Here is a 288,358-nt window from a genome sequence, read left to right as displayed (position 1 = left end):
AAAAAAGAAAGGGCTTGAAATGACATCAATAATAACCCCACAGGCTAGGTTTAAATTAGGTTAGGTAACCCTTAAACAGTAATTGAATTTATAACGCCCACAACTTGATTTTATTACAGTAAATTCATTAATATCAATAAGCACCGATAGCGTTTTATTAATATCAATTTGAAAACAAAGGCCTTAACTTTTTTCATTCCCGTTTGTAATAAACTATATAATATAATATAATATATATTTCACTATTGCCTTCTTAAAAACATCGGGGAGTAAAACTGCGGAAAATGGTTTAGGAATGCAAGCTATATCTTTTTTTTAATAACAGTTCATTTCAATACAGTGTAAGCATATGGATTTATTAAGTGTAGATATAAAATGTGACTACAGTATTAGCAATTAGCAGTAAAATGCAAAACACAGCCCCCCCTCCCAAAACAGGTCGTATTATTATTATTATTATTATTATTATTATTATTATTATTATTATTATTATTATTATTATTATTATTATAGCTAAAGATACAGCTTCAATAAATAACTTCCATTACATCAGAATTCAAGGACATTCTTAATTCCACAATGTAAATGTAAAACAGGACTAGGTATTTATTCCGATTATTTTATTTCGACTGAACGTCAATAATAACACACATATGCCTTATATTGAACATTTCTAACCTTTAATAACTATGCATTTTATAGAATCAGATCTAAACAAGAAAGCGCTCGAACTCTGCTTTTTTTTAAGCCTACCTAAGATTCAGTATCATCTATTATATATATATATATATATATATATATATATATATATATATATATATATATATATATATATATATATATAGGTAACAAATGCTGGCAATAAATCTGCTATAAAAATGAACGATAAACATAAAAATGCAAAGAAATACATGTTTATTAGGTCATTCGCTATAAGAAATACACAACAAAAGTGCTCGTTTACTTTTCTTTTTTTTTTTTTTTTTTTTTTTTGTAGATTGGTCCCAACATTGTATGAGACAGTATTTTATATTTCGACAATTTGAAAGCAAATTGAAACTGGCCCTGAAATATCGTCAGTATGGTTCTATAACAAACGTTTTTTTTCTTTTTAAAAATACAAATACTGTATATATAAGTCAGAGGACAAACACAATTCAAAGCTCCACATGGGGGCAAGAGACTAACATACAGGCCAATGTGAAACTTTCTTAATACATGTACTGTGCATCAAAAATCTCACAAATCCACTTGTCCATAGTAATTAATGTCCGTAAGTTGGCGACGTGGCGAGTTTTAGCTGCAGAAACGTTCATAGGGTTTTGTACAGATCTGTAAAATGTCTACAATACATTCACTCAGTATAATACCTGTTGGAACAATTCTTCCTTGTCACAAAAAAGGCTAAATCCATGACTGAAAACAACCCGAACGACGCCCTTTGTTTCTAAGAAAAAGCGTCAATGTCATCTACCCTGTTAAATATTCTACGTTGCTCATGTACATATACAAGACTTACATTAAATGATCCATTGCATCATTTATACAAAAACATCAATCACGGCAGTAGGTTTTAATTAACGTACTACCACCCTTATGGAAATGGACGACCAACATTCTCAGATCTATCACATTAAAAAAAAAAAAAAAAAAAAGTCTTAGAATCCTAAACAGTCGGGGCAATAACAAACACAGGCTTCCAGAAGCTGTTTCTAGCTTTTTAAGTAGAGAATGTCTCGTCACTTACACTGCCTTGAATCAAACAGGGCGCAGGATTCCCAGTGCAAGAAACTTTGGCACAGACATTATTTGTAACCCATCATCACCGTTTTGAATATGTTTTCGCTGGTTATTTTTGTGGCGGTTGTCGTCGCTGTTTGGGTAGTTCTTAGAAAGTTGATATCCAGTAATTTAAATGTCTATTCTTGTATGCAACGCGCTGTGTTTGCTCTCGTGGTCCCAGTATGAACAGTGCATCATGGAGAGCTCCGCTGGTTGACGGGAGCAAGCAAACTGAAGACCGGCTCCGTTTGTTGAGGAGGCCGGAGGAGGTGCAGCGGTAGCCGGGCTTAGCTGCTGAGGGTGGTGAGGATGGGGGTGGTGGTGGTGGCTCATCCCGTTGTAGGAATTCACCATGCTGGGTAAAGTCATGCTTTGGACTCTAGAATAAGGATTGTACGAGGTGGGCGATGACAGTCCTTTCATATTAACTGGGCTGACATTGCCACTTGCCATCTGGCAAGACGTGTAAGACATTGGAGTGGGAGGCTGGGTCAGCGACCAAGAGTTGTTCATGAAGCTGGATTGCAAGTATTTTGGGGGAGAAAGATAACCATAGCCGTCACCGCCGAACAGAGTCTTCCCCGGCTGGAAGTGAGTCGGAGGGGGTCTGAAAGGCCTCTTCATCCTCCGTCTTCTCCTGTAGTTGCCCTTCTCAAACATGTCTTCACATGCGGGGTCCAGAGTCCAGTAGTTACCCTTCCTTTCCCCACCGCCTTCCCTCGGCACCTTAATGAAACACTCGTTCAAGCTCAGGTTGTGGCGGATGCTGTTTTGCCAGCCTTTCTTGTTCTTCTCGTAGAAAGGGAACTTACTGATGATGTACTGGTAGATGCCGGACAAAGTAAGCCTCTTTTCGGTGCTCTCTCTGATAGCCATAGCGATGAGAGCAACATAAGAGTATGGAGGTTTTTGGGACGGGTCCGACTTCTCAGAACTTTTATCTGGACCCGGTTCCTCTTTGGGTCGCTCTTTCTCCATGGAGGTGTTGGTGTCATGGACCATCAAAGCCATTGCGTCATCTTCAGGATCTTGGTAAGTGGCCATCATCACAAAAAAATAACAACGCTAATAATAATAATAATAATAATAATAATAATAATAATAATAATAATAATAATAAGCTTCAGTCACTATCGCTGCTCAGTTCCGTACCAGTGTTTGTATTCGTGCCCAGCTCCAGATTGACTGCAGTGCAATGTCCGCTAATGTCTTAGTACCGAAGTTGCTGTCCTTGTGAATAATAATGATGATAATAATAATAATATCAATAACAATAATAACAATAAAAACTTCTGTCCAAATCATGCGACGGCCTGGCAGCCCGAGTTCTTACACGAGAATGTTTCTATAACAGGCACAGCCCAGGTTGTGAGTATCTTCCTCTTTCAGATCAACCTTTTCTTCCTTCCAGAGCAGAAAGGCACCTCCGCTGCGCGTCTCATGTATCCCCGGATGATGCAGTCCTTTCTGATTTGTATGCCTCTGATCTTGTTCCGCCTCCTTCCCTATCTCGCTTTGCCTATAGCTGATCGTCCAGCGACATCTGAAGTTATACTGAAAGTCAATTTCGATACTCAACACTTCTGTTTGTATAATGGCCATTTCCCTACTTACTAAGTTCCCAAATATATATTTGCACACGATGTCAGCAAAAATAAATAAACAAACAAATAAATAAATAATAGAACTGTAGGAACTATTGACTTGCAATGCACTGCTATTACTTTTTATATAAAATACAATTGCAGATGTGCGCACATCTGCAATTTTTTACAACTGCGAGCTACGAGTGTTGTGACAGGGTACAGCCTTAAATAGCACTTTTTAAAGCAGCACTAATTATTGTTGTCTTTAGGACTGCTTATTTATTGAACTGTAACATTGCACAATTCATCATTCTCATAAATGCGGTAAAACGATACGCTTTCCTACTTGTATAGTAACTATATGCAGCGATTTAAACGTGGTTTGTGCTTTGAAGATCAGTCGTACATAAGAAATTGTTTAATTGGAAAGGGAATTATATTTTCTATGTATTGCTTCTATATCGTTATATTTTTTGGGCAGTTTGGAAAATGACTAAATGCAAATTACATTTCATGAAAGTTAACCTTTATGTCAAAATATGCATACATTTAATCTGCCTAAACAGGTTGTTTAAAACACATAACATCTCGTTGTTTGCAGTGTAATTAATGTGACTTGTGCATTTACTTTCCTGCAGCCCGAATGCCCCAGATCACTTAATTGCTCCGGTTTGAGGGCTATAGATTTCTCTGACCACCCATGCTGGTTCTGCTGGCTCTTCCTGGAAGATATTTTCCTACCCGGAGATCGTGCAGGTGTAACAGCATTGTTATGTGTGTCAACACCTCCTCCAGATTCCAGATTCTTCACTTTTCAACCCCAGAGCTCGGAGAAAGCGCGCGGCTCTCAAAGCGACACTGCTGGGAAAGAAGCGACAACTGGCCCAGGTATTCCAAGATTACATCTTTCAATGCACTGCAAATATTGTATGGGCAAAGACTGCAATACAGGAAACCAGGAAATAATTCATTCTACAAGCTAAAATGATCATTTCCATGTTTTCATATTAATGTCAGTCTTGTATTTTGGAATGAAATCAGCAAGATTGGATGAAAAGAAAACTTATTATGGTAATAATATCAATTGTTATTAACCGTATGAATGCTAATTTTTATGATCAAATCAAACACAAACATGCAATATATTATATATTTTTATAACGTGTGTGGAGTTGAAAATAGTAGCCTACTTGTTCAATGCTTTGAAAATTTGACACAAAAAATGGTTTAAGTGACAAAGGCATTATTTTCAAGCGAGACAAATTAATATAGATGTGTACACTTTTGACATTTTTAAACACACGCAGTAGTTTGGTATCATACATCAGTTTGAGATGTATTTTGCTCCTTCATAAATTCTTAAAATGCACCTATTGTTTAATATATATATATATATATATATATATATATATATATATATATATATATATATATATATATATATATATATATATATATTTGTTTTAAATTATTTGCAACCCATGATCTATGCATTTATAAATTATGCAATTATGTATAGTTGGTTCTCAGTAACCTACCCTGTACAAGCATATTAATAATTAATGATAAATCCTTTGCAAAGGATTGTTCGGGGTTTGACTGAGAAAATACAGAAAGGTTTTACCAAAACTATAATTTCTAAAAATGCGTAGAAAATATATTTGGTTTGTAGTGTACATGTTGCTGCACGTGTTATTTCGGCAGTTAAAACTGTACCTGGTGAACACACTCTATTCTAGTTCCCGGTCGAGATAATTGTGTTGAAGAGTCATATTATTGTTACTTTGTTTCATAAGAACACTCATCCAGCACTTCTGACGCTGAATAGAATGTTTGACAGTGTTTTCATTATTGGCTTTTTAGCAGGATGAACTACTGTTAAGGAACGTGTATCCTTAAATGAGATGTGTTTAATTAGCTTGCTTCTCACTGGTTAATGTGTGTACTTTATGATAATATATTTCATGGTTTTATACACTAAACGGTTTATTATTTGCAGGTGGAAATCACTAAATAAACTTTAAAAGAAAATGTGAAAAAAGGGTCATAAATCAACAATGGATGATGGCCACTATAAAGCAATATATTACCCAGTGTATGTAATAATCTAAAATATAAATTACTTAAGAATAGCCTTCTCTCTAATTCAAAACAAGACATATTGCATACAGTATACCATTGCTTCATTTGCAAAAAAATCAATTGAAAAGCTCTATCTATCTCTATCTTAGGGACTAAGTGGATCTGTTCTTGATTGAGCATGCGGCGTCACAATGGACCGCTGGTGTAAACAAACACGTTAGGAATGTGGAAAAACCCTCTCAGCTCAAGTGTGAGCCCCGAATGCGGCTGTGCGTGCAACACAAAGGAATGTGGTTTGCTAGTGTTTGCTTTTATTTTTCGATATGTGAAACTTGTAAAATGCACCTTTACTGTAAAGCCCTGCGCATCTTTAATCAAGTGTATTAATATAATTTAAAAAGTTATCAAACTTCCTTTTTTATTTTTTATTTTATTTATTTATTTATTTATTTTTTTGGAGTACAGACATGGGACATAATTATCTTAAATTGTGAAAACTGCTCAGAGCAGAAACATTTTGTTGAACAATATGTAGCTACGTTTTACTTATTGGAGTATTAAACCCGTCCTGTGGGATGTCAGTGTTTTCGCTTATCCTTAATGTGGAAGAAAACAATTACAATTAAAAAAACAAACAAAAACAACACCATGGCTAATTATACAGGGTTGAAACATTCAATTAAAAAGCTGGATCCCAAACAAGCTGATTATTAAAACAGGCCTCATACATCGGCAAACTAGTGAGACAGTTTGCAAAGAATTAACGAAGTTAACAGCTAAAAGATATCTATCTATCTATCTATCTATCTATATATATATATATATATATATATATATATATATATATATATATATATAAGGCTAAAGTGCAACTATAATTGACTTATGAATGTACACTGGCACATTAAAACGATGTATATTATGGTGTACTAATATATATATATATATATATATATATATATATATATATATATATATATATATATATATATATATAGGTGGTGGACAGAAAAATGGAAACACCAATGTAAAGTCACTTAACAGGGGGTTGGGCCACTATTGTATCGTGCTCTGTGGAGTTCTCGGCGGACCGTTTTTGATGAAACTGGCTGCTCGCGCCCCAGGTTAAAATTTGCAGTCAATTGATCTGCAGTTGCTCGCCTGTTTTGCCTTGCACTTCGAATTAATGCACGGATATCACGATCCTGGAGTATGTGCTTCCGCCCACTGTTGCCCTTTGCTGAGGATGTCTTTCCCTCGGAGTTCCATGCCGACATCACCTTAGACACCGTTGCTCGTGAAACATCAGCAAGTTGAGCTGTCTTGCTCACTGAAGCTCCTGCCAAGCGCGCCCCAACAACCACCCCTCTTTCAGTCACTGAGGTCTCCTCGTGCAGCCATGCTAGCCATAATTATAGACAACGAGGGCTGTCTAGCATTTTTATACATGACCCTAAGCATGCTGGGATGTTATTTGCTTAATTAACGCAAGCCCTTGCTTTCAATATACTTGGTGTCCCATTAAACTTGGTGACCCAGGTGTTTCCATTTTTTTGTCCACTATCTGTGTGTGTGTATATATACACACACACACACACACACACACACACACACACACACACACACACACTGTTGTATGAAAGGCGCTATATATCTATCATTAATGTGAGAGCAGCAGTCTAAAATATATTGGTAGAATACCACGGTGTACAAAAAAACCCTATGCCGCAATGTCCCTTTAAAAACAAATAAGCCTTTTGAATTGATGGAGTTCGTTTCAGAAATCTCGGGATTATTTCTGCCATGTATTTTATTTTGTACAGGTATTGTAGCACAGTCGTGTGTGATTATATTTGTTAACCCCCCCCCCCCCCCCCCAAAAAAAAATAAAAATAAAATAAAATAAAATAAATAAATAAATAACATAGTCTTCGTGAAAAAGAATAACTAGCTGAACAGTCCAACGCGTTACAAACACAATATTAAAGACAACCAGCTAACTAATCAAATGAAGCAGGCTGGAATTCCTTAGAGCATAATATTGGAGATATCAATTGGAATTTTATCAACGAGGGTGCCAAGCAAACCGGCAAGGTTCCAGGGCTATTAATAACTCAACTATTAAGAATTCCCTGCCCTGCTCGAAAATAAGACCACGGGCTCGTTTATATATTACCAATGTCGTATCAGGCTAGGACGCGGGGGGCACAATATCCGATAGAAGTAGTGTTTCTATATAACGTTGCTCACACTACAGTATTACCTGTAGTATTTCACCGACACCAATTTACTTGCTGTATAAATATGACAGGAAGACCACAGTCATTTCCCTCCTTGAACTTTGAGAGACATGGCTGCTCTCATTTATGCTGTGTATTTAGACAGACTGAGACAATCACAGCGACAGAGGGGATCGGAACATGTGTGCGCAGTATCTGTGACATGGTTTGTTATTATTATGTATTGACACTGTTATTATTATAAATAACTAGTCTATTGCTATTTTGTAATGTTTACCATTTAGTGATACTGTAGACTTCTTTCGATTTTAACCGACATGCAAAGCGCTTTGAGATGCTGTGGTACGAAAGGCGCTCTATAAATAAATAACATTGAAAATGTAAATCGATCAAGAAATGATAGCGATCCTCTCTGCCTGTTTGATCCCATGTTCTGGCCGGCTAGCAGCATTTATTTTACTTGCAATTGCAGTCCTTTTGATCCTCTTTGAGGAAAACGCTGCACGACTGTTCATTTAAAACAATGAAACAGACTTATTAATGTGTACTTCTTCTACAGCTCTGCCAGAATGATGTTTTCTTTGTGTTGCTGTTTCGGCAGATGCCTTTGCTGATTTTCCTGTCCGGGTTGTCTCCTAACACAACCCACAATTCCCCTTAATAATTAGGCTCATTATATTTTGTTTTTTGAATGTATCACATGTGTTCTAACATATTTAATAATTATTTAGTTTAAATATTAAATTAGACTTGTTAAATAACTCTTTATTAGTAACACAATGTTGTGTTTATGGTGCAGTTCCGAACGTGTACATTACATGGGAATATACAGTAAAAAGAATTACATATACAGCATACATTAGATAGAAATGGGTTGTTAGGTCACTTAAACCTATAGTTTATGTCTCCTACTAATGATGACGCAAATATGATTTCCAAGACCATTCAAAATACATTCCTTGTGTTGCGTGGTTCATGTATTTTCAGACACGGCTAGCCTACCTGTCGTACTGAAACACTACACCATTCGACTGGAATATAGAAACAGGTGATACCTGTTCGAAAGATCTATCGTATTTGAACTTATGATCTCTCAATATAGAACCGAGCCCCAGAACATACATTTCGATTACAACGCTAGAGCGTGTCATAGGCATTATTATTATTATTATTATTATTATTATTATTATTATTGACTCACTATAGGTTTGAAAATGACCTGCATCGCACAATTTAATTATCGATTCCACCCAAAACGCTCTTGTTCTTACCTACAATTCTGTTACACGCCAGCGGCTTCAATCTTGACAACTGACTCGATATATATATATATATATATATATATATACATTATGTATTTATTTATTTTTGTCTGTCTTGTTTCTGCAGGCTATTGGTATTTAATATAGATGTATGCGGTATTAAACTTGAATAGGATATACTACTACTAATGTCTAAATGCAAACATAAATAAATAAATAAATAAATAAATAAATAAAGACTAAGAAAGAAATAAGGGACATGATCTACTTTTTCTTGAAAATGTGAACAGCCACGATGTATTTTGAAAGTAGGTTTAAGCCCCTCTGTGTATTTCCTGACTCTGTTTGAAACACGGATGTTTATCCTTCAGCGTTGGGCTGGATTGCAGATGAGCCGGTGTTTCAGTTCACTGCAGTGTTTCAATTTGAAAGCAGATGCTGCAGACAGAGCCGCGAGTCTGACGAGTAATTCAAACGCGTAAACCCATGGGCTGGCTACCTTAACCTTCATCACTTCAAAATGTTTAGCGCAGCGCATCCTTTTAAAACTCTAGCCCATTACTAAGTAGGCATATAGGAACAGTCAAACATGAAGGCTACCTGTACCGCGGTTCTTGCACACCGGCTGCAAAGGAGAATATTGTGAGGATATAAAATACTTTACATGAGATTGACAGTGCATTTAACCGAAAAGCATTATATTACGTTAAAATACCGAATATTGTGTTTTTAAATTGTGGCTCCACCTTACTTTGCTGAACGTTTGCACTAAAACAAAACAAAACAAAAAAAAAAAACCCCGAAAAACTGGAATTTAGCAACATGCAGTACTCTCTTGGAAACGGGATTATTTAAATGAGGAATAGCATGCCAATGTTAGAGAGCAGGCACCTGCTGCCAGTCAAACATGGCAAAGTGGTTAAAAGGGGGTATCAAATATTCTTAGGCGGTGGTACAATGCATATATGATCCTGACCATATTGTTTGCAATAAATACGGGGTTAGCTTTCTGATAGAACATATTTTATATTTTGTAATTGTATCTACACCTCAATATACAACATAAACAACAAGGGTTCCAATAAAACCCCAAAACAACCGTATTTTATTTCTAGAATGCCCAGTCGCCCTGTTTTCAAGTTTAGCAATACCTGTAGGTGATAGGAAGAGGCCTACTTTATGCAGAACTTTCCCTTCACATTGTAGCTTCACAAAAAACATTACAGTCCTTGCTGGTATTATTATTATTATTATTATTATTATTATTATTATTATTATTATTATTATTACTGCAGTCAATAAACTTGTATCATGGATGTGACCATGCACAATTTGAACCCAAGACACTTCTGTGTGTATGTCAGAATTTCAAATACAGATGCCTTTTTTAATATATAAAACCACTGGACTAAATGGAACCGAGGGTTGTTTTGAGAGTGCAGATCAATGTCATCCGTTAACACGTCTTTGATTAGAGGCAGATGGGTTCTCAATAAAAACCATTCGCTAATAAGACGGGGTGGTGTACTAATCTGGGTTCGCAGCACAACTGAGAGGATCCTGTGTTAATCCTAGACTAAACATGCATGGACAACATTGTTATACACTGTCTCTGGTTTCAGTTGCCTTACCCTTGTGCTTTAGGGGAAGGGTTACAATGTAGCTCATTTTCTGTATGAATACAAAGTACGAAAAGGGTTAAAAGTGTGAAAAGGATACTATATAAAGGATTTTGTTAAGTAGCATCTGACCCAAATATACTGCTACAGGGATCCAAGTTCAATAATATAAGAACGGCTGGGGACAGGTAATGCCTGCCATGTGAATTGCATGCATAATCTCTTCTGCAGGGGTCTGAATTAAATTAAAGTTTACGGAACCACCATGGATATATTTGAAAAATATTTGTGCTAGACAGCACTGCAGTCTACAGTTTGTATATGGTATGAATGTACCATGTTATCTAGCTTTGGCACAACATGCATCCTAATCAGACTGGCAGGGTTAGTGGTATGCACTTGGTAACGCCTTTTCAGAAATCCCCCTTGATAAACGATTTTTGAATTAGTCATATTGTACCAGACTGGGGGCTCATTCTATATCACAGCCCAGAAGGATCTATCAGAACAGCACCCCCCACCCCTTTCATGTAGATCCATACATGTAAGAAAGAGAAAAGAATACCCTCAGCCCTCATGGACTAAATCAAAAACATCTTGTGTTCCCCTGGAACAAACAGGACTGTAAAAAGAAACGTACCCCCCCCCCCCCCATTAGATAAGCCACATTCACAGGAAGCTACAACAGCACACCTCAGCTTAAGGGAGGTGAATGTGTGTATATGTGTGTATATGTGTGTGTGTGTGCGAGTGTGTGAGCGCGTGCGTGTGTGTGCGTGAATGTGTGCATGTGCGTGTGTGCGAGTGAGTGTGTGTGTGTGTGAGTGTGTGTGCGAGAGTGTGTGTGACTGTGCATGTGTGTGTGTTTGCAAGTGTGTGTGTGTGCAAGTGTGTGTGTGTGTGTGCAAGTGTGTGTGTGTATGTGTGTGTGTGTGCAAGTGTGTGTGTGCGCGAGTGTGTGTGTGTCAGTGTGTGTGTGTGTATGTGTGTGTTTGTGTGCGAGTGTGTGTCTAAGTGTGTGTGTCTTAGTGTGTGTGTCAGTGTGTATGTGTGTGTGTTTGTGTCAGTGTGTGTGCGAGAATGTGTGTGTATGTGTGTGTATGTGTCAGTGTGTGTGTGTCAGTGTGTGTGTGTGTGTGTGTGAGTGTGTGTGTGTCAGTGTGTGTGTGTCAGTGTGTGTGTGTGTGCTTCCTCACTTTGTATACCCTGCATTCCCAATGACAGATCATTGTCTAAAATGAATAGGACCAATACCCAATACCCGATACCCGATACCCAATAACCAAATACCCAATACCCAATACCCAATACCCGATACCCGATACCCGATACCCGATACCCGATACCCAATAACCAATACCTGATACCCAATACCCGATACCCAATACCCAGTACCCAATACCCGATAGCCAATATCCAGTACCCAATACCCAATACCAAGTACCCAATGCCCGGTACCCGGTACCCGATAGCCAATACCCAGTACCCAATACCAAGTACCTTAGTACCCAGTACCCAGTACCCAGTACCCGATACCCAATACCCCCTTGCATTATACTACCTCTCTGTAAACACAGCAGAGTATTGTTGTATGGAACGAGCAGCATGCTTATCTTTCTTGTCACTAAGAGGAAGTCTATGGGAAGCAGTATGCCATTCTCTCAAACTGTCCCCTGTCACATAATTAGAATTCATTTCTGAACCAGAGGAGCTTTGGACCTAAAAAGCAAGTCTAATTAGATGACAATAGCCTATTATAAAACGTATTGGTTTTCCTCTCTACAGTTTCTAAGCACAATAAGTATTCCTCAGTGTAAAACAATATATGATCTAACTCTTTTGATTAAGACAGCACAGTGTGATTCGTTTGCTCTCTGCTGCGTGATGAATACTGAGGGGGTTTCTGCCAAAAAGTCATTCTTTGAGGTTTGAATCGAAGCCAGTCCTGAATGCTTCACAGAAGCTGTATTGAACATAAAATCCTATAATTGAATTTAGTCTTTTGTGCTACAGAGACTTGGATACATCAAACCAGCTTTCATTTGGTGGCAGTGTCAACAGATATTATACAGAAAACAGAACCAATAAGAGTAGTTTGACACATTATGAAACATTAATAGCTTTAGGGCGAGCTTCTCAAAGCTCCTTTCCAGAAATCTTCGACATTTTTATTTAGGGTCTTTTAAGTAGTTGTTTCTTTTTGTTCATTTGAGAATCGACATTTTCCTGGGAGAAAATAATTATGACGATTTGGAGTAAATAGCCTTTGAGAATCTATCTCTTAAGTACGATTCGCACGGGACTGAAAAACGGGGTGTCCTCAGAGTTGATCAAAAGCAGACGAGGTCCTGCACCCTCCCTGACGTAGAGACCTATACGGTCGTGTCTTCATTTTCTTCTTTTCTGAATTACTTGTCGAACAAATGTTTGTACTCTTGCTGATTCACACCCAAAAAAGCTTTCGAATGCGTCGCTGAAAGTAGCATCCAGTTTTAAAGTGTTGAGGCGAATAACCCGGGAATACTGATATTAATTCAAACATAACACTGACATGGTGGATAAGCACGCGACTTAAAATACACACAAGCAGTGAGTTTGAAATTTAACAGTTCGTCTTGATGCCCTGTAAAACAAGTGGGAGACCGCTGGACAAATTATCTGGGGTAAAAAAACGAAATGGACGATTCGCACGGGACTAAGTTTCATTGATGTCAATACAAATTCCAGAGCCAATTGAAATCTGGTGATTTTTAGTCCCGTGCGAATAGTCTGCTTTCAGGGAAAAGGACAAATCAGGGTTTGCACGGCAAAACTTTATATGCTCGATATATTCTACACGCGCTCATTATGATGCACTCGGCCACAGCAAGGCAATAGAGTGACTGTCCTTAAAGGGATGGGAGGATGTTTTAGTATATACACTTAGCCTACTCCAGCCCAGTGTCTCTCTGTGTGTCAGTTCCATTTGATGGTGGTGGTACGAGTGGACCACAGGACGCGTGGGACTGAGGTTAGACCAAACTCTTATTTGGGACAAGTGCCAGCTCTGGGCTCATGTTTCTGGAAATGAAAGACAGGGCTTTCACCTCACCAGCCAGTCTCTCATCGTAGGTCTTTGAGTGACGGAGAGACTTCCCACTTCATAGAACAACACAGATCAGTTTAACACGCTCATACTGGTTGTATTATACGCAGCTGCTATTGTATCTATTTCTTTTTTCTTTAAATAACAATACCTGATTGATCATGCAAGAGGTTTATTCTTTTACAATGATTTACACCCTCACCAAAAAACAAACAAACAAAAAAAACATCCTCTACAATAATTGTTGCGGGATGAGCATGCAATAGGCCTATATATCTTTATTGTATACAGTTTGTTGCGTACATTCGGATTTTCCCAAACTGCTTTTTCCCTAGCTATTGTAAGAGTAGTGCCATTCTTTCTAAAGTGTCTTATTATTTTCGCTTCTACGTGTGAAAGTCTACATGGTCTTTTCCTCTGTTTTTCGTTGTCAGGTGTCAGCTGATTTACAAGCAATAGCTGGTTTTTTATTTTATTTATTTACTCTCAATCAGCTGGCTCACTGTTGTAACACTGTTATACTCACCAAGTTAAAAAGTCAAATACAGTCATAACCATGCGTTCAGAATAATATCAAGTGTGTTTGTGTGTGATAAAGAAGCCACTGCATTAACTAACCATTACCACAAAGTAAACACAGTATCTAAGGGTTTGTAAGCTTTTAGAATGTCCAATAAAATGACCAAAATATTGTCTGTCTTGTACTAGTCCATATCTTACTGATAAATCTTGCTAATTGCATTCCTTATCCAGATTCAGAATGTACATCACGCTACTGTATCAGCAATAACACGGTCTATCTCAGTGCTTGGGGCTATCAGACAGAAACCCCAGTAATAATGTTACACTTGTGCAAAACAAGCTGCTAAATGCTTCTGAAGAGCCAGGTTTATATTTACTGACGGTTGCTTAGAGATTAATGTCAGCAAGGTTTTTTAATTGTGCTTTCAACACAAGCAGTAGCCTTTCACTTGGGTATGTGCCTTGGAAAAGCTTTGATGCAGGGTTTCATGCCAGCATATATATCAATAATAGACACTTATAGAGAGAGAGAGAGAGAGAGAGAGAGAGAGAGAGAGAGAGAGAGAGAGAGAGAGAGAGAGAGAGAGAGAGAGAGATTATGTTTGTTTAGATTTTTGTTTTAAATTATGTCTCCAGGTGATGACTTTTGGCCATAGTTGTACTTTGCAATGCTGACATTATTTAAATAAGTCTGTGATCATTCACTGAGTTCCTGGTTTAAAACTGAAATGTCTGTAGTGTAAACTGTAGCTCTATCAGAGGAACAATAATCTGCATGATATTAAAAAACAAACAAATCTACAGTATTAACAACGTTTACTGGTATGTTCTATATATTGAAAGTAGTGTAACTTTTCTAATTTTGATGCATGAGCATTTGCTATAAGTTCTGTCATGTAATGGCACCAGTGCTCTGTCCTTACTTGCTTTTAACTGATCCTGTGGCTTTACTAGCTCTACCTTGTTTCCCAGCCCCCAGTAGACTTGTTATCCATGGATCTCTGTGCCTCGCTTGTAGAAATGATGACAGCGTGTTGCTTTAAGAGTGCTTTTGCACCTGCACTGCGCTGTAACGAATCCGACTGACCTCTTGTTAACAGCTACTTTCCTCCAGATACCAGCCTTATTTCCTCCAGGATTCCTGTCTGAAGTTGGCTTCTTGTGTAACAGAAACTGAAAGAAAAAAAAGGTGCAAAGTTATGGCATAAAACCTTAATTAATTAAAAAAAACAAAACAACAACAACAACAAAAAAAACACAAGGTTGTTTACAGTGTGTCTATCTCTTCTGGGTTTTTACATTTTTGTAAGTATTTGTGGATGTAACCACCAAACTGCTTCAGCTAAAAGCTTAAAATGTTCAGATTGCAGACAAAACAAGGTTATGTATTCAGAATGCGGGTAACTTTAGGGAACCCCTCTGTATAATTTGTCAATAACTTCTCTGCAGCTTTTAGAAGCGTTCTAGTTCAGACATACTAAAAGAAATGTAATGCATTCAATGGCAAACCTTTCGACTCAAGGTCATTTTCAATGTCTGATAGAAGACTTTGAAAAGTTCTTTCAGTTAAAAAATGTTTGTCATTAAATTTATTTAATCTCGTTTGGTGTTTTTACAGTTATGGACAAGCATTGTAGTTCGCTTTTTAAAATAACCAAACCATTTAAATATATACATGTTTACAATCAAAGGCCGTGAATGGAACTACCATAGAATTCCTTTTTATTTTTTAGTTGATAAACCCAGCTGTCGTGAAAGACGCAGGTGGGACAGCAGCACTTACAGAAGCCAGCTGTCAATCAGCGAACAAGGTTCAAGAGGAGCAGGTGCGGGTTAGCCCAGCTCTCCCCATGGTGCTGCCAACAAGCCTGGCTTCTCAGGGACCACCCGCTAGCAGGGTGACACAGCCGTTTAGCCACCAGATTCATTTCATTCGGGGACCTCTCTGCTGAGCTTACACATTCAGTGGGCCCTAATCTCTCATGCCTGTGATGTGCTCCTGATGCAGACCAGCTGACATCACCAGACATGTCAGACTGTAAGGAAAAGAAACCCAGGAACTAATCACAGCTAAATCAATTTGTGTAAAAATGCAACTGTATCAGGCAGTGTTGTCTTCCTCAGTATATATCTGTAAATTAAAACAGAAATTTAACAATGCAAAAAAAATAAAAATAAATAAATAATAAAAAATAAACAAAACTTTTTGTTACAGTTACGGCTGTAGTTTTTGTAATTGTATAGTTTATTTTGACATTGTTGGAGTCCAAGAATAATGAGACAAAAAATCTACACCCCAGACCCAAAAGCACAAGTACTGTAAGAAATGAAGGGCTTTCAGAAGACAATTGTATTTACAGAAGTACATGACTTGTTTTACTTGACATAAGAAAATAACTAAAGAAAGAAAAGAAAAAGAACGTTTAGAATTTGCTTCCTGTGAATTGAAGCCAATGAGAATTTTTTTATTGCAGTGTATCATTTACTTTTTTTCATGTTATTTCATCTCCCTTACATTTAAAGCAAAAACAGCAAAATGAATCATGAGCTTCAATAAATACTTTATTATAAAACGACAGAAAGCATTCCACACCGCCCTGCTAAGAGTATGCGTTGTGTTTTAATTGTATAGATGCTGATGGTTTTAAATTACTCAGACCACTCTGGGTCCAGCTGCCCTGGCTTTCTCTACTGTTTCAGGCAGAGACCCAAATTATCATCACCTAATCAGTGTTATACAAGGAAAGCATTCCCCGCGGGGCAGAGCGCTGAACAATGCAGCAGTGACACAACTGTGTGAAGTGATTCACTGCCATCCAACTGCTTTAGAAACTTGTTGAGACATTACACAGCACTTTGAGTAAAGGAAGTGAATATTTACTAATGTTATATTGAAGTAATGTAAAACTTTATTTTTTAAGTATTCTTTGTATACAATAATAATAATACTTATAATAATAAAAATAATAATAATAATAACTTTAAACTATTTTAGTGCCTTTCACACCTAGATGTCTCAAGGCGCTGTACAAAACAATCAAACAGAAATCGACATTAAAAAATACAATGAATAACAATAACACACACACACATACAGTTAAGCCTTCTGGTACTAAGTAGATTTAAAAATATATTTTTAAACACCTAGATACAATTGCAATGGATGTATGTATGGGTACATAATAAGGCACAATGAGGTATAGGATAGTTCTTAAACACATTTGTTTTATTTATTTATTTATTTATTTATTTATTTATTTATTTATTTATTGTACCAGTACCCAACCCTCCTCCCCCATAAAAACATACAGAACATTGTAGTGGAATCATTTCTTGCCTCCTTTTTTGTGTCTCAAATCAAAGGAATGATGTGAAGATTGACTTGTTTGCTCTGCTGAATGCTGGGATTGAAACCAGGCTTCTTCTCTGCAAGACCTCCCCCTGGCTCCAGGGCTCCTGCATCCCAGGAGCGGATCAGAGCGCTTCCTGTGGTCCATCGCTCCCCAAGGGAAGGGATTAGGATTAGGTACCCAGCGCTAGCCGATGTCCTGTTTTTCTTTCTCTCCTGCAGTCTTCCTGAGAAAATAAACTATGCACAGCCCTGCGCTCTCTCCAATTCTTAATTCACCTAATTAACTTAATTCACTCAATTGGTCAAAATGTGTTAATTGAGTGCATTGGGGAAATTATGTTAATTTAAAAGTTAAGATAGAAGAAATATATCAATATATTATATGTTAAAACTGTATCTACAAACAAGCTTTTCTTGTAATTTTTCCATACTATGTTAATGAAATGCGAACTATTAAAAAAAAGGCAAATCATGTTGATACTATTAATACAAATAAAGTATACTATAATATAGTTTGATATACTGTAAACGTTAACACTTTTAAACAACTTTAATGGAGTATTTAATCACAAAGATCAATAATGAAGGATTTTTAAAGACCATTTAACTGTGAACATGATAAGGTTCATCACAACATCAGCGCACTGTAGTCAGTTCAGAACCCCACAGGAGAAGATTTGATTTGTATCCTTGAAATAAATTGACCCTGGACTGTATGCAGTGGAGCTTATCCCTGACACTGAAGGGTCAGAATTGTTAGTGTGATTAACATTGCCTTGAGAGAGGCACGGGCAGGTCATATCGCCACGGGAGAGCCCTGCCCAGCTTCCCTCAGGCCCCTGCTACTGAGGAGTTCCGAAGACCACAAAGGAAAGACCACGAAAGACCACAGATTCAAAGTCCTGGCCAAGGCAAAATCCAATGTGCTCTTAATCAAAGAAAATAAAAACAAGGTTTATTAAAATGCCAAGTTAATAGCACGTTTCAAAATAACACAAAGGCAGACTGTGGGACTGGGGGCTCCATAGCTCAACACTTATCGAGTTAGACGCTGAAATTCAGAAAATCCTTAATGCCTGAGCAAAGAAAACAAGCAAGCTCCCAGGGACTTGTGCTGAGCACGCCATGCCGATTGTTTCAATTCCGATGACTGATCCTGAAATTTAAACATTTATTTAGATACAAAATAAATGAAATGCTGATGTTGATGTTTCATTTTGATAGAACTCTCTTTCGAGCAACCAAAACAAATGGATGGATTAGGAAGATCAACAGAGGCCTAATTGGAGGCAGCGCATGTTGACTGTGGAAACACTGTAGATTACCATGCACTTGCAAACTCCAAGCTGGTGTTTTTGTTAAGCCTCTAATGTTTCATTTGAAGAAAGAATTTAATTTGTATAGTTTATTTAGTAATTCATTTTTTGATCCTTCGCAGACTGAAAGAAGGTAGAAAAACATCATTATCTTCGCCGAGGAAATATAATTTTCCATGTAAGCAACTTAACATTTTTTATTTAGCTTTGGCAAATTCTTGCAAAGCTGCTTAATACATATTTTGCTTTAGCATGGCCTCAATTAAAATTAGACTGTTTTATCAGCACAGATTTTCCTTAGAATACATTCAACTTTGTTAAACACACATCAAACATGTGCGATTGTACAACTTTGCTATTTTAGATATTTTTATATTATTTGACATTAAGGCACGTGCAGATCTAGAATTCTACAAACTGAAGTGATACAAACACATGTATTGAGAAGACCACAGTAAACCACAGTTACACAGATTTGTTGATACTGCCATCTTGTGGCAATACAAATATATTAATCTAATTATTGTTTAATCATTTCAAACATATTTTTAACGTGATTCCTTGCATGGGTTGCTGGAATTATACAGAGACAATGCACGATGTTTAACCTCTTGATTCGCATTGCTTGTCTGCGCACAATCAAAACTATTTGACAGATAAACAAAATAGAAGTGTTTCCCAAGACGTATGCATTACATATGTGAGAACCGTTTGTAATACAAAATATCTTTCCCTGAATCGTATGAAACACGTTCTGAAGACACACACTTTATTAGCCCAAACCGATCACATACCAGAACTGAAAAGTGAATTCTACCCATCTTTAGCCCAGTTGAACGAGCGGTTCTTGAAATACAGCTATAATGTAAATGACATACATACAGATACAGGCACCCCCACTATAATCCTGTCATTGTTTTATGGAATTGTATCCCAGTGGCAGGATTATAGCTGGGTTGCCTATACTGCAATGTATGTTTATCTGTACATCTATATCAGAGCTTTAGTTTCTCGCACTGTTCATGTAATTAGGGTTACAGATTTGCAGTGAAAAACTGGGGCGTTCTTTTTTCTCTTAAATTCACTGAAGCCGTACCAACTCCGAAGCCATTAAAATAACAATATTTAGCACAATAATAGTACAAAATAAATAAAAGATCGGGTGTATTTATTGGAGATAATAACAATGAATTATTTTCTTTATATTGTCATATCAAAACATGTTAAATGTACAAAAAGCCAGATTAAATAGAATCAGCTACCAGTATTACCATTTAAACGTGATAAACACATAATCAGAATGATTAAACAAATAACCCATAAGATTGTTTATTTTATTTTTGAATGACGCTAACACAACCAAATACATTACTCTGCTATTATCTTGAGCACACGATGCAGTTTGTAACCTACTTAAAAAAATAAAAAAATAAATAAAAAGTACTGTTTCTGACCGGGACAAAGGCTGTTTTTGCTCTACTTGTTGCCCCAGAATATGAACAAAATTACTATGTTTACTTCCGAGTGCTGTTAGTTTTTTAGACCTATAGTTCGTTTCGATTGTGAAGCATCCCATGGTTGTTATCACAGGCTACCATTCTACCAAATAATAAAGTGGAATAGTTGTACGCTTTTGTTTTAGAATATTTCAGTTTACAAAAGCTCCCTTATTTTGAAAACTCAATGTTGACAGGTATGAAATACCTTTCACAGTCAGCGTTGCAAGCTGCAGGAGTGATGGTTACCATGGCGATCACCCCTCTGTCGTCCTAAGTCACGTGAGCGGGACCTGAGTGACTTCGAGTTCTGAAACATAAACTTCAATAATAACCGAACAGCAAGAAGAAGCCGGGAGGCGGGAAAGGACGTAAAATACAAAGACAAAATAATGTAGCCTAAACAATCGTTTTGATAAGTCGAAATATAAGTATCTTGACAAAATGTTTTGCCGGTACACAGTACCGGGCCGTACCTGCTTACTTTTCACCTCTGCGTTACGCACAGAAGGTTGTTGTGTATTCCGTAGTGACACCGGTGTGGCATATTATTCCTATCTCTCTTGTGCTTGGTAGATTAAAATGTGATTCAATTTTGTAAGGAGGGCAGCAAATCTTATTGGAATTAACAATGAATACCAGTTGCGCTCAAAACATCTTTAATGAGATCTTAATTATTGGCACACCCCTTTCCTCATTGTTTTCCATGCTCTGTTTACCGCACAGCCTTTCATTTCAGCTGCCTGGCATCTAATTCATCACTGACAGCTTCCAAAGCATACAGGCAGTGCAGGGGGAACACCTCGAACAGGTGTGAACAATGAGAGCCAAGAGCAGGTCAGCGCTGAAATGCTCAGGTGGCCTCCCATTGCAAAGGCAGCAGTCAAGCGATTTGATAATGAATTGATCTGTCATGCGAAGCCATTCTCCTGTGCGCGCCGGCCTCTTAGGTTCAACGTCAAACAAAACGTGGCAGCGGATAAAGCCTGATGGTGGCTAATCTCCGGATATGGTGAACAATGCACATCTTACAGACGCATGCACAAAAGTCCTGGGTGCTGGAGGAAAAAAAAAAAACATAATTCCTAGCTCAGGGTAGAATGAAGCGCCCTCATTACTGTACTGTGGATTCCTCAAGCCTTTTCCACACATAATAAATGCCAGCTTTCTCCTTCTGCAGTCAGCCGTATCATTTTGGAGAAAACAAAAAGATCGTTTACCAGCATATGACAGGTACAGTATTACAAAAAGACCTACTTCCTGTGTAAAACAATCACAATTATCCAGTCACATTAATATGCATAACACCATCAATTATGTACATCGGTAGAAAAGCGATACAAAAGAAAGAAAGAAAAATCTGTGTCAAAACATGGCATTCCTGTCAGGACAGACTATTTTACCTGCCGTCAACAGTATCGCTTTTAAAATAAACTGAATATTTTTTGTGCAGGCATTATAAATGCTAAATGACAGTATAAAATACATTCAAACGGGTTATATATGCTTTACAATGTTTTACACTTGAGCCTGGATTGCAGCTTGATAACAAGGTGCCAAAATATCTCCTTTGAAGACAGACTTTTAATTTCTATCACAGGTTAAGTACAATAACAAATTCAACACATGGATGTATTTAGCAGTTTTTAAAAAAGTTTGAATAAAAGGAGGCTGAGGTAAATACTTCTGCAATATCAAAATTCAATTTGAATTCCTCTTATGCATATAAAATAAAGAAAAACGTAAATAAAATAAAATACATTCTTGTTTTGTTTAGCTGCAAACCAGAAAATAACCTTACAATATTTACTCGAAGGTTTATTTTTAAAAAGTACCATAACAAAACAAACAAGAACTGTTATCAAGATAAGTTTTTGGCAGTGTTTTCATTAAGTAATTGCACACAGTTATCACTGGGTTTGTTTTTTGGTACTTTTTTTTTTTTTTTAAAGGTGCTATAAGGATACAGCACCCTCATTAAATAGTTAGCTGTAATACCGCAGATAGTTGCAGTTCATTAATTGCAAAGGTAGCATTTGACACTCATTCGGTAATGAAGAGGTTGAAACCAGGTGATGTCACAAAAGCATTTAAGAAATTGTGCCGCTTGCAAAATATGCACCACACTTTTTTTTTTTTTTAAATAGCTGATTCACAGAGAGCCAGCGTGTAACAAGAAGCCAGCCTATGTTTATTTCTGTTTCTTTGTTTTAGACTAGTTGCCAAATTAACATTCTTCCAGCTAGTTTGGGCTACCTGATTCTGTGGGTGTGGACTGTTCTCTAGTAAATTCCTCTTTGCTGCCATTTGTCAGCAGCACACCTAGAGGCATTTTAAAAAATAAAAATAATGATAAAACACTTTATATCTACAATACTGGTTGCACAGTTTTTTTTTAGTTACAAGCCATTATTTCTTGCCGTTATGTACATACTGTATACTGCACACACATAGGTATTCAATAAGCATTCACCTGATAGATTAGTAAACCCGCTGTCGGGTAATTCTGTGCTTGAGTTTGGTCTCCAGTTCAGAAAGGTTTTTCTGTTCCTCACAAGCTGTAAAAACTTATTGAGGAACAGAAACTGCTTCCTACTCGAAGAATCCGGAAACTGTAATGTGGTGGAAAAATAAACTATGGAGGCCTTGTTTGAGAGTTACTGTTTGCATTGCGGATAGCCACTGAACTGCTTTTACAATATACAGGGATGTGTACTCTATACAGTGCAGGGCAATCTGAGTTATTGATCTGTCATAACGGTTTAATTCACCTCAGCTGTGACTGTTTGACATTCCTCTTCTGTGCATTTCAACAACATTTTCATACAGTCATGATTAATTGCTTAGTTTTTCAAAACATCTAGGTTTTACAAGAAAAAAAAAAAGTGTTTAGCCTTATTGCTTATAAGTTATGTTTGATGACGGGTGTCCTTTGAGTTCATTGTAATTCCTGAATGTTAAGTGCCACACTACTAGGTAGCAGATAGGAAAGCAGTGTTTGGTGCTTTTTACATCAAACACACCCCAGCGGAGACACACTCTAGAGGCCCTGCATGGAACCTGAGCTGCACCCTGGTCATCTTTCTGTTATGTCTAGTTTGCATGCAAACCACACTAGTTGGCATAGCAGCACCCACTTCAACCAGCCTTCCAATCTGCAGCATTTGTTAACTACATAACCGAGCAGTTTTGAGTCAAGAATCTGTGGCTTTTTTAAAATAGAAAAATGCATAAAGAAAGCACACATTTGTGTCAGAATTTAGTATTTTCAAATGTGTGGGAAATAAAGGTGATTTAAACATCACTATAATAACATTTAAAAAAAAAAAAAAATCCACTTATGGTGTTTTTTTCTGCCTTTCCTACATGATGTAATAGTATAATTATGTGAAGTGAGGAATATTATTATTATTGTTGTTGTATTTAAATATATCTATCTATCTATCTATCTATCTATCTATCTATCTATCTATCTATCTATCTATATATATATATATATATATATATATATACACACACACACATCATGTCTCTGCTCTAGTAATGACCATATTTTTGCAGGAAAGGCAGTGAATCTTGTAATGAGACATTTGATCTTTGCAACATTTCATGATCATCTGAAGCGCTGTCTATTCCAGATTAACAACAGAGGAAAAGGGAGGAAAAGGGAGAACCAGTGATGATATTGATCAGAAAAATAATTTAAAAACGTTAATTAGCACTCTAACTAGCCTAGTGCATAGCATCACCTTCTCAGTATTGGAGAGACAGACAGATATATTAGAAACAGACATTTGCTTTGCCATTAAATTGTTTAGATTATATTTAGCCTTGTGTTACTATAAACAGCCTCTGGAAGTCCCTTTTAAGTGCAGAATAAGAGTGAATGAATTAAAAGTGCTTCACTCTAGTGCAGTCTTCAGGAAGCGTCTCTCAGCCGAGCAATGGGAAGAAGGGCCGCTGGTTTGCACGAAAACATCTCTGATTAAAATACGAGAGCTCCCTCTCTCACTTCCTGTTCCCAACTTCCCACAGTCATCGCTCACAAGGAACTCACGAAAGCACATCAACACCTCTTTATTGAGCCTAACAGGAATTACTGCTCGCTGTTTTTTTTGTATTTGTTTGTTTTCCTTTACCTGGTTTGTTGTGTAACTGTTGATCAGGCACAGAGCGTACTATACCATGTTCCCAGCAACTCTGTAATTACAACCACTGCATTGTGGCACTCAGTATAGCAATTACATTTGGTTTGTACCAGCTATAAAGTAATTACTTATTACCCAATAACTGAATTGCTATAATATTTAGTCAAAGTCCAGACAGATTCAGCCAAGTCAAGTCAAGCCTGCAGTGTTGTTAAATTTTTAGTATATTTAACCACACTTTATTATTATTATTATTATTATTTATTTCTTAGCAGACACCCTTATCCAGGGCGACTTACAATCGCAAGCAAATACAAATACATTCAAGTGTTACAATATAAGTCATACAATAAGAACAAGAAATACAATAATTCTCAAGTGTGACAAACCACAATTCAATAATACAGCAGATAATAGTGAAAGTTACATCAGGATTTCTGTAGGAATGTTTTATTTCTGTAGGAATGTTTTATATTTTAATGGGGGGGGGGGGGGGGGGGCTGTGCTTCGCATAATACATAGTACTAATTGGGGTGTTTGGAAAAAGAAAATTAAATCTAACCCCAAACCTAACCCTAAACACCAACCCTAACCCCAACCCCAACAACAACCCCAACCCTAAACCCCAAACCCAATTTCAACCCCAACACTAAACCGCAAACTCTGAACCCCAACCCCAAAACCCAATCTCAACCCCAACCCCAATCTCAACCCCAATCTCAAGCCCAGCCCCAACCCTAAACCCAATCTCAACCCCAACCCTAAACCCCAACCCAAACCCAATTTCAACCCCAACCCCAAACCCAATCTCTACCCCAACCCCAGTCTCAACCCCAAACCCAATCTCAACCCCAACCCTAGCCCCCAGTAGTTATTTCTTAACCCTAACCCTAACTCTAACTCAAACCCCAGCCCTATCTCTAATAGTTGATCTGTAACATCATGTTCATTTACAACTAATTGCAGGTTTATAAAGTGTTTAACAAACCAATTAGCCCATATTTATTCATGAGATATTCAACACGTATTGGTCAGGAAAATTCATGGTTAATATATGCCTCATAGTAGATCCTTAGCATTTTTTTTACCAATGTTTTTAGGTTATGGATGTTATCTGCCGTTTATATTGTTAAAACAGGTCCTGGAAAGTGTTAATGACAGAGCAGCATTTTCCCCAGTGTATATCAATACACATGGAAACAGTATAGAATATTGAAACAACGGGAAGTGTTTAAGGCTGTAATTCTGCCTTAGGGACATGGCACAAGCATATAAAGCACTCAGACAAGAGGCTGTATTTGAATGATCTAACCCGTGGCAGATCTAAAACAATAGGACTCCAACAGACAACAATAGTATGCAAAACGCCCTTATTTGAATGATTTTTAAGGGCAACTTCTTAAAACATACTTTCAAAAGTTTATGAATTACATTATTATGACCATTGCCAATTAACTCAATGTGTCCCACAGCATTACTATTAGCTTCAATGAATTTGCAATTAAAGGAACTTAATTAATGTGATATTATGAGGTTGTGTGATACCGACCCATACGAGTACATTTTTACACCTTTCACCCAAAGTGCATCCACGCATTCTGATAGCACTACAACACTAGTCCAAAAGAAACACTTTGTGGGGGCTCTAGAATACACACAGCTGTTTTCAAAGGAGCAGTGAAAGGACAGCGGTTTAAACCAGAATTTTGGGGTACTTTTAGGGAAGGATGTGGCCACACTTTTGAATACACTGTAAAGTTGCTATAAATGAAAAATAAATGAAAATATTCAACTTGCAAATCGAATTTAGTTGTTAAATTTTCTCCATCTGCCCCTGCTTCCTGCTCCCCCTATGTAAAGTTACAGAAAGTCCTAAAAGTCTGGTATTTCGAAATCAATTGTATAGCTTAATGGGGCAGGATATACTGTACATTTGGCTTGAATTTTTTATCTAATACCTGATTTCATATTGCAGCTTATGAATACATACATCACATTCTATACAAAATCTCATTAAAGCATTTCAGGTATATGCTCTTCTTGCTGAAACGATTACATTTCATGAATGGAAATGGAATATTATGTCAAGTGCATCTTATGGTATCGCTGCACACTGTTTCGCTCCTTTTTGTTATGATAGATTAAGGGTTTATTGTTGAGTGTTCCACCTTGAAAATGGGCTTCGCTCTTCGCAAGTGGCTACTCGACAGGGACATTGAAAAGCAGGAATTTTTTTTGCATGGTTTTATTTTATTCCCATAGTGTGTGCTCTTATATTCCGCGAAACGGAACTCTATGTTCTAAAAAAGGCATTTCTTCAAGGATGCAAGTTACTAAATGGCCTGCCTTGCCAGTGTAGATCTCTATCAGTCAAAAGCACAGGGCTGCCTCCATAACCAGCATTCTAGTGTACGACGTATTTCTCACATGATCAGTGTCATCCAATGGGGGGCTGACTGGGCGTGGGAGTGCGGTTCTATTTCCCCAATATGGCACCCTGTCCACAAGCCTCTTCACCTAATAGTGTTGTGCTCCCCACGTTACAAAACTAGGTGGAATAGTCAATATTAAATCATTACACACATATCCATTCAAACTGCATCTGGGCGGCTCCACCTATTTCAAACTCTTACTGAGCCCAGTCTGAGATGTCAGTAGGACAAAAATTAAATCCTTCATATCTGAACTGATTTCAACAGCCAAGCATCGCTGAACTGATTGTTATGAAAACAAAATAAAACCCTTCAGCTTTAAGACTTGCAACCCCAAAGCCGCGCAGTAAATGCTGTGATAAGTCAGCAGCGGTTATGATTATGTCTAGCATATGCAGACAAATGAAACGCAGAGACTTATATCACCAATTCAGAAACTATTGATGTTCACAGTGTTCTGTATATTTAAAAAAAACAAAAACAAATTTAGCACATTAGGTCGTACTTGCCGTTCTTGTTTTATTGCTTCTCAAGTCCTTGCAGGAACAAGGTTCCCATAGTCGTGGTATCAGATGTTGACACACAAGTACACTTGTAATGAAAATATTGACATTCTTCAACACTGACATGCGCTGTCTAGCTCTGATCCTATTTTCACCCATTTATGCCAACAGCTTCTGTGCGAGTTTCCACATTTCATAGTGCTGTACAGTAACAGGTGCAGCAAACATGAACCCATTTTTAATGTGCTGTGTGAATGCTGACTGGCTTCAACAACTTCATGAACTCACTTTCAAAGTATAATGGGTGAAGAATAAGGGATGTAAAATCTATCACTTACATGAATGGCGATATTTAAGGACTGATTTTGAAACCCCAGAACTTCAAGAATAAGACATGCATATTATTTCCATGCAGTTTATCCCAATTTGTGTTTGTGTGGTTTCCTGGATCTTCGGGAGTCCACTGGTCATTGGCTCTCATACCATACAGCTCTGCTGTGCAAGGTATGGTTCTCAGTTGAAAAGGGGTCATCTCAATTGCTCTCAATGAACTCTGTGATATCTTCAATACAAACCCATAAATACCATTAATACCATTAAGAAAACAAACTCCTGTAGTGGTCCTTTGATATTCCTTTTTCTTAGCTGGCCTCTTCCCAGTGCTCCAATGAGCACCCATGAGGAAATGCACAGATTGATTTTTTGTATTCATTTCATTTCCTATGAGTCTTTTGAAACCGGCGTCCCGTCTCTCAAGGCCCTTGTGGAGAACATGGGGTGGCTGAGCCCTTGGCAGGCAATAACAGGAAGGGGAGGTGAGGCAGACACTTAATTGGGCCTTTTACGCTGTGCCAATGTGGTCAGCATGCCACAGATAAGCCTTCTCTGCCATTGAAACCCTGACTGCCCCTTTCCTCTCTTTCATTCCAAGTATTCTCTGAAAGGAATCGTGTCAAATGAGATTCCTGCCCAACGCCCACATATAATGACCTTTTTACACGATTCCTTCAGGAAGACTGGATTTAGCAGCATTCTCTTACATCCCATCCCCATTACCGTGAGACCCCATTCCACACACTGTTCATCACCTGCTTATATTCTTAGAAGGGGCAGGATGCTACCTCTGAAACTGACAAAGCTTTTTAATGGGAAAGAGTTATGCAAATTCAAAAGGTGGCAACCATTGCATTTCAAAAGCCAGAAGTAAGCACGGAATCCTTTGAGTTTACCTTTATCTATTATTATTATTATTATTATTATTATTATTATTATTATTATTATTATTATTATTATTATTATTATTATTATTATTAAAAATGCTTGTATAAAGATTGTATTTTGTTTAAAGATGTAAGGACTAGTATAGTGTACTGTATATATAATGACCTACAGTCCTAATGTTTTTCAAAGGTTAAATAAACTACTTTTTAACATTATATGCAAGAGTCATTATATAAATATACTGTATTTCCTAGCAGATTCTAAATTACCTTTGGATTCTAATCAACATTTTCAAGCACAAAAAAGTAATTGCTTATATTTCAAGGTCAGCTTCATAAACCCTCCTTATAGACAGAATGCGATAAGCAAGATGGCATTTCCAAAAAGTTAATAATGTAATAAGGACAGCTCTATACTTTAATCCTTAACGATATCAAATGCTATGCCTTGGAGCCATGTTGGAGCCAATTAGTGATATTAAAAAAGAACTGCACTCAGCATGCACAGATCCCTGATCAGTTCAAGCCTTGTACTTTTGCATGGCTGACACTTTATACCCTGCAGCAAAAGTAGATACGCCAACTTCAAGGGCTCATTTGTTGTTTGTGGATTTTTAATACATTTGTGATTGTCTGGCTTTGGGCTTGAGTCCTAACAGACCACTGTAGGAAATGTTTTAATAAGAAGGATTGCACATTGGCATATTTCATGCTAGACAGCTGCAAAGTATCTCCTGGTTCAATATGCCATTTTGGCACTATGTGAGAGCTGTATAATGTGAAACATGAAGTGTTTTTTAACATATTCCACATTCTTACTCCTTCCGGCTATTGGACTAAAGGTCCACATTTCTTCTTACAGACAGCCCTTTCTACTTGCTGATAGTCTCGTCTTTTCCCGATATGTGGGTCCCAGAAAATTCTTAAGGAGGCATGAATACATGTCCTTGGGGCTATTAACAGACAAAACACATACCAGAGAAAATCCGGCATTTAAATAACTTTGCCCTGATTTAATTCTTTTTAATTAAAAAAGTAATCAGAAAAGTTTTAATGAAGCAGCAAGTACTGGGAAGTATGGCATATTCATTATTATTATTATTATTATTATTATTATTATTATTATTATTATTATTATTATTATTATTATTATTATTAGTAGTAGTAGTAGTAGTAGTAGTAGTAGTCGTAGTAGTATCCTATACATTGTTGACTTTCACAGATTTGAAGTCAGAACTGATACATTTATATAGCTATTTTCAGGCAGCTATGGCTCAACATTACTGAACACAGTTAACAGAGACACTCCTATGAAAAAAGGTGTACCTAATATTTGGTTTTTAAAGGAAAAAATATAAAATAACAAATGTATGTTTCAGGCTTATAGTTTTGTAATAAATTAATATTCACTCTGGGTAAGCTTGGCCCTGGAGCAAACTTTTATCTTGACCTTTCAGTGCAAGACTCAGTAAATAATTTTGAAAAGCGTTATTTCCAAATAAAAAGTGTTTTGACATGCCGGATATGTTCATGATCACTATATCTTTTGCATCTGAATCTCTTTATAAAGCCATTATGGCACACGTCTGAGATTTCTTATTTTCATTGACCCCAATCTGTGTCTTTTTTGTTTTTAAAACATTTATCTCAGAATTTAAACTTGCTAAATGAATTCATACAAAGCCTCTGTTTCCTATTGTGTCCCCTCCGACCAGCTGTGTATTATTCTTTGTGCCCATTTGAAACAGATCCCTTAAACATCAAAACAAAATAGCAGTCAGTTCTGCTCCCATCAGTTTGACAATCCCTCCTCCCACCTGCAGGTCACTGGTTCAGAGGTGAGCGGGTCAAGCTAGTCAGCTCTTCAACGCTAAGTCTGCCGTGCTTTGGGTTTTGATACTTCTCCTAGGCAGTCTCTAGGTTTGCCTGACACAGGTGCACATCCTTATTGTCTCTAATTGATACACGGGGGTCTTAAAGGTGTGTTTTTTAGTTTTGTCAAGTTGTCGTCAAGTGATATTCTTTTGATGTTGACTTCTGCACTTCCATATTGTCTTCCTGTTCTTTTTTTAAAAACTCAGATTAAAACTGAAATTCCCTGGCTCATGCCCAGGTGTGAAACTAGTTTCCTTGAGGGTGTCTACAAAAATGTTTTGGGGCGAAAGAAAGAAAGAAAGAAAGAAAGAAAGAAAGAAAGAAAGAAAGAAAGAGGAGATCACATATTGTCTTTTGTCAGTCAGTATTCAATAAGCATGGCAAAATAATGTTCATGATGAATTCCGTGCTGATGAAGGGCTTAGTACGGGTACATGTGGAATGTGTCTTAATGACTTCCTTTTTATGAACTTGACAGAGATCCTGAATGAACTGCGTACTCATTCACAAAACCAAATGTTTAGAAAGGTTAGAAACATGGTAACTCTTAAACTTATTCTAAAAGAATGCCAGATTTAATCTTTAAACAAATTAAATAAATGAAACTCTGCTGCTCAGCACTGCCCTCAGCAGTATTATATAAATACCCCTCAAATACACTACAACATGGCTAATTTCCCATTGACCAGTTTCAAAACCAGGCACATATCTCAGTGTCTCTTTCATTTCTTCATCTTTATGAAACTGTTCTAGACTGCTGTTGGTGTCTCTAACAAAATTCAAGAAAAGCTTCAGGAAAAGGTTTTGTGAATAGGGGCAGATTAATCAATATTGTTGTAATCAAATATGATTTGATATATACCTGCAAGTGTGTGTCTGAATACAACATGGGACACGACTGTATGATGGCTTGTATTTCAGATAATAGCATGTATTTGAAATGGGAACATTTTAATACAGATTATTAACCCAGGTTGCAAATAAAAACTGAAAATGGAAATAGTGCATACAGAGTAAGTATGAATGAGAACATACTTTGCATTTTCATAATGAATAGGGTCTCGCAGATTTCTTCAGGTGCCATTGCATGCACTGAATTTTGCCAGCCTTCAATACAGCAGCTATAAGTAAAGTTGCTGGCTTCATAAATCCCCTGAAGATCTTTACACCTGGCTCTGTCAGCTGATTTGACACTCACCACACAAAAAAGAGGCTCCTCCAGAAGTCATGCAGTGACTTGCCCAGACCTGACCCTGTTCTCTAAAGACACGCTAAGTAATATCAACGCCTGACTCTCTGCACCCACATTTTGATGGAGACTTAACATGCAGCTTAGCACTGCTGACTCAATGTGCATTATTCACAGGTCAGGAGCCTGAATCCAGTCTACGCTTTATAATGGGAGAGAGCAAACTGTGTTAGCCTTTCCTTTAGCTGAAGGTGGCTACAGCTCTTCATCCCAAATGCCAACACCTAGCCTAGTTTCGTGTCCAGTCTTTTCACGCAGAGTAAAACTGTCAGAAACTAAACAGACAAGACGTTTTGGCTAGTGCCTTCTTCGGTGTGCTACTTTAACACTCATAGTCATACCTTTTAAATCTGATTGACCATTTAGAAGTTTGGGATTATGGAGGAAAAAAGTATATTTTTTGTATGTTCTTTGTAAATCATATTCGTGCACGCCAAATCTAGACCAGGCACCATACCCATTATCATTTGATGCTTTTTTTTTTTTTTTTTTGGAAGTGGCACTGGGATAAGCATCATCACATCCTTTCCTGTGACATAAACAGGATGCATCATGTAGAAGAAGAGGGTGAAGTTCTGGGGTTGAGATGACAGTCGCTATTTTTATAATCCACTCCTCACTGTGGCCCTCTCAAAAGGACCTTATCCACAAACCCCAGGGTGTGTTTAACCAGCTAGCTTGCAAATGTATAGGGTTGTCATTGATACCATCAGTGCAAGCACATGTCGTGCTGAGTTATCGAGTCTAGCTAGTAAGTGACTTTTACATGTGACAAAGAACTTACAAATCAATGGTAGCTGGTCTGAGCAAGAGCCAGTGGCTCTTATTACAATCCCAGCCCATCAGAGACTTTAAATGTGCTTTTTTAGGTTTTTAAAAAAAGCGAGCTATGAAGTACTTGCATCAAAGCCTTCAATTGCTTCTTTCTTTATTTGTTTCTTTAAAATAACACATCTCATTTAAAGAGGTGCCGTCTCAATGGAGGCAGAACAGTAATTCACAGGAAGACAGTTCGGACGTATTCTTACGAACTTACCCTTCAACTATGCAATTAATCTCTCTTAGAAAGCAGCTGCATGGCTGGCTGAAGCTGCAGGACAGAAATGACATCAACACTACCACTGTACTTTTCACCTGGCTAGCTGACACCAAACTGAATACAACACACAAGTTCAAATCAGTCTCCTTTGAATTATAAGAAGTATATATATATATATATATATATATATATATATATATATATATATATAGCCTATACAGACGTGCTCAAATTTGTTGGTACCACAGCAACAATATTATTATTCAAAAAAGTTATGTTTTTAATGTTCTTAATTATACATACAGTACAGTTTTCCTAGCGTTAAATAATTTCCAGTATATATTCTGTAAATCTGCATACTTTAAATAAAGCTTTAAAGAAAAGGAAAGAATGTATCCCATTGCAGACACTTCAGAAATCATACAAAAATAAAAGTGTTCAGCCTACGTGTACCATTTCCCGCTGAACATATACAGTATGCCATACAGCGCATTAGAGGCATGGTTAGCGCTTCATAAATCAGAGTCCTACATTCAGTCAGCATCCCCTAAGGGGGGTTACATTGAAGGCTAGCTAACACTTTCAAATCACCCGGAGACGACCATCCGCTTACCAGCTTTATACAAGTCATCGTCATGTTTTTCTGTTCTTTAAGAAATGAAAATGGCTATAAAGTGAAATTTACAATGGTGCTAATCAGTGGAGATGACTTTATCACAAACAACCTGACAAAAACAAGCATTGAATACGTGGAAGAAGAGTTCACACACAACCGTTTTATGTGGAAATGTAGCATTAGGTATTGCATGGATTACAACTGCGTACATTAAAACATTGCATTTGAGAAATACTGTCTACTGTATGATGCATAAAGAACACAATGTAAAAACGACAAGTTTAAGAACTGTAAACAGATTACCGTGTTCTGCTGCACTGTGCTACCCTACTTCATTTTATACTCCACAGCCATGTACTTCTGTATTACCTGGCTAATAATGATATCAGAGTGTGACAATAACCAAAGTGATATTATCAGGTGCTTCTCCCCACTGACTCCCAACGTACTGATCATAGGAGGAGTGTGACATTAACAGGAGTGATTGTAAGAGAGTTTGACTGTGATTGAAGGAAGACTTTATGAATATATCTCGCAATGCTGTCTTGCGGTGTGATTAAGAAACACTCAAAAGAAACTCAATAAATTCAATGACAAACGTCTCGATTGGAAGTCTTTTTCTGTGTGGAAAACAAAACAAAACAAAACAAAACAAAACAAAAACCCTTCCAGGCTCTCACACCTCCCAGGAGTGTCCATTAAGAACCGTATACCCAGGTGTTGCTGAGCTTCTGCTGATGAACGGAGAGGAATGAGTGGAATTCTCCAGCACAGCTCCCACAGCTGCCACTGCCTTTTGTTTCACCAGATCCTTATTCTCACATTGCTGCAGCTAGGTCCCATTTCTGAAGCAATGACAGACGGCTCTCAAAACCTGACCACCTGGACTGTCAACAGGGAAAGCACAACGCGTCCCGCACCAGACGGGAACTGGACAAAGAAAGAGACGCACTTTAAACGTTACAATTATTGGGGTTTGCCGGAGAGGTTTCGGTTACTGTTCCCTTTACGAGTTAACGTCAACACGCCTTCACTCAACGCTGATTATTACTGTATACACTTGTCACTTACAAACATGTCTCAGAGAAGAAAAACAATTTGTAAACTACTTTAGTTTGGAATAACAAGCTTTCATCTACTGTAAACAAGGAGCCAAAGTGTGATACAATCTGCCATTTTATTCCCCATACACAAACATAATTACAGTCATTACAGTTGTGGCTCAGTACGATGTATGTATGTGTGCATGTCAAAAGAAAAAACACATCTGTCAGAAAACTATATCATTAAAACACAGGTTGGTTTATACTAGGGATTAAACAGCAGTGTGTGATTATGTAATTTAACTGAGCACAACATAACAGATACAATGCACTCGATCATAAAGTAAACCCAAAGAAATGGAACTCCTGAATGCAGGCTGAACATAATAAAAGCGTTTAAGAAAAGGAGCTAAGAATAACGATTATATAACAGGTGTTTTAGTTTTCCTCTTTGAAGGTCCTGGATTATAATAAGAAATTCAGTTAAGTGCTGCTTTCACTCTGAGCCTGGCTTTAACTGTGTAAGCCATTCACAAAGCAACATGCTGCTGTTTCTATGTTGTTTATTCATCCCAGTGAACTAATTCCATAAGAAAACACAAAGGGCAATATCTTTCAAACAGCTGGTCTGTGTCTTGCTTTCACTACAGGCCTGTGCCTTTTAGATATCCCAGGTGGAATTCATGGTAAAACGTTCTAGTTTGCAAGACAAAAAATGCTGTGTGATTAAAAACCCCATGAGACCGAAGACCTACGTCAAACAAGACAGACTACTCGGTGCAAAGACATGAATTTCATCTGAGCCGATAACAGACGCAGGGTTTATGCTTCGGGACTGCTACAGGTTTCACTTGCACTGAATCCTACTTGGTACTAGTTACTATACATTCTCATATTCTTTTGTTATAGCTAATTATGTCTGTACAACTTGCAGGGATTTATCTCCAGCTGCTCCAGTGCTGAAGACGTTAACAGCACATTAAGAAGAGGTCAAGGCCAGGCTGGCTCTGGAGAATTGTTCTCTAGCTCATTTAACTCCTGCAAATGAGATTAACCAACAGTGGACTGGATTTCTGCTCTGTTTCAGGTCTGGCCAGCATTAACTAGGAGGTTTTGGAACATCCAAATCCCCATATGCATCGAACACTGATCCTGCTTTTGCAAAAAAGAGGCAGTGAAGAGGTGTATTGTAAAGCCCCTGACAACCACTCCCTGCTCAACCCCTAGAGAAGCAATCCGCTGACCAGTGAGTCAACATGTTATCCTCCTATTACTGACTGCTGCAGGACACTATCCACCTGGAAGCAGAGCACAGGGAGTATATCAACCACACCAGCCAATTATCTACCCATAACACCCCTTCTGAGGGGCCTGTTGCTATTATGAAGTATGCATACATCTCTGGCCAAATGTTTTGGATCACCCTATAGAATTTTCCTTCATAAAGTTGAATGAAACCTGCTGAATAATGCCTACGTTAACATATTGAATTACATACCACTTTGCAGTTTTCCATATACTTAATGATAAAAACTGACAAAAATTGAAAATGTGACATTTTGAAACCGAACATGAAATACTGTACTACTAATATGGCTTCTAGTAGATTTTTGCGATATCATTTTCTAGTTTCTTTGATTAAATGATGTTAAATAAAATATCTAAATTCTATTCAATCCTAAAATTCTAGGTGGTGCAAAACTTTTGGCCATAGGTGTAGATGACACTTTGAAAAATAAAATCTATAAAGACTTCTCGTTTGGTACTTGACTACTGGTATTACTTCAAAGACATATAAGAGATGTAAATCATGGTGCACACTGAGTAACACTGTTATAGAACAAATAATAATGAGATTATTTTTTTATAGATTTCTTTTTTTTTAGTTGAAACACTGGCAAAGGTTATGCGTGTCTCTCTGTGCCATTTCTTTCACTTGGAAAGAACACATCATCAATCCAAACGTCTTTTTTGACACTGACCTGTAATACAAATGAATTGAAGTGGAGCAGCATGTAAATACAACACATTGGTATGGAGTGTGTGCTTTAATGGAACTCTTGTGCAAGAGCACATTTTTAATAGAGCATTACAGTTTGAGCAGGCAGATAAAAAGGATGAATCATGTCTGAAGAATCAGCATTATCTGTGGCTATTATTGGAAATGCTGTGAATCGCTTAAGTTGGAAATTATGCATAAAGGTGCAAAACATCCCCCCTGATAGATTCAGACATGATAAACAAAAATGACCTACCACCAGCATACAATTTACCAAATAAAATAAAATAAATGCAATGCTGCAGTCTCAATTTTAATCTTACCCTCAAATGATAATGGTTTGCTATATTTGTTTTGTTTTGGTTCTGGCACCCTGATTGCATGATGACTCTTGTTAAAATATGTTCGGGGTACTTCCAGCAAAATAGCTACCATGTGGCTATATTAAAATTCCAGCATCCTTCTTCTTATTGTGTGTGTTTTCTGTGTTGTGGATCAAGGCGTGGATTCCATGGAAAAGTAAAACAATGTGTACATTGCTATTTAATCAAACTTTGAAACCTACGAGGATATGCCTTGAACACACAACATTATAGGCAAAAGTGGGGAAAAAAAGTTGTGCTACCATTCAACAAGCTCTAAAACAAAACAAAACAAAACAAAACAAAACAAAACAAAACAAAACAAAACAAAACAAAAGTATCTACCACACCTCTGGAAAAATGTCATTGAATATTGGCATAGAATTGGGATCTACAAAAGTTTTGAATCAATGAATGAATCTTTGTAGCGTATTGATGCGATTCCAAAAACACCATTGCCAAAGAAAAGACAAATATTTGCAAAACAGAAAAAAAAGATTTTAAAAATCATATCCATATGGTTCTTTTTTCCTTTCTTTCTTTCTTTCTTTCTTTCTTTGACATCTGGGTTTACAAAATAGCTCTTGTCAAGCCGTGGCTTCAAGCAGACCTGTGCCTGTGGCATTTAAGCAAAGTTCTCAACTTTAACCTCCCGTGTGACTGTGACAGCATTGGACTACTACTTCCTCATCAGCTCCATATGTTCCTCTCCTATACTGGGACACACTGTCGTCAAATTATTTGGAAACAGGTTTTCTCGACATGCTTTTATTAAGAGCAAAGATCCAGCTTTTGTTTTTTGGGCTTCTCTGTTGGTCCAATAAAAAAACAAATCCAGGTGCATTTGTGATTATTGAACTAACACACCAGGAGATCTGAAACTGGGAGTGTTGGGGAGCTTGTGGGGTGAGACAGCACAGAAAAGTTTCTGCACAAAACTGATGCACAGACTGTGGATAACTGTGCAACTCAGGCATGCAGCACTTACCATAGCACTGATTCCAAAATGAGTCAAACTGGACAGGAGCCAGTCTGGCCTGAGTCACTGAATGTAAGTTAAAGCTCTCTGAATCTAAACGGTTTCTTCAGCTGATGCATGCATAAAGATTATTCGATCTGAAATAATGAAAAAGTGAGGGGGGACATGTCCCCTGTGTAAATTACGCCTATGGTCTAATGTCTTGAAACTTGGGATACATGTCTTAAGAAGTAAAAAAAAAAATAAGAAAAAGGTGAAATGGATGCCAAAATGAATTCCACTTATTCCAACAATTCTGTTCTTTTAGATGTATTTGTGCATGTATGTTGCATGCATGTCACTCTACGATTGTTTAAAACTGGGTTGACTTTTTTGTTTTATAGCATAAGATTTCCTTACTTGGGGGGGGGGGTCACAAAAACTCCACCGCCACCCCCACAAGTAGTCTTTATTTCATTTTATTTTACTTATTTTGTTTGTGGGGTCACATTGTGCGTGCGTGCGTGCGTGCGTGCGTGTGTGTGTGTGTGTGTGTTTTATTTATCCTGGAGTAATACTCCTGATTTAATTCTACACTTTAGTTGTTATTCTATGTAAAATATATTTATATTTTAAATTATAGCTATAAAATATGTTAATGTACAGTAGCCTGTTTAAAAATTAAGAAAACCCCTTAACCCCAAATGTCAGAGCTAATCAGGCGGCGGTCAACTATAACCCCCGGGGGCAGCTCAACACCACCCCCATCTGTCACTGTGAACCCTTTACCCACAGCCCCAGATAGCAGTTACTTCACTATTAAAACCAGACGGTGTGTACCTGAACTATGTGTTACACTTCTCGATCTGGGAGCACACAGCACTTAATGCTTTGCACACTCTGGGATTGTGCACTCAGTTGGAACTTCCTGCAGATCATTTTTCGGCATCAGATCTTGTTTAGTGATTGGGGCTGGATGACTCTGGTGATCGCACTTGACAGTCCGTTTCAAAAAGCATACCAGCTCAAACGTCTCTTGGATTTTATTCAGAACAGCTTGCTCAGCACAGAGAACTGAAGGCTGATATCCATGATAAATCTAGCTGCGTATAAAAAAACAAAAAAACAACATCACAAGCTTCCACTATCATACAGCTTACATACGTTTCTATTAAAGTGACATTTCCCCTCTGTGGGATGTAAGTTCACGTTTATTGGCAATAAAAACGCAAGCGGACATGCTTCCTTTGAATTAGGTCTGCTTTTTAGTTCAAGGAATTTAAATAAACAAATGTGCAACTTGCATTTTACTATTGTATAACTCAAACTTAAATTTGAAGCTGATCATTTTAACTCAAAACTTGCATCACGTTTCTTTTGGATAACACTTTGTATAGTCATTGAAGGACTACATTAAAAAAAATATCTGTAACTATGAAGTCTACATTTGGGAATGGATTCCCAAAGATTTCTTAAGATTTCTTTGACATGTTTACCATTTTGCACTGGGGGGGGGGGAACAATCCCCACATATAGAAACTAAAATAAAGACCAGTAATTAAAATCTGAAGTGAAGGTATCATCTGAGTGCTTTGTTTTGCAGTGAAAGGCTAAATCAATTACTGGTAGTGTAAATATTAGACCCAAAAAACAATGCTAACCCATGGCAAAAAAGGCAAATTTACTGTAACAAAGACAAACAGCTTCCAAGCTTCGGAACTTGCCAAACTTGAGGGACAGCCTTGCTCTCTCTGTGCAGTGATTGCAGGGCAGATTGCATTACCAAGGGCCTGCCGGTACCGTCTGAGAGGGAGAGATGGCGGTCTGCTGATAGAGCTATACAAGTGCAAAGAAAAACAGATTTTATTACTCAGCCTCACAAGAGGAAATTTAAATATAACTTTGCAGCCCGTACAGAGCCTGACTCACGGACTGCTATGGGTATGAAATAATTCAAACGCTCTGAATCTGATTTCTTAACACAATGAACATACTGATTGAGATCCTGTGTGTTTTATTTATTGCAGATGTGTGTGTTTGTGTCAGTCTCACAGCTGTGAGAACAGGTATTAAAAGCTGGATTGAAGCAGCTAGTCTAAAATAGAAATATATGGAATGGGCTTATTAAAAAAAAAAAAAAAAGTTAAAAGTGAGGGGAATATTAAATTGGATAATGGAGCAAGGCAAATTGCAATTCAGGTAGAAGGTTCCTAAGCAAGGACCTTTTTAATGGAGCCACACAGTACACAAACACCACAGAATCTCCCGATCATGCTGGTATTCCTTGGAAGTCTCCCCTTCCAATTACTGGCTAGACAACCCTGCTTGGTTTCTGAGATCTAATGAGATCACAATCACAGGTGAACTTGCTGCTGCAGTTTACTTTACAGTCTTATAAACACACCCTAAATATTTTCATTGCCAGATAAATAAATAAAAGAATATATAAATTACCTGCATTCAATAATGATAATAACAAAACATTCATCTGCATTGCAATTTTGAATTGTAGTTTTGTTTTGTTTTTATAGAAATCTGTATCATGATTACGACTCACCTTTGGGAAAATATACTGCAGTACATAAAAAAAAGGCTTTCCAAAAGACAAAAGCTTCTGTTTCTAGAAAATATGCCTGACAGCTTTTGGGAAAACAGGAAGCAGAGAGAGATGTGATGTTAAAGATAAGAGTGTGAAGGAAAAGCAATGAAGACGTGGTTCAGTGATAGGACTTTCTCAGCCATGCTGGTATTCGTGAGAGCAACTTGGTCGTCGAAGTGCATTAGTCAAAGGCGGATCATCGAGGCATCTCACTAAGGAGCCAAATAAAGAAGAAATGAACTGAGTAGACATGCTCTGAGGTAATCTGTTACTGTATACACTAGTTCAGACCATTCATGCAACTGCAGCTGCAGTGTCCCTGTCTGCTCGTTCACTTTAAGAAAGATTAAATGCATGACTAATGCAGACAGTCCCGTAAGCTCTTGTGTATATCCCCTTTAGTCACTGTGTGCACAATGGCACCATGCTGTTGAGCTTCCTATCTATGTATCTATTTTATAATGCATACATGTGATGGCAGGGCAACTTCTCAAACTCCATAGAGTTCACCCAAACTGTTTTAAAATTTCAAAAAATGTAAAATTAGTGATTTAGTGATGAAAGGGATATATTTACAAAGCTTTAACATGGCAGTACACTGGTGCACTAATGCTTTATGAATACAGCCCTGCAGAGTGTGAGGGTGAAGGCTATAATTCCATTAAATGGTCATTAATATTGTTACTTGCTTTGATTTGCACGCAGTGTTACAGTAGAGACATGGCGACGGTCCCAAGCTTTAAGCTTCTCTTAACAGGACCACACTTCCTCTCAGGGGATTGTTTTGAGTGTTTCGACAGTTCAGCTACACAGGTGTGAACGTTGACAATGAAGAATTCAAGACCTGTGTACTTAAAGCCATGAAGTGTGAACTGAGTGTCATATTTTACCTGTCAGACCAGCTGTCATCGCAGCCAGTGCCTTCCACCACTCTCAGAATGCACAAGAAAATAAGAAAAAAAAAGCTAATCAGCAGATACAAAATATATTATTTTATAAAATATATATATTATTAGCTTATAATAATTACATCCAGGGCAAAACCTGGGTTCTAAGGAACACGGTAATTCAAATTAATAAAAAAAAAGCTTTCTGAACAAATTGTGACATGTCGCCATGTCGGCAAGGTAACACTTTACATTAAGTCTCTAATTACTGTGTATTTAGGGCAGCAGTGTGGAGTAGTGGTTAGTGCTCTGGACTCTTGACCAGAGGGTCGTGGGTTCAATTCCAGGAGGGGGACACTGCTGCTGTACCCTTGAGCGAGGTACTTTACCTAGATTGCTCCAGTAAAAACCCAACTATATAAATGGGTAATTGTATGTAAAAAATAATGTAATTGTATGTAAAAATAATGTGATATCTTGTAACAATTGTAAGTCGCTCTGGATAAGGGCATCTGCTAAGAAATAAATAATAATAATTTACATAGTAGTTACTTAGTAAATACATGTGTGCTTACACATCATTACAATGTTATTATGCATAGCTACAATGTACTTAATGTGTACAAAATGAATTCTGTCTAGCGGAAACATTTCATATACAAACGAGCTACGCTTTTAAGACAATGGTATCTTTTTCATTCTATCTTTATAATAAGTTATGAAAACATAAACCAATCCAACTGCACACTTTTATTTTATTATTTTTCACCTGTAGTCCTTGCAGTGCCTGTCAACATCCACTATGTAAAGGTCTATGGCAGTAACAGGCAGACCCTTATAAATTCAAAGGATATCAAGGCCCATATGAATTAACACATGCTTCCTGATTATTGATAGACTCAAGACCTGATAGCCATCTTATAAACTACAGTATTTGGATAAACTTCGAGCAGTGCGGTATAACGCGGATTCAGAGATGACATGAGAAGGAAAATGTAAATATTTATAGGAGCTAACGCATGTGTTTATGTTAAGTGTTGCAACTGTTTGCTTAAAGCCTTTGTTGAATGTGTAAACTTGGCTACCAGATAACGACCTGTGGAACAATATTTAATGTTGCTGCCATGCGCCTGTCACTCATTTGCAACATTTAAGAGCAAAAGCATTTATTCCTCATCTTGCTCTTTATCTGGTATCTCTAGTGTACCATTCCACAACAAATACTTAAGCAGCAAAAAAACAAAAATAACAGTAATGAAGGCCGTGCGCCAGGCTCAACACTACGTGGGCACATACAAAACTGAGCTGGAGATTATGTGAGCGACAACACAACTACTCACGCCAAGGCCTCTGCCAGTGCTTCTGCCTGGACCCTGCTGAACCTTGACCTTTCAACCCTTTAAGGTAAAAGGGACAGATGCGTCCCACAAATAAAAATGATGCAAACGGTCTTATTTTTGCAATGAGGTGCACCCAACAGGGTTCACCATATGTATTATATCATATATACATACATATTGTAATAATATCTGTGTTAGCATGTCATTAACTTGGTAGATTTATATTTGGTTGGATTTAATTAAAAGAATTACACACTAATTGCATTTAGACATGGCCTTTATAGTTACAGTGTAATTATCAGTAACCTAAATGAAAGTTTTTAGAAGTCGTTAATAGCCCAGTATTGGTAATAAAGGACACCACACAATGATCACTTTTCTTGCAAAGCTCTGAAGCTAAACGGTGGAGAATCATCCCAGAACTGTACAGGCCCTGTACTAGTAGCAGGTAATTACCTCTACTTCTATATTTGTTTAAGTTTGACACTAATATATTGTGAATGTGAATTAGGTTTGTTCCCCTGGGTATCAAAATTTTCAAAACAGGCCCCAGCTGTATAAAGCAGTGATCTGTGTTTGAAATTTTTAAAGCTTGATAACATTTCTTCCCCAATTTGAACTGAGAAGTTCCCCCAGGACCTTATATATTTATTCTCCGATCATCAAATGATTGGCTCTAAACTAAAAAAAAAAAAATCAAAAAAAAAAAATCAGGCTTTCCAAAGTTTTATTTAAAGTAAGTAAAAAAAAAATGTAATCACTTAAAAATCACTTACTGCTGTACATCAAACTTGATTTTATTGTTAATAAGCTCTTCATCAACAAAGAGAAGACAATCCTTCTGTCAGTAGCTGTATCACTATTGGTCTGCAAGGAAGAAAATTCAACACTTTGTTACACGTTCATGTGTTTAATAAGTTGAAGGCAAAAGATTATTGTAAATAGCGTTGAAAAAATAATACAGTATTGTATTTCTACTTGCACAGCATGGAACTGCCCGGGCTTAATGTCTTAAGTATATTGCCAGACTTTTCCATACAGTTTGTGAGCCTTGTGCAATGGGACCAGGGGAACCACCCACTTGTAAATATGCAGGAGAGTTTGAGTTTGAGTGATGTCACCAGAGAGAAAGGGATGAGCTGGGTCAAGCCATGGATGTGACAATAGGGTTGGCCACGTCTGTACTGATCCATATCTCCTATCTATTGTACTACTATTGGTACACACAGAGAAAACCACAAGTTAACTGTAATCGAAATGACACCACCTTCGCTATTCAAACCCAATGCAAAAGCCACCACCACTTCATGGAATGAGCATTTATTGAATCTGAAGCAATAGCCATCACATATAGATGGAGCTCAAAAGTCACACAAGGGTCCCGTAAAATATCCATAACCTGAAACCTTACCTGATGAAATCTTACACCCTGCAACAGGGAAATAAATGTGTTTGTGATTATATCCATACCCCACCCTAATCTTCAGCAGTGCCTAAATAGAATCATACTGTGCCAATGCCTATGATATATAGTGAATATTATATTGTGGGCAGAATATGAGGATGTACCCTATACAGAAACTAATAGGGCAATTGTTAATTGGAATGCCGAAACAAGTCTAGTCTCAGAACTCGACAACAGACATGGCTTGAGAGATTTGTCAGTTCAAGCTATGCAACAAAAGGCAGTGTGGTCTATTGATCTAAACAGCTGACTGATTGGTGGGTCCTGATTGGCTGGGGGGGTGGGGGTGCCCGGGGAACGCAGAAGCGCCAGCGTTTGAGACTATGCCACCCAGGCATACAGACGGGCGCTGAGCGAAAGCTTGATGTGTTTATATCGAGGAGGAGAGCATTCGCTCTGCAGGATAACTACTATGGAACCCTTCAACTGCAAGACGGTACCTGTGAAGGCTCTGCCCAGCCAGGACTGGCAGGAAGACCTCGAGTCGTGGGAGGCCAGGACGTCGGGAGCAACAGCAGTGGGTTAGTTTAGAGGATTCGATCCCAAGCTAAGTATAGAGAGGGTTTCGTAGTGTAGTAAGCTCCTGGAGCGGGACGTCTTGGGACATAATTTTGCAGTTTTCCCATGTTTTTTCTATGGTTATGCTATGCATTTACCATAATTTACCATGGTTTGCCATGGTATTTTTTTAATATGCTTTACCATACCTCTCTGGGCTTTACAATGCTTATGTATGCTTTACCATGCTTTCACTATGCTTTATTACACTTTGTTGTGCTTTTACTATGGGAAACTTTTATAAGGGTGTACTTACTTTCAAAGACAAACATACACTACAGAGATGCACAAAGTCTTATTGATTTTAGATCACGTGAATAAACTAAACTAAACTAAACGTAAGTATTTCCACAAATGTACACGAATGATTGTGCAGATTACCTACATTTAATATGTATTCATGAATTGGTGGTCAGGTATGTGAATTAGCAACTTTAAAACCGAATATATCTCATATATTATTTTTATAAGTGAAAGAGCTGAATCTGGTGTTCATTCGGCTCCATAGCCTTCTTTAAAAGGACTTGGGTCTCACACTATTTTAAAAGCAGTCTTGTATTATGCTTCATTATGTTAGTAAGTCCATGGATTTACTAGGTTGTTAAGTTTTTAAAGGTATCGTAATAAAATGTTACACTTCATTTAATCCTGTGTAATTGAATACCCGTCTCCTTGATCTTGCTCTCTGATATCCTCAAAGCATTTGAATAGTTCAGCCCTGCTGTTATTTGTTCAGTATGTAGTACAAATTTTTCTGTGTAGAGATGCAGGGATCATTGCCTCGAACTATACCCAACCTCCTTAACTTATGGAGTTCGTTACTGTGCTAGAAAGTTCAAACCTGCCAGACTTAATAATTCTGCAAGAACCTTCAGTAGAAAATCGCTTCAAGCAATCATACTGAAAGCCAGCACCTCACCCCTTGTTTAAAGTTATGATCCTTATCATAATTAATTCAATAAAGGAGTAATGTGTTGCAAACTAAGACATTCACAAAACCATCAGATCTTGATGGGTATAAACTTTCAACCAGAGACAATCTCACTGTGTGCAGCAGTCTTCAGCTGAAAAGTAATAAAGAACAGGCTCTGAAGTAAAGTGATAGGTATGTCTGAACCCATGCAAATAAGAGGGCTTAATCAAATTTGTTTTCAGGTTTAAATAGATACTTGCACATTGGTTTTAATAACCCAATACGAATATAAATGTGAAAGCTAAGCCTATGTACACATGACGGGATTGCTTTCTAATTTGGTAAACTACTGTAATGAATAGTCTCTGTGGCTTTAACACACACTTCTTATTTTACGGACCATTACATGTTTTTGCATGACAGAAAATGCTCTAAAATGAAGCACTGTATATATTGTCTACTGAGAAAATAGAAAAGCGTGTACATTTCCTCGAGAGGGCATGGAGCTGTGCTTTTGTACTGTAAGAAAAGTGCATTGTGTAAATAATATAAGTAGGGATCTCCCTGAATCAGTATAGCAGGGCACTGTACTTGACTACATTGTAAACACACAGCAAAGTGATGTAAAGCACAATACAGGCATTGTTTAAAGCAAAGTTAAACGATGCAAACTATGATGAATACTGGTAAAAAAAAAAAACCCAAAAACTGTGCAGTACATATATATGTATATATATATATAAGCATGGGGAAAACATCACTCAGTTCAACAGAAACTAACAAAACAATATTCACAATACTTGATTTATTAGTGTCATTTAGTTTTGTTATATTCTCATTTTTTGTAGAAAACAATTGAAGAAAAAAACAGACAAACAGAAGCTGTTGTTTCTCATTGGCTGCCTGTAAAACAGCTTCTTATAAGACAAATAAGTGAATGAAGGCACACTCTGTATGGGGAGTGGGTTATCCCTGCCAGAGTAGTGTGGCCTGGACCCTGGAGGTGCCTAAGGATTTCCATGTAATTCATACAGGATAATGTGTTTTTGTAGTCTCGGCAGGACAAATGCTCATATACCCTATAAAGTTCACATAAAACAGTTTTACACATTTCTAAATAATGATATAAAAACAGTGGGACCGAGGTTATTATAAAGTGACCGCAGAGGTGTTATGCAATGCCACCTGTAATAGATGACCGCTTCAATTCAGAATCAAGGGTGATAATCTGCAACAGCCTGTAACGGTACAAAGATCGTGTCTGTGGTGGGGTGTGTAGGAATTGGGTCAGAAATTTCAAACCCCAGCCCCAGAAAAACACTTACCGTTCACTCTTCTCGTTGCTAACAGTCACTGTAAAACCACTTAGGAAAAACTCAATGGGCTGTGGCGAGTGACACCTGTCATTTGTGATGATTAGGCATTTCCTGATTTAGCTCCATTGCCTTCAAGGTGCAGTAGTTTCAATAAACAGTATAGATGAACAGGATTTCCCTTCTCGATATGCTCTACAGTAAAATGATTGTTCTTTAGTTGGTTATAGTGACTTTACATACATGCATACAGAACTTCTGAAGGTCTGCTTGAAAAAATGATATGAAAAGTATTCAAAGCTCTTATAAAATGGTTAGTTAGGGGTATATCATGCAAAACAATATACGCATTAAGTACATTGTAACTATGCATAATAACATTGCAATTATGTGTAAGTACACATGTATTTAGTAAATAACTACTATGTAAATATATTGTAGAGGCACTTAATGAAACGTGTTACTGAGTTTTTATAGTTTTTATATAGTTCTAAATCAGAATTATGATTTTTTAGCATACTGTTTTTAAGCATACAAGACTATTTTAAATATTATGAGTAACAAAATCTGACATAATCATTGTATCCATATTCCTAATATCAACTAAGTAAAACAAAATCCTGCATATTTTCCCTTAATTCTGTGAAGTGAACTTTCAGATGAAACATATTTTTAACCCAACATATTCAAAGGCCATATCATAATGAGTACTGGATCAGGCCTTCTCCCCAGATCTGAGTACTAGGCCTCCAGGCAATGTATCAGTCGCCCCTGTAAAGTGTGTGTTGCCGTACACATCCACTAATCCTCTTCAAAGGGGTTCAAAAACAACTACTCTTCCTTGGAAGGAAGTCAAACAATAGCCAAGAACAAAAGAGCCCAGAGCTGGAGGTCACCTGAGGGGACAGGAAATAAAACAATTGATCCTTCCGTCGTCATGAGAACGGGGCCTAATCGGTGAGGTGACAGCACCGCTGCCAAACACACGACAGTGAGTAGGAAGTGAGCGTGGCTTCAGGTGAAACACAGGAAGAACAAAGGGAAAAGTTAAGGAAACAGAAAGCAGAAAGTCGCTCATTAATAATACTTTCTTTTCCCTCTGCCCGCCGATGTCATTTGTTCACTAAGTGACAGAGGAGGGAGCAGATAGAGCGCATGTTATTCATTGTTGTAAATTTAAATGCGAGAGCAGAATGAGGCTATTGACTGATTAGAATTTAGAATATACGTAACTCCTCTTACTGAAGACAGGCTTCGGAATTGTAAATTTGGAGTTCAAAGGTGTAGAACTCTGGTCCTCAATGTTTTTGTGGCCATGGGCACAGGTGTGAATTTCTTGGAAAGGCAAGGGCATGATTATTTTTCTATCTGGACGCGTAACTACAACTACTTTGTATAAAATGTAACTTAGAATTGTATAAAGAATACAGTTATTCCTTGGCACAAAATCAGGGCTTGTGAGCACAGAGTGGTAGATTTTAGTTCTAAGATTACTGCATCAGTATTGTGGCATTGTACATTACGTCAGCTGCCATTGTGAGTACAACACTAAAATTTGCCCACTGGTACAGATTGATAACCACTGCTGTAGATCAATGGCAAAAGCAAAGAAATAAAAAACGGAATCTAATTGAATTCCTATAGTGATGGCATTCCAATGCATTTTGCCAACATTTTTTTTTTGTATGAAATAATCACATTTCAAGTGCAGTAATCATTTTCCTAATACTTCACGACATACAATGAAATCACTGTGCAGCATTAATACTCCAATAGAAAATATGGTAAAGTAAAACAAATATGTATAGTACAATAATAAAGCTCCGGTAACAGTGGGTCAGCAATGCTACAGCAGGGAATGCTTTTCAAGGCACTTAAGCCAGGATGTTTGACCAACACTTGCACCCGCCCCCCATGAATCCCCCTCCGACTGATTCAATTGGCTCAAGATGACACTAATAATTGGCTCAAGATGCAGCCCGAGCAGACCCAATGATCCATATCTAACTTGCTCGCTGGTCCTGTCCCTTCGAGTTCTGGGTTAGATTTTGCAAGGTTTACCTTGGCTCTGTCACAAGCATTTTAATACAATCCCCCAGAAACATCACAACGGTGACATCATGAGATCGAAGAAAAGGTTACATTTTTCACAGATGTCTGGACAAATATCAGCTTTTTTTTTTTTTTTTTTTTGACGGAATTAAAATCTGTATTTATTGTACGAAAAACCCTCGTCACCCCACACAGGATCAAAGGCTAGGAAATCTGCGGGGTTAATAATGGAGAAAAATAAAAACCAAGTGTAAAATAATCCAATCCCATGAAAACAAATACAGAATGATGGCTGTGATTGGAGATAATCACAGGAATAAAATATAAAGCAGTACACAGCATCGGCCTTCATCCTAAAAACGTATACAGAGATATAGAAACGTATGGACAGATTGTATTACATTACAATCTTTATACTGAATACACAAAAACACTAATATTTCAGCCTATTTTTTTGTCTGTGTGTTATTAGCACAGCGCATCTTTAACCCTAATAAAACATCACATTTAGTATATAAAATATTGATACGTATCATCGCAATGATAAGAAACCGTCAATAACAGGTAACATACGAAATACTGAAGTTTAAATCTAGAATCAAACCCTTATCAGGTACATCATCAGCAACAGCTCCAAAGCCGGGACTGTTTTCCTAGCTGATGCATTTCACTCTACATGCATTATCTAATACCCCGTGTCAGTGCTGCTGATCCCTTTCCTCTGGACAGGCCCTGGAAACATACCCTGTCATCTCCGATTGTACTGACAGTGTGTGGATCGGATCTCTTTGTCACTAAGGTTACTAATCAAATTTCCATCTAGTGTGCTCATGCAGGATTTCCTGATCAAACACTCCAGCATGGCCCTGCTGTACCCCCATTAGCTAACATGTTTTATATGTGATGGGGTCACCAGAAGTATAATTCCCTGAAAGAAACCCTATACCTGCCTTTTGAGTTGTTAGGGTTAGACTGCGAAACCGGCTGTCTTTCATTCACTTCTACTTGCCTTCTACAAAAGCAGGCCTCTTACCAAGACTATATATATATATATATATATATATATATATATATATATATATATATAAAATCCCAGTGAAGAAGTCTACTATACTACAGTTTTACTTTTTTATGTATAAATATGGGTGCAATTTATACCAAGGCTGCTAGTGTGCTGCTGCATGACTAATGTAACTGCTGAAATCTCTCCTGGTGCATGGGGGTGGGGGGGGGGGGTGGGGTTAAATTAAAATATACAGCACTCCCGCTTTTCCCTGTTCCCTTCATTGGCATCTAAGATTTAGCAGAAGCTCTTTTGCTAATGCAGTGCCGTGTTTAGCGGTGCTCCACTATCTAGAAGTTTGATTAAATAGAGAATCAAGGCTATCAAGTGGATCAGGAACCACTGCCATAATTAAAGACGGAATCCCCTCCCAGAGTAAAGAATGTTTATATGCTGTCCGTTCCGTTTGGATTGTTCGTGTTTATTCCACTCCAACTCTGCTTTTGTTTTTTAAATAAAACTTTATGGGCAATTGAATCCAGAAAATATAGTGGAGTCTTGTTCTATTTGTTCTACCTTACAAGCATTCACATCCAATGGCGGTGGCTGGTCCAGTACTGTAGGATGGGATTCTTACCAGATGACTTTTCTACTAGCAGTCATGAATGCTATCAGAACTGGATTGTCTATTATACCATGGCTAATGCTGTCCACTTGTTCTGAGTTCTTCCTGCCAATGCAGGTCTTTGTTCTATCACTGGCTGCTACAGATCTATGGGACTCCTGAGGTGAGAAGAACATGACACTAACCATAGATGACAATGCACCTAATGCATGCATTCTCTATTCAGGTTAGAAGCAAGATCAAATGTAAACGCTTTACCTGCACGTCCACTACAGAGAGAACAGACACGGTCTAACCTTGTCACCTTTAACAAAAACTAAGCCTGATCTCTCATTATGAGTTGGAAGAGAAACACTGAACATCCTCCTGTTGTTTACAGCAACGCAAACCCTCCCTCAGCCAGTACAATCAGCATACCTCCAGGGCTTGCTACTGATCCCTCCTGGCACCCCCACATCCCCACTGTACTCAATCTCAAATCTCAAGCCTTTTCAGTGTTGTTCCCATCAGTCCCTGCCTTGATCTATGGAACTGTCAGGAGCGGCTTCTCTTTTCCCATCACAGCACAATGGACGACACACCAACTGGTTAAACAAAAACCTCAAACATACATATGTAAACTACTGTGGCTAGTTTCTGCACCCACAAAGATAAGTGATGCTTGTATCAGCCGCACTCTCCACCAGACAGCCTCCTGCTTCTGGTTACTTCTGCTTCTCTCAACTACTGAGAGAGTCACCCCCATGTTAATCTGAACTACCTGTGTGTGAAGGTGTTCACAGACAAATCAGTTGGAATGTCAGCTGGGAGCTGACCAATCAGCATTGCTCTCAGCTGACATTATGCACGTGGACATTAACAGTCTTTTAAGTATCCAAGGCATAAAGTGAACCCTTTCCTGGAACACACACATTTCACAACACTATTGAGTATTAAAACAATAAACCCATTTAAATATGAAAACATAATACTATTATGGATGTAGTTGGTGGAATTATGCACATTTCTACTGTACAATATGGAAGTGAAAACAGGGACCTGCACAAAATAAGTTATAAATAACCCTATTTACAAGCGAGGGGTCACAGTGTACACCACATTGCTCGCTGCAGTGTTCCAGTCACAGTATACATCACATTGCTCACTGCAGTGTTCCAGTCACAGTGTACACCACATTGCTCGCTGCAGTGTTCCAGTCACAGTATACATCACATTGCTCGCTGCAGTGTTCCAGTCACAGTATACATCGCATTGCTCGCTGCAGTGTTCCATTCACAGTATACATCGCATTGCTCGCTGCAGTGTTCCAGTCACAGTATACATCGCACTGCTCACTGCAGTGTTCCAGTCACAGTATACATCGCATTGCTCGCTGCAGTGTTCCAGTCACAGTATACATCGCATTGCTCGCTGCAGTGTTCCAGTCATGTTCGGTTTTCACTACAGTACAATTCCTTCGCTTACCAGTTTGTTTACATTACCCAAGGTAGTTTTATCTCTCGGCACAAACGCTTCCTCTCTCTCTGCTGCTACAACCTGCAGCAGCAGGGGGTTATGAATGCCATATGTAACCTCTGTTTTATCTCAGGGAAGAAAAACTGTCAAAATTTAAACAATCTGTGGTCTTTTTGTACCCTGATAACGTTTTACAAGAAACACCTATAAAGCTAATATTTTCAACATGGGCTTGCGAGGCTACACCCTCCTTAAATATATAAAAAAGGAAAAGAAAAAAGGTAGTACTATACGGGGCATTGGACAGTTAACTCCACTTAGTTCACTGCATTAATACGCCTCTGTGCTACTGGGGCAGGTTCAGCAGTGTTACAGCATTCGAAAGGGGCTGGCACAGAGTTTACTGCAGTAAAGGAACATGAGACGGCCCATCTAAGCTCATCAGCTTCTTAGTAGCTGATTGATGTCAAAACTCTGTAAAGTTGAGACTTAAAGGATCCAAGTGATTCTGTCCCAACAACATGGCTAGGTAACCTATTCCAAAGAACACAGAAGCATGGTAATTTTAATGCAGTAAACTTTTATATAAGGGTTTCTTAAGCATTTTGTAGAGTATAGTATTATTATCTGGAAATGTAATCAGCTAAGGGTGCTTACAAAAACTACGCCTCTATTCAAAGGCTTCCTACCTCCCGTAAATACTAATTTGCCTGACACCAGAGAGTCTGTTGGTCTCTGTTATCAATCCAGTACATCAGCCCAACTGTCCCTATTTGAATTAATGCTAATTCAGCCCACTGCAATCCTGACCAATAGAGCAAGATATACAAGAAGGATGCCACAAAGGAATCTATGGCTTACAGAGGTGTAAAGGTTAGCCACTGGAATAAAGGGGCGATTTGTTGTTCAGGATTCCAGATTTTCAGGGATTGGGACGGTTCTGGTCAGAGGATTTTGTTTTGAAATTGAAGATCACAGCCCTGAGAGTCTGAGAGATTAGAAGGCACATGGTGCTTCCTGGTTTAGATAAAAGTCAGCAGTTAGCCCCTCCAGGTGCCTGCTACTTTTTGATGCGATCTGTGAACTTAACAGTATGAACAAGGATGCTGCACTCCACTCATTATTGCACACGTCTAAAGATGGGCTTGACCTACTTTTTTCATCTTTTATTTGTTTCTGTCAGTAAAATAAGGCAACAGGAATTCAATTCCCAAACAAGGGGTTCACAAAGCTCTACTGAGAAAATAGTATAAACAAGCATTAATCCCTGACACATTACCTGCTGGATAATAACATATTTCATTACAATTTTGATGGAGAAGTATAATTCAGAGAAGGACTTTCCCTGAATTTCCACGTGTATAACATGCACTTGTGTATAACTTGCATTCTTTCCCTGAATTTCCATGTGTACAACATGCACTTGTGTATAACTTGCATTCTTTTTCATCAATCTTGTGCTCCAATCCTGGCCCTGGAGGGCTGGTGTCCCTCCTGGTTTTTGTTCCAACTGTACCCTAAATTACTTAATTGGACCAATTAAGTGCTTATTAGAAGCTTAATTGGTCCAATTAATTAATTTAGTGCACAGTTAAAGCAAAAACCAGGAGAGACACGGGCCCTCTAGGACCAGGATTGGTGACCCCTGATTTAATACATTCTTTAAAATTCTCTTTGGCAAAGCGGGCATGTGTGTATAATGCACATATATACTGCACTGCCATTGCATCAACGAATTACTTGTACGAAACACAGCCAGAAAAGGGGAAGAATGGGGAAGCTATAAAAAGTTGCATGTTATATACTCAAAGCAACAGTAAAGCCTTCATTCCAGATTCTATTGGAGACATGAAATTCCTATTTCTTTCTTTCTTTCTTTCTTTCTTTCTTTCTTTCTTTCTTTCCAATGCTGAATCCTGCATGGTAATGTTCCAGTCGGGAGAGGCTGGTCCTCCAATACAGTTCTCTGTGTTCTGCACATCCGTCAGTGTTTCTACTCTTGCAAAGTTGTTTATTCTCCCTGTGCAGATTATAAGGACTAAGCATGTTGATCCTCTTGCTGAAAAGTTATTTCACCATTCCAGTTGCACCTCGCTGTTATACCTACTGACTCACTGTAACAGGGCAAGCAGCCCTGTACAGTATTTGTTTGTTTTATTTTAGAACGGGGTCCCCTCCGCCCGTGTTATTTTGTGTTTGTTTGTTTGTGTGTATTTATTGTGTTTTAGGACGGCGAAGCGCCGTCCGTTTCATGTACTGTTTTGAGACTGGCGAAAAAGCCGGTCTTTTATATTGTGTAGTAGGTGGGGATCGGGTTAAAACCCCTTCCCTAAATACCCTTGTGGGAATGTGGCTGGAGCCTTAAGGTAATTATTGTATCAACTTAGGTAATTAAGGTTCCAGCCACAGACTATAAAAGACGCTCTCCAGGTTCATTAGGGAGAGCGTTAGAGGAGAGACGTAAGTCTGACTAAAAATAGAAGGAACGATTGCTACTTACTGTGAACCCTGAAGGTACTCGTATCCGTGATTTTGTGTCTATTTGTTTGGCCAACGTGCCCTTTTGTTTGATGTAAAGTGTTTTGTTTATTATATTTGATTTATTATTAAAACCCGAGCGCAAACGCGTCTCGTTTCCCCTACCTACCTTTGCTGCCTTTGTTTTGTGTTGCTTCTTCCTGGTCTGTGACATCAGCACTGCAACCACTCTGCCACACTCACCCAGCACATTTATGACTGATGCTTTTAAAAGAAACAATTCAATGGCAAACTTTTGACTTGAAGACATCGAGAAAGACTTTTAAGGTCCAGGAAACATTCATTGAATTATTTCCCTCTTTAAAAACTCCCTAAATTTTACACACTACAAGTTTTTTTTTTAAATACTATTTTGTTTTTACACTGAGCTTGTTAAAATACACATATTAGATTGCACAATTCACATTTTATAGAACTAGAGTCTTCCATCCAAAAATGGTAATTTGAGAACAAAGGAGAAATTTCAGGGGAAAGCAGCAAAAGTTAAGTAAATGCAGCTGATATTGCATCATACTTCAAACCTTCTTCAAATGAACAGTATGTCAAGGGGCAGCCAACAGAGAAACTTGTCCTTTCAGATAAAGAACAAATCTGGCATCTTGTCAGTTAATTCTACAATCTGAAAACATCATTTAGACAGGGGGTGAGAAAGAGGGAGAGAGAGGGGGGTGTGTTGTAGACAGACAGACAGAGGTCGACAGACAGACAGACAGACAGGCAGACAGACAGACAGGCAGGCCAACAAGGTCATTCACAAAGCAGGAGAAACAAAGTGGAACAATTATCCAGAACATTCTGCTTCCTCATTTAAAGACTTTTTTCTCTTTTAAAAAAGAAAACTTAAGCAGAGACCCTGCTTCATCTCAAACGCTGCTCCCAGACAGCGTCTGTTGACAGCTATATGAAAGCAGCACAGTGGTGTTTACAGGCCACGTTGAAGAGGTGCGACAAGTCGTAATTATGGGTTCAGTATGTGGAAACATCATCATGGGTCACAGCAGGCTATGTTAAAAGTGGTCGACAAGGGCCGGGAAGGGGGGGATTGCAGTACGTGGATAGAGAAGAATGTTTACCATTCCTATAGCAAACTGTTCAGATGGACAGATAGTGAAACAGACGATGGGCTACAGATAAGCAGAAATGAAATGTCTTGACTGAGACAAGAAAATCCCACATATGATCAGGCCCTTTTCAGACAGCTTTATCTCAGGGCTTATTTCAAGATTGATTATTATTATTATTATTATTATTATTATTATTATTATTATTATTATTATTATTATTATTATTATTATTATTATTATTATTATTTTAACTCTGATGGATTAAATCAAGTTTGATTTGCTTGTAATGGTTCACAATAGTCTAAATTAGAAAGAAAATCAAGGTCTATTTTAATGATTTGAACAGTGACGGGTGGAAATATTGTATCAATACACCTGGGGAATTATAGACCGACTTTCACAACATTCAATAAAATACAGTGAAGTGATGTATGTGAAAAATCGGGTTTAAATACACGTAGGGGGCAGTATTAGGATCTACCACCGTTTAACAAAGCAGAACCCCGTTATATCTCACGAACACTGATATCGGGACACTTTTCTTTTGGTTTAGGAGGAGTACCAGTTTAGAACCTGAGAAAACCTTGGAACTGCGCTGCAGCGAGCATTCTATCTGTAAAACACCTGGCAGGCTGGTAAGACGAGTTGTTTAAACATTCCTTGAACAGAATATTTCGGCAGATCAATTAAAAATAATCACATGGGAAGGTTTGGCCAGTGTTATTGGTTTCTTGGCCCCGGTGTAATAGCTAGAGGTCAGGAATGTGCACACACTGTATTTTGGCAGTTGGGACTGGCACAAGGATTCTCTATTCATAAAACAGCCTCACTCTGATGTCATCAGTGAACAATTAATAAAAGTGCAACAAAAGCCCCGACATGAAACAAGCTCCAATCTACCCACGTGCATAACAACTCGGCACTAATTGTGTAACTGCTAATTATTTCAATATACTTTCAATATTATTTCAATATACTTTTGCCTCAGTTTGGGTGCATACAGAGATTACATAAGATTATGTTAGCGTGAGGCCTTCAGATTTTGGGAATGTATCATTTGTTGATTTAGGAACGGTAATGAACTTTTGTAACAAGTAATCATCAGATATCACTCACAGGCACCACGAACTTGTCATGTTTGAGTGTTAGGAACAAGGCCACATTTATAAAGCCTATTAATTCACTAAATAGCGATGCTTACCTCTCTATAATAATTTTTTTTTTTTTTTTTTAAAACTGCGCTGGATTATTTAAAATAGTAATATAAATGCACATACAAAAAGAAAAGCCATCCCTAAACCACGATATGCTAATAGTTTTTCAAAGATCGAAGATAGAGATGCACTTTTGAACAGGTACAGGCATTGCATGTTTTAGCTTTTCGTTTGTTCTTCTACCGTAGCAACAATATTTATCTGCTTGACTTTGGGAGATATTTTGAAAGTGTTTACTCCATTTATGTCCTATTATTTTTAAACACCAGGTTAATGTAATAAAAAGTAACAATTTAAAGGTTATTGTAAGGGACATTGGATTATATAATTTAGTTTTATATATATATATATATATATATATATATATATATATATATATATATATATATATATATATATATAAAACCAATAAGATTCTCTTTTCTGAGTTTTTCAGGAAATGGAGTAAAAGAAAAAAAAACTACTTTTAAAATATGACTCTTTTGTATATGAGAATGCAACAGTCAACACACTTTGTAAAATCCTGGGCTGTAAGCAAAGGCTCTTGACATAATTAGAAAGTAATCATCACAGTATTGTAGAAGAAACTGAATCACTAAACAGAGTATTTCTGAAGTTTGATTCGAGCTGATCGGTTTACTTGAGCAACAGTTCCAAGACATAAAGAAACAACGGACAATATCCATTTGTTTTTAAAAGGGTAACATTTAAAAAAAGAATATTTGTAATTGTGCTCTACATTTCTTTTGAACAGTACCAAGAGATTTGAAAAAAGGATTACTGTTAGTGTTACCTGCATGGTTTATTCCTGTACAGATGTACATATAATAATGCACATGTAAACTAACCCACATTTCTAAAATGCATGTCAGTATGAGATTTCATGAGGGCGCCTTGTTCTAGTGCACTAAAGCAGCTGTGCCTCTCTTCATTCATTACTACACTACAGTAAGTGCTACAGAAGTCAGTCCCACTGCAGTCATGCACTGGGACGTTTAAATCGCCCTCTGCTGGTCAAATGTAGAACTGAGTAATACAATTTTAAAAGGAACTTTGACAAGAGTTTAAATGACTGTGCAATAAACATCAACTAATATATCCGTACTGCCACATTTTAAAACATATATTAAAAAGACTGCAGGAATGACATTAAAAAAAAAAATAGTAATAATAATAATAATAATAATAATAATAATAATAATAATAATGTAGATGACAAGATCCTTAAAAAGCACTTGGAGTAGTAGGTGGAGCAGTCCCCATGATGGTAGTACTTACAGTATGTAAAGGACAGCTACTGTAAGTCTTTGATTGTGACTACTGGCTTCAGCAGTACATTATTATAGAGGCTGAATTACTAGGGAGGATGTTTATGTAATAAAACTCTGCTGAAAGTTTGCTCCCTAATCAGCCACTCAAAATAAGACAATGACAATGCTGTTTCATCCGTGGCATGGAAACCTTTAGATCTTAACAGCATGCTATTAACCACATCCATAATCTCACAGCTTTGCTTTCATGGCTTTCATTGCAACACCCAAGTTAAAGAGTGAAGCACCAATGTTTATAGTAAAGGGAGAAAACAAACTACTATTAAATGTAAAAGTGTTCTGCCGCTCAAGATACACTTTTGACTAGTGAGCTTCGATGCACATTTCAGCAATGTGGTCCACTTTCAAACAGCTCTTCTTAATTATGGGATTTATCCCACAACCAGTACAATAGGAATTTTTTTACCAGGCACAAGCCTCTTGAAAGTCGTGAATAAAAATGAGTGATGCGGGGTGGGGGCTGTTAGATAGTGAAGACATCTTCAACCAATACAAGATATTTAACAGATTCTCTTTTCAAGGCAGTTTTCAATTTCCTCGTGGCATGGGTAGATCTGTGTTTACTGGGAGATCCGGCTGTGTGCTACAGCAGTTGTAATGTGCTGCAGACATTGTGTGTGCGCTGTGTCAACCACTGTGGAAAATTTAATTCAGCCCCACTGCCAGATTCCACCTTGAACTTTCAGAAAACAAGCTGACAGAGTCTCACAATGACATCTGCTTTAGCTCAGTTTCCCAGCGCCATGGAGTAACTGACCTAAGATCCTTTCGGAGGTGTCTATTTATGTAATACGAATCACATAAATAGTAATATATGTAATATATTACTATTTTATGTAATATATGTAATATTAAATATTAATCAATAATACTGCTTTAAGTAGATAACCCCAATGGAAAATTGGAACAAGAATGGCCCTGTGGAGCTTGGAATCAGAACCCCTTCCTAGGTGTTGGAAGTAGTTTTCAGTCTTGCAATGCACCCTTGTTACTTCAGTGTTATCCAGAAAATCAGCTAACCAGATTCTAGCCCCCATTAGTCTATTGACTTGACTGGGCTTATTACCAGCTAGTGAGGGGAATTTATATTTAAACAAACCAAACCACCCTGCTTTCAGATGCCTCCTTGGTGTCTCAGACAATGTTGTACAGGTTTACTTGTATTCAGGGGGCAGCAGTGTGGAGTAGTGGTTAGGGCTCTGGACTCTTGTGAGGGCAGCAGTGTGGAGTAGTGGTTAGGGCTCTGGACTCTTGACCGGAGGGTCATGGGTTCAATCCCCAGTGGGGGACACTGCTGTTGTACCCTTGAGCAAGGTACTTTACCTAGATTGCTCCAGTAAAAACCCAACTGTATAAATGGGTAATTGTATGTAAAAAATAATAATAATGTGATATCTTGTAACAATTGTAAGTCGCACTGGATAAGGGCGTCTGCTAAGAAATAAATAATAATAATAATAATTCATGGCTTCAGCTGTCATAGACCCTGAAAGAATCCAAAGCTGAAGAAGAAGCTGGATATTTCACCAGCGCTGAAACATTGGGAATCTGTGCTGAAGCTTATCATCTGTTTCCACAAACCTAATTTAAAAATGAAAATCAGAACGTTCTTCATCTGAGATAATGTGTTCTGCTCCTGTTTTGATAACACCACGTTTCTTGTGGGTTCACATGGGACTCTGGTGTGAACCTCATCGAGACCATCTGACCTGCCCCAGCTGCCTCTCCGCTATCCCGCCGAGAGAGATACCGTTCAGTATACAACATCCCAGTGGCGCTCAGCTATTGGCTAAGCAGCTCGCTTGTTTTGGTACTGGCAACGGTTATCGCCAGTGATAGTGCCTTTTTCTCACCAGAAAAGTTGCTTTATCAGAAATGAATGCATCATGTTCTACAGACAAAGCTATTGGGTTGAGTTAATCAGGAGTGCTTCCTCTCTCCTCGTACACTCACATCGCTACTAATAATTCCATGGTAATCGCCGCTGCACAGTGGACACAATGTTCCTTGTTATAGGTCAAATACTTCAGGAATTTGAGGCATAAAAATGTGTTTGTGTCTAAGATATTAATGCCTGGCCATAAGAAGTGTAAGTAAAAAGGCATGGTGTTAAGCTACAGTAAATTCTTTGCATGCAATAAAATATAAACACACTCATTATTATCTAAGACTAACTCATTTCATTGTGAGCCTAAGCTAGATCTAGGGCTCTAGAACTGAGTAGTGTCTTAAAACCCACTGTGTTGACGACACCCTTGTCTGATACCTTTGAAAGAATCTGAAACTTTTCCGTAAAGGAAAAGTCTGATTTATAAAGAGCACTGCACCTATTTGGTACAAATGTCTTGGTTTCTACAATGAAAGTTTGTAGAAATAGAGTAAGCTTTAGACCTTGTAAGTCCATGACAGCTTTGTCTTTCTTGGTTTATTGCTTGACTTCCAGCCTCTATTGCTTTGGGTAGCAAGGGTGAGATTTAGGAATATTCTGCATGTATTTCATTTGGGGGTGGGGGGAACACACAGAATTGCTCATTTAGAAATAAAATTTGTATCAAAATGTATTGTATCTTTTAGAAACCATTCTCACCATCTTTATGTCTCCCGTTTGGCATACCAGAACTATAGCGATTCATTATGCATGCTGATTATGTTTCACAGCTGCATCTGTAGTACAGCATAACAAGGCAGATCACTAAAATTAGCAGAACTTTCATCAACAAACCAATTTGCTGGTTCAAAACAGGGCTGGGCAGCAGCATGGCTATCAGCCTCATGAAAACAGGGATTTCCTCTGAGAAAAGTTCCTGTGAGAGTCTTCGCATTCCCATCCCTGCCAATTTCTAGTCACCGTTTTATTTTTCTGTTTTATTTGTTACAACACAAACAAATGGTTTACACATAAAAACATAATATTATATTATATTATACCAGATATGTAACCCTCGTGTCAGAAATCATGGGTAGCTGTCATGCTTCATAATGCAGCTTAAGATACTCTACCATTTGAGGCAGACTCCGAGCAAGCCTGAGCAAGGTAGATAAAAACATCTTTAATAAACTCACTGTTTGCCAGTGCAGAAACAGTAAGAGCTGGTGATTACAAACACATATCATGCAGACTCAGAGGACAGAAAGTATTCCCTGCATTTGTTAAGCCACTGGCATGCAATCTAAAAATAAATGACAAAGTGAAGAAATTGAACTAAATTTGCACTTGCATTACATGTAATAGAATATCGCATGAAGTTAAAACAGAAATGGGAGGAACCTAAACCTGTACATTGCAGTTTTTTTTCTTTCTTTTTTTTTTTTTTAAGTTTGTGAGCATGAATGTTAACGCTGCCATAAGCGTGGTTCTGAAGTTGCAGGAAGAGAATGCTGAGACGAACACCTTAACCCACACGGAGCACCTCGTCCTTTCCTTTACTAGCCTGCCAACTTGTGTCCTTTTTCTTTGCTTTTAATCTGTGAGATTGCATGAAAAAGTGGGAGACAAGGCTACAGGTTTTATTAAAGGCTTGAAACAGGGCAGTACTCAGCTGGGTAGGGTTTAAGAGCATGTCACGGTGCCCTTTATTGAAACGACTCTGTTTCCAAGCCGTTATAACCTTCCTGCTGATTGAACTACAGTACTGCACTGCACCTGGGCAATCAGGCTGCCGCTAAAGTGAATTGACATAATTAGAAAGTGTTTGTTTGAATCTCGAAATCACATATAAAAAAATAAATTGTATTTTTTTTTGTTACTTGCATAATCTATCAATGGGAATAGAAAAAGGAAAACAATTTGTTTTCTCAGTGTTGGGTTATCATGATGAATATATGAATATGCAGAATGCATTAATAACTAAATGTGTATTTCATTTGTTTTAAGTATCAGTTAAGCAGGATATGTTATTTTGTATTTTAATATACCGTAATGTGCACATCTATTAGAACACCCCATTGCTTGTGTAGCTTGGATTTGTTTTGGACATGAAATCAAACCACCGGAAAATTGTCAAAATAGACAAATGAGTGATTGTCTAATTGAACTGATGACTTCAATAGGCCACAGTAAGAGAAAAGGAACACAGAGCCACATGTGATCAAATGCATGAGACCTGTAGCTGTTTAAAGAGGAAGCAGTTGGGTTCTGAAATAGCCAGCGTCACCCGTCCCCACATGCTGCTATGACTGTTTAAATAACGTACCTGCAATTTTTCTTTTCATTGTTAGCATCCTGACAACTTTTTACACTTTTTTAAAGTTATTTTTTATTACTGTAACAAAACAGTACACAAAAAATACAATCTAACATATACAATCCAGTGGGATAGTAAGTACAGTTACATTCCAAATATTATTATTATTATTATTATTATTATTATTATTATTATTATTATTATTAATCTAAAACAAAAAAGAACCAAGGGGAAATGACAGTAATAAACTTAACATATGTATAGAAAATACCTTTCTTACTCATTATACAAAAATACCCATTATAATAATTATGCAGAGAAGTATTTTTGAAACATCCTTATTGTCCTGGCTCCTTGTGTATTCATAGAATTTCTAATTGTTCCTAACAAATGTGTTAACTCTCTTTAAATAGTTGATTTTAGATGTAGTTTCTCGAAAATTTGCATTTATATATATATGATACTTTCCAGATAATATGAAGTAATTTCAAATACAATTTACCTCACTGTTCAATGATTTACTAAAGTATCCAATTATATCCTTTATCTCCAATATAAACCTCTCCCTTACATTCCTATAAAAAAACATCAAAACATCGGTCCAAAATACTTTAACCATGTCACAGTAAAAAAATGAATGTGTGGTTTCTGGATGCCTCTTACAAAAGCAACATAAAACATCTATATCTCTCTTATACCTACGCATTGTTACATTAGATGGATAATAGCGATGTAATATTTTGTAATGGACTTCTTTCATTTTAAAAGGTAACATGCATTTCTGAGGACAAAGCCAGACCATTTTCCAATGAATTGAACACCCTTTTTACACTTATATCTTTAAGTTCTGTTTCAAAGCTCTTTTCAAAATGGCCGCTCTAGTGCACTGTGGTTTGAGATCTGTCTTCTAAATCACTGCAGGAAAAGAGAAATAAATAAATAAATAAATAAAAACAAGTGCTCTGTCTTTTCCGTTCCGTACCACATCATGGATCGTTATTGCTGTGTTACCTGTTTGAAAATGTGGGCAATAATCCTGACACTATCAGTGCACTAGAGTGGCCATTTTGAAAGAAGTGTACAAAGTTGTCAGGGTGTTAACAATGAAAACAGAAATGACAGGTACGTTATTTAAACAGTTCTGGCAGCATATGGGGATGGGTGACGCTAGATTTTTCAGAACCCCGCTACTTACTCTTTAAGATGCCTAATTAAAGCACAAAGTGATTTCTATATCACTGACAGCAAATTGAACTTCTCACACCCACTGGTTTCCATGCTGGTGGATATATAAAGGATATACATGACACAACATGAGGTGTTCTAATACGTGTATTTATTTAGCAACACGCACTATTACAAACTAAACAAAGTAAAAGTCATTAGCTGCTCCATCTCCCCAGACGAGTCCTTGTAATGTATTAGAATATATTTAGAAAGTTTGAGCTGACGGAACAACTACAGTAAAGCTGATGACAGACATAAAACAACCTGGAAACATGGAGATTTACAAAAGCTCCCAAACAAGCGTAACGGCCGACATTGCTGAGAGAACTTGAGAGGGCATGTTTGTCTTGATTACTGTTACACGTCCACACACAAGAGTACGTCCACAAACTCTCAATAACTCCAGGCTTTTGTATGCAATACACCATATTGGCTAACACAGTAGGAGACTCTTAAGTATAGTTCTATGCACAGGGGTAAAGTGATTAGATTAACAGAACACATATACGTATAACTGTTTCCTACTTTATGGGAACTTAGAACCATATTCATTCATAATAGTTTACCTTTGAAAGGTATATTGGTGTGAAAGTGCAGTAAAGTGTCATAAAAGAATAGTAAAAACACAGTAAACGGCATGCCAGTATGGTCAATCGCTCATACATTTGGTAAGGCGCGGTACATATAAATTAATAGTATAGACTTGGAAAACATATGACAAGCTGCTCATTTATGGTATATTGGTGTACAAGTGTTTATTTATATGGTAGTGTGTACTTTTATTTTTTTCTTGGGTAGGAAAGCATTTTGTCATAATGGAGGTTTTGTACTAAACTGACAGAATAGGTAGCAATATTGAATACACTGCAACACATTTCTAAAAATGCCTATTATCCCCAAAGAAGTGTTACAGTAACTGTGTCCTTAGAATGTATTTTATTAACCTTGATTGACAAACAACTACAGTGTATTAGTAACTAAGGGAGGAATCTAACAACTACAAATCCTTATCTTTCATTGAACTAAGTCCATTCTTTATTAAGACATGGGCGAAAGTCATTAATACATATGTCATTTAATCTCTGACACAGTACACAGTACAGAAATGAGAGGAATTAAAGGGTAAAGAGTGACATTCTAACAGTCTCTGTTGTATCAATTAGGTAAGAAAACTGGGCAGAAAACAGTGACCATCTTAATGATCTGCAGACAGTAGTGCGGTGTAAAGCTCCAGATGCATGCAGCTGTTAAAAGTTCAAATTGTAGGGCTCCCGAGTGTCGCATCCAGTAAAAGCACTCGCTAGAGTGCAGGATGCGCTCTATATCCTGGACGTCGCCGGTTCGAGTCCAGGCTATTCCACAGCCGACCGTGGACGGGAGCTCCCAGGGGGCGGCGCTCAATTGGCCGAGCGTCATCCGGGGGGAGGGAGGGTTAGGTCGGCCAGGGTGTCCTCGGCTCACCGCGCACCAGCGACCCCTGTAGTCTGGCCGGGCAACTGCGGGCTTGCCTGTAAGCTGCCCAGAGCTGCGTTGTCCTCCGACGCTGTAGCTCTGAGGCGGCTGCACGGTGAGTCTGCAGAGTGTAAAGAAGCGGGCGGCTGACGGCACACGCTTCGGAGGACAGCGTGTGTTCATCTTCGCCCCTCCCGAGTCAGCGCAGGGGTGGTAGCGGTGAGCTGAGCCTAAAAATAATTGGGCATTTCAAATTGGGGAGAAAATAATAAAAACTAATTGGCAACGACTAAATTTAAAAAATAAATAAATAAAAAAGTTCAAATTGTTAATCCCTGGCAATGCTGTTAAGTAGACTGTTTCTTGTGGAGTCTCTTAAAACCATGGAATTTGAACTACTGCTTTAAACTAATCTTGGTTCATTTCAAGACAGATGTTGCCCCCCCCCCCCCAAATTACTTTATGACCTATACTGAGATGTCATTTTCACTGCAAAACATGTCACAGCGTTATAGATTGGTGCGCATACCACGCTTGATCTTATAAAAGTTTACCACGATATTGTTGATGTTTATGCTTTTCCCATAGCTATGCTATGTGTTTACCATAGTTAACCCTGGTTTGCCATGCTTTCACTATGCTTTATTACACTTTGCTATGCTTTTACTGTGGGAAACCTTTACAATGGGATAACCCACACCCATGGGATAATCAGTACCCTGCAGCTGGATATGGAGGGGAGTTCACATAGCTGACAACAAATAATGCTGGTAAATAGTAAGACTTGCATTTTCTTTACCTGTTGACAGTGAAGGACCAATGTGTTCTTAACTTCCCCCTACTAGCATAGACCAGAGCTCTCTAGAAGAGCTGTACCTAAAATAAAATGTGAAGGAACTCTATATCGGTTGTATGTTTTTCTTTAAGCCACTGACACAATGCAGGTAGGTGGGAAAGGCCCGTCTCCTCATGCCATTTGTAATAGTCACTTAACTTTCCATCAACCCACAATTGAAAAGTAGGCTGTCATTGCATCTATGGGGGTTGGAAAAGCAGCTCACACTATAAAACTGCAGGTCACAAATGAAGTGCTGCACATCAAAGAAATAGCAGTCTCGCTCTCAACTGTCCATGGTTGGGTTTATTTTATTAGTTTTTAAATCAGGATCCTCCCTATGAAAAGTTTCCCCCAATTGTAACCCACAAAGACACACATTACAGCTCCAACAAGTTAAACAGGCATGCCAATTAATACTTACTGAGAGAAAAAAAAAGCATTTCCCTGTTGTGGGAAGATCACTTCATATAAAATATACCTTTTATTACCTTCTTGGGTTTCTTCTGCCAAGAAACCCAACAGTACAAGGGAGCAAGCATTACCTTCAGAAATGACAAAAAAGCTCTAACAATAATAATAATAATAATAATAATAATAATAATAATAATAATAATAATAATAATTTCAGTAGACTAATCATACCGCTTTCATGTTCCACTTGTTTATCCAAATCCCAATAATCTATAAAACAATTCATCAAAACCTCCAGACTAATCATCCAAACAAACCTTTTGATGTCAATTAAATGAAATGCAGCCTCAAATATCAGAACCCACTGATTGGTTTCCAGCCAGAGGACTCTGTAAAATGGATAGGCATCTACACCAAGAGTCTGGTGCTAGGTGAGATCTGAGAAAACATCACTGTGAATTGGTCAGAGAGGACGGGTTGCTGTAAGAGTTAATGTAAAGTGCACCAACCGCTAGGGATTAAGGTGAACTACAGGCAGTAGAAGCCACGATGAGGCTGGGATAATGATAACATCCTTCCGAGCTCTTCTCTCAAGTAAAAGCTGCAAATGTAAGTGCTCTGTGGAAGCAGCTGAGTGAGAAACACCTGCTGAAATGATCTCGGTATAGTCCTAAGCTTTTGACCTTAGACCCAAGACTGTGTGCATGGACCCCAGACAATGTGCTAGTATTACATGTTTTAATTGGGGTCGTTTTTTTATTTTATTTTTGTACTAAATGCGATATTGCTGGTTAAACAACAGGATTACGTTTTGGGGAATAAAATCCTTCCATAAATAGATCAATAAAAATCACATTGGCCTGTTGTTTTTCTCTTCTTCCTGGTGTAATTGGATGTAATCTGTACTCTCTCACGCACTCCGTTAGTTCAGTAGATTAAGCCTGCATTACAGAACCTCTGCTTTACTCTCTCACGCACTCTGTTAGTTCAGTAGATTAAGCCTGCAGTACAGAACCTCTGCTTTACTCTCTCACGCACTCCGTTAGTTCAGTAGATTAAGCCTGCAGTACAGAACCTCTGCTTTACTCTCTCACGCACTCTGTTAGTTCAGTAGATTAAGGCTGCAGTACAGAACCTCTGGCTATCAGAGAATCCAGGAACATTATGTATTGTACTTGATTCTCACACTAAGCAGTCCAGAGCTACATTGTCCCAAGGACTCGTACACAGCATTTGATAAGGCCAATCATTTCATTTAATGTACAAGGAGGCACTTCCCATGATGCTGTTTTCATGTTCCTCCTGCCAGGTTGTTGTTAAGGAGGCAGTGTTTCTTACAGGCAGGGATAAGACTGGATACTGTTCCCAGCTCATCCAGCTCTAAGACCAAGTGGGAAAAAAGTCTCATTTGAGGTAATGATCGTGCTCATTTATTACATTAGAGGAAAACAGAGTTATTAGTTAAATACATTAATTGTGTAAATTCTAATGATGTCTTCAGGTCATTACCTTTAGTACCGGTGGCAGAGAATATTTGTTCCCCCCAGGAACAAATATTCTTTCTCCTTAGGATCCGATATTTGGGAATGTTGCTTCCCTGTCCGAATATTTGTACCCTTAGTTTTTTGTAACAAAGTAATCATATAAGTCTATATCCATGCATTTTCAACTAAAACCTTCATTTTAAGACCACTTTACCCTAACCCGAACCCTAATGTTGTACCATCCAGTCCCCTCTGACAGGTCCAGTCTCACCTGCAATAATACATGACAAGCAAACACTGCTCACGTTTATTAGCATCATACATGCAGTATTTACATAAAAATAGGATAAATAACAAACATGCATGTAGGGTGGAACAAATGTTCGCTGGTGGGAACAAATATTCGCTCCCCTGGGGATAAAATAATTGCCAAATATTTGTTCCTCGGTAAACAAATATTTGGGGGAACCAATATTCATTTACACTGGCAAATATGGCTATTCATTTCTTAAAAATAATATATTACATTCAAAACATTAATAGTGCAGGTAACCAATTTATCCTATCACTTCCATCAAACATTTGACATGTTAAATTATCCTTGAAGAGTTTTTCAGCACTACAGATTCCAATAGGCAGTGGGTTGGATTATAGCTGCTTTGTGACCTGCTAACTCTCCTGAGATCCTTGACTTGAATTGGTGTCTGTCTGTGTGTGGCTGCATTTTTGTTTGGGTGATTTTTGTTTTCATACCTTGTTGGGTGAAGGTCAGCTGTCACTCTCAACAGTATCATTTGCTACACAGATATAACATATGCCTTAGCATAGGACCCCAGTTTCATCAACTGGAATGGTGGTCTAGACCAGTGGTTCTCAATCCTGGCCCTCGGGGACCCCTGTGTCTGCTGGTTTTCATTCCAACTGAGCTCTCAGTTACTTAACTAGACCCTTAATTGAACTGATCATTTGCTTAATTAGACATTTTTATTGTTTTCAGCTCTTAAACAATTGCAGATTTGAAGTTAGCTGTAACATTTTATAAGTAACTTGAACTCTGCAACTCTGCTCGAGAAAGGTATAGTGGTGACGATGCATCAATAATGAATGCAGATTATTCATATTATTGTTACAGTATTATGATGGCATAACTAATCTATATGCTTGTAAGGTTGGCTACGTTTCTTTATTGATACTATCTGTCAAAATATAATCTTAAAGATGTACAGTGACAGTGAAAAATGCTTAAGTTTCAAGGAGTGCTTGTGATTATGAATGGAAGAGAGGAGAGTTGGCCCCATTGTGTTGGAATGATTGACCATTTTTGTAGCCATCACTTGTACACTGTATACAGCACACTGTGCCTTTATTCTTGCTGTTTCTGTCCATTTCTACAGAGAAACGCGAATATACGGGCACTGGCCAAGCTTGATAAGAAAATACTGTAGAACAGTATGGTTTCTGAATAAAAAATATATTTAGGAAGATAAGCAGCGCCATCTTGTGGATTACACTGGTTTTTAGTAACAACCTGGACTAGTTTATCCTGGTCACGATATTACATTTACTTTACTGTATTAGTATCGTGTGCTACAATTCACAGCAACGCTATACGCATTCACTCACTGGTTAGAGGAAATTAAAGTGTTAAAAACGAATAACCTATTGTTTATTATGTTTAACCTATATGACAATATAATGCGACTGTATTTGAAATATAGAAGAACACTTAAACGGCTTTACTCTGGTATGTATCGTATTTCAAATGGAATAAATGACTCTTACCTTTCCAACAGTACACCGCTCCCCAAGGCAATGAAAAGTAAAAACAAAAGAAAAACTCAATTTCCCAGAGTGCACTTTCCCCATTCCGGGGTGGGTTTCAGGAAGGTCAATCTGGTAGAGCAGTTACTGCAAACATGGCAGCTTTCAGAATAACAAGGCGTTTAATTAGAGACGTGGAACTGAAATCAACCGTGTTGTTTAGATGTGCAAGGAGGACGCTTTGCAGCGAGTCTGCTAATAGCAGTGAGTCATATTAAAAAGCAATGTCATTACGCACTGTAGTTTAATTATGCGTATCCTCCTCTTTTTGGTCTACCTTTCCATTTTAACACAATTTATAACACAATTGTCAAGCATAGTACTTACAGTAGCTGTGTTGTGCATTACATGTAGTCATTTGTTTAATGTACAGTGTGTTATTGTTAATAATAATAATAATAATAATAATAATAATAATAATAATAATAGCAGACAACACGATGACGCTGCTGGTGATGTACCTTCACTGATATTCACTGAGTGCCACTGTGAACTCAGACTTTTGTTAATCACCCAACTGCATTTGAAATAAAGAAAAGTTAGTCCTGCCCTCTTATTATATAGGCAAGTTAACCGTCACAATAACCCTGTCAGATAGAATGTCTGAGACTCTGTCAGCTGGGTCCATTGTGAGAAAATGTCAGCGCATCCTGTTGAAACCGAGATCACAAAGCGACTGGAAGAGTTTTGTTTAGGTTGATGTTACTGATTGTTATGACTGATTGGATGTCCTTTGTAAAAGTATTCTGTGTACATGTTTAACTTTGGGTTCAGGTCCCACAGATGGCAGAAGTCCCCAGTTTTCAGACGAGGAGGTTCAGAATATTTTGACCAAAATCACAGGGCTGGACCTGCAGAAAGCATTCCGACCCGTTAAACAGGAGCTGAAGCCGCCAACCTACAGACTGATGACAGACGCGCAGCTTGCACAGGTACTGGGAGGCTCTGCCTTAAGCTTTCATTCCATTTTTATATCCTTGTTTGGGAGGCGAAATATACACAGAGTATGTGCCTTAGCAACATACATTATACGATAATTCAAAACTACCACATGCGTCTCCTTCATTTCAATGTAGTGCAGTCATACATCTTAACGTGTCCTCAGTTAGTCCTCAGATTTTTAGATTTCAAACCTAATTTCCTGCATGTTTTTTCCCTCTCCGCTTTCAGGCTACACAGAAAGCAATGCAAATTGCTAAAGAAAGGCTAAAAATGCCACCAGTTCTTCCAGAACGAAAACCGATTGATGACGTTTTAGCGGAAGATAAGTTCCTGGAGGGATTGGAGACAGTGAAATACGTGTTTACTGACATTACCTACAACATCCCACACAGAGTGAGTGTAATATACTGACCCACACAGCAGACCGCTGGTTTGGAACACATATTGTTATTAATAACCTTTTTACTTGCATTTAGAAACGTGGTGCATTTCTTGGTCTTCTGTAACTGGCTCCAAACGTAATTATTCAGTTATGGTTTATAGGACTGCACTTTACGCTGTAGTGTTTTTCTGTTGTCAGACAGTATTAAAAAGCGCTGCCTGTTTTCTTTTGTTTTTTTGCAGGAGCGTTTCATTGTGATCCGGGAACCTGGCGGCACTCTGCGCAAGGCGACCTGGGAAGAAAGGGACCGGATGGTGCAGCTCTACTTCCCCCGGGAAGGCAGGAGGCTCACACCTCCACCAGTCTTCAAAGAGGAAAACCTAATGGTAAAGAACAGCTTCTGCAACTCCCTTTGTTGCGTTTGCTTACAATGTTTCACCTGTATCTAAACAGCTTTGCATGTTCCAATTCTCCAGGTTGTGTTCCTCCAAGACCGTCATGAGGACATCCTTGACCTCTGCCTTGTCCAGTTTGAACCGGATTCACCAGACTACAGAAGAGTGAGTGCAGTGCCATCTTTATAGTAAAACCTAATCGCTGTCACCTGAACTGAATTCTAGAGAATGACAGAGGCAAGATTCTATGACCCCTGATTTCTGTCTGACGGTATTAAAAGCCATGTTGTTGTTATCGTTATTATTTAAATAAAAAATCGGTAAACAACCTGCAATGTTTAGGTCACACATGGATGTTGATGTGTGCAAACCAATGGTCATTTTGAGAAATAGTATCCATAAAACTCAATCCTAAATGTTGTATTTCCAAGGAAAATGTGTTTTTGATTTCTTTTTGCACCAGGTCCACAATCTGACATATGAAGACATTGGTAAACATGGAAAGTATGACCTCCTGCGTTCAACAAGGCACTTTGGTGGAATGGTCTGGTACTTGGTGAATGGAAAGAAAATAGACGGCTTACTGATCGATATGATCCAGAGAGACCTGTAAGTCTACTGTAAATAAATGAAGACTGTATTTATACAGCTTGGAGCGATGATCTTGCACTTGGCTTGAACCTCAAAAACATTATTTCAATTCTGACTCAGTTTAAATATCACTTTTTTGTTGTTGTTGTTACAGAATACAAGATACTGCAAGTGTTATTCATCTGTACCACATGCTGCATCCTCGAGGTTCATCTGCAAAGGAAGCTGGTGAACAGCAAGCCCAAGGGATTGATTTGGTAAAGGTAAGCAAATCTTGCACCAGCATCGCCTCTATATTTCGTAGAGTTAATCTGCACTTTTCTAGTACAGGGTCACTTGCCCATCCACTGCCTAGAATCATCATTTCAACCCCAGCAAGGCGAAGAAAATAATTCAGGTTCCATCAGACATTCTAGGACCTGAAGGGTTAATTGTCGTTTTTTTTTAGAACGATTTATTTTTAATTGTAGCAGAATTTGTTACCAAGTTTGATTTTATATTCTACTCCTGGCTCCGGTAGCCAGCTTTACCATAGATGTCATGCAAAGGGCACTTCAGAACCAATTAGCAACAAACATGATCTCAAGTGAAGGGGGCCATTTTAGAGAATGAGTCTCTACACACTGACAAGCTGTTTCCCTCAATCTGGCTGAAGCGTAGGACTTCACAAGAGCCTAGTAGATCAGTTTAGTCATGGATAATGTTGCAGTGTGAGTCGATGTAGTAATGCCCCCACCAATAATAGTGAAACAGCAGATTTCCAAAATATTTAATACAATGAAAGTAGATAAGTAGGCCAGTATGCTTTCCAATGGTTTTGTCCTTCATTTTAAAGTGTCTGTTTAGAAAAATGGTCATGTATAAGAGGCATTAAACCAGAACATCTGGATTAAGTTAAATATATTCTTGTGTTGATCCAGATTTGTGTTTATACAATTGTGCTCTTACTGATCCACCTGTGAAGTCAATAAAACAGTATTTCCTCTTTCTAAGATTTTTGCCAGGACAGAATCTCAAAAGGCTGGATATGTTGAACTTGCACTCCAAGCTTATCAGGAAACATCAACCGAACGCTCTGCACAATCATCCTCACCTTGAACTGACAAATGCAGAATCTGATAATCTGATCTGTGGTTTTCAAGAATTGTCCTTCACCCCTGTACGAGCCATTCTGTGCTTAATGTGCAACCAATTACTTTTTAGAAGGACTTGTACAGGTTTGTTACATAAGTCAAAAGGTTATTTCCATTGTTAATGTTTTAATAAAATACTGTCCATACATTGTTTCAAATGAATTGATGTACATACAAGTCTTTAGTGTTACTTCATGCTGTCATTTATTTCTTATTGGCAACTGACATACCTGGAACTTGCCTTTATAAATATGTATTTTCATATTTATTAAACTCACTTTAACACCTGACCTATCATATTTTCAAGCTTGATATGTATTTGTCTTCCTCAGTAATGCTTGCAGGAGGAGCAATACCAGAGCCATTTTAAAATGATAGGTACAGAAACCTCTACGTATCATTAAAATGGTGAAAGCCATGGGTACCGAAATTTGACAGAGGTATTCAGGGAAAAGAATGAACAAGAACATATGAATTGAGAAATATTTATTATGAGTTAATACAGCACAAGAATGATTATATGAGGTAATCAAACAAGAGCACACTTGTATTCCCTAATATGCAACAGATGCTTTGCAGTTGCTTGTGCCACACAGAGTCTTTGTATAAAGTAGAACATTCTTTAGTCACCAGCTACTGCAATATTAAAACTGCCTACAGTGCTATTTTTTTGCTATCTTTTTCCTTCTCTTTCAGCAAGTACATAACATGAAAATGAAAACAATACAATGAGTTTGGTCACTTAAATAATAATGCTATGTTAAATTTAGTCATCTAAGAAATCATCATCCAGGTTTACGTCTGTTGTGTCAATGTCTTCCAGATCCAAGTTATCCAAATCTTCTTCAAATTCTTCATTCAAAGTCTGAAATTAAAAACATATACATACACACCATGTGTCAAGCTTTGGGAGGATATACAGAGTATAAACTAAAACAAAAACCTTCCTTCAGACATGCCAGAATTCTGAAGGACAACTGCTAAATGTTCCTCTAAATGTTATGCAAGAAGGGCTAGCAGCACCGAAAATATCCCTGAAGGAAATAGCAGAAGTACATAGACGTTCATATGTATGTCATTTTACAAATACCTAGTTGTTCATATCTGCATTTGCCATAACTCAATCCCTCTGGAAGGAAGCGTTGTACACTGCTTGATGTCTTCTTACAGCTTCAAAACTAGATGTGGCCAATAAGCTAAAATCAGACTCGCTCTAATAACACCTTCAATTACTACCACCAGCCACACCTGACAGTGTTACACATCTGACTCAAACAACAATTATTTACGATTAAAATTTAGACCCCCAAAAGAGACATTTCCCGAGTTATATACAAGGACCCTTCCCCCCAATATTGATACCTTTTCAGGTTTGTCTGGAGTGGGTTCTGTGGGAGTTGGTGCGGGGTTGGGTTCGGGTGCAGAGGCTTGCATCACGAACGACGGTTCTGGGAACGCTGCTGCTTCAGTCATTTCTTCTTTCGGAACAGTCTCCTTAAAAGCAAAACAAAAGCCAAAGCAATTCTACACATGAGGATTTGTTTCTTTCCTGCTACTAATTACCTACACAGATTTCCTTATTTTTCTATACAGTATGTAGTATTTTTTATAATACTGATATTTACAAATAAATACAAATAAAACTGAAGTGCTTTTGGAGGTAGAAATGTACCCAACATCTTAAATGGACCAGTGACATAGAATTGTACTGTACAATAAAGATGAGGAAAAACAAATTTCAAGACCAAATAAAAAAAAAAAAAAAAGTACCTGTGACAGAACTGCTCCTTTTGGCTCATAACCTTTAGCTTCTTCCAATACATTTCTCTCTTCGTTCATCTAGGGAAAAAAAAAGTTACAAAAACAGGTTATCACACCATCATTTCAAATCCAGACAGAACATGTTGAAACACAGATCAAACGTGTATTTACAGTGACTAGTGGGTACTCCGCAGCTGGTCTCAACTTTCCAAGACTAGTTTCCTTAATGAATTGTTCCGCCACAAATGCTTCTTTCAACCCTGGAAACAGGTTTCCATATTCGGTGGGATCAGCTAAAGACTCTGCAGCTTTCTGGTTCACTTTGGAAAGACTCTCTCGCCACAGTTTTACAACCCTAAAGGAAAAATAAAATAAAGAAAAAATGCCAAATATGACCTGGGACCTTCCAGTACCAAATCTCAGTCGTGGAGATTGAACCTCAAAATCTAAAAGATCATCTGTGTATTTTATCATCTGTTAACATCCCACGATTTTTTAAAGAGGAAATACCTTGACACCTGACTTGGAAGGTAGGTACGAGCGAGAAAGGCAGCTTCAGGAAGACGTCCTGTCCGAATCAACAGTTCCAGACAGTGGTCGAGTCTGAAACACATTTAGAATTCAAGAAGCCTTAAGGATATGACCCGGTAAATTCAGCATTTTGATCCTGTCAGCTTTCACAAGGAGTTAATGGGGGGGGGGGGAATAAAAAAAATTAAGAATCATCACCAAGCCTGTTAACTAGAATTAATTATAACTAGGGCTTGAAGTTTTTGGATTTAACCGATAACTGAAAAAACACCCCCGAAGACCTATTTAGAAGATTATTATTTATTTTTTTTAAAACAATAAAACATGGGCTTGGCAACAAAGAAAACGGCTTTCAGAAGGCAGGCAGTGTGCAAAGACATGGCAACTGACCAATTCTGTACATTAAGTATACGCGTAATTTGCGTCAATTGCTTAGCAACAGGCTTAGCGACCACGAATCCACCCAAACAAACCAGCAACATGGTGTCGCCAGTTAGTTTCTTGGCATTAGTTTTATTCAGTGATGAACCGAAAAGTTATTGTAAATAAAACTGCTGTACAGGTTATGCTTCTACTAATGTTTATTAAAGTTTTTCTTGTGTACAACGGCTGCCTAATTATTATTACTATTATAATTAACATCATTATTATAGCTAAATATCACCTTAAATCAGAGTACCATGATGAAGGTTTAATTGTAGCAAAACATTTAAATTACTTATTGTATGCTGAATTTAATTACTACAGTACAACAGTCATATGATGGGGTGGTCAGAGAAAAAAAAAAACACACACATTAACTGTGTCTGTAGTGTGATAGATACAGGGGGGGGTGGGGGGGTGGTAAGGGGTGCACACTGAAATCTGTTACTTCTCTCAATTCGCAGATTCAAAATGCATGTAGGAATTGTACATTGTCAGAATCCTAATGTGGACATCCTCACTTCAAAACAGTTAGTTAACGTTTGCATATGTATTATAGAAACTTAAAATTGATGTGCTTGAGTGGTGTTTATTTAATTACCGAAAATAACCGATTTTGCCAAAGAAAAACTGATCCCCCCCACCCAACTTAACAAAAAATAAATCCTGAAAAAATCAAGCCCTAATTATAACTTGCGTACCTATTCTAAAACAGATATTACTACCTACACAAAACGCATTCAAAACAAGCATGACCATGACGTACCAATCTGCATAATCAACTTTGCTGACAGTAACTGAATCTGACAAACAGTTCTGTATTATTGAATACGATGCATTAATTCAGACATAACCAGTATTTCAAACTTACTTTCCCTGCAAGAAGTAGGTCATAAAAGCAACGTTATTCTTGCCGTCCTTTTCAGCCGCCTCAGCAAGTTTGTTGACCATGGTGGCATTACCAGAGGCAGTGGCCAGCAACAGAAGTCCACCGTAGTCCTGTGCGTGGTGAAGGCATTCCTGGGCAAGGCCAAACTGACACTTACTGATGGCAAGCTCAGCTAGCTGCTTCCACTTCTGCTCCGACTATTGAGGGGGAAAAAAAAAGAATAAAAAATAAATCTAAAAACATATAAAATGTACTGTTAATTAAAATGATTTAATAGTGAGGTAGTGGGAGTATTGGATTGAATTTATGGGGACTATTTTTCAAATGGGAAAACAACATTATTCTTCCCTGTACCAAAGACATTACAATCTTATGAAGCTTCTGTTTGTATTTCATTACAAGCACGATTTCCAGGGTGCAAATTTAAAGAAACATCAATGTTTGAAATAGGAGGCTGTGCGGTCCAGTGGTTAAAGAAAAGGGCTTGTAAGCAGGAGGTCCCCGGTTCAAATCCCACCTCAGCCACTGACTCGCTGTGTGACCCTGAGCAAATCACTTAACCTCCTTGTGCTCTGTCTTTCAGGTGAGACGTAATTGTAAGTGACTCTGCAGCTGATGTATAGTTCACACACCCATTGTCTGCAAGTCGCCTTGGATAAAGGCGTCTGCTAAATATACAAATAATGTTTGCAGTAAGTATATTTGCAAGTTGTTGTTTAGCTCTGTCAAATAAATATCCTACCTCTGCTTCGACTGCCAGCTGATATGCGATCTTCAGCTCCCCAAGCTGCAGAGCCAGTTCAAAGCGATGCTCTGGATCTGAAGATACTGCAAGGGCTTGCGGTTTGAAACCCTGTTTAAATATAGAAGAAAAGAAAGAAATTGAAAGCCGGTATTATTACCATGGGTAAATGCAAATTATGATCTATTCATTCACAAATAATATAAAATTAAAGGAATTAAAAAGTGACCATTAAATAATATTAACTCTTTCAGGAAGGATAATCCTAAAACAGATGAAATAGTTTAAAGTATCTTTCCAACCTGTTTTTCTAGAAAGTGTGCCACTCTGGTTCTCTGTTCTTTCGGAATTGTAGGAAGAACCTTATCTGCCATACCAAAGTCTCTCCTCATCACTGCAGTCTGGTATTCCAGCACAGAGACCAGCAGGGAATAACTGACAATGTTCAACTCTTTATCACCCAGGTACAGCCGGTTATCTTTGGGGATATAACCCAAAAGATACATAGTTCTAGAAAAAAAATGAATAATTACTATGACAGTTCGTATAAAGAAATATGTTGCAAAACACTGATGTGAATAATATTTCTTCACAACACAACAGCTAGGTACTAAAAAAACAAAAACTTCCATACTTTATATTTATCATTACATTTATTATACTGATAGATATGAAGAACTAAAAAGCCTTTACATTTTTCAACAAGGCTGTTTTTATACAGTTAAAATCAGTAGCCCCTAAACCAATGCACTGTAAATTTCTACCTGTCCAAGTGAGCAATGGTAACAATTTCTCCGCCAACAAAGTAATTCAGCCTGTTTACAGAGCTGGTGTAGATGAAGCAATCTCCGACCCACAACCCTGTCTTGACTATTTCCTGGATTTCTCCCTGAACCTGCAGAAAACACAAAGCATTTCTGGATGAGGTTATCTGCAAAGGTCAAACAAACAGATCATGTTCAAGGCCCATGTATAAATAAACTACCTCAAAGGCATCCTCAATGCCGTCTTCAGTTATGCCCTCATTTGATTCCTGCGCTGCTGCCACCTTCTCTCCCAGGTATTTCAGAATGAAAAATGACTCCTCAGTAGCAATGCAGACCAGCTCCCCAGAGTCGGACCAGAAAATCTGAACGTTAAATAGAGAGAAAAATAAGACCAAATATTAACAAAGGTAGCTAGAAGACAAGCATCAGAAGACCAACACAACAGCTTTGAACATAAGGTGGTCTTTGTTTTGTTGAATACAATATCTAATTTGTACCAGAACTGTAATACCAAAACATTACAGACTAAATTATTCATGCAACTGGAGTAGTCTTATTTGATATTTTAAAGATGTTTTTTTGAAAAAGGCAATCAAAAAGTCTTAATACCTGTCAAATCCATAAACTAGTAATTGCTTTTGTAAAACTGTCAGCACCCAAGCAACAGCAATAAATGACTTAATTAGTTGATTATTATGTAACTTACATGTTTAGGCTGGATTTCAATTCGGCGGATCAGTTCTGTGTTATCCCAATCATAAAATGCCAAACCATTAACAGATCTGACTCCCAACAAGAACCCGCCATAGATACCTATGAGGGAAAAATAAGGAAAATAATTGGTTATAGTGCTTTTTAGTAGTACATAAATATATAGAAATAATTTTAAAAATTTTATATATATATATATATATATATATATATATATATATATATATATATATATATATATATATATACACACACACACACATACATACATACATACACACACACACACACTACCGGTCAAAAGTTTTCCAATTTTTATTGAAATTTACGCAGTTTAATGTCTCAATGTACTCTGAAATTAAAGCATAGAACAAATAAACAATTGGAGATAAAAAAGAAATTTGTTTAGCATAACTTAATCTAAATTTTTTACTCAAAGTAGCCACCTTTTGCAGATATAACAGCCGAACACACTCGTGGCATTCTTTCTACAATGGAAATTAAATATTGTTTGGAAAGTTATTCCCAACACTTGCAGAAGTTCCCACAAATGTGTTGCACTTGTAGGTTGCTTTGCTTTCACCCTTCTGTCCAGTTCATCCCAAACCAGCTCGATGGGGTTTAAGTCTGGAGACTGTGCTGGCCATTCCATGATTTGAAGCCTACCGTCTTGTTCTTTTCTTCTAAGGTAGTTCTGACATAGCCTGGAGGTATGTTTTGGGTCATTATCTTGCTGTAGGATGAACCCCTGACCAACTAGGCATATACCAGAGGGTATTGCATGGCGCTGCAAAATGCTGTGGTAGCAGTTTTGGTTCAGGGTGCCATTCACTTTGTGTAAGTCGCCGACTCTGGATCCAGCAAAAGAGCCCCAGACCATCACGCTTCCTCCTCCATGTTTGACAGTTGGTGTCACACACCGAGGAACCATCCTTTCGCCTACTCGACGGCGTACAAAAACCCTGCGTGATGAACCGAAGATTTAAAATTTTGATTCATCGGTCCATAAGACCTTCTTCCAGTCTTCAGTAGTCCACTGGCGGTGCTTCATGGCCCAGGCAAGCCTCTTTCTTATTTTGCCATCTTAGCAATGGCTTTCTTACTGCCACTCAACCTGTCAAACCTGCAGCTCGAAGTCTTCTCTTCACACTTGCTTACTTCGACCAGTGTTAAGCTGTGCTTGAAGCTGTTGTCCTGTGAGCCGCCTATCACGCAAGCTGTTGACTCTCAGAAACTTGTCTTCTGATTCTGTTGTGGCTTTGGGTCTGCCAGGCCTCTTCCTGTCAGAGTTTCCTCCAGTTTCCAAGTGCCTTTTGATGGTGTAGGAAACTGTACTCACTGACACCTTGGCTTTCTTTGCAATTCCTCTAAAGGAAAGACCTACACTTTTAAGGGTTATAATGGTCTGTCTGTCTTCCTTTGTTAATTGCCTTTTTCTTGCCATTATGAGAGCAATATACTACTTCCTGCAGTACAATACTGTCCAAATAATGCTTAAGAGGGTGTAGTAACACAGTCTGTTCCAACACTGCTTTTATACAGACAGAGGGTTTGTAAGTAAATCAACAAAAGTTGGGACACCTGTAGGAATTGTTAGCATCAACTTTCAATTTACTTCCATTGCTGCAGAACAGCTGTAAGTTGTTAACCCATTACTTGTTCCCTGAAAAAGGCCTTTTTGTATAACACTGAAATGTACATTATTTTTCAGTTTTTGGTAACCTAAACTTTTTTTTTTTTAACCTCCGGCAGTTTACCGCTTACCTTTGTACCAGGTTATTCACTGGACTTGAACTGCTTAAATTTCAATAAAAACTGGAAAAATTGGGGTGTTTAAAACTTTTGACCGGTAGTGTATATATATATATATATAACCTTACCTTCTGCACCAAAATCTGGTTTGAAAGACTTCTTTTCTTTGAAGTTTTTAAAGATCTTCACAACGCTGCTGCTTTCCCTAATTGCATACCTGTAAACACGCAAAACATCAGTCATTATGCTGTATTTTAAACAAGTTTAATTCAAACATTTGTTAAATCAGTATCTACTTAACACACTTACTCAGAGGAATCATGTGCCCAGACAAACTCCTGTGCAGACCCGAAGCTCTTGTTTCTCAATGCCATGGCAGTATAGATGATGTATTCCCCATCTCCACATACCACAACAAATCTAATTGAAAAAAATATATATATTATTAAAATAATAAAAATAATAAAATAATAATATTATATATATATATATATATATATATATATATATATATATATATATAAAAGGATTCAAATATACACAAACGAAATACAGAATGTACACTGGTATGAAAATTAAAACATGAAGAGTATATTTAAGTGCAGCCTTTGCTCATTTGATTTTTTTTCTCAGCTTAGAACATTAGGACAAAAAGACAGATACTGGATCACAATTCCTAAACCGCTCTCCTATGCATAAAAACCTTACATGCACATTATTGACAGATGAATTCAACAAAAACATTGCTCGAACAGAGTAAGAGTTTCTTTACCTGCCATTGGGGTTGTGCTGGATCGTCTGTGGGTAGATCTCGCAGCTTCCCATGTCTTTCACAGCCAAAGGCAGCCGCTCTCCATCCTTAATTTCAGTATCACCCATGGCTTTCAGATTAGCCTGCTGGACCTCGGAGTGTTTAGCCCAAATGATCTTTCCATTAGCATCCATGGACATAGCAGGCTCCTCACGACCAAGCTGCACATATTAAAAAACAAATAAAAAAAACAAAAGGAAAGCATTTAATGAAATGCACTAGACACCAAATACAGAAGTATACTTCAGAACCACTTTGCAGTTAAACAAATGAGGGAGAAAGTTAGATAAGAAAAAGAAAAATGAGTACCTTAATGATAATGCTGCCTTCATCGTACCCCAGTGCCACGTTGTTGGAGCCCCGTAGGCTGGCCACACACCACACTCTCTCCATGCCATAGTTCAGCGTGCTCTCCAGGCGGTATGTGCTTGAATGCCAGATACGAACAGTGCCTGTGAAGAAACACAAATCAAACATCAATAAATAATAAAATAAAACAAATGGGGGACAGCATCAGCCCTGCAACCAATATGACAGAATTTAGATTCACTCTACAAACAGCCCTTAAGCGTCCCCATGCAAAAAAAGTTGCACAGTTCAGCAAAGTAATTTCTTTTAAAACCCTGCTTCCAACCCAAAACCCAGCAAATAACACTGTTTAAAACCATAATGTGATAGAATATTTTAGAGTTAGATAACATACCGTCTTCTGAGCCGGTGATGATGATGGGGAGCTCAGGATGAAAGCTGACACATGATACGTTCTGAGCATGTCCTTCTAACGTTTGCACACAGGTCTTGTTCTGTAAACCCAGTAAAGCAGTGTTGTAACTGTTATGTTCACTCCTTATCGTAACTTTATACTTTCCCTCAACTCCACTGACACAGATATGGTTTCCAAAGGAAACACATGTAGTTATTATCTTTACAATTACATAAATCCTAGATCCATCTGATAAGATCCAAATGCAAATACATGTTTTTTTACCTGGTAGTCCCAAATTTTCACTAATCGATCATCAGCTCCTGAAATGAGGTAAGGTTTGTCACCTCCACTGTAATAATCAATGCAGTTCACTCCCTTTTCATGGCCCTCTAATGTGAAGTTTGGAGAGGATGAGCCAAGTTGCCACACCTTTATTTATATATAAAAAAAAAAAGTTAAATGGTAATACATATAATGTAAATAAAAAAGAAACAAATAAAAAGCAAAGAAACAAAATGTTCTTGTAGGTGGTATGGATGGTTACCTTAATTGTTCTGTCCAGAGAGGCACTGGCAAACTGGTTGTTGTCTTTGGGGTTGATGACAATTTGCATAACATAATGTGTATGGCCCTCAAACACTTGGCTACAGGTCCATTTTTTCTCCCAGTCCCAAAGCTTGATAAGCATGTCATCTGTCAAGAAACAAGCCACCAAGCTGATAAACGTATAGTTTTTTTTAGCATTGTAAATTATTAAAAAAAAAAATTAATTGGTATGCTAAATTGTGATGCTTTAAATCTTACCACTGCTGGTCAGAATGTATGGCTGTGTGGGATGCACCGCTATGCATCGGATATAATCGGAGTGTGCTTCGAACATGTGAACTCTCTCCAAGGTGTTGTAGTTGAAAACTCGAATCTGCATGTCATCCTGTTTGGGAGGGGGAAAAAAAAAATTACAACATTGCACTTAAGCTTATTACTCTAAATATATAGAAAATAGGAGGCACTTTTTTACACAGAGAATTGAGGGTCTGGAACCAACTCCCCAGTAATGTTGTTGAAGCTGACACCCTGGGATCCTTCAAGAAGCTGCTTGATGAGATTCTGGGATCAATAAGCTACTAACAACCAAACGAGCAAGATGGGCTGAATGGCCTCCTCTCGTTTGTAAACTTTCTTATGTATATTATATATATATATATATATATATATATATATATATATATATATATATATATATATACACACACACACACACACATTTTTTTTATTATTGACGTCCAAGGCATGCAGTGTGCAAATTAAAAAAAAAATCAGTTCTGGATCTTTTTTTAAATTTATTGCCAAAGATAAGGAACCATTAAAAGAATGCAAACGAACACTCACCGCTCCAGTGATGACCCAATTCTTTCTGGCAACAAATTTGGAGGCTCTTACTGGCAAATCACACACTTCAAACGTCTTCACGAGAGTCTAAAGATAGAGGCAGATACATGTCAAACAACATTTCTGCAAAAACAAGTCGTTTCAACGTCATACGTTCCTTGCAATTATGCATTTTTACAGGGTCACAATCTTAAAGTCAGACAAGCGAAGGCTGACTGAGTAAAGCATAATCAACATCAACAGGTACTGTTGTACTGCAGAGTGAGTCTAAATATCACAGCAGGTGATGGGTCTAGGAGAGGCATTCAAGACAGGTTACAAATTGCACATCATTTCAGTCAAGTCAGTACCTGGCTTTCATGGTTCCATACACAGACACTGCCATTATAAAGACTGGCTAACATCCAGGGCTCTGTTGGGTGCAGGTCCACGCTCTTCACTCGGTCAGACCGAGCTGTGAGCTTCCGCTTAATATCTAGTCTCAGAGGCTGAGGAGATACAAGATGGAGGAGCATTACAGTAGGAGCATTTTTAAAACTAGTAATAGTTGTGCAAACCAGTACCTAGGCTGGGGTAACAGTAAAGACATCCTTACAATGCTGTTCAAACAACATTTAATTATAAAACATTCATACTCTGGTGTACACAGCATAGACAGTACTCTGCCTTTAGAACTTTCACAGGTGTTCAATTAAACTGCTGATACAAACTATACCAGCAAATGTGATTACTCTGAAAAGATGCTCGTGAAAACATGATAAATAGGTGTAAAAGCTCTTCCACATTTCACGATGGCTAGCACCATTGTAACTATTTAAAAAGGCGAACTCACATCTACCGATATGAAAGCTTGGATTGTGTATTGTGTTTTTGTATATTGTTTTTTCACATTCAAATTTGTGTGAATATATTGGTACCGGGTACCGCAGACAATTACATGAAAATCCAACTCCCGTTCAAAAATATGTAAACCTCTCTCTCGAGTAAAGGTAAATAACGTATATATTAAACCAGCTGTACAGTTCAATAATCAAGAAAACCCTATCTAGACGATTCCATGCTTAACTAAAGTTCAGTGCTTACACTCCTCAGAACTGCCTGTACGTGTGGGTTAATTACACTATACAGTAGCATGTACATTTTCAACGTTGAGAGTGAATATCAACAAATACAGAAATGCGTTTAACTATTTTACAAAAAAGCGACTTTTTATTAATTTAGTTGAACCGACTAACGCTTTACAACAAATCTGAATATCTTCAACTTTTTTTTTTTTTTTTTTCATTTTAAAAGCTTTGTTTATTATTATTCGAGGTGGGGCCTGCAACTGAAACTCATTCCTAGAACATTAATAATGTTCTTCCGTACACGTTTTCTAAATTACATCTTAAAATATTCCACGCTCAGTACAAGTAATTCTGTAATAACACTGTGTTTGTTGTCTCTTACCATATTTACGGTGTCCCAAACTGGCGTTTCAATGTAATAACAAAGTCAGACACTCAGAAGCTGTGACAGACTTACTGACGTGGAACTCCCTTCATCTCAACACCACAACACCGCGAGAGCTACAGTAAACGCCGCGAGAACTCGTACAGCTGAGGGCTCAACAAGTACACTGCTGACACGCCCCGTTAGGGCACCACGTAGGCGGTTTTGCAGAGGAGATTGCTATGGCGTGAAATAGCTATCAAAAATCCGTGCGCGCAGAAACGCAGTTTGCAAACTGGTTTATGCACTTTATGCAGAATATATAGGTGTAGGTATATGTGAGGGTTCCCCAGACAACAATGTATTATATGTTATTGTAGATACAAATTGTATGAATCCTCTAAAGTCTTACTTCTTATCTCATATTGTATTCTAGTAGTATTTGCACTTACTGTAAACTACACTGTATTGAAATATTGTTTTTGCCTGAACACCTGTACCTTGGATAAAGGCTTCTGTCAAATAAACCCTTGACAAAGTTATATTACACATACGATATAAATTATAATAAATACAATTTAAATGCAAACTAATGTTTTTTTTTTTTTTCAACAGATTTAATTTAACTTGGAAAGAACAAAGAAGAACATTTCTTGAGCTGTGGTTTTACACAATGAACATGACAGCAGCGGTCAGTCTTCTCGAGAAATCCATTACTCCACTGTAAGAAACCAGTGACAAGAAAATACACACGTGGCTAACTGCATTTCCTCACGTTCCATTGGACCATTTTACTCTACACATCAAATCATATTGCAGCAGCAGTGACGAAACAATACGCTACTCCAATATGACTGGATATGACATTTGTCAATAAACATATGAGCGCGGGCCACTCGCACCCTGTCTTTAGCGGCTGCTGACCCACATTGGCCCCTACTTGCAGGAAGCACTATATATATATATGTTAACCCAAGGGTTTTGCATTGTGTTTGGGGAGTATGTACATGCTGTTGTTTGAACTCACCCCTTAGTCTACTTAGTCATACACAGGACGGTTATATAGTCCTTATCCTACAATACACTGCTGTAGAACAATGCCATTCCTCTGCTGCTAAGCCCTTGAGACGAATGATGAGCAGCTAAAGCAATAACATTTAAAGGGTAGGCGCTTTATGATGCCTGTTAGTATTCCTAGAACCATTTCTCTGGGGTGAATCGTGTTTTTTTCTCTGAAACAGCAGTGTTGTGGATGTACATGCATGCAAACGCCAAAGCAGGATTTGTTTTGGCCTGTTTCTGCAAACTGCATCACGCCTCAGTTCACTTATAGAGGCAGTCCAAATCTGCAGATACCGGAATTCCTCGAGAATCGCAGAATTTGCAGGCTCCCGCGGGATTCGCAGTCTTCCACAGATTCAGGATATTCTGCAGCTACATCGTCATCAGAGATCTCATAAACAGACTGCTAAACTGACCTGAGATATATAACTTTGTAGTCTGGTTCTAGTTTAGTTAAATTAGATGGTTTGTCTCCTCCAAAAAGTAGGAGTTCATTAAAGACTGGAGTTAAGACTTTGGAAATGTGGCCCAATGAGAAGTCTCCTGTAATGTGATGTTTTTGTTTTGTCAGTTTCTAAAGATTTTACTGACAAAAACGTTTGCTATAGTAATTGGAAGCACTTAACTCATAAATTATCTGATATGATTATGTTTACTTGATTTACATATTTATAAGCCATTATTAATACAAATAGTAAACACATAAGATGCTCCGTAGAACACTCTGCAGATGCTAATATCTACTTAAAATCTTGTTTTTTGCATATTTTCTAATAGATTTGGACTGCCTCTAACTACAGTATAGCCAAGATAAAACTTCAGAGAAACCTTGGAACCTGTGATTGATTGTTTTCGAAGCTATGGATAAAACTATAGCCAGAATTATTTTGGCCAAAGTGACACAGCAACTTTTGCCCAACAGATGGCGCTGACACACAGGCACATCTTACAAGAGCAGTGTCAGCATTAGCCCTATAGGATTGGCAGGTAAATCTTTTTCATATCTCTCCTAGGGCAGTAGACACACTGAAGTTTTATTTAAATTACTAGTGCCCTTTTATCACACAAACATTAGAGTAAGAGATTAAAATCATGCTACTTTCAAAGTACGAGTATTATTCGTCTCAAAGGTTAAAGTATTGCATTATAATTATAATTTTAGGTGAAAGGTGTGTTGTTTTGTGGCTCAGATGGAAAATAGAATCTGTGTACTCATACAACCAAACTGTGGGTGTATTTACTAAGAGGATCCGGTCCAATTCCCTTCAATTATACAAAAGAATAAAAGCTTTTTTTTATTATTATTTACTGTCTTACAGTAATAGATGACTATGAATGTCACATACATTGTATTAGACTTTAATACATGTTTTATAGAAAACATATGCATCATACATATACAGAAAACCGTTCTGCTTAATTTTTCTTCTTAAAAACCTGATGGCAGACCTGGTCTTCACATGTAATCTCCTGCAAATAAAACATATAATAAAGAAATTAATGCATAACAAGGGGTATATATATATATATATATATATATATATATATATATATATATATATATATATATCACATTTCAAAGATAGGGAGATATTCAAAAGTTAATTTCAAGTAATGTATTTCTATGTGGCTATTGAAAGCTGTTTAATGATAAATTCATATAAATATAAAGTTTGTGCAAGATTCTCAAAGCTGTAATAACTCCAGGTCATCATTAGCACAATCTGGCATTACATTTAGTGGCTTGTGAGTAGTCTGAATTTGTTTCATACTCCTTCGAATAGTTTTTTATTTTTATTTTTAATGATTTGGAGTAGATAGGTTTGAGAATCCAACACTTTGCATCATACAGACTTCAATGGTTGTAGTGATTTATTGCTTAAAAGATTTGCATATCCAGGTGGTTCTTTCATAATGAAATGAGTGGAGTAATTCTCACCAGGTGCAGTTTGTCTCCTTCAATCCAGTGTTTCCAGCCTCGGTTCTGCTTCTCTCCTTTCTGAACACAAACCAGCTTGTCACCGTCCCACGTCACCAGTGTCTGGGGAGAGAAACCCAGTAAGAAACCCAGTCACGTACTGTAGACAGGCCTTTCAGCCTTCTTCATTGAAGTGTATCTTGTGTTTTTGGTGCATGGCAGTGTGTGTGTGGTGGGTTTTGTCACATTTCTGTGTCAGAACCCCTGAAACCTACCCTTGGAGGAACACCCTTTTTTGATGTATGAGGCAGCAGGTCATGCACATCAAATCTTTGACCTCTCTTTCTCAAATTGTGGACCAGCTTGAGAGCACCAAGCCTTGTTGTGCTTGTGGTCGGATTGAGGCCCCCAGGTGGAATGGCTTGTGCACCCTTAGATTACGCCTGTTCAGTCTCCTTTTTAAATCTGAATTGGACCATTCATACATCGGATTGACATCTGGATCAGACCTACCCAGACACTCTGGTTTCTCCCTTTCCTGATAACTGTTACCAAGGAAACCGAGGAAGCAGGAGACAAACAGACATGAGAGTTTACTATGATGTCTTTAACCAATCAGTTATCATTGAAATGCATAATGGTTGTGTACCTTGACCACTCTGTTGTCCAGCCCCTTGGTGTGCTCCTCAAACTCTTCCCCGACTGTATAGTTCAACTCGTAGTTTCTGAAGGTGCTCAGGGTTTTTGTTTCAAACTTGTCGCCATTCTGGGAGAGCACTTTAGTTTGAGTCAGGTGCTGAGCGATCTTGCGTGTAGCAAAGTCTATACCTGAATCAGAAAACAGCACCTGTCAGGAAGGGAGGTCATCTCCAGTCTCCACCTTGACCACATACTCAAACCATTAAGCTGGCAATCAACATTTTGGGAATTGCAGAATTCCAATTTCAAATCCTTAACATGCGTTACAAAATTTCATTAGCATTATAATTACAAATAAAATGGTGAGAATTAATGTGGGTGTCCATGAAATAAAAATGATCCTGTTAAAGAAAACAAATGAGCATTTTTCACTCTGCTGATAGAACGACTTGACAGATCTTCTCAGTGACGAGAGTTGCAAGCATCATACACATTTCTTGGAGGAATAAAAATCAGCAGAAATCCATACTTATTTCACACATTTCCTTATGAAAACTATTTGTTTGGTCAAGGTTAAACAGCATGGACAGATTTTCAATAAACGAATGAAGCAGAGCTAATGCACTGTGTTATTTATTACAGAGGGGCAGCAGCTTACCGAGAGCTTTCATATAGCCTTCGAAGTTTTCATTGCTTTCCATCTCCCACGTTCCATTGTAGTCAACAGGCATTTTCACAGACGAGTTCAGACAGCTGGAGAAACTAGCTTGTCTGCAGCAGATCCTATGAGCCTTTTTATGGGACGCCAACATCCACGGTATTAGTACAAAGTTCACAAGATAAAACTTTTATCTGCTAGCAAGGGTCAGTAGGACAACAAGAAATATAATACCTTTGAAAGCATAGTAATGCATAAAGAAGGAGGGGGGGGGGGCTGTCATCTCATTACAGTTACATCTAGCTAGTGTACTGTCAAACATATTTGTCTTCTGTGAAAGATAACCTGTTTAAGTAAGCCTGTGGGTACCTTAAAAAGCCAAGGTCCTTTAATTTCCCAAGTTTAGTTAAAGGTATGTGTGCTACTTAACAAGCCACCAGCTATCATATAAATCTACTATATAAACCCCCGTTCCTCTGAGATCAATTATTGTGGTAATAACAACACATGAAATAATCAGGTTGCACTCTAGTAAAATGATCAGCAACAACGAGCCTTGCTCTTTTGCATTGTGATGAAGACGCTTGCTTGCGATACACGAAGCCGCTCGTTGCACCCAGCCTCCGTCCTGTTACATATACACATATGTATATATATACATTACAATAAAACAATATGCAATCCAATTTAGTGCTTTTACTTTGTTGCCATATCATGCACACTGACTTGCAGGGGTTTAAATATAATAAAGGTATTTGCTGTCACCACCTTTAGGAGAAACTGATATTTGTCCAGTTAGCAATCAGTACATTTGCTTTTTATGCTAACTAAGACAGGGCAGCAGTGTGGAGTAGTGGTTAGGGCTCTGGACTGTTGACCGGGGGGTCGTGGGTTCAACCCCAGGTGGAGGACACTGCTGCTGTACCCTTGAGCAAGGTACTTTACCTAGATTGCTCCAGTAAAAAAACAACTGTATGAATGGGTAATTGTAAGTAAAAATAATGTGATATCTTGTAACAATTGTAAGTCGCCCTGGATAAGGGCGTCTGCTAAGAAATAAAATAATAAAAAAAAGATAATTCTATATCATATCTAATGTCTAAAAATACAAAGGCTTGGTTTGCTGAGCCTTTGCATCAGAGCAAAGTTTGCATCACAAAAAGAAAACCCAACTAATACATTACAGCACAAACCTAGTGAGAAATGATGTTGGTGCTTGCAGGAGTTCTTCAATAAGAAACCCTGTTTTTTGTCACTAGCTCTGTAGTAAGTAAGGGTTGCATTTCTTTTTTTTCCTTACTCTAGTGTACTGTAATAAATCCCGTAGATAACCATTTCATTTTTATGCTTTGTTGGGAAAATGTTGATTCAGAGAAAAAAGAAACACGACTTTGTAATCACTTCATAAAATGCCACGAAGGCAGTCGTCCCGCTCCCCTTGCATTACAGTTTCATTGTGTAATAGGAAAGGGTAAAGGTGAAAGCACTGCGTGGCTTTGAACCTTACCAAAGATCACAGAGATTTATTACCGCTATCTAGAATCTCCAGAGTTCATTCTTTAACCTCAAAATCTAATGAGACCAGATGCTAAAACTTTGTCTGAGAATCATAGTACAGGACAATTACCCCATGATGAGAAAACCCCATCAGGTTTTCCCCATGAGGCCAGAATCAAGCAGTCTTGTTTGGATGGAGGTCTTGCTGAGTCTGTGAGCTCCTGGCTGAACTTCTCTATCGGCCTTGCTGTCTTCTTCCTGTCTCTAAAGTGTTTTGATGTCCAGACACAGTCTGGGCCCAAATCAATTACCCCTTTTAAAATAAAATGTGTTTCTGGGGAATTATATATACAATGAATCATCAATGATGCAAGAATTGATTCAATATATACAGTAGTGTGCACATTTATCAGAACACCCCATTACTCCTGTTATTTTGATTTGTTGTGCATATGACATCAAACCACTGTAACAGAATATCTTGGAAAATTGTCAAAATAGGCAAATTAGTGATTGTCTAATTTAATAGATGACTTTACTAGGCTACACGTGCAATTCATTTAAAATAATAAGAGAGAAAAGAACACAGCCACTAATGGTAAAATGCAGTAGACTTGTTTAAGATGCCTAATTAAATCACAAAGTGTTCCAACATTTTCACAGACTACGTATCGAAAGGATATAAGTGACACATCTTGAGGTGTTCTAATACATTTTTACACTATTGTAGTGGAATTTCACTAATGAAGTCTTAATAAACTCCCTTGATTTCTGTGAATACTCATTAGCAAGGATTAACAAAATCACCCCAGCTTTCGAAGCTGTTGAAATATAGATGCTATTGAAACCACTGCATAATACAGAATAGTATCTACAGTACTGTATATAATGTAAGTTGGACACTTTAATGGCACACATGTTTTAAACACTCTGCCCACCTTCATTCAAAGCCTACACAGTCTGGCTGGTTTTGGTTCCTTTTATTCAGAAATTGTGCACAGTTGTGTAACAAATTCAGAAAAAGAGGTCGGTTACAACTGAAGTTATTGTGGATAGTGCTTGTGAAGCTAATGTCACTGGACCTTTACACTACTGTACCAGAAAATGAAACAGATTGCAGTTTTTCCTTGATCAGTATATTAGTTGGAATAAGCAACTAAATAGAGGCACTGTTGAATATGGAGAAAGGTCCATTTCCGACAGTACAGTCTTTAAGAAACTGAAACCATGTCATTTTTCCTTGTCTGATCTCGAAGATACATGTTTTGCTGGAATCGTCGAATTTGCCTCCGTGTTCTTGCAGTTATCTCCATGTTTTCTCCAGTTTTGTACAAAGTCTCATTGCTGCACCTTCTTGAAGACTTGTTTGCATACTACTCCATTAACCCTTATTTCCTAAATGGACAGAAAAGGAATTGGGTGATTCGTTATTATGTATTGTGCTTAATACACAAATAATGATTATATAGATTCATGCACAAATACAATATGTAATGAGTGAAGCAATAAAACACCATCTTATTTACAGAGAACAAAAAAAACAGGCAGAAAAAATATATATATATTATATTTATATATATGGTATATACTTTTGGCTCTACCAATATGGATGGCCTGTATATAAAGTAAAACAGTTGTGCATTTCAGTAATATTCAATGCAATACATAATATATAAAATCCACATTATGTATAATGTAAGCTTTTGCTTTGTTTGTGCTTTTAGGCCCTTTTACCAACAATTTTGTAAAACTTAACTTAGTTTAAAATACACCCCTAAGGTTAATCATGATACATTTGCAGAGTTTGATCATTGTGTGAAACAAGTGTGTTTAATACAGAAAGTGTATTTAGAAGACAGACACATCCTTCAGGGCTGCATACATTGGATTACAATGTGTACTCTTCAAATAGAAAATGTGTGTTCCTAATTCTGAACATTTTGTGGTCCTAAGTTTGTAGGAGTAATCAATGTTACAATGACCTTCTGTTTTGAAAAAATAAATAAAAATGCCGTCCATATATATTATTGACGGATCTACACTATTAAGATTGCACTTCAGACAGCATGTTCCATAAAAATGATTACTGAATCCCATACACATGATGCATTAGTTATTAATAATGCAGCACTTAGACAGTTTATAAATCATGTATGGCCTTTTTGTTCTGCATGTATATAGCCCCTTTTTTCACATAACCTCATACCTCAAATCAAATTTTTCTATTCCTGGCTGATTAACTGCAAAGGTGAAAACCATTCCTTACCAATACATTATTAATGGACTACGATACAATCTGGGTGCCGTTCATTTAAATCAGTTTAATATATACATGTGTTAAAATATTGCCATTAAATGAACACAGGACTTTCAGGAATAGGTAGGTGTTACTGTTAAAGTCAGAAATTGGTTCAATTTAAGATCCATCCCAAAATGAGTTACTGGTAGTATTATCCAGACAAATTCTAATGGCGAATTCTAGCGATAACAGGGTATTCCTGATACCTTAAACAACATCATAATATGATTCTGTGTATGTATATACAGAGAGACAAACATATGTAGAAAACAGAAAGTACTGATTAGAGGAGAAACCTCAAAATGGAGCGAGGTAACCAGTGGTGTACCACAGGGATCAGTATTAGGTCTTCTGCTATTCCTAATCTACATTAATGATTTAGAATCTAGTTTAGTAAGCAAACTTGTTAAATTTGCAGATGACACAAAAATAGGAGGAGTGGCAAACACTGTTGCAGCAGCAAAGGTCATTCAAAATGATCTAGACAGCATTCAGAACTGGGCAGACACATGGCAAATGCCATTTAATAGAGAAAAGTGTAAAGTGTTGCATGCAGGCAATAAAAATGTGCATTATAAATATCATATGGGAGATACTGAAATTGAAGAAGGGAACTATGAAAAAGACCTAGGAGTTTATGTTGACTCAGAAATGTCTTCATCTAGGCAATGTGGGGAATCTATAAAAAAAAGGCCAACAAGATGCTCGGATATATTGTGAGAAGTGTTGAATTTAAATCAAGGGAAGTAATGTTAAAACTTTACAATGCATTAGTAAGACCTCACCTAGAATATTGTGTTCAGTTCTGGTCACCTCGTTACAAAAAGGATATTGGTCCTCTAGAAAGAGTGCAAAGAAGAGCAACCAGAATTATCCCAGGTTTAAAAAGGCATGTCGTATGCAGACAGGCTAAAAGAATTGAATCTATTCAGTCTTGAACAAAGAAGACTACACGGTGATCTGATTCAAACATTCAAAATCCGAAAAAGTATAGACAATGTCGACCCAGGGGACTTTTTTGACCTGAAAAAAGAAACAAGGACCAGGGGTCACAAATGGAGATTAGATAAAGGGGCATTCAGAACAGAAAATAGGAGGCACTTTTTTTTTTTACACAGAGAATTGTGAGGGTCTGGAACCAACTCCCCAGTAATGTTGTTCCTTCAAGAAACTGCTTGATAAGATTCTGGGATCAATAAGCTACTAACAACCAAACGAGCAAGATGGGCTGAATGGCCCCCTCTCGTTTGTAAACTTTATGTTCTTACGATATAGAGTCGTGTGTAAATGTATTAGAACACCCCATTGCTTCTGTAGTTTTGATTTGTTGTGCGAATGAAATCAAATCACTATAATTTAAAATCTCGCAAAAATGGTCAAACTAGGCAAATTAATGATTGTCATTTAATTGATGACTTCAATAAGCCACACATGCAATTAATTTAAAATAGTAAGAGAAAAGGAACACAGACCAAATTGGGAGAAATGTTGTCAGTAGTTTATAGAATAAAACAAAAATGTTCATTTTACCCAAACACATACCTATAAATAGTAAAACCAGAGAAACTGATAATTTTGCAGTGGTCTCAATTTTTTCCAGAGCTGTATACATATATATATATATATATATATATATATATATATATATATAATATATATATATATATATATATTATACACACACACACACATACACACACACATTATAAATAAATGCGAGAGAGAGAGAGAGAGAGAGACTCTACCAGGTGCATTTCATCTCCATCCACCCACTGAGTCCAGCCTCTTCCTGGTTTCTCTCCTTTCTGCACACACACAAGCTTCTCTCCTTCCCAGGTCACTGTGGTCTGAAACAAAATCCACACTGTTTTAATCTGCTTGCAGTTACTCCTAACAATTCTTCACAGACAGTGAAAGGCAGGCCTCCCTTCTCTTTGCAATACACAGTCACGGAACTGGCTAACTGGGCTCACTTGCACTGTATATTAATAGACAATCTGTGTGCTTATTTACTGCTAGTAACTGGCTTTCTAATGTATTCATACTTTATCAATGGTAGTGTGTGTGTGTGTATATATATGCACTATTTTCTTTACAAAACAAATGCCCGAAAGCACTGTACCTGAAAATAGACTAGTCATTAACATGATCTATTCTACACAAGGAATAGCATCCATGTGTAATATATTCTTGTTAATTCAATGTGCTGTTATGCACTAAACTCATAATAGCTTTCTGCTTAGTGTCATGCAATAACTTGAATAAAGTTATTTATTGCTTATCATTGGCGCCAGCTAAAGTTTTGACCAAGAATTTAGTGAAAGATTGAGTTTTTTTGTTTTTATTAACTATCAATTAGGTACAGCTAGAGGGCAGCAGAGACCTGATCAACTGAAACCAAGCGTAAAGGATGCCCAAAAATTTCTCTTCTGGTGCTTCAAAAGGAGGTGATCATTTCAAAATGGCTGAGAGAATTTAAAAGACCTGCCGGCACAGTTTCTGCAGTCAATGGTGATCGTCACCTGGCTGTGCTTGTGTAGGTTGCATTATTTGGTTACCTGCCACAAATCAGACTGACCAAATCACCACAAGCCTCATGCAGAGTGACTGATAATTTAGGGCAGACTGACAGAGAGCACTAAATATCACTGTGGCTGCATGACGTTCTCTTATCATTCTACCAGTGTCAGCAGAACTGAAAAGCTTGAATTAGCAACTGTGGTTTTTACTGCCTGTTATCTTCAAATCTTTGAGGCTTCCTGCCAATACCAACTACCGGGAATTCAGCAGTTTAAAACCTGCAATATTTGCTTTCCAATCAGCGCCAAAAAGTTACCCTCTAACCCTTGCCTCAGTCCCACATTAACCTGAACACTGCAGACTGAATTTTGTGAAATAAAAACACACAGCATCCATATACATTGTACACCTCGTTTACCACAGTATTTTTACACATTTACCATGTTTTTCCCATGATTGTACCAATTTATTCATTCATCATAGTTTACCCCGGTTTGCCATGTTTTTTAACATACCGTGCGATTTAATTGTACTTTCTTACACTTTGCTATGCTTTCACTATTAGAAACTGTTATAAGGGGCTGTATGTGTACATCATTTCGTTTTTTTTAAGTAACGGTATTCATGATTTTATAAATACTCCAATGCACTATGATAAAGGTACAGTATAGTGAAAGCCTGAAACACTGACATTACAAATGAACCACGGTAAAGTATTAGCGCTAGTGCATTCTGACACATTCAATGGAATACATACAGTTAAGAAAAAAACTTCTGTACCGATGCTCAACGTAAGTGTGAATATTTGTATTAGACTTCCAAAATGACCCAACAGCAGCCGTGCACTTTGACCTCCTGACGGTGTTGTAAGCGGCCCCTTCTAATTCTTACCATGCATTTGCGATCATCCACCCCCGACAAATCCTCTTCGAACTCCTTACCGACTTCGAAATCCATGACATAATTTTTAAAGGTGCTGAGAGTTTTAATGATCATGTGATCTCCATTCTGAATGACGTCTTTATCGGGTTTCAGCAAGGTAACGACTTTCCGAATTGCAACATTCAAGTCTGCAACAATCAAAGAGATTTAAAATGAATTCGTAAGTAAATCCCTTGCAAACTGAAGATTCGTAACTACAGCAGGAGGATCACAAGACAATCATGTGCATTTAGGACATCCTGCGCTGTAAGGGGTGCACACGTTTTATTTGATTTTGTATACAATAGTTTTCATTTGTTTTCTTAAGGTTAGTCGTTTCCCAAGCGGACTTTGTTGTTCACACTTAACACCAAACGTACCGAACCGTCTTGTTTTTTTGTTTTTTTTTAAAAAAAGGACCCAGTGTGAACACAGCCTTATATGACACATTCAGATGAATTTATGCACTGATCGAGAAATCTGACAATAAGGGAACTGCATTAAGCTGTGGAATGGCAATTAAAAGACAATGGGAAGGGAAATAATACTCTTCCTAATTGGCTGGCTGATTGGTTAACTGATTGATTGGAATCACCTGCAGAACACAGCTGCATAAAAGTCAGGGGTTTTTTTTGCAATGGTTGTATATTTGGTATTTCAGTAAGTGCAAGAAAAAAAAATATCTTTGCAACAAATCCAGCTACAGTACTTGTGTGACTGATTACCCCGCCATTGCATGAAATAATCATAATAGCAGCAACAAAATGTAATTACAAAATATAGACATTCTTACCCAATGCTTTCAAGTACTCCTCAAAGTTGTCATTACTGAGCATCTTCCAATATCCATTGAAATCTGTAGGCATTTTCCAAAAGTAAAAGCAAAACTAGCGGAGATGAATATCTTTTCCTTGCTGTCAGTAAAGAGAGCACTGTGAGAGTTAGGATCTCAATCAACAAGCCTGGTCTTGCCAAGTCTGTTTATCGCCACAGTCTGCACAATGGGAGCTCTATAACAAGATTATGTGTTGTTCTAAACACACATGCACACACAGCACCAAGGTGAACCCTCCTGATCAGTATTACAAGTGTAGCAAGCCAGATAAACCTCCTGCTTAAAAGGGATCTTCCTCCCCTCATGTTCCCCATAGCTTTCTTTCAGGGTCCTAGTTTCTATATTCTCACTCCCTTATAAATCAGCTCTCTGTTAGCACTGAACAGCATGGCCTGGTCTTATGACTGTGTCAAGGATGCTATCTCACTCACAATAAGGTTTATCAGTGTCAGACAGCTGTAATATTAAACCAGTGTTTCATGTGTGATTTGATAGTTTTGAGCAGAACTGGGTAATTGATATTACCTTGATGCTGTGAATGAATTAGTAGAGTGCTTTTCTATGATTATTTATATTGATCTGCTATATATATATTTTTCAATTGAATGTACAGTAATTTGTTGTCATTCTATATGCTGCAACCCCCTTTTTATTTGCATGCCATTAACTTAAGCTAATTGTGCATTGTCCATCGCTGATTTTGATGGCTTCTAATCATGCAATGCTCTGTATCCTACACTATACATTTGCCATCACCAAACTGTATTCCACCGAATTCTCGAGGTTCTTGAAAATGGCTATAACGAAAGTCCACTCATACAACAGGGTTTACAGTTTTGTCCAATGTAGGCGTTACCTGGTTAAAAAAAAAAAAAAAGTGCTTTGGATTTGGATACCAACAATTTTGTTTTACGCTACTTTAGAATTGCTTAAAATAAGTGTCTATTTAACAAGAGAAAGGGAGTCAAAAATGTAAAAACAGCAACTGATTTTCCAAACACATAAACCAAACAGAACAGTCCTCCAAGTAGTGCACTGAAAGCACAGAGCCCTGCTGTCATGACAAAAGAATGTGCCACAACTACATACAATTTTCTTCGAATTGAGAAGAAAGCTTTTTTTTTTATTATTGGCTATTCATTTGTATTGCTTTGTGCAGATTTGTAGAGATGATTAATGCTGTTTGAAGCTGACATCTTGTTATACCTGTTTTCAACAATAGTTATCTGCTGTATTATTGAATTGTATTTTGTCACACTTGTACTTGCTTGAACCAAAGTCACTGTATTTATCTTGCTCTTAATTGTATTATTACTTGTACTGTAACACTTGAAATGTATTTGCTTACCATTGTAAGTCACCTTGGATAAGGGCGTCTGCTAATAAATAAATAATAATAATAACAATAGGCCCTTTTGATAATGATGTGACTTAAGCCAAATCTAATACTAGTTTATTTTTTACAGTTAATTTCTCAAAGCTTTTAAATATTTAAATGTGGCGTCTTGCGAGACAAATCAGATGTAGACACAAGGTGTCTATACACGATGAAAAAGCTACTTTGGGTACCCAATAGTATAAAAAGGACTTTCTACATTACAACATAAAAAGGCAACAAATCAAATCAATCTTTGTATAAAATCCATAAAGTGCAGATATAAATGCAGAGATGTTGAAAAGATGCCGACTCTATAAGCTTGAACTGTGCATGATCTTAACATTTCACTTTTGCTATCGTGCACTGTTACGCCCAGCTCTCCTGGGGCCACCACTGAAAGACTGCAATAATGTACAGTTGGTACAGCTTGTCAAGTCTGGATGGGTAAATGGGGGACAGCCGAATGAGAGAGCCTCCTTGGTGGCTGACCATCTGAAATACCCAGGCATAGTAGTTCTTTACCATTCATTCAGAGTTTAACATTGACTCAAGTCTGTCTAGATGTATTTCCTGCTGGCCATTACAATGCAGACAAAGCCCCTAACTCGACATCAATCTGTATGGTGGTATTCATGTTATTTTACATATGGAGGCTGTTGCATGAAAAAGATATTTAGAAACAACTGTAGAAAACCACCTGAAATCAAACCAGACAGTGAACAAAAGCAGAAAGGTTTCACACGACACACACTTTCGAAAGAGGTGTGTTTATTTCAGGATGAAGCGCTTCGTAGCAATGTCAGGAGCCAGCTTCTAGCACTGAACAGTAAGATATATAATCACAGAGCGATGACATGAATGAATGTCTTTACAAGAAGCGAGGGGAGTTAAACTGGAATTAGGAATGATCTATGTTATTGGATTACATATATATATATATATATAAAAAAAAATCAATTCGTAATGCATTACATACAAATTCATATAAAACTATATTCTAACTCTACAGCCACTTATTGTAAAGTGTCCATATAAAAATACACTTTTTGATGTAGCCTGTGCAGCATCTTTGCTGTATTACCAACATTACAAAAGGGAAATTCAATCCACAGTTGGTGTTTACCAGACAGCAGGTGACACCTGAAGACTATTTGATTGAAGAACAGCTTCCGTACACACAGGCCAGAGCACCTTACACAGACACAGAACAGCCAAGAATGACTCCAATCAAGGGACAAAACATTTGTATTGTTTAATGAATAGCAGAAGTAGATTAAATCTAACAGCGTACATTTAATACAGCATGTTTTTCATTTTGCCCTGTATTAACCGCTTGTAACCACCCATAAAAAAGGCACTACATTAATAAAAAAAAAACGACTGCTTCTGATGACATTTTGTTTTCCGTCTGTGAATAAACCCGTACCCTTTCTTTCGGGGAGAGTGAAGTCCTCCTCATTCACTCATTCAGTGTTTGTTTTTAGGGGCTGCAGGATGTCACCTGCATTCTGCAGCTCGCTCTCCGCAGTGTACAAGTCATGCTGTTTAATGTACTCGATGACAGAGTCTGGGAGCAGGTACCTGACACTCTGTCCCCGGCGTAAAGCCCGCCGGATTTCGGTGGCGCTGATTTCGTTCTGGATCCACTCCCTTACCAAGTGGATATTGTGCCGGTGTCTGGTGAGGGTGTCCGACTCGTGTATGAACCTGTGCGTGTCTGTCAAGCCGCGACTGACACACACCAGGCCAAACTTGCCGACCACTTCCACAATGTGCTCTTCCCTCCACAGCTTAGGAATTTTGAATGTCTCCAGGAAATCGGCCCCACAGAGCAATTTCAGCTGCGGTGATCCTAAAGAAAAACAAATAATAAAGGAAGGTTTCTATTTTCAGCTATGCAGTCTTTATAACCATAATGAGACATTCAATAACTTAGCCTTGCTCCTTGGGTTTTTTTTATTTTTATAATTAACAAAAACTCAGGACTTTAAATAATGCAAGGAAAGAAGATGGGATTACATAAATACTTGCACAGTCCTCGTTCACAGTCAGCTTTAAACCTGCAATTTCCTGATTTATATTTTCGTAGATTTTCTCTTTCTCGTGTTAAATAATTAACCTCTCTTAATGCTTTTCATGAATAATTGCCTTTTACTATCCATTTAAGTTGCCAGAAAGAGTTTCCATTTCACTGAATGCTTCGACTGCCTCTGGAGATGGATGCAGCAGCTTTCCTCACATTTACATATTTGGCCAATTCATGTCAGTTCTGCCCATCTACACATCAGAATGAGACCTGATGAAGTGCAAGCAGGGGCAGGCATGTGCTGTAAAAAAACACCTCCCAGCACATAAAGTGCCTTGCAAGTGAAAGTTATGTTGCCAGGAATAGTGCTGAGATGGAGCATTGTATTCACAGTCCACCCCTGTGTCTTCAACATAGCTCTCAAACATGTCTCTTAGTACAGCTGGTACACCATAGTGTAACCATTAACCTGTCCCCTTGCAACACTGCCTCTAGTGGATGTGAGAAATACATCAATAAGAAATACTGCATTGAACAAAGGAGGTATTTCTCACATCCACTTGGAGGCAGATTAAAACCGGTCTCTGTAAGCATGCAGCATACCTGGATATGAGTTCATGTCCTGCTTGTCCTGTCCTGTCTTGTTCACACGTGTATCTTGCACACTTCCCTTTAGGTGATCAGGATTGAGCAGTCTGTTATAATGGTGTCTACAGTATAATGGGAGGGGGGTTTAAAAAAAAAAAAAAAAAAGAAAAAGAAAAAAGGCTACTGTTTGAAATTATCCTCTCAGATGTAGAAGGTTTAGTCTGACTTTCAATTACTCAAGAACAATGTGCTTTTGGGCTGCAGCAAAGCAAGACAAGAGGCCACTTCATGTTTTAATCAGTTGTTTGTGAAATGCAGCTTAAAGGGAAAAGCAGCTTAAAGGGTATTTACATTAGTGGCAAGGAGCATTTTGTAACATGTGACAAGTGCTTGGAGCCAAGGACTCTCCCATTCTCTCTCAAGTGCAAATTCCAAGAAAAGGGGCTTTTGAACCTGTCGTCTCCATGCTACTGTAAACAACGTACTTGAAATTAAGAATGTAGAAAAAGAAAACCTGCATTGCCAGACCAACTGCTACAGTAGCTACATATTATTTCATGTCCATGGTAAGACATCACTGACATTACAGTAAGTCTTTACTGTATGGAGGCTGTGTGGTCCAGTGGTTAAAGAAAAGGGCTTGTAACCAGGAGGTCCCCGGTTCAAATCCCACCTCAGCCACTGACTCATTGTGTGACCCTGAGCAAGTCACTTAACCTCCTTGTGCTCAGTCTTTCGGGTGAGACGTAATTGTAAGTGACTCTGCAGCTGATGCATAGTTCACACACCTTAGTCTCTGTAAGTCGCCTTGGATAAAGGCGTCTGCTAAAAACAAACAAACAAACAAAAAAAAAAAAAAAAAAAAAAAAAAACCTTCGACATGGGGTACAGTTTACGAAGCAGTACTGAAAACACACGAGCAAGCAAAAATATGAACAATGCATGACCTAGATTTTTAGACACCCGCTCAAGACTGTGAAATGGTATTTTTGGCATCAATCCTTGCTGTACAGCTATAATTTATTAATGCACTCTTCCACTTACTCTAAACTTTGCTCAGATTATGGTTGACCTTATTTTATAGTACAGTAATTAAATATTAGTGTATATACGGAAGGTGCTGTCAGCAGAAAATGAAAAAAGTGTTTAAGAACTGCCACTTCCCACACCGGTGAAATGTTTCTGTTTTGAACACAAAACCTACAGTACACTGAATACATAAACCTCCTGCAGAAGTCTTCTACTGTGGGGTACCCCGTTCCAGTAAATTAACGTTGAAAAGGAGGGAAAAGCATTTCTTCTGCACCCTTTTTGAAATTATGTTACATGAACAAACCCAAACCATGCTCATAATGTTCATTTCATTTTGCCACAGAACACAGTACAGGTTCAACACAGGTTCAATCTCTTTGCACAATAGAGAACAGGCAGTATTGAAGCTTGCCAATCTAGCGTTCTTGAGCAAAACAAACGTTTTTATCATGCAGACCAATGGCACTAAGGACTTAAGTACAGTATCTGCACTCCGATACCTGCGATCAATGTGTAGGTCACCTGTATGAACATAATATATGCTTACAGGCACTTACTCCTATATATTTTCAATGCAACAATTAAAAGCTTTGTAGCACACTGCAGAAATGTCTTCTGAGAGCTGAATAATTACTCTAGCCCTTGCTAGAGATAACAAATTGCATGCTGTTTCCCAAAAAGACGAGAGGTGTTACTCAACATGCAAGTCCGTTGAAAAGGCCATGACCGACCTGTTAATGCCATTTGTATCTGTCTATAATCAATTCAAATATTGCTAACTACAATACAATTAGCAGGAAAAAAATCTTGGGTAAGAAAGCAAAAGATTACAATGAAGGTTTTCATTGAAAAGTCAACATATTCATTCAATTACTGTTCTTATTCTAATCTCCAACCACAAAAAATGTATTGTACTCCCGAGAACCCGATACCTGCCAGCCAATTACATCTTCACTAATACCCACAGGCCAAGCTCCTGTTACCTCACTGGAATTAACACAACTTCCTCCAGCAAAGTAAAAACGATAATGAATCTGCAGAACCAAATCATTCCAATATTGGAACAAAGAACTGGAATGGAGGGGCGGGCTTTACCCATTCCTGCTTGCAATGATACTGGAATTGTTCTGGGGGGGGGACATGAGAGGCAGCCAGAAAGAAAGCCTGTATTTATATAAAAACACGTTCCACTGTTGGACTGTCTTTACCTCAGTACCTCGACTGTCTCGCTCCAGTGCTGTTGTTTGCTCTCCCAGGGGTCCACTCCGATCCAGTTAGAAGTCTCCAGAGCCAGACGACTCATGGCAACACGGTGTGTTGCCGAGACCAGGCCTTTCTTGCCATATTCATCACTGACAGGGGAAACGATGCCCTCAATGACTTTATATCGTCCTTGAAGAACAAACAGACACAGCCTTACAAAAACATAACGTGATAGAGTCAATTACTGCTTAGAGAACCCTGGGGACTGAGAAAGTGCTGGGAAAAATGTTTTAAATAACTAAAATATATATATGTATTTTTTTTTTTAAAGATGCCTACAAGATTAACTTACACCTGATCATTTGTTTTAGAGGAAGATTATGTATTTACAGGATGACATGCTGGCAACATATTTACAAATATTACATTCAGGCAAGAGAGAGAAACTCAAAGCCTCAGATGCCCTGGGGCTTACAGTAAATACAATCCTGTTCTGTATGCATACCAGTCAGGATGTCAGCTTATTATTACTTGATTTAGTACCCTAATTAAGACTGACGTAAACCCCCTTGTTGAAAGGCCAGTGTATTAGCACATGATACCATGCTGTAATACTGTCCTCCAGAGCTCCCTGTTCATTCACTGAAGCACATAAAGCCTTTTACAAGACTCTCTCTCTCTCCCCTGCTTATATGAATATTTCTTCTTGTGTACCCCTGGCAATGCAGATTTAGTGAGAGGATTCACTGTATGCTGGAGGATTAAGCAAGTCCTAGGCGTTTATTATACCACGACAACGGTCCATCAAAATGTATAAGTTGGAAAAAAAAATAAAAGCAAAAAGAAAAGCAAATCAATTGTGGTACAGTACCAGTGTTGCATTCATTACATAGTAACAGAAAGTAATTTGGCTTTAAAGAATAAGAAATATAATTCCTTCATTTAATATTTGATGGGTTTATGACAAATGCAGCAAATTGCCTAATACCGTATGGAAACACTGAACACAACTTTCACAACTGATTTGAAAGCTAGTTTCCAAAACAAAACACAGCACTTTTACCTCATCTATGTTTCCTCTGCCTTTATCAGTGGAAAAGGGATGCAGACTGAGATAAGAACACACAATCCTCAAGCTGCTTTCAGAATAAACCCTGTGTTACACAGGGGAAAAAGAAAAATCCTGAATGACAAAACGCAAATGCGCACACGTACATACATACTGGAGAAAATAAGCCTTCCAATCTGTGAAGGACCACACTCTGGGATTAGCCACGCACGAGGCAAACCCAGAGTCTCCAGCATAATCTCATGGAATAAAAGTTTTAAGGCTTTATCGGCCAGAACAGAAATGCTTTTCTTCTAAAACCACTAAATAGACACAATACATTCTTTGCTACGGTCAATTTAAAGCTCTGTAATGGGAAAAAAAATAAAATCGCCATAATCTACAGTTTTGAACCAAAGGCACATCACAGTGCAGGCTCCCTGCTACAATGTGTGCATGCAATCTTTTAAACAGACTGCAAACCAGGAGTCATACCATTGTTTATCAATACATAGATTTTCAGAGACGTTGCCATTAAATACATGTGCAATAAATGTGAAAGCCACACTGTAATTCAGTGTACTCAGACAAGGGCTACAGTATATTGGAAGCAGGCCAGGAACGGCAGTGTTTCACCCCTGTGCAGGGTCATGGTTCCTTTGATCGCTACAAAGCATATATGAACGTAACTGTTTAACCTACTCAATGAATCCCCCCCCCCCCCCCATATTAAAAAAAAACTAAAATGCTGCATAGTTCAGGTAGTGGGGTTTATTCAATTGATCTGAACAAAGACAGTATTTAAGTCCTCCAACATTGCTGTCAATTGAACAGACCCCAGGATGACACCAGCAAAGCCACAAGCTTGTGATCACAACGTGAACAAAAAAATAAAAAGCAGCACAAAGGTACTACAGGCTAACCTCAGCAGGTTCTTCAGGAGCAGGAATACTGAATATTCCACCATAATGATAACCAATGGCAACATATCCTTTTTTTTAATCCCACTGTTGTGAGTAGCATGCTTTATCAAATGAAATGTACTGTCACACATGTTTCAATCCACACAGATATCTATATTTACATTTGAATCTATGCTTATGATGTCTCACTGAGTTCAAACCTAATCTAAAACACACATTTATAAATTCCATGTAAACGAACAGAAATAGATACATTATGAGCTTGTTATTTGACTTCATTACTGCAATAGGATCACATCCTGCAGATCCTAGTATACAAAGCCTTTCACGTACCTGCAGGTGCTAGCAAAGTATAGAGGCTGTATTACTGTTCAAAAATAAGGATGGTGTGTGAAGGTCTGGCTTCTAGTGTAAAGTACCCCAGATTACATTTCTTGAACCTTGATAATATTCATATGGTTTCTAATGGCTTAAAACTAAATGATCACAAGGAGGTTTGTATACAGTACTTTGTTCTTATCATTGATCACAATTTACCATGGATTTATCAATGAACACAGAATGTAACTGTCTTTACTAATGTCAACCATCACATGAGCTCACATATGCGCTCCACTGCGAAACACGGCATGACAGTTATACAGGCATGTGTCAGTTTAGCATGCTCATGAACTTGACACAATAGTTTTTATCTTCAATTCAAGAAAACGTGCGAGGATCTGTTCCGCCAAGTCTAACAAAACAGAATATTTTACATTTTATTTCACTATAATAAAATGGTAAAAATCAAACAATGTTACACTGTGTTTGCTTGTTCCAGTTCATGCTAGTCCTGTCCCAAATGCAGAATCTTCCAAAAACTACTTTACTGCGTTTAAAGTTTTGCATCACCTAGAATTTTAGGATTGGGACACAATTTTAAAAAACCAAAAAAAAAAAAAATAATGAACATAATTTGGATCTTTTATTTAACATCATCAAAGAAACTACAAAATGATATTCCAAAAGTCTGCAGGAAGCCATAATAGTAGTACAGTTTTTCATGTTAGATTTCAAAATGCCACATTGGTCAGTTGTTCGTTAAGTCTATGGAAAACTACAAAGCGGTATGTAATTTAATATGTTAACGTAACATTATTCAGCAGGTTTCATTTGACATTATGAAGCAAAATGAGTTAATTCCATAGGGTGATGGAAAACCTTTAGCTGTAGCTGTACATTGAAAATGACCTCTTTTTGGTTTTGGTTTTTAAAAAAGCGCTACATTTTTTTTACAGTTTAATCTTGCTTGCAAGCTCACGGATTAATAGCCGAGTATGAATCTTTAATCCATCATCAGGCCTGAGAAACAACACTAAAATGAACATTGAAGTTAATGGACTGGTACAGTATAGAGAGAATAATACAGGATGACACAGATGCAAATAACACTTCCACAGGCATAGCTATATAAGAAAATGTAGGTTACATCCATCTCTGTGAACATGGTTCCTACAGTTCAGAGACCCAGTTATTTACTTCACAGTGTACAATACCTGTCAGCATGGTGCTATATGTTATGCTTCATTAGAATCCTTTTCAAGTAATTTGCATATTAAAAACTGACATTTACAATTAGCTAAAGCTAAGTAATTTGGCCCTGCACAGTTAAATAGACTCGATCCCCAATCAGAGGCAATCTGTGGGGTATTTGTTTTATTTTCAATTCAAAAGTCAGCATGGTACTGTATGTTCATATGTTTTATCAGATTTTTTTTTTTTTCAGGCTAATTGAAGACTCTGCAAACTCAGTCAAATTCTAAAACGGATTGTAGTAAATAAACAAAAACCATCGTCATGCAAATTGTTCTTTAAATCTGTGGGTACAAACACTAAACACAAACAGAAATAAACTTTTTTTCAAACTATTTTTAGTTGAAAGCACTACACTTCACATTAGAAAATGCAGATGAAACACTGCAGGCTAAGCGTGGCTGTTTGCACAGAAATTAATGTGAAACAGAAAAATATAAATGTAGATTAGGATGCAATTCAGTTCTCACATGTGATGGTATTAAATGGATTATGAAGTGCAAATATTGTATTAAAAAAAAAACTGAAAAACTGCTTTATAATACAAGAGTTGTTATCTTGTAGTAGCAGATGCAATATGCTTAATCAGTGCTTTGGAAGCAGATGGTACATTGAGTGGAAAGCGCTGTTTCTACTTCAAATGCAATGCAATGCATTTTCCAGGCTGGGAAACATACGATTGCTTCTCAACCCAAAGGCAGATTCCACTGAGAAATCTGCGCCACCTGCTTGAGAAATGACATGCAATTACCCGAGGCACTTTTCCGACCAGCTCAAAACAGACCCTTTATTTGTGTGCTTTAAACTCAAAGAGGTGAAAGACCTAGCAAGCAACGCAGTATGCAGAACTGAATAGCAAATACAGCACGCCCATTCATAACATTGGGTCAGCAACCGTCCTATGCTGGTCAAACCAAATTATCAGGTATTATCAATCCTAAAGTAAGTTGTCTTGTATTAAAATGAGTTCCCCATTACATTAACATAACAGCCATTAGATAGTTTAGGTAATTTGACAAACGTAACCGCTACCTTTCATAATTTAAGCTAAAACACCTCAAATGACCTACTGCAGTACAGGAGCTGGCAGTAACAACCTGTTTGATGCAGATGGTCCCTCGCTAATTCAAACAAGCGCATGTGCTGGTGGGTAATGGGGTTGAAGGAGCCACATGCAAGCAGAACTAGGGGAATCCTCCCGACCATTTCCAAACAGCGCTAAAAGCCGTCCTCCTCACTTCATGTTTTGCTGTAAAAAATGTAAAAAAAAAAAATTAAAGCAATGCAAACACAGGTATGCATCATTGAGAACTTTCACTAAAGGCTGCCACCGCTGAGGGAACCAGACAAACCACAGGGTAACAGCTTGATTACTAGAATATAAGGAAATGTATGAACGAGGGGGCATTCCGCCCAGCCATGCTTGTCTGATTCCTTGTAGCTGATTAATCGCAAAGCTGATTCTGCCTAGGCAACATAACTGCTAATCCATCCCATGTGAACTCTGCAGGACCCTGGTCGTTCCTTCAGGGATCATTATTATTATTATTTATTTCTTAGCAGACGCCCTTATCCAGGGCGACTTACAATCGTAAGCAAATACATTTCAAGTGTTACAGTACAAGTAATAATACAATAAGAGCAAGATAAATACAATGACATTGGTTCAAGCAAGTACAAGTGTGACAAAATACAATTCAATAATACAGCAGATAACAGTGACAGTTACATCAAGATAGGATTAAATACAAAATACTACAGATTAAACACTTTACAGTACTCTGCAGTACAGGATTAAATGGGTAAATCTGTTCATTTTGTTCATAGACATACACAAAACACATACTTTTATGCAAGATAGCCAAGTGCAAACTTCCCGTGAACAAAATGTCTCTGTGGGGATAATAATATTCTGCAACCGAATGATCAAACTGTTCTCTCTTTTTTCAGTCAAGCCGTTGTTGTGTGCGCTCTCTTGATGGATATCCCGCAGTTGTTGCTAGGTATGTGCAACCATAAGCGCAGATCGAGTGCTATGTCACATTCTCTGACTCTGCAACAGGCAGCGGCGGCAATGTTCTAGATCTCGTTGGAATCACAAACTATGCAACCAAATCTGCACATCCTGCAGACATGTGTGTTATGTTTAAAACGAAACTAAGTTTGCCCTGTTATTACTGGTTCGATATTGTCAGATACTTATGCGTGTGTTGCTTTAATAATGGATTACTTTGACTGTGCCACAAACGAATACTTTAGCAGCAGGCTTCAACTTAGTTATGGAACTCCGAATGCTTAATTCAGAGCGAACGTTTTCCATTGAACCTCCTTAATCTAGCGATCCTGAAAATCCATATATTAATAAAAAAAACAGTAATTATAAAAACAGTCCCTGTTAACAAATGACCTTAATCTCAGTTCGTATACCTTTCACCCAAATGCTTTGTAATACCGAGTAGTTTGGTTAACTGAGTAACTACGAATGACGCATGATGAACTCATAACATAAGTTATACGATAACTATTTATAAACAGTATATAACATTGCCATTTATTGTACTATTATTAGAGATAACAATCAAAACCACTCATATGATTACCTTTCTCTTACCAATGTATACAAGGTGTGCAACACGAGTTTCACTCCCCCAGAGCAAATGCCGTATTCTATGTGTCCTGATGAGAACCGTACGTCGTGTACAGAGACCTCTGCTGGTTGCATTGAAAACACTTTGTACCAGTCTTTTACTTCCCAAGTTCCTAATTTTTTTACTGCCTGAAAGTAGACAGGACATGGGAGTTGTTTATAGTTTTCGTCAAGTAGACAAAGTTTCAACGTCCCTCCTGTTTGGCTAGCGAGGAACTCCCTTGCTAGTGCCACGGAGGTATAGCGTGGTGCCTTTGCTGTGATGCTGCGGATGACTTGAAACAGATTTGAGCTCGTAGCTGTGAGAAGACCCAGCGGGGTACAGTGTTCAAGACAGTGGTAAAGCTGAAACATGCGCCAGCATGCTTCCAAACCCCATATCTTACTACGAGCCCACAGCCTATGAAAGATGTATAGCCTGCACTGAAGACCAGGGCTTATATTGGATTGATGTACAACAACAGTAAGGGAATACTGAGGCAAAATCACTGCTTTAAGTAACTGTACCTGCTAAGGTGCTGCTGAGTTTTATGATTTATTATGTTTTCTTTTTTACGCCTTAGTTATGGTGTTGCGTTGCGATCCTCTCGCCAGGTCGTCTTTGTTAATGAGAATGTATTCTCAGTTGTCTCAGTGAGACTCTCATCTGGATAAATAACAGTTTTAATTGACTGATTGACCATGGTTAAAAAAAATAAGAAAAGGATGGTAAATCAATTGTATAACCCTTATTAACAGTCCGAGCCTTGTCGAGAGTTCATTATCCAGTGTGGTTGTTTGTAATTGATTTTCTTGCTCTGTGTACCAGTGTGCTCAACATGATTTTTGAAGAATTGGTACAGCAATGCTGTCTGTTAAGTAGGCGATGCATACCATTGTGATTGATAGGGTTTTAATTATTTTAATACCTTAACAATAGCCTCAACCCTAATGATAACGTTATTATTGGAAAACGGAGACAATTACAGATAATTACTTTATTATTCCTGTTAATGATTGACTGTTAAATATAAAGCAGACTACTTTATTTGATTTTTTACTGACTAAACCTTTGCTTGAGTGAAAACATTGAACATTAAAACAGGAAAAAACAGCAGGTAGTAAAAAAAGAAAATAAATACATTACAGTATTGTGCTAATCACATAAGCAACCCCAGAAACCTGGATTTCTGAACCGAGTGGTACACTGTCTAACACTTTCAGAGTGCATGAGGTTAGAACTTCATATACAGTACATTCACCAGCCCCATAGTCCCACTGGAACGTCAGAGAGGGCACTAACAAGATCTACAACAGCCACATTTGATGGAAGGCAGTCAAGATGGCACAAGGTTAATGCACGTCACTTAAAAATGTATCATTTTAAAAAACGTACCCTCTCTGATCTCTCTCTCTCCATTCTCACCACCACTTGCACTGAGTGCATTGGTAGCCTGTACATAACAAAGTGTTATTGCTGAAAATGCAGCTAACCTGTCCATGAACTGCTTCAGTGACACGCGACAATGCCCTGCTCCACGAACGCCGGAGAAGTGATGGAAAACTGAAGCACACTCAATGTTAAAATACACAGCAGCTTGGGTGCTACTGTATAAAAATGTTATGATAACCTTTTGTACAGAATAGTGTCATCTCATGGATGTCTTGTAACATTTTGAGCTGAATTGCAGATCACAAATCTGCCAGTTCAGTATATTATGTTGAGTTTAAGGTTTTATATTGTGTCATAAATGTGTAATAACTTCAAAGTTTACCATTGTGTTTTGGTATATGTTCTATTACAGCCTCCTCTGTCCTGTCCTTATGTGAACCGACATGTGTTTTATTCTCCTTGTTGTACTGTGAGATGAAGAGAAGCTGGCATTTGGGTTGTATTCTGCCAGAGGGATATTTGTGAGGCTTGTGCTTTATATTTTTAGGGTTTCTCACTGAAGCTGAACAGAGATCTAAAATATTCGGATCAGCTGGTTAATGTGCAAGGCACACATGCCTTTAACCTCTGGAGGCCTGGGTTTAAATGGTGGGATTAAAAGTCCTAACCGAAAAAAACTTATTAAATAATATTGGGGAGAACACGTGTCTGATTTGAAAATGATCAATTACTAAACCAAGCAGATTTATCCGTGTTGCTGTCAGCCCTTGTTTTGTGTGTCCCTTTGTGGGTTCAGGTAAAGGGCTCATTGATTGTGCACAGCCCTGACTTTAATGGAGAGTTCCTTTCCACCATCAGGGAAACAATCCAAAGTCTCCAAAAATGTATGGCTGAAATAAGCACTCAGAGCAGACAAAAATGCAGCTCTTAGATGACAGAGTAACACCTGAACACACAATTCAGTTATTAATGGAAGCTGTTATCATGGAATAATGTTATTTCTTCTGTTCTCCATAAAATACAGTACAGAGAAGGTACTATTTTAAACCACACCATTAGTCATGTAGACATAGCCAATGCTGAGTTGAATACTGTGCTGTCTGATTTATCTAAATAGAACATGAATAACTTCAGTTAAGAGACTTCTTCTACTTGGCTTCCATTGGTAACTGGTTCCACTCCAAAAAAAAAATCCTAACCCTTTATAAGTACTGATCAATATAATTACTTCAAATCAAGTATCTAGTTCCATTGGAGACCATCCCATAAACCTACTGCCTGTTTCTGCAACTTTAAATACATCAGCTTTTATTACAACCAATTCATCATAACACCAAAACAACTTATTAAACAATCTTTAAACATACTGCAGAACCAAATAAAATACAGTATTCTTTCAAATATACAGTACTGCTTGCTTCATAGAAATAGTTTTAATGCCAAATTACCAAGCTTTCCCATTATCTTTCTTTTGCACTGGCACTCAACAAATTATCTAGTATGTTATACCGGCAGCAGAGGGTATTATAGCGAGATCATTCTGTTTTAAACCACTGGGTGGAGATTTAATTAAATACTGCTTCCTAAACAGAACACTATCCAGAGCTCAGTTTAGTAATACAGTGAACCTCACTATCAACTCACAACCTGATGGCCCCTTCACCTAACAGCATTACTGTCCAGGGGATATAGCAGAGGTGGGCAAACAGAGAGCCGCTTGTCAAAGTTTGATGAAACCTGCTACAGACCACCTTTTATTGAGAGAATCAGAATCTGGTGGCATATGAAGACATCTGTCCGTCCGTCTGTCTGTATATGTTAATGTTTTCCTATGTGAGTACTTTACAGCCATGGTGGGGGTTTTATGACAGCAGTGTGGAGTAGTGGTTAGGGCTCGGGACTCTTGACCAGAGGGTTGTGGGTTCAATCCCTGGTAGGGGATACTGCTGCTGTACCCTTGAGCAAGGTACTTTACCTAGATTGCTCCAGTAAAAACCTGACTGTATAAATGGGTAATTGTATGTAAAAATAATGTGATATCTTGTAACAATTACAAGTCGCCCTGGATAAGGGTGTCTGCTAAGAAATATATATATAATAACAATTATTCAGTAATGCCTTCACATATGTATTATTGTTGTTGTTTTAAACCTCTAGGGATTAAACTGAAGAGGAAACTTCAAGCATCACAAAAGAGACACCTTTTTCCTTTCTGCATTATGTGCTAACTAATAAACTGCAAAAGATGTAAGATGTTTAGAGCAATCAGAAGGAATGCCATTCAGAGGTGACAGCTGTAACCCCTGCAGGGGTTAGTCTTTTATTCTTAGTCAAGGGATTGCACTGTGTTTCTGCAGAGGGCTAAAAGGGGAACGCATCTGCAGAGGAATGTAAGCAAAGATAGCAAACTCAGGTAAGAAATAAGAAAACAACATAGCACTGCTGCTCGTCTCTATGTTTTATTCATGTATCATTTGCAGGCACATGCTATTAGTCAACCATGCACTGGCTGGGTGAAGCAGTTTATTTTAAAATACTGTATCTTGTCTGTATTCTTTCTCTTTTCTTGGTAGTTTTAATGCAAGGCCCCACTAGGATTATTTTTTATGCACCCTACATTAATCAAAGTGACTTGAGAATAAATTTGTACATCAGTGGTTTTACCAAGTATGTTCTTATCACACCAGAGCATATTTCATCATCCCCTTTCTTCAAAACGCTTTATTAAAAAGCAGAGGGCTGGGAATGTCTACCACAGTTGCAGATTACAAGTCAGTCAGTATTTCTTTTGTTCTTATTTTATGTATTTATTTATTTTACAAGGTCAGTCAGGCATGACAAAACAATAGCCATTTTAAATAATGCTACCTTTGAAAGCTTGATATCTTGGGACTAAAGCTCATTTGCTAAGGACACTGTGCGAAGGGTGCATAAATTCATGTTGTATCACTGGGAAACAAAAAATACATTTGGAATCTGGCATGTGGTATTTTCAGCAACTATTGTACATCTTCATAGTATGACCTTTACCAATCTTAAAGAGCGACTGGATATATTTCATACTTGGGGTTAAGAGTTTGTTCCTAGCCTGCTAATTTGTCATTTATATCCTTTATATATCCACCTGCATGAAAACCTCTGGGTGAGAGAATTTTAATTTCTGGTAAGTAATCAGTGATATAGGAAAACTAGGCAGTCATGTGTAAAAATGTTAGACGGCTGTGCATTAATTAGGCATCTTAAACACATTCTAAAAAGTCATGCATTTTACCATTTGTGGCTCTGTGTTCCTTTTCGCTTAATATTTTTAATAATTTGCATGTGCGGCCTATTAAAGTACATTTTTCAAGATTTCCAGTTGTAGTGGTTCCATTTCATCTGCACAACAAATCAAAACAGAAGCATTTTTTAAATCATATGAATAAGGGAAAAAATAAATAAAAGGTAATCTTAGAAAAGGTTATTTTATTTGCACAAATTGGTCAGTTTGGAGATACGGCCAAGGGCAAGTTCACTGAATCACTGAAATCACTACATGGCTGATAGAATAAGGTAAACATGAGAAAAACAGAACGAGACAACGGGAGCTAGACAGTATTCATCACAAGGAACTTTGAAAATGCCAGGCTGTAAAAAGTCATTTTTGTGAGATTTTTGTGCCCTGTCTGCCCCTGACATTTTGATTTGTTTTTGTTTTCAAACAGACTGTTCATGGCAGCAGATTAACCCCTTGAGGTACTCAAGGAATTGAGCGGTTGTTCAAGCACTTAAAATACATTTGAAACTGACTCAAGTATCACGAGGAGGAAACTGACAATTAGGACGTCCAGATTCACCCTGTCGGTACAATTTAAACCCTGCTTTCGTGCACCTTATTGCAAAAAATAAGAACGTTAGCATCTCTTTTATTTGTGGGACACATATGTCCCTTGTACCTTAAAGGGTTAAATTAGTGGGTTTGACAGCATTGAAACACTTCTCTCCCTGAACAAGGGTTAACCTTCTGTGAGAGAGCCAGAGGAAATCAGTCAATACTCAAGACAATTACTGTTTCTATTGCCACTTTAAAATAAGAAGGGGGGGGGGGGGGGGCATTCTCCAGGATCAGGTCCATGGAGACCGACTCTCCGAATGAAGGCTGCTGTCTAACGTGCACATGGCATGTTGTGAAGGTCGTGGCGGTTCTCAATTACACATGGATGCACTGGCTTGCAGAGCGGACGAAGGCTGCTGGATGGACCTACTACCCATTTAGCACATCCCTGCTTGTAAACCTTAAAAGATTGCTTTTTTATATACAGTCTGTCAGTTTCGACTGCAAGAACAACACTTAAGGGCATGTGAACACATGTTCCTGTTTCTCCAACAATACGGTAGCATGATCACACAGCAGTCTTTGATATGTTGTTTGCTGTTGCTGCTAATGGGCTACTAATAAGCTAATGAAAAAAAGATGCTAAGCTCAAGAATAGACATTGTTTTTTTATTGCTGTTGTATTGCATTTTATACAGCATATTACACAATTACAGCCATTTCAGTGTGAGACTAAATTGACATTGCACAGATTGTTAAGATAGAGTACATGTGGGTAAAAGGTCTACAGGTCACCAACTATGCTACCCAGCTCCTGGTCCAGGCCCTGGTACTCTCCCGCCTAGACTACTGCAACTCCCTCCTGGCTGGCCTCCCTGCGTCCGCCACCCGTCCGCTCCAGCTCATCCAGAACTCTGCTGCTCGCCTGGTGTTCTCTCTACCTCGCTTCGCCCACGCTACTCCACTACTCCGCTCGCTCCACTGGCTCCCGATCACCGCTCGCATCCAGTTCAAGACTCTTGTACTAGCCTACAGATGCCTTGATCAGACTGCACCCAGCTACCTCCAGACCCTCATCTCTCCCTACACCCCCACTCGACCTCTCCGCTCCGCCTGCACTAGAAGACTGGCTCTACCTCCGCTACGCTCCCCTGCCTCCCGAGCCCGCTCCTTCTCCACCCTTGCTCCGCAGTGGTGGAACGACCTTCCTACAGATGTCAGGACTGCCCAGTCCCTGACCACATTCCAACGCCTCCTTAAGACTCACCTCTTCAAACAGCACCTGTAGAACTCCTCTGTTGTATCCTGGGACACTATCACCCTTCATTTAAATATGCTTTATTTTGCTCTTATCTGCCCCCTATTTTACTGCATTTAATCCTGTACCTCAGAATATTGTAATCTGCCAAGTGTTTAATCTGTAGTATTTTGTACTTAATCATATCCTGATGTAACTATCACTATTTAATCATATCCTGATGTAACTTTCACTATTATCTGCTGTATTATTGAATTGTGGTTTGTCACACTTGAGAATTATTGTATTTCTTGTTCTTATTGTATGACTTATATTGTAACACTTGAATGTATTTGTATTTGCTTGCGATTGTAAGTCGCCCTGGATAAGGGCGTCTGCTAAGAAATAAATAATAATAATAATAATAATACAGCATTTGATAGTGAATATTTAACTTCTCATCATCGCTACCACCATTAGCTGTGCATGTATTGGTGGCTAATGCTAATATAACAGGCAGTGTTGTGTGGTTAAAAGTTCTATAACCACACCTGAGCCTGGCTCTTTTGCATAGTGGTTAAGATGCTCTCACACAAGACATCCATCCTGTTGCACTACAAACTAAATGACACCAAACCCAATCTTTCAGAACTTATCCAAAGCATTTTCAATACATCTGTGCTTATCCGTTAAACTTGATTATCAGAACAAACTCAGCATCACCAGAGGGGTTTGACATGATATATGAGCATTTATGGTGGGAGATTCAATAGCCTTATTAAGAAGAAGATTAAGGTACTGTCCATAGACAGATGTCAAAATAAAACTAGGCCAATCAGTTACCTCTATACATTTTCAGGCAGCAACATATCCTGGGCCTATTCACATTATCTGAGCTCAGAGTCATTTGCAATTCTCTTTAAGTGCTTTGGCAAAGTCCCAACCAGACAAGCCAATAATATAACTACCATTCTACAGTTATGAAAGCTATGGAAAAAAACAACAACACATGGTCTGAAAAGCCTGTTCAATAATTCACATTTAGCTAATAAATTACACTGGCATGAAATGGGTTTTAAAATGGCTTGGCATTTCTTTGTCCTTTTACTTGATTAATACATAAAGTACACATTGAAAAGGAGAACACTTCTTGCTAGTCTTACCACAACCTTTACAAACAGCACTGAATAGGTGGCCTTATATTTACCTGAGCAGGATTATGATCGTTTGCAAGTGTAAATAGCATTCTGTTGGGTAATAATAATACATTAAGCCACGGTTTCACTAATCCTCAGATAATTAACCGCTGAAATAACACAGTCATTATCCTATCTGTCAGTCTCGGAAACTTGACATAGTATTATTGACATCGTTGTTGCATTACGACAGACTCCAGGAATTCAATTCCAATTATTTTTTGGATGAATTGAGCTGCTTTTTCAATCGAGCAGTTAGTTACTCTTATGTTAGCTACTCTTATGTTTCTAGTACCTTCAAATGTCATTTTAATGATGTATTTCTTTTACTTTTTTTATGGTGTTTGAAATTGTTCTGAGTGGTTCTGGGTTTCTGTTCCATAAAGTCATGTTTCTCTAATCCCTACATTTCTATAGGCAGAGTTGAAAGGTCACACTGTCACATGTTTTGAACAGAAGGAGGACTGCTGATCAGTCCAGGATTCTAGACTCAAAACAAGTTCAAGAGCAGGTAAACACAGATATGCACGATTCTGGAGCAACAGATCCCAGCAAGATCAACTGAAATTTAGAACAACAGAAGCCACAGTCTTGCACAATGGTTTCAAACATGATAACATTGCATTTGAATGGCATCTGAAATCACCATGCTGTCTACTTTGGGCAATTACACATGTTTTTCCTGTTCTATCGCTGGGTACAGTGGCTTACATTAACATTGAACTCAATGCAATATAAATGATGTTCCTCTATTTTCACACTATTGCAGGAATGATAATATGTTTCTTGAAAATGTTACCTTGCGAATGTTGGGGTTTAAAAACAAGCACTAAATATGCAGCATTAAGGAAAACCAAAAGCAATCAAAACTACTAGAAACATAAGAGTAACTAACATAAGAGTAACTACAGATTCTAAATATTCACGTTTATTTTTAAACTTGGAGTACTCATGGTCAAAGTACAGCACTTGAAGATTTATAGTCTATTGTTCTACAGGCAACAACATAGGTATTCCATTAAGCATTAATTTAAGGTAAATGTGTGTCCTGCAGTCATTAAAGGCTAATTACTGTGCATTGCAATTTTCACAGAATTATGTGGCTATAAATAAACAACAGAAGGGTAATTAAATGCAACTAGTTGTTAAAGTGTATCAAACCAAAGCAAAACACACACACACACACACACACACACACACACACACACACACACACACACACACACACACACACACACACATATATATATATAGCTAAAAAAGACCTTAAAATCCGGTATATGATAGATTGACAATAGTGGTGAACATACAGAAAATCAAGAACATTGAATCTGAAGGACAAGATAAAGAGCCACACAGATTTCACTGACAGGTGACAGGCAGCCTAGCACTGATGTCTGTTTCATTAATTTTTTTATGAATCAAAAAATCACGCAGTAAAAACCTTTGCAAAGGAGAAAGGATGCCATTATCATAAAGGAAAAGCACTCAAACAAATTATCTTTTTTTTTTATACAAGGATGACATTAAGTTGATTTGGAATGAGTGTACAGCTGTATTTACCAGTATTCAACTGTGATGCATTAAACACCTGTAACTGTCAACCATTTAATACCATACTGTAGACGTGTTCTTATGCTGATAACATGATGTTAGACTCCTTAGACTTTTTAGAAAGCCAGTTTAGACCTTGTATTGTTTCTGTAGTAATAATAATATCTTTAGTTTTATATAGCACATTTCATAGTGGACCACGTTTTTATTTTCCATTTATTTGTTCAAAACACACTCTGGTTCAATAAAATAAAAAATAAAAAGTTGAAAAATGTCATGTCTGCAAAACAAATGAAATTTTCAGAGCTTAACCCACCATCTACCACCCATATAGTAAACTGCATATAGCAAATCCTCTAAGACTTTCAAATTATAGTGCAATTTTTCTTTAATAAAGCAAGGAAGCCTTAGTTAAATATCAAACACGAAATGTCTATCATGGAATGTATGAGGATCATTCTGAGAAAGCGAGCATCACTTCTACTAATGGGTTGAGAAGCAGGGCTGTTGGATGGTGTCTGAAGTAGAATGTTTCTTGGATAATTCATTACCAACCGTACAGCAATGTGAGACTCAACTGAAACAAAAAAAACTACTCTGTGCTAATGCATCCACACTCATGCCTTGTGGGTTTTAAATAAACTGTCTCCAAGTGGTACAAGGAATGGATCCGGAACCAAAACGCACAAGTTTGGAAATGACTTTATGAAACAGGACCTTAATGTTCAGTTTTGTGGTCCATAGAAAATGATGCAAAGCAGAAGGAGCATGATGTTGTAACCCACTATTACAATGAGTTACATTGAGAATTAAGTTCAGGGAAAATATATGTGAATTCTGGAGATCTCTCTCTAATGCTGCATATACCCTTCTTAAGAAAATGTACTTTACGTTATACAGATGCCTTAATATATTTATACCAGGTTACTTTATTATAAAGAATCACTCAGCAACAACAAATATACTTTATGAAAAATAAAATGTTTATAAAAGTAATAGATATGTAGCAATTAAAATTGTTACAATATTGTTCACAGTAAAAAAAAAAAAAAAAAAAACGTTGGAAATGAAAATATAGAATAAAACAAAATGTTTCTATCAGTTGTGCACAACGACTAAAGTACCTCCGGAGGACTTAAAAATATATATAAAAAAGTCCTTCTGCTGAACTGTACAGTGCCGCTGCAATATTACAAGCAGTCTCGGTAGATGCAATGGATCGAGTCCTCCACTCTTCGTAATCTCCGGTCTCCACGAACTATTCATAAAATATAATAGCAATGCAGGACAGTGAAGATACAGCATATAGAAATTTCAGATGTATTCCACCTAGGACGGTAGCTCTGGCACTCGGTTGCACATTGGAAATTAACATGCAGGCAACTGACTGTGCACGTGTTTATTGCGGGCACAGAAGGAGGGGGGGGGGGGGGGGGGGTGTTAAAGAAACAGACTCACTGATACCCATATTTAGAAACAGGAAGCATGGGGGTTACAATGTGTCGCTAGGACTGGTGGCTTGTCTGGAGTGAGACTTGATACATTATATAAATGCTCCTGTAATGAACTTGCTCTCATGTTCACAGATCAGCCTTCCAGCGCCCTGGCTCACACCTTTGCAGCGGACTTCCTCCAGGGGGGTGATGGTGGCCTACGACTGGCCACCTGTCCTACCTGCTGCCTGTCTGTGTGTTTACCTGTCTGTGTTTTTGTAATCGTACAGCTTTAAGAGGGTTACAGTAGGTGTGGTTTGTGCACTGAGGAACTGAAAGTGTTTAAAACAAAATATGTATTTTATTTATTTATGTAAGTGGCATGATCATGTAATAAATCTCATGCTATTTACAGACAGGGAGAATGCGGCACATCAGGAAAAGCCTTCTTGATTTTTAGTGTCTCGTGATTAAAATAATTGTTTTTATGGATAAAAAGTCTAACCCAATGAGAATTTCACTTCAATGTATTTGGCTATGACATTTGGATCTTTTTTTTTTTATTCACATATTAAGATGCAGAATCAGTAACTATAGCAAATGATGACCTTTTCTTCACCAATCAGCCACAACAGCACCCGTGGGACATCTGTGTTCTGCATGTGAGAATTGAGAGTCTTCATTCAAGAGAGGGTCTTTAAATATATTTGTGACACTCACTCAGTAAGCTGGGAAGTATGTGTTGGCGCCCCAGCACAGTATGGATATTTCTTTCTATTTATGACCCTGACACTGAGAGGGGAAGGACACAGAGTGAACAGCAGAAGAAAGCTACAGTTTCAATGGGCAAATCGCATGATAATATTAAAGCTTTAGTTGGCATTGTTCACATAACTGCTGATGGGCTCTGTTCTTTGTGTTGTATTGATTTTCAAGCAGGACAAACAGAAAACACTACAGTTCTGAGTGCTTCTGTTACTCATTGATTGATATTGCCTTAGCCACTCCGACGCATCTGGCATCCTCTACCGAATGCACTGCACTGCAGGGCGTGGCCACTTCATTAGGAACCAGAAAGACACAGAGTAGGCACAGTGTGAGGTAATGAGCTGTCAGTTGACCTAACAAGGGATAAAAGAAATGATTTATGATAGTCTGAAAGGGACATGATGGCTGGTGACCAATTAGCAGGAGCATCTGTACATCAGACTTCAGCTGTAATGGTGAAATCAAGGACAGCTGTGTCACGCGTCTTTAAAGACTGGATGGATTTTCACCATGAACATAGCATAGGGCTACTTTACACTTCCAGATAAACTGGCAACACCTTTACAGTAAATTAATTACGTGATGAAAAATGGAAGCAACAGCTAAAAACAATTATATATATATATAAGGTTAATCTTAAACAAAAATGAATATATGACATTCATGTTTACTCTTTGTCCCCGGTTTGGATGTAGCCCTTGTGACTAGTTAAACGATCCAAAGGGCTTTACTTTATCCCTCCACCAGCGAATACATTTAATAATAGCAATCTGCAACATAAATCGTAGTGGCTGAAGACTGACATCTGAAAGTCGGACGCTGGTTTCATCTGAACCCGTCAGCGCTAGTTTAGATGTGTTTAAAACTGCTCTCGTATGAATATTAATACCTCTCCTCCCAGTGACGTCACGGTCTAGTCCCGGGGCGCGTTAGTCTGTGCTCCTTGTCCGTTCAGTGATCAGCGCTGAACATTCTGTTCTGTGTGTCTTACGAACAAGTGCATCTTTTTCTTCTCCATTTCGTTATTGTTGCTGCTTGCAAGAAAAAGAAAAAAAACACACACACTCCAAAGCACCACTGGGGTCAGCGTGCCCTCTTCCTCGCCATGGAGAATCTAAGAATATCCTTGATGCTTATCTTGGTAACGATGGGGCTTCGCAACGTCCTTGCAGGCAAAGGTGGGTTAAGAAGCGCTTATTAATGGTATAGCCTTGACTGAGTACCGTAGGAAGCCGGAGCAGCAGCGGCGGTTATGGTGTTATACTGGGAACGAGCGTGACCCGAGTGCTTCGGGAACACAGATAAAAAAAACAGCATATATATTGTCATGCTACGTTTCACACTGTTGCATTGCTGAAGAATTCCAAAAGCGATACAAATGTCAAAATATTTGAGGTGATACTGCACAGACGGTTGTGTTAAAGTTGTCTGTTGTCAAGCCGTTTGAAAACTTTGTAAAGAGTGGAGTGCTGACTCATTTGTGGTTCAATTAATTAAGACAACAACAAAAAACAAACAAACAAACATTGCATGTTAATATGAGACAGCTAGTTTAAAGTATACAGTGAAAAGGATACTTTGTTGATTTTTGCCAGCCTGTAAACCCCTCCTTGTTACTAATATAGCCGAGTTGATTTTTCATTATTGTCAGGCAGGTTGGTCAGTGTTTGGTGAAGTGTTTTGTAACAGGTTATAGAATATCGTCTATTAGTTCTCATCGTTCGTAAATACGGTAATGTACTGCAGATACCACCACTACTTTTCTTGTGTCCCATACAGCAAACTATAGTTTTGGAAGTCTCACGTGAAATGCATGTCGTTTTATCTGGGCTAGCCTATTTCATTGTATTGTACTATATTCCAGTTTCTGAATATGCTCTGAAACTACTGGTGCACGAGTGTAAGTGTTATTATAATCATATAAATATTGCATTTGATGATTCTACCTGAGAGTGCACTTCGCAAATGTATATGAAGCAAACTGCAGCTGTCTAGAGATCGCAATTAAAAGCAACACCTTGACTTGCCCGCTAATTCAATAACGCGTTGTCAATACAATTATAATCGAGGTATGCTTGCTTTTATTTTGTAGATCAAAATTGTGTCTCAAAGATCATACCAATGAAACACAAATAGCTTTTTAGGCAAATAAGATTACTTTAGGCAGGTGAGAGAAAGCTTCAAAGTACACATTATAAAGGAGGCTAGGAAAGAAAAACGAATAACTAAGGTTATAATTATGTCCCATGGGTATCTATAGGCGGCAGACTGGAGATGATGATGGGTAATTATCCGATAATGTGGTTGTAAGACCCTGTGCTTCACAATTACACACACACACACACACACACAGACGTGCCTCACGTACACCATCCATAATGTACAGCACCAATAAATAAAGAAGGGCAATGGACTGCATTTCATTATCGCAATAAAAGAAAAGCAACATTAACAAAACAAAACACACAAAAAAAACAGCAACGGCGCAGCCTGAGGTAAGTGCCTCCACTGCTAAATATTACCGCATTGTTCAGTTTGTTTTCCCTAAAAAATGGCAGTCCGATCTACACACTGCTCCCGTGCACTACAGATCTTATTGCAATCAAGAAACCAGAGTGATGGAGAGCTCGTTTCAGGTGTGCTGGTGAGGCTGAAATTAGTTAAGAGGCGAGCATGGGATCCTATGATCTATTCCGTAGTGTGCTTAAAAAAGAACTTTTAATTGAGTCTTGTTATAATCCAGCAAGGTGCTGTGAGGGTTTTATTTAATTTATGACTATATATATATAGTCATAAATTGTATATGAGTGTGTGTGTATATATATTAGCTCAAAGAGCCAGCTATATATATAAATAAATACCGGTATATGTATTGAAAATAAACATCCTGTCAAAAGAGGAACAGCTGCTATATTGCCTTGTCTTTGCCCTGTTATATTCCCATGTGCCTTAACCCTGTGAGAGCTGCCAACAGCAAGAACCGAGCTGTGTTATAATTGTACAGGTATTGCTATTTTACTCTTTCCCAGAGCTGTCCAATAATGCACTGGACTTCACTTATCTCAACAGAAATGAAGTAAGGTCGCGTCCCAGCATTTTATGCATCTCAGAAAGGGTGTATTGTGAAAAAATACTTATCCCTATAATTAACATATTGTACTGCTATTAGTTACATCTCTACCATATAGAGTGCATGTTTTAGGGTGAATTGCTTATTTGAAACACAGCAATATGGTTCATTTAAGTACGTACAGTATATTCACCTGCATGTGGTTTGAAATTCAGATTTATAAAGCGTTTTTCAGAGCTCTTACATTTCATTACAGGTAGAAAGCAATTTGTATTTCTTTACTGAAATAAAAAATATGTTAACGTCTGCACATAAGAGCAATTGGAGCCTCCAAATCACTCAATATACCTGTAAATGTAACGTCCTACATTTTCAGGCCTTGTTTTTTAATCACTCATATTTCATCTTTGTTTATTCCAATGTTTTTCCATAAACTGCCTTTATGTTATCATGTTATATAAGTAAAATGAATAGTAGTCTGGTTCGAAACAATAAATATTTATGTCTTGGGGCCAAGGCAGCTAAAGAGATTCCCGTCTGGAAACTTCCACTCCTGCTCTCAGTGGTACATGCTGGTAACAAAACCAAAAGCGATAATGGAAAAGACAGACAGAGACCGATCTGCAGTATTTCTCTGTCTTATTATTTAAGAGGGCAGGTGTGAGGAATAACAGATAAATAACAAGCCAAGTGACAAACTATACTTGAATCGCATCGCATACACAATGACAACTCATCCAGAGAAGCAGGACTTTGCTTGAGATAACCCAAAACTCAAATTAAAACCCACAATCTTAAATAAATAAATAAAAATACAAAAATCCCCAGCTTGAATTATGTTAGGCCTTTCAGACAAGAACTGCATTATCCAAGTGGTATATAAATCCTTACAAAGAGAGCTGGCTCACAATGCAGGGTCCGGGTCATTTTATAAAGCAGCACATGGTGTTTTTTTTGTTCGGTCCCTTCTCTTTAGTGCTGGTTTTCACAGAACAGATGGGAGCAGAGCAATCTGAGTGAACAGTGCTGATTCCCCCCTGCCCTATTTTTCTTTACCTCTTTTTTTAAAGAATCTTCGGTGATGGGCAGCTGTAAATCTTAGTGGCTTTGTTCACTGCAGGCGTCCTTAGCAACAGTGTGGATTGAGAAAAGTGCTGCTGAGAAACTGATAGAGGACTGCAGCCTGTCCTTCGCTGTGTACTGTACCGAGAGCCTGCTAAACGAGTGGAGGAGAAAGGCAGATCACCGTTGTGCAAAAGAGTGCGTTCAGCAGGATGTTGATTTTGTTGGAAAACGGAGAAGCAAAGTGAAATAAAAAAAGATAGTGTGTTTCATGCTGCTAAGAAGAAATTATTTTATTTGACCCATTTTGAGGGAAGTGAATCATGTTAAGGACCAATAAACCCATAGATATATGTACTGTCACAAAATCATTTATGTTGACAACCACCACAAAAAAAAAAACCTTTTATAAAAACTATAGATTTTCTTTTGGTAAAAGACTATTGATCTTTTGGACTGAACACTCTCAAACAGATTTAGCAGATATAGCATGCTGGCACCAGCACATCCCTTTCTAAATATAACACTGTATTCAATTGCATTGCGGTTTAGATGAGCGTTTAGGAATCTACAGTGCTGCATTTGAAACATTTTAATATCCTGAAAAAACAACAGTAATGTTGTCAATTCTGATAGAAAAATCTCTCCTTCAAAGCAGAAAAGGGTCATCATGGGTTAGAGGAGGGGGTCCATGAGTTAAGCTAAGATACAGGAGATTAAGATCTGCATACATATTTGCTCTGTTTTTACAACACACTGGTGTTAGGATGGGATGCAAACCAGGGGTTGGTTTGTAAAAGCAAGTGTGAGTGCTGCTAGTGACTGACCCCTACAGGTAAGACAAGGTATTGCAACATAACTGATCCACAAGGGATCCTCTTGTACAGTGGTTAAAGTGTTCTTAAAAATTGCAGATTTATAGAAAACCGTACATTGAATTTTGTTAGATTGTGAAAACCTGGGTATTTCTCTTGTCTATCTACATATACTATAGTATTTTATAGAAGGGGTGAAAACACTATCATTTACAATGGTATGCTATATGGAATACTATAGTTTACTACACTAAACTAATAGTGTTCTGTCCATGAATACAACACTGTATTTGTTATATGGGTAATCTCTTAATTAACTGAGTAATATGTCAAAGAAATGATTCTATAGGCTTGTTTGATTAAGAAATGAATTAATAACACTTGATTAGTCTAGAGTAAAGTGAGACTATTGGTTTCAATGTTGTGGTAACATGAATTTAGAAATGGTCTGATGTGAAGCTTGAGCATATGTATTTTACTGCTTCCATATTAAAAAGCTTTCTGCATTAGTTTGACTACTTACATATCGTTTTGGAATTCTAATAGGACAGCTGTGAAACCTAATTGTGTTCTTCTGCATCAGAGTGATTGGGTTAGGGTTTTTTTTTTAATTTTTAAATTAATTGTTTTAACTTCAAGTTACTTGCCTACAACAAAATAAGCACCAAACTGGAAAACGAAAAAGTATAATTCCACATGTAATGGGCAGTGTTGTGTGATACACTGCTGACATGGATTCTGCCCCCTGTCGGTGAGATGAAATGAGGTTGAAAGCTCTAGAACCATGAAATCAGACTAGCCCGGCTCTTTTGCATTATGGCTAAGACATATGCTTGCGGTTTGCGGGGTCGCCGGTTCGCGCCCAGCCTCTGCCCTGTTACACTTAAATACATTTACAGGAGGATTAATGTTTGTTATATATATGTGTTCTTTTGAATGCTTCGCCTTGGCGTGATGTACAGTATATATTGTGCATTTGTGCTTAGTGGCACAAATACGCTGCTGAGATAGTACATCAAAAGAGTCTCTGGCCTGCTTTCGATAAGCCTCGGCAGTGGCATTTACGACTGGCCAGATTTACAGTCCTGTTTAAGTTACGATCCTTTGTGGAACAGCTATCAGATGTGAGGGCTTGCAGTATTGAAGACCCTGATATTGAACTCCCACTGCCTCTGATTTTCTGTGTGAGTCTTGGATAATGTCGGTTTCACTGCATCTGACTCAAACCTAGCTGACAATGGGTATACTCTGAGCCCTTTCATATGGTATTATGGGATTTATTTAATAACTGAATTAGCCTGTGTATGGTATTTTGATTGTATTATTTTGTCTTAATAAAGGGGCAAGACCTACTACCAATTAAGAATAACCAAAAGCACTAAAATGGAATGCTCTGGTATTTAAAGTTAGTTGGATCAGGATTTCAGTTTACTAGTCCGAGGTTTAAGCACTATGCACTCTGTGAGAAGGCGAAAGTGTTTGAAGTCTGTAGTGAAGGCGAATGCCCAGCCTACAGTTGCTTTTTGTATTGTTTTGTTTAAACCTTTTATTTTGGCCCTTGTGCCTGTTTTATTTGCTCCTGTTTTTGTTTAATTAAACATGCTTAACAGCGCTTTAGACTGCAGCTTCTTGTCTCTGAGTCTCGTTCCTGCCGATAACATCTGGGGTCTGATGCCATGCTGTCACACACTGCCTCCTACAATTGTATTTGAAGTCTTGCATAAATGCCCCAACACCAAAATGAATATAGATGCTGCACACCTACTTTGCACTTCCATTAGCTTCATAGGTATCAGATGTGCAGTTTTGAAAGAAACATGTGTCATAGAAAATATTGTATTTTCATTCTGAAACTTGGTTTTTGGTACTATGTACGCTAGGTTAAATAAAGTTATCCATTTTTTTATACCTACAAGTGTACATTTACACTTCCTGGGTTCTTTCACCTTGATAGTGTTTTCTTGGTCAAAGAATATTGCTGGTTGGTTAATGACAGAACAGAAAGCATTGACCAAGCAAGTACAGCCCCAACTGAAAGCATTGCTTGTGAAGAGAGATTTATTTAACCAAGTGTAATACCATATATCACATTTCAAAATGAAAATACACGTTTACTACACATGTATTCCGTTCAAAATTGGAATGGAGCTTCAGAGCAGGTAAGATTTATGGAACGATTGTGTGAGCTGCCATCACTTTAAGGTTATTCTATTGCAGGTGTTGTAATTCTTCAATGCTCTTCTTTATTTTATGAGTAAAGAAATACATGCAGTCGATCCTGTCTGTAATCTTGTCGAACAGAGAACATTTTGCCTACAGGTCTAGAATGACACAACCAATAAACAAACAGAAAAAACAGGTAGGACATATTTCCATTGAAGTGACAGATGTAGCCTACTGCCTAACAGAGCATACTGGGGAGGAAACTTGAATTCGCTATGCATTTCCCTGTTGTGGTCTTGTTTCTGCTGTGGCTCTAGCCCTGGGCTTGTCACAGTGCTAACTTAATGTGAGGAGTGCTGTAGTCCCGTGGGAGAGTAGAATTTGTGCAGAGAAGGCATTAGGCATAATGTATTCAGTGCATATATAGCCATTTTAATTCAACAGTATAAAAAAAGGTAACCGCTTTCTCTCAGTTTTTTTATCCCCTGCACCGACGTCTAATCATTTTGCAAATATGCTCATTAACATTTAATCCTGACAGATATTACGTCGTAACAGTGCAATCTTGCAGGCATTACACATCAACAAATTGGCCATAAAATTAAAAAGGAATAATAATTCTAGTAGATAACATAATTGTATGCAATCATGAAATATTGCTCGTTGCAGTATACAGTCACAAACTGTTGAATGCCGGCAATTTAATGACATACGGCATTCGCAACTGTTGCATGTTTATTTTATTTATTTCAGCAATCATTGCAAGTAGAAGTGTTTATCATCTTTTCAGAATGCACCATGCATAACAGGAATTTGAAATGACCTTTCTGTCGTATTCTATAAAGGCACCCACCAGTCTTTCTAAGCTTTATTTTATTATTTACTTAATGTCATCTGAATGGAGTATTTATCAACAGTGTCATTATCATCTCACATGTTATGCAGTAAAACCTTTTTTTTTCATACTTGAATGATGAAAAGTCAGCTCATGCCTACGCAATATATATTTTTTGCCCCAGTATTTTTTTTCTTTGGAATCGGAAAATTTAAAATCACTAAACCAAGAGAAAATCTCCTGGTTTGTCTGGAAGAACTGCAAATTGTCTCTTGTGCCGCATTGACCTAACCACCTTCGAATACATATCTTTATAAAAATGTATTTGGATTATTTTCCATCCCTAGAGTTCTTTTATTATGTGTGGTCCTTCCTGGGCTTGAATAATGTGCTACACTGGATTTGTGGTGTTGTTTTTTTTTTTTTTTTTTGATCGGCTGGCATAGTTGTAAAACTTACTTTTTTTTCATGCTACAACTTCACTGCCATTTACATGTTTCCTGGAAAGTGAAGCAGTGGATACGCTTGTTTGTTCTGGTCTCCAACAATATAAAGGGTTTATATAGTATCTTCCATTTGAAAGTTTGTATTCTCCTGGAAGTCATTTAACCCATGTAATGTATGATGCATTGCTAAAGTTGTTTTGTACCATTTTGTACCATTCATTAATAAAACTCTGTCCTTGAGGCGATGAGCTCCAGAGTACAGCTGGGAAGATGGTTATTACAGATTCTTAAGCCTTCATTGGATTTTAAATGCAGTTACTGTATATGAGAACCTCACGGCATATTGTACTGTCCTATTCAAAAGGGCTGTTAGAAGCCTTGCGAAGTAATGAACCGTCGAGAAATTGAATTGCCAATATCCGCTGTGAAATCTGGTCATCTGAATCAGTGGATTAAAGCCTTTACATACTGCTGGCAAACACATAGGATAATTGTTCTAACACTGGCTTGCGTGTACACTGTTTGTTAAAAAAAAAAAAAAAAACAACTATGTATTTAATTTGAAATGGTTGTCCCTGCATATCATTTTCATCATAATTGGAAGGGTTTTGCTGTCTTTAGCCTGTTCTAGGTCATTAGGTTACCAGAGAATTCAGCAAGGCATACCCCATGCTGCATGCTCATTTCGCTGGTATAGTATGGAAGTATTCTGTGATGTACTGATCAGTAAATCACAAGACTCTGCACCCGGTAAGTATAATCTTCTCTAGAGATTCTCCAATTAGGGCGGCTTTAGTTTTGTCCGTCAGCACTGTTATATATCGGGTGTATATATGAAGTCCTCATCAATCCGTGAATCTAATTAGAAGTGCGGGCCCCATTGATGGTACGCCATTGTGAATCAGCACAAACTAAAGCCTTATGTTAGTATTATTAAAAATATATATATACAGTACACACTCGCTATAACCCCCTTCATTAAAATGAACCTTCAGCTATAACAAACCTGGACCCCAAATAGAAAAAACAAAAAAGATAATATAAACACACACTGCCAACATCCCCGTCTGTACACACGGGGTGCCACCTCCTCAGTGAGGTCATCTCTTCTGTCTTAATAAAAAACATGTGCTGTAACTATGCCTCCAAAATGAAAATAATGTTGCAACAAAGCTGGAAACTATATTAATCCTTTGAAAAAAGGAGTAATGCAGGCATATCTCTGTCATGAATATAGGTTGTCAAACAACACTTTTTTGGCTTGTTAAGCAACCATGCGGCAAAGCAAAATTGATTAAAGAAAAAAAAATCTTGAGGAAAAGAACTTTTCATGTCAGGTTGATTTGGAATAAAAGCTCAGTTTGGGATTCTTGCATGTTGGATTAAGATTTGGTGCACTTTGAAACAATTCGTGTCAGATTGATTTTTAATAAATGTTCAGCTTCAATTTGGGATTTGTGCTTTCTGTACTGCTTTTCTTTAACGAACAAGATAAAGTAAAGGCAGAATACTGCATAAGTGAATAGGTACGAATAGGTAAAAGCACCCCCAGATGAGTCCAATTTTCAGCTTTGCCCAACACCTGGTCGTCTAATGGTTAGACGGAGACCTGGAGAGGCCTACAAGCCACAGTGTCTCGCACCCACTGTGAAATGTGGTGGAGGATCGGTGATGTTCTGGGGTGCTTCAGCAAGGCTGGAATCGGGCAGCTTTGGCATGAATCAAGCCAAGGAATTTGGGAGAAATGTTGTCAGAAGTTTATAGAATAAAACAAAATAATTTTTCAGTGGTCTCTTAATGTTTTCCAGAGCTGTATATATATATATATATATATATATATATATATATATATATATATATATATATATATATATATATATATAAACTATCACAGTCCTGGAGGGCCTCTTCACTCCAGGTTTAGGAAGTAAAATGGGAATACTTTAAAGAAGTATACATTTGGGTGGAGTGGAGGTTGAATTAGTTCAGTGAAACGGTTTGCAACATGATTAGAACATAGAGCTGGAGTGCAAGGGTCAACTTGCACTCATGACCTGATCTAGGCCTCCTGAGCCGAAAGGCTTAAACAGCAAGTGATTGAGCCTGACTGTACCCTGATTCCCATTGTCAATCTAAATCAAGATGTTTCTATGTGCAAGGGATTAGCTATTAATGTGTTTGCTTATATAAATGCATAGAGTAGAAAGACCTGCTAAACCACCTGGTTGCTATCCAACCCCTGGTCTGGTTAATCTTCTGTTTGGTTTCAATCAGGATGCGGTTAGTCTAAATGCTTCAGCTGCCAGTAACCAAGACAGCTGTACTAATTGGGGTAACCATTCCATTTCATCTTCCATGCCAGCTGTGTGCCACAGGACACTTGCTAATGCCTTCTGCTTTACCCATTAGCCTCAAGGCTTCCCAAGGTATTATCAGGCAAGCACAACTGGAAAAGTCACTGCTGGCCCATCATACAAGCCCTTTCTACACACCTATATACCTATATGTTTAATCTACAGGTCTGCTGTCCAGTCAACATTACCAAGAAATAGGCATTTTATACTAACACCTTGTTTACTTGTTTGTTTAGCATTTCTTTTGGTCAGGTAGTTTTTTTTTTACACCTAGTGGCATTTCTTAGACCATGTCCTGTGTGCCTGGTTCTTAGATTGTGTTCTTTAGATAAAAAACAAACCAAAAAAACCAAAAAACAGTGATAGCCTTTCACCCTTATTTGTGCTGCAGTGGCCTTTGGCTAAGCTCCTTTTCTCAGAAGCACTAACTGCGTGGGCAGTACTTTATCATTCTGCCAGCTATATCATCCAAGGTCTGAAAAGTGACACAGCAGGTAGATGAGATGTTGCAACACTGTGTAGCTTTTTCTTTCTCCAAACGGAAGGGGGGGGGACGGAAGGGGGTGGAGGGCTGGATAAACCTGTTATAGTTGATCATGGGGGGGGGGGGTCTGAAATTCATCAAAACCTCATGATGTGCACTAATACTGAATACAGTACATCTTCCACTGTGACCCATTCCTTCCCCCACTGACAAGAATCTATTCTATGCCGAATACCTTTGCACCACCCTACCTTATATATTCTGTACTGCTTTTCCTTACCCACATAACCCCTTTTCCACTTGCTATCATTCACGCGCTGTGGGGCTTTTATGCCAGCCCTTCTATTTGTATTCCCTGAATTCATAGCTTTGATATCTCTTGCTTTACTTTTTATACAGCAGCAGTGTCATTGGGTTCCATTGGTTTTGATTGTGTGCTTGTCTACCAAATGAGTTTTTCTTAAGCAGGATGAATACTTCTCTAGCAGTAGCGAATGGTCTTGTGATTTAAGCCACACATGCTCTCCTAGGGTCTGTTTTTATCCTGACTTCATAATTGTGCCTCCATTTCACCGTAAGGCTGGTCTTCCCATCACATTCACTGCTGCAGCAGGTTCAGAAACACTGATCCTCCTATTAGAATTTATTTGATGTTCAATCCCGTTCTCTGCCCACTTGCTTGTTTTCTTTCGTACCACAGTCTTGTTATATTTCCTTTGGGTCGATTAGGTTTTCTTTGCTCCATGGTTTCACAGTGATGTACAATACATTGTTCTCAAGACTGGAAATCAATAGTAGAACCTGAAAGCTTGGATGATACTTCAGTCTGGAGAGCAGGAGCAAAAGCCAGCTAGTAGTTTGGATAATACTGTGCTGAAATAAAAATGCATGAAGAGGGTTTTTTTAAAAAAATTGTATTTATTATTATTTTCTTTTACTTTGGTGTTGTTCATGTGAGTCTATCTATGTCAGAATGCGGCCCATGCTGTGAGTTGTTAAAACGGTCTCTGTGTCCCTTTGCTCTTCTGACAGCTTTTCATGGGATTTACTTTAGTAGCAACTTTCATCCACATACAGATCAACCCCAAAGTGTTCTTGACCGTTCTGCTGTGCACTTAGCAGGTAGTGCTTCTGATGGCCTTTTTGCAGTTCTGTGAATCTGTGCCAATTAACGGAACAACTAAATCAAGAGTAAATGAATTAACAAATTAAATGTAAATCATCAAAAAAAAAAAGTTTGGATATCAAGTGTCATTTCTTTCCTTTACTAAGAACATACGAACATGGTTCCTAGTAGCTGATCGATCTCAAAATGTTTTCAACTTAAAGGATCCCAATAATTCGGTATCAACAACATGGCTAGGAAACCCATTCCATACCCTCCCCACTCTTTGTGTAAGGACTGCCTCCTCCCTTCTGTTCTAAGTCTATCTTCAATGTCCTCAAGTCTTGGGTTAGGTTTACTTTTGTCAAAGATTTTAAAGACTTCTAACAAGCCCCCCCCTCCCCCCCATGTATCTGTGTTTAGGTTAAATACATTCTGTTCCTTCATCCAATCTTACCTGGTCTACCACGTCTCATTCCCAATTTATACTACTTTAAATGGTATACGATATATCTTAAACCTATAAAGTTGTTTCCAGACAATTTCTAGATTGAATGTTGCCTAACATCTGCTAAGTCTCATTCTAGGTTTACAAAGAAGTGAACCGTGTTGTGAAGCTACGTAGTGCCTTGAATCTGTTTTATAGAGCGTACTGAGATTTGAATATATTGATGTGTCATGAATTGCACTGACAGGGCCATTGTCATTTTCAATAACAAACAGCAGCTGTGTACGGGTAAGTGGCACTTTTTAATCCAGGCTTGACATGTTGGCATTAAACCGTGCAAGGAAGCACTCCTATGCGTATGCATTTTGTAATTTAATTATAAGCTGGCAAATATACAGCAAGTATTTTTTCACTTGAAACATCAAGCAAATTAAAAAAACAAAATGAAACTGCATTAAAAAGAAGAGTTCAAATAAAAAAGATGTATTTTGCTTTGATCATGCACTTGACACTTACACTTTGGGAAAATGAGTTTGCTGTGAGGAATTTAATAGAAAAATATTTACAGGCATAAAAATATTCCACTTTTATGTGAAAATATAAGCTGTATTCGTATTTCATAAGAACGTTTACAAACGAGAGGAGGCCATTCGGCCCATCTTTCTCCTTTGGTTGTTAGTAGCTTATTGATCCCAGAACCTCATCAAGCAGCTTCTTGAAGGATCCCAGGGTGTCAGCTTCAACAACATTACTGGGGAGTTGGTTCCAGACTCCCACAATTCTCTGTGTAAAAAAGGTGCCTCCTATTTTCTGATCTGAATGCCCCTTTATCTAATCTCCATTTGTGACCCCTTGTTTCTTTTTTCAGGTCGAAAAAGTCCCTTGGGTCGACATTGTCGCTGCGTAGTCTTCTTTGTTCAAGACTGAATAGATTCAATTCTTTTAGCCTGTCTGCATATGACATGCCTTTTAAACCCGGAATAATTCTGGTCGCTCTTCTTTGCACTCTTTCTAGAGCAGTAATATCCTTTTTGTAGCAAGGTGACCAGAACTGAACACAATATTCTAGGTGAGGTCTTACTAATGCATTGTAAAGATTTAACATTACTTCCCTTGATTTAAATTCAACACTTTTCATTATATATCCGAGCATTTTGTTGGCGTTTTTTTATAGCTTCCCCACAATTTTCTTTGTGTTTCTTGATTAGTTTTCACCAGTAAGTGTTTACCAGTAGTCATGATAACCCAATGTCGACTCCAGCATTCCTTGTGATGTTTTATGACCTACTAAAAGGGTTGAACAGAACTGCAATTTATCAATCGATTATCAGCTAAAAATGATCACAATACTCACTATGGCCATGTTTTAACTCCCATTAATAGTGACAGGCCTTGTACCCCCACTTCTTTATAGACAAATGAGTTGTCTACAGGAAAAGAGTTATTAAATATCTTGTTTTCCGTTAATATAGTTGGTCAAAATGAATTGCTTAATGCATTGTTCATGTACACCCATGTACATGAGAATGTTTCTCTTCCCTCCTTCCTTGTAGGCGGTAATAAGCTGCTTGTTAACAATAATAGATTCAATGGGTGATCAGGTGAATATGCCCCTGATAGAATTATAAAACTGTTCCAGTTTTCTTTATTGTGTTAGAGAGGGTTAAAAAGGCTGCAAAGTCATTTTGCATCATTAAGTTCAGTTGAATGCAAGGCTCTTGCACTGTACGTTATGGGAAAAACTGGTCACGTGGTGCATTTGATTATAAAATGTGAAACAATCTGCAAATCAGGAGTATTTGTGTATTTACTGTATAGGAAAAAAAATGGTGTAAACTATAAATGGAGCAAAAGCTTCGTAGATCTCTCCCTGTGTGCCCCGAATGTATTGTAGATGCAGAACAAGTACATCATTTGTAGTTGCTATGGTACAAAATGGAAAATTACAAATCCTCTTCCCCTGCTTTCCCTAATGATGCGCTTGCATCATAATCACCTGAACCTCATTTTGTTCCTCTGTTCAGGTGATTATGGGAGATCTCTAATGAACAGATGTTTGGTGGATAAATTAAACTTGCATCAGGGTGTATTTGTGATAAGAAGTTCACAACAAAGCAATGCCTGAACCTACTTCATGTTTTTCTTACATTAACATATTGTAAAGACAAGTAATGTCAAAGACGGCCTTTTTAATTTATGGCAAAGCATGGGCAACCAACCGTGGGCTGCTCTTGAAGTGTTTAGACGCCTATGTTTTTTTTTTTTTACACACTTTAGCGTTTATTGCAGAACATTAGCTCTCTGCCACCTACACACAGCTTAATATTAATTAACACAAACGAGTTGAAGCCAGGGTGTCTTACCCATGTTGGTTGTTTGTTTATTTATGTATGTATGTATGTATGTATGTATGTATGTATGTATTTATGTATTTAGCCATTGAGACTGTGGCCTTGTTTAAGGTGGTCCTGGAAAACCATACAAAAGACAATTGCAATGTATAAAAAAAACATTTTTTACAATGTTCAAACAACACAATAAAAACATGTGTGGTTCAGACTTATTCAGCAGCATACAGAGATCTAAGAACAGAATAAATAAGACATGTATCTATTTGTTAATGCAGACTGAAGGAGAAGCACTGGCAGGAGGTTCTAAGAAATTCCGTAGTACGTTCTTGAAAACGCGAGAAGGAAAGATGATCAAATTCTTCATACTATGATGGAAACAATTGCACGACCCACTTTATATTCCAATGGTAAGGTTTTGTATTTGTTTTCAAGCAAAGGTTTATCACTGGGGGAGAGGAAAAGGATGTGGGATGGACGTCAGTCCCAGCAGCATCAGCTGGAACGTTCTGCTCACAACCAGTAAAAGGGTTTCGAAAATAGCCAATGTGTGGATACAGGAGGTCACACCACTAGCTCACTAATGCAAGACATGATCCGGGATGAACGTTTTATGAGTGTAGTGTACTTAAGGCTCAGGAAACCGCTATCAGAGTTTGAATATTGCATACTGCTCAACACCAAAATGCATCTGTTCAGCAAGCAGTGGCAAGATAAGGAAGCTTAATTCGCAAATCTAATCACAGCCCTGCTCCTCTTTGAACTGCCCATCAGTTTTATCTCTCTGTGCGGATGCACCATGCTTGTTGCAGGCTCTGGAAATGGGGGAGCTGTTTGTGTTGTGAGCTGCTTTGCTCATTACTGTTTCCATGCAGACAAAAGTGGCCAGAAAAGCTCATGATTGATCCCCTGAGAAAGCCTAGGATCAGGTGCACACTACACTAATTAGCAGGGGTGTTTTTAACATTGTTTTCCAGTCACTCCATGGCAGCAGCATTGTCTCCATGCAGTGGACATGCACTTTGGTGGTTTGTGCAGGTAGTTGTTTGATGGGAATTTAGCTATTTGCTGTACAAGGTAATGTTTTCTTAATCTGGTAGACAAATAAACTTTGCTGCATGGTCACTGGGTTACTTATCTAATGAATGCAGTACAACTAACTGGATTTGACTACTTGTCAAGTTTATTAGATGTCAGACTAGATGAAACAGTGCCAGTTTGAGTGCTTATATCTTCATCACCACAATGTTGCAGTGAAATCTGATCTGGGGCTGACGCTAATTAATTCCATAAAAGGGGATTGAATTGCTTTGGTTACAGATAAAACATCCATAATACTTTGTAGACAAAATAAAATGTTCTTTACTTCTGTCAAGCAGTCATAAATGCAAATGTGGAGAAGGATTACTGGCAATTTGAAAGAGTTGTATTTGTGACTCCAGTTGGATGAGTTTTTTGAAGAAAAAAAAGATGTCCCTGTTAAGGTCTGAATTTAAATCAAAATGCTTACACTGCAGTGGGGGTAACAGTCTGACTGTGTCATTTAATAACACATCTCTACAGATTTTCATTTAATTCCACCTGCCCAAGCTTTATAACTGCCCTAGAGGCTGCGGATGGTATGAATCACTTTCAGATTGCACCAGTGCTTATATACAAAAAATATCATATAAAAAAAAAATCATGATTGGTTAAAAAAAAGAATTACATTTCTACCACCAGGCAGTTATTGCATAAAGTATAGCATCACCTTGTACTACTAAACAAAAAATGATATTTTAGTTTGACATTGTGTAGACATTACGTAGACAATGCATAGACAAGGTTGTAATCTGACTGTAGTTTGACCTTTTCAAATGCACTTAACAGTTGTTTCTGTTGAAAAAAAAAGATTTTAAAAAAGAAAGCAGAAATCCTTTGCACTTCAAGTTGGAATCAGAATAACCCTCACCCATGCACCCGCATTCATATCCCTTCAGATTCAATCATCTTGTCCCATTTTTCAATTCGATTTCCCCGGAAGAATGACAGCTTGCTTGAGCTGATTGATGGCATGTCATTTGAAACAGACTGATCATTAAACACATGCTGTAGCATCATAAAGCCTCAAGTACAGGGTCTTTTGTAAGCTGTTAAGTATGCAGTGCTCCTTATCAAAGAAAATTACTAGTCGGTAAAATTTCACACTGATAGCACCTGAGAGCTATTTTCATAACACCGTGCGAAAATAGATTGTAGCCGAACGGAATGAAGAATAAACAAAAAGATGTGGAGCTGAGATCAAGGCTGCTGTCATCCTCACATGCTGGAGTAAGAACATTCTCTCAAAGAACTTGATTTAAAAACAGGCTGTGACCTCAGAGACCTGGCCTCTGCTATCTGGCATGTACCACCGTTTGCTGTTGCCATCGGATATATATTTCATACCTTTTCAAAAAGGTTCAGTACTTTATTCCGTTTCATGTATGTTTGGGGATTTTATGAAATGTCTTCTGCAAGTGCATTGTTACGCTGATGTGTGATCTTGGTTATTAGACACATTACCAAGGTGGTCTGCTATTCACTAAAGGGAATACCAAGTCACCCTAAGAATACTGTAACTCCCTGAATGCTTGAGTTCTGTCTCCCTTGATTCAAATGATCTGGATTTCATGCATGTGAATCACTTTTGCAAAGCAAAATGTACTGCAGTGGGAACCCTTGTCGGCCTTTTGGTTCCAGTCACTCATTTGGAGGGAAATTGATGAAGTGCAGCACTACAGGCTCATTTGAAACCCTGCATGCGACTTGCAGCAGAACCTCCTCCGCTACAGAATGACATGTGATTATTAAATAGATAGATACCCTGTGTCAGATCATGATAACCAGATTATTTGATGGAAGGGGTGGTCATCTTAAATCACCTCTGTGACAGCATCTGAGTGCATTGTGTATCTGTGATAGTCAAGACATTGAAATGTGAGGCGGGTCTTAGCAGTTTCTTAAACCGCATACTGCTAAATCTGCTCTGAACCAATCCAACAGTCTTGGGGGGCAACACTTTAGAATAATGGCTGCACATTCCTAATGAATTCCGGCTGAATCCCACAGGAATAACACCTGAATATTTGATGCACTTCCTCTGAGTTCTGAAGTCATTCATTTTGAATTCAGTCCTGTTAATTCATGCAGATTTAATTACCCCGATTCATTCCATGTTCCGTTGTAACAAATGATGTTGATCACATGTTTAAAGCATGCGTTCAGGGGATTGTGAGAAGTGTTAATTCATGCATAAATGCATGCTTATACCTGTGATAAACATAATTTGTTACAAAGCAACCTGGAATGATGACCCCTGTTAAAACAGCAGTAAATGCATGAACAGGCCCCTAGAAAGTTTACCTGCTGCATTACTATAAAGCAAATCATATAAATATACTACGCTTAAATGAAACTGCTTGATTTTGTCACATACAAAAAACGAAATAAAATGCCTATATCTGCATTCGGAAAAACATGAACGATTACAAACCCACATTCGTTAGCCCACTGCCCTATACAAAAAACACCGGCCTCCTGACCAAAACATAAATAACTATCATTGCGCTTAAAAAATCCTTTCTTTTATTTGCAGAACAATAATACCTCCAAACAACGTATATAGTTATTAAAGGAGGCAACCTCAGCAACCTTCCTTAATGGAATATTTGACCAGAAAACAACTGCTGCAGAATAAAGTTGTTCAAAAGGAAAAAAAGTGATAAAATAAGATACATGTGTATAACACGATCTAATACATGACCTGTGAAATGATTAATAAAATTAAACAAAATGTGTAGTTAATTGAAAAATTACCTTGCTTACATTTCAGTTTTACATTAGGATGTGTTTTGTGTGTAAACTAGTGAATAATACAGTGTTCTTTAAATACTGGGATAGCAGCGCTACTGCTTCAGATATTTAATAAATCCCCACAGTTTATATTCTCACTAAATAGTTACATCCATGACTCCATGCACTCAAGTCAAATATCTTTTCAAAACTAAAGAAACTTAGCAAGTAACTGGATAGTTTAGCGAGTTCACACAGGTAGCCATTTACAACAACACGCCTACTCTTAACATCTGACCAATCGCACATGAATTATTTGCATATTAGAGTCCCGAGGTGTGTGTGTGTGTGTGTGGAAAACAGACGTAGTACTGTGTTTGATTTGATAGCGATAAAATTCTGATATACTTACAAACACCTGGATATTGTATTCATCCATTATTATATTAAAGAAAATGTATTTATTGATACATTCTTGCTATATTTATTTACTGCTATATTTTGATCTACCGGTTACAGTGAGGCTGGGGCTGGGTCCCATGCGTTAATCCGCCACTGTTAATAGCCCTCCTGATATGTTCAGAGAAAAGGATAATTAATCATTCTGATTTCAGATCTCTTCATTTACATCAGTGGTAAGATAGGAACCCTGGTGCCAGGGGTTGACAGCTCTGAGCGAAATCTTCCACAGTACGACACCACACCTCCACTCAGTGGGCAGCATTGAAAGCCATTGAATAATAATCAGCTGGCACTTTTGCCACATGGGCACTGACAGAAAAGTGAGAAGACGCGTTGCTGAGGGCACTGTGGGAAGCTGACTTGACAGAACAGTTCGTTGGGGGGGGCGGGGCGGGGGTGAAATGCTGGTTAAAGAAAGGCTTTATTAGCAGGGCTGTTGTTGGGGATAAGTATGTAATTACACTGCTAGGCTAAAGCCCATTTTTCTGCAGGTCATTTTAATTTGAACTGCATTTTGTCTAGTTCTTAAATTTAGTGGTACAAAAAAAAAAACAATCCAGTGTAAAACAAATCCATCCAGCAGAGTAGGCCTTTGAGATTACTACACAACAACTGGAAAACCCCTGGTGGTCAGGGGTTTGGACATGCTGCTGTATGATTTGGACATGTTGCTTTATGATTTGTCCAGTTAGATTGCATTACATTTTTGTTTGATTGCTAATATTTGCAATTGTCCGTACAGACCTGCTGTCCGCCTGTCTGTCTGTACTGTGTGCCACCCTTACATTTTTACATATGTATCTATAACACCATGTATTCAATTGTGAGGAAGCTTGCAGAGGGCATTCTTTATGGAGACAGCCTTTCTTATGCTTGAATGACGTTTTTACAGGGGCATTAGGTGGACGTAGGTCTCTGATTCTGTAGTTATCGAAATTTGTCGATTTGAGGTTACTCGCATACATCTGTGTTTCTTAAAATTTGTATTACTTATTTACTTCCCTGTATGATAATGTTATGAAACAATGTTGCGGCTTCCTAATTCATGTGTTGTACTTCAGAGTTGCAAATATACCAGTAATTATATTGTAAAAAATATATATTAGGAGTTAACAAAATGGATTTAAAACCAAGCAATTCCTTAAGGTCTGCGTCTGCCTTTTGGTCTGATTAATGTATTTCAGCCAGTGTTTTTAATATTCCTCAGGATTTCTGGTAAGAATATAGACATTTCTTCTGCAGTTGTCAGCATTCACAGGCAGCTGTGGTCCGTGACATTTGAAGGAATATTCTCTTTTTGCAATGCCAGCAGGATAAGTCAGGTATCTAGGTGTTTTAGCGTTTTTATTTTCACTGTGTTAATGATTCATATTGAGTCCCATGGGCAGCTTCAATGTAATATAAGTGACTCTGTTAAACCCTCAGGGCTGCTTGCTGTGACATTTGTGTGTGTCCATTTGCATTTTTAATGCTGGCGCAGTGCACCGCAAATCCACTGCGCAGAACTTGAATTAACATTATAATTTAATCAGACCCAAATAAATAATGACAATGCGTTTTAAATGAATGTTTAAAACCTGTTTAATAGCATTACTATTGTGTGTGTGCAAGAGTCTTTAACTGTAGGTCGGTTTCTGGATGATTTCACAAGATACAGACAGATAAATACAGTGGATTCGCCCAATTATAATAATGCCATGACTTGGTGTTTTGAAATATCTATCCCTACCCTGATGTAATTTGCAGTACTATTACCTACTGTACTCTGGTTCCAGCTATCAGTTCACAAACATCCGCTCCCTCCATTCTCCATGCTAGGTTGCTTGGTACAGTACATCTCCTTCAGCTGCTTGACTAAGCATTGCTGCATTGCCTTTGTTAAGCCTTGGCAAGTGGCGCTCCATTGCATACCGTGTGGTTTCCTACAGGGAGCACACCTGTTCCTGTTTTGTATGGGATTTGTTGCATCGCTGGGTCCAATCCATATAAGAACATTAAAAGATGAGTGTGACAGGATAGCGCCATGGCCCAAGATGTTACCGGCAGTAATTAGACTTTAGACTCAGAGACAGAAGCTGCAGTTAAACCACAAAGTGCACATTTATGAAACCGAAAGACACAAAGAAAAAGGCACAAGGGCCAAAACAAAAGGTTTACACCAAACAATACAGTAGAGGCTCGGCATTCGCCTTCACTATAAAATCCACTGCCATGTATACACACCCAGGTCAAAAACCGTCACTTAACTCCCTCCACCAAACAAAGGATTTCTGTCTCTTTTTATACATGTGGCCACTCCCCAGTTAGCTCCAATTACCTAACTGGGGAATGGCTACACCTGTGATTGCTGGCAGGAACAGATGTGCCAACCTTACATTCCTACACACACACTATTTACAGCAGCAGGGCGTGTGCCCTGCCACAGTGAGGAATGATCCTTAGACTGTATCAAGAGTGAAGGCGACATCTGGATGGCTGGGATGCTTGGTCACATTGACAATGCCAAGCTGTATGATTCAATAACCCCCGGCTGCATAATGATATCCTTTCTGGTCGTGCATCTGAACACTGCCCTGTGAATTTGAACTAAATCCAAATCATGCAAAATGTACTTGTTGTCATTGTTGTATTGAAAACAGAGGGTGCAAGGAGACGAGAGAGACTGAGATTGAAGCGGGAATGATGGCAGTTTTAATGGGGTTTGAGTTGCATGAGTGACAAGAAAGAAAGAAAGAAAAAATTTATTACTTTACTACTGTATGTTTCTAAATGAAACTATAAGGGATATGTTTGGAAAGGACTTTATTGTATTGTGGACTGTTACTAATTCAGGGCTTGCACTGAAATTCAAAGGAAACAGTATTAACTTGCTTGAAAAATTGTATTATTTGCTCATAAGTTTACTGAAATAATACCTGTAGGCAGAATGCTGATCCCTGGGATTAATAGCCTGCGTGCTCAGCTCAGTGTTTTGTTAAAAATAAATGTAGAAGCATGATTATGGATTCATTTCAAACACTAAGAAGCTACAGGCTTCTATTGTAGTGTTTAAGGAACCACACTTCTTGGAAAGAATAGAAAACTTACAATTTAGTTTCCACCGCGTTCTCCAGAGGCTGAACAGTGACACTTTTTTTGATTTTTTTTTTTTCAAACTAAATTGACCGGCAAAGGTAGATGAAATGAGAAAAAAATAATAAAAAAAAACTGCTGCTGCCAATATTCTAGAAGGCTGGGTGGGGGGCACAACAGGTCAAACTTAAGAACGTTAAAAACCTAAACATGGTTTTAAAAATAAAAAATTAACATTGCAGTCTTCATTGATGTGATGCATGATTAGCTGTAAGCGCTGGTATCTATGGCCAAGCAAAGTCAGTCCTTGTGCACTGTGTTTTTTTTATTTATTTATTTTTATTAAGAAATAGGGGCTATCTGTGGATTTTAGCTAGGGTAGTATTAGATGTACTACACGCAAACAGCAGAGTTTCAAAACTCGGCATCCACAAGTATGCTGATTGAAAAGAGAATGTATGTATGTATGTATGTATGTATGTATGTATGTATGTGTTCGTTCTGGTGGTACTGGCAACAATGGACTGCTCTGAAGTAACCCACAGGCAGTACAGGAGTGTTTTTGCTTGTTTGTTATTTCACTAGTTCACCTTATCATCGACTTGCACAAAACGTTCTCCTGGATCTGACAGGATGTGCCTGCTTCTGCTGACCTGCCTGTGTTTCACATCAGGAGATCATTCATACCCACACAGCAGAGTCTCTATTCGTGTGACACACAGGAACCAAGCAAATACGAAAAACAGGGTTAAACCAAGAGTCACAACACAAGAGGGTGGGGGATGCCATATATAAACCAAAAAGACAGAGGATTATCAACTCTTAGTTTATTGATGGTTTTATAACATATATTACAAAATGGTTCTCATCAAAATAGGACACAACTGGCCTGTCTTCCTGTTTTTAATGTTTTAATATTTTGTCAATTCAGGTGAATGAAAACATTTAAAAATCCTTTACTGCACAGAGATAAATAGAAACATATAATATAGCTTTAAGTTAATTTAACCTGCTTTTAATGAGAAGGTGTATAAATAATAAATAGAACAATAAAGTGGAATACTACTGTGAGGAAATGTATACAACATTTTATTTGGACGGATGGGCAATGTCAATTATTAATAATTAGTAATCGACATTGCCTGATCTACCTGGTTCATGTTATTTCTGACATTTGCTTGTTTGGTTTTTTGTTAGCTGTGCTCAGATCCTTATGGGAGCACAGTATGGTTGGACGATAATGACATTTTCAGTTATCGATTATAGGGCTCTATTCATCAAAGTGTCGGTGTTTTAGAATTTTTTAAGAAATATTTTAAGAACATTCCACGTTTACAGGGAGCCGATTCACGAATTGTGGATGGAACGCAAAACACTGCAAAACAACATTGAAGAATGAATCAACTGCAAGGATCATCAACACATTAAAGTGTGCTGCAAGGTTACATATATTATAATGATGATGGTCACCGAATTGTAAATATCAAGGTTTTGCTGTTTGACTGTAGCCTCAGGATCATTGTTTGTATAAATGTTTATCTGAATTGCGTAGATGTTATTACTGCTCCTATTTTATGTGTAAATAGTTGCTATTTCTAAATAACTAGCATTTACTCATATGAAACGTGTGTGTTTATAACTACGGTATGCATGCTACGTAAAGTATTTTACCTGCGAAATATAAACATGTCATAATTGCATATTTGTTTATGTAGGTCGTGCCTACTGTTACAGACATCCATAGTTATGTATTATGCATTTTATTTTGTAATACTACAGAATTAGCGTAATGATCATGAACCATGTAATATGCATCCATACAAGTATGGCAAGTTTCATGAGAATATTTGATTTTTTATTTTGATTTATTGCCAAGGTTAGGAAACCTAAGGAAATACCTAGGTGGCAGTAGTTTTAAATATATATTTCATTCTTTTGGAAATCGTAGGTATTATCAATGTTTTTAACATGGGCGTTTTGCCCCATCCAACTCGTGAAACTTTTTGTAACTTGTAAGGTATGAATAGTTGGCAAATTGTCTTTTCATGTCTAAGCATTATTCGACATTACCACGCTCTAATAAATAAAACTGCTAAGCTTTATTTAAACCAATGATTATAGTTTTCAATCTAGATGTTTTCAGGAAAACATTTTTAAGAATACACCTTGGTTAATGAATATTTATCTATATCCATTAACCAAGGTGTATTCAAAAATTGAAAGTTTCTAGAGATATTTATATTTTTGTCGCAGTGGCAAAAATGTTCTGGCTATGCCAGTGCTCCTTACTGATCCCCTCCGGGTCTCCGGAACGATCCAGTAGAACCCCCGTGCCATTTGAACTTTGAAAATGCATGAGTTGTAGCCGTTTGTCTTCAAAATCTCCCCTCAGTTCCTCACACAGGTTGAAAATTGCAGCTGTATCTAGTCTGAATCTTCTTTTTCTGTTTAGAAAAGAACAAATGTTGCATAGCAGCCTCATTTTCTAGGTCATGTGCTGCGAGGGCTACAATTGCAAATGCATATTCACCAAGGAAACTCGTTCCCAGCTTTATCTCAAACTCCAGCCCGATTTTCAGATGCCAGATTTGTCAGTTGTGATTTAGTAATGAAAGGAAACTTTTCTATGTAAATGACTTCTGAAAACTATAACCGAAAGGAAGTGGTAAAATCAAAGAGTCGTTATTAAAAAAAGAAACGGGAGGCATATACTGTAAGCACATAAGAGACTTCAGAAAGAGTTCTGGCTAGCTCCACATTTTTTGTAATATCAAAAGACCTTTCTGCATGTTTGCTTTTTGTAAGCATGCTTTGAGGATTTGCTGAAGGGTTACATTAAGCCCCTTGCCATTTCCCCTGGTGTAGCCTAAAAACCATTGCCATGAAGCTCAGAAAACCTCAGGAAAGATTCAGTCTGTAGCTGCTTTCAAATTAGCAACTCAAATTATATATTGGGGTCCTGGGGCTTCTGCCAGTTTTACATCATTAACTTTTTTTTTTTTTTTAATTTAGTCATTGCCCAATTATTTTTATTATTTTCTCCCAGTTTGATATGTCCCAATTATTTTTAGGCTCAGCTCACCGCTACCCCGTCTGAGCTGACTCGGGAAAATGAACACACGCTGTCCGCTGAAGCGTGTGCCGTCAGCCGACCGCTTTTTTTCACACCGCAGACTCACCATGCAGCCACCCAAGAGCTACAGCGTTGCAGGCGCCCAGCCAGACTACAGGGGTCGCTAGTGCGCGGTGAGCCGAGAACACCCTGGCCAACCTAACCCCCCCCCCCCCGGGTGACGCTCTGCCAATTGTGCGCCGCCTCCTGGGAGCTCCTGTCCACGGTCGGCAGTGGAATAGCCTGCACTCGAACTGGTGACGTCCAGTCTATAGAGTGCATCTTGCACTCCACGTGGAGTGCTTTTACTAGATGCGCCATTCGGGAGCCCCTTTTAACTTATTTTTTCTAAAGCCTTGGCACGGTTGGTCCTGTACAGCTTTGCTCAGTACATATTGTAGCTTTGAATTACGAGCTTGTTGAAGTGGAACACATTGCCGGGCAGATTTTGAGTGGCCCTAGTGCGAGGGTGTCCAAAGTAGGCCGTTCCACTCCTGGTCTTTGTTCCAACCCCCTGTTCTAAATTGTTTTAATGAACCTATGAAACCTCCAACCAGATCCTGAAGTAGTTAATTAGATCGTTTTACCTGTTAAACCTGGAGTGGAATGGCCTAGCAGGAAGGACCGTGATTGGACAACCTCGGTCTAGTGGTTAATAAAATGCCTGAAACGCATTGTTCCATCAGTCCAGTGAGGGTCCTGCAGCATTATTCCATAGGATAGAAGCTGAGCCACCATGTACTCTTAATATGCGTCTGTACCAAGGTAATCACAATTGTTTTACAAGATACAGTTTTTAATATATGTTACTAAAATCTTTAATAAAAAAAAAACAAAAAAAACCCACTTGAAACACAATAGTTTCTAATAAGAATTAACTATTACTTTACTGTTATTACTTTACTATTCTGAAGTGGAATTCTCTTGCAATGTATGACTAATGCAACTTGTATGTTTCCCAAAATGCAAGAATCAAAAGAACCCAAATCCTTTTTTTAAAAAAATTTGCCTGTGTTTCCCTTTATTTATATATATATATACAGTGTGTATATATATATATATATATATATATATATATATATATATATATATATATATATATATATATATATATATATATATATATATATATAAGGCATATTTTGTGCAACCAATATTGTTTCCCCTTCTGCTTTCAATAAGCCATTTAGAAATGAAAGCATGTTTCATGAAGAACTTTCCGAATGAGAGATTGATCACACGGGGAGACGTTTAAGGTCAGCTATTTGATTATTGCTGCAGTAGCTCGCTACCTTCTTGAGTGCTTTGATGCTTATGAATCATGGCCTCATGCTGCAATAATAGATATTGCCCTTGCGCAGGATCAGAAGTGGCTGCTGATCGGGATGTATAGGGTGCCAGGGTAGTGTTTTATTCTGCATGATGCCCTGTCTGTGAAATGTCTGTGTGTTTTAAACCATGTAGGATCTTACCACCTCTTGGCTGTTGATGTAGAGCCTCTATTCTGACTCTACCACGATAAGTTCTTCTTGACAGTTCTCTTATTTTTTTTACATAGTTTTTTCAGGAGACAGCCTTCAGAATGCTGTGGTTCCCATAGGGATGCCTATCAGTGCCTATCAGTACCTAGATTTCTCTGTGCTCTGCAGTTTTGCAAGTTTATCTTTAATTATTACCTCCCATCCCCAACAGCAGTAGCAGATCCTATTTGCATTTAGTTTGCATTTAGTCAGCCAAATGCTAACATAAGAGTTCTAGTTGTCATATTGTGATCTACATGTATCATAACAGACGGCTCAGATCGAGCCACTAGTTTTAATGCATCGTAACTATTTCCAAGTCATGAAATGACATTAATTCAGTATTTTTTTCAGGGCCAGTTTTTACGACTGAATGAGTGAAGAACCTGAACCTTGAGAAAGTGGTTGTCCCATGCAAGTGCATTGATATTTGATTAATGACCTGCCGAAGAGTGGGCTCCATGTTTGCAGAGGCATATAAACACTTTGGGTAACATTTGCCAGGGACGCGGTTAAATGGTTTGAACTGGCGGTCATTCCCATTTAGTATTGGCATACAGTGGTCCGTCCAAAGCGTATTTAGGCACCACAAATTAAAGTTAAAGCCCATCAAAAAGGTTCTGCCTATAGCTGGTAATATAGCAGTGAAATTAGACTCATCTCATCTCTGCAGAGAGTCCGCTAGGTAGGTTTTGTACCTCCTTTTTAACCAAAACTTAGGATGTATGCATTGTGTGAAAGCAACAGTACTACAGTACACATGCAACCCACACAGAAACACACGTCTCTTTACGCTAACTGAATCCTGATTGATTCAGAAAAGATGTACTGTTTTCAGGGTTCAAAATTGAAATGCTGTACCTTCTGTAAATAATAATAATAATAATAATAATAATAATAATAATAATAATAATAATAATAATAATAATATAAACCACTTGTGTTGCTGACAATAAGATGATTAAGAGAACAGAAGCTCTGAATCATTTCTATGAATATTACAAACATGTAACAAGTGCATGAATTAATTATTTCTATAGCCAAATGAAAAATGTATGGAGTAGGAAGATAATGTAATTATTGTTGAAATATGAGTTTTGAGTCTCTGGAGTGTGTATAAAACAGAAACTTGAAAGAAAGCCAGACGTCTGGCAGAGCCTTAGGGCTCATTCATTCCATCTCAATTTGTAAAAAAAAGAAAAGAAAAAAGTGGGCGTTGAGGGTTTGGAAAATATTATTGTGACATGAAATCCTTTGTGGAGTGTACAGTGATCAGGGTGCCAATTTGTAAAATAGAACAACAATTCTGAATTCTGACCCAAAAGGACACTGTACCTTAATTAACCACAGAATTATATATATTTAAAAAAAAAATCTTTAAATTGCAAATTGGCAGCACCTTTTAAAATTCAGTTGTCTGCTCTTCCATTTTTTTCACAGAGGTCACTGTGTCTACTGTAGTGTGACAGGTGGGCCACAAAGATACACTGATCGAAATGTGCTTCTGCTTCATCCATTTTAATCCAGCTGCAAACTCGCCAACAGACAAGTGGTGTGCTCTAATCAGCAGGTGGTCAGGCCAGTCAGGGAGCAGTTAGGACAGGTGACATAAGACAAGCATATTGGATTAATTAGGGATGCAAATAATGAGCTTAGAGCCCTGGGTCGTCTTTAGCAAAGAATTATAACCTGCATCTTAAGAGACCCCTGTGCCTGGCTCTTAACATTCACATGACCCTTCTGTGGCCCCCTGGAATAGGGATCACTGTCATGAATGAGTAGCAGAAAGGCAGTGCTGAGTGCACCACAGGGGGCTGTTACCTTCTTGTCAACTATCTAAACTAGGAGGAATGTGGCACGGAGGATGCAGGAATTGAAGTGAACGATTTATAACTGCGGTATATGAGACGCTTCACAGCTAAAGGCTAGCATCTGAGAGCTGCACTTCTCATCTTGCATTTACCATAAAGAGGTCTCAGCTGATTTATGTTGCTCCACACACACACACACACACAGTATTTTGCAGGGTCGACCCCAGTAAAGAGCTGTAAACTAAATCAAAGAACCTTGTTCACACGAGGGACATCAAAAAAACCATTTAAACGTTTCTGACCTGCAGCAGGAAAACAATTTGAAATGTTCTTCTGCAAATAAGCACACCTACAATTAACATCTCAAGCCCTGGTGGTAGTCATTCAAAGCAGACACCACCACCTGTGCCCTTGTTAATACCCCCCGGTGTAATAAAGTGCTCTGTTGTTAATTGTAAAGCCAATTTGTGGTGTCGCTGTCCTAGTTCAGACATGAAAATATTACTCAAGGTTGGTTAAAAATCCACTTTGTTTAAATAAATTGTCTATCGGTAATGAGGAGGCTGTGTGGTCCAGTGGTTAAAGAAACAGGCTTGTAACCAGGAGGTCCCTGGTTCAAATCCCACCTCAGCCACTGACGCATTGTGTGATCCTTAGCAAGTCACTTAACCTCCTTGTGCTCCGTCTTTCGGGTGAGACGTAATTGTAAGTGACTCTGCAGCTGATGCATAGTTCACACACCCTAGTCTCTGTAAGTCGCCTTGGATAAAGGCGTCTGCTAAATAAATAAATATTATTATTATTATTATTATTATTATTATTATTATTATTATTATTAAGTAAAATTATCATTTTTTTTCCCCAGAGTACAAAGTGGATACAACTATTCCGGAGGCATGTGTCACTAAACAAGTCTTTACATTTCATTTGATCTGTGCATGAGTGCCATTACTGTGCCGGAAACCAAATGTTAGGAACAAGTGTATGCAAGGCAGATAGTGATTCTCAGTATTTTTACTGCACTGTCACTGCTTTGCTCCAGAAGTTGTAATAAATGTATTATTGAAACTCGCTCCCTGGTTTATCGAGCATAATTTTCAAGCTGGCGTTGAAGCGTTTTTTTAAGATCTGGTGATTGTATTACTTGTATTGTAACACTTGAAATGTATTTGCTTATGATTGTAAGTCGCCCTGGATAAGGGCGTCTGCTAAGAAATAAATAATAATAATAATTCTCATCACTCCATTAGGAAACATTGACTGTGCACACCACACGTTCAGTAGCTGGTTTATCTCAGTGGAATGTTTCTGAATATCCTGGGAGGGTAACAGAGCTTTTTCCTTTGAAAATCACAAGTTTATTAGTTATTATACCTCTATGACTTTGTGTAGTGATGTTCTTTAATTTTATATATTGCTGCTTTGCATTTACTTAAGTCTAGTACAAGCACCCTTCATATTTTTCCTAAATAAATTTGCAAGCCAATTCCGTTCAGAAGACTGCTGTCTTTAATTCAGACAGGGTAACCTAAAAAGTGCTGTGCTGTCAGAAGGCATTACAAACTGAAACACTGGTTATGCTGTTTTCTACACAAGATAAAAAGCTAGTTTTATTGCAATTAACAAAAAAAAATAGAGGCTCTGTACAGACACATTTATGAAACAATGCTAATTTACTGGGAACAGAATTAACTTGAACACATTTACATTCCGGGAGATATGTTTTATATATTTTGCTGACATTGGCAATGGATTGCTGAAATCACTGCAGAAACATGCAGCTTTTATTTTGGTGATTAAAAGTGTATTCAGAAGATTAAATGGGAAGTCTTTATCTTCTCATAGTTTTAAGTTACTGGTGTAGAATTCTAAAAATAAAGCTTTGACGCAAGGAAAGATATACCTGTGTTTAATACTAGAAAATGGATTTATGGCTCCTTTGTTAAAGTGAGCACTCATTCAGAGTGAATGATAAACGAGCAGCCTTGTTGAAGCAGTGCACGGCATTGCATTGCAGAGGAGCAGAGAGGAGCATGTTCCTTAAGAGGTCCCTGAATGGCTCCAGGCACAATGAAACACAATGGTTCAAGATTGAGGCGTTACAACGAGGGGCTTTATTAGAGAGCAGAGATACATTCATCCATATCTGCCCGACCACTCCTCCCGTAGCATTTCACTTGCTGCGTGTTGCTGATTAATAAAAGTCTCATTTGAATATATGACACTAACATTACACCTAGTGTGAGAGTGTGGTAGTGTCTATACCCATTTACTTCATTTCCCATTACAAGACACCTTGATTAACACTAACTACTGGCAACATCTAGTTCTGCAGTCAGTCCCAGTGCAAAACCTCTCCCTTTTTATTCACAAAACAATGGCCTATCTTAGTACTGTAAATGGGTCCACTGGGTATACAAATTTCGATATCTTAATATGAAATGCTAACGTTATCTTTTTAGGTAAATCAAAATCAAAACTCACTAACTCTTGTGGTAACATTATCCATACAAAAAAAAAAAATAGAATAGAATAGAAAAATAAGATGCTCTGTCCAAGAGAGGCATTCCTACTATTATGAAATGTTGCAAGCTTTCAGATAGAAATATATGAAATTACATATTATTAATATTTCTATTTAATAATCTAATATGAATTAGATTTTTTCACTTTCTTTGCAGCTTGTTTCAACAAGTATCAGATAAGTCATTGCACATGGGTAGGCATTTCACTAAAATACAGACAGAAGCACTAAGCACTTTCCTTATGGTCATCTTGCATACTTTCTTTTTTTAAATTTTTTTTATTCATTTTTTTTTTTAAATTTAGTCGTCGCCAATTTTTTACCCCAGTTTTCTCCCCAATTTAGTATGCGCCCAATTATTATCTGTATCCTTGGCTCACCGCTTGCAACCCCCCCGCCAACTCGGGAAACGGCGGCTGGAACACGCGTCCTCCGAAACGTGCTCCTGCCAAGCCATCATTTTTTTCACTGCAGATCCACAGCAATGCCACCAGACCTATAGTGCTGGAGGACAACACAGATCTGGCGGCTCCACTGCAGAACCACAGGCGCCCTATCGGCCACAGGGGTCGCTGATGCGCGGTGAGCCGTGGATTCCCCTGCCGACCTAAGCCCTCCCTACCCGGGCAGCGCTCAGCCAATTGTTCGCCCCCCCCTACGAACTCCCGGTCACGGTCGGCTGTGACATAGCCTGGATTCGAACCTGCGATCTCCAGGCTATAGGGCACATCCTTCACTCCGGGCGGGAGCGCCTTTACTGGATGCGCCACTCGGGAGCCCCGACTTACATACTTTCTGTTTAAGAGGCTTCTAACGACCAAAGCCTCTTAAATCTGCTGTCTTTCATTCTCTATACATTATATATATATATATATATATATATATATATATATATATATATATATATATATATATATATATATATATATATATATATATATATATGTGTGTGTGTGTGTATACATATATTTATTTTGTGTTTTCTAAAGTTAATTGTATTTATAGCAAATTAAGCAGCACTCGGGAACCCTTCATGTCATACAAAGAAGCACAGTGTGCAGTGATTGTATAAAAAGGCCTGCTTGAAAGACATTCATCAGTTGGGGCAGTACATCATTGCTATTAGATAACTGCATGACGTTTCTAATACATTTCATATTCTTCTGTTTCCCAACCTCTTAACCTTGAAGAAAGTCTTTTTTTCAGGCATGGTATTGTAATGTTCAGCACACAATCCCTCATTCAGCAAGAAAAATAACTGTGGACACCATAATAAGCTTGCCTGCTGTTTTCAGTTCACATGTTTAGAGCCTTCGTGATAGTGATAAGTAAGAGTCTCTAATCAGTCCCACTGTTTACCAGGTTCCTCCCTTGTTTAATTCTAAACTGAAGCATGATTTATATAATCAACCCGTTCTATACAAGATAAATCAAGTTGGTTTCAGATGAACTGTGATATTGTGTCCTCAGATCAACAATGCATTGAGCTGCCATTTGCAAAGAAAGACAGAAAGCTCCACATTTTGGAGTAGGCATGCTGTGAACCCCGTGATGGATTTGATTGTAAATAATTGAAGGAATGAAAGTTTCCAGTCTGCGTGGTTAATTGTAATCCTGATGCTTGTTAAATTGGACTTTCTGTGACAGATGCAGCTTTTTGTGATGCATTGCATTGTTAAATGGCAGGTAAGTATAATTTTGGAAACCACATGGACTGGAATTGTGCTTTTCAAATGGAAATCGAAAATGGTCCCCTTTCACCCCTGCTGAGAAGTTTAAAAAGAAAATCTTAGTTCTTTCTTATTTTTTTCTTTGCTCTTACCAGTTGGGATGAGTGATTTTAGTTTGGGAATATGACATTCAGCCCTTTGCTGGGTACAAATACTTATGTGACTTTTCATTTATTTTAACAAAGTGCCAGGAGAGTAACCCTCCTCCACTTAATGATTGTCAAGCCAATCATATTGAAACAAAGGTTCATTGTAAAAATTATACTCTTTCTACTTTCACATCAATTTACTGTATAGTCACGTAGCACACTAGGGTCCCTTTCTCTTATATGAACAAGCTATTCGAAGAATTTGTATTGACATTTTTTCACAATTTTCGTGCATGTTTTTATTCCTGGTCGCGTATGCATAAAAAAATCTAAAACATAATGTCCTGTACTTGAAATAAAGTGCTCTGCAGTTTCTTCATAAAATGCGCAATTCTGAATATTACTTTTATTATAGATTGACTGCTACAATAGCGAAGGAAGGTAATTTTTGTGACCGAAGTGGGCTGTGGACAGAGTGGGGCTAGTTTTGGTCTCCGTGTTTTTTGTTTTTTTTTACAGACAGAAATATGACAACCCTACCTATCTGTCCTGTCATAAACCACTGTGTTATGTTGTGCTTTTTATCTCCTTGTTCGGGGACAGAAGCACATTCTGTTTCCTTCACCTCTGTCTAGGGGACAGGCCTCTGAGAGACTGATTGGCAGACGGTGTATTGCAACTCCTCTAGATTATATTTAGCTCTTTTATTAGTTCAGATTTGTCTCATTGCATTTCTTTCGACCTATCCTCTCAACCATCTCACAGGAGCAATACAATTCCTTTGGGGTGTGCCACACAGTACATTGAGCTCACAAAATGTCATCTACCCCAGTGGTTCTCAAACTGTGGTCCGGGGACCTTTGAGGGTCCACAAAGATTGCTAAGGGGGGTGCCAGGAAATTCTGGACACTTCTGTTTTGTAAAACAGCCAGTATATTTAGCGCACAAAAACAAACATTTTTTTACTGTTGTGATGAGAGACAGGTCTTACTTACTTACAGACGATTTGAATAAGACATCTGTTTTTACTGTAGTACAGTCTATCTTTCTAGTTTGCGATCTTCTTCCCTTAGGGAACAAACAGATATTTTTAATATATGGTAGAAAAGTATGATCCTTATATTTTTCATATATAGAAATCGGCCCCTTTTTTTATATATTTAAAATATGTTTTAGTCTGTAATCCATATTTATTTTATATGGATTAGAGACTAATGAATATATATGGTGCACCATATATTTTCAACATATCAAATAAATATATGGATTACAGACTAAAACATATTTTAAATATATCCCATATATTTTAAATATATATAAAAAAGGGGCCAATTTCTATATATGAAAAACACAAGTATCATACTTTTCTACCATGTATTAAAAATATATGGTTTTTTTCCATAAGGGTTATTCCTTAGTTTTTAGTTGGGCATCTAAAAGGGGTCCCTCAAACAAAAGTGTTTGAGAACCTCTGTTCTACCCAACAGTGGTTCTTAAGTTCTTAAATTCACAAGAGGCTGGAATATTTTCATTGCCTTGTTTTAAAAGATGTCTTGCATAAACAAACCAAACTAGAGGTCCACTATAAAGCAGATAGCTTCCCTAATTTGAAGACAGGTGGCTTCATAGTCCACGATTAGCAGAAATCTGTGAATACCTACCTCAAGTAAAGTTGTCTCAAGATAAGTGTCAAACGTAGAGACATAGAGCCGGGATGGGGTATGTTCTACCACTCCCCTGGACGTGTGTCTGTAGCCTTTGTGACTATAAAGAGAAATCAACTGTTCTGTCAATGGACTGGTCTTGAAAATGTCAAAATATTCAAATAACAAAAAAAATGATTTCTTTGATGTTGAAGATTTGACCTTGCTACTCATGATTTAACTTGAAGATCCATGATTAATGGACAAATTTAAGAACTTAAAATATAATAAACAATACATACATACATTTAATGACATGCATTGTTTGAAAAGATAAGCTGTGTAAAAATGTAAGACAATACTGTGCTGCTTGTTTCCTATAGTTCCCCATTTAAAAACGATTCTTGTTCAGACAATGGATTAAAATAGCAGGTAATCTGTACAGAGGATACAAGAGCTGCAGGCGAGTGGTAGATTGTCATGGAAATGTGAGAAATCATTGTTTTCAGCAGGCATTAATTCAGTTTGTATGTTTTTATCTAATATTGTTGCTTTATCCTTGGCAGATGATACGACTTGAAAAGTGTGTCGAAATGTATTCAAATTGTTTTTTTTTATTGTTGTTTAAAAGATGAATTACTCTCCCTGTTCCTCTCGCATACTCTGTCCCCCTCTCATATGTGTACTATGTTGGATAATGTATTTCTTATTTTTAATACTATATATGATTCCCCAATCAGAAGCTCTGCTCCAAACAAATCAAAAGCACAAAATGGATGTTTGTGTGCTTCCACACTCACTCTTTAACTAGCAATGTGTTAGGGTCCAATGTGTTTAAGATTCACGAAACAACAATAACAACATGCATCCTTAGCAACATATTCACTGCAGGGAATTGATCCCCTTTCACTACTGTACTTGAGAATCAACTTTACTTTTGTATGTTGTTTTTCGCAATACTTGTACCTCAATACAGCACCAGTATTATTTGAATTATATATATATATATACTGTATACAGTGTGCAGGAAAACGAGGAGAAGCATTAAATCTATCCCTATCAGAGAGCTTGAACTTGAAACATTTCTGAATGATTGTGTTCAGTGTGGAAAATGAACAAACTCCTTCTTTATCAGGAAAGAGCAGGACTGGTTTTCTTGTTGTTCTCCTTTTTATATCATGCTGTGCATCCGATTCGGATCTTTTCATCTGCCTCATCAAGGCAGACCATTGCTTAATTAACGTTCATTGAAATATTTGTAATTTAAAAGCCATGTAGCTTAGCCTACACATCTTCATCACTGTGGCACAGTATTTACTGAAAGTGCTTTTTCTTGAAAACGAATGGTAAGTCACATGTGCATGGTGCAAGATGAAGACAAAAGCTGCTTTTAGTCATGGTCACATCAAATATCCAGTAGGTTTACCGGCTGTTGCAGAGTAACATCTTAAAGCGTTTAAATGGAGTACAGTCTGTGCCTGTGTGGTTCGACATGACTCTTGTGCTGCCTCCTTGGCTAATGCTTTAAAGCATCAGATCCCATCCATTATCTTGGGGCACTTTCAGGTTATCACACTGAATTAGTGTTAATTTAGAGATCGATCTGCAAAGTATCACAGGCGTAAAAGGGGTCGTAACTTTTAACAGTTTGTCTAACATGACCCTCGAAGGCTTAGCCTTCAACAGCAAAAATATGGTCGTTAACGTCTTTCATGGTTGATTTTAAAAGCAGTTTTCCAAGACCAAAGGCCAGTTTGTTTCAGAGAAGTGGTACTTTAGCTCACAGAGTCTGCTGTCAGGTGCTGTAGGCTGCGTGCATCACTTTCACAACACAGAGAAGAAATCTGGTTGTCTGGATTTGAACCACTTTAAATGACAGGAATGGGTCAGAAGACGTGTGTTGCAGATTTATTTTATTCTCCCCCAGTTATTCTATTTTCCAAGCCACTTTCACACAGCAACAGCCAGATTGCAATTTCAGACACGTCTGTAGAATTAGAAATATAATATACTGCTGTGAGAGCTGAAAATTAAAAGCGACTGGTTTGTAGGTGATTGCATTATCATAATTATAGGGTATCAGTAATTCCATGTAATGAGCTTCTTTACCCACAATGGGGTCCTAATGAATGATAGCAACTGGGAACACCTAAGGCAGCTTCTGGAAATGCATAAAGGGCAATGCTAGAAACAAATTCAGCATTGGTCATTCTCTATTAGTACCACCCGTTGAGGTAATGGATTTTAGCCAGCCCAGGGTCTGAAATAGGACATGAAAAGTAAATGGTGTGAAATAAAAGTCAATACATGGAAACACAGCTTCAATTATCAGACAATCGGAGGGCATTCAGCTGATAAGTTACTCTGAAGAATTTTATCTTAGCATTTATTTGTTAAGTAGCAGGTAGAAAAATCCAATTGAACTAAGTACAATTTCAACAGAGCAGACTTCTTCAAACTGTTTATTCAAAGAACAGATCCTGTGTTGTGATCACCTGAAATAAGCTGTTGCCTGCTTATAGAGCCATGCATGCTCAAGCCCGTTGCTGAGCTGCTAATACACTCTCAATTAGTAACACTACAGAACATTACATTTAGACTGTATAGTGTGGGTGGAATTTACAAGCTACTGTTTAAATGCCTAAGGTATCATCCGCACATTGTTTTCTGAAAACACCTGCTGATGGTGCAACACCAGGAATAACCAACTGCTATGAAATTGTGTTTATCCTTGTTCTTGTTTTAGCTATCGTCCCTGAACATTTTTTTAAATATATATTTTCTTCAACATCAATGCTGATCAAAAAAAAAGTAGTAAAAAAGTGCAAATATTTTAAGAATGGTTATATATTTGCAACACGTTTTAACTACATTTAAATACATACACTGTACATGTATGACAATGCATGGAGAACGTCGTCTTCTTAGGGGGAAGGTGTTGGGCAGTTACAATGGTTTCATGATGATCACTGAATCACTCAGTCTTGTAAGATATTAGAACGGCCTGTGCTGTCATAAATTGCAGTTCCATTCCATTTGCTGAGCTTATTACAGTTAATGCTCGGGGGAGGTGTCTAATCTCATTAGCTGTTCAATAATAGTGATTTCTGCACAGAAGCTGTAATGTAGCTTTCAGTTACTGCGAGATTTACCCACATTGAATTCCTGCATAAAACATGAAGGTTTCTGCTGCATTCACAGCTATGCAAGACCGTTAGTTCATTTAGCAAAGGTAGGATTAACATGTACAGTGGTGTAGTTTATTACAAGATGTTGTGATTGTACCGAACCAAATACTACAGTATATGCAGAGATTAAATAACTTTCTTGACACTAGTTGATAATCGGTGCGATGCCCACTTGAAACACAAGGCATTTTATTTCCTCGTCCGTACTGGGGGAGAAGCAGATCCCCTAGGCCACACTATGACGCTCCTGTCTGCAGCAATGGTGTTTCTTGAGGGGTTTCTACGGGTTCAGCTGCTTTATTCCTCTCAAAAAACGAATCTTTGCTTATTTTGCAGGGGTTGTGAGATAATATTCTTGTGTTGTTGCTGCTCGGAAGAAAGCCATGTTTCCTCAGGTGCGCACCTCTGCGTGAAGAATCGGCTTCTTGCAGTGTGGCAGGAGCCCCATTAGCACTGATTACAAACGGACGTCCCTAATGATACACGTGGAGCCTATTATTCCATCACCCCCCTGCCTGGCCCAGATTAGAACATTTAATGAAAATGGGAAGAATTTTTTTGTTCTTTTTTTCTGGCCTTCACGTTAAAGTGCTCACGTGAGCAATGCTTTCTATTAGGACTCCGGATGATCTATTAGCTGTCCAGTTCTGGCAGGTTGGATTCATTCCCATGATGGTTGGGCACAATGTACAGGCACTATTTTTAGAGCGAGTTGGTTATCCTGAAATTTCTGCACGAATGAAAGCACTGAGAGGTTTGAATGGTTCCTGCTATTACAGGGTCCTTAAATGATCAGAATCTCTGGCTGGCAGTGACATGCCATAGGAGTGAAGTCATAGAAAACACTTGATGGGTTTCTGCAGGTAACACTGAAAGTGTCCCTGCTAAATGCCATTCCCCTAAGAAAATAATAGCATCCACTGATACATGCAAAGCACGTCTAACGCTTGTGGATTTCATTTAGACTCCTGTAACCGAATCAAGAATCTTCTCCTCACCAACTACTACTCTTGAGAATCTCAACTGTTTTAGGGGGTCCAGAGAAGTTTCCTCTATGAAACATTTACTGTGCCCACGTGTACTGAAGCTGTTTCCAGCCTGTGACATTTTATCCAAGAATAAATACAAATACATTTAAAATAAATAAATAAATACAAGTCTACTAAATAAATTATCTGCATCATAAAATTTTAATCCAGTGCACAGTCTTCTTTGGATTTATCACAGCTTCCAGATGATGTGAGACTGGAGATTTTATGTTATTTTATTTATTTATATTTTTTAATGGGTGTCACAATACATACAAGCATAAGTATTGCATGTTGGGAGCTTGGAAAACATGCATGCTATCTGGCTCCACGTAGATAAGGACGTTCAAACAGTGCAAAATGTACAGCACTTAGTTGAGTTTTAAGTTCAGCAATGTAAAACTGCAGCGCATGTTAGAATATGTAGCACAGCTTTGGGTTACTGCAGTTCTTCTACTGGCAGAACTGTCTTCCACATGAAACCGGAGGTGGACAGTAGAAATAGGTTATATATGATCACATACTTTAAAATCATTCTAACAATGAATGCCAAAAGGATGGTGATATAATCAGTTCATTTTCTAAGGCTGACAGACACATCTATTAATAGTCACCCTTAACTTGTATGAATAAATCTTGTCCTAATTCTCCTCGACCTCTCTGCTGCCTTTGACACTGTTGATCACTCTATTCTACTATCATCTCTTGCTGACCTGGGGATCTCTGGCACTGCTCTGGCCTGGTTCTCCTCCTACCTCTCCAACCGCACTTACCAGGTAACCTGGCGTGGAGCAACCTCCACACCTCACCCTCTCTTGACTGGAGTCCCCCAAGGGTCAGTCTTGGGTCCTCTCCTGTTCTCTCTCTACACCCGCTCCCTGGGCCCCCTCATCGCATCCTATGGTTTCTCATACCATTTCTATGCTGATGATGCTCAGATTTTCCTCTCCTTCCCCACCTCTGACTCCACCATCTCCTCCCGTATCTCTACCTGTCTGTCTGCTATTTCCTCCTGGATGCACTCGCATCACCTCAAACTCAACCTCTCTAAATCTGACCTCCTTTTCTTTCCCTCCTCCTCCCCCTCCCCTGATCTCTCTATCTCTGTTCCTCTGGAATCTACCACACTCTCTCCCTCTTCCTCAGCTAAAAACCTTGGAGTCACCCTGGACCCCTGCCTCTCTTATTCCCAGCACATCTCCACTCTGGCACGCACTTGCAGATTCTTCCTGAGCAACATCCGAAGAATCCGACCCTTCCTCACCAACTATGCTACCCAGCTCCTGGTCCAGGCCCTGGTACTCTCCCGCCTAGACTACTGCAACTCCCTCCTGGCTGGCCTCCCTGCGTCCGCCACCCGTCCGCTCCAGCTCATCCAGAACTCTGCTGCTCGCCTGGTGTTCTCTCTACCTCGCTTCGCCCACGCTACTCCACTACTCCGCTCGCTCCACTGGCTCCCGATCACCGCTCGCATCCAGTTCAAGACTCTTGTACTAGCCTACAGATGCCTTGATCAGACTGCACCCAGCTACCTCCAGACCCTCATCTCTCCCTACACCCCCACTCGACCTCTCCGCTCCGCCTGCACTAGAAGACTGGCTCTACCTCCGCTACGCTCCCCTGCCTCCCGAGCCCGCTCCTTCTCCACCCTTGCTCCGCAGTGGTGGAACGACCTTCCTACAGATGTCAGGACTGCCCAGTCCCTGACCACATTCCGGCGCCTCCTTAAGACTCACCTCTTCAAACAGCACCTGTAGAACTCCTCTGTTGTATCCTGGGACACTATCACCCTTCATTTAAATATGCTTTATTTTGCTCTTATCTGCCCCCTATTTTACTGCATTTAATCCTGTACCTCAGAATATTGTAATCTCCCAAGTGTTTAATCTGTAGTATTTTGTACTTAATCATATCCTGATGTAACTATCACTACTTAATCATATCCTGATGTAACTTTCACTATTATCTGCTGTATTATTGAATTGTGGTTTGTCACACTTGAGAATTATTGTATTTCTTGTTCTTATTGTATGACTTATATTGTAACACTTGAATGTATTTGTATTTGCTTGCGATTGTAAGTCGCCCTGGATAAGGGCGTCTGCTAAGAAATAAATAATAATAATAATAATAATAATTAGGGAAAGGGGAGTGAGAATTTCTAACTGTGGCCCCAGTTGTATTTTTCATCTCGGTTATTAATGTATACATTTTAAGCAGAGCTTGAGTCGAGAACCTGCACCTTGTACAGTATGCTCTTGTCTGCCTCCCTGAACCCTGAACCTACTAATAAAGTCATGGCTGCACTGTTTTTGTAAAGGAAGGATATGCGAAAAAGTTTTTTTTAAATAATAAACATTTTTATTGCATTATAGTTATTAAAAAATATTTTATTTTATGTTTATTGCATCATGAGAGAATTCATGTAAAAATCTGGTAAAAAAAGGCTATTATAGCTTACTAAATCACCTGTTCTAGCTATAGCCCCTTAAGCAATTTAGACTCATCATAATGTGACATATATATCACATTCATATTAACCATCAATGTTTTAACGGCCCCTCCCCAGTGGACAGGAGACATTTGAGAATAATGAAAATAAATTGTATTGATAAAGATACATTCAAATTACACCCCAGAAAGAAGATAAGTCCAGTCCCACAATAAGAGAAACAAATTGCTACGGACCAGGATTTTTTAAACATACTGAATATATATTAGGGAATATTTCTCAAGTGGATTTAGTGATCTAACAACTGTTATGTGTTCCATTTCATGGTGATAAAATGGGCCTTTAATATACAATAACAAAACCCCCTGAAGTACTTTGTACTTTATTGTTTTTGACAATGGCACCGACTACATTCTTCATACAGCTGAAAAGCTGTCCAGACTCCTCTCTCCGCAAAGTGCTGCACAGCGCAAACCCGCTTGGTGCGAGACTTCAAGTTCAATATAAGGTGACAAAGATGAGTTGTCTTTTCTGTTTGGCTAAACATTCCTGCAAACCATCATTTTTTATAATTATTATTGACTGTCTCTTATATAATACCCCCCTTGTAAATGTGGCTAAATGATCAGAACCAATGTAATTTGTTTTGAAGTCCTTGATGGACGCTTATTTAAGGACCATGTTAAGGAAATATACATGTAATGAAGGACTTTCCATATTTATAAAACACAGTTGTGATGAGTTGGACTGCGCAGTGGGTTTATGTTGAGAGTATAATGTAATCCATTCATGCATTAAAAATGTGAAAATAATGTTGCACTTCTATTCTGTCCCCATGTATCTAGTAAAGTGTCTTGGAGAGTGCTGCCGGCTGCACTGTTTCCAACAGCTCACAGACTAGTCACTTATTATTTTTTCAATGTGCAGAGGTATTATTATTTTTCATATAAACCATTGTTGGTTTCCCTGAATTGATATTGTATTACAAATATTTGTTTTCTTGTATCGTGTGGATCTTGTTCATTCATAACTGTAACTCTTAATCAAAATATAGTCCGATATATATTTTTTAAATCTACTTGCTTTATAAGTTTTACAAAATCCATCGACATTGAGACGAACCATTTGCCTAATTTTAAAACTTAAGTTTCCTTCTAGTACTAGTGGAGAGTTTTCTTAGTGTTTGTCTGTCTCATCAGCAGCCTAATAAATATTGAGAAAGAAATATTCCTAATGAGCATGTAAAAATGGGCTAAGGATTTGCAAAAACTTAAGGTAGCAAATTACAGGCTGATTGCATTTGTGTCTAATTCTAAGAAAACTGTTTATCTTAGAGCCCTGCTCTCAAAAGACTTTTTGTAAATTGTTTTCCACATGCTGGATGATTTATTGGCTTGCATTTTGGTACTTGTACACGCAGTCTCCAAATGAGGTCTCCTATTGATCTTTATACCCTTGACATTTTGAGGTTTACTCAATGACCTCTGAAACACACAGGAGTCGCTATTGTGTTCCAGCTCCTATTGCATGTTTGTTTTACAATAAGATCAGCTCTTAGTGGTTTCCTATCAATCTGATTTATTTAATCCTAAACTGCAATAGGATGCCCAAGGCAATTTAGGTTAGTGTGATCACCTTGCAGGACTTTGGAAAGGGCAGTGGGGGATTTGGCTAAAATTGATTTGAGAATACAAGCCCATTTGCAGTGATGAAAATGTTAAAGATAATTAGGAAACGTTCTTCGTCCCTAATGCAATGTGCTGCATTTCAACAGCAGCATGCTAACCCATGGATCGGCCCTAATGTCCAGCGTTTTTTTTAAGCAATCGATTTAGCCAGTTGTTCTTTTTTTTTAAATGTATTTATTTATTTATTTATTTATTTATTTATTTATTTATTTATTTTAAAAATTGTCGTTGCCAATTTTTTACCCCGGTTTTCTCCCCAATTTAGTATGCCCAATTATTATCTGTATCCTTGACTTACCGCCCGCAAACCCCCTGCTGACTCGGGAAACAGTGGCTGGAATACGCGTCCTCCGAAACGTGCTCCTGCCAAGCCGTCATTTTTGCCACCAGACCTATAGTGTCGGAGGACAACACAGATCTGGCGGCTCCACTGCAGAACCACAGGCGCCCTATCGGCCACAGGGGTCGCTGATGTGCGGTGAGCCGTGGATTCCCCTGCCGACCTAAGTCCTCCCTCCCCGGGCAGCGCGCAGCCAATTTTGTGTCGCCCCCTAGGAATTCCTGGTCACAGTCGGACTTTCGAACTTTCGATCTCCAGGCTATAGGGCACATGCTGCACTCCGCGCGGAGTGCCTTTACTGGATGCGCCACTCGGGAACCCCTGATTTAGCCAGTTCTAATGCAGTGTGCAGTGTGTGACTACCGTTTCTGGCAATTGGCTGAGCCAATTAGAAACCTGGTTGTTTTTTATTCAAGCCAGTGGGTAATTCTGGAGGTAGGTGGCGAGTGATACCATTTATAATACTTCTGCGTCACTAGTTCAAAAGTTTTTAGTTTTTTTTTTGTGACATTCCATTCTGACTAGCTGGTACTGTGAAGAATTATTTTAGAATATTGATTTATAAAATGAGCCAATCAATGAAGAGGTGGACATCATATCAGATACAGAGCAAAGGATTGCCTTCATTTGTCCCCCAATGTGAAATAATCCTAAAATAACAGCCATGGGTTTTACATTTATTATACCGGATAAGAATTGGGACACATCTTTTGTTAGGGAAAAATGGTAGGCAGCATTGGATTCTCAGGACACTAATAACCATAATGGCTTTTGATACATTTTTCTTTCTGAAACATTAAATGATTTTGTACTGCCTTTGTGGCTCCGATAATGGGTTATAAAGATAAAATGGTTTCATTAATTTAGATTTTACTATTCATGTGACCAGATGTAAAGTGTCTTTGCAAAAATGAAATATATATATATATATATATATATATATATATATATATATATATATATATATATATATATATATATATATATATACTGTACATATGAAGAAATATAATTCAATATGATAATGTGATTATATAGTCAAGCCTCTTCACTTTCTGTATATCATTAAGCTGAAACGATTCAACAGCAGGGATAAAATTCAACAGCATGAATACAAATATAAGGGGCATATTGTGTGCTATTCTCTTGAATAGTATTGTGTATGCCTTCCTACAGTACATGGTTGGATTGAGAAATGACATTATTCATTCTGCAGCATATAATATAAATGTATACCACAACATGTGGGTAATAGATCTCCATGAACGCATTGTTGCTTAAGGTTATTTTATTGCCTGCTGCATTATAATGAGTGACATTGAGATACTGTAGTGTCGCTCAATATACTGTGTTGTATGGCAGAGCTCAGATTTTGTAAGAAGAAATAAGAAAAAAACAAACATCATTCATGCTATTGGGTGTTGTGCTCAGCTGTCATTCTCAACAGTTTGTCATTCTCAACAGACAGTATGATTGTATGTGCACTCCATTCATTGATGGGTTCTTAACTCAAGCTGCAAATTATAACATTTCAAATGAACCTATGTTGTTGTTTTCTTGTATTGATTCGAAATGAAATTTTAATCATTTAGATCAGATTAAATTGTAAAAAAGTTGTTCTCGAGGAAGGTGGGTACCCCGACCCCAGATCCCTGACCCCACCCCCACACGCTCATCCACACTAAATAGTCTGGACCAGCATTTCGGCACCAATGCAGAGGGAGCGAAGTAATGTAGCATTTCTGAGGCAAAGTCGCCCCTGCCAAACAAACAATGGTATTGTACTGTAGTACTTATTTCCATTAAAAAGCCTCAAATGCTACATTATCTTGTGCAAGCAGCGGGGGCTGATAACACACAGACTTGACAATGCCTGTATGAGGCTGAATGTTTGCATACCAATAGCTGATAGAGATTTGCACTTTGTACTGTGACCGGGCTCCGGTTGGCATGTTCTCATTTCTTGCTGCAGATAGTAGACGTCGCTTAATGCTGCAGAGCACAACCAGGAACACCGAAGCTATAAACCTTTGTCTGTTGCAAAGGTATTTCTAAAGCGAAGAGGAATTTACCTCCACATTCAGACTTCATAATAACACTCTCGTGTCATAGCTCCTGGCACTCAATGACAATACAGTGACACACGATAAATGTATTAATGCTTTAAAAACACTTATCAGCATTAATAAAGCATAAAGTAATGTAATTTTGAAAAGGCTACGTTATGTGTCCTGGGTATTCCTATTTATCAATTGAGGTTGTGTGCACGCACTTGACTCAATTATAGTAAAATATCCCCTTACAAGGTTTATGAAAATAATCACGCGTACTTTAAAATAATGCGACAGCCGCATCAACCAGACATTTATCAACTACTAAAAATAAAGTCTTTGTTTTGGAAAATTCTTTATAACGTGTATAGTTCCGGAAACACAGAGCGCTTAATATGCAAATACAGTGAGCTGTGTGTGGGGAGGAATTGAATCTCTCTTGGATAACTGTATGCTCTTGTAGTCTCTCAAGAAAGCTTGTTTGTATTATTAATTCTGTCCTTACAGTCTGAATCTTGTGTAGTCATTAGACTGTGTTTGTTTAGTTCCTAAAATATCTCATTCCTCAGTGTCAAGAGAACCCTCCCGGGTTTTTATTTGTCCTGTTTAATATGCTGTTTTTACTTGGTATATACAGTACCCTGGCGATGCTGTCTGTATGTGTGAATAGAGGAATGCCACGTGCTGTCAGAACATGTCAAGAAGTACAAGTGGATAAACGTATCCATCAATCTGCTGTCTGTTTGGCCCATGTACTGAATATACATTATGGGCTCAAAAGAAATGGTCTCACTTCAAATTCTTTAAACACAGCTCTCTGATAGGCTGAAACAATTATAATGTGCAATAACAATAATAAACCATAGTGAAACAAGCCCCTGCGGTTTTTATGGATTTGTTTTTCATTACACTTTATATACTACGGTACAATAAGCAATTGTGCAAAACCAACCAGAAAACTGCGATGCTCTGCAGACTGTCTCACTCCAGTTACTGCCGGATGAAGGTATTGTCATTACTGTGTGTGTGTGTGTGTGTGTGTGTGTGTGTGTGTGTATGTGTGTGTGTGTGTTTTCCTTCAGTAGCAACATCTTTTCAGACTGTGACCTTTGCAGATTTGATGTGTTGCAACAGATAGCTAATGCCTGTGATTTTGTTTTGCGTTATCAAATGTTCTTCCACTGCTTCTAATTATTAGCCCTTTCTGATAGCCCTGATGGGTTATCCTGGCTTGTGTTCAATAATAATAAGAAGAAGTAGTGCAGGAGTGTGCTCCCTTTTGCAAGGTCACCTTGGCAGGTGGAGTCCAATTTCACGCACCAGGAGCCCATTAACTTCATAAGGATGGGCAAAATTAAAAGAAGTACAAAATAAAGTACAGAGAAGTTACCGGAGGCGGCTGGCTGATGCTTAGGCAGCCCTAGTCATTGTGGGCTGACGGGAGTGATGGAGGAATTGCACATGGTCAGCTGTGAAAGTTGCTGCTGCCAGCTTAAACTTCTGAGCATACAAAACCAGCCGGTCCTGCTTCTTATTCTCCACAAGTCCCATTCTGTTTAAAGAAACAGAACCGGATACAGGTATTTAGATTGTCACGTCATCAGCCCAGTACGGAGTAGCAAACGGACACAATAAAATTATATTTGAATGTAAAGTTGAACACCATTGGGAAACAGTTTTGCTCACCATCCCAGGGTACATCAAACCTTTACAGTAATAAGCTTCACCCTTTCCTTTTTATGATGTTTGTTATTATACAGTGCTTCTTATTGCACTAAATATTGTTTTAAGGTGCTTTTTAGTGGCCTGCCATGGATGTAAGTAACATAGGTGTCTTTATAGAAGTATATAATAGAAGAACTCATATTCAAAGCACTGAATTATTTTTTTTTAATGCACAATATTTGAATAACTGGAATATGAACCTCTCAGAGTGATAGCAAATGTCATACAGCAATAAAAACAGTACTGTAATGTATCCTTAAACACTTAAAACCTATTGAAACAGTAAAGTAGATCAAGATAGCCCACAACATGTAAAAATGCAGTTCATTTATTTGCAGGTTCTGGTGTCGATAGTCTAGCGAATGTATGTGCCCTGTTTTTTAGTGCATGCAATACACAGTGACTGCACTTCCAGCCCTGTTATAAATGAAATTTGCTATTCCCCATTTTAATGTGTCTCATCAAGAATAAATTAGAAGCTATGTAATGTTGAGTGTGGGGGTTTGTACAGCAGCACTTAGTGCACAGTCTATAATTACACGTTTGTGTCTAGCTGCCATCTCACATAGGTTGTGATGTGGAACGTATCATCACAACCGTTAGGGAGAATGGGAGGGACTGGATTACCACCGAAAAGGTTGTTCTTAACATCTGTGTTGCCTCCTCAATGGCAGCACAATTGCTTTTTGAATGCAGTCAAGGCTGAGGAACCTCAACAGAGATGCGATCCCTGATGAAGTTGTAGGTTGGTTTGATTTGTTTATAGACAGAAATATAGATTGACAGTGTAGCTGCTGGGCTGTTGCACTTCAATATACAGTATTCTCTTTGGCTGTTCAGTTTAATGCTTAACACTGCCGTAAAACTGAGGGAACACAAAGCTGCTTTTTCAGGAATAGTGGCTTGAAACCTGGTTCCAAGAGATCGGGAGACTAGTTTGAGACAACTTTTGTGTATCAAACCCCAAGTCTCCCCTGTTGTGCCATGCAGTGGCCTGAAACCTAGTCTCCTGAAACCAAGTTCCAAGCCACAAAGTGGCTTGTGTTCCCTCAGTTTTAGATTAAGCATGAATATGGCATTGGGTTGGTACAATTGTGCCTCACACCCTTTGATTTCAGGCACAATGAGTATGTTATGTTTGTTATTAATTTAACATTTTGATATGAAGTTTTATACAACACTCTCCGAAAAGTATTAGGGTAGGATACCAATTGCTGCATAATCCCATTCCACCAGCACTCGCATTCTCCTTTTAAGGCAGAAAACAAATAGCACAGTCTCTTAGCTTTGGCTCCAACTACAACAATTTACTTGTTCAAGTTGTAGGGCAGTGAATACTTATTTGTTGGGAATAAAAACATATTCCGCATTTATCTGTCAAACTGTCATAAAAATGACAGCCGTACAAATGTCAAAGTAAAGTAGCATATGATCACTCTTGAAATACCACGATATTAGAGAATACTGCAGTCAGTTGTTATATTAAAAAAAGGAAGAAAAAAGAAAAACTGAAATACCTTCTCTAGCTCTGCCCAGTAAGTTAATTTCACGATAGTTAATTTCAAGTAGGATTACTTTTTTCTTCATCTGGTCCCTCCCCGGGCCTCTAATATTGCTTTAGAATTGATCTAAAGTTTGGCCATTAAGGGGCTATGACAACTTTAAATAAATACATTTTACTTTCCACTTGAAAGTGCATAAGGTGTTAAGAACATTAATCAGATCAAAACGGTTACCTTTTGATGTAGCAGTCATCATCCAGATAACAGCTTTCTACTAAATATCTTTAACCTTGCTGCCTCTACGACTAATTGAAAGCTGGGGGGTTTCCCAGCCTATACTTTTTTGTATTAAATTATTTTTGTATTCATTAGGACAAGAAAAATATTGCAGAGCAAAACTATAAATACAATAAAGGAATTCACTCATTTCTTTAATAGATTCTCCAGGAATTATTGTATGCTGATAACTGGTACAGCAAGCAGTATGCTCATTTTATTCTGAGAAAACTATCGCTTAAGGACATCGGTTTTCTGAAAACACCCCCATTGACTGCAACGTTCTGACAACGTTTTGACCATAGTGCACAACAGAACTCAAAGGAGAACAGCTATTCCAACAAAGTACACTATTCATCTGGGTTAGGGTTAGGGCTAGTCATTGGGTAGAAAATAATTGTAAGCACAGTGATGTGTTCCTCTTCTTGTTAAGGTTTTCTAGGGCTCTCGGAATCATGTCTGGGCTCCTCAGTACATTAGATACTCCAGCTGTTAACCTGTTACCCTGGTAATGATCCCTCTGTCTTTACAACCATTGGATGTAACAAATTCCATGTTCTCTCTCTGTGAAGTAAGCTGCCCTTTAACTCTTTTCAAAGGACAGAAGTCATCGTGCTTCTGTTGGTGTGACAGACATCCCTTTTTTTATTTTATTTGTATTTCCTTAGCTGTCATAGTTAACATTTCCTCGTGCTAGTGCATGGTCCCCTCATGGCTCCTGCACAAACTGTTCTAAAGGAAATTCAATTTGTCACACAAGCCTGCAATCTCCACACACTCAGTAACTCTGTGAGTAACTGAGGGTTGACAGAACTAATGTGTTCTTTGACTTGTTTACAACACTGCTATCTGAATAATATTATCTTTACCCTTTTTTTTTGTTTTTTTGTTTTTTTAATATCTTGACAGGGTGAAGATTTAGATATCTTTACCAGGTTATTCCCATTTCAGTTTAAATCATTTTCATATGAGCAGATATCCAACCCCTGTTCATATCAGTATGTAGGCTGTTGCAGCTAATTTCTCTTTGGATGAAAACGAAACTTCTGGTATTGTGTCTGTCGCAAAACCCATTCCATGCATCAAATATGAATTGCATTTGTTGTATTTTAGTCTTTTCTTTTTTTGAAAGCTTTATGAATGTTCAGCGCTGTAATGAGAAATTCACTTCAGCATCTCATTCATCAAACTGCTTCTTTTTTTTCTTCTCTTTAGCAAGCAGAAACCCAATGTAGGCTGAATTTGCTTGGTGGATTCAGTAATAGCAAACAGATTAATCTTGCAGTGTCCATCAAATCTTTTTTTCACTTTTAACACTCAACTCCATTTCCTGCATTTAAATGTGTGTGTGTGTATATGTATATATATATATATATATATATATATATATATATATATATATATATATATATATATTTATATATATATTTTTTTTTTTTTTTGGTTCACAGATGACACATTTGAAACAATTGTTATTTGGGTGGCTTGCTACCCAGTTAGAATTTGACATTTTGATCTTACAAAGAATGGCAACATCACAATATGGATGTCTTATTTGTTAAGATTTTTGAATTACCAAGCTTTCTATTTGTTGTTTGCTCTCAGACACATCATGTAGCAGTAGACCCAAGTACTGTACTTGACAAGCAGACTGCATAATGACCAGCGATTTCCTGGCCTAGCCTCCAGCCCATCATTACAGAACTCCTCAAAACATGTCCTGCTGAGAGTCTGAACTGGGCTGCTAGGATCTGCCCCCATAGCTCCCGCCTGTCTTCATGGGAGCTGGGAGAGTAACAGGTGCTGAATAGCTCAAGGCTGGCCTTTTTAATGCATGTGGGAAGGGATGGGGTAGTAATGACCCTGGTGTTTTGTTTAGTATTGTACTGTAATGGAGTGAATTAAAAAAAAAAAAAACACTGTCCAACCAAAATCAAAACCCCCCTATCCGTACCATATCATGAAGCCAGCCTGCCACATTTTCACAAAAAAAGTCAGTTTGGACATACATGGCCAGGGGAGAGTTTATCAAATCATACAATTAAATACAATTAAAAAATCGTTATAGAACGTCTGGAAAAGAGTAAACCACAATGAAGAAGCTCCCGTATTTGATCTATTAGGATTAACTTTGTGTTTCTGAGATGTCTGGCTTTGATGAGGTTAAAAGCTATAAAAACTGGTAAACATTCTGTATTCTGATCACTAGTTCTTGTCTCTTGCAAGTTCTTAACCTCTTGAATATAGGTGCAGACAAAGCCATTGCTCTACATTAGAGTTTACAGGGCTGTTTCACTTAAAAAAACACACACAAAAAAAACATTTGTTTCTATGCTTAGGTGCCCTGAAAGCAAAGTACAGCATCAGATTCAATTTCAGGCAAGCTGAGGTGTTTCTTAATGCTTCACTTTGAAATGTGTTATTCTAGAGGCAGGGACACTTATTGTTTTGGCTCTTGGGCAGTTCATGGAAAGAAGCTTGAATGCTGAATTTACATCAGATAAAGTAAAAGAACAAAACATCTGTGTGCACTTAAGGACATAAAATTGCCTTAAGGAAAAAAACCTATCAGTTGTGCTGAATATTAACCTAATCGAGGGCAGTTTTAATGTATATTATGTAACATAATGCCCTGTACTTTGTATTTTACCCTGCAGATGGAAGATGTGATTTTTGTTGGCTTTCACACCATCTGGAAATAGTATATAGATTATGAAGCATTGACCAGCACCCCACACACAAATTATATATATATATATATATATATATATATATATATATATATATATATATATATATATATATATATATATATATATATATATCCCCTTTTGAAATAGTCCCCATAGTTTGCTATTGTTATCAGGATCTGGTCGGCCGGTATTTTATTTTACCTTAAGTTTTACCAGATAATCCTAAAAATCTACTTAAAGCCCTGCTAGGGAAACACTGAGCAGGTACGGTACCTAGCTGAAATAGGAGCACTGCTCGTTAAATGTAGTCTATGTTGTTAAAGTGATTACGAGTCACAATCCTCCCTTGCATCAGATAACATGTCACACACAGCGAGCGATTCCATTAGAGCTTTCTCTCTACTCAGCACAGGTAACAATGGACAATACATTGTGCAGAACACATCCTGCTGTTCACAGGCAGGGTTTGGGTGAACTACATTTACACACCAGAGAAGATGCACAAGCTGCCATTCCACTAATCAGCCTTGGAACTTTAGATTAATCAAAGTATCAGTGTTGAGGTGCATGTCTGGCAAGCCATCCAGATGGTAACTTTCCAGAACATTGCCCTGGTACGTTACACACGTCCTGTTAAAATGCTTTACATTACATACGGTTTCAAAGTGGATGCATGCTTCTTGTTCTGCAAACAGAAGAACATCACCAAATCCGCAGAAGGAATATCTAAATTGCAAAAAGTATCGTTAGCCAAAGAATAAAGTTACATTTGACACAATAGTTTCAGTGTAGTGTAAAAGTGTCATAATTCTAGGCATCTGTTTCAAATTGAAAAAGACTACTCCTATAGAACATTTAAAGTTAGTGAAAAGTACGGTATATGACTTTTGCTGAATAAATAATTTAAAAAGGAGCATGTGAAATATGTTGGCAAGGCAGACCATCTACTGTATGAGGTCTTGAAGAACACAGCCTATGATAAGGAAACCTGTTTGTGATTCTGGGTGGTTTTCGGTACAATGTGTTTATTTATACTTCATAATTTGACAGCTATGTTACGTAAATCCTCCCCAGCTGATTTTCCACCCTACCTCCATAAAAGTCAATGTAGCTCTTCCTGTGGGGCCCCCAGCCCAGACTGACAACCCGACCCAGACGGGACAGCAAACACATAAGTATTGTGTGGTGCACTGACAAGGAGGTTGATAGATCTATAACTACTCCTCACATGAGGAGTGTGGTTCCACAGGTCTGTACCCCGCCATCACCCTCACATGACACTTACAAGAGCCTCCAAGCAGAGTGCTTTTCCAGCTGGAACCCCAAAATTGAAGGAATATTTTGAGTATTTTTTTGCAATATGAAGGCATATTATTGCTTAACTTTTATGTGTCTGTATAAAGAATATTTAACGCTAGTATATTATGGACAGTGTGTGTATGATCTTCTCATAAGTGGCCTGTCATTGTGGTTGAAGTTCATCGTATCCTTGGCCTCTATGAAAGACTGTCATTTAATTTCAGTGTTATAGTTGTTTTTTATGAGTTGGACGCCAGGGAACTGGACTTACCAAGTATATCACACAACAGCCAGCAGGTTAACATGGCTGGAATTGGACAAGCAACCCAGAGGTGATAGATTTCATATCTCATTGCAAATCAACTCAGTCTCCCCTAACTATTCTTTATGGTGTTTTTCATCATTCTACCCAAAGCTTTTATGAAAAAAGAAGATATTTCCATTTAGTTCCTGAGACACTGACAACATTGTAAAGGGACAGAGTGCTTGAGTTACTTAAATAACAACTGAGTTAATTGTATCATGGTCTGTGTAAGATTAATATAAACTAGAAGAATGCTAAAAGAAAAATATATATGTGTATGCTATCATTCAGATTGTCATTGAACTGCACTGTCAACAATCTGTGTGCCCTAAATTTAAATGCTGTCTGAAGGACAGCTGACCTGAATCCATTGCAAAGCTTTTTAACAGAACCCAGTAGTGTTTTCGGGGGTGGCCTACTATGTCTAGAAGTTAGAGGTTATAAAGCTGAGCTATTCTTTTTGATTGAATTCTTCCCAACCTCGACAGATTTCAAGACATATTGTTTATGCATGTCACTCAGACCATGCTTCTAAACTAGACCTGGCTTCTACTTTGAGAAACATGTTGCAGAAACATTTTCTCTTTTGGCCAATAGGGAGAGAATATTTGAGCATGTGACTCATTGATCATGTGACTGTGCAAGATGGCAACTCCCACAGAAGACAGTGTGGTTTGGACAGCTCTTTTATAGATATGCTCCCCAATAGACCATTTATATGTCATACATGATCACAGAGGCCATTTCCTCCATTTTTATGACTATCATGTTTTGTTCAAAAACATTTATTTAAAAAACCGAACATGTTTTCTTGTGTATGGTGGGTTAAGAAGCATCTTGTATCATGACCTTCCAGGCAAAGGTAACTGTGTTAATTTGAACTGCAGCACATTTCTGCATGTTATACTAGTAATGGAGCACCCTGTTGCCAACTAATCAACTGTAAGAAAGTTCTAGCGAATATGTACAGTAGTAAAATACTTGTTGAAAATTGAGTCTGAAATTATTGCATTTAATGATTTATTTAGGGGAGCACAAAGCTGAAGCAATAGTGACAAAGCCAGTTGTTAAGGGGATTTTGAGAAGACCTGGGAATAAAAAATATTAAATTTTACCATAAACTGTATGAAGTCAATTAGCATTATCTCTTTTGTTTATTGGAGTCTCAGCCAGTAGAGAAAGCATGAAAACACTCACATAAACACTATATATGGAGGGGAAATGCTAATCAAAATTCTATCTGAACTGCTGTGTTATAAATATTTAATAGGTTTGCAAGTTCACAGTAACATGTGGTAAATGGATGCCACCTCAAGTTCAAAGTGCTGTTAGCATCAAAGGAACTTCAGGGTTAAGCAAATTTCAATTAAAAAGTGTTTCTGAATATGCAAGGAAAAAAAACTGGACTGCTGCGTGACGGACAATTTACTCACTCAACATTTACCCAAGCACGTTTTCTGCCAACACTAAATTAAAACTAATGTTCTGTCCTCAAATTGATTATCTTTGCATACTGGTATAAGTGCTTTAATGGAATTTATTTATATTAGCTGGTAAGGCAGTCTGCTCAAATAAAAATGATGGTGACTTCCAACTTTTATTGAATAAATCCTTGGCCAATCTGAAGCCAATACCAGTATTTATTTTATTTGTATTTTTTAATTTGAAAGGTGGGCGTGGTTACTAATTTAATCTTCTGCATTAGTTTGCCCCTTAACACTACTAGTAATGCATACGGGGAACACTGTAGATTACAGAGCATAGTTAGCCAAGGACTACCAATGGTTCCTGCTCTTACATGGCAACTACTGTGTATTTACTTGAACATGGTCTTCAGAACAAGATCTTGTTACCTGGTGTAATTACATGGCATCGGCATGGGAAAGATTGTTTCCATTGAATTACACATGTATTCCACCAGCAGGTACCATAAAAGAGCCAGAGTCATTGCTTTTTACCCAGTTATTACTGTGTAATTACACAGTTATGAATGCCCCATAATCTAGTTGGTGCTATCAGCAAATCTTTATATGTGAATTTTAATAATAAAATGTAGAGTGCCTTGATATGAGATATACAATGGGGCAAATTATAGTCACAGAAATACAGCAATAGTAGCATATTTTGGCAATGTGCTTACAACTTGCCTGAGACCATTTGCTGCAGGTAATTCATTTACATATAATTATACTGCTTCAATAATTCTGGCATGTAGTCCAGATGAATGCTTTGCAAAGATCAAAAAGGTTACTCAAAAAAAAAATCAGATGATACTATCGGTATATACTGTAAAAGTTGTTTTACGGAAACGTTTGAAGGAAAATTCAGTATTCATCACTAAATTGAAGCTTAAATGTAATTATTTGAGTTCAGTATTCTCTCAAAACAACCATGTGTGAAAATTGGGAAGCAATTATCATTAGCAAATCAAAAGCTTCTGACTCATTAAACTTTGGAACGATTCCTTGTCATGTTGGTTTAAATCTATCCTTTGCAAGATTACCTATCGTCTATGCAAGAGTGCATCTAGACCCTGTCCATCCCAATACAAAGACTAATGGCATACCAAGGATTTCACTGACCAGGGATGCAGTAAATAAACATGGATGAGTCAGTGTCACAGTGCCACTAAAGCCAGGCTCTGCCAAAGCCTGCCGTCCCCTATCGATGGAGAGGCACAGGTAACCATCACAATCTGATAATGAGAGGAGGAGCCAGGAAAGTTTCTTTGTGCAGATATCATGTCACCCCAGTGTCTACTCTGACAAAGGGAAGCAACTCTTCTCGTTAAGTGAAACAGGCTTCATCGTACTCCCACACTCATTCTCGTGTAGAACACAAGCAAGCCCTCACCTTGCTGTTAACGCACATCAGTCTGGAGCTACGGAGACCCTTGTTAGATGACGTGACTAAGGATGATAAACAGCTTGGCAATACCTCTATCTAATTTATTGTGACTTATCCCCAGGAATTCCATCTCCCAGAAAACTTTGCAAGTAACAAGCAGTCATTGTGCTTTCTTAATAGCATTACCTTAGTTATCATGTATTTTATTTCATTTTCAGCCCATAAACCAAGGAATCTATTAAAGGAGGCACTAGAGTATGTTTGCTTTGCTGTAGCATATCAGCCTTTCCAACTCTTTTAATATTTACAAAATATGACGTTGGCCCTTCCTGGTGTGGAAACCCTGTAACTACACTAGCAAGAAACAACTGTGCTATATGTATGAGCTCTTAAATGAACCTGCTGAGTTATTTATTTGAAGTTCTGTGATATGAGCATTTTGTTTTCTTTTTAGGTAGTGAACATGGCCCTCACAGTCTAATGAGGATGCTAGTTTACAACAACGAGAGCGCAGAAACGTAAACAAGCAAATCTAAATGGTCTTGAATAATAGATTTATTAGAGTGCTTTGAACTTTCCCCTTTAAAACAATAGAACCCCAGAGAATACCACATGATAACATACACTATCCTACTGAGACACACAGTTTACTTGTGGTGTGCATATATGCATGTCTTGTGTTTCTCTTAGAGCATTCACTGTGGATTACTAGATTCCTCCTTGAGTTATAATACCAACATTCTTGATAAGAATACTTGTCAGATGAGTCATCAGGTTTTTGTTGTCAAAAGTATTGTTAAACTACTCAAGAATACGATAGATACAGTACAACTCAACAATGTAATAATTCATTCTATTCATAAGTGCATGACTATGTATACGTACTCAAAGGCCCTGGAGGCACATCCAAATGAAATGAGTAGAAAACCTTAAATTCTAAGGACCACATACTCAAGTGTAATATTTTTTTCTAAAGATTAAGGGCTGGTAAGAATCAGGTACCCACTGTATCTTGTGCCCAATTTTCAAATAACCACTCCCATAGTCTCCACTACGGCATCAGTAGCCTCTGCTTGATACAATTAATTACCTATTCCCTAAAATGCACTTGTAATAAAACCTGATATTCTGATAACACAGAAATCGCTGTCAGAATGGGAATGGTTCACTTTTACAAAATCTTTCCAGCTGTTGTTTTTTTTTTTTTAATTCCTCAATAGCATTATTATGATTAAAGAACCCCCAGGGCAAGGTTTTATGCCTGTTTTCAGGAGTGCTTCATTATAGTCTTTGCCACTCCAGGTAATCAGCCCATTTTGTTGGCACTCAGGTATTTGCACTGATCCACAGAGTTGCACGAGGAACTCAGCCTGGCTAACGTGGGGATATCCTTTAATTTGGCACGTAACGAACTGGGTATGGCCTGAGAAAATATTAGATATAAGAAAAGCCTGCACTACTGATCATTAAAAGAAATAAAAGAAATAACATCATTGGGACATGTTGGGCGTTCATTCTTGGAAATAAATTTCTTTTAAAATATGCAGATCAGTAATTCAAAGCGAACCCGCTTGATTCCACCTATTCACTTTTATCTTTGGCCACGTCACATTTGTAGCTTGGCATGCTCAGATTATGGAAGCATGTTCATTTTTTATAGCACTTTGTTAGTGTTGCACTTCATTACACCCCTAACTCTGCAAGTGCCAGCAGCCGAGGTGGATGTAACCGTTTTACAGTATTTACTTTTCATTTCAATCTTTTTTTTCCTCCCTCTCCCCCTCTTGCATTAAACCTGATGGTGAGACCATTTATACAGCACATCATTTCTTCCCCTCCAACAAGAGTTGTTATACTGGTCTCCCTTTTGATTACATTTTGTAACCACAGGCATTTCTCCAGTTCACTGCAAAAGCATAAAACAGAAACCCCAAGAGGCAGAAAGCTGTTTTGCTGCTTTGAAAATGATTCATGCTGTATTTCACAAGAGACCAGGGATAATGACCTACAAAAGGTTATCCGATACCCAGTCCCAAAAAACGTCTTATTCGGTCTTCTTTTAATACTTACTATTGATGCTACAAAAGAGAAGGGGATTAGGTAAAAAACACATTACAGTTTGCCATTGTCTGCATTATACTATAAGGAATTCTAAATATATTTATATACACCTTAAATGCCTGCATGTAATACCAATGGATGATATAACTTTATTAGTAATTCAAAACAACCCTATTTGAATTGGGCCAAAAGAAATTAGAAACTCACAACATGTTTACCTAAAGGAAGATAATTAAAAGCCCAGCAACAGTATGTGATTTTGGAATATGCTGTGCTAACAAGGAAGTAGTTCAGGGAGTTGTCTTGTTCTCTAAGTTGTTGCTATATTGCTTAGCTTTCTAAGACTTGAATAAGCATATATGAATAAGGGGTCTGGTCTCCGAACATGTGTGAACGCTAATCACCAACAACGTTCTTTTATTTACCGATACAAAATAAATGTGTGTGCTTTCTTTAATGAAAAGAAGGCCAACATCGTCACCCACAATGCAACTAGATCTCGGGACCAAAGACCTCTGGAGGTGTCTAAATATTTTATCTAAATTGAAATAAATGATTTCCTGTGTAGAAGCTTTTTTTTACAGAAAAGCCATGTGGAATGATTTATAGACAGTGGAGTGCCTTTTATATTACCTACAGCAGATAAACATGTCCAAAACTCCATCCGCAGTTCAATTAAATGACCAAGAGCTAACAAACTCATTCCTGCCTGGACACTATTGCTGGGTACGAACAGCAGATAAGGGAATACGGTGTAGTGTGTGCCATGACTGACAAGAAGTGACTTCACCAGTGTACACAGAAGAGATCGTTTGATTATACGAAGCAACTAAACATAATACAGAGGTTGGACTAAAACACTGTACCATTGTCTCTAATTACTATGTATTTACATAGTACATACATGTGTACTTACACATAATTACAATGTTATTATGCGTAGTTACAATTTACTTAATGTGTACATCTTTTTGCACTATATATGTAAGTACACAATTGTATCAATAGAGTAAGGTTTAGTGTGGTTAGAGTTATATTTAGAGTTAGAGTTAGGGATAGGGTTATATCATGCAAAAAGAATGTACACATTATAATTATGTGTAAGTACACATGCATTTGCAAAGTAACTACTATGTAAAGCCACAGTAATAACAGACACAATGTAAAATGTTACCAAAAAAATGGAAACACCAGCAATACGCACCATACTGATGTCAATGAGCTGCCCTCACTTCACTGATGTGTTATGCAACTGGTGTCCATGTATTCTAGAATATATTCAAGTTGCTCTGTTGTCAGTCATGATGGACAAGACAGCGGCTCCGACATGATTTTGCTGGAGAGCTAACAGAATGCCCTCGGCTGGCAAGTGCTTTTGTAGTCCAGACTGCATAAATTACTGATACTTCACGAGAAACGCTCTCAAAAAGTCTACGCACGTGGCTGCAGATTTTCACAATCGCCAACTTCCCTGCAGGGATTTGAAGTGGTAATCAATCTCAAATCGTCTCCATAGCTTTGCCACATGGAATCAGTGCTGTCCAGACAGCCCAAGATAGTGGCCTTACACCCCATCGACAGCATTATGAAAGTAAAATGCAAGGATTTTACTGTATGATCACATCATTTTACACAATCATTTACTTTTATAATATGCATCACCCTATTCCTGTTTTTCTACCATCTGGTATGATTAATTTTCTGTTATTAAACGTCTTATAATACTGTTCTTAGATTTGTACCTATTTGTTAATGCAAAGTCGTTGCTCATTGTGAGCACAGATCCATGTGAGCACAGATCCATGTGAGCTATTAATTGAAGGTGAATGAAAACAGATTATGCAGGTACCAGCTACCTTGCTTCCTTATTACTGCAATTTGAATGGGCTAACCACATTATTGCTTTTTATATACTGGACTAGAGCCACGTTCAGGCTTGAACATTGTACGTCTTGCTTAGGAGTTGTCACTAACTAATAAAAAATGTTAAATAAATGTATTTTGGGCCAGATTCACTTTAAATGTATCCATAGAGTCTACACAACATCTTCCAGTCACTCCTAAATAAAATACACTTCCAATTTCTCTTGTACCAGAAGTCAATCTGCATGTGTTCTGGAAGTGTCCAGGTACCCCCTTCTCTATCCCAAAACCGTTTCTGCTTTCCATGACGCATATGCAAGCTGGGCAACATCAGCTTCTATGCTTTCCCTTCTTTGAACAATTTTGCTTCCTATTTCTAGGATATTCGAGAAACAACAAACCAACGAACAAACAGGGTCACAGTCGAAAAATGTTGAACAATACTTTTTATTAATTTTTTCCAATTTTTGGAATGTTCAATTATTCAACCTGGCTCACCACTGCAGCCCCCAAACTAACTCGGGAGAGACGAAGACGAGCACTCGCACCCGTCAGCCGTCGGTTTTTTTCACTCTGCAAGCCCGCCGTGCAGCCATATCCAGAACTTAGTGTTGGAGGACCACGAAGTTCTGAACTCCATACAGGCCGGCCTGCAGGCGCCTCGCCAGCCACAGGGGTCGCTGGTGTGCGGTGAGCCAGGACTCCCCAGCCGACCTAACCCCTACCCCGCCCGGGCAGCACTTGGCCAATTGTGCGCCGCTCCCTGGGAACTCCTTTCCAACGGTCGGCAGTGGCATAGCTTGGATTCGAAGCGGCGATCTCCAAGCTATAGGGTGCATCCTGCACTCCAGGCGGAGTGCCTTTACCGGATATGCCACTCGGGAGCCCCCCCATTTCTGGATTTTCAGCATGAAATAAAAGCTAACCTTGTTCCCGTTTCAGGAAAGCTCACTTAAAAATCCTAACCAGCTGCCATCCATTTCCCATTCTTCAATCCCGCTATTTATGAAACTGCTTATGGTTAAGTGCCATAAATCGGACAGGGCTCAGCATCCACGTGAAGCTGCATTTCACAAACAATCCATCTTAAGAAGAGTACGGTCCTCAGTGTGGATGTCACACTTGCCAGTGCCTGTCGCAGCCCCCCACCATACTGCGGTATTCTAACTGTCACGTCTTCTATCACTGTATGTTACAGACACGTCTGTTCCTGGCCAGGCACGAGCAAACCTGCGCCACATGTTCAAAACTTCTTGCAAAGCTTTTTGCAAAGTTCAGAGAAAACTGTACTCTGATTATTTTGTTTAACTGTTTTCAGATCTATGATTGGTAGGATGTTCTTTTGTGTTACATAATAACGCAGAAGGGAAGAAAATGGACAGAGGCACTTGCAGATGTCCAATGTTATTATGTATACAATAACTGGGCATGATTTATGTTTTTTTTTCACCCTGTAGGGTTAGTGTGCAGTGAGAGAGTCATATTTCCTACCACAGGTTATTAATGGATGCCATTAAAAAAGGTTATCTGAACCCAGACAGCTGTGGTGTGATAATTTGTATTTTAATGGTACAGCATATAAAAAAAGACCATGCCTCCACCCCAGGCGATTTATATCCCCTCTTGTTTAAATTATAAGATGTTTCAATGAATATTTTAGCTGAATGATGGCTTCATACAGACGTAAGGGCTATGTGAGTCCTATGGTAGTAAAGGTGTTACAATTGAGATATTCGAATAAAATGCCTGAAGGTGCCAAGGCAGGCTTTGTTAGACATGTGCTCTATGCAGTCATACCACCTTTGAATCTGATCTTGTCAGTTACCATAAGAAAAGCTGACGGGCCAGTGCCTTCAGTGAATAGGAGACCTGCAAGTCTTTGGAATAGAAAATAGTGTTAATGGCACAACAGAGGGACCATTGCCTTAGGAAAGGTATAGACTGCGTTTTTGAAGGCCCTATCTTTCCGATAAGATATGGTCTCTGTGAGCACATTAAAGATGCTGCTATGTTTAAGAAAAATGAACACCAGAGTATTAACACCAGCCCTGGCTACACACTAATAGAGGAATTAAACATTCTAAAAGAAATGTAGTATAATGACACAAATCTAAGGTACATATTTTGCAGTGAACTTCTCAATATTATTACAGCACCATTCAGACATAACTTAATAAAGCAATCATGCATTATTGAGCTGGGAAATCCAAGCTGAGATGACTGATCTCATTTCCTAAGCAACCCTGCTTGTGTGCAGTTTGAAGGATTTATTGTAAATAACTTTCCAGGCTTTCAGTAAGTGACTGGCAGAACTGCAATTCAAAATCAGGATCACTTGGTGTCAAGCTCTCGTGTTTAAAAAGGGTTGCTTAACCCCTCTTACAGTAGTACATTAATAATAAAGTTTTGCATACTTTACAATCAGATTAAGCTACGACCTACAGTATAGGATAGTACTGCTATTGAGTAAATAGCCAATGTGTTGTAAGCAGTCACCCATTAGATGTGACATCACTTTTTTCTTAAATATAATTTTTAATTTACAGACAAGCCTGTGCAATTCTCTAGTCTGTTTTGAAGCCCCCATAACTAACAGCCAACAGACTTGAGGACACTCAATATTGTGAATTACACACAGACAGTAAGGAAGCAAAGATTTTAGGGTCACCTGGGTTTATTACTTTATCATTCAGCATATTCTTCAGTTTGGTACTTCTGTTTAGGTCCCCTGCCTGAAAGAGATGTGTTGGGGGCTGGCAGGAATAGGGTTAATTTCTGTCCGTGCCAGATACGTATGTGTGGCTGAGTTTGTTCAGGGCAGTTTGTGAGAAGGAAAGAGGCTGTCAGTGTAGTGTGTAAACCTTTTTGTGTGTTTGTTAAAAGAAATGTTTTGTGACTGGTAAATGGCTTAGCTGTCCAGTTTATTAGTTTAAGAACTGTGCAAAGTTTAGTTAGTAGTCCTTGTGAGAGTTTATGTTTTGATTATTTTTCTTGTATTTCTGTAATAAAAAATTAAATGCCTCTCAAGTGCTTTAAAAATTACAATGTGATATCCTACAGTTTTTTTGAATTCATTAGTTATTTATTATGTACCTTGAAAGCATATACTCTGGAACCCTTTTCTCCATCACTACAGTATGAAACACCTTCCCAGAATCCAGTCCATTGTTTGTTCATTGTTTAGAATCCACAGATATGTTCTCAACAGTGATCTGATGTTTATGAACAATGCAGGAAGAATTTAATTGACTAATCTAATTGTATTTTGAATTTCAGTGTTAATATAAACTGCCTGCGTTCATAAATCTGATTGAGAGTTTGGATTATTATGTTATTTTTTTTGGTAGAGTATGTTTGAGATAATATTGGAGCAGGCTATAGGACTGGGTAGAATGTGGGTGAATCTGGAATGCATGGAGTTTTTAAATACAGCAGTTCTTTAAGCCTGCTGAACATTGCAAACAAATGATCCTCTAATAGATACAAAACAACATTACAAGTCCCAAATTTGAATAAATGATGTTGCTTGGTAAGGGGACTGACTCCCCACTGCTGTGCCATTAGAACATGTAATTGGATAAAAGGAAAAGATTAAAGAAAATGCAAAGTGACCCGACAGGGGACTGGTGTTTAATGTATTCGCTGAGACAGTAAGACGCTCTCAGTGGGGATTTGGAGTATTTCCAGGTGGGAGATGAGGCCTGGTCAGATCAGTTTACTTCTCAGACCAAGTCATTTAAGATGACAGTCCCATTCCCTGACAAGTGGGCGATTTAATTGCCACAGCTGGTATACAGTTCAGTGTTTATTAATTGACTCTTTGATTCATGAAAATCAACAATTAGCCTGGAAACCAAAAGCAGTCACCCATTCGTCCCTTTCTCAGTTAGCATTTAGATTCATTTAACTTAATTTTATGATTGTCTTCAGGTTTGCTAGGTGAGGGTCAGGTTATTACATTTATTATCTGCTGCGATGCAAAGCAAGGTGCAGTATACTGTAGTAAAATGATGCTTTCTGTTTTTGCCTGTATCTGAAATACTACAGTACTGTAGGTTGTGTTCTGCCCTCAAATATAGACCCCCCTCCTCTGTTTTATACTTGCAACCAATAGAAGTAGAACCAGTGAAGATGACACTGCCAACTCCTCTGTTCTCTCATCAAGCGAGCCTATATACATCTAGGAGGAATATACCTGAATGCAATATTCCTGAACAGCTAATTAGGATGAGAAAGGGACACATGGGGGACTAAGGGCATTTTTCACAGCAAGGTGATCATTTACTATACCTCCTTGTGTTGAATAAAAAATCCCTGTTTGATCATCAAATTTACACTAGAAGGAGGGCAAAAAACTTGCCAACTTTATACATCTGTAGCAGCGGCACTTTTAAACCTTGGATCCAATTTGTGATGTCCTCAATCCATTTTTTATAGAGATTCTGTTTGCACAGCAAGTTATTAATTGTCTGTTGGTAGCAGTAATACATCCCCCCTCAAGAACATTTACTTTTCATTGTAATAATATATTCACCATCAGCTCTTTGTTGACCTTAGTTATCTAAGTTTAATTTCTTATAGATTTCTTTTTTAATTAAACAATACAATTTTTTTTAGTTACAGTGAAGTGACACATTAGGTTCATGTCTCCTAGATTCATTCTGACATGGGGCATAATAAAGAGATAAGGGGAACAAAAGCAGCTGGTCAGGGATTAATACTAGTGTGGTGTTTGTGTGTAACGTTCTAAATTATCTGTCAAGTTAGATCTGCAAGTGAAACTTTAATTACTGGCAAAATATGCAAGAAATTCTCACTGCGTAGCCATCACAAAGGTAATCTCCAGATTCTCTACACATGCACGGATCTTTTCAGTATGCCTGAGGGTTAAAAGAACTTTATCTACCCTGCCATAAGAAAACATATAATTGCCTTCCTTTGTATCTGATGCCAATTTTGCCATGAATAACCTTTGCTCTCCTCCTCTGATGATATGTAGCTATGGCAATTCAGCTACGGCATCATTAGCAACCTTACAATTGCTTTATAATGCAATGCAAATAATAAACTGAGATCCCCTGTTAAACATATTCACAGTCACCATCCGTTCTTATCAATGGATCCCTCAACTGAAGTGTTACCAAGTGTCAGTTACAGAATGAATTTACTCAAACAAACCATCCCCATTGTTACAATATTAATCAATTTTATATTGTATTAATGTGTTTCTGTTCTTACTAGATTTGAGGTCTCAGGTAAAACTTAAATTATAGCTAAAGCTAGTGTATTTTCAGAGAGTAAATGACCTAAGTCATTAATTATTTCAAATGGACTTTTTCCTAAAGCAGTGCACATACTACAGTAGAGTGGGACACTGTGGTCTGCGAATGACCTTGTCTTTGGGATAAAACCTGATTAAACCAAGATCTTGTCAAGGCTCTTGTCCAGGTCTGATCTCATTTAAATCAAAACAAAGAAGTCTTTCTCACTGGTGCCAGTTCTACAGTGTGTCAGATTAGTTAACAAATTTGAATAGATACGAGTGGCGAGAAATGAGCAGACTTTAAAAACAAAAATGTCAAAAGACTTAACGAACTGTGCCGTTTCATTTAAATGAAAAATCAAATGATCATTTCTTGCAGTCAACTGGAAAATATGCAATTACCATTTGAGCTGTTTTTTTCCCCCTGCTAACTGACACTTTGGAAGCTAATCCATGACATTTGTAATGCTGTTGAACTCAGTCTGAGATGAGAAGGGGGGTCAGCATGAGAAAATGCTGTGATGATGTAAAGTCAAATAGGTTATGATGATTAATAAATCCGTAAAACATACTGTGCATGTTTTTCTCAGGATAAAGAAAAACTTGCCTTGACAAGGTGACGACCAATTTGTTCCTCAGATATCATCCTCTATTTCAGCAATAACTACCATACCAAAAAAAGAGAGACACCAGCTAATGTAATTCTTATCATCCCCACTGTCACTTTCTAAACAGATCTCTGCTGCAATGAGTAGTCAAACAGCTTGACTTACGGTTATTGCTGTAGCTCCCAAACATTTTGAGCGGATTTACATTTTTCATTGTTTAACTTGAATATTTTCAATTAAAGGTCGATTTTTAAATTAGAAGACACGATATAACATAGATTTAGTTGAGCTAACTGTAATTGTGAATATAGGACTGCTGTTACCTTCCAAATGGTTTTAGCATGCTAAAAATTCCCTCTGCTTATTTTGGGAAACTATTCAGTTTTGTAATGAGATCATTATCTGTATTCTCTATTGGCTCAATATTGGGATGTGCCCTCCTTTATTCTGGATTTCATTGACATGCTATCTGTAGATTTGGCTTCTGGAGATAGAGGGGGCTGAAGGATGGAATCCAAAGAAGAATTGTATTGCAGTACAATCCAAGAGTGCCTGACTGGACAGGTAAAAGTGTTCATGAAATGGGTCATTTTAATAAGGTGTTTTGTGAACTAATACCTTACAGAGAACAATGCTGGTGTACAGTATGATTTATCATCCACACTGCAAGAAAACTAAATACAGAAAGCAGTAGTATTAAATCCGGCGTACCACGCTGGCTGTAGTTTCATTGTGGACAATAAAAACCTCTAGAATTAATTTCATGAAGAAAATTAAATGTTTAGTTCCGTGGGGAAAGTGTTCTAGACCCTGCATGTATTATCTGTGTCCTTCAAAAGCGTTTACTTGCTCCCGAGTATGCCTGCTTTTAAAGCAGGAACCGCAGGCTTGTATCAAAGAGAATCTCTCTGCAGCTAACTTTGAAGTAACATGTCATATTTTTACTCAACCTTGTCTGAAATACATTCACTTGCATGGCTCAGTGCTCTGGCCCACTAGACCCGTAGAAGTCTGTACTGTAGAAGTGTCCTTGCAGTATCAATATGAATAGAAACCTTTTAAGCCTTTTTTTTTTTAAAGGAACAAAGAGATGTTTTTATATAAAAGGGTCATGCTGTCATGCTTTAGGAGAAGTGACTGGCCTATTTGAACCACTGACCGTTTCTAGTAAGTATAAACATCTCTGGAATGGGAATTGACTCTCCTGAAGGCTTTTAAGGTTTCTCCACAAACAAGCTCTGGGAACAATTCCCAAGGTAAAAGAAGAAAAAAAAAACATTTTACTATCAATTCAGTTTGCTCACACAATTGAAGATAAAAGAACATTTAAAGTGTACAGCTTCCAAGTTCACACATGCTTTCTTTGCTTTATTTGTGAAGCATCTAATTCATGGTGGTGCTTACAGGCATTAGCAGATCCACGTCTGATGCATCTGTTTGAAAAACAACTTTAAATACAGGCTTCATGTTTTATGGGCTTTCAGGAACGCCTCATTCTAATATCTGTGACACAACCAAAGCTTTGTTCAAAAAAGTTGTCTAAAGGTAAGGATTGGGAATAACCAAAAATGACAGGTATGTGGTCATTATTTGGCTAAGCTATTTTATCAATCCTATGCCTAGTGACTACCGATATGGTCAATTATATCTGGATTAACATGCAGTTGAGCATTGCTCATCCTATATATATATATATATATATATCTGTCATGGAGAGAAAAAAACACTCAACCTGTTCACATTGGGTTTCCTTGCATGCTTTTTATCTCATTTATAGTTTTGATTACAATAGATTTTGCAAATTATTAAATACGTTGCATTTCAAGACAATGCTAAATGGACTCCCTGCTAAGGAATAGATTAACAAAAATTATAATCTAGACTCGCAAACAGCATATGTCCACATATTATCATAGATACCCTGGAATGATTTTTCAGGTTTTTTTTTTTTTTTTTAAAGGAGCCATTTTTGAACGACGAGAAGCAATAGAAACTTCATAACGAATAACAAGATAATTATTTGTAATTGGAAACAGATTGTTTTGTGCAAAGCTTGTATGTTAGACATCTTCAATCATGTACAAAGCTCTGTTTGATTGTTTTCAGGACTGATTTAGAGTGACTTATCTTCAGTGTTCAAATACCACGACCTTTAAAACTACAAGCACATTTCTTGATAACCTAAATCGAGCTTCTGTTAGTTCAGAATATTGATGGGGCACAGTATATGAAGTAACAATTTCGTTTTGTAACAGGGCAGAGGCTGCCCACGACCCGACGATCACACACTCCACAAGAAAGTGCCACAACTCCAGCACAAGCAATTTTAGAGCTTTATTTAACGTCATTTCACTGGGGACAGAATCCAAAAAGCAATGCATCACACAACGCTGCCTGTTATGCAGTAGAAGCCCAACAACAGGAATATTTCTAGGATGACAAACTCACCCAGGTGTTCACATTTGTACCGTATGTTTGCTGGATTCCTTCCTCTTGTCTAAACACTGGGTTGTTAAGGTTGATAATGAACTCCGTCACGTTTAGACCTGCGTGCTTCCTGAGCTGATCGTGAAGTGCACAACAATTTGCTATTTTCTGTGCCTCTGTAGAGGTAGAGGAAAGTTATAGTGCTTATCTCCAGTTATCATCCACACATTCTGGAGTTTTTTATTTTTATTTGTATAGTCATCTGTAATAGATAGGTATTGTTTTCTATCTTTTTTCCTTTACAAGCACCAGGTGAGGTTAAACTCTAAATGGGCTGTATTGCACCTGGGTTTTAGCTCACTTCTGGTTTATTTCTTTAGTTCTGATGCTTTTATATCTCATTATAACAACTCAGCAGCAACCAGGAGTCCCTGGAGTCAAGGAAAGAGAAAGTACTTCTGGATCTTCGACAGCTGGGTTATTATCTGCTTGACCAGTCATCTGTTTGTATTTCAGGACATTCTGCACTGCCGTTCCCTAGATTAATAGGTCACTATGCTAAGCTCTAGAAACTCATAAAATTGTAAAGGACAGATTCCTGGTTTAATTACTTTACAGAGTAGATGTGATTTAAATGTCAGTGTAAAAAATGCCATTATGAGCTCTACTGGAGAATTGGAAGGGTGTCTTGTAGGGACTGCCTAATGATTACAGTTGCTTCTTTTCTGGGTGTAAAATGAGTAGAAGTTCTAAGTTTAGACATTCTAATTAAGTTCAGATGTGGCTGGCTTGTAGTGTTAATGAAAATAGCGTTCCCAGTTACTAAGCTTTTTAAATATAGAGAGTCATGCCTGTCATGCTGAATGTCCTTTCAACCCTGTACCCATCAAAATGGGTGGTCGCATCCACAGTATTAAAACCTCTTTTAATATCCTTATCAAATCTACGTTTGCATTTGCTCCCTCTAATGTAATGTTCAGAAACCTGCTTCTTTTTCTCCCAGTTGTGTCAGGTGAAGAGATAGAGTGGAGATTTTGAGAAGTGCATCTGCAGTCATTTGTGTGAAGTGTGTTTCATTTCATTTTGTACATGCCTGTCTGGTTGGAATCACTCATATGATTCAAATCAACTGGGAAATGGCTTGACTCCTCAGGCATGCTCCACAGCAATGATGAGGACACAGACGCGTGTCTAACCCAATTAAAGACACAGCGCTCTCGGATCAATCCTTTCTCATTTTGTTTTGGGGTGGCGATTAAACAAACAATAGTTAAAAATTAAAGGCTGGCTGTCGGAATACTTAAAAAAAAAAAAAATTGTCAGTCGTCTGCAGTCAGTACAGCCAGACTTCACTGGGTGATGTTTAAGAATTGTTTTATTATTTTGGGATCGGTATTGTATTTGGTTACTGGGCTGTTGTCAGTGTTATTTTGAATTACAAAGGAACAAAACAGCTGTTAATACAGACACAGTACATAGCAAAGCTTGTTTAATTGTCCTGCCTTTTGATGGTAACCTTTATCATGAAAATGTGAGCTGCTTCTTTTGAATGTGCAGAGAATCTGGTAAGAACACCACATTGGATATTACCATTACAGTCTTGGTGTGACTGCACAATTCAGTCACTGGGTAATACTAAGCATCTGATTAAAAGCAAAAGTGAAGAAAATAATGTTAAAGGGAAAGTTATTTTAGCCATAGTGTTAAAACTTTTTGATACATTTCATTAAGTTTTACCACGGCTGTGGAGCTGCCATGTTAAAGCAAGGGAACAGGATGCGTGAGATTATTTGTTTTAAAACGACAGGCAATTAGAGAGGTTAGAATCTGCCAAGGTTTTTTTTTTTTTCTGACAGTTTAAGCATGCACAGTAGCAGTTATTTCCAAATGCAGTGTGTGCAGATCACTACCTGAATAGTTAATAAAAAGAGATAGCAATCTGCAATATTGAAACAGGCTTTGAGTATTGTACCCAGATTTCCAGGCCCATTTATAATGTCACTTTTTCTTTTTAATGTACGTAGACAGTAAACCCCCCACCAACCAAAAAAACAAAAACGTTGCCTATGTCTTTGTACTATGGACAGCACTGCGCTTACAGTATATTCCAAATGCAAACTGTGCAAATGTAAGGACAGTAATGTCCTTTCTGCAATTTGTATGTATGGCTTGCTGGGGGTTTGCAAAGATTTCACCATGCTAGAGATTGCCAAACTGCTTAAGGTTGTAGCAAACAGAAAGTGTTTGTTTTTGTTAGTAAGACCAGGCTTATTAGCAGTTTCACGACAGGATATATAAATATTTTATTTCACATTACACATTTTAAAAGAATTAATTTGAAATGTGTTAAATAAGAATAATTATAGTTTTTGGATGTAAATGTAAAGGTCCATTTTTCTCTTTCCCCTGGGTGTTTGGCACGCACAGCACCATAGAAAGACTAAAATATTTGCATGTCAATTTTTAAAAAGCAATTACTTCCAGTCCTGAAGAAAAGAAGTAAAACATGTTACGTGGGCTTGCAAACTGGTCAATGGTAACGAAGTATCTGCAGACTTAAAATCCACACTACATTTGACCACCTGGTATGCCATTATAAAATGACATAAGTGGAAATGTTTTATTTGTTATCACACAAATAAATATATCTACATTTTTTTTTTAGCGTCAAGTTAAAACCTGTTTAGGTTTTCATTTTCAGAGTCTGTTTCTTACACAGAACATCACGAGAACTGTGATATTTCAACCTATAAAAAAAAAGAGAGCTCTAGGGGAAAAAGAAAATTCTTATTGCTCACCCACTGTTCTTTTCTGTTTGCAGTAAACAAGCACAAGCCTTGGATTGAGACCTCCTACCACGGAGTGATCACTGAAAACAATGACACGGTCCTGCTGGATCCACCTCTGATGGCCCTTGACAAGGATGCTCCAGTTCCGTTTGCAGGTAAGGGCTGGCAGTGACATGAACAAGCTCCCTGCAACAAAGAGAAGCTGTCACTTTGAACTTACTCCCCCTGCTCCCTTAAATAACCCCACAGCAGTTGGGGAATCGACTCATTATAAAGGAAGCCTGTTGTTCAGTGGAGGCCTAGTTTATCGCCTACTTGTCTGTATGTCAAGTTCATGTTTTATCCTCACTTGAAAGTCTCACAGCCCTTTCAATGCAAAGGATTGTTGAGCTAGTGCAGTATCCCCGGGATATATTTCTTGATGGATTTTTAAAGGAAATGTAGAGTGCTGCTAATGAGCTTCAAACCAGCCATGCTTGGGGTACTGTCACCTGACTCGGTTTTAGTGAGCTATTGCTACTTTTCTCGTTATTTCAGCTGGCTTCCTACAACTGGAGGATGCTGTGTGTATTGGGAAAACCAAGCTTTTATTAAATCAAAGTCTTTTAAAATAAGAAGTGGGTTTTATTTCCGGTAATGTTTAAGCAGCCATATGGAATCAGTTCAACTTAATTAACTGAGCATACAGTTGGGTGATAGGCAATTCAGTAATTAGTGGCAGCAGCTTTTACACACAAGTCGTTCAAGGGATGCGGCTTTGCTCGGGTAGCAATTGCACTTTATCAATTTAGCCTGAGGAAAGTGTCTGTTGACAACCATAAATTACATTTTCATTTTACACAGTAAGTATGTTACAAAGTAGAAATATTCATGACCGGACGGGGGTTGAGATTTGAGCAGGGTTTTCAGTGTATTTAGTAAGCACCTGAACTCGCAATGTGAATAATCCTTTCATCATCTAAAGTTGAAAGTTGGAAGAAGCTTGTATTTCACCCTCTGGGTTAGTTTTGAGTGCCGATAAAGGGAAGAAAACATTTTTTAAAATGCCACCGGGCAATCGGAATTGGGTATTAAATCAGGTTGAAGATTTGTTATTTAGGGATTTAAAAAATAAATAATCCAACAATTTCCAGCAGGCATATTGATTAGGGTTCAGACCTGGGAGTGAAGTGTATGGTTGTGCTTTCCTTCCTCAGCGGGCAGTAGGGCATGATGCATTGTGATTAAAGAGAGACCAGCTGTCCTGTGACAAACAGTAATAGTGAATTGTTGGTAGCATAAAATCCTTGAGGAGAGCGACATTCTTTTACAAGTGTGTTGTGGATTTGCAACAGTATTCCTAGCCCTCTATTGATTTTATACTGATAGATAACCATACACTTTAATTCCAGTCCCAGTTTTAGTTTAACTCCATAGCATTTTCGCAGAAGCTGAAAGTATAACACAAGGTAAACTGTAGTAACTGTGCAATCTGTTCAAATAGTTTTACCGTAGTGGTAATGTTGATAAAAATGTACAAGTAGAGATTTGCATGTTCCCCCTTGGTGCTTCTGAATCAAATGTGAGAGAGATGATTCTCTTAATTGGAGTGTTATTGAGAATACTGAGCTGTAGGAAGAGCCTTTTTTTTTTTTTGCTACTCTATCTGGCTGCAGCCATTGATGTCTTTGTATGTGACAGTAGAAGTTAGCCCCGACCAGCTAGTTTTATGAATGTTTTTTTTAAGGAGGAATGAAATATTGTTGACACACAGGTTTATATTTTATTTTTCATAAGCTGCTGTCTGGACAGAAGGATGAATGGGGACTCTGATGGCAGGAGGCCAGTTGCAATGACGTTTTGATTTCTCTTTGGAACAGTCCTTTTCTTCCACATATTATACCTGTGTTAACTTCAGCCTGATCTTCAGAAAAATGTTGAAATGTTGAAGTGGAAAAACGGCCTGTGCATGCTTTGTTAAAGATGCAATCTAGTTTCTGCAGCAATTCCAGTTCCCAATGTTCAATTTTATATTGAACAGTAAACACGTCTTAAGCAAGTGATAGAAAACCACCATGTCCATTTTCAGTCTCAGAGCCAAGTACTGTCAATAGTATCAAGAGATTCTGCAGATAAAGGGCGGTGGACATCCTAAAGGGGGCCTATTCACAAAGTGTAACTCCCGATGCGTTCAACCAATCTGCTCCGATTTTATGACTTAAATACAGATGTGAATATCAAACATTGTCAAAATGACTCAAGCGTTATTCATAAGGTCTAGTGCTCCTGATTTGCCACAAATGAGGAAAAGAAATGTATTTAAAAGATGTTTACAAAGTGATGACAAAGCATATTTGTTTTATTGTGAGTGGTATTGGATAGCTGTGCGTTTTTGAAGTTTGTTTTATTTCTGTTTAGCTCCATTGGGCTAAGCAGTTGTATTAATGAAGTTATGGGACTGCAGTTACAGTGTGTCAGCTTGATTCTGTGGATATAGCATCAGGATTCAGAGTCGGAGTGATATTAATCAACACTGCTCGTGCCTACTTTTCCGTGAAAAAAAAAATAAAAATCTGTGGGTTATTTCCTAAAAGCTGCTGACAGTTTTAAGCAGAACATTAAAATGTCTGTACAAGAAGATGCAATGCCTACAGGGAGTGTGAGCCTCCCGCACGGCTCATCAATTCTGGCCTGCCTGGATGTGGAAAGTGACAAGTACTCATATTTTTTCTTCATACAGTGTATAACGCGTACTTTATAGCTTTAAAAATATTGGAAAGACTTATGTGAGAAGAAGAACAATGTTGCATTGGAGTTTTGTTTATAGGCCTACTGTGTCTTAATCAGGGAATTATTTGGAGTGGCAGAAAAACAACCACTACTGTCTGGTAAACACTGTATCACCCCTTTGGTCGAATTAAATTAAATTAATCACCTCTATGGGGTGCAAGAATTTGCCCTGCCATTATCAAGTATAGCATTATGGAACAATTAAACAGGCAGTGACTGAAAGGGCAAAAGAAAGCTAAGATTGGTGTTCAATTTGATTTATTATTTCATTAGAATAACTACAGGATTATTAGTGATTTTTTTGTAATCAGTGCCCAGGTCCGGACAACAGCAGTCCGAGTTAAAATAAGATTAGTGAAGCTGTGGACACTGTGCTTGGCACCATGCACCTCTCAGACTCTGATCAGTATTACACTTTGGCTTTGTTTCAGTAGCTCTGCAGGCCTGATGTAATTATCTAGTAAAGCTATCCTGGCAGACTGAGTCACTTAGGCCAGGTGCCCTTCCTGCACCCCCATGTATACTCATCCAATTACACCTTTAATGGCACACAGAACATCCAACTGATCCAAACTTACATTTTGCAATGATGCATAAGTGTAACATCGCTGAGAAAATATGTACTGTCTGGTACCATTTAAGGCATTTTAGTTTTATTATTGTATTATACATATATACATATATTTATACATATATAGATAGAGGGCAGAGGACACAGCCATGGACTGCATTGCTTATAATACCTGTACAAGGTAATGGTATGGATTTATTTTCTCAAAGAAGCCATACTGTTATGTTATGCCTGTTGGTTCAAGATGCTGTAATGCTGGCTGAAGAGCTGGTTAAGATGGTTAAAAGTGTGGAGTGGGCAGCAGTTTGGAGTAGTGGTTAGGGCTCTGGACTCTTGACCGGAGGGTTGTGGGTTCAATCCCAGGTGGGGACACTGCTGTTGTACCCTTGAGCAAGGTACTTTACCTAGATTGCTCCAGTAAAAACCCAACTGTATAAATGGGTAATTGTATGTAAAATAATGTGATATCTGTATAATGTAAAATAATGTATAATGTGATATCTTGTAACAATTGTAAGTCGCCCTGGATAAGGGCGTCTGCTAAGAAATAAATAAATAATAATAATAATAATAATAATAATAATTTTAAAAAATCCCTTGAATTTGAGGTTAATTGATGATTGCTGTCTACACTGCTGAATTCATGTAATGGCTGTGAGCCTGTGCACCTGCTTTATATACCTGCTGGGTATCCAGAAAGAAACTATATATATATTTGTTCCAAAATAAATTTTGCTGTAAAATAGTTGTTCTAATTACCAGCTGTCTTGTGAACTGTATTGACACATGTGCTGTTACTGTGCGTTTTGTATGACAGGGTCTTTGGTTAGAATGCAAATCATGCTGGATACATTCAGTATTCAGCAGTGTTAACAATTGCAAAGCCCAATAGAGCACGCTGAAACAAAAACTTGCATTTCTGTTGTTATTCTGGGTACAACTGATAGTGCAGCTTGAATATAACTTGCCAGGATTTTAAAGGGCATGCTCTGCATCAGCTAATCTATCAATTTCTTTTTTCAGAAAGAAAATCATTATTTGTTGTGATAATGAAGTCGATGTGTGATACACATGAGCGGATTTCAGATCCCAAACAGAATGTGACAAACGCAACATTGTTACATTCCGGCTACAGTTGCTTAGCGCAATTGTGCGCAGACTTTTGATATATGCCGCCCCCCTTACTTAGCATACATTTTGTTAAACTTGGCCCACTACAGTTTGCACACCACTGACTTAGCGCACCAAAGGTAATGGGGGGGTCGACATTTTCATTGAATCTGCTGTGTTGTAAAGATCTGGGGCCTGGGAGATCTATTAGGTTTCCAAAACGTGGTTGTGGAATAGGGGGACTTGTTGTACTGAAAATGTATTAGTTTACAATAGTGGGAAATGTTGTGCTTGTGTAAGAGGGCCGAGGCGGGGCGCGAACCGGCGACCCCGTGCATCGCAAGCGACTGTCTTAACCATAATGCTTGTCTGCATTCGTGGTTTTAGAGTTTTTAACCTCATCTCATCTCACCGACAGGGGACAGGACAGAGTCTAAAGGCAGTGTATCACACAACACTGCCTGTTACACTTGCTCAGACGCTAAATGTCTGCCATTGAGCAGGTTTCCTAAGTCTGACCCAAAAACTTGCAAACAGAAACACTAGATGTGAAGCTCCTGTAAACTCTCATACAGTGCCTTCACCAGTCACTAGAATGTATACAATAAAACTAAATAAATAAGTAACACTCCAGGTTCCTGATGCCTCACAGATAATTAGGTTCTACTTGGCATTTATCAAACTTGCATTTCAGGTGGAAAGATGGACGGATAGACAGACTGCCACAGTACTGTAACACTGGGACTTTTTGTAAATGAGTATATAATGCAAATGCAGTCAACAAATCAAACACGTTAGCAAATGATGACTGTGATAGGATAAAAACAGTGCTAATGAGAACTCTCGTTTAACAATGGTCTCCCAAGAAATGTATTTGATGTGAATCTGTGAAGGCTTTAGAGAGAGAATTAGTCAAGTCAGACGCTCCTGTGTGTCAACATGAAACAATAATTGCCAATGGCATCAAAAGTGATTTGCTGAATTGAAATCTCTAACAACTGTACTTGTTCTCCTGCTCAATAAAATGCATGGATTTAAAAAGTCCCCTTTTTGTCTTTTGAATTGACGATAAAATATTTGTTCATCGTGATAGCTGTTAACAGCAGAGGGGATTATCAATCTACAGCTTGAATTGCGTCGCCTCAATAATAATTTATAAGACATTTGGTTGATATCAATTCTTTTTCTGCTAATTAGACTGTCTTTCTACATTTCCAGCTGTTAATGACCGACAATGTGCTGGGAGGGTGGCCAAAGAAAGCAGCTCCTCACACACTCTCCATGTATATTGTTCAGTTTTTAACCTCACCATATCATTGATGTGGTGAACTTACTTTCTAATCACCCTGAATATTATCTACTCTGTGGAGATAAGATGCATGTCCCGCAATCATTTTCAATTATATACCAAAATGTGATTGCTTGGTGCCTGATTCTAGCTTAAGCAATAGGCATGCAAGCCTTCTTCCATTTCAAGATATTTTAATGTTATATAAGATTTTAAAAAGCATATAAACAACAGGTAATTGGAAATTAAGACAAGGGGCTTTCTGGTTTTAATGATTGCAGCTTTTAAGTTAGTATATTAAATTAGTCTTGGTATTTGTGATGTAATTTAGTAAGACAATGCCTAACAAAGGTCTAATCTTTTCCACTTATTGTGTGATTAACCAGGATCAGTTGCTACTACTGTTATTACTTTTAAAAACAATTACCAAAATATAATTGCAAATATAAATGTATTTTTCCAGCTGCAAGACCACCTACCATTGGCACTCATAAACACACACACTCGCACACACACACACATACACACACACACCCAGAGGAGTTGTTGACAGGTAATATATGCATAGAAACAGACCAGATGCATGTCTTTCTTCATGTCAAAGAGGTGTTAAGAAACCTGTGAACATGCATGCTTCTGTATTGTTCTTTTTCCAATATACAAAACTCATCAGAGCACTGCAACTTGCTTGAAGATGCTTCATGTCACCCCAGATAAATCAGCACCTCCCAGGACAGGTGTCTGATCAAGAAAAATGTGAACGAGTCTGTGGCAGAGAGAGACAAGGCAGGCAGCATACTGAAAAAAAACAACAAAATAAGACATGTACATTACACCGTGTAACAATTTTTTTTTTTTTTTTGGTTCCTGGGTAGTAAGTGTTATTTCCTAATGGCTTATGCCTCAAAAGTATAGAAAATGGCTATTATTCCCCACAGACTTTGCTTTTGTGACCAGGACAGTGATATTTTGAAATTTACCTATTTTCCAGAACATTCCAGATAGATTCAGTGCTGAGTAAACTTGGAGTAACTTCTAGAACTTTCCAGTAATATAAATAGTAGTATAAATACAGGGGCCTTAAGCCCACCAGTTCAGTTTAGTTCCAGCTGCCTAAGTGGATACATATCTGCATTTTTCTGAGATGGCATCAAGGTCATAGGAGACTTCAAAATGGTGGCATTCCTGATGGGTCTCCAAGGCGGTTTTACCAAGTTTCCCTGCTATCTTTGCCTTTGGGACAGCAGGGACACCAAGGCGCACTACCACAGGCGGGACTGGCCACAGCGGACCGAGTTCTCTGTGGGGAGGAACAACGTCAAGTGGGAGTCACTGGTGGACCCCCGGAAGGTGCTGATGCCATCACTGCTAGCTCACTAGTAAGGAGAAAGCGGCTTGGAACAGCTTTGTCGCAGTGGTTCGGGGCTTCCTGGGCAATCACAAGGCCGAAAACTATGTGGAGCTGGTTGAGACTCTGGTGAAGAACTACGGCACAATGGGCTGTAGGATGTCCCTCAAAGTCCATATTCTTGATGCTCATCTTGATAAATTCAAGGAGAACATGGGAGCGTACTCGGAGGAGCAAGGCGAGCGCTTCCACCAGGATATACTGGACTTTGAACGCTGCTACCAAGGACAGTATAACGAGAACATGATGGGAGACTACATTTGGGGGCTGATTCATGAAAGTGATTGACAGTATAATCGTAAATCTCAAAAAAACTACTCACTTCTAAATTTTTTGTAGTCATTTTTGTATTACTTTAGTATAAATACATGTTAATTTGGATTCAGATGTTGTTTTTTTCTGACTTTATGTGAACGAAAAGACACAAATTCGCCCGTTTTCTCATTGGAAATAGGTAAATTTCAAAATATCACTGTCCTGGTCACAAAAGCAAAGTTTGTGGGGAATAATAGCCATTTTCTATACTTTTGAGGCATAAGCAATTAGGAAATAACACTTACTACCCAGGAACAAAAATTGTGTTACATAGTGTTATCAGTATACTACACATTCTTAAATTGCATTGTAAATCATTGGGATATTTCATCTCCAAATGTACAGAACTTATGGTATTTCAAATAACCTAATGCAGTCGTACCTGCATATGAGAAATGAGAGTTATCTTAACTAATGAATTCTTAACATTGCATCATTATCTCTTTCTGTGATCAAATCTTGATGGACTTCTTAAATAACGTATGTTTTAACACACCTCGGTGGCCTCGTAGAGCAGGGTCGTGTGTAAAATCTCAGTACATCAGGCACACCTTAGTGCGTCTGTAAAGCTTTCCCGCAGAAAAACGAGTAGACGTGGTATTTTTTTCGTCGGTGTGTTGCAGGGGTGCAGGGTAATGGTTTATTTGATGTTTGAGACAGTTCATCATAGAATTGGTTGCCAGTGGCTCACTCACAAATTTGGGTAAGTCAGTGTAGTCTGATGTGATAGGGAAGCACAACTCCACTGTCCACTTTTTTCATTTATTTACACTGACTCGTCGAACGTCTGCCTATTGCAAGATGAAAAGGACATACTGTATTTAAAAAATAAAGAACAAAGAAAAAGAAAAGCTGCTTCCAGGCTTTATGCTGATTCAGGCACAGAACACAATGATTTATTCATTTTTATATTAAGTTGCCAGAGAGATAGCTCTGCTTGTGATGATAGTAAGTGGCTCAGACCATGGACTGAGAAAAGAGAATGCATTTTTTTGGATCCCTATATTGAGGCCATAACCACTTGTTGGCAGTAAAAAAAAAAAAAAAAAAAAAACAGAAATGGAGGTTGTTACTTTTGCCTTTTATCAGAGGAAAAGGTTTTCTAACCAGAAGGCTGTCATAGCATAATCAGGTATTATTTTTGTCTTCATTGTTTTTGGTTCTTATTCTTTATACATTAAGATAACACAGCTCCTGTCCATGACAACTGGTTAATCATTATCTTGTCATTAAATCTGTAATAAAGTAATCTACGAATGAGTTTTATCTTAGACACAATAGCATTTAGAAGGCATTCATGTGTTGGATAATGAGCGCTCTATTTGAAATCTGACTGTCTGTGACAATCCGTGGGGTTTATTTTAGTTTACTAGAACAATGAAGGATAATGATGATGGGGATTTTGATTAAAGCAATTATCACAAAGTCTGCTAACTAGGTTTCCTAGTTAAAAACCTTGAACAAGGTGAGAACAGAGACGCTACTTCATCTAGGACTGAATTTCCCCTTCGATACCCTTCCAGAAAGTTAATTCTAAAAACAACTGTTCTAGTCAATTACACAGCGTAGGATTGTAATGCATAAAGTCAGTTTAAAATAGATATCATGCTCACATGTGAGTAGTTTTTAATAGACATTTTGCGTTTTATTACTTTGTCGAAAATGGAAAAATACAATGATATCAATTTATCTTGTGTCACAGCTGATAACTCTTACACCCCCTAAGCCTAGTTGCAATATAACATGTTAATCTGGGCTTATTGTGATTTAAGTATTTCAAATAAACAGGGACCTGGATCTGAGATGCCTAAAAAACCTTTTCTGCCTTTGGAAGTAAGTTAATGATGTAGAAAACATAATGAAAAGCTTGAGGGATGGCTTTAATAAGCTAACAGATTTCAAACAAGCAGTGCTGTGTCTACATTTCCATTGTTCCTGTTGGTTCAAAGAACATACTGCACCTTTAGTGAATATCAAATTACCGAAACGAACCAAATCCATTTACAGTCTGAAATAAAGATGTGGCATGCTGGGCTCCAAAGCTTTTCACATTTCATTTGCATCCCCTTTCTTATTCCCATAACCCTGACCACATTAGCTTCTTGAGATGGGCATGATTGGACAGGGCTTTGGGGGCATCTCACTGACGTTATTTATGGTCAAGTTCAGGGGAATTGACATTACCTTCAAAGTGTAGCTCGCTGAGAATCTGATGTGTGCTTCTCATTCTGTTAATGCTCTTGTATATTCACAGGCAAGACTAAAACCCAGTGGTTACCCAGTACTTGCTTCTGAAATGCCTGTTCTGGCTTGATGAACTGTCTTGGGGGGCTTTCCTTACTGTCCTTGCTTTGCCGTATCCCAGCTGTTAACAGAAGGCCGTTGTTGATTTTGTCGCGCAGGGGGCGTCTTGCAGTTTTACTCACCGTATAGTAAGCGAAGCTGAGAATACCCTGCTTGTACCTTATCCAGTTACACACTGTGTTCAGCCCAGAGGCAGTGCTGTGAATCAAAACTCCAACTCAGTGCGGAGCAATTGAGTGTGAAGCCACAAAGACACAGGAAATAATTAATATGTTTGAAACTCTATAGCATAAACAAACACAAATTAAATACGTGCTCCAGTATAATCAATTAAACTGCAATTGAAACCTTGTGAAAAACAGCAGTGTCAACAGTTTTTGTTCATCCTCAATCAACGTGTAAGTAAAAAAATATAATGCAGTATGCTAGTGAACTTTTACTGCTAAACAGAGATTAACATTTGCTGGTCATTTTTTACAAAAACAGAAGTTGTTGGTACAGTAGTTTATAGATTGTGTGTTTTTTTTTTATTTAGGGTATTTTTATGGAGACGTTTGGGGAGGGGTGCCTTTTGAACAGTGCAAGTCTTCTACTCTTTGTCCCTTATAAAAATAAAAAAGCAGAATAGAAATGGAGAATTGTAGTAAAGCCAATATAGCTCTCTGGGTTCCTGTTTATAATTCTGAATTAGCTAAATCAGCTTCTTAAGAAGGCCGACCTCTAGTTTATCAAGGAGTCAGACTTTCAGTTTTCTACACTCTTTTTTTTTAATTGGCCAAGGACGTGTATGTTTTATAATTTGAAGAACACAAGAACACAATATATGTTGATTCTGGATGAATTCTAGTAGCTTCCTGGAGGAATTGTAGTAGCTTCTGTAACCATAGTGATGGGCTTTCCATTAATGATAAGGCTGGCAACCCTGAAGCCTATATTTCTGATAGGTTTGGTGCAGTTTGGTGTTACTTTACTGTTGATGATTTAGTACCCTGCACATGTATTTTTTTGGAGGTAGACTGGTAAATCTTATTAGTGATAGGGCCAGAAATCCACCATGCATCCGTCCCATAAATCACTCCCTGCCAATCCGATTGGACACCCAGTTACCAAGGTCACGAACCTCTGGGTGTACCTGTACGGGACATTCCTTTTGCAGCAGGAGAGGCCAATTCAGTAACTGTCTGTAGTGTCTTTTTGGGGGGCGAATGCAATCCATCAGGAAAATGATTGAAAGGTGGTCTTGGTTAAAGAAACTGGACTAAGAGAAAGCTGTGAAATCAACTAGAACAGTCAGAAACAGGTGCCTCTGCCAGGTACAAACCCTAAAAGGAACGCCATGCAGTATTATTTTTTATTAACATTTGCAGAGGCAAAGCTATTTAAACCACAAGTCCTTTTTCTAGACATGACGTCATAGGATAAAGAATGATATTAAAGCAAAGGGAATTATTAATGGCTATAATCCTAATAAAAGGCTCCCTCAGCAAGCCAGTTCATATCACACATTATTTTTAATATGGTTCTGTAAATATTGGTTGGCAAGGAAAGTCTGTCTGCAGACAGAATATTAAATGTATTACCTGGCATTTTTTACTTTAATATCAATAACAATAACAATAACAATAACAGTCATCATAGGTCGTAATAACTTTGTACATTAACCTGTCCTTGTACGCTGACTTAATTTAAAAGCTTTGATCACATTTTAGATGAATATCTTCCTTAGTACCTTGAACATTTCACTAAATGACCTTTTATATATCTGCATGATCTAAAAGACTCAGACACAAGGCTGTTTAAAATATATATATATATATATATATATATATATATATATATATATATATATATATATATATATATATATATATATACAAAGAAAATACCAAAAAAATTAACGATAACAAAAGTTTATGATAAAGTTTATGGTCAAGTGGTAGGGGTGTTTAGGGTGAATGAAGCATGATGTAAATTACGAGTTGCGCACACAGCACTACCCTGTGTGAGCTCCCTGCAAGAGCTATGCTGTGCGAGCCTTCGTTCTGCGCGATATATTCTTGGGATTGGCTGGTATCCTCTTATTACAATGTAATTATATAGTTACTGTAATCTAAAATGCGTTTATATATGCATCCACTTGGATTCCTATTTGGACAAACTTTTAAAGCCTGTTTTTTTTTTTGTATTGATGTCTTCCAGTCCAAAGCAAACAGCTCATTAGTCGTAAGTGGACCAAGTAATTTGCATTACAGACTTTTTTAATGAAAGTGAACTTTCTTGTCAAGCTCCTTAAACAGTTAATCGAGTATGATGTTTTGATAGTTTCTATTAGTTCTCAATCCATTTGTTCTCTAGGCACTTTCTTTATTTGGAACATTGCTTCTTAATAGCACAGAATGTGCAAGAGACATTATTTATCTGGAGAGCTAAATCATCACCATTGATTCTTTTGTCTTATTATTCGGTTCTCGGCCTTTGTTAACACTGTATGTTTAAGGTGCAGTCCTTTGCTAAAACTTCATCATTATATTTTAAATTGCCATAAAATAAAGTGTAGTATTTCTTTATCAGCCATATGCAGTAAAAGTTTTCAGATTGAATGATGTTTTAGTTTTTTTGTAGAACTTGAGAAGAGGATTTAATTAAGCTCAAGGTTATCCGTAAATTATTTTTTGTTTGTTTCATAAAATGAAGGAACTGCTCTCTTTGTGTTTTTAAAGATTAATTTATAGATCAAAGCAATGTTTAATTTCAAAAGCCTGTAACCCTACTGAGTGAGCTTAAGTAATTGGTTCCTGCCTTTTCCAAGAATCTTATCATGCTGACCAGAGAATAAGAATGGTTACCCTTTTTAGACGTCTTGTTAAATATGTGATGAAAGTTTCTGGAAGGCATGATAGAATTGATTTGGCTTTTAGTAAGCTGGTCAGTCCACATCCTGTTTATTTAGTATGACACAGAGTAGAAGAGACAATACTGTAAAGACATCCTGCTTCCCAACATATTTGGCATTTTAGGAGAGTGACTGTAACACTAACACTACAGACAGTTAAGGATACTAAATTGCAAAGACAGTGCCCATGAGCACAGTAACATTCTATTGGGCTGTGTTAGCATTTGTTAATAAGAGAATAGCATGTTACATCGCAATGAGATTCTCAGGTTGTTTATTCTGCAATACCTGTATGTGCAAAAATTTGAGAAAAAAAATGTTGTTTGCAAAACTACAGAAACAGGCCTTGTTAAATCCAAAAGTAAATTATTTGCATTGATGCCTCATAATAGTTTGCAATGAAGCTATGAAAGGAACTGAGCTTCTCGAAGCCTGAAAGTCACCCTTGTTCAAAGACATGGATAATGACCCAACGTAAAATGGAATTTAGAATAATTGTTGGCCACTGTGTAGGCTAATGATTTGTACTAGATCGGAGCTCATCAAGCAATGAAACCACAGCTTGTTTTTTCCGTTGGTCAGGTAATGTACTATTTGCAGTGCCATCTAGCCACTCACTATTTTGCTGTTAAAGAACTGACCCGATGAACACCACTACTATCATAAACCACAAGCGAAATTTCTTATTTAAAGGTATTGATTTTTATCTGGTATTCATCTGATCAACTATCCCTTTTTTTCAGGTTAGGGTACAATTAACTTTATTTGTGTTTTTTGGCACATGTTTGTGAGCACATGTTCCAAGTAGTGATCCATAAGTACTACACTCTGGGTTAGATTCACTAAGTAGTTCACGGTAAACAGTCATTATTCCAGAAACCCAACCCAACCAGAAATAAAATACTTGCACATTGTTTTGTTTTAAGAATCCTAATGTGTTTTTTTTCAGTTATAAATCATGATAATAACAATTCGGGTAACAAGAGAATTCTGTCAGTGGTATTGTTCTTGCTCACATATAAAAACATTCGCAAGGCAGACTTTTCTTATCACGACTGCCGCCACCTACTTTTCCTTGTTTGCAATGTATTCTGGGGGTGTGAAAAAGAGAAAGGAAGGGCAAGGCTATCCCAGAATAAGACCCTGAAAGAGGAGGAGATGTGCGCATGTACATGAGAAGTTGTGTTGCCTTGAGCTGGGACTGAAGGCTCAGAAGGTTATCTCAACCAATCCAGTTAACTTTATGAAATGCAGGAGTCTGTTATGTGCTGTTCTTTGGTTGCACTGGGCCTTGCTGAAACCCCATCCTCTCCCCAGCTCTGCCCAGCTGTGTAAGGTTATATAGACGTACCCTCCAGAAACAGATCCCAAGCATTCTGTACATTGTACGAAACTGTCCCTGCAGACTCTCGCATTTCTGTGTTTGTTGTACGATTAAACGGCAGACCCCTTAACATCTAAAGGGCCCTTTCAAATTGAATACTGCAAGCTGGAGTCGAGGTATGAACGGGAGTGTTTTGGTTTTCCTGAGCTGTGTATTTGAACATTCTAGTGATGTAACAAAAGGAAGGTTCTTTTAGCAGCTCAAAGAAAACACAAATACTTTATCGCTCAACGCTTGTTGCCAGCATCAATGTGACAAGCATTAATAAATAAGCATACATTCCACTTGACATTCATTGTTATCCACCTTCTTTGTACCCTTAACAGGTAACATAGAGTCAGATAAAGCACACAAACATATACATGCATACATGCATACATACATGCATACATACATACATACACACATACATACATACATACAGTCTTACAAAGGCAGGATGCTAGCCTGATAAATCACAATAATTTAAAGCCACTATCTGCAAGGTAATTATGAACTGTCTGGATGTTTTATTTCTTACTTTTAATTAAGCTGGCCTTTTTATACAACCATCAAGGCTTGGCAATTTATGCTACAAGGGAAATTGTCCTGTTGAAACATAAAGTGCGTCAAGAGTGATTGGTTGAGCTGTATTGTATTATATATGTGCAGGGTTTAATTAAGTCATAAAGGGAGTTCATTCCAATTTGAGTTACTCTATGCCACTTAAACCTCTTCCTGAATTGATATGATGGAAATAGGGAGATACCTGTGGAAACTCATAAATAAAAGTCTGATTTTCTTTTTCAATATGTTGTTTTCTGTTTTTCTTATTCCATAGTATGAGGATACATTCATATTTAGTTTTTCTTTTCCCATACAATGCATCTCCAATGAAAAAAAAATGTTAAAAGAAACAAAAGCAACAGAAGTTTTTCTTTGTATAAAATGCTATGTTTAATCATGATATTGGTAATATTGCAAATAGGTACAGTACAATATTTTATTTAGCACTACTTGTATTTTATTAATGACCATCTACTTCAAAATTGAATTAATATTGAGTCAGTCATGTCTGGCACATAAACTTTAATATCAAAGATGTCATGCCTTTAACAGCCAGCCAATATTTAATTGCCATAATACGATCAATCATAGTGAATAGGAGTGGAGGGTATTGGATATCAAAGCTTCAAACAGTGAGCAATGGAAAATACAAAACTCTAAAAGTGGTGTAAAGATGCAAATCATGGAGGACAGCCTTTGGCTCAAAAACAAACGCAGCATCAAAATAAACACTTCAGGCAATGAGCTTGTGAACAAAACACAACTCTCTTGCAGTTTTTGTTTTAATTCAGAGGCTATCATGCTGAATTTGCTGAGACTGCTGAAGCACTCCTTATCATCACTTTAAAATCACCCCTATGTTAAAACTCTCTGCATATAGAAACAAGAATGCTCTGACACTGACAAGGTGGCTGGGTCTTGATGTTTTGTCAGGAGCTAAAAGACATTCTCTGCAAATTCCATTCCTACCCTGGCTTGAAGCGTTACGTAAACCGTAGCTATCAATAATATTTTAATATGAAACTAGAAAGCTTAGTTAAATATTGTTTTCTCCGGGGATGTTTTTATGATACAGTTTGATAAACTATTCTAGACTGCTGTTGGCTTCTGTAACCATAATAAAACATAAGAAACTGTATTTTATGCATGAAAACGTCGCCCCAGAGTTAGCTTTATTCAGCTCAATGGTGACTTTTTTGGTTGTAAATCTTTCATTTATAAAGGGCATTGAATAAAGCACTGTTTTATTGTATTGCATTGTATTGTATTACAAAGAAAAGAACCTGGCATTTAACAGAGATAACTTTTGTTATATCTGATAGACTGTTTGGTCTGTTTATATGGATAATGCAGTGACCCAAAGAAGATGTTAGTACCTGACAAGCTGGCATTAAAACTCCAGAGCCAGCCGTCTTGAAATCTGACCGGGGATATATTGTACAGTACCTGCATTCTATCTTTGCCAAACAAACAAATTGTACATCAGTCCTAAGAATGTGCACCATTACCATGTACATTACAGAACAACTAATTGTTCTTCTAAACAGTTCATGTTCTGTTTTCAGTGATCAGTGTGGAAATAGGTGGAACTCATACAAATGTTTAATTCTGGCTTCACATGGAGCATGGTCAAGTATGGGACTTCAGAGCATGCTAATGGGATACACGGTGTTGTCAGGATGCATAAGACTCCCAACTCTCCAGGTCTGCTTTTCACCTTGCAGAGTCCCTGAAATAAGGCAGTTAAAGCAGGCACTGTTCTTGGATCTATGAGTCTCCTGATAGATTTCAGATTGTATTATTCATAAAGGTTAGATTAAATTCAGAATCCCCAGTTTACCCCAAAGTGAACATATATAGTAAAGCTGCATTTTCTCTACTGGCACCATGAAAAATGGCTGTATAACATCTCCTATTGTTTAGGATGGTCGTTCCATCTGCCTTGTACAATCTAAACTGCAACCAGACGTTATATTGCTCTACAGATGTCCTTCTCCCCCTTATGCCTCACTTGCAGATCAAGCGCTGATGGGGAGACTGAGTTTGCAAGCTCGCAATACTAACTTTTTGGCTGACAAGAGTCTGAAATTCAGAAGGGTGACAGATGGAAAAGTAGCATGCAAAATATCATTTTAAATGGCATTTGCTGGTGTTACAAAATTAATTGATGGAGTCTTTCCAAACTGACAGCATTAAGCAGCTGAGCTTGGCAGCTCTGTTTATCTACTAGTCCAAATCAAATCAGATATTTTTTTTAATACAGCAATCCACCCCTCTTTGTACACAGCCTCTGAGAAATGGAAAAGAGGCAGTCTGTTTCAATGCACTTCATCCTTTGTTAAACATTCCCAAGAAAAGGGCACTTCTTTCACATGCACATTTCTGTAAAGAGTGAGACAGCAACACCACTCTTTCATTACAAGTGACAGCACAGTGGGTTGAGGGTCTGATTACTAAATTGGGAAAAACACACAAATTGATATCCTAAAAAGAGAGAATGGCAGTTCAAATAAATATATAAACATTCCTTCTGCGCTGGGCATATCACTCAAACCAACATACCAGGAATGACTGATGGATCCCAGAGATACTCTGGTGTCAGATTGCATTTGCTTGTCTGCCATTGTCCTGTTTTAAATTCCATGCAGTTTTCAGGACGTTGCTTGATCATACAGCACACAGGGGCTTCTGATTCATAAGTTTAAGCACCTACCGCAGAGGAATTGTTCTCCGGTACAGCAGCCCTTCTTTGCCCGCTTATCACAAAGCTTTAACTCATGAATTGTTTAAAGATTTTTTTTATTTTTGTTAAGATTAAATAATAGTTTGATTTCCATGAAATGTTTTCAGACTGTTGTTGGAACAGTTTTGTGCATACTGTACATACTGTTGAATGAAACCTGCTGAATAATGTTACGTTAACATATTTAATGTTACGTTAACATATTTTCCATATACTTCACTAAAAACTTTTTTGAATTCTAACATGAAATACTGTACTACTATTGTGACTTCCGGTGGACTTTTGGGATCTCATTTTGTAGTTTCTTTGATTAAATGGTGTTATATAAAATATCTAAATTATGTTCATATAGGTTTACAAAAAAAAAGTAAAAGGCTAGGTAATGCAAAACCTTTGGCCAGAGCTGTATACAGAGAGCAACCCTTGCTGATTTAAGAAAGGCCAAAGTCACTGATACAGTGCTGATTCGTTTGGGGACTAAACACAGTTGCGTATGTAATACTTTTTCATCAACCAGTTTTTTTTTTTTTTTTTTTGCATTGTTTTGGTGGACCACATCACTCTGCAATGGTGTTGTATTGGTGTTGTATCTTCTTGTATAAATCTAAATGTGGATTCTTGGTATATTTAGTGTTTGTAATCTCAAAACCCTTTAAAGGCTTGTGGATTTTTCAATTCATGCAAACGTGTTAACAGAGGGCAGTCTATGACATGTAAATCCAAGAGAAATCAATCAGTGAACAAAATTTTTAAGAATTACACAATGATTGTGTGAGAGCAAAATGAAACAAAACAACTGGATGCTGAAGCTCTTTCTTACATACATGTGACAAGAAAGGGTGTTAAGATCTGTTCTATGGCCAAGAATCAATACATCATAGAAATTTCACAGTATTGCTCAATGGGAAAGCCATGACAAACCACAAAGACATGTATGACCAAGGCAGCACTTCTGTATGGATTATCTTTCCAGTGGCACATCCAATGGCACATCATGGTCTAGGGGGACTTGATTGAAGTCTTTAAGATCTTAAAAGAGGTTTATAAAGGTAACTATATCCAATACTTTAAGGAGCTCTTAACACCTTTTTGCAGAGAGGGTCCTTCATACATTTTAGCTTCAACCTCTTTTATAGCCAATCCAGCTTCTTGGCATTGACCTCTGCCTCAATACGCACCCCAATAAAGACCATTCTTCTGCTGTACAAGGGAGTGCTTTTCTCTGGCATGCTATTTACTGTACCCTGAATATGCCATGAGTATATTTATGGCATTTACAGTAGCTAGTGCAGCATTCTTGTCAGGAGAACGAACGAGTCATAACGAAAATAATCGTCATTTTTAATATAGTGCCTTTCACGTGAATAAAAACATTGACAAATATTAATAAAAGAATGCAAGAAAAGCAACAAAAACAAAAGAAACACATTGCGTAAAGCTCTGTTGCGCTTTGTTGTTGTTGTTATTTGAATTAAGAGATTAGGAAGATGTTATTTTAAATGTTGGGTGATTATGGAAGGAGCTGCTGCTTTTGAACTCTTAATTACAGTGAAATATAGACCAGTGAGTTTGAAATACTGCAGAGTTTAAATGTACTTTGATATTCAATTTTAGATGCACTGCATTTCCTTTCCCAGCTTTATCATTGTATTATATTATTTCTTATTCCTCCAGCTAAAAAACTAAATGCTTACTGAACTTGTGCTCTCTATTTTCTTACATAAAATACCTTTTCATTATGAAGTTGCTAATCCGAGCAACATCCTGTAGATTAGCAGTGTGTGTGTTCCCTCATGTTACCATTGGAAAAAACAGATGGAAAGTGAATGGGCAAGATTACTGTAATCTGAATCTAGTTTGCAATCTATCCTAATCTTGTTTTCAAATTTTATTGTCAAGGTATCTCATCCACTGACCCATGTTTCCGTTTTTTTGTCGCTAGAAGCCTTGATGCAGGTTTGCAATTTATAGCTGGTTAAGTAAATTGCTATTGACTTTTTTTTCTGCTTCCATCTTATTGTTATTTCATGAGGATGTGCTGCTCAAGGGATATATAGATTTAGCTGATTTACTGTATTTTAAAATAATTGAAGCTTAATACCTGGGGCTAATGTTAGGCTTTGGTACGCTATACACGTGGAATACTCTTCATGATCTGCCTCATTGGTGGATATGTACCTTACTTACTGTAATTAACTGAGAAACAGAAGAAACCTACATTGTACACTAAGATGCAGTTGTATTCATTATGGGAAAAGTGTTTTGATCGTTCCTGTTTTTAAGGTCATGGATTTTAATGAAGTGATGTGATTGAATCATTCATTCGCCATGGCAACAGGCTCCTTTTGGCTACGGACCCTTCTGTGATGTTTTTCCAAACTGCACAGTGTTGTGCTGATGCAACATAATAGGGTTTGGACTCCCAATGAAAGTGAATGACAGAGTCTTTCAGCTTATATCATCTTGAATATAGTGTATACTAACTCCAGCGTAAAGCATTGTCTAAATATTTGATGAAGTATCTGAAAGGGCAAGACATCAATACTTATGGACTGCACTGCACATATTTTATGCAGCTCATCATTTTGTACCACTGATGCTTTGGCTAATGCATTTTGATCATTAGGTTCTTTACCCCATAATTACTCCATATCATCATTTGCAATTAAAAAATATTTTTTTAGATGTTTTCAATTCATTTTAGAATCGTAATTGGTAGTTTTATTTCCTTTTAGAACAAAAATTGCACTACTGTCAACTTAAACACCCTTTCTAGATTATATATTTATTCAGTCCAATTATTTCTGAAATAAACAGAACTAATGTGCAAAAACATTAAGAGCTGCTGATTATTATTTGAAATGACCCTTCTACATGTGCTCTTCAATGCACTGACTTCTGGCTTTAGCTAGCTAATTTGTGAAGTAATTGCTGTTAGATAATGTGCTTTTCACTGTAGCTAGCTGTCTGAAATATTGATGCGATTTTAACTTAATACTGTACAGGCACTGAGGTGGCATGGTGCCATTTGACTTGAAAACAACCAAATCTCAAAGACATTATTTTATATAAAATGATTAATACATTTTACAATGCTCTATAGATTGAAACATGAAATTAATCCAAATTGCCTTAAAGTTCACAAAGAATCAATATGGCATGCTGTGACAGGGAGCTCATGTCACGTGTGTGGGTAGCCGCTGCTTAAGCAATACAGAGAGACATGGGAGGTGGAGTTGAAACACCAGCACAGGCATGCAGGATTTATTCACAAAATAAAGTAAATAAACAAAGGGGTCATGTGACATTACCAGCTATGGTAATGCACAGAGGACACACAAAGCAAGCTGTACAAAAGGCAAAATAAAACAGTACAAAAACTACAAATAAAAGGTGCCACACAGGCCTTATAAATGAGGCATCCCGCTCCAGGAACCGGCTACACTGCGTAACCCTTGCTATACATTACTTGGGATCACTATCCCCTAAACTAACCTACTTTAAACCCATTTCCACGTATAAAATTACACCAACACTTCCCACCTGTGCAGGGCAATCGCCCTGCCACACATGTATGTCATGTTTGCCCCAAAGTTCTGCAAAACCTGGCCTGACTGTAAATTGAAAAATTATTATTATGATTTGGTCCAGTTTTCTATCTTAAGTGTGCAATGGTAGAGGAAACTGACAACCCAATGGCAATGAGGATTATTCCAGGATATGGTTAATGGCTTTAGTACTGTATTGGTATTAGGATACTATAATCATTCTGTTTAAACCTTGTAGATGTTTCTGCATCTTTAGACACAATATACTGGTAACCCCCCAGTTAATATGATAATCTTGTTTCAAATCTATGTTCTAAGGTTGTTCTTGGGTAATGATGTCATGCAATCACAAATAGTCTACTTAAGGACAGTCTTGGGTGTCCAAGATCAAGTTATTATGTGGGTGGACTCCTTGTACTACACTATAGCAGCTGTCCCTCCTTCAGCACCCTGTTCAGGACACCACTGTCAATGAGCAGTATGCTGCCAGTGAGCACTGTGCTGTTCCAATCATGTTCCTGCCCTCTCTCTGCAAACAGTATCATTCAGGTCTCGGTGAGAGTGGTTAGCGAGTAAGCATTCTTACAGAAGGTTGAGCTTTCATGTAGATAAAACCAATGAGAATGATGTTTTTCATTTGTTACATTCAGCGTATGGAAGAACTACAGAGTTCTGCTCAGATTCCAGTATTAGATCAAATCAAAGCATGAAATCTGTTTCATTGGTGGCTAATCTAAATCAGAAAGACACTGTATACATATTATTCATAGAAAGCTTTGTCTGCTTAATTTTGAATTGTACTCTACCCCAGCAAAGTCGACATTTATCAACCTAGGCATCCAGTCTGAGCAAACAGCAGTCCTACTCAGGTTTGCCTGGCTCTGATCAATACTGTGTGCTATTCAGTTTGAGGTTTCCAGATGAATATCTAAGATAATTACAACGTGAAAGACATACAATTTGCTATAGGCTGAGGTAAGTTGGCAGCATATGGTCACAGTGGGTGATTACTTTTTAACGGTACACTGCCAAGGACGTGTGCCCCCCCCCCCCCGGTCTCCTCAACTCTCATTTCATTGGTGGATGTAGCACTGCAAAAACATTTAGCAAAACCAAGTATTGCGCTAGTATGTAACCAGAATCGTGGGAATTTATTGATGCAGTTTACAGCACAGCATATTATTTAAGTTGTCCAGTTCTTGTCAGTATAATTAGTATCCCTGTACTGTGCTGCAGGAATCCAGAAACAAAGAACTCTGAATCACTATAGCCAACACTGTTTCAACATCATGAGCTCTGATGAACAGGAGCAGGTCTGAACAAAAAGGCCAACCTTAACTGCATGCAGCAGTTGTCACTTAAACTCTAATAACTGGACTTGTTTTTCAACAATCGTCATGACAGCCGTGTTCTGTTTAATCCAAAATGTGATTCCAGGATTCCATAGTTTACCCTGCTGAGAATTTCCTTAGTAAGAAACCGTACCTTGGCATTACAGTGTGTTTACATTCCCTCAAGGTAGTTTTTAGTTGATGGCACACCAGGCTTTCTCTCTCATTGAAGACTTATTTGCAGTCTGTCACTCAGCGAACTAGAGAGAAGCTCTTATAAGTACTTGCAACAGGTGGATGTTATTGATATCATCTTCATCTTATGCAAGACAAAAATAAAAACACAGTGAAAAAAGAGATCTCCTTTTCTTTCCAAATTATGTTTTTTGGGAGAATGATTCAAGACACAACTGCAGAATGCAGCTAAAACCTATTGTTTGTTGAAAATAATGAAGAGCTGAAAAGATTCAGCTTTTAAAAATCTTTTTCAAGTTTCAGTGTAGCCTGTTTTAGACAGTGCTCCTAAATCCCTTGTACAGTATACGCTGAGCTCAATGCTGTGCTGTTGATGCCCTTTGCCACGAGATAACCTTAAAGATGGGTTTGCATTATTGATAGAAGGGCACTTAGCTTGGGTTGGGAATGGAAGCGTTATAGGGAACATCCTATAGATTGGTGCCTCTCAAACATTATTGCATACTTTCTTTTTTTAAACTCTGGCCTTCGCTACTCAAGTGTCATTAACTGCATGATTTTGCACAGACATTTGCATCCATTACGGTATTACACATACAAGTATTAGAAACAAAATCACATGCTTGCAAATGGAAGGAGTGGTGTTCTTTGCACACTTCATACCTCCAGAGAATTAATGCAAAGCACTGGACCTCACAAGTTCAATGTCTTAGTATTTAGTAAGGAGTTTGTAAGTAGGGATGCCTACACTGCTATACCTTGGAATTGTATGCATGTGTGAGTATGTAGTGCTGGAAAGGTACTGAAGATTGTACCCTGTCAGACAGTCACAGCCTCATATTACTCAGCACAGTCTGTCACAGGAAAGAGCTATGCACAGCAATTATACAACAATGGAATCATTGAGACAAATGACCATGCATGTGCAGTTTTAGCAAAGGTTGTGTTAAGCCATGAATGTGGTTCTAAGAGAGGGCCTCTTTGTCTATACATCTACTACCGCTACTAGACCTACAGAAGAGTAAATAGGATCCATGCAATAGAACTTGGGACATTGTTTCAAGCACTTGAAACGTGAACATAAATCAATAGCTCAAAATTGCTTGGAATGCATGAATATATGGTTCTTTGCCTCAATGCTTCAATGCTGAGTCTTCTTCCATTGGGTAGGACTGTAAGGAAGTGCTGGAAAGGTCCACCAGAAAAAATCAATTTGCAGAGCTGACAAATACAACTTTACAGTACAGTATATCAAGCATTGTAGTATATAGTTTTTCCTACAGATGTCAGGACTGTCCAGTCCCTGACCACATTCTGGCGCCTCCTTAAGACTCACCTCTTCAAACAGCACCTGTAGAACTCCTCTGTTTGTATCCTGGGACACTATCACCCTTCATGTAAATGTGCTTTATTTTGCTCTTATCTGCCTCCTATTTTACTGCATTTAATCCTGTACTTCAGAATACTGTAATCTGCCAAGTGTTTAACCTGTAGTACTTTGTATTTAATCACATCCTGATGTAACTATCACTATTTAATCATATCCTGATGTAACTATCACTATTATCTGCGGTATTATTGAATCGTGGTTTGTCACACACTTGTACTTTGCTTGAACAAAAGTTATTGTATTTCTTGCTCTTATTGTATTACTTGTATTGTAAGACTTGAAATGTATTTGCTTACGATTGTAAGTCGCCCTGGATAAGGGCGTCTGCTAAGAAATAAATAATAATAATAATAATAATACCATCGAAAACTTGTATGAGAAAGAAAGCCAAGACCAAAGTATCTAATCAGTAAGATAAAACACCATTGCCATGGAGACCAGAGCTTGCCACTCTGTCCTCTAGCACCAACTACAAACTATATTGACCTCCAAAACACAGTGGAGATATTAACCTAAAGACTTTCTGATGCCAGGGACGTTGTGACGAGCCTGTAGCTGTCAGAAAAGCCATGAATCTTCATAGCTCTTTGAGGCTTAATCGGAACAATCGGTCTTCTTTTCCTAACAGAGGGATTTCATTTAGAGTTTGTTTTAGCTTGGGGCTTTCATGAGAAGTAGCCTTTGATTTGAAAGCATGTTTCCCCGAGCTGCGTTTGACATTGTTTGATTACGAGTCTGTATGCTTTTGATTTGCAGTGATGAGCAGTGTGGGATATTAGTATGTTTTGAGTTCCTCACTTGGAAATACTGTACTTGCCCAAGAATAAAATGAACAACATAACATGTTTTACCATAAATAATTCATTATCCTTAAACCGTGTTTGTTTTCCCTGAAAATCGTGCCGTTTCAGATGCCTTTATTACACAGGGGAAATGTATGTTTTGTTCCAACAGATCCTTCTGTATTCATTTGTATGTCGTTCCCTATAGTAGCATCCCGGGTTTGTGAAATAATCATTTTGTTTGTTTTTGCATTGCATTGTCATTAGAAAAACCCTTTTCATTCCGACAGCATGGCATTTTTATTTTTTTAACTTTGAATCTCATCCCTGATGTCACAGTTTACGTCTCTAATAATTTTTGTTAAAAAGATGAATTGAACCTAATGATTGTATTTTGTTTGCTTGGTCCCATTATGTTAATGCTATTATTATTGTAGTGGAAACATGACACAATTCTTTGACTAAATAAATAATAAAAGAAAAAAATAAGTTAATCATACAGCTGAATGATTTATTTGGGTTTTAATAAATGACTTTATATCGCTGTGCGGGGAGATTAAAATTGCCTAGAGTAGATGTGAATGAGATGAATAATAAATGTTAAAGTGCATCATAATGTGCATATTTCAACAATTAATTCTTAAGTGGAAAAGAATTATACAAAATGAAAACCTGCTTCTGTGATGCCCTTGATAAATTGCATTTCAGCACAGAGTTTGCAAAAGCTTTTGCGTAGCTTATCTGCAAACCAGCCAAAAGAAAGAAAAGATACGAAATATGAAAAGTGCCCCAGTATTTATGGCAGGCGCATTGCTTCAGTACTAAAGCAGTGTTTGTGAGGATTACTCTTGCTTTATTTAGCCCTTCACAATGTTTTACCTAAAGATCTACGTTCTTGTATTGTATATGTTCTCGTTTTCATTTCTACTATAATCTTACTGTAATTAAGGTTGTCTGCTTTACTGTCACTTTCTTGCTCCCAACTTAACCCTTTCTTTATCTTCACCCTGATTCACACTCTCTCTGTTTAATGTTTGAGGGTTTTTTCAATCATGATTTATTTAAGGAAAATAGCATGTTTATAAAGTGCATAGGTGTGGAACCATATTATAATGTTCAAACAAACTTGGAATGTGAATGCTTTAGCAGAGCCCCTACCACTGACTCTGCTTTAGGTAAACTCATCTTTTGTTGAAATAAGCATGTACGTGATTTGTGCTAGTCCTTTTCATGGCTTATCTAAATGACCAGGCTGGTTGTGTTTTCCCATTTTGGGTTGAGGGATGAAAATAACTATACCATTTAATTACTGTATGACACAAACCAAGTGAGTCAAATGAAAAACTTGACCTGGGTCCAGTGTGTGTGTGAAAAGTTCTGTATAACTTGAACACATTTAATTTGAGTGGAACAGGTTTCAAATTAAATTCACAAGTTAAGCTTGATTTTAGTTGAGGGAGGGAAACAAGTATGTCAGTAACATACACCCACCTCCACGGCTATACATTTTAAATTAGAGCTATTAGTATGATGAAAAAGTTGAACACCATGACACATGTACTGAAAAATACAGAATACGAATTGGCAATGAATTGTGTAATGACAGTTTGATAAGCAGGTCTCCAGACACCCCTGTATACATATCTCCAGGATCTGACAGTCTCAATATTTGCTAAATAGTGTTAATATCAAGTACTGCTGCTCCCCTCTTTATTATCAGCACAGGGGATTGCTTCCCAGGAAAGATATAATAAGACTTGCATTGTATAGCGGTTTGAGCCATTTCAGGTTGCATGGTGATTTGTTAGGGCAACTTGAGCCTTTATGTTGTAACTAATTAATCTCACAGTAAAATGTGAGTGTTATTGCCAGCCCTTTAGAGTGCTAGCCATTTTGTCTGCCCCATGTGACTGAATCCTGCACTGAAAGTTACCCATATTATCGTTAGATAAAGCATAAAGTAATAGACCTGGTTCTTGTTTTTATTTCAGGAATTGAACAGACCTTTTTTTTTTTTTCTGTTTTCAGTTTTCAGTTTTCATGATTCCCACAGCTCAATGGCAAAGCAACGAGAGAATTCCTGTAGAGGGAAAGTGAAAAGCTACCAAGCTTAGAGCTGAACTTTATCTGAGACGAATGAGGGTGTTGTGGGGGATTGACTGGCTAGCATTCGGCACACGTTTCAAATCCTCTAAGCAATAACTCTCCTGCTCGATCAGCACTGTAGTGGGTTGGGCCCCAGAAGAGCCAGGCAACATACTGTCCTGAATTTATAAATCAAAGCTGCCTGCAAAGGAGGTGCAAGGTGCCAACGGGAAACATTTGAGCACTGGAGGTAATATCAGTGAAACTGAAATAATCAACCAAGCAAAAATGATCAAAAACATCCACAGCACCACGTGCATGTTTCTTGACAACCAATGCCTTTACTTTAAGTAGTAGAAAAGCTGACTTATTTTAACTTAAAGGTCACATACCACCAGCGATCAAGGAATCTTAAGTCATGCCGCACAGAACACTGTCTTGCCCTGTTCTGCGTCAAGCTTAAATTGTCAGTTGGATGTCGCTGTTAGTTTTCAGTCTGTTCTGTCTGTCAAGGTGTGAGAGTTGCTAATGAAGAAGTGAAGGTTGGAGAATGCAGTGGGAATGTAAACCAATCACAGCTGAAATGCATCAGTACACCATCCTTGTGGAGGATATTATTTTACTTGTTAAGCTGTTATGACAGAGGACCATTCCAAAGGGACTGTGGAACAGGCTGAATATCAATTAGCCCCCACGGTATGTACACGACACATAATGTTTTTTTTTCTTGAGTATTGCCACAAAGGTCACACAAGTTACAGTATTTCCCAACATAACACCTCTACACTTCTTCAGAATATGCCTGTAGGTGTCTATGATTGTTTTTTAACATATAGTGAATGCACTACTCATATCATCTGCTAAATATTATTTTTTTTTTTTTTTGGTAGCACTGAGATTACAGTGCATAATTAGCCTTGTTTAATCAACACTTCTCACTATGGGCTACACCTGGTGAATCCATGAGTCAACTCTGCACAGCAAAAATGCCATTATTTGTGAAAGTAAAATACAACTGATAATGCAACAAAAGTAGTAACAGTCAACTTTGGTACACGTTTGAAACAGTTCAGTTGCTTATAACTGTTAATAATAGCATATATAATACAATTCTTTCATACAGTGGTACCTACTGTATGAATTGATTCTGCTGTGACCACTAACCATTTTGTTTATACAGCCCTTGTTGCCACAGGGACACAGTGGAGGCACCAGTGAAGGTCATGTTGGTGTGCAGTATGTCATTTACATTTTGTTGTTTTGACTGTTGCAGTATTTATCCACTAAACAGGTTAACAGCCAAGTTATCAGATACAGGTGCATTAAAACAGCAGCTGTGACTTCCTTGAGGATCTGTTTATATTGCATTTCTTTATTGCTTTGCTGCTGAGCGTATGTTTAGAGTGATGGAAGCTGAAAACCAACATTCTGGCATTAATAACGCTAGTTACCATTCAAATCAGTTTTTCTTTTCTTTAGACAACTACAAAAAAAAAAAAAACATTCACACCAGGGGTTCCTTGTGAATAATTACCTTACAGGGCAACACAGCAGGGTAGTTATAGTTGAAATACAAAGAGAACGTATATTTTTACTAAACCAGGTATTGAAAGTACAGTTTCCCAACACACACACACACACACACACACACACACACACACACACACACTGGGGATGGAAAGAAGACTCCTATTGCATAGCAGTTTCACCCATCATTCCAGGTTTTATTACAAGCTTGATTAGCCACAGTGTATATGTAGCAAGCTCAGGTGTGTCTTATTAAAACCAGGAATGGATCAAACTGCTATGCAGTGGGAGTCGTATTTAAATCCCTGCACAAACATACAGACTGTGTGGTATGAAAAGATGATTAACTATCATCGGCTTTGCCTGTCCCAATACCAGATTTAATTAAATGCTAAATTTGAGGCGTAACTACCAATACATTCAATTTTCTTTCTATTTACATTTACATCTTATTTTCTTCAGTGATTGAACAAAGTGTGAACAATAATTTGTTTTAGAATTGCAGATTAGCTGATTTGAATGTCTCCAGTTTCTTTCATTGTTTCTTTCATAGTCTCACTCTATCTGGTTTCCATGCAAAGACTGCTAAGTTTCTCATTTACCAGGCAGGTTCTTCTAGCTCTCCAGAAACACATGGATTGAGGATCCCTGGCTCAGCAAAATGGAAATGTTGTGCTTCATTACCATACAATCAGCTGTTTGCATGGTCTAACACTAAATATGTCCATTACTGCCGACTAGCAGCATAATTTACTGAACCAACAATATTTTGTAAAATATTGCAATCATATCAGCATTGCATTGCATACATAATTGAAGTGCGCCTCTTTTATAAATTAATAAAAAAAAAATTATGGTAGCTGTGCAAAACATAAAGAGTTTCCATTAATCAATTTGCAAATGCTGTGACGGGGGCAGGACTTTGATAGTACAGTATATTGCTGAAAATAAACGTTATACTCGTATCACTGCCAAGATACAATGAGGTCCAGTATATCATTGGACGAATACGAGACTTCTGTACTGCAGTAACTCTTGTGCAGTATTGACGATCTGGCAAATAAAAACAGATTCAATCACCCCTGCTTTGAAGCAGGAGATTGCACCGGGATTTAGTGTTGCTCATCTGCATCTTTGTCTTCGATGAAAGGTGATTTAAAGGATTTAAAACTAGCCATGTGTGCGCCTTCATTAGCTCTTTAATTACTGTGTGTTGATTGCTTCAGTTTTGTGTCAGTCCGGTTTTATTTTGACCTGAAGTCATTGTTAGGCTCCTGTCAGATCTTCCATTTCATGCATTTTTCATAAAGCTGAACTCCCTTGTAAATGACTTATCTATAATATATGTTTTTGTGACCAATCCGTGATCTAAAGCTCACCAATAGCTATGTGTGAGCATACTATACACTGTGGACTTCCCCTGTCAGGGCCGTTCAGTTTGTCTGGCAGGTTTAGTAAGAGTCTGATTTAAATGAATATTCAGATGTGTCTCCAACACTAGAATTGACTGGGATAATTAACATCCGCTGTTAATTTAATAATGAATTACAAAGTCCATTGATTTCTGCCAAATGGATCCATTCAGACACACACACACACACACGTATTGATGCTGAACAACATCAGGCTTAATAATATTCATAGGGCATCTATATTCATAGTATACAAACTCAAATTAAAATTGCCAGTAATTATCCGTCCGAGCTTCGTTTTGTTTCTTTTGTTCCAGATTTGCAGATGTGATTCCTTTTAATTTGGTTTCTAAACATAAGGTTAAAGGCTTGTCTTTTGAGTCTATGCTCTTGTGGTTAGCTATTAATTTGTTGTTTATTGTCTTTTATGATGAACACTGCCCATCGAGCCCATACTCCTTACATATGAATCATAAACCGCGCCATACAGTATTTCAGAATATTGCAAATTCCCCAGTTGCCCTTGGAATAGATGTTTATAAAGGGCAGAAAAAAATGATTGATGTATTATTGTTTTATTAAATATAGTTAAATACAGAAACATATTTAATTAGATTAATTGATCAGATCAGTTTGCTTAATCCATTTCCTTATAACTTTTTTATGATACTGGACAATTGCTGGTTATGAATTGTATTCTATTGCTGCATGGACACAACAGTAGCTCAGTATATCATTGGACTAACACAAGACTACTCTACTGCAGTAACTCTTATAGTGTTGTGCTGATGATCCTTTCTAGTCCACCCTTTGGGTGTTTGCAGTCCCTCTCATATTGGAAACATTTTGTCTGAGTTTGACAAGTCACTATAACTCAGCTGATGCCATAAAGACAAGCCTGTCTAAGACTAGTGAAGAGGACCCCATAATCACTGCAGTCTCCCTAGTTTATATTCACACAGTTTGGTCTATGCTAGCACAGTCCCTATAACTCAGCGGTTGCTGTATAGACATTTCCGTCTCAGTCGTTGAACTTTAGAATTCCTGTGTGCATATTGACATTTCTGTCTCTGTCAGTTGAGTTCAGCAGATCCTCTCAGTAGTTAAACCCCCCCCAACCCTTTCTCCTCTAATCTCTCATTTCCACACATTAGCTCCCATTAGTAATGGCAACCAAGCGCAGTTGTGGTTTGTCATCTCGCTGAATAAAACATCTGCTCTAACACAAACTTCACTTCCCTAAACTGCTGTCAGCCGCCTTCATTCATTGTGTGGTGGTGTGCTTTACCAGCAGAGATGTGGTGAGGTTTCACTGCACTGGAGTCCAATTCAGTTCATGATTTTAACAGTGGCAGATCTTAACACTGATGCCCTGTAACGACTTGGAAAGCTAAACGTTTGTACTGCTTGGAAAACACCATCACAGCTTTCAAGCACACAAAGGGTCAGTTGAGTTCAGGGATGACTGAGTTATTACCTAATTCTATGCAGCAGTCGTTGGCTTGCAAGTTTGTATATTTATTTAGCAGCTGTCCAAATAATGCCTCTGTCAGTGCAGCCATTTTCTCTAGCTGGATATCTTGAAAATCATGGGATTTATACTGTGCTTTGATTGGCTCATTCATGCAAAAAATGTAATGGATTAGGAAAGAGATGCATTTGATTTGTGTTGTCCTATCGTGTGGTTGATTGTATGCGATTAATCCCATAGTTAACAGTGGACCGTATGCGGACACATTTGTCACTGTGGCAGGAACGGCTGAGTGGTCTGACGTCACGGCAGAAGCAGGGACAACAAAAACAAAAAGGTATTGTGCAGTGGCGCGGGCGCCGTTTTATTTAAATCAACCAAAAATAAAATAAATATTTCAAACAGAAAGCACTCGCTCACAGAGCAAAATAAAAGGTTAAACAAAAACAAATCACGAACACAAAATCCAAAATAAATAAACCATACAGGTCAGGCTGGGCAGTCGCTGTCACTGTTCCTGTAGGCTATGCTTTAGTTTCGTTTTTAAATAAACCTTCTCTCGCTCTCCGTCTCTATCACCCACCCCGAACTAGAGAGCTGCAGGCTTTTATTAAGGTGAACCATCTCCCAATTAGCAACAAAATTAATCCCGTAATTAATTCGGGAGATGGTTCACCTTCTGCACGAGTTTATTAATTATTACTCCTGGCAGAGGACGAGCACCGATCTCGCCTCTGCCAGGACACGTTTTAAAAATAAACGAAACAATAACAAACATACGGCGCTCGCCGACATAAATACAATAAATCATAATAAACAAAAACAATACTTTGCACAGGGGCGGAGGATGAACCCTCGTTCTAAAAATAACACAAAACAATGTACAGGGCTGCTCGCCCTGTTACATATCCCCCCCCTTGTGCAACGCACACATGGCCCCAACGGCCACCTCCCCCCTCAGTCTCAAAGTCCCGGACGAGGGGGAAGAGAGTTGCTTCTGGGGGGTGGCCATGGTGGAATCTCCGGCACCCCCCAATTCTTCGTGGCCGGCAGCTCCCTCTTCTGGGGCTCCCTCCACACTCTCTCCTGCCGCGAAATTGCGGCTGGGGGAGCTGGTCTCCTGACCTTCCCCCTCCTCTTCATGGCCAGCAGTTCCCCTCCGGGGGGCTCTGGCCACACAAACTCCTGCCGCGAAAGTGCGGCTGGGGGAGCTGGTCTCCTGACCTCCCCCCCCTTCTTCATAGCCGGCAGTTCCCCTCCGTGGGGCTCCGACCACACAATATCCTGCCGCGAAAGTGCGGCTGGGGGAGCTGGTCTCCTGACCTCCCCCCCTTTCTTGATGGCCGGCAGCTCCCCTCCGTGGGGCTCCGACCACATGACCTCTGGCCGCGAAAGTGCGGCTGGGGGAGCTGGTCTCCTGACCTCCCCCCCTTTCTTGATGGCCGGCAGCTCCCCTCCATGGGGCTCCGACCACAGTGTAGGGACCCCAGGTGAAGCAGGATCCCTGGCGACCCCAGGCGACGGCAGCGGACCCTCGGGAGGCGACGGCAGCGGCAGCGGACCCTCGGGAGGCGACGGCAGCGGCAGCGGACCCTCGGGAGGCGACGGCAGCGGCAGCGGACCCTCGGGAGGAGACGGCAGCGGCAGCGGACCCTCGGGAGGAGACGGCAGCGGCAGCGGACCCTCGGGAGGCGACGGCAGCGGACCCTCGGGAGGCGACGGCAGCGGACCCTCGGGAGGCGACGGCAGCGGACCCTCGGGAGGCGACGGCAGCGGACCCTCGGGAGGCGACGGCAGCGGACCCTCGGGAGGCAATGGCAGCGGACCCTCGGGAGGCAATGGCAGCGGACCGGCAGCAACCCTAGGAGACGCAAGGGAGACACAGGCGACCCAAGGCGATGCTGACGGCGGGAGGGGAGCCCCTGGCCATGAAGGCGGCAGCAGGAGCTCCACTTCTCCCAATGGTGGTGGTGGAGGTAGAGGTAGCTCCTGCTCCTCTCCTCTTGACAGTAAAGGTGGCAGGGGCTCCTCCTCCTCTGGCGGCCAAGGCTTCTCCCCTTCTGGCGGCCAAGGCGGCAGGGCTTCCTCCCCTTCAGGCGGCCAAGGCGGCAGGGCTTCCTCCCCTTCAGGCGGCCAAGGCGGCAGGGCTTCCTCCCCTCCAGGCTGCGAAGGCGGCAGGGCTTCCTCCCCTTCAGGCTGCGAAGGCGGCAGGGCTTCCTCCCCTTCAGGCTGCGAAGGCGGCAGGGCTTCCTCCCCTTCAGGCTGCGAAGGCGGCAGGGCTTCCTCCCCTCCAGGCGGCCAAGGCGGCAGGGCTTCCTCCCCTCCAGGCGGCCAAGGCGGCAGGGCTTCCTCCCCTCCAGGCGGCCAAGGCGGCAGGGCTTCCTCCCCTCCAGGCGGCCAAGGCGGCAGGGCTTCCTCCCCTTCAGGCTGCGACAGGGAAACCAGCAGGCATATTCCCTCTGCTGGCGGTGGTGGTGGGAGCGACATGTCGTCCTCCCATGGAGACGGAGGTGGCACCAGCAGGTATTCTCCCTCTGCTGGTGGTGGGAGCGACACGTCGTTCTCCCACGGCGGTGGAACCAGCAGGTATGCTCCCTCTGCTGGCGGAGGTGGGAGCGACACACAGTCCTCCCACGGAGACGGAGGTGGAACCAGCAGGAATGCTCCCTCTGCTGGCGGAGGTGGGAGCGACTCACAGTCCTCCCAGGGCGGTGGAGGTGGAACCAGCAGGAATGCTCCCTCTGCTGGCGGAGGTGGAAGCGACTCACAGTCCTCCCATGGAGATGGAGGCGGCACCAGCAGGTATTCCCCCTCTGCTGGCAGGTACCTGGGCTGTGGACCTTCGGCCTTCCCCTTCTTGGGCCGTGGACGCACCGACTCCCCCCTCTCGGGCCGTGGACGCACCGACTCCCCCCTCTCGGGCCGTGGACGCACCGACTCCCCCCTCTCGGGCCGTGGACGCACCGACTCCTCCCTTTTAGGCGCAGGACGTTCGGGCTCCTCCCTTTTAGGCGCAGGACGTTCGGGCTCCTCCCTTTTAGGCGCAGGACGTTCGGGCTCCTCCCTTTTAGGCGCAGGACGTTCGGGCTCCTCCCTTTTAGGCGCAGGACGTTCGGGCTCCTCCCTTTTAGGCGCAGGACGTTCGGGCTCCTCCCTTTTAGGCGCAGGACGTTCGGGCTCCTCCCACTCCAGGTCCGTGTTCCCTCTCTGCCTCCTTCTCCTCACCTTCCGCTCTCTCCCCTCTCGCTCCTGGTAGACCCAGTCGACCATCTGGGTCATCCTCTCCAAGGCCTCTATGAGCCCTGGATATCCTCTGGTGATGGCTTTTTTCTGAACTTCTGGCTCCAGCCTAACGAAGTCCAAGAGGATATCCAGGTTGCTGTCCCCCAGCAGATGTCTCCCCTCTGTTTTTAACCACAGCGGGGCGCTGGGGTCCCTCAGCCAGCTCTCATACCTTTCCATCCTTCTCTGGAGAGGTGGCCTCTGTGGAGCACTTTCCCTCTGGTAGTGCCTCACTTCTGTGAAGTGCAGGCACCACGAAGCTTCCTCCAACCTCTTTCCTCCCATCTTCCTTCCTCCTCTTCACTCCACCCAATCAAAAAACGAGAAACAAAAAATGAAAAAGATGCAGTACCCTACTTCTGCCTGCGTCCTGGAGGCGCTGCGATCCCACGCAGGACACCACGTGTGGCAGGAACGGCTGAGTGGTCTGACGTCACGGCAGAAGCAGGGACAACAAAAACAAAAAGGTATTGTGCAGTGGCGCGGGCGCCGTTTTATTTAAATCAACCAAAAATAAAATAAATATTTCAAACAGAAAGCACTCGCTCACAGAGCAAAATAAAAGGTTAAACAAAAACAAATCACGAACACAAAATCCAAAATAAATAAACCATACAGGTCAGGCTGGGCAGTCGCTGTCACTGTTCCTGTAGGCTATGCTTTAGTTTCGTTTTTAAATAAACCTTCTCTCGCTCTCCGTCTCTATCACCCACCCCGAACTAGAGAGCTGCAGGCTTTTATTAAGGTGAACCATCTCCCAATTAGCAACAAAATTAATCCCGTAATTAATTCGGGAGATGGTTCACCTTCTGCACGAGTTTATTAATTATTACTCCTGGCAGAGGACGAGCACCGATCTCGCCTCTGCCAGGACACGTTTTAAAAATAAACGAAACAATAACAAACATACGGCGCTCGCCGACATAAATACAATAAATCATAATAAACAAGAACAATACTTTGCACAGGGGCGGAGGATGAACCCTCGTTCTAAAAATAACACAAAACAATGTACAGGGCTGCTCGCCCTGTTACAGTCACTTATAATAGCTTAACAAATCTTGATCAGTCAGCTTTCACTGGCATCTCTTTTGCAATAAGTTATGTATCTGCAGGGTCTATGGTAAGACAGGAGCCTGTATGCTAACAAGACATCTGAACTGTTGACTGAATGCTTTTGTAGATAATATTTGAGGTAAACTAACCAGCCCTCAGATACAGTAGGTAAGCAAACAGGGAATTAAAGAGCCACTTTGCATCGGAGCATTCTCGGTTTGTGTTTTAATGATGTGGCTAAAAACAGATTGATGATAACTTGAGTTTACAGTGGATCACTAGTCTGATGTGATGCTAAGCAGAGGTCGATACAGTTGAGTAATTACCTGACAGAGGTTAAATTGATTACATTAAGTAATTTAGGCCAGGGGGTCCATAACTGGGGTCTGTGGTCCCTTGGGGACCGTGGGATGTTTTCAGGGGGCAGTAGCACATACAATTGCTTTTTTCTGCGGTGAATCACCAGAAGTGAAACGAAGGGATTGTGAAATCAAATAAAATAGTTATCTTATCAGCAATTAACAGCGCTTCTGTGCCCACAAAGCACTAGAAAAATCCAATTGAAATATTTCTGGTTTTAATGTGATCGCTGCACTTAGCTTCCAGGGGTCTGAGTTAAACATCTTTTGCAAATCCTATAGAACATAAAGCAATGATGAGCTGCTTTCCTAACTTGCATGGAATTAGGAGCAATATTGGATTGTGTAGCTTGCTGAAGGTTAACTGGGTACAAGTGGCCTTCATTATTATTTTTAAGGCCAGTAGCAATATTTAACCAATTTCATGGTGACTTTGATAGGCATTTTTTTTCTGAGCTTCGCTTTGCTTATAAAAGAGGTGTTAACAGATAAATCAAAAGAGTTGTTTGGATAAAGGAGAAATGCAGGGCAGCTCATGCAGTTTAAAACCTAATAGCTTGTAATGGGAAAAATACCTGTTAAAAGGAGCTTGCAGAAACATGGGACTGTTAGTTTTATATAGAAGTGACCTTGACCCATAAAAAAAATCTACACAGATGCAAATCTGCACAGCATGATTCATTTTCCTTTCACAGCCAAAAATGATAGTGAAATGATGGCGGAATTAGGAACTTATTATAAATTATAGGGGGAGGAGTTTGTTTTTGTAATGATGTTTTTCGTGTAGAATAAGAAAGCAAAGTGCTGACTGACTGAATGCTGATGCTAGTAGACAGCTTACTAGTACTATGACTTAAGTTTAAGGCTACAGTATTTGGACATTGCATGACTAGAAGTGTTTATTATTAGAAACATTTTTACTCATCTCTCATTCGCTGTGTGGTTAAAGTTACCATTGTAATCTGTTATCTAAGTTGCAAACCTTGCAAAACAACAGTTTTTGTTTTATGGACCCATTAACAGTGGAAGCCAATGGGGCTCACTTTAGATTTTCTTTTTTTTTTAACATTAAACCCATTGTGCTGCAGCTAGCCTAAATCTATGCATTATTAAAGAAGTAAAAAGCAGATTAGAGGTACGTCTTGCCTTTCCTCTTCAGGAGACCTGTAGCCTCTAGACTGCAACAACTCCTCAACATCAATCTCTTATTCTGGTTTTTTATATATAATTTTTTTTTTTTTTTTTTAGGCGAGATTTGCGCTTTCAAAATTCACGGAGAGGACGCTCCTTTTGAAGCTGTGGTGCTGAACAAGACATCTGGCGAGGGGCTTCTCCGAGCAAGCAGCCCCATTGACTGTGAACTTCAGAAGGAATACACATTCATCATCCAGGCGTATGACTGCGGATCCAGGGCTAGCGGAACAAACTGGAAGAAGTCGCACAAGTGAGTGACAGAAGCATGCATTTACACTGAGCAGCTGTTCTGGTGGAGGTGCTTTTGTACATTACGCTTCTATGAAAGGTAAATGGAAATAAAAATACCAAAGCAGAAAAAAAATATCATCAATGGGCTGGCATAAATGGATTTTGCGAATGGAAACCAAGTTGTCTTGTGTATTGCTCTACAGTGTCACAAATCTGTCACATAGGCATGAATGTGTATTCTGTGACTTGATTTACCTTGAATTCAGTTTTTATTTGGGCACATCACACAACATACAAAAAAAATGTTCACACTCAAAATGGAATGTCTTATGAATATCAGTGTTAGGCATCTCATAAATCAGACAATTCCTGGTAACCACACACAGAGTCAGTGCTCTCTGAGAGCATTCTGGGAACAATGGTCTTAGATATTGGTGCATCAGATGATGTCTCTCTAACCAGTGGGGCAGTCAAATTGGAACATCATTCCGGTACTATTTTCTATAGGCAGCAGTGGTGTAGTTGAGCCGGAAGGCAAGCTAAGTCACAGGACTCGCATCTACCACACAACTGTCTGATTTGGTCAGTAGTCCTCTTTATGCAATGAAAAGAGCATTAGGAGCTGCTTCTTTAAGAAACCTAAAACCGAAAATGACAGCATCGACTGTGGAAACAAACGCAAACGAAGGCACTGACACACAGACACGTAAAGTAAAGCATTCTGACAAGAGGGGGAAAGACGCTTTCTGGAAATACTTGTAGAAATTAGATACATGCATTACATATTATATGTGTTACTACAAGCTTGGTATATGTATAATAATTCTTGTTTAAGAAAATGTGTATTTTAGTTGTGTTCTGGTACCTTCAGATTTAGGACTACGCTGGAATTACACTATAATAGCATGTGTGGCTACATAGTAAATACATTGTGTGACTACATTTTAGTTATTAAGCAGGGTGTTGTATTGTAACTACACAACCATATGTGTATTTACTGTGTCATTACAGTGTAGTTACAATGTAGTCACAGACACTTAAAATTAAATGTAAACATACCTTTTTTTAAGCAAACTTTATTGCCATTTATATCTGGGATATAGCTAACTTGCATGCCAAAAATACTTGCAGAGAAATGTGCTTACTGACCACAAATACACATGGTAAATCACATATATATATATATATATATATATATATATATATATATATATATATATATATATATATATATATATATTATTTTGTAAGGGTTCCTGAACTACATTTGGGAGTAAAGCCCTTAAATCTGGACTGTTGAGCGAGTCATGTTAAAGGAAAGACAATCCAATCAAGTATTTTAAATGTATACTTGTACAGTATACACAGATATACTATATTATATAGTCCTCAAAAAGGTATATGCATTGTATATCATTTTGGCAGCAATATGATAGTGTTTGTTTTTTGTTGTTTTTTAAATGATTGGTTTCTAATTCACTTATAAAAGTTTATACTGCATTTGGCAGTAGAAGCAGATGAGTAATGGATTCCACTGATTTTTTGTTTTCTTTTCTCCTGGGTCAAATGTCTTTTTAAGAACATATGTCTTCAACTACCTTGCAATAGTAAATACGGCAGACAGACAGCAAATGCACGCCAATATCACATTAATGTCTTTGGAGCCACTTGCTTCAGAGACCAGTTTTCAAATATAAAACCTGTGCTTTAGACATCACACAAATTGCACCTGACACGGACCCCAAAGTATCGGAGCAGTCAAGGAAATGATGGCGTGGAGGTGAGATTACACAGCCAGCTCTCACAAGGGAATAAACTGTTTTGTTCTTTGTGGGATTTTGTTCCTGTCATTTTTATATATCTTTCAAACGAAATTGAGTTTGGCTTGCCATTTATTTGAATGTAAACCTTTAAAGAAAAGAAAGACGCTGAAATGAATCCAAAGGCTACCTTACCACTTTGTTGCAGACCAAAGAAAAAAACACTGATGTGTTCAAAACATTCTCCCTTGTCTTGTAGCAAATAATGAATTCAAAGGGAGCATTTGCAAAGTTCTTGCCATTGGGGCTGACTTGGTGTGCTGTGTTTCTAAACAGATGGTATCCCCTGACATGCAGAATAATCATTTGTATAGTGGATTCCTTTGCATCCTAGCTTTGCCCGAGTACACCACAGTGCTGCACACTAGTAGCTGAGATAGAGATTTGCAAGGCGCTGCTGTCCATGGTGCTGATATTGTTCTATGGTTTGTATGTCCACTTTATTAGAAACTATTAAATTATAAACCAGTAAGCATGCAATTCAAAATGGTCAAAGAATCAGTGGTAAGTGATAGGGGAAGACACAGCTGTAGGGAATTGTGGAACCAGGGATAAAGTATAATTTTACTACCCTGGCAGGAACGTGAGTCCACCTGCTAGCTGATTTGGGACCAGCAGCATATGTTCTTTATTATTTCACATTGCAGAGTCACAATGTGATTGTCCTCTGAATATGACAACAGGCTTTAATCAGTTACTGGTGTTATGCAAGGCAAGTTAAATGTATTTTCCACCCGTGAAATCAACTTCCCTATTCCTATTCCTCAAGCTGACATGATCAGAAAAGACATGAATCTCTCAGGAGTCAAAGAAAGCTACTTCTGTGTGCACGGTCCCCATGCAATTACAGACATGCTTTAACCCTTAGCATAGGGTTGCTTTTGAATATCAGCACAGGTTTGATGAGCAGTAATGAAGAGAAACCACAAGCACTGTACACAGCGACCAGAATTTCTCACTTATTTAAGGGTGCCACTACCTGTCAGTTATTGCTAAGGCCGGTTAACAATACTGTCAGTTAGTCATATTTTATAGTCTTGTGCCCTAAATACATTTAGATCAGGCCCCCAGGTAGATTAAATTAATCATATATCATACTGCTTGTGTTGTGTTGGTGCACACAGTCTGCTACTCCAAAAAATGAATATAAAATGCATCCAAACTTGACTTAAGCCTGCCTCTTCAAAAGAAAAATGATCATAAAATAACCTCATTCACCCAGGTTCACCGCCACTACTGTATATCTGGTTAAGTTTTGGCTCTCAGGAAAGTTGATTTTAAGGGCATTGTTCTACTGTAAAGACCTTGACACACAAGTAACTAGGGTGATTGTCATTAGCAGGTGGTATGCTAGGGCAACCTAAAATTGACAGTTATGGTTAGTTTGTACATTGCAAGCTAAAAAAAAGGATTGGACTACTAATAGAGAAACTGCAGATTGCAGAGCAACCAAACTACAGGCTGGGATAGTCGTGTGATTAGAGGCTGTGATTTGTGTTGACCTGATTTTTATGAACAGGCACCATTTCTAGAGACCGCTGCCCCTGGTGTCTTCATGGTCTCCAGCGACCCACTGCATTCTCTTGTTCCTCTGCAGGGCGGTGGTGCACATCCAGGTGAACGATGTGAACGAGTTTGCTCCCACGTTCAGAGAGCCCGTGTACAAAGCGACCGTCACTGAGGGGAAGATCTACGACAGCATCCTGCAGGTGGAGGCGGCGGACGAGGACTGCTCCCCCCAGTACAGCCAGATCTGCAACTATGAGATTGTCACTCCTGATATCCCCTTTGCTATCGATCGCAATGGTGAGCTTGGCTTTCTTTAATACTATGACCTTTGTTCTCACACAGTGGGGGGGAAAAAATCATCTCTTGTTGTCTCAGTAAAAGTTCACACACACAAAGAAAGAAGAAAAATACTAGATACAATATTCTGAGAGGGAGCTGCACACACACATAGGAGATTAAGTTGGGTCTTTCCCGAAGGACCATGAAAAACATAAGAAAACAATATAGTACAATGCAATACAGTACTGTACAAGACAATCTGTTTTTATATAACACTCTTCATGCAGGGCATCCCAGGGCGCTTTACAATTCAAACCAATTAATCCAGCTCAAAAATAAGCTAACACAGACAAATACAAATGTTTTTAAATTTGATTTAAAAGATTTGGCTGTGTCAGCATTGCTGATATTCCTCGGGACAGAGTTCCAAAGGCAGAGAGAATAACAACTGTTGCCCCTCCTGATTTAAGACGACTTCTAGGAACTACCAAAGGTTTAGCAATCATGACTCAAGGTGTGGCCAGAAGCATAAGGTGTCAAAAGTTCCTGTAAATATAAAGGCCCAAAACCATGAAGGGCCTTATAAGTAGTAAGCAAAATTTAAAAATGAATCCTGAATTTAACAAGAAGCCAGTGAAGACATAAGAAAGGGTACGATCAAGAGATGGCCATTTGGCTCATATCAATTCTTGTCTGGTTCCTAATTTCTAATCTAGACACAGTTCCTAAAGGACCTCAATGAATCAGCAGTAACAATTCATTCCATACACCCACCACCCTGTGTGCAAAAGGGCCTCCTATTGCACTCTCTGTTTGAAATAGTGACTAGAAATGACTATGTTGACCCCTTTTAGGATTGTATTCAAGGTGCTTTATCATCCATGCTTGCCAGAGCATGACAAAGTCAGCACGTAGTTTTAGCAGCAGACTCATCTTGCTGCTACACACATAGGTGCAGATGTTAGCCATTATAAAACTGTTATTAAATTTGAATATTCCCACTGATTAGGTGTCAAGCAGGGATGCTGGTTTTGGAAATCAAAAGGCTGTCAGACCAAAGAGCACCTAGACCAAATTGTGTTGTTAAGCAGTACATAAAGATCTTGAATGTCCTGACACCTAATCTGAAAGTTTTAAAAGACACCAGGCTTCTCATTTCAATTTACCCTTGAATGATCTTAAGCCACCTTCCTGTGAAAGATACTTTACAATCAGAAAAGGGCCATTCGTCATCTTTGCACACTTGTCAAGCACGGTTCCATTCTTTGGTATTATTTATTTGATGTTTTAATTGCAAAGTGGAATATCATGTTTCAGGTGGTTTTACTGGTGTGCACTGCATTTTGACACACAAAGAGTGGTATATCACCATAAAAGCATACAGTAGCAAAGCATGGTAAAAATATGTCAAAGCACTGACAATAAAAGATGCCCTTTTAGAAGTTGTCAGACGTTACAGTAATATAAAACTCTACAGAGAAAAATCTTTTCCTTTTATAATTTCTAGTGGGAGCTCAGTGTTGAGCTAACCTGCAAGGAACACTGCAAACACACTTCAATATAGATCTTAGAGTGAAATTGCACACAGCAGGCCAATATTGAATGCCATGTTTAATATGATACTTTTAATACATGCTGCTCCTGCGCTGTAAGTCTCCTGTAACTCTACAGGGGTAATAACCGCTGGGATATATTTTCTTTGTTGTTATCAGGCAACATTCGAAACACAGAGATACTGAGCTATGACAAGGAGCAGCAGTACAAAATCATGGTGACTGCCTACGATTGTGCTCAGAAAAAAGCCACAGATGATGTGTTGGTGCGCATTGATGTCAAGCCAGTTTGCAAACCTGCATGGCAAGGTAAGTGTTGGATACATCTCTTGTGCTGTAGCTGTCTGAAGCCCAGTAAATCCCCCTGATCTTCACTGTAAGGTGACAGAGACAAATTAATTTGCCCTTTTTATTAGGCTTGAAACCTTTAGATAGAAACCAGTGGACGGCTGTGATTTGACCGACATACAGCCTTGGACATCTCAGTATTGTCCGCTACTAGGTTTGAATTTATATAGATTTTTGTTGTTGTTGAAAGCGGGTAAACTGCCTTGAATCCTCACTGCTTCAAAAGAGATTGTTTTTGTCATTTCAAAGCGTTAAGTGGTACAGTGTACAGTGTGTAACTTGTCCCAGTTTTACATATTTCATTTGATAAAGGATATTGTTCTTTTTAAAACCGTCTTTTTGATTAAAAACAAACAAAAAAAAGCTAATTTCTCTTACCCTTTCTCCATCTCCCCTTCCTCCTTCTACATAAGTTTATGCTAAGGCAATGCTGCATTCCTTGTAAGTAAAATGAACAGTCGCTGCACTCCAAGATTAATGACAGTCTTGATGAGTCTTTTTGATCCTCTATTCCTTCTCCTATAGCTGATGGATCCTTTTCCGGCAAGGATTTGTGTGTTGGGCATTGTGTCATGCATTAAAACAAAAATGTAAATGTTGGAGATCACTCGAGAGTGTACGTGTATTGACATCATTCAGTCTACAGAAAATTAATCTCAGTTTGCAAATGAGGATTTAGACATTTGTTTCATTACCAAGTGAGTTCCAGGGACATAACGGAAATACCAAAGAGAAGTCTTATCCTCCCAGAAAAGGGCAACATTCTTCAAAGGCTTAGAGTCAGGCTTAAATGTCACCGTAAAACATTACCAACAGCATAGGGTATTCCATGAAATATTGCGAGACAGTGAAATATTAGCCTCTAGAGCTGTAAGTCCCGCCCACCTGATTGTAGAGTGCATATGCAGCAGATGGATTCTGATTGACATATCCAGGTGAAATGTGCTCCCCAAAATAAATGTGCATTGCAAATGTTATTGACATAACATTTTTCATTATGTTTTTTTTTAAATATCGCTGTCCTTTGCTTCTGCCATTCTGATGGGTTATTCAGTCAAGCTGCTTACCCTGTCACATTTACAGCTTTCAGAAATTTCTATGGCTTATGGATTTTTAGGGTTTGCTCAATTTATATATATATATATATATATATATATATATATATATATATATATATATATTTCTGTATGCACTTTCATTAAGTTCATAAAACAATCAGGAGTGACTCAGAGGCTAAAGGGCTGCGCTCAGAAGAAGAAAAGGCAATTTGTAATTGAATTCCAGTACTACAATTAAAAGCCTTGACAGTGCAACGAAACTATAGCACCAAATAAAGCACTGCATGAAACTATAGCACCAAATAAAGCAATGTGTGAAACTATAGCACTAAATAAAGCACTGCGTGAAACTATAGCACCAAATAAAGCACTGTGTGAAACTATAGCACCAAATAAAGCAATGCACTTGCCTGCACCTCACTCGAGTTTCCTCAAGCTGAAACCTCCTGAGAAAAGCTCCTCTTACAGCACGTTGTGAGTAATGCCTCTCAGAAGCAGTGATGTTACTGCACCAGCCTATTTGTTTTGTTATGCACTTCTTACTGTACAGCCATGAAGATTGACCCATTTTTCCTTAGTTTTCCAAACAGGGAATAATATTCAATTCATGTGTGCAAAATCAAATACCGGATACCAAGCAGCAGAAATGGTGTTAGTTGTATTGCCCGAGCCCAAGCTTGTCTCCAGACACACAGTAGACCACTGCAGTAACAGGTCAATGGAGGCCCTACATATTATTGTCTTGTTTCCAATTGTACAGCTGGGAAAGATAAACGATTTGGAGGATATGTGTGCTCCTTTTGTGACCAGCACCAATCGTTCATATAGAATAGCGTTTGGCTCATTCAGATACATCATGTATTGCGACAGATTCTTTTCTCTAACAAAACTGGACCTTAAATACAACAAAATGATTTATTTTCTTTGGTTAATTTTTAAACTTGATTAAAACATACTGATTAAACTGTTGTGGTCACGCTCGAAATGTCTACAGAAGCTGACTGCAAAAAAAAAAAGCTAAAAAAAATCTGGATGTTTGCAGCTCGTAGCATTTGTTTTTTCTGTGAAAATAAAAATCTGTTTGACAAAGCTGGGATAATGACTAAATTCCTAATATTAGGTAACCTACCGTAGAATTGTAATTGTAGTGAAGGGGTGTCCAGTCACGGTCCTGAAGGGCCATTCCACTGCAGGTTTAACAGGTAAAATGAGATAATGAACTACTTCAGGGTCTGGATGGAGGCTTAATTGGTTAAATTAAACAAAGACTAGGGCTGGAAGGGCATCTTTGGCCACCCCTGTTGTAGTGTATATAGTAGGGATCACCAGCTAAGTACACCAATACTGTCACATTTTTTTTTAAAATTTTCTTTTCCTTACCAAAACTTGATTTCTACATCCAAAACTAATTGAATCTATTCCGCCCATATTTTCTGATTAGCTAGAGAAGCCAGTGCCTTCAAGTTGAATTCATAATTGGAACCAATTACCTACTGCACTAGTTTCTTTTCAAAAGGAATGCAAAACTCAATAAAAGTTTATTTTAGTTTAATTTTCTCCTAGTGTGTGCCCAGGCTCCAGATGGAATAATTTCCTAAAGATAAAGCTCTAACTGGTATATGAAAGTGTGGGGCCAGCCTTGCAAAGAATGCAAGGGCCTAAAACACTGTGGCATTTGCAGGCGATATCTATGAAACCAGGACAGTTCAGTTGCACAGGGCATGTGTTAAGTGATTTAAGTGTCTAGAGCTAATTTAGTCTCAAGCATCACAGACTGAGTAATAATAATAAATTCAAAATCCTCCCAAAGCTAAAATGCACTGGAAAATGTAAACATTCCTTCTATGGAGAGTGCTGATAAGCAGCTGCTTTTTTAAAAATAGGATTGCATTTGCTGCAGGTCTGAAAACACTAGCTTCATAACCCTGGGGCTCTACGGGACACTCTAGAGTCTAGCGGTACTTTACTGGTGGCTCTTTACATCCATTCCAAACCAGGACCTGATTTCCAACGGAGTGTTTAATTATTTAATTGAGCAGCCCGGAGCCTCGTTTCAAGCACTCGTTCACTGTGTTCAATGATGCTTGGAACAAGGTTCTGGAGCCATGGTGCAGATCCCATCTCCTGAAAGGCATGTGAAACACACAGACTCTGCTTTGCTGGTAATGTAAATAAGTCCAGGAGGAATTACAAGTCTGCACGGTCTACAGATTGCGGTCTGAAAATGTATTGAAACTAATAATCCGACCAGAAATACAAAAGCATAATACAAATTGTACAGCAATATTCTTACAGCACTTTACTAACTTGTATCATTTTGCACAGACTGTAAAGAGATTAAGAATAGTTCATATATCACATAGAGAACGTGTACCTGGCTCGTTATATTGTACAGTATATTATGACATATTTGACATAGTTCATTTGCTTTGCAGGCTGGAACAAACGGGTTGAGTATGAGCCCGGCACCGGCAGCAAACCGTTATTTCCCACAATGCACCTCGAGGTGTGTGATGGGCCTGTCTCATCTATCCGGGTCACCGTGGAGCTGCAGACAAACCACATCGGGAAAGGGTGTGACCGGGAGACATACTCCGAGAAATCTTTACAGAAACTGTGTGGTAAGCACTTACGTTAATTTCATTAGCAGAGGCATATAGGAGAATTAATGCACTTTTAAAAAGGTTTGTGTTAACTGGATTCAGGTCTAAAACTACCCTTTTAAACTAAGCTATGGATTACAATCCCCGCTGGGCAATGGTTATATTTGAATTCACCTCTAAATTGAACTATCTTAGCACTGGCAGATTTTACAGAATAAGAACTAAATGTGGATTCTACTGGCCTATTGAACTCTTAGAGACATTAGAACAGTAGAACTCAGAATAAGAACTAAATGTGGGTTCTACTGGCCTATTGAACTCTTAGAGACATTAGAACATTAGAACTCAGAATAAGAACTAAATGTGGGTTCTACTGGCCTATTGAACTCTTAGAGACATTAGACATTAGAACTCAATAGAGACATTACGGCCAACAGCGTAATATTCCACAACAGCCTGCCATGCCAATCCATTGGGTTTCAATTAGCTGATCCTGCTGCTGTTGCATTTGCAGTCTAATATACATCAACAAATTCCTATTCCATCTTCAAGAATAAAGGTTCAGTGGATAATCTGTTCTTACAAGTCTGACAAGTCATTTCCCACTTTCTATTGTAGAGACAGAGGCAGAAGCTATGATCCAGTAGAACAGTGCTGCAGTAATTCAGTTCCTGTACACCCACTTTAAATTCATTCTTGGCCATACGTGACTTGGCACACTGCCTCAAAATAATAATGATAATAATTTCAAAAAAAGATTGTGATTGGTTTTTAAACTAAAATCAATTTAGAAGAATGCTGAGAGACATCACTGACAGAATATATTATATGAAAAAGGTGATAGTTTTTCGATTTTTTTTTGCATTCAGTAAATGAACAGATTTGAGATGTTTTAATGATATCAATAATTGTGTGCCGCGCACTGAACACCATGAATGAGGAGTCCATAAAAATAGCTTTTACAGTAATTGGGTCAAAAAGAATTAACTTCCAGTCATTATCATTATCATTCCACTCATGGATCAATGTTATAAACAGAAACTAATTTCTAAGCCACCGTACCCATTTTAACAAAACTGTGATTCAATTGACTGGCTCAAAGTGCCTTCTCATTTGAGCTTTTAAAATAATAAAAAAAATATTATGTCTTGGTTTAATTCAGGCCTTTTCTCATTCTGGTCCATTGCTTGATGTTTTTTTTTTTCCTGGAAAACTGATTTCTCTGTGTGAGACTTTCTCTTGTCTGGATTTGGAAACACACTGGCAGGCTAGAAGATGCCACTTTGGGGACCAGATTTAGTTGTTGGTTCCCAGAGCTGCATAAAGAAAAGGCAGGTGCCACCACTATAAGCATATTTCTGGGTTCAGATTGCTATTCCCCACTGTCTGGCTGGTTCATACTTAGGTCTTAGACTTAGGTCTAAGTTCTATCCATGCTGGTTCATACTCAGGTCTTAGACAGTCGTGTGGTGCGACCAGCTAGAGATGAGAAAAGGTTATAGTACCAGATATCTTATTATGAACAAAAAAAATCACAAAGTAAAACAGAGCAAGGAAAAATAAAATGGAAGATTTTGTCTTCACTTTCCGAGGCGTCGTCTCCTCCTCCAGTTATGAGAGATAAATCTATATATTTGTTTAGCCCTGATCTGAAATTACACAGTGTGTACAGTCATCAGTGTAAAGGATGTGTGGAGACTCAGTGCAGTACAAAATCTATAAACCATTACAGATGGTTAAATCGTGTATTCACCTCTTGTTGGGTATCCTTTTATCTTGTTACAGGGGCCTCATCAGGAAGTACTGACTTGCTCCCAGCTTCCAGTGCCACAACAAACTGGACAGCCACCCTCCTGACAGACAGCGGACGGGACAGTGACCTGATATTCAGATTCGACGGCAGGCAGGCGGCCAAGATCCCTGATAGAGTGGTGCCGAAGAATCTGACCGACCAATTCACGATCGCCACATGGATGAAGCATGGCCCCAGCCCAGGACTCAGAGCTGAGAAAGAAACCATTCTCTGCAATTCAGATAAAACTGGTAAGAGGCACCTAGTTAGTGTCTTTTGCTCAGTGCTCTGCTTAAAGACTGTTGGAAACGTCAAGTGAGATCTTAATTTAGCATTACTATTTTACCAGGGTTGGAAATTCAAAACATTTTAAAATAAAGTTTGCAAGGGCAAGGGGAATTGACTTAGGCTGTATTGTGCTTTGGTCAGGAACCTTGGGTGGTCATTTATTGAAGTACTTGACTAGTCTTGCTTAGCGAGCTCATGACCCAAGGTGTGCTGAAAAAGTCAGACATACTCAATTGGATATCATGATCCAAAACACATGGGAGGAAAAAACACAGCCTTAAATTTCAAATAAAACGTGTTTGACATGGAAATCAATAGAATAGAATACTGGGATAGGCAGTGCTAGATTGCATTGCATAAAAGGCAATTAGATTGAGGGGTATTAAAATCACATGCAGACCGAGCGAATTCTAACTTGCTGTCGTCTTGATAACCTTTTTTGAAGGCCCACAGGAGTATTTAGTGAATGCGGGCTGCAGGGCTTGTTTTCATACTCTTTCCGATAAGACAAACTCCCATCAGCTTTCTGAACGCTAACCATCCCCACAGCTCTTGTTCAAGAGAAGCATGGCTCTGCAATAATTCCCCACCTTGTTAAGAGCTTTCCTTCCCAACCCAGCTTGACAGAATTCATCCCAAAAGGGTCAACGTCTATATACTGTAACAAAATACAAAATGACACCCATCAAGCAGACACGCTAGATAACTAGACATTAGAGCCAATTATCTGTATGTGATGTCCACTCTAAAGGATATCATTTCTATAATGGCATTTATACCACTTTAATTCATTTCACTGAGCGGTTATGGGAAATCATAATGAATTAGCAACTTTAGAAATGTAAATCAGGTGCATAAAATAAAAGCCAGTAAATGGAATGAAGCTGGTGCAGTAGTGCTGGGCATTGATAGTGATTAAAACCGCCTGGCTACCCAATAAGAACATATATGTTTTTTTTTACATTTCATTTCATAAAAATGCATTTGGTAGTAGCGCATTAATCTTTTCCATTTCTCCCCCTGCATGATTGAAGAGATGAATCGGCACCACTATGCATTCTACGTGCATAACTGCCGGCTGGTGTTTCTGCTGCGCAGGGATTTCCACCAGGTTGACACATTCCACCCTGCTGAGTACCACTGGAAACTGGAACAGGTGGGCACTCTTTATGCAATTCATGTTCAAATGCCAACCAGTGCAGCTAACAGGGATCGTAACTGTTGTTGAGGGAACTGTGCACGTACTATGCAGTGTGTGTGTGTGTGTGTGTGTGTGTGTGTGTGTGTGTGTGTGTGTGTGTGTGTGTGTGTTTCCTTCACAAAACCTTTATGAAAACTCCCCTCAGGGGATTATAACACAGATCACTTTAATTTTTAAGAAAAGAGTAAAATAACATAAATCATAGAAAATGAAACATCTCATGAGGTCCAAAGTTATTGTATTTATCTTGCTCTTAATTGTATTATTACTTGTACTGTGATTCTTGAAATGTATTTGTTTACGACTGTAAGTTGCCCTGGATAAGGGCGTCGGCTAAGAAATAAATAATGAGCTGAGGAATCACCGGTGAGTCAGAGTGGACAGGGTCACCTCTATTGTCAGTCAAAAGAGCTTTTTTTTATTGCAACAGAAATCCCGAAAAATGCAACTAGAAAAAAGAAAACAACCCTGGAATTTGGGGTTGCTGAAGCTACACACACTGCACAGCTGTAATCATATCACATGTGCTGTCTGTGTTTGAGGTTGACAGAGCCTAAGATAAGAACGCTGTGTCAGACGTTCTCTTGTCTAGCTTTAGAAACACGCTGGCAGGCTAGAAGGGCCTAGAGTTAGTTGTTGGTTCCCAGAGCTGCACATAGAGAAGGCAGGTGCCACCAGCACGAGTTCAATAGCGAACGAAATCCAGGGGTAAACCTTGTCAGACCTTGGTCTTGCTAGAGCTGGCAATGAATAACATTTTCGGTTACACTTTACATTGTGTAATTACTGTGTACGTAATTACACAATGTAAAGTGTAACCGAAAATGTTACTGTGTATTACACGTGTACTTACACACATAATTACAATGTTATTATTCATAGTTACAATGTACTTAACATGTCAATATTTTTGCCTGATATATGCAAGTACACAATTGTATCAGAAAAGGGTTAAGTGTTAGGGTTGGGGGGGTTGGGTTAAGTTTAGTGTTATGGTTAGGGTTAGGGATATATCATGCAAAAAAATACACATTGTAGTACATTGTAACTATGCATAATAACATTGTAATTATGTGTAAGTACACATGTATTTACTAAGTAACTACTATGTGAATACACAGTAATTGGAGACACTTTTTCCTGAATTGCATGGGATACAAATGCTTGGCAATATTTACTGTACATCTACCATCGCAACTTGTCTTTCAACCTCCTTGGCAAGGCAATCAAGGACAAGGGACTTTAATTTCACAAAAAAGAGAGTCGATGTTGGCAACTCAACACACCGTCTTTTCATGTTGTGTTTCTCAGTACCAGCTATTGGATCGTTTCTAATCGTGGATTACCTGACCTAAATTAACATTGAGTCATCCAAGATTCGTGCTAATCAGGGTCTGTGAAACCAGCCGTACTGCATGTCCGAGTCTCGTAAGGTCTACCTTACTACAAAGTCAGGGAACTGAGTTCATGCATTTCAATACTGTTTTTAACTTGGTCTTTAAAACCAAGTTCATATCGTCTGTCCACCTAGTTTGTAACCTCGATTTAATTACATGGGAAAATCCAATCTCTGACTGTTTTTAGATTTGAAGGCTTGGCGACAATGACCCTCTGGGATGTCAACACAGAGTCTTAAATTAACAAGCTGCCGAGAAAGCTGGACACTGGCAGTGCTCTTTAAAAAGAAATTGTCAGCGTGTTGCATTTAAAGTGTATTTCGCTGTGCAAGTCTGTGTTCCATGGTAATGACCAGGTATAACTATCCATGATTTTCTGCAGCATCGTGCAATTACCATGTACTCCAGTCTTTAACTCTATTTGCTAAAATGATTCAAGACCTCTTTAGCAGCCTCATGTTTGTCTTGATTCTCTTTATGTAGACATACTGAAAGAAACTAGTCAGCGATAAACAGCAAGTCGAAACCTTTGAAACTAGTCAGCGATAAACAGCAAGTCGAAACCTTTGAAACTAGTAGGCGATAAACAGCAAGTCGAAACCTTTGAAACTAGTCAGTGATAAACAGCAAGTCGAAACCTTTGAAACTAGTCAGTGATGAACAGCAAGTCGAAACCTTTGAAACTAGTCTGTGATAAACAGCAAGTCGAAACCTTTGAAACTAGTCAGCGATAAACAGCAAGTCGAAACCTTTGAAACTAGTCTGTGATAAACAGCAAGTCGAAACCTTTGAAACTAGTCTGTGATAAACAGCAAGTCGAAACCTTTGAAACTAGTCAGCGATAAACAGCAAGTCGAAACCTTTGAAACTAGTCTGTGATAAACAGCAAGTCGAAACCTTTGAAACTAGTCTGTGATAAACAGCAAGTCGAAACCTTTGTCCAGAGAACTTGGTACTTGTGCATATCTTACACACGAGTGCCTTACAGTTGCTGATGTTCATTTTGCAACTTGAACATTCATAAAAGTAGATATTAATTGAAGAACACACCGGGAGGGGTGAATTGGGGGGGGAGGAATGAGCTATTTATTAATATCATCGAGTCTCTTTTTAAATTGCTGTAGGCTCCAAAATTTAAAACGCCTGACCTTGTGGAAACCTTTTAATTTGTTTAACACTAAATTTGGATTTCATAAACCAATTGACCAAATATTCACCTTGCATTCAAAAGTATAGCCCAGAGCAATGGAGCTCTGGGGTGGTTTTTATAGAATTCCAGGTTGATGTACAGCATATTCTGTACTTTATTCACCCATTACTTATTTTTGTATTTAAAAAGCTCCCTGGTGTCCTAGTTGAAAGTCTGATTGCTTCACAGATTTTCTGTTACCTAATTTGTCAGGGCCCTGCTGAGAGAAAATGTGTACAGTACAGTATTTACCACCAGGAGAGGTTTCAAATAAGCCTAAAGTGTTGTTGTTATTATTAGGCACTGTGTGTAGATGATATGAAAACTGATTGTTTCACACCAGTTGTGAATGCAGTAGAGCTGCAAACATGTATTTCCTGCAAAATCAGTACAAACAAAAACAAAAAAACGAGTCCAGGCTATTTCTGTGCTGACCGTGGACGGGAGCTCTCAGGGGGTGGTGGGGGGAAGGAGGGTTAGGTCGGCCAAAGTGTCCTCGGCTCACTGTGCACCAGCGATCCCTGTGGTGTGCTGGCTTACCTGTAAGTTGCCCAGGGCTGCGTTGTCCGCCGACACTGTAGCTCTGGGTGGCTGCATGGTGAGACCGCAGTGTGTAAAAAAGCAGGCGGCTAATGGCACATGCTTCGGAGGACAGCATGTGTTCGTCTTCGCCCCTCCTGAGTCAGCGCAGGGGTGGTAGCGGTGAGCTGAGTGAAATGAAATAATTGGACACTACTAAATTGGGGAGAAAAAATTGCTGACTACTAAATTAAAAAATAATAATAAATAAATAAATAAATAAATAAATAAATAAATAAATAAATAAATAAATAAACAAACAAACAAACAAACAAACAAACAGCAAAATCACTTTTTATCTCTCAGGCAAGCCATACACTAGCCAAGCATTGTGACAGCTCCGAAAACTTGAGCATACTGATCACAGCCCTAGATGTGCAAATTGCATTCTGCTATTGTGTTAGCATTTGATCTGTATAGATGTTTGTGATTTATAAGGTGTAAAAGCTACATATAATTGTACATCTGCCAAATAGACATTTCAAATGCACATAAGAAACGATTTGATCTCTAAACTTGCTTTACGTAAATAATTCACAATCCACTTTCTTCCCTGGGTAACTGCAGTAATGAAACTCTGGTTCTCTTTGGCAGAAAGGCAGCTCTGTTTTAGAGCATGACATCTTATAATGTAGCCCTTTCTATCAGCTGTGTCTTAGAGCTATTAAATAGTGCAATTACAAATTAACTGGTACCAGAGATTTAAAAGAGGTAATTACATGTCTTTAGCATAATGTAAAGGGCAAGAGGACCATGAACAAAGTGATGGGCATCTCTAGTGTCTCTGTTGCCATCCTTTTTGTGTACCATCCTTTTAGTGTTTTATTGGCATTACAGGAGCTTGTATTTATAGGTTTATCTTGTTGTTAAACCCCATGGTGTGGCTGGAGGCTGTGTTCTCATATATTGGTATATCTCCTGCCACACCCCCATAAATAAGAATTAGAAAAACTCCCACCACACAGAGCAGTGAGTGATAAAAGATAGATGAGTCAAGAAAATCCAGTGTAGGAAGAGAAAGCAATACTGGTAGAAAAACTGCCAGTTCAGCATCCACACTCACCCAGTCTTTTCAATTCTACCTCTCAACCTTCAAACCTGACAGGTTTCATTTACCTTCACTGGTTTTTCTTATCCTCTTTTCATTTGGGCTATTGCTTCACACCAGAGGATAAAGTTTCAGGTATTCACTGTATAGGCTCCTTGACTTTCTGTTTACACCGCAGTTCTTTCCAGTAGGACAGACCCCTAGTATTGAAACATTTAATAGAATCCTCACATTCATAACGTGGCATCTTTCTGTTCATCTTTCAAACTTAATCTTGCATGCAGCACATCACCTACAAAGCAAACATCAGACCTTAGACTTAAACCAAAGAATTAACCTCACATCATTTTCTACGTTCCAAAATTGAGCTTTTTGACAAGGTCCTTAAATTGTACTTGCAGTAATTGGATGCAAGAAAACAGTATGGCTGCACAAGTTAGCTTTGAGGGCTGTATACCACTTGTCATTATCAGCAGCTGCAGTGCTCTGTAAGGCTCACATATGCCCAAAGACAGAGAATGCCAGCCCTTCCTGGCAGGTTGTTGAGAGTACCCATATTTAACTTCAGCACAATGTGCAGTCAGAAGCTGCTAAGATCAGGGGCCAGAATAAAAGTGGTCTTCTGAGAGTCAGAGTTAATTCTCTTCTCCACGGCATCATCGAATCGTGGATGGGCTGCAAATTGGATTTCAGTTTAAAGTGGGTCAGTGACTGATAAGAATCAGAGTTTTTAATCTATCTATCTATCTATCTATCTCTATCTATACATATATATATATAGATACTGTGTATCTATATATATATATACAGTGTATATATATATATATATACACACACACACATACACAGTGGGGCTTTGACTAAATAGTGGAGTTCATCATGTATGTACATCATAAACATTTAACAAATTATTGTCCTAAATGTTGTCATTTCAAAATAATACCATTGATTTTCAACAAGTCACATGCATATGGTTATTCTGCATTGCATCTAGCCAGCCTGTTCTTATCCCCCCTCTGAATATGCATATCCCTGGCAGCATGGATAGGGTGGAGAGGCCTCTCTGCTGGTACACACTTAAGTTTTCCATATGCTTATCTAATTGGGATGAAACCTGCACGAGACATTCTAAATAGCACAGTGCATATGAATCTGGGGTTAAATGTCTGTCAGAATAGCACAGTGCATAGCATTCGGGGCTTAAATGTCTGTCTGTCCATATGTCACGCTTACTTTTTTACATATCTAGAGAAGTGAGTATTCATTTGTGATGAAGCTTGATTGGGACCTTCTTGTCACAACCTATATCAGAATCGGAGGGTGTTTGGTTCATTTTCAGTGCATTCACTGGAGATCATGGTGATGTACTGCTTCATGATAAGTACGTGTGCTATATTAAAGAGGTTCTGCAGTGGGCACTACTTTATGCCACAGGGAAAAAGCTTTTGAAAAACAAACCTCTAGTTAATATTATGTCCTTTTTAATGCTTCATATGTTAATGCAAGACCTTTCTGAGTGTACCTACACATATTAATAGATAATAGCCGATTTCACTCTAAAGGTCAGCTGAAACCATCGTACTCAGCAGTGCTTCTGTGATGTATTATTATTGTTATTTTATTTCTTAGCAGACGCCCTTATCCAGGGCGACTTACAGTCGTAGACAAAAATACATTAAGAATCAGTACAAGTATTAATACAATTAAGAGCAAGATAAAATACAATACACAATAAAATACAATCACTTCGGGAGAAGCGAGGCAGAGAGAACACCAGGCGAGCAACAGAGTTCTGGATGAGCTGGAGCGGACGGGTGGTGGACACAGGGAGGCCAGCCAGGAGGGAGTTGCAGTAGTCTAGGCGGGAGAGTACCAGGGCCTGGACCAGGAGCTGGGTGGTGTAGTTGGTGAGGAAGGGTCGGATTCTTCGTATGTTGCTCAGGAAGAATCGGCAAGTGCGTGCCAGAGTGGAGATGTGCTGGGAATAAGAGAGGCAGGGGTCCAGGGTGACTCCGAGGTTCTTAGCTGAGGAGGAGGGAGAGAGTGTGGTAGATTCCAGAGGAATAGAATGTACTGTGTTTCATTGCGTGACTCTGGTATCATACAGAGCTTTTCTTTTTCTGTGGCTTTTTATTGATGTACATACAGTCATTAAGCTGAAATACTCCAGCGTTCAGGTAGTATATTGATAACCACACTGAATTTTAGGGTCTGTCACTGCTTGGTCCTTATAGCCTAGTGAAATGTTTTGTGTTTCAGAATTATCACCCTTTACCTGGGTATATCACACTTAGAAACATGCGGTTATTTCAGAACAATGACACTCTGACATCACATCCTGGAATTTCTTCCCTGTTGGAACCTAAGGGATCCCAACCCGACAGTGAAAAACAAAGAACGACATACAAATAATGGGGCATTACAGCTACTTTAACTAAGAACTAACAATACAAAAACAACAATACACTTTAAATACAATTATTGAATCTTTTTTTTGTTGTTGTTTTTCTTTAGTAGCATATAAGTACATAATGCTCCAATGCTTCCTAGTAGCTAATTTATCTCAAAACTTTGTCAAGTCAGGTCAGAAAAGATCCCAATGATTCAGCATCAACAACATGGCTAGGTAACCCATTTTAGTATTAGGATCATGGATGCCCATTATATATACCTAGCCTGAAGAATATTGCTAAACAGGCTTTGTATTTATTACCAGTGATCTATGTAAAACAATACAGGCTTGATTGTTTTAACAAGCCTTTTAGCCTAGGGGAGTTGTGTACAGTGTAGTCAGTCCTGACAGTCATTAAATGCACTTGCCTAATTTAGATCAAGAGGGCATGCAAGAACATCTTCCCAGCGCTGAATTCTCCGTCCTTCTGCAACATGCAATCAACAAAATGAGAAAATCCACATCACTGTGCCTAGTGCAATCCTATCGCACAATAATTAAGGAATCCATTTTGGAGATATTGAAATTGCAAGCTTTGTTTCCTCCTACAGTAACCGACTGCGGGCTGGTATTTAATTGAAGTTCAGCACACGAGGGGGTTTAGAATGCCTTCTGGCTTTTAGATCTCAGCAGCTTTCAGAAAAGTGCAGCCAGCACAGGTGTGAGAAGTAATGGCTAATTATCTGTTGGTTTTAAATTAGGTACCGATGTTTTAAAGCTGGGATATTATGGAGATGCCTGTATGCATGCTGTATGGATATGAAAACTTACATATTTGTTATATCGTGAGAACTGCTCTTCCTATTGTGGGCAAATATTCTTAAGATTACAGTATATGAAAACGGGCCTCTGATTAGCTTTCTGTATACGCTGGCATTAGTTATGAAATGCTATTCTGCATGCTCTGTGTAGGCTATGATCCCCAACTTTTTCATGCAACTGACACATTACTGTAATGTGTTATTTTATATTGTTGGATAACATTTTAATGTAAAGGTATGAAATACTGTAGTTTATAGATTAGATTAGAACCCCCTGCCCCCCACAGGCTGGGCTTTTCAGGACTCTGCCACATCCATTCAAAGTATCACTGGTTGAAGGCAGTCTGTTTTACCACATAGAAAGCGTATAGAAACTGCCGAATCAAGATGAGACTAGTATATAATAAAATAAATAATAATAATATGTCTGCAACGCTAACACAGTTTGTCACAAGCCTGTCTTTCATTTTGATCCAAAGATCTGGTGAAGGGTTCAAAAGTCAAAACACTCAAGGTTATAAACTATTCAATTCATTGTGAATATAAATGATTTACAGGTTTTGTAGCACCTCCACATGCATTTTCCCTGTTTTATGTTCATTTTGCCATTCTTTCATTCGTCTAAGAAATCCTGTAGCCAATCGGTGTACCCTGTAATTTGCGCAAAATAGAAGAGCATAAAAATAGATTGTGCACTGATTGAAACAGGTGAATTTGTAAAGGAGATTTGAGTTGCTTCTTGTTAAATGGTCTGTATGAATATGTACGGTATTATCAGTACCAGTATGGGCCTTTTTATTTTATACTGACATCTCATCAAGTATATGCAAGTCTGTGTTTCCTTATACTGTATGTGAACAGCAGTCTGTGGCACCTTGGCACCCTGTGGATTTTCCCTGTGTCCTGTGCATGATAATCAAGCTATTTGAATGGTCTGCATGAATCCTATTGACATCCATCAATAACAACAGAGCCGGCCGAAACAGTGTTGATGAATCAGTTATTGTGTTTGTCAGGTAGCAGGGTCCTGTGGATGGTTCCCCTGATTGTGCTGCTTGACGAGGACTCTACCTGACTTGTGTGCAAGATGACGTTCGCAGCTCCCCCGCAGGCTCTTAGCTTAACCTCTGAACCTCCAAACCTGACATATCTATCCTGTCCTATTAGCTCCTACATAGCCCATAGTGCCATGGGGAGATATGGCATGCTCTGCTTCAAGGATACAGTGCAGTAATATTACAATGCAGTTTATACTACATGTTTTGTTTTTTCTAAATTACGTTTTGTGGTAACACTTAAGATTACAGTGCATGAATAGACATACACTGTAATTATTATTATTATTATTATTATTATTATTATTATTATTATTATTATTTATTTCTTGGCCGACGCCCTTATCCAGGGCGACTTACAATTGTTACAAGATATCACATTATTTTTTACATACAATTACCCATTTATACAGTTGGGTTTTTACTGGAGCAATCTAGGTGCTCAGGGGTACAGCAGCAGTGTCCCCCACCTGGGATTGAACCCATGACCCTCCAGTCAGGAGTCCAGAGCCCTAACCACTACGCCACACTGCTGCCCTATAACTGGGTAACTACCCATGTAAATAGGTAGTTGCTCAGTTACTACAGTGTCATTACTTGGTTATATATGCCCTGTAATCTACGGTCCACCGTTTTTAGGTACACTATACAGTTCATGTCAAAATGCTAACCCACCACATTTGTAAGTGTAATAGGGTTTTTTTCTTTGTTTAAAGATGCAGTAACCTCTCAGGAAAAGAAGTGTGTTAAATGATGAGCCATTTTCTTTGTCAGTTCTTTGTCTGGTAATTCATTAGTTCTCTGTGTTACTGAAACACAGCTTGCCTTTACTTAACAGATGGTAGAGACTTGTCTGACAAGATGTTAAAAATGACACATGATTTGAAATCATGCCTAGTTCAGGCTGATGAGGTGTTTGGTGCAAGGTTTTATAAATGCTGGTGTGGTAATGGTTGCTGCCATACAAATTTGAATGCTTTTACTGTCTTGTATTATTTAATACATTTCAGTCATTAATTGAAGTTGTACATTCATTGGGGAAAAATTGCAATTGAAGTGATAACATCTGCATAATAAGTCAACTACACATGTGCTTGCAATGTAATTACCATGTAACTAATGGCCCTTAGTTTTGCGTTTTAATTAGTTTGTGTGACTACTTAGTTTGGTTTCAATGTGCCTCTATTCGCAATACCAAGGTATGGTTTGATAAATTAACATGTTTTGTATTCGTTTAATTTGTCCAGGCTTTCGGTAAAGAAGCTACCACCCAGCAACTATTAATGAATATCAAACTTCATTTAATTAACTAGAACAGAGCTCCAGTATGTTACGACATGTGTAAATACATGTGCCACTAAACACTACCATGCTGATCTGTAGGGTTACAGTTACTATTACTGTCTAACCCGTAACACGGTATGTGTGGCAGAACATTTTAAATACATAATATAAGGTGTCATTTGGCATTAACCCAGACCCTAAAGTAGTCTTAATGCAGTCAATTTGATTTTGATAAACAGCTAAAGAAAAGTGCAGTTGAAATAAAAACATGTGAAGTACTGTAGATAAACACAATGTATTAAAGTAGGAAGATAGTACAGTGATATCCGGATGCTGTGCTGCACGTTGTCACATGCTGTAGCTAAATCATACCTAGGGGTTATGGAGTCATCGACTAGATTATTCTTCCCTAATCTGGACATGCTCTAAATTCATTTTGATAGTTGACTGCCCAAAACAATTGCTTTCTTTCCTGATAATAAATGAGGTTTGTCCTCTGCTGTGATTGTGCGTGATGCCAGATGTAGCGTAAATGTAATTTCCTGCACTTGGTGCATCTTATCCTCCCACTCTTCTACTGCTTTTAGTCATAGTCCTGGAAGACACATGGAGTGGCATTCAGTGTTAAGTCTTCACGAGTGCTGGGAGATGGCAATCAGAATACAAAGGAGCTTTGATAAAAATAGCAGTTTACTGTGCTGTAGGAAAATGCAACTGAGAGCAGATGATTGAGTATCTCAGGTTATTCAAAATAACTCTTCCCTTTTTCTGTTGTGCAAAAAACGTGTGCATTTCGTGAATCACAATTTATTTTAGCTGCATATTGAATAAGAGACCAAAGCAGCAGCCTTTCATTCAAAACAGTGAATGTCATAAAAATGAACAGTGTTCACTCTGCATGTATCATAATAAGCTCATCATCAATCAAAACAGACAACCAGGACCTCTCAGCCGCAAGCATTGCGTGTAAAGCAAGACTAATATTTCTCATTGTATTTGGGTTTATAGTTGGGGACCCTCTCTGGAGACATGCTATAGTTTACAGCGGTGTCGGCTGCCACTTAAATCATTTGCAGACTAAGCATTATTAATTTACGAATGCAACAGTGAGTGTTTGAGGGCAGAGACAATATAAAACACTGTCTCTTGTACTTCCATCTGAGGAATTAAATAATGGCCTTGAGCAAGCCCAGAAAAGGAATCGCATTAGTTTCAATTGCCTTAATAAACTGAATGAATGATTTGTTGCCACAGTTGGTAAATGGCTCGCGTGTCACATTCTTTCTTTTCTCGCTTTCCTTCATTCAATTACACTTGTTCTCTCGCACAGAGAATCGGCTCCCTGTTTAAGTGAAAGTTAAAAAAAAAAAAAAAAAGAAAGAAATTCAAACACCTCCACATCCTGAATGAAAAGTTAAACTGAAATGAGCCTCCCCCCGTTTGGATTTGTCACTGAAAACAAACACAAGCATTTAACCACATTGCAAATGAGAAGCCAGTGTTGACCTGCCTCCGGTGAGACCTGCTGGAACAATACCTCAAGAGAGCCTGGAGTTGATGCTCACTTGTCTGAAAATGAAAATATTTATTGAATCCAATTAAGTGAACTTGATTTAATACAGGGATCAAATTCATTAGAACAATTTATTCAAAGGAAGTTCATGCAAAGGCCTGGAAAATGAGCAGAGCAAACTAATTTATTACATGTTTCATTATATTAATCTAAGAAAACCATCCCCCAAAGAGGAGAGAGAGTGTGAGAGAGAGAGAGAGAGAGAAAAAGTATTCTACGGTTTAGGCTTATTAATACTGAAGAGCTTCTGGTGCTGGTGAAAATTCTGTTATTGCTGTTTAAATTAGCATTGAGACGTGTACAACACAAATGCTCAGATCAGACTATTTAATAAAGAGATACCAAGCTGCATTCAAGGCATACCTGTACTTCGGCACATACTCGCTGTAGGGGAATTGTGTTTGTATTGCTGTTTCTGTATAACAGCAGACTTTTAAGAAAGCTTATACATACTGGAGAATTTGAGAATGAAATACCGCTCTTCCCTTCATTGATTTTTGCACGGGCTGTTTTGCTTTAGAGGGCCATTGTTCAGACAAAGCATTAGGGTCCTTCTCTTCATTGAGGTTATTTATATTCTGTTAGAATCTGCAGTCTGAGCCACTCTAAATTAAGAGCACAGAATTGGGAGGCAGTGAAGGGTCATTTTGCTGTTGACTTTTCTTCCCAAGGGATATGCTTGTAACTGCCGCACTAATTAGGGACGTTGCTATGCGATAATTTATAGTCACCTTCAAGCATATTGGACACAAAGTATCTTACTCCTGCATTTCTCTCTGAGGTCATGTAAAAAAAAAAGTGTGGGGGTGGGGGTGGGGGTTGTGCTGTGTGTCTGTTTCACTACAGAAAGACAGCAAGTCATTGAATTTCAACATAATTTCTTTAGATATGTTTAGACCTGGGTGCCAACCATAGAAGAGTAGAAGGTTTTATTTTTTTTTATTTTTTTTTTCATGGACTGCATTTAAAAAGTCTCATATGAAATACTTTTTTTTTTTTTTTTTCAATAAAATACACCAGTGCCCTCAAAATGTGCAATGCATCTGGGGTGTTTAAGCCATGTAGATTTGAGCTCTCTGTTTGGTGTTTTGTGGCTATCTCAGAGGACTCTACAGTACTGTATCTCTATGTGTTTATGTTTGCGGTACAACAATGTGTCCCCGGGTCTCAGTAACTGACATTCAAAGCAGCTTTAAACCCGTGTTTATGGCCACAGTCGTAGGATGCAGTAGTACTGTAGTTTGTAATAGAAGTCCCTAATGTTCTCTTCATTGCATCACAAGGATAACTGACTGAAATCAGACAATTGGGTGGGATATGCGTTGTGTGTGTGACTCTGCAAACATTTAAAATACGTGCCAGTTGTCAAAGACTCTGATTTGGAGTGTACCATCAAAAGAGGTATGTAGAGAATTGGACACTGTTTTCTTGTTCCTAGTGTCTATTCAGTGGAAAGACTAATTTTAATGTCCCTACGGAAAATAAATCGCTTCATTGGTGCACCGAAATGAGACCGGTCGGGCACCATATAAGCATTTTTATAAGATTCTTAAAGATTCTTAGGTTAATTCTTCAATGTTCTGCCTATAGAAAAAAGTACTGCAACGATGTTCGGACACTTTCCGACTATACCAGTGCTGGGTAGAACCACACAGCCTTTTGTTTATCTATTCAAGACAAGTATCCTTGTGATGCATTAAAACATTATTACATCACCACTATAGAAACTAAATGAAGACAGTGCACTTTGATTCTAACCTCCCTGTATATACACTGAAGAGTTAATCCGTCAACAGTGCAGTAATGTATGGAGAGAGGGTCAAAGATTTGATCTCGGCTTGCTGATGAATTGAATGTACTCCACCTACTAATAGCATAGCACAGTGATTTGACCTCGAGATGCTTAAAGATCCCACAGCATTTTCCATACGAGTGAGGGTGCTGACCCCCATGTCCCTGCTCTGATGAGTACATGCCCTCTTTGGAAATGAGCATGCCAGCATAATAGTGCAGTCCGGAAATAACGTGGGGTTAACAAAAGAGCAGTTTCGACAACACCTGCATTTATACCTCTTTCTTTTTCCTGGTCTTGAAGGAGAGAGGCATTTTTATTCCACGCAGAACAAGAGGAAGGTTTTTTTTTTTGCTTTGTCACCTTCAAGTCACCTCTGTACGGGGCTCATCAATCTCTTCTTTCACATTGAATTAGTTTGCAAATGCCAGACTTGGTGTTGTTCTCTGATCTGACACACAATACTATACATAGCCAGATGTTTTCTTTTCTATTCTTTTTTCTTTTTTTTAATTTTAAATTTGGAATGAACAATTATTTTTCTTATTTTCTCCCCAATTTGGTAAGCCCAATTATTGTTTATTTCAACCCGGCTCACCGCTGCCACCCCCGCACTGACTCGGGAGGGATGAAGACTGACACACATGTCCTCCGAAACGTGTGCAGTCAGCCGTCCGCTTCCTTTCACTTTAATGTAAAGTGTTACCATATTTCCTTTGAAGTAATTGCCAGGGCTATTGCTTTAAGATTTCAGCTCTAAAGGTGCCAGTTACTTGTGTGCCAGTAAACAGAAAACAGTGAATTAAGGAAAGATTCTAGATATAGTGTTTTAATACGGACACAATACCTCTGGGAGATACCCTTTGAAGTACAGTGAAGCCTGTGCTGTTAAATGTCGAGGGCCCAAAAGGATTGTGTGAAAAGGACAGCTTTCTGGCACTGACAGTATTCTGAAAACAACAAAAAAAAGACAATTTTCCATTTCATTTAATATAATCGCGCAAATAGGCATTCCCTCAACTTGCTTTTAATTGTGTTAATGTAACTCTTCCCTGTGGCGTCTGCCTTATTTAGAGTAATGGCAGGTGAACTCAGCTGGAGGTCTCCCTCACAGCAGCAGCTCCTATTTGATCCAGATAACATGGCAGTGCAGTTAACGCTGGTGCCTTCCAGCCCTGAATCAAAGCAAATTATCCCCAGGACTGACTGAGCCTGCCATTTAGAGCAGGGAGAGGTAGAGCTCAAGGTAGCAGAAAGTGGAGAGCCTGTCCAGTCAGAGGGCTTCTAAAAAGAGGATCATCTGACACTTAAAATGCTAAAACATTGGTTGCAGGTAACAGGATTAGTGGGCCGTTTGGATTTCCACCACCCCACCCTTTACAATTAACTCCAGTCATTAAGCTAACTGGTACTTTGCATAATGCAGATCCAAAATCTTCCCTTAATCACGTGGGGCTCCTTAGATGCATTCTGGCAACCAGACTGGCACAGCAGTGTAATGCAACCTGGGTATCAATCTGTCAATTAATTCAAAATGATTGAATAGGATACTTTAGTGATCTGTGCTGAAAAGAGATTAGCCAGTGTCGCAGCATTACAGCATTTCAGATCATTGAGAGTAACACAATTGGCACAATAAAACCTATTAAAGTCTTCATTTCATTGAAGATCCATCTTGCATGTTCAAGTCAACAAACAACAGTTTGGGATTGAATATGACAATACATGGCGATACAGAATAACATCATTTATCTGATTGGACTCATTGGGACTGGCACCTGTTTAAATGCAGTATTCTAAAGAGTAAGTGAAGCTGATGTAATCCCCCAGCGAGCTGAAGAGCAAGTTAAGGAGCAGAGTATATTAGCAGAGGTTGAAAGATCCAGATAAGGAGCCCGCTGCTGTGAGGCCAATACATCCCCTTGATCACAAGGAGACATTTTAGAATCTGGTTCTAGGAGCCAAGACAAAGGCGCTTGCACATAAAGACGTTCAAACAGGGCTCCCGAGTGGCGCATCCAGTAAAGGCGCTCCTCGCAGGATGTGCCCTATAGCCTGGAGATCGCAGGTTCGAATCCAGGCTATGTCACAGCTGACCGTGACCGAGAGTTCCTAGGGGGCGGCGCACAATTGGCTGAGCGCTGCCCGGGTAGGGAGGGCTTAGGTCGGCAGGGGAATAGGGCGCCAATAGGGCGCCTGTGGCTCTGCAGCGGAGCCGCCAGATCTGTGTTGTCCTCCGGCACTATAGGTTTGGTGGCATTGCTGTGGATCTGCAGTGCGAAAAATGACGGCTTGGAAGGAGCACGTTTCGGAGGACGCGTGTTCCAGCCTCCGTTTCCCGAGTCGGCGGGGGGGTTGCGAGCGGTGAGCCGGGGATACAGATAATAATTGAGCATGCTAAATTGGGGTGAAAACCGGGGTAAAAATAATTGGCGACGACTAAATTAAAAAAAAAAAAAAAAAAAAAAAAAAAAGACGTTCAAACAAATGCAATAACGTGACTCAAATGTGTAGTCTTGGGCTCTATTCACAAAATGTTTCAAGAAATGATTTTAGGGTCCTCGTTCAAAACTGAGGGTCCCTTGTGCACTGATCTTGTCCGTTCGTTCACCCATCTGTCCGACTCTACTTGCTATCATTTTGCATCAGCCTTCACCAAACCATTATTATACACTTCTAGCCTCCTGTAGACATTTCGGATTGCATTGGGCTGCAATCCGTAAAACTGTGTTTTATACAAATTTTTAACCTTCCAGGTACTGTGCTATTATTACATACATATGTGGACCCACTGTATGAGTGTGCATTACAGTCCATATTGAACAATACTCTCTGAATTACAGTAAAGGGTCCTTACAAAGTAAACGATATTGCATAATATATGCAATTTACTGTCAACCACAGCCTGACTGTAAATTAAACCAGTTATTGAAGTGTGACATATCAGTGTGCCTTGGGTATTTTTAGACACGATTATATATCGATGTACAGATGAAGACTGGTACTTATGTGTAACTTCATAGACATCCTAGTGTTAAGCAGACATTTGTCTCTCTAGGTTTTCCCCCTGAGGAGGTACTTGAATAAAGCAATGGAAATGTTTAAATACAATAGATATGACTGGCTGAATGGCAAGAGATCTGCTACACATCTGCTCTGATAACAGGAACAACATTAGAAATCCATTTAGCGGGTTCTTCTTGAAACAGGGTCATTCCAACCACTGTTCCCAATGGGGGCAATTAAAGTAGCATGACGAAGTCAGGAAGAGGGTGAACGTCGGTTTAACAAGATTCTTCAGAAGCTGTAGCTTAGGTTGGCTCTCTATAAGAAACATTGTATCTGTACAGCATTGTACAAAGCATTCTCGGCATGATGCCTTTTAACAAATAATTGCCATTTTGACACGTTTTTGTTCAAGGCATGCTGGAGCATACGCATGCAAAAAATAACTGCAGCTTTTATTTTTAACCTCCAGATTTGCGACAAAGAATGGCACTACTACGTGATAAACGTGGAGTTTCCCGTTGTGACCTTGTACGTTGACGGGGTGACTTACGAACCATACCTGGTGACTGACGACTGGCCGATACACCCCTCTCAAATTGACATGCAGCTCACAGTCGGCGCATGCTGGCAAGGTAAGCTTGTTTTGCAGAAGTTTATTTTGTGTGCCCAGAGCGGAACAGGGTTTAGCCTGACTTGAATTCAAACCTGGGAAAGACTGCAGATGAAAAGTAAACTAATGTGAAGTTTTTAATAAAGGTTGGAAACTACTCATGTAAACGTAAGTGATTGTGCAGTACAAGACCTTTAGGATTGTCACTTCAAGCTGTGATGTAACCATTTCACACCCTGCTTCCAACAGTTGCATCTGAGCAATGTCTTGAGATGAGAGAAGTGTTAATAAATATCCATGGTTACAGAAACATTGTTGAAAATAATAGTAAAACCAATAATAGTAGTGTAAAACATAACTGATATGTGTGCTAGATATCTGTCTTGTTTTTAATTAACATTAATCAAATCTACATTAGGCCTACACCATTAAAACATGCTGAATGTCCTCTGTTTCAAACCTAGAGATATTTAAAACATTTTCTTTTGTCTTTAAACCAATTATTATTACTTAGCATTTTTGCCCTTGTTATAACAAGTCAGCAGGCTGTAAGAAAGAACAGCGATAACTGCTAGACCGTAAAACCCATAGCTATATATAGAATGCTGGAGTCATGTAAAGCAGGTCCTGAAATGTCAGAACCAAATGTACACTTTTGTGATTTAAACATATCAAATTATTTTCTTATTCTCAGATTTGTGTCCCCGTGTCATTTTTAATTCTCATTTCTGGAGAAAAAATAATTGTAAATTACAAACATATCAAATCTGTCCGTAATCAGCAAATTGCAAATGGATGCTTAAAAAAATAAAACAAAAAACACAGACTAAAAAGTGACGTTTTGAAGAATAGGCGTTTTTCAAGAAATGCCATGTGGAAAGATCAAAACAAAATGTAACCTTTTCATTTTTCAGAATTTATTTTGATCAATTTAATTTGCTGCCGATGTATAAACATTTAATTAATAACATCTGTCAAGAAAAAAAAAAAAAAACATTGAAAAATCTAAGGCAGTTATACTACAGCATTGAAAAACGTCCATTTTCTGCATGGCAGGGCTGAATAGCAACAAGGACAATTTGTCACACTGAACGATCACTTAATCATAGAGAGAACCAACGTCTAATTCTAGTCTTTTTTTTTTCAATAAAGTACAACAGAAAAAATAAGCTTTTATATAGCACAAGTCCAAGTGCTTTTATGCATTTTAGCAGCGTGTTTTGCAGAGTGTTACTCAGGTGTTTTAAATGTAGTGCAATACCCACTGTGCCACTGCTAATGTTTCCTTTCCTGACCCACTCAGGGGGTGAAGTGATAAAGCCACAATTCACCCAGTATTTCAGAGGCAGCCTCGCTGGCCTCACCATCCGCCCAGGCAAGATTGAGAGCCAGAAAGTGATCTCCTGCCTCCAGGCGTGCAAGGAGGGTCTGGATATCAATTCTCTGGAGAGCCTGAGTCAGGGGATAAAGGTAAAGGATGAGCGCAGTGCCCCTAATAAAACTTGAAGCATTGAATTTATGTACCTCCAGTACAATAAGGAGCGATACAACATTTTATTTTCCACCCCAGAAGCAGCATAAAAACAAGCAGTTAGCAGTTAAATTGCAAAGAGGGCAAGAGATTATCAGGATACTTTAATAAAATCTGAATCAAGCCTTAAGAGTTTATAAATCAGTCATTGTTACCAAACGACTGCTACTACAGTATTGTGAGCCATGACGGAATTTAATTTCCTTAGAAGTAGATTCTAGATTGAAAAGCCTTTGGGTCTTTAAAATAGATTTTAAAAAATGTAATAACCAGTTACTGGTATTGTGTGTTTATATGCTGCTGATGTTTTAGCTAATCTGCTTCGTGTCATAAAGCAAGCCATTTGTTACAATAGTACATTGCTGCAATTTCAGATTGTGCCAAGGCTACTCTGTTAAATAAAAATAAAAGACTTCATATAAAATGTATGGAATCACTTTGCATATTTTAATTTTACAAAGCTTTTCATTAAAATTATGCCATTTACTTACTGCTTTTTAAATGTGTGATTTTGATTTATCCTACACAATTAAATTACTATTTACTATTGCCTTTAAATGAATGCAAATAAGAAAGCTGTTTGGAGTACAGACCATGTAGGAACAAGCAAGATAGATTGGTGTAGTATTAATAACAGTATTGCACAGCTCTTTGTACAGAATTGCATGTTCAATTTAGAAATGGTTATTTGCTTTCCATTACATGAGAGTAGATGTTAAGATGTAAAAGAAACTCAATAGATTAAATGACAAAGTTTTCAACTAGAAGTCCTCAGGTGAAGACATTGAGAATCTTAAATGAACCCCCAAAACACTATTGGTGGAACCCCAATGCACTGGCAATATTCAAGCGTCTAGCAAAAAATAAACAGCTTAAATAGTTCTGATGGGGGGTACACGATTGTTCCTAAATTACCCCCTCTGTTTTACTGGGGCTGGAAACCTGAATGGCCCATTGAACTATCCTCTTGTTTTTGAGCATTCTTGCATACGAAAGCACAATGCCAACCAAGCATTTTCTGTCTGGCCAAAGCAGCCCGTGCATTTGTTAAAATTGCAAAACAGTAACATTTCAACATCTCATTAGCTGATGCATTTACATGACATTACACTGAAGTTATTACTTGTTGGAATGTGCACACATGCTGAGATAACCTAGAAGAGCCACTGATACACCATTAGCAGTTCTGTCAATTAATTAAATTGTGCATTGATTACTAAGTAGGTAAAACAATACAATGTGTAATGGATGTGGATCCGTAATTACATTCAAGAACTGTGATTAATTGCTGACGGGGAATTAAGAAACAGCAGGCTAGTCAAAAAAAAAAGTCTACTTATACAAAAGCTGTCTGTGATAACTGGATAACAGGAAAAGACTAAGCTTCAGAGTTGTAGCCAACAGAGTGACCACTTATGATTAATACAGTATGTTGAGGAGTGAGGCATACAAGCCCCTAATGGCAGTCATAACATTACTACATAAAGGGAAGCAGTGTGGTCCAGTGGTTAAAGAAAAGGGCTTGTAACCAAGAGGTCCCCGGTTCAAATCCCACCTAAGCCACTAACTCATTGTGTGACCCTGAGCAAGTCACTTAACCTCCTTGTGCTCCGTCTTTTGGGTGAGACCTATTTGTAAGTGGGGGGGTTTCTCTCCCAAAACCTTTTAAAAGATATCCTTCATTATTCATGATATTCAGATTGTAGTCTGTCTGGATTTCCCATTGTATTAATAAACCAATTGAAAACCGGCTATCCTTAAACTCTTCCATATCCAACACCCAGCGCAAAAGTGCTGTGTTTCGTTTCTTCATGGTCTCATTTCCTCAACACTAGTGGGGCTGCTGGTTCTTTCTTTTACTTTTTTTCTTTTTTTACAGATCTTTCAAAAGTGATTCTAAAGCTGTTAAATATTGAAATACTGTCATCCCTAAGAGAGCTTTCCCATATCGCACAGAAATCACCAGCTACTTCAGTTCATTAAACCTTTGAACACCTGCTTGTAGAGCCTCTTTTACTAGGAGTTTAAGATATGTGACAGCCTTTTATCCTGCTATCACCAGCACCCCTTTGATTATAGTTTTGTACTGCTGGTTTGTACTCAATAAGAGGCAATATTCCCTTTCCCAGATGAGGCTTTTTACTGGACTTAGGATTTCTGTTTCTACTAGCACTGTTCTACTGGGAACACCATGAAGTCTTTCTAACTTAAATAGAGTAGAACACTGCTCCCTAAACTAGACCGTGGCATGGTCACCCCTTTACCATAACAGTATGTCCAATGATCTGCAAGGAATAGGATTTATATCTTACCTCAATCCACTACATCCCTGTTGTATGCCAGAGTTCGCCTCCTCCTCCCCAGCCTCTACCTGCTTTTAGGCTTCCCTGCAGACAGCCTCTACACTTATCAGCGAGCTAATTTATGAGCAGGGGTACTTCGAAAGGCGAGACCAAAGAATGTAGTGTAAAATATGTAGTGTTGTGTAGTCTGTTTTAATAAATAATCTATTGAATGAATTTCCTGATGGAACTGTAAGTACACAAGCACCTCACAATATTGTGTTATACTTAAAACAGTTCTGTATCTCAGAGAAGAATTTTGTTTTTCTTTAACAATTAAAAACGTCAAACTCCAAAGCTCTGGGAGTGCAATAAATGTGTGTTGCTTTTCAGTACCAAAGCACTGCAATACATAAACAGTATTTTTAGTTATGTTGTCACCAGTATTCTTATCTCAAGAATGCAGGGAGAGGGAGGTGGAGAATGAGCGTGGAAGGAGAGAGAATGAGATAGACAGGCAGGCAGAGTCACCTCATGACATTGTGATTTGGGGTATCATCACTCGTTAATGTTTGATCTTGTTTTGTTTTGCCCAGTTCCACTTCAATCCTTCTCAGTCAACACTCGTCATGGAGGGAGATGACATAGAGTACATCAATCAGGCCCTGCGGAAAGTGTCGTACATCAACTCCAGACAGTTCCCCACTCCAGGCATCAGGCGTCTCAAAACCTCTACTACAGTACAGTAAGTGAACAGATTGAATGTGTCACCTCTGAAATGTGGCTTTAGTAGCAACTGCATTATAGTACTAACCATCATCAACAAAAGATCACAGTATCAAATCAAATCCAGTTTAACGTAGGAGCGTATCAGTAGTCTAATTTGTTTTAGAAGTGCCATTGGATGTGAGCTTTGAGAATCTGGTGCAAAGTGTGTTGACCCTAATTATGCACAGTTAATAATTCAAATTCAGTTTCCAAACAAGATTGTGCTTACATTACCATGGGTTTCTGGGAGAGCCAAGCAGTGTGCAATTTTTCAAAACTAAAGTTTCTTTCACTGCAAATACATTTCGACATTAACGACTTCTAAAAATGATTACTTACATAGGCTAAAAAATGCATTGTTTATGGGCTCTTTTTTATATGTGCAAAACCCCATTTACAAATACAGCACTTATTGAGACAGAATAATAAATACAGAAGAAGGGCTGTGGTATTTGGTGCCTGTTTTACTAAATATCTTAGTAACCTTCAACAGCTCATTAAAGAGCAATCCATTTCATAATGCAGTGGTTTCTCAAAAAATATTATTTATTTACTATGCACAACAACTGGCTTGGTCAATGGTTATTCATCTTACTGGTAAGACTGGTAAAAGCCTATCTCCCAGTTAGGATGTGACTGAAACGTTTACTGCCGGGTACCATGGTAAAACCATCGCAAGTGTAGTAAAGCATAGTAAAATAAAATGTGATTACCAGTGATTACAGAGCTGAAGCTGGAAGTTAAGCCTTACAGGCTGTTTCTTTAACCTCCACATGTCACTCTCCGTGGCAAAAAGGAATGAAAAGCCAACCTTGCGAAGCAGGTACTGTATCAACACACCGTGACCACACAGTTATCCACTATCTGACAATAAAAATACTATAACCCTTGAACTGTAGAGGTTGAAGATGAATGGGCTGTTTTTTGAAGAGAAGCAGTTAGGAAAGCAGGATTGTATTACAGCTGAGTGATCAAGACTCCACAATTGGGACACCATCAATCTGAGTTAAAGATCTCAAGCCGAGATTCTTTTGTCTGGTCGTTTCTATATATATATGAATATATATATATATATATATTTTTTTTTTTAATTTACCTTGGACTTAAGGATAAAACCACAGGCAAGAACTGTTTAGATGATGACCTTCCTCATACTGTATCTCTTACCTGATGTGCATACAGTAATATAAATAAGCAGCTTAATTTTTTGGTCATTGCAACATCATTTAGTAGAGTTGACAATGAGCATGTCAGGGCCTTGTTAATAACAGGAACAGATCACCAGAGACGCAATGGGCATAAGCAAACAAAACACATTCAGGAGACACAAGAAGCATTTCTATCTCCAGTATATTGGGCTCCTGCCTAAAATAGTATACTGAACCACTATAATGAACCACTACACTGCATGAAAAAAACTGCTCTACTTCTCCTAGCGCCACACCTTACCATAGCTCATTTAAGACATCAAATCAATGAATGTGAATAATCTCTACAGCAATGGCACAAGACAAAAACCCAACAGCAAACCCAGATGGGAGACTTTATTTTCTACATCTTTTCATCTGCTTCCTCTACTTTGTAGATATCTCTTAGTTGTGTTTTCTTTCACCCGAGGGACAATTAGAACATAACTCGTGTAACAGCCCCCTGGAATGGTTTCCCCTAATGCCGATCAGTTTGATATTTATGCCTCCCTGTGGTATTGTGTGCTAATAAGACCATTGGTAAAACCTGCCCAATTACCATTTTGCATTAGTGGAAGCTTGACTGCTATTCTGATCACTTGGCCAGGCAAAGAAACATTGACTTTAAAAAAAAAAAAAAAAAAACACATGTAGAAACTACAAGTAGGAAAAACAAACTGCAATGAGTGGATCTGTTTGCTTCATATGTACGAGTAACAGGTATTATTATGCAGATTGTTCTGATAATATATAGTCTATTGCCAGAGCGGCTCTAGAAATTATACTACATGTGCAGTAGGTTTGCTAACGCCCTTAATTACATGCTTTATTATTTAGTGGTAACCCTACCTTTAGAGAGAGACTGTCCAAATGTGCTTATGGAATATCATTTTGTTTATATATCTAATTTAGCTGTGTGTATGAATTTGCTTTCTGCTTCACAAACGTGTAGCATCATGCAAAAGTACAAAGAAGATGAGAATCAATTCAATCATGCTGGGCAATTGAGACAGACTGCAAATTCTGTAGAGGGTTTAATACATTCAATAATAGATAATCGGGTTGTTGGGTTGAGGGGTGAGTTTTCTTTCAAACTCCATGTCAACAATGAACAAAACAGTGCCATGATCTGGCTGTTTACAAGGTCTCACATTTAATAACCCTGGTAATGCTGTGGGAGATGGAGACAGGCTGAATTAGTCTTTCAAGCATCTCGTCATTTTCTTCTTAATTAATTTGGACAGCTTCCAAGTCATACAAGGCAGCCTTATGAATCAGCCGCTCTGCATCATTGGCCAAACCATTCGAGAACAACTGATTTAAAGCGTAAGAAAGGAAAGTGAAACAACCAGCAAAGGATTCTGTCACATGATATTTCAATCAAACCGTGCAGGGAGATTAGCTGGCATTGGCAGTACTGGAAGTGGCACCTCCAACCTCCATTTTAGGCACGGTGTTATAATAATCGCAACATGAAGATTCTCTATGCAGTAAATTACCTTCAAATTGTGATTGAGCATTTTGAAGTTGTGGATAACTTAACTGCTAAACAGGCTCTGAGATTTTATCCACTTTGAATGATGCCGTTATCCATTGCACCCAGTACTCTTTTCGTGTGTTTCTAAAAGCATCAGCAGCCTGCAATCGGGGTCGTTATACTCGGATTCCCTCTGTGATTGCCTGTATCTCATTCCCCATGCAGGAACTGGATACTGCAGCTTTGATGATAGCGCATCCCAGCAAAAGCAAAAGCAAAAATTAAATCGGACTGATTGGAGTGCAAGTGGATTATTCCAATCCTGCTTTTATGTACTGTATCATGTCTTATTACTGTACTGATCTTTTTTGCCTTGCAGGTGCTACGGTGAAGATACCTGCATCTCCATCCCTGACGTCGATGCCTTTGTAGTGGTTCTGCAGCCCAGCGAGCCCCGGATAACAATCACTGGGATGGACCACTTCGCCCGACTGGACACAGAGTTTGAGAGCTCTGAGGGACTGGTGCTTTTCCCCAACGTCCGAATCATCAGCACTGTCACCAAAACAGACCTGCCGCCGCAGGGAAAAGGTGTGTACACCCCATGAATAAAGATCCATGCAAACGGGATGAACAGAGGCAATTGATGGATTATATTTGCACAGTTTTGCCCTCTGAGGGTGTCTGCTGGCTGGTTTATAATGCGATCCTACTGTCCCCATGTGGGAGTTTGGAATAGCATCCTCTCACATGATTTAAGTCTGCTTCCACATACATCAATGTTTTACTTTATACATTCTTATGGGTTTGATCTGGTCATTTCCATTCCCATATTCCCATATAGCGCAACACACCGGCTCATTATATATATATATATATATATATATATATATATATTTATATATATATATATATATATATATGTATATATATATATATATATATAATATATTTATAATATATTTATATATAATATATTTATATATATATATATATATATATATATATATATATATATATATTTTTTTTTTTTTATGTGGTCAGTGGTTGAAAAACGTAATCACAAACTAAATTGATTTGATAAGTGTGTTATGGTGTGATGTATGGCATATGGTAAATGAAGTAGCGTTTGCTAAAGTGTCTTTCTTCAATACCATGCTATATAAAATTTAAACTGCACGATTTCAGAATATTTTTGTTTCTTGTCACGAATATCTCCTCATTACACTGTCAAATGAAAGAATTGTCATTACACCAGCCATTATTTCATGTCAGTGTCATTTGCTTTCAGGTTTTTGGAAGGCAGCTACAGTATGCTAAATTTAATCTACTTTAGCCATTTCCATTACATTGTAACAAAAACAGATTATATTAAAAAACATTTAAAAAATGTTAGTCAAGGTTTTAGTGTTCTTAATTTCAAATCATTCCATCACAAAGGAAATACAATCGATCAGTCTGTGTATGTGTGAATGAATATATTTATATATATATAGAGAGAGAGAGAGAGACTTTTGTTTGAGGTCCCAATGTCAATCATTTGTCATGGAGAGGGGGTTTTTTTGGGGGGGGAGGGGGTTGAATGCCATCCAACCTTCACAATGAAGAATTGGGATGGACTGAAATAACACGTTGAGTAAGACATCTGCCTAGCAGACACATGACGCAGTGATCTAGCCTCAAACAAAAAATTCTACTTTAAGTCACTGTATTATAAAACAAAAATATTGCAGCACTCATATTCCTAAGCATGTCCCAGTCTTCTAGGTATTTTCTGAATAAAAAAATATATATATTAATAATTCAAATGCATGTACAATTCTAATGGCGTGCATAGCAATCTTGCACATGTATACTGCATTGCCCGGGTGGTTACAAACCAAACAGTCACATACCGAATCCTCGAGATTACAGTGAGTTGCATTATGACACATTAGTAAGATCATGTAAAATGTGGTGATACCCCATGCTTCACAGTTGTCTGACACCAGTCTTTCTCATTAATGAGAAAATGACAGGGCCAGGCTTCATTTTGGCAGTCCAAAGCCACTTTCTCTTCCCTAAGCACTGTCTGCATATTGTGCCAACAAGCCTCATTATCAGTTTGTACAATGATAAAACCTCTCTCTGTAGTCTTCCCATCGTCACTGTTGGTACTCCTACACCACGGGTTCTGCTCCAAAGAAAAACAAAACAAGCATCAGGTGGCGATATGAAACCCCTTCATGTTGATTTTCTCATGGGGTGCAGCAGCAAGCCTGCCTGTACTTGTCTCGCATCATCCTGACTTTCCAAACACCCCCTCCTTCACCAAGGCGCTCCCAATCGCGTGAACTTCTAGTGACTGGGAGATACCTGCCTTCGAGGTGCCAAAAACGAGTCGCACGTGCCCCAGGGATCTTCTTTGAAACAACATTATTGCATCTCAAAGGCTTTTCCCTGATGCTGATTTATATGTAGGAAAACATACAGTACTGTCACTATGGCAACAAATGCTTTATGTTTAACTATTGAAGCTTTTCAGGTGTTGAGATGCGAAGCTCCACCCTGATATACAGTGTTATGCAGTGTTAAAGCCATGTAGGTTACACAGAGTACTACTGTAATAAAATGAATTTGTACTATGCACAACCTTAGTGCCCTATACAGCTGGCTTCTGTTCAATGTATGAACTATAAATTGCTACTTTATTAAATGGGTTTTTCTCAACTTTTCTTCAATCAGTTGAAATCCCCTTTTGAATTATGTAACCTATTGAAAATCTTCATGTGGCCATGCTCCAAGGAAATGAGAAAGGATGAAGATAGAATTGGTCACACTTATAGCCTGCCAAAGCAAATATAAATGCATTATCTTCATTCATAGTCATGCACTTGGTTTTCTTTTCTTGTGCATCTAGCTCACAAGCATGGCAGGCAGGAGGAAATCATTCACAATCTGGATTACTGTGATATTCTGGTTATCGGGAATGAACTGAACCCAGACCAGGAGAGCCTGCAACTCAATAGGAATGAGCTGCACGGAAAGCATTTGGATGCAACAAACTCTACTTCTGGAATTTCCATCTACGGTATGTAATTGAGGAATAAAAAGACAGCCCATTGCATTTTGTTGTCGTGACTCGTTTTTAAGGCTGTTTTTAAATGCATGTTCCATCATTTAATTGTCTCATTAATGCAAATGTCCCAATAGTTTCCACGCTTTATCATTGCTTTTAACACTTATACCTAGTCTTTTCACTTACTGAATATTTTCAAATCTGACTTTTCCACTGTTGCAAGCGTCTCTTTGTAGCAGTAATATAAAGTGAGGCACAGGGAAGTGATATGCATTGCAGCTAACACCTCTTCAGTGTTACCGATTCCCTTATTTCCTCCCAATTGGTTTATTGGTATTTAAATGGAAGAGTTATATGGTGGCTGTCTTGAAGGGAGCGTTTTTGTTTTTTTAAATTGTATTTGTATAAGAAATATTTTGTCCAATATGTATGAGTAGATGGGGGGTGTTTGTTTTTTAGTGGCATTCTTTTTCAATTAAGGGCCTGCAAACCCTGGCTTAACTTCTTTCTTTGCAGGTGTGGATACCATGTCCAACTACGAGCAAGTACTGAGACAGGTGCGATATCTGAACTGGCACAGCGCCGGCATTTTCGGAAGGAGGTTCAGGCTAACATGCTCAGAGCTGAATGGAAGATACACGAGCAACGAGTTTAATTTAGAGGCAAGTACAGCATCGTCAAAAAAAGAGAATCTGAAACTTTACTCTTTCTGTAAAACAAATTGTATTCATGTTCTACATTGTTTTTGGTCCTGCTGGTTTTTAAGGGTAACTTTTTTTTATTTAACTGTTAACAACTAGCTTATTAACATGTTAACAATGTTGTTAATGTACTGATACAGTCTATAGTACTGACACTGTATATAGTAACCTATTTATAAAATAATAAAAAGGTCACACGTTACATTCTCTAATTACTGTGTATTTACAAGAACGTTACTTAGTAAATACATAATTACAATGTTATTGTGCGTAGTTACAATGTACTAAATGTGTAAATCTAATTAGGGGGGAATTATCGACACTGCTTTTTATGGAAGGCTGAACTCATGGTAAAGGGATTAAAGCCGCTTCCTAAACCTTTTGAATCTCCAGGTATTCTTACAGTAATTGTAGCTGAAGCAGTCCATGGAAGCCTCCTCTTGTCCTGACCAGCCGCTCTCGTTGCAGGCTGTTTCTCCCTCTGGGATTATCAGCTTGTGGTAAACAAAGCATTTTCTTTTCTTTTTGAAGGTTAATGTCCTGCACAACTCAAATTCCATGGAGCACGTGAATCACATGGCAGTTCAACCTCAGTACTTCCAGGCAATTCCCCACCCAGTGATGAGGCACAATGTAAACAGCGCCCACAGCTCGGGTAAGACACGTATTCTGCTTTTCTAGGATACAGGTTTCAGATACTACACGTGATTTTAAAGTGTGCATTTACTGGTCCTACCTGTATTGGTTATTTAAACTACCGGCCCGTATTTTGCAGCTAATACAGTATTTTATTATTAAACAGTCAATGACTCTAGAGGTTAGTATCACAGCAAAAGCTGAACCTTGTAAAATGTTTTTAAAACCCTTTCAAAGCAAATCCAGAGAATATGATATTGTAAACTATGAAGGCACTGTACTTGGTGCTCCCTTCATGAATCCTGGTTCTATTGACCCTCTGAATGACAATTAAATAAGAAAGCGGCTGATAGATTCTTGATGCTCGTTACATACAGGATAAAGAGATGGATAACATGGTCAATTAAAGCCAGTCTTTCATACCCTACTACACTGCTGGCTGCTGAGAGGGAGTTAACAGTGACAAGTGCATTCTCACAGCTGCCTGGACTGGAGGGGATAGGGCTATGAATAGATGGACAAGGACAGATCCTTCAGATAGGAAGGGACGTTGAATTGCATTCTATAGTTCTTCAGTTTGCTGGTCTCCGGTTCGCCCCTTTTTATTTTTCCCTGTGCCAGAAGTGTTTTGTCAGTGTTCTGGATGACATAGAAACATTTCCAAAGCAACAGTTCAGTATAGAAAACACGGTCACAGTAAAATAGGCTATTGAATGCCGTGTTGGCAGTATGGCGTTGTTGGTAATTACCTTTTTTAAGGAGTATCAGAGAGCGAGTTTCTGTCTGGGTACGCTGTACCAAATAGCCTGCTATTCTCCTGGTCACTCCTCTGCCCCCTTATTGGGTAGTGATTTTCACCAATGATAAGCATTACGAGTAGCGTCCCATTTGGAACCTATAGACAGCAGCTACACTTATAATTCCGCTGAGATCTCTGCATGTAAATGACATTCTAAACGTATAAACCACAACAGGTTCTATATAAACAGATAAAGTGCATTCATATATTAATATCATGTTTTTTTATTTTTTATTTAGATGTTTATATGTTTAAAAGTGTTCGGGGCTGCCGCTAATCAGGTTGAGAGTGTATTTTCTCTTGCACTCTCAACTTGATAAGTCAGATGAAGAACATTTGAATTCAGAAGCATTTTTTAGTGCTTTTCCTCCCAGGACTCACAAGCGCTGCTGCTTCAGAACACAGGAATTTCCTCTGCATAGAAACCCCCTTGACTGTGTGCAGTATGTCCACAATCGCAAGGAGATACATTCAAGTGCTTTCCATTCTCACTCCCCTGCTGCACTCATCTGGTGCTCTGCAACCACCCATCACTCCCCATGCCGCTTAATCGACTTCCATTTGCTGCTGGCCAGCTGGTAACCTCGTAGTACATCCGCCTCTTCAGCAGGCAGTCTGGTGTCTGGAATACACTGATACGGTACATGAGTGTATGAGATTGCATTGGTATTAGTATAATACAGTAGGCCCAGTATGGTAATAACTGACCTACTGGGCACAAATTATATTGGCAACCCGCCTTCTGTTTGCCCAGTCCGGTGGGGTGGTTAAATAAATGCATTACGGAATGTTTGCCGCTGCATTACCAGATGCCTTGTATTTGTTTTCTTTCAGCAATTCCAAGCGCTGCCACCGTTGTGATTGTGGTGTGTATCAGCTCTCTGCTCCTCATCGTAGTGCTGGGAATCTACAGGATTCGAGTGGCCCGCCTGCACTCCTCTGAGAGCGGGGGAGGTGCAAAGGAAAACCAAATGGATTGGGACGACTCGGCGCTGACTATTACCGTCAACCCCATGGAGGTCAGTCTCACTGGTTTTGTGAATTTAGTGCTCACTAAACAACGGCACTGGCATGCAATGACACTATATAGTCAGACAGTAAATTCCCCTCGCTGCTGCTCCCTAATCCCCCCCGCGATCCAGTAATTCAGAGACTATCAATTACTCCAAATAATGTGGACTAATATCCAATGAGGGCTTATTAGGAGTCAGATGCGTGCATGAGAGGTTGCCGAGCTAGTTAGATACACCACGCAGTCCCTTGAGTCACCTATTGTAACTTTCAACTGGTTCTTCAGTGCAGCGTGAAGGTAGCATTCGGCATGGAAAAGGACCTGACAGTATAGACCAGAGCAGGAAGATCCTGTCGGCAGGTCTGTCTTGTACAGGGTATAGGCCAAGAGGTTTTTAGATTATAGAACCACAGTCTCAATATGCTGCTATTCTTGGTCGACCTGATTTAGAAGAAATGTGATTCTGAAACAAGGAACCAGTCAAAACTGCTACTAATTTACAGTGTTGATTGGCCCCATTCTGAGGCATATTCACAAACCAAAAAGCATCAGGAAAGATATCCTGTGGTTGGTTAATGACTTTCTTCTTTTGAAGATTTCGTACAGTATCCTGTCTGAAATGGGTTTTGAAGGAATAATAAAATAGTTACAAAGTGGATGTGAATACAGATCTGTTAATTTGGAGACTAATCATTTTTTGTATTTATTTAGCTAAAGAAAGGATATGTGTAGATCTTATACGTAGCATAAAGTTACACTGATTTACTAATACTAATACTTACGTATTAAAAAAAGAGTATCTTCCCATTTATTTATTTGTATACAGTGCATCACAGAGCTGTGTGTAGCGGGGGTGATATCCAGCCATTCTAACCTTTGGCGATTTTACTATGTCAAATGTACAACGCAGTTTGCTTAGCCATTGAGTTCAGTGACAGGAAAATAAAACTACACCGACAAGCCCATAAGAATTTGCTTTATAGAGCTTTTTCTGTTTCAGTGGCGTTATTTCAAAGAGATTCCATTGAAATCAGCATGCTATTCCATCGGGTCTTTGTAAGACAACCACAATGGATAATAAAAAATAAAAAGCTACCACTAAAGAGAAGTATCTTGTGCAAACCTTTATCTATGTAAACGTAAGCATTATTGAAAAAAATGAAAATATATATTACCGATACTGGTAAATATTTAATCAATTATGTTAGTTACTTTCAAAGCATGGTAATATTGAGTATGTTTTTTTTTATCCTGAATACACCAAAAAAAATAAAAATAATAACTAAATAAATGATGTTGTGGCATATCTGAAGATAAATTATGGGTAAATAAAATTAAGGATTAATTTATTCAGTGTATGAAAAATATATAATTAATAATAAGTTAAACTTCACAAGATGTAACCTGCTTTATCGTTGCTACATCTCCTGTGTGTTCTAGAACTATGAAGAGCCGCAGCAGGCTAATGAAGAGAGCGATGAAGAGGAAGAGGAGGAGGAAGACGAGTTGGAGGAAGATGACATCACGAGTGCGGAATCAGACGTCAGCGATGACGAGGAGGCAGTGACCATGGAGGGCCAGCGCGACGGCAGGAGGAGAGAGCAGCTGGAGTGGGACAACTCAACACTACGTTATTAGACAACCTTTCCTCTCCACCACCCCTGAAACACCTATAGCATCTTTGCTTGTTTCTAAGGCTACTGATTCATTAGCAAGACTCTGAGTTAGTGAAGTGGTGTGACTTTGGTTTAAAAAGTGGGGGAGAAGTTTCTGTAGCTGATGCATGCATAAAGATTATTCTATCTGAAATAATGAAAAGGTGAGGGGACATGTCCCTCATGTAAATTACGCCTATGAGTAGTCTATCACATACAGAAGTGTCCTAGTGCCAATTAAAAAAAAAAAAAAAAGGACTTTCTAGGAGATAAAGTCCTACGTGGGATTTTTTTTTATTATTATTTTATTTTTTAATTAGGACGCTTCCCTGTAATTACATGTTTAACTCGGCAGACAGAAACCTCACACCTTATAAAATGTTGTCCTCTGCTGGCTAGGAAAGTGTACTGCACTGTTTTTATGGTAACCCACTTTTTAATTTTACTGCAATATAGGACAAAGGTTTTCATTTGCATATTTCATGCAGCAGTTTTTTTTTTTTTTTTTTTTTTAATGACAGCATTTTTTCTTCTGCAAATGTTTCAATCTGTCTGTACTCCCACTCCTGGCTGAAATGTGTTCATTTTTTTATTATTAACTCAAATTACTTTAATTGATTTTTAAATATGCTTCAACTAAACTGGCCTACATGAATCCCCCAACACTGGATTTTTTAAAATCCACCTGGGCCCACTCTTTAAATCTTCGTGGACCTGCACTAAGGTTTTCTTAAAGGTGTTGGATCAGTCTTGTTAAACAATCTGTAGTCTTTGTCTGAACTTCTTCAATATCTTCTTAATATATAAAGAATAAAGTTTGTCTGTCTGTTTGTTAATTTATGCATTCGGACCCCGTAGGAGCCAGTGCAACCAAACTTTGCATGACCTCCTCTTTCATCCAGGGGAAGGTCGAGGGCTATGTTTGGATCCAACATTTTGACCCCCGGGGTACTTTATTTAGTAACCCTATTGCTGGATCACTACAGTAGCCGTGTATCTCAAATTAAAGAAACCCACAAAACCAAAAACAAAAACAATTAAAATTTAAAATGGAAAAAACCAAAAACAAAAAAAGAAGTTGAAAAAAGGGAAAGGGGTCCGTGCGTATTGTGCGACACCCAAGATCGGTAACTTATAGGAAACCATAAGGCTATGTTCCCCAATTTGTCATGCATGAAATATTTAAATATTGAATTTCCCCGGGCAATGCCGGGTACTTCAGCTAGTACTGTATATAGAAATTATGCCTGTTAATAGCTTTTTCACATATTGTCTGGGTCCAAAGCAGTTTGTCAACCTGTGACTTTTGTAACGTATTGTTTTGTCACCTGTTCGGTAGCCCATGAGGTCAGAAAGCAAAGTTCTCTTGTATGCATTATATAGGCTATTGTGCACCCTTCTATCGTGTAAACCTATAAGTGTTTTCTTTCATATAAACTTTGTTAATAAAAAGTTGCGATCTTTTAATATCTTCAATCCGTCAATGGAATATATATGATATTTTATTTACAGACTTTGTAAAATTTTAAATTACCAAATGAGCTGTATTTATTTTAAGCAAAAAGAATTCAGAATTCTTATGCAGAAGTTTTTTTGGTTTTTTTTTGCGTCGTTGTTTTTCATGTAACTTTTTACCAAATGTTTAGTGATTTATTTATTTATGTAAATATATTTATTTTTCTGGTAGTTCACGCTGACACATTTCAAGTGAAGAGACCGATTTTTTTTTTTTTTTTTATGCTGTTCTGTAAATACCAGTTAGGATAGTTACAATTAGACAGTAACTCTAAGGTTGAGTGGTTTATATATTTACATTACGTCCTTCTTAACTTCTAGCAAATATGTGTCTCTCTGTTTATCATGGATATGGAAAAAAGAGTATGAGACACACAAAAGAAAATCCCCAGTATCCAAACACACAGTATACAAGTAGCGTGAGTCCTGCATGATCAGAAGTAAGACCTTAAAAAACAAGTTGAAATCAACTGCCGCTCCTGCCCCGTGATTTTTCATATCCCTTCAACCAGTTTTCACAAAGTTGGTTTATACTGTACATTCACTGATACAACTTCTGGCTACACTTTACCAGAATACTATTTTAAAAGGGCAGTTCTCCGTACGTGGGTATGTAATATTTAACATTACGCATTTAAATCAGTGGCCTCCTGTCATTACTACATGTAGTACTAGAAAGAAAAGACTCCGGTCTCGGTTTAATTAAAAGCACTGAAATAGCTTTTATACATAGCAATGACAGAGGGGTCCATTGTTATGACTGGATCTCTCTTGGTGTTTTTACCATTTGATTTAGCTGAGAGAATATACTTTCTGAAACTATGTATAGATTACAAGCAGGGGTGCGGTAGCACCCCCTGGCTTTGCATGGCTTCCATCATATACTGGGGTTACAGTTTTGTTCAATGGCTTTCAGCACCCCCACTTTAAAAATGGTTCCAGTGCCACTGATTACAAGTGAAGTTTGTTGCAATGAGTAATAGGAATACATATGCTTAATTCATGTGCTTGTGATGACTCTGTTGTGATCCTCGGTCCATGATATTTTAGCTTTTTAAGTTTGCATTGTCAGGTTTTGACCGTTTTACATATAATCATGACTTATAAAATGTCTGTTGTAATAGATTAAAAAAAAAAAAAGTATATTTAAAAATGCCAACTCTGTAAAATGTGTAAAATGTATTTATTTTTATTTTTTTTAGGTTTAATTTATTTATTTATTTATTTATTTTTTGGTCACAACAGCACTTTCTGTACATCGGCCAATAAAAACTGGTTTTAGGATTCAGCTGAAGCTTTGTGTGAATGATTGGATGGATGAATTTGGAGCACACACAAACTAGATCAATGCATCTTCACCCCACGATGACAACAGCCCACTGCCACAGCACTGTGAGGCAAACAGAAAGGCATTGTGATGTCATTGAGATGTTGTGACTAGTCGCAGCTCTGATTTTAAACTGCACTGAGAGGCAAACGGAAATGTGGGGTGTCCCTAATAAGTGAATAAGCCAGGCATAACAATTATAACACACTCAACAGCACGAAATACAAAACAACCATTCACTGCAGCATATAGAGATATAGAAAAGATAACAATGCTAATATAATAACATCAACATTGAGGCTATTTGTACTGTTTGTTTCACCTTTACTGACAAATAAAAAAAAATAAAAAAAAATAAAATCAATCAGCATCTGAATATCAATTAACCTGTAACAGCGGTGTAAAACTTGGCTAGCTTTCAGACTTAACATTTTACACTTTTTTTTCACAGCTAATAACTGGAAGCCTTACTATAATTCATTTTTGTCGAGCTTTTCAACTTTCAAGACACCTTTTAATCATTGAATTGAAAAACACATAAGGCAGCTGCAGTCATACCTATAGGTTTGACTCAACACATAGTATACACACACACAGTACTAGAAATCACCATATCACATACAGTAGTATTAATAATATGAGATACTAGAGAGAGGGAATCACAATATTTACTTTAGCCTGTGCTCTAAAAGACATAAGCATCCATTGTGTGAATTCGCATGATGCGTTTATACACTACCTGCTTTTGTGTGCATTATGACGTAAATAACACGTTACAGTGATAGTGCTCTCGGAGTAATTTAGTTGTAATATGAGCCAGCTAAGCATACCTCTAAATAAATGCATAAATACAATAGTACTGGTGCCTAAATATCTCGTTTTATTAATCAAAATATTGTGTATAATAATAACCACTACCACGCCTTGAATTTGACTACGATGGGTATTTTCTTAGCTTGTTTTAATAATACACTACGGTCCCTGTCCGTTTTTAGGTACAGGGAGTAATAGTAGGCAATTATGATGAAGTAGGTGTATTATTATGATCCGATACTGTAAACTGCGGGTACAGTCATTTCAGAGGGCTGCAGGAATGTGAGTGGATAGAAATGCCAGCGTTGACCACGTACTGGTCTGTTGCGAGTGATTTCTAAGATATTTGAAGCGTGGTAGTACTCAGTATGGATTATTTAAGATCCATGCACGTCAACGCGTTGTAACAATTCATTTGCATGCCAGAATAAGGTAAGTGGACTAAAGAAAGTGTGACTTCGCAAACAATACTGTATGGGCTCTGGCTCTATTATTTCTTGTAAAGTTTTCAAATAATTAATCTAATCTAACCGTCTCCATGATATAAATCAAATAAATCGAGTTACTCCGGTATATTATTAGCCCCATACACTTGGATACATCATGGTGGCTTTGACACAAGTTGGCCCCGATAGTGTAAATTTACGATGTAAAGTAATGAGAAAAGTGGATCTTAAAACATAAAAAAATTGAAGTATGCAAAACAGAACCATAATAAATACACAAATAAATAATCGTTACTGCAATCGGTCAGCTAAATACAGTACCGTTTTTCTACTACATGTTTTATATGTTTATTTATGATTAACTTTGGATAAACAGATGGGTACGGTGACGAAAGCATTTTTGGAACATTCGGGATAAAGGAGGAGGTGTTCTAGAACACACTGCCGTGTCCAGCATTAATTAATTTATTTTGTAATAGATACATAATTAATTACCCAAATAACTGTATATGTGCATATTCTGGATGAACTTTATCGGTAAAGTTTTTTTTTCGCGATTAATTTAAGGTACACGAATGAATTAAAATAAAACAAACTTGAAAAACATGTTTCACTTTCATTTTTAATTTCATTTTCACAGAACATGGAACTAATTAATTAATTAATTTGGAATTATATGAACTCTTAAACGTGGTGGGTGACATAGGTACAGTATTTATTTCGGCACCTGCCAGCGATAACTAACATTCCACGTGGTGTTTAAAATCAACAGCTCTTCTGGTTGTGAAGCGAGATGTCGCAGAGTGAACGGAAATTAGAAGATAAATGGTGGAAGAGAAGAACAGAAGAGCGGCCAAAATCATCCCCTCCAACGAGCTTTGGCAAGGAAACAGGGAAGAAAAAATCTGCGGATAAATTGAGCCCTGACAATTCAAACAGCAAGTGTGTAATTTTACGTTGAGTCCTAACTCTAAGGAGTTTGGGACAAGCTTTGGGACACATTATGTAATGATACAGTAAATGTCCATAATACCACAATAACCTATATGTTATGTGAAGAGCCAGTGTATTAATTAAGTGCTCTAATTTACTTTGCAGGTCCATTAAAAAAACAAAAGGTCAACAGAAGGATTCGAACAATGAACAAAAACATTTGTATCAACAACTTACCTGCCCAAGCTGTGAGAATCTGTGCGAACAAGCCCAGTTACTACCCTGCCATCACAGCTTGTGTGGGAGTTGTGTGGAAAAGATTAAAAAGCAAACTTGCGGCGACATATACGGACGTTCTTCTGCCACGTGTCCTGTGTGCAAGTCAGAGTTCAACTTCAGTAAGAACGACATCCAGCTCTTTCCAAAAAACGACTTGCTTTGCAACATCATTAGCAGGTACTCCCAAGAGAGTTCCAAAAAGAGCCCGGCAGGTGCGGAAGACAACAACATTTACTGTGAGCTTTGCCTAAAGCAAAGAAGCTTGGCTCACGTGCATTGTAAAACCTGCAAGCTGAATTTCTGCAAGAAATGTCTGCAGAGGATCCACAGCCACCCCGCCTTCCAGGCTCACTTCCTGACTGATCCTGTAAACAAAAAGTCAGATCCAATTTCATGCTTCTATCACCCTGAAAAAACCTTGACTTTTTACTGTCTTACTGACAAAACCCCTGTCTGCAAAGAGTGCACAGTCACTGGCCACAAAACACACACAGCAATTAGTGTTCAGGAGGCCTACTCTGAGGAATCTGGACACCTTATTGAAATCGTGACACATTCAGAAATAGGCAAGTGACGTTACCTTGTATGTTTGAATATGATATTTCATGCTGTAATTCAATTAGACCACTCTACAGATGCCATGCTGACAGTATGGTGTGCACAGTATAGGATTTGGCTGAAGAAAGTTCTTATATTAAGCACTATCATGTATTTTACTGTCAATTCCTTTGAGCAGACCATGTTTGCATGAATGTGATCAATACATTTTCAAGAATTTAGAATCCACAAAATATGCATGCATAATAACTCCATTGAGTTTATAGACAATGTATGTATAGTTAATGTACGCAAACATTTGTCGTCATAAATATTTACATAGAGGAACATCGGAAAAATGAAGTTGTTTTGAAAGTAAGGGGCTTATTCAACTAATTGGAATCGGGGAAGGGTAAATTGATTGATATGGATAATCAAATTATAAGTGTAAAATGATCATAACAGGTTACCAGTTTTTTTGAGGGGGCATAGGCAGTCAAACACTTTGAACCACAGGAGAAGGTGCATAGTAAGTTTGAGCTTGAGGTGTGTCCATTACAAAGCTTTTTGAGGGGATAGAATGTCATTTAAGCTAAGATTTTTGTAAGCGCAATTTACATAAAATAATATGCCATCAAGTTGGAACAAAAAAAGAGAAATGGTGTATAGTTTTCATTTAAAATTTTTACTAAAAGACTGCTAGTCTAGCCCCAAGTTTCAGTGGTATTTGTAAAAGTGTTGATAAAAAAGGTTTTCTTGTCTGTTTTTATTACTTGTCATTCTTCAGCAAAGCATTCATGCGAAAATGACATCATAGACATGAACAATTTACTAATCAAAATAAAAGACAGCAAAATTGAAACACACAAAAGAGTCGGTGAAGGGTTCCTGGACTTACACAAGATACTTGGGGACTTTGAAGACTTGCTGATTGACACAATGAATAAGCAGGCAGCAGAAAGAGTGGAGCGAGTAGAGAGCTTCATCAGCCATTCCTCCAAGAAGCTGTATCCTCTGGAGGGTTTGCTTCTGTACTGCAAGGAAGCTCTGAAGGAACACAACCAAGGGGCTTTCTTGCAGTCTGTTAACCACCTGACGTCAGAGGTGGTCAGCATTGTAGATGAGCTCTACGTACCTGAGGATGAACTGAAAGAAGACCCTTACAAGAGCTTTAGACTGGGATTTGGAAATGTTTCAAAAGATCTGATTGATCTTCTTCAAAGTAATCTTTATCATGATAAAGAAGAGGAGAGACCCAGAACACCAAAGCTATACATCAATAACAAATATCCACCTGAGCCTCTTGAGTTCTTGGTCCAGGCAGAGGCCACTGAGACCATGACCAAGACATACTCCCCAGAGCCGAAACAGTACAAGCGTGTCTCCAAGTCGCCTCCGACAGTGCCACCCAATAAGGTTGTCCAGGTGAAAGGAGAAGATAGCTTCAAAATGGTGAGAAGACAGGAGAAAAGGCCGAGAAGCACTCCGCCTTATCAAGAAGACCACAGTCGGATGAACACCTTCCACTGTCACACTGACAGGAGCCACGATGACCTGGAAGCTCTTCCCTCTTCAAGGAATTTCTCAGTAAAAGTACAAGACTTCTTGCTGCCCAGACCACCAATCATCTACCAGCACATAGTGCTTGAAGATACTGCAAAGGTATGAACATGTGCTGAATATGTATGCCTTATCATTGGGGGGGTGGGCGGGTATATTTTAATGCTCAAAGATTCAATAGACAGGTTTAAACAGATTGCACTTAGTCAGAAGACATTTCAGAACTGTAAGCTGACCAAACACTTTCCCCATACAGGAATAGTTGAAACTTTCCATTATAAACAGAATACTAAATTCTCTATACCATTCTTGATCGGTATTCTTGTCTGCAGATTTACTGGATGGTCCCAATTGGAGAAAACACTGACGTTTTTGATGTCCAGTTTCAAGTGGTTTCTAATGATTCCAGGATGTCTTTGTCACAAGAGCAAGGGGGCCTTTTTCCTGGAATAAAGTCTTGCACTTTTGAAGTAGGATGCCTGAACCCCTGCTCAGAATATCTTTTCAGAGTGCGAGGGGTGAACATCAATGGAGAGGGAGAATGGAGCTATCCTTATAGGGTGAGCATGCTGTCTGGTGCAATAGCTGGCCAACCGGTAAACCAGGGGTTAGCAACTCAGGGACTTTGTTCCTATAAACTTCATAGGCAGCTCAATTAATAATAATTTAGCCTGGTTGGGAAAAATATTTGGGCTGGAATGGAACTTGAGGGGTCTACCTTTTTCAGTGTTTTGACATTCTATCAAAACAGTGAGGAAATACCCTCTGTGTCTTTAAGTGTCCCTTGACTACCTGATATGTCATATCAGAGTGCCTTCTTATGTACTTTTTGTTGTGTCAGGCTGTGTATGAAAAACAGGTCGGTGGACCTGTTAAACAAAGAGTTCAAAAGGATTCCTACTAAAATGAACAAACTCCTAGAAACATGTTATGAAGAAAAAAATACATAGAAGACGTCAGTTATTTTACTAAACTTAAAAGTCATTAAATCTAAAAAGAAAGATCAAAAGCTGATCAAAAATGTTGAAATGCCTCAGCCTGGGTCAAGTGGTGTAAGTAAAGTGGTCTGGTAATTTATTCATTCAAGCTTTTGGATAGACAGGAGGTGGATTTAACTATGTACACAGCAGAGTTTAATAATTCAATTTGATAATTGCAGCATGGGCAGGAGTTCTGGACTCAAACTGCAAAATGACATCTCTTGTAATAACACCCTATGGACAGTTTATTAAACTTTTTGTAAATCACATAAATGAAAAATCGTAAATCGGGCTATTCAACATGTATTCAGAATAATCTGTAACTGTGATTGGTTGATTTCTTAGATGTGATTGATAATGTTCAGTAAAGTCAATTTTTAATTAATATTTTAAGTTACAGTCCATTTATTGTGCTAAATCACATCCAGTTTGTCATTAAACAAGCAGTCAGCTGTGCAGGAGATTTCTCTAATTAGCAGTTTTGTTCTGCTCTGCATGAGCACTTAATCTCCTAATTGTGGGGTTATCGTGGTGTTCTTATTAAGGCTTTGTAATTGCCCAGAGTTGTGTGACAGAGCCATTAGTCTCTATTGTTAAATCAAACTTTAATTTTACGCAGTAATTTTACGCAGATTAATTTGGAAATGTATATAAAAAAAAATATATATATAAAATATAAAAAGTAGATCTCAAAATGCACATTATTAGAAAAAAATACTATAGCCTTTGTGCAGCAATTTGAAATACAATGATGAAATAATATAATTTACAGCAGTGCAATTACAAAGGCCTTCCTGTGGACACGTGTTCTGTTACTAACATCTGAAATAATACAAGTTTAGGACAAGTCAGGTGTGTTTTAAAAAATCTGTTTTGAAATAACATCTAAGCAAAAAAAAAAACAAAAAACATTAAAGTGATTGTATAGATGTAGTTACATCATAACAGTCCTTAACAAAACAATATGTTCTCAATTTTGCAGGTTATAGCTGAAGGCGAAGTTGATTGAGAGCAAAGTGAGGACAGTGACAGGTTTATGATAAACCCCAAGTCAAGGATACAATGACGTTCAAAAAAGGTCCTGACAGAAGAATGTCATTCATACTCTGGCTTGCTTCAGCTGCCTGGTACATCTTGAAGGGTGAACCTATTAAATAGAACCTGCAGTTTGAAAATGATTCAGTGCTACAATGGTGTCAGTGCTTTTTGTGGTTCTGGTTTCGTTGTGCCCACAGGTGTGTGAATGTTCAATATTGTCTCACTGTCCCATCATCAGCTGTGAACTTATATTAGTAGCCTTCGGTAAGCGTCTGTTTCATTTATACAGAAAAATTTATTGAACCCTTGGATTGAAACTTACGTCCCAGTTGGCTAATGCAGGCTCACATGATCAATAATAGTTTGTGCTGTTGCTCAAAGTCAACGGTGCCCCACAGCATATCACAGATTTCATTTGGTGAATTACTCTTAATAAGAGCTTGTTCCCCTTGGATTAAAAAACTGATACCAATAAATCCACTGTCAGTTTCTCAATCCTCGGGGCAACAGTTTTCCACTATAAGCATAAAATATTTGTATGTTACATCATATTATTATTTATTTAGCAGACGCCTTTATCCAAGGCGACTTACAGAGACTAGGGTGTGTGAACTCTGCATCAGCTGCAGTCACTTACAATAACGGCTCACCCGAAAGATAGAGCACAAGGTGGTTAGGTGACTTGCTCAAGGTCACACAGTGAGTCAGTGGCTGAGCCGGGATCTGAACCAGGGACCTCCTGGTTACAAGCCCTTTTCTTTCACACAGCCTCCTGTATGGTGGTATAATGAAAGAAGCCAGACTGCTAGGGAAGAGTAATGGCAATATAGATAGGAGCATTATTTCACGTTAATGCAATTAGAAATAGATTGCGAAGGCCACAAAGAATTCTACTAATTACAGAATTTAATTAGGCAATTCATTAACCAATTAAGAAGTGCTTGATCTCCTAGTTCAGCTTCTTTCTGGGTAATTGAAGACCATCTTTAATGAATAGATTATTATTATTATTATTATAATTATTTATTGTTATTATTATTATTATTTATTTCTTAGCAGACACCCTTGCCCAGGGCGACTTACAGTTGTATACAAAAATACATATCAAGAATTGCAGTACAATTAAGAGCAAGATACAAAATACAATGACTTCAGTACTAATAAGAGCAAATACAAAACACAGTATGATTTGATATCAGGGCAGTTCAAGAGCAGATAAGTGTTGATAATGAGCAGGAGACCATCGGTTGTGTACTGAAGATTGGTAGAATAGAATGCTTTATATTTCCTGAATTTGCTTTTTGCTAAATCAAAGCTAAATGCAAAATACCTCAAATTCTGTGTTTTGCAAGCAAAGGCTCCTGGCTGAGCCCTTAATCAGCAGCTTTGATCTTTGCATAAGAGATCATTTCTAAACACTTCAGTGTAAACAGTAGAATCAAACGAGTATGGATTAGAGCTCACGCTTAACGTTCTTAAGGCTACATTTATTTAAAAGGCACGCTTCAAAAATTGTAGAGTGGCTGATATCTTTTTAAAAAGGAAACATTGCAATTCTAACTAATACTGGAAAAATACTGTTAGATGCAAATGCGTTTTACACAAGTCTATCAAAACAGACTAATACGTTCAATATGTCTTTTTATTGGAATTTTTCAAATGTATCTCGTGTTATTTACAGTGTGTGTGGCATCTGCTGTTATTTACGGATAGGAAGCAGGCAGTGCTGCCCTCATATTTTAAAATTCCCCAGGGTGTTCTAAATGACATCGGAGTGCAAAGAGTGCAGCTCCTGTCTGCTGTAATGATAGTAAACAAGTTCAGAGAGTGCTAGACATCTTGTAAAACCGTGAGACTGTCACAGCCCACATCGAGTCACATTTAAAACACTTTTTTTTTTTTTTTTTTAACGCACATCTTAACAGTGGAGTCAGAAACCAACTCGTGCATGGGGCATGTTACAGCAAAATGAAATAGACCTATATAAATAAATAAACTGAAAGCATACATCTGGCAGTATTGTATAAGGGATCTGAGGAATCTTTTCTAAATGTTATGCCTGTTTTAAAACAAAATGCTCAATACGAATGTTGCTTCTATGGTGCAACCCACTTACCGGTCCGGAGGACTGAAGATCAAAATCAACGTGCCACCTCCATTCCAAGCATCTTTTTACAGTCGCCAAGCCTAAGCACCAGGGATCTCACCATGCTACTGAACCCTCTAGGTAAGGGTCCAGTCTGGGAAGTGTATGCAGGGATTGTGGGGTGCCTGACCAGTAGTGAAAGCTGAAGTACGAGGAGGCAAGCTACACGCAGATGATTATCCTTCCCAACCTATGGATCTTCAGCCAAGATAACTACTTTAACAACATGAAAACTTTTGTTCATTTTCTTGCAGCAGCTTTTTATTTTCAGGAAGAAAAAAAAAAATACTAATTCCCCCTTAAATTAGTTACATTTTCTTGCACACAGAGTAGATAGTCAATATCACGTCTTCAGTCACAATTTCAGTCATATATGCTGTGAGCGCCATCTGCTGGGTTTCATAAATTCTTGTCAGTGAAACTAGTAACTCATTTGCTCAATAATCCAGTAGAGCGACATAAAACCCTGCAGCTGTTCCAGGAATCCAAGCATTGCATATACAGAAGCCTTTTAATTTTGTCTATATATCTATTAATACCAAATGCGTCATACCCAGGAAAACAGAACACACACAGGCACTTAAGGTATTTTCCATTTCCGTATGGAGGTCAAACATTGGGATTAAAAAAAAAAATCCCAAAGGATCCATGTAGGATTAAAGGTTGCTTTTAAAATAAGGACTCCCAGTATAGCACATTATAATTAGACCATGAGCAGCCCACTAGCCACAACAGACCAGCACATTACATTAAAATCAGCTGGCGTTCTGCCGCACAAGAACTATACATAAACACCATGAACGGTAGTGGCACTTGCATATATTTTGTGGACTTGGCCAACATGGAAGGAGAAATGGTTTAATTGGCATTAACCGGGCAACAATCCTAGAACTACAATTGTTATCAAATATTACCAAGTGATTGTGTATTTTTCATTGTATGTCACATTTAACCTACACACTATTAACAGTTCTAGGTGCATTACTCTGTAATTGCTGGTAATGTTTGCCCAGTTAATAATTTAATCCCAATTAGAAATGGCTTAAACGCTTTCTAAGAATAAGGTAGCAGTGATTAAAGCTACACAGAGTGAGGGGGGAAATGATATAGAATACAAGAAGAAAAAAACAGATACTTCTTACAAAAAGTAGAAAATGGACAATTTGTTTTGTGTGAACAAGCAGCAGCGATATGTAATATGTTAGATGCCCTCAACTCTCACCCATCCTCTTAGTCAGTTTCTGTGCTGGCTGATGTGAGATTGACAGTGCTTTTGGCCCTGGTGTGTGGTGTGGTCAATCTGTGTAGCAGAAATAACTTCTAGCAAGGTTGACTTTTTGCAAAGTTTCTTAATGCTAAAACAGTACAAAGTTGGATATTTTTCTTGCCATTCCATGATGTAAACTTTCCTACCCCCTGCTACTGTACTGTCTCCACTTTTAATTCATTAAGTGCTGATGAAACAACAGGAGTGCCAATCCTTCCTAAATAGCCAAACTTAGCAGTGCCTGTTTAGGTGGCAACATGCCTTAGCATCACCAGCAACCACTCAGGCATTGATGACCATAGCATGAAAATAACCTTGATTGCAACTGGTATTGTGTGTGTATCTGTGCTGTGTTTGTGTGTCTGTACTGCAGTTGGTATTGTGTTTGTGTGTCTGTGTAATGTATCTGTGTCTATGCTGCAGTTGGTATGATATGTGTGTGTGGCTTGATTAAGACTGGGTTTGATCATTTAACACCAGAAGGCTGTGGTGCTAAACTTTTACGTAAATTACGTAAAAATTACGGCGAGTGCTCTTTTTAAGACATCAGTATCCATCAGTCAAAACCATGCATCTTCAATATTCAGCACAGTATCTCGACAGCAGACTCTTTTTTGCAATGAAAGGTCATTAGATATTACACGTTGCATACAGCAGGTGGCGGTGATGTTCCATGTTTTTGGCACCAAGTACAACCCGATTTCAATTACAATAAGCAATAGGAAAAAGCAGCTCTCTGCGTGGGTTTGCATGTGCATTGGGTTTTTATTCAATCAGAGTTGTATTGTCATTTCACGTAAACTAAATACACCTGGGATCTCTTTTAGGTACCATTTCTGACACAGACACACAGGACTCCTGTCTCCTGAATAGACACACTCAATGCGACTTGGATCTGGACCTATATTTAGCTGTAGATGTAATTGATATTAAAGTTCAGACAAAGACTAACCAAGGTAAAAGCACTGCACTCTTAATACAGAAAACATTGCTTACCTTTCACAACCCCACAACTGGGGTTATTGCGTGTCCCACCTTCAGGGACTAAACATTTGACTAAATTATCAGTCACTGCTGGAACTTTACTGTTATATCCTCGTTTGTTCCCTCAGCTGATTCATTACACTGTTAAAGGAAAACACATAAACTGAAATTAGTTGGCACTTGCTAAGTGAAACAATCAAGTTACATTGAAAAAAAAACCACAACATTAAAATGCCTGAAAGTCCTTTCTAAATGAACCTGCAGTTTTAGAAACCGATTAACCATTAGCTGGTCAGTGTAGACAGGAACGTCTTAATGTTGTAAATGTGAAAAATAATCCGATAGGCCCATATAGAGTATTAGCCCTAATTTTTACAACATAAATGACCAAAAGCGTACCTCTGAAACGTCTCTACATAATTTTTGACACTTTATTTGAATATGTTTTAAACAGAAACTTGGGCCTATGTATATCACAGATATTAATACAATGTGTAATATGTAGAAAGATACATATTTGTGTTTTATTTATGTATGTATTAATTATATAGGTTTTACCCAACAGGACTTGGAAGGTTTAGCCATGCATGCACATCCTCTATTAAGACACATGTATACATCAAACCACAGGAAGAAAGAAAGGAAAAGGCGATCTTTGGTTTGACAC

At 38.3% G+C, this 288,358-nt stretch overlaps 8 protein-coding genes and 1 long non-coding RNA gene across 13 annotated transcripts; 3 read left to right on the top strand and 6 right to left on the bottom strand.

Moving 5' to 3' along the window:
* Positions 1-959: 959 nt before the first annotated feature.
* On the bottom strand, positions 960-3,384 carry LOC117423332 (forkhead box protein L2). Its single transcript, XM_034038924.3, has one exon. The coding sequence runs from the start codon at positions 2,827-2,829 to the stop codon at positions 1,912-1,914; it is 918 nt and encodes a 305-aa protein (XP_033894815.3). The 5' UTR covers positions 2,830-3,384; the 3' UTR covers positions 960-1,911.
* A 15,244-nt stretch (positions 3,385-18,628) lies between these two features.
* LOC131697987 (uncharacterized) lies at positions 18,629-20,923 on the bottom strand. The gene is made up of 3 exons (XR_009307597.1): positions 20,819-20,923; positions 20,551-20,652; positions 18,629-18,686 (listed from the first exon to the last, which is right to left on the bottom strand). It is a non-coding gene; the product is annotated as an uncharacterized LOC131697987 (long non-coding RNA).
* Positions 20,924-69,598: 48,675 nt separating this feature from the next.
* Positions 69,599-73,293, top strand: LOC117423737 (small ribosomal subunit protein mS22-like). 2 transcript variants are annotated; one of them, XM_034039863.3, is made up of 8 exons: positions 69,601-69,764; positions 70,335-70,492; positions 70,731-70,895; positions 71,127-71,270; positions 71,361-71,444; positions 71,743-71,888; positions 72,025-72,133; positions 72,864-73,293. In XM_034039863.3, the coding sequence occupies exons 1-8, from the start codon at positions 69,656-69,658 to the stop codon at positions 72,966-72,968; spliced, it is 1,020 nt and encodes a 339-aa protein (XP_033895754.3). In that variant the 5' UTR covers positions 69,601-69,655; the 3' UTR covers positions 72,969-73,293. The 2 variants fall into 2 exon arrangements, with proteins under 2 accessions (XP_058846369.1, XP_033895754.3); XM_058990386.1 differs by lacking the exon at positions 70,731-70,895 and having other exon boundaries at positions 69,599-69,764.
* A 181-nt stretch (positions 73,294-73,474) lies between these two features.
* Positions 73,475-85,075, bottom strand: LOC117423736 (coatomer subunit beta'). The gene is made up of 22 exons (XM_034039861.3): positions 84,935-85,075; positions 83,836-83,973; positions 83,486-83,572; positions 82,901-83,027; positions 82,641-82,789; positions 82,379-82,525; positions 82,094-82,193; positions 81,700-81,842; positions 81,352-81,551; positions 80,889-80,999; positions 80,708-80,796; positions 78,823-78,929; positions 78,335-78,478; positions 78,114-78,244; positions 77,652-77,859; positions 77,350-77,460; positions 76,590-76,804; positions 75,275-75,367; positions 74,936-75,119; positions 74,774-74,842; positions 74,366-74,497; positions 73,475-73,868 (listed from the first exon to the last, which is right to left on the bottom strand). Exons 1-22 carry the CDS (start codon positions 84,935-84,937, stop codon positions 73,770-73,772), a joined length of 2,787 nt encoding a protein of 928 aa, XP_033895752.3. The 5' UTR covers positions 84,938-85,075; the 3' UTR covers positions 73,475-73,769.
* Positions 85,076-87,260: 2,185 nt separating this feature from the next.
* On the bottom strand, positions 87,261-91,160 carry LOC117423472 (retinol-binding protein 2-like). Its single transcript, XM_034039318.2, has 4 exons — positions 89,194-91,160; positions 88,546-88,724; positions 87,918-88,019; positions 87,261-87,448 (listed from the first exon to the last, which is right to left on the bottom strand). The coding sequence occupies exons 1-4, from the start codon at positions 89,345-89,347 to the stop codon at positions 87,395-87,397; spliced, it is 489 nt and encodes a 162-aa protein (XP_033895209.2). The 5' UTR covers positions 89,348-91,160; the 3' UTR covers positions 87,261-87,394.
* Positions 91,161-91,655: 495 nt separating this feature from the next.
* LOC117423470 (retinol-binding protein 1-like) lies at positions 91,656-97,499 on the bottom strand. The gene is made up of 4 exons (XM_034039316.3): positions 97,224-97,499; positions 96,401-96,579; positions 94,735-94,836; positions 91,656-92,085 (listed from the first exon to the last, which is right to left on the bottom strand). The coding sequence occupies exons 1-4, from the start codon at positions 97,294-97,296 to the stop codon at positions 92,029-92,031; spliced, it is 411 nt and encodes a 136-aa protein (XP_033895207.1). The 5' UTR covers positions 97,297-97,499; the 3' UTR covers positions 91,656-92,028.
* A 2,371-nt stretch (positions 97,500-99,870) lies between these two features.
* On the bottom strand, positions 99,871-110,307 carry nmnat3 (nicotinamide nucleotide adenylyltransferase 3). Of its 4 annotated transcripts, none has more exons than XM_058990383.1 (5): positions 110,190-110,307; positions 108,106-108,284; positions 103,498-103,681; positions 101,273-101,379; positions 99,871-100,495 (listed from the first exon to the last, which is right to left on the bottom strand). In XM_058990383.1, the coding sequence occupies exons 2-5, from the start codon at positions 108,239-108,241 to the stop codon at positions 100,107-100,109; spliced, it is 816 nt and encodes a 271-aa protein (XP_058846366.1). In that variant the 5' UTR covers positions 108,242-108,284; positions 110,190-110,307; the 3' UTR covers positions 99,871-100,106. The 4 variants fall into 4 exon arrangements, with proteins under 4 accessions (XP_058846366.1, XP_058846364.1, XP_058846365.1 ...); XM_058990381.1 differs by lacking the exon at positions 110,190-110,307 and adding an exon at positions 109,636-110,037; XM_058990382.1 differs by lacking the exon at positions 110,190-110,307 and adding an exon at positions 109,647-110,037.
* Positions 110,308-122,005: 11,698 nt separating this feature from the next.
* Positions 122,006-276,675, top strand: LOC117422937 (calsyntenin-2-like). The gene is made up of 17 exons (XM_034038184.3): positions 122,006-122,234; positions 192,399-192,521; positions 229,384-229,579; positions 232,978-233,186; positions 234,881-235,030; positions 238,563-238,748; positions 240,516-240,773; positions 241,845-241,966; positions 258,620-258,782; positions 260,064-260,230; positions 263,170-263,318; positions 266,385-266,596; positions 268,905-269,075; positions 269,580-269,725; positions 270,296-270,419; positions 272,034-272,218; positions 273,652-276,675. Exons 1-17 carry the CDS (start codon positions 122,162-122,164, stop codon positions 273,847-273,849), a joined length of 2,832 nt encoding a protein of 943 aa, XP_033894075.1. The 5' UTR covers positions 122,006-122,161; the 3' UTR covers positions 273,850-276,675.
* A 2,975-nt stretch (positions 276,676-279,650) lies between these two features.
* Positions 279,651-283,413, top strand: LOC117423233 (tripartite motif-containing protein 42-like). The gene is made up of 3 exons (XM_034038738.2): positions 279,651-281,378; positions 281,609-281,836; positions 283,239-283,413. The coding sequence occupies exons 1-3, from the start codon at positions 280,536-280,538 to the stop codon at positions 283,263-283,265; spliced, it is 1,098 nt and encodes a 365-aa protein (XP_033894629.2). The 5' UTR covers positions 279,651-280,535; the 3' UTR covers positions 283,266-283,413.
* The last annotated feature ends 4,945 nt before the right edge of the window (positions 283,414-288,358 follow it).

Source organism: Acipenser ruthenus, chromosome 17 (genome assembly GCF_902713425.1).
Source record: "Acipenser ruthenus chromosome 17, fAciRut3.2 maternal haplotype, whole genome shotgun sequence".
NCBI lineage: Eukaryota > Metazoa > Chordata > Actinopteri > Acipenseriformes > Acipenseridae > Acipenser > Acipenser ruthenus.
The sequence above is the reverse complement of the archived record's forward strand: the minus strand, read 5'-3'. Positions and strand labels throughout refer to the sequence as shown.

Bases quoted from the DNA above. Each gene is read 5' to 3' on its own strand.
- LOC117423332 (XM_034038924.3), bottom strand. From the start codon at position 2,829: ATGATGGCCACTTACCAAGATCCTGAAGATGACGCAATGGCTTTGATG.
- LOC117423737 (XM_034039863.3), top strand. From the start codon at position 69,656: ATGGCAGCTTTCAGAATAACAAGGCGTTTAATTAGAGACGTGGAACTG. The intron at 70,493-70,730 runs GTACTGGGAGGC...CTCCGCTTTCAG, and splicing joins CAGACGCGCAGCTTGCACAG to GCTACACAGAAAGCAATGCA. The intron at 71,445-71,742 runs GTGAGTGCAGTG...TTTTTGCACCAG, and splicing joins ATTCACCAGACTACAGAAGA to GTCCACAATCTGACATATGA.
- LOC117423736 (XM_034039861.3), bottom strand. The intron at 82,194-82,378 runs GTAAAAAAACAT...CTGGGTTTACAG, and splicing joins TGAAAATTTGGGACTACCAG to AACAAGACCTGTGTGCAAAC. The intron at 80,797-80,888 runs GTAAGTGTGTTA...GCGTGTTTACAG, and splicing joins TGGGCACATGATTCCTCTGA to GTATGCAATTAGGGAAAGCA.
- LOC117423472 (XM_034039318.2), bottom strand. From the start codon at position 89,347: ATGTTGGCGTCCCATAAAAAGGCTCATAGGATCTGCTGCAGACAAGCT. The intron at 88,725-89,193 runs GTAAGCTGCTGC...TTTCTGATTCAG, and splicing joins AGGCTATATGAAAGCTCTCG to GTATAGACTTTGCTACACGC. The intron at 87,449-87,917 runs GTGAGAATTACT...TTTTATTTGCAG, and splicing joins AAGGAGACAAACTGCACCTG to GAGATTACATGTGAAGACCA.
- LOC117423470 (XM_034039316.3), bottom strand. From the start codon at position 97,296: ATGCCTACAGATTTCAATGGATATTGGAAGATGCTCAGTAATGACAAC. The intron at 96,580-97,223 runs GTAAGAATGTCT...TGATTGTTGCAG, and splicing joins GGAGTACTTGAAAGCATTGG to ACTTGAATGTTGCAATTCGG. The intron at 94,837-96,400 runs GTAAGAATTAGA...ATTTTGTTTCAG, and splicing joins TGGATGATCGCAAATGCATG to ACCACAGTGACCTGGGAAGG.
- nmnat3 (XM_058990383.1), bottom strand. From the start codon at position 108,241: ATGGTCGGGAGGATTCCCCTAGTTCTGCTTGCATGTGGCTCCTTCAAC. The intron at 101,380-103,497 runs GTAAAGACAGTC...ATTATACTGTAG, and splicing joins GAGACAGTCGAGGTACTGAG to ACACCATTATAACAGACTGC. The intron at 100,496-101,272 runs GTATGCTGCATG...GTTTTTCTTTAG, and splicing joins GGACATGAACTCATATCCAG to GATCACCGCAGCTGAAATTG.
- LOC117422937 (XM_034038184.3), top strand. From the start codon at position 122,162: ATGGAGAATCTAAGAATATCCTTGATGCTTATCTTGGTAACGATGGGG. The intron at 263,319-266,384 runs GTAAGTGAACAG...TTTGCCTTGCAG, and splicing joins AAAACCTCTACTACAGTACA to GTGCTACGGTGAAGATACCT. The intron at 269,076-269,579 runs GTATGTAATTGA...CTTTCTTTGCAG, and splicing joins TTCTGGAATTTCCATCTACG to GTGTGGATACCATGTCCAAC.
- LOC117423233 (XM_034038738.2), top strand. From the start codon at position 280,536: ATGAACAATTTACTAATCAAAATAAAAGACAGCAAAATTGAAACACAC. The intron at 281,379-281,608 runs GTATGAACATGT...TCTTGTCTGCAG, and splicing joins TGCTTGAAGATACTGCAAAG to ATTTACTGGATGGTCCCAAT. The intron at 281,837-283,238 runs GTGAGCATGCTG...TCAATTTTGCAG, and splicing joins AATGGAGCTATCCTTATAGG to GTTATAGCTGAAGGCGAAGT.